The sequence below is a fragment of the Balaenoptera physalus genome (genome assembly GCF_965194825.1).
Source record: "Balaenoptera physalus genome assembly, chromosome: 19".
Taxonomy (NCBI): domain Eukaryota; kingdom Metazoa; phylum Chordata; class Mammalia; order Artiodactyla; family Balaenopteridae; genus Balaenoptera; species Balaenoptera physalus.
This window is the reverse complement of record NC_138900.1, coordinates 54845750-55089542: the sequence shown is the minus strand read 5'-3', so window position 1 is coordinate 55089542 and position 243793 is coordinate 54845750. Positions and strand designations below refer to the sequence as shown.

Genomic DNA, 243793 nt, shown 5'->3' with positions numbered 1-243793 from the left:
AGCTTCCTTTCCTCCACTTGCCTAGCTCTGGCCTGTGGGCTCCAGGGGACACTTACTGCTGCCCAAGACTGAATCACATCTAGGAAAAGACTGGGGTAGGTGGAGAAAATGCCTTCTTCTGTTTGGTGGTCCTGGGTTCGCTCCCAAGTCTCAGGAAGAATCTACAGTAGCACTGAGATGTTAGAGCTGCCAAGAAAGGGAGGTGGGGGTGAGAGACTGGGAGTTGTTAGCAGATGGCCCTCCCTTTCCCAGCCATACCACACCTCTCAGCCCTCGGGGCTAGAGTCCTGCTTCTGCTTCTCCTACAGGTGAAGAATCATGCAGCAGACCAGGAAGACAGACAGTCGTAACCCCTCCAGGCTCATCAGCTCCAGGCACCTTCCCGAGTGGTTCCTTTCCTTGCCTTGAGTGATTTTCCAAAGGCCTCTCAGTGGCACCCATGCAACCCATTCTGGAGCAAGGGCAATGGAAATGGAGGCACGGCTCAGCCAGACCAGCCAGGAAGCCTCCCCCCAGTGCTGGCTTTAGCTTTGGTCTTGTTTCCAGATGACAGTCTGGGGACTGGCAGGGAAGGGAAGCGGCCTGCAACTGCCCAGCACCAGCTCACCATTCTCATAAAGCTGAGGCCCACTAGTGGAAGGGGCAGCTGGACGGGGCCCACCTGGGAGCACCATCAGCCCTCTCTGACTGCAGGTACTGTTCCAGCGGCTCTCCTCCCTCTCAAAGCCCCCAATCCTGTCTGGGTGTCAACAGGGGTATCCTTTTTGTGTTGTTTCTATCTTGTTTCTTGCTGATATGATACCATGTATTTCAGATCCGCTTTGGAAATATGTATTATGTCACTGGGGGGAAATAAAATTTATATTTTTTTCCTCTTGATCAGGGGTTCTCATTGTGGTCTCCAAGCCTTATTCTGGCCCTTCGGCTGTCCCAGGCCAGCCCTTCCTAGAGAAGCTGAGCAGGCCCGAGACACACAAGCTCAGAAGCTCACACCAAGCCAGGGCAGAAAGGGCACCAGGCTGCCCCGCTTTTCTCCAAACCAGACCTGAGCACAAACCTGCACGGCTCAGGAGCCACAAAGGGAAGATCCTACCTTGTGGTCAGACAGGCCAGCTCTGCCCTGTAAAATGGCCAGACTCCATCTCCAACATCCAGAAACTCAGTCCTGGCAGTTCAAGTGCCCTCTCCCAGGAGCCAAGACGGGATGAGGGACACCAGGACACATATAAGATAATGCTGTCTCAAGCCCTTGACACCAGGAGTCCGAGAACACACTACCCAGCTCAGAAGAGCCTTGCTCTCTTAAATCCTGTACCAAGAACAACAGAATTTTTCAGATATAAAAGAGTTTATGTTTTAGCTCAGATATTAAGTGGGAAGGTACAGCCCCCTTGTCCATTCTCTCAAAAGCAGCCCAATAATATAGGAGGAGGGTCACTGGCCGGCCTGCATAGGGTCCATCCCTTACGAGACACTAGCTCCAGGTTCCATTTTCCAGGTAAGTCCAGCTGAAGTCCTTTCCAACTTGGGGGTCAGGCTGCATTCGCAGGTTTCTTCAACTGAGTCGTGGCTGGGAGCCAACTCAATTAGAAAAGTTCCTTTAACAGAACAGTTTGTAAAAAAATCATCCCAACACAGCTGTCCAGTGCATCAGTTCTGAGCACGCCTCCCCAGAGCCTCTCCCGTGGTCCGAGTTCTCAGCTTGGCGCACGCAGTCTGCAAGCCGACGGCGCGGGTCCTTTCGGGGACAGCGGCAGCTTGGTCCTCGGCGTCCGTCATTGCTCAGGGTTCTGGTTCAGGGCGGCGTGGCGGCGCCCCTCCGGCGGGCGGCCCGTACTAAGCACTGCTGCAAAACGGGGTAGAGGCGCTGGCAGCCCTCGAGACCCAGGCGCACAGCCTCCGCCCAGCTCTCGGTCGGGCCGCCCTCCCCGCTGCCCAGCAGCCCGGCCACCTGGTTGAGCACCGGCATAAGCGCCACGGTGAGGCCGGCGGCGGCGCGTTCCTCCTCTAGCAGCGTGGGATCCAGCAGCCAGGTGGGCTCGGGCCCCAGCGCGCGGCTTAAACCGCAGCCCACCACCAGGTCGTACATTTCGATGCCCGCGTCGGCCAGGGCGATCGCGGCAGCCGTGAGCGCGGCGGCCAGCGCCGAGCCGCCGTCCTCGAGCAGCAGCGCCGACACCTCGAGCTGCGCGCGCGGGTAGCGGCCCAGGCGCACGGCCGGCTCGAGCGCCTCCTGCAGCGCCAGCGCCAGCTCACGCTCCTCGCTGCCACCCGGGGGAGCGCGGCGCCGGCGGCCCGAGAAGGGCGCGCGGCGAAAGTCGCAGAGCAGGCGGCCCCGCAGCGCGGCCGGGGTCTCGCCGCCCGCTCCGGCCGGGCCACCACCGCGCTCACCGCCCTCTACCTGGCGTGGGCCGGACACTGCGCACAGCACCTTGGTGCCTCCCGCCTCCAGGTAGGCCGAGCCCTTGGCCTGGCTCAACAGCCCGGCGCGCGCGTACACAGGCCGGAGCCGCGTCGGGTCGCGAGCGGCCGGCACCTCGTCCTCGTCGGTCGCGTACAACTGAGGCGGCTGCGACTCCTCGGGCCCGCGGATGCGGCGGTTGTCCCCGGGCATGGCGGCACCTAACGTGCGAGCCGCCTTCACCCGTCGGCCCGGCCTCGCGCACCGGCTCTTCCGCCCGCTCAAAGCCGCGCGCTCGCGCGAGGACTGTCGGGATAGCGGCAGGCCGCCCCGCACCGCCCCCTGCCGGCCCGGAGGGAGAACGGCGAGCGCTGCAGAGGCCTGGGGCCGCCGCAAGGACGCCCGGAGCTCCGTGGATGGATGGACGATGTACCGGGCAGGCCTGCAGAAGTGGGACCTAGGCCGGCTCGGCTGACCTCTAGCCTTTGCGCTCAGGGTGTAGGGCTTCTTCCTTTCACTTGTGAAGCTGTAATTATTTTAATTTTGCACTTATTTGTGTGACTATTTTATCCATGTTCCCCACTGCCTTGCCCAAGAGGGCAGTGACCTTCTGTCTTGGTCACTCCTGTACTGTCAGTGCCCTGGCTGGCATAAACACTTGTCGAGTGAATGAACGCTCCTTACCTGGCATGCACATATTGCAACCAAGGGCCTCAGCACCCTCCCTCTATCTGCTTTTCATACTTCTCACCCCCAGGCCTTGTGACTGCTGGCCTCTGCTGCTTCTCTCAGCATAGACCTGCTTTTCCTCCTCCCTCAAAGTCAGCAGGCCTGAGAATGACCCAGGGCCCCAGAGCCAGCCTGCTGTACTCAGGGGACATGAAATCAGCCAGAGCAGGCACAACCAAGTACTGTACACTACTGCTACCAAACCCAACTGTCTTCAGACTTGGGTGAATGGACACAGAACCGGGTCAGAGTCTCCACCCTTACCATCTAAGTGAGGTCCTGGAACCAGGAATGATGTGGCAGTCAAAGGAGTGGGGGGAGGCAACTGATGTACCCTAAACACCTCCTATACCAAAGAATGCCTCTGACCTCACACCCAACCTGCACATCAAGTGAGGAAAAGGGATATGGGCCTAAAAAATGAACATAATCTCCTACAAGGGGCTCTATTCTGTGGACCACCTCCACAGATGTCCTGAGGAAAATCTAGCGGCCATTATTCCCGAACCTCAGGGGTCTGGGGCTGGACTCGTCAAGGACTGCGACCAGAAGCCAGTTGGAGCCACAGCATTTATTCTACAGACACCCAGGGAGCCACGGGCTGTCACACTGGGGGCACCCATTGGGGGTGGGGGTTGGGGGAGAGAGGGGAGGAGGAGGAGATAAGAAATCACATGGCATTATCGAGTATTGCACATGGTCCTTTTATTCTCTGCAGCAAAAACGATTCCTCCCTGCAGGCCCAGAGCCTTGGGTCTGCAGAGAACTCTACAGACACAATCCTGGGGTAGTGGTTCTAGACAGATGGCGCTGATGTGCTCGGGGCAGAAGCGTAACGTGGGAATTGAGTCACAGGCTGGCTCCCAGGTTAAGTTCCAGTTACTGCTGGGTTAGGAGGACAGATGGGGCTGTTTAAAGGTCCCAAGATTAGAATGCCCTTGTGGGGGATGGAGCGCTCCTGGCTGGACGGATCCATCTGGGTGCGGGGGAGATGCCTCCTCAGGGAAGCCGCCCTTCCGCCTCAGTTCTTCACATCTCCCAGGTGGAGCTGGGCAAAGGAGGTGGCCAGCTGCAGCGCCTCCTGCAGGCAGCCCACGTTCTTGCCTGTGGCCTGAGCGGACACATCTTTGCCACCACCTTTGCCATCCATCAGACCTGACACCTGTTGCACCCACTCACTGGCTTTCAGGCCCCGGTTGGCTGCATTCTAGAAGACAGGAAGGAGAAGTGGGGGTCAGGACAGAGGACGGGATTGAGGGAGACAAGGAGAGGGGTGGGATGGAAAAAGGATGGGGGAGCCAGACACCCAATCCTGCCCTGGGTGATGCTGCCAGAGCTAAGAGAGATCCTACAGTGGGTACGACAGCCAGGGCGAGGCATACCGAGTAGCAAAGCCAGCACGGTTAAACATATCCACCAGGGAGGGGAGAGCCTGAGGGGAAGGGGTGCTGGGGAGGTGACAAACAGGTGAGCAGGAAAACGGCCACTTCTAACAGGGGTTGCACAAACACACATGGGTCTTGGCAAACAGGTGTAAGAAGAACCGAGCTCCCTGAGAAAAGCTATGGCCACTGGCACGGAGCTGCTGTGAGCAAGACTGCAGGGCACTCTGACCTGGGGGACTTGACACAAGCATGTGATCTTGCCAGCCTCATTATCCACTGTGAAGAGCATGGCAGACGTCTCAGGGGAATGCGTCTTGAAGAGCTTCAAGGCTTCGTTCAGGGCCTGTGGGGAGAACCTGGCATCAGGCCATGGCCCTGGGGAAGGGGGCCACGCTCTCCACAAGTGCAGCGCGTCTGCAGAGCTCAGTTCTCAGAGTGCTCCCACCCCCTACCCCCTTCTAAGAGCAGGTGCTGGTCCCCGGAGCCTGGATGGAGGACTAAGCACAGGGCCTCGCCCACGCTCTGGCTCGGAGCTTCGCCTTCCACCTCGAGGAGCCACAGCTCTCCAGCCACCAGCTCTCTCCATGGCTCAGCCCAACCTCAGTCCCAGAGAGTGGGCCGTCAGGCAACTACTCTGCTCAGAGCCACAAGGCTCCCACTTCAGCCACCACAAGGCTGAGACCCCGAGAAGAGGAGACAAGCAGCAGACAGGCACAGGGCGGTGCCATGGAGCCCCAACCCCGGCTTGCCTTGGCCGAGGCGCCGCTCTCCATCTCCAGGATGACAAGGGGCTGGTTGGGGCTGCTGTCAATGAGCTGCTTTGTCTTCTCCAGCACCTGCAAGGAAGGAAGTCCAGAGGAGAGGCCTCAGGTCAAAGGCTCAGACTCTGACACCCAGAGAGCAGGCTGCACAGCCTTTGCTGGGTAAGTCCTCCCGGCTCCTGCACCGCCAGGGCTCACCCGCTTCTGGACATCGGCTTTGTTAGCTCGGTCTAGGTCATCCATGATTTTCTTCAGGGATCTGAGATTCTCCCGGAATTCATCCTTCTGCCACTGAGGGATGACTGCGGTGGCCAGAGCCTGGAACCAGAACAGGAACACCACTGGGAGCTGGGCCACAAGGAGCTAGGATGTGAGCCCACCCCACCCTTCTGGCTTCTGACACCGAAGTCCCCCAACCAGTGTCCAGAAGGAGCGAGAACACAAGAACAAAAAGGAATCCACGGGCCTTGAGACCAGTCACTTAATGAGCAACTGCATCAGTTGTAAGGAGCAGGACTAGAGAGAAAGGGGCAGAATAAAGAGAGCTGGGATCCTCTGTTAGACCTGGTCCCCCCAAGGCAGTGAACACAGTCTGTGATGGGCTAATGGGAAGCCCCCGAATATTAACAAACACCAGGAGACCTGGAGACAGTGGGCTCCCACAGCACCTCTCCCAGCCCCCTAAACACCGGTGCCCACTAGTGCTCAGAAGGGGCTGCCCTGCCATCGGCAACGGGGGCAGCAGCTGGTTCCAGGGGTCCGCAGGCCAGGATCCGGAGTGTCCCCTTTGCAAGGTTGCCGGACATCAGAAGTCAGTCCAAAGGCCCACTGCACCGAGAACCAGGACCCGAGGAGGGAGGCCGCCCCTACCTCACCGAGGTCCGCGATCTCCCTCTGCACGTCCTTATTTGGCGCAGTCTGGGCCTTCACTTTGGCCTCCGTGACAGAGAGAGATTTCTTCAAGCTCTCCGCTTTCCTGAGCGCCTGGGAGAAGGACAATCAGAGTTGTAAACTGTGGGTCAGGCAACTTCCAGCTTCACGACTCTGTCTGTAAACGGTGGCAGACACTGATGGCAGGCTATGGAACAACACCCCCCCAGAACACCAGAACTTTCTCTTCCTGCAGGAGCAAGTGTTTGCAGCCTCGTGCCCCAGAAAGGTGCACCCTCCTCACACACCTGGCCAGCGGAACTCAGGTTCAGGGGCTGACGGAGAACTCATGAGCCAGGAGCCCTTCCCACCTATGAGATCATCACTCCTCAAGCCTCGGCACACATCAGGCGTGAGCTGCAGTCCGCACCCCCAGAGCAACTGTCCCCGTACTCCATGCGTCTCAAACTGGGTACAAACCCCTAGGGAGGTGTGGCTAAGTGCTAGGGGCACAGAAGCCACAGCAAAACTATGGCCTACCCTCCTAGACACAGACATCTTATGGCAGAATTTACCTATATTTTAAAAGATTAAATGTAAGATAGCTAGAACGTTTCCTGCGGTGCTGGCTTTCTTCTGCCAGGTGGGGTAACGGGAGGACACTCTGGAGGGAGTGCTGTACCTCCGATTCTGACCGCAGCGGCCACGTGACCATCGACACTGTGGATCCACAGATTGGGCCCCTCTTGCCTTGTTCAAGTAAGCCACAAACCAGCCTGACCTGCTCACCTTCTGGGCTTCGGCACCTGTGACAGCAACAATCCTCCGGATGCCCTTGGCAATAGCTTCTTCACTCACAATCACAAAAGCTCCCGCGTGACTCGAATTCTGCAGATGCCTGAATGGCAGAAGGCAAAGTTCATGGTCCTCACAGCACCCAGGAGCCCTTGGCTGGCAGACAGGAGCCCTAAGTGGTAGTCACTCCCAGGGAAGCTCCCTCAAGGGGATGATGAGAAAAGGCCCTTCGTGTTTATTTCAGAACGCAGCTGTGGCCTGGAAGGGGCAGGCAGTCAGAGAAGGCCTGGCTGGGGCCGATACTGAGCAAGGAACCATGTTCCTGTGCCTCAGTTTTCTCATGCACGAAATGTGGATAGTTCTCCCTCACTGGACTGCTGCCTTCTGTCCCTGCTCAACAGCCTGAGAGTATCGGTGGATTCCCTTTCAAGTCTTACCACAGCACCTCAGACAACCCCAGGGGCTCAGAGAACCTCAAATGCTCATTTACTCTCAGCCACTCCGCAAGGATGATGTAAAGTCTCCGAAAGCTGTTTCCAGTGCTCTAGAGAGTGTCATGTAGAGAGGTATTAAGGCAGATGTGGGACTCATTTGAAGGCCCAATTCTACTGGACAGAGGGAGGCCTGGAATGTGACCTCCCAGATCCCTACCCCATCCTCCACGCGCCCACCTGCTCTCTGCCTGCCTGAGGCTCACAGGAGGCCCTGGATGGGCTCTACCATGGCCTTAAGAATGTTTTTTTCCCCCTGATTTCTTTGCAAGCAGGAACTTCCCAGGCCACCAGACGGTCCCAGAAAGACCCCAAGGGCTATGGAGGACTCCAAGTTGGCAGAAACACGCGGCTGCCCACAGCCAAAGTGAGCCGGGTCTACCGTGGGGCCTGACTCAGGGGCTCTGAGACAATGAGGTTAATTCCACAGATGCTGCTCAAGCCTGCAAAGGGAACTATGTGAGGCCCTGGGAATGGAAAGTGGCTAGGACCAGATCAGAAGCTCCAGGGCCCTGCTGAATCATGAATCCCCAGGCCTTCTGTCGTCATCCGTCCAGGGAACGAGAGCAAGCAGCTGTAAGTGTTAAGATGACATTTTTCACCTTCCCTCCTCGGAAGAACATTTCATCACACACCCAGTAAATGTCAACGTCAGACACTGTGGGGTCTGATGGGAGCACGCAGGTGCTGATTCCTGGGAACGCTGTTTGGCAACTGCATTTCTGAGGACTCTGTTTCAACCTCAGACAAACGAGAGCTGGTCTAGCCTATCACCCACATCCTCCGAGGGCGACGCAGATTAACAAAAGGCAGGCCCGCCCACTGCTCCCCCTGAAGTACTCACGTTCCCCCACAGAACTCAACAGAAGTGAGCGAGCCAGCAGGACCGGAGGGATCATCCAACAGCTCAGACACCGGGACCCCAATAGAGACGACTCGCACAGGGTCAGGATAGGTCTCATCAAACACAGCCCGCAGGCCCTGGATGGCTTTAGCTGCTGCCAGAGGACAATCCTGGGTGTAGACAGGCTGCCACGGAAAGAAGATAGGAAAAAAAGCTGGGAAAAGATCTTCTCTGGAGGTGCAGTAGGAAGCAGCAGGGAGAATGCAGTCTTGCAGGCAGGGCTCTGGGTTTCTGATCCCGGCTCTGCCCATCATGTGCCCTGAGCCTCCCAAAATAAAGCCCCATGTGTAAAGTCAAGGGGCTCAACATAGGAATTTCCAACTGCTTTGTTAAACCGTGAACCAAATCTCAAATGGATGTGCTATATGTAAAACAGATTTAACTAAAAGAGCTCTGGTTGTCCTAAGGAAGGGGCGGACCAAAGACCTCCCTGAGGCCCCCCACTGAACACCAGCACTGCCCCCTACCCAGAACAGTTAAGAATCACTGCTTTGAACACGTGTTCACAGGACAGACTATGGCTCGACAGAGTGAGAGCATCTGGGCAGTGGTGGCTTCGTACATAGAAAGCGATGGTGCAGGAAGGAGTGAAGTTCATGACCCAAGAGCTCACATGTAATGCAACCTACCTTGGCAGCTTCAATCATCTCGTTTGCAATCTCCTCGGCCTTCTTGATCTGTTGGGTGGACATGGCTCCCTTGGCGGTGAAGTCAAACCGAAGGCGGTCAGGAGCAACCAGGGAGCCTCTCTGGTCAGCCTCCCCAAGCACGGAACGCAGGGCGAAGTTCAGGATGTGAGTGGCTGTGTGGTTGCTCATGACAGGCCTCCGTCGGGGCTATAAAGGGCAGAGCAGGCTGGTGGAGAGGTCCGCAGCGGACTGCTGGTTGGCCCCCAGTACCTGCTCTCCCCTTCCTCCCAAGTACTAGAGTTTTTAGTTGGACCCATGGCTGCCCAGAATAAAGCCTACAGCTTCCCTGGCCGCTAACTGTGGCCATGTAACTAAATTCTGGTCAGTGGGCTGTGAGCAGAAGTGACGTGTACCCTTAAAGGAACACACCCTCCCCTTCCTCTTTCCCACTGTCTAGAACAGGAGTTGGCAAGTTATGGCCTGTGGGCCGAACCCGTCCTGCAATCCATTTTTATAACTAGGTTTATTGGAACATAGCCACACCCGTGTGTTTACGTATTGCCTACGGTGCTTTTGTGCCACAACGGCAGAGTCGAGTAGCTGTGACGGAGACAGTATGGTTCAGAAAACCAAAACTATTTACTATCTGGCACTTCACAGAAAAAGTCCCCCAACCCTGGCCTAGAAAATGGATCTGATAGCTACCTTCTTGGACCATGAAAGCAAAGGCAACGCCCCAGGAATGATGGTGGAACAAAAGCAAGGAAGAGCAAGGCCCTGTGACTTTGTGGGGAGGGCCTCTGCATCAGCTCAGACTTTCAGGTGAGAAACACATTTCCGTCTTGTTTTATGCTACTATTATTTTGGAGCTCTGGCACGTGCAGCAGAACCTATTTCTTCATACAGGATCCTTGGCTCCTGAAGAAGTATTTGAGGTTAAGCTGGAGAAAGGCAATCCGTGAAAATGAAGGTATAGGATCTCAACTGAAATCACTGTGGTCTAACTTGGGAAAAGATTTAACTCTCATTGACATCCCTCAAAATTTACTTCTGCACCTTACACGCAATCATCTACTTATAATTTTACTTAGGAGGGACAGTAATGATGGACCAATTTAAAGCCAGAGGAGGAGATGAATTCCTTTCACAACCTGCATCAAATCACTATGATGTACACTTTAAACAACTCTTGTAATTCTACATGCCAGGTATGCCTCAATAAAGCTGATATTTTTTTTAAAAGGGGAAGGAGAGATGATTACTAACCAGCCTAAAGCAACTCAAACTCACCTCATCAATAAACAGCCGGACCTGATCCCCCACTTTCAGGTTGCCATAGATTGTTCCTATGTGCAGGACATATCCTCCTCGGACCTGAGCGTTCTTCACCGTAAACTCAGTTTTCTAAGAGGAGTCAAGGAGGAGACCAATACATAAATAAATCCAAATACATATGTGTGTGTATATATGTATATATATAAATATATATAAATGGACATAAATATGAATTCTCCCTTTATGTACTATACACACATACCATTAATACCATTATATATACATACATACATATATATATTGACCACTATATAAATATTTATCATTACAAACACACAACACTTTAAATATGTAATACATGTGTATATATACACAGACACAGACACACACACACTCTCCATTAAGGAGCATCTTAGAGAATTAAAGCCATTGTAAGGAAGCTCAAGCCCAAGAGACTAGGTAACTCATCCAAGACCGCAGAGACAGCAGTGGCTGAGCTACAGGCCACGTCTTCTACGAGGATGTCTGCCCTCCAGAGAACTATCTCTCCTTATTTACAAGGAAAGCCTGGAGGAATCAAGGATCAACCTAAGCAGCCTGGCTGCAAGGATCCTGCTACAAGGGGACCTAACGGTGATGAAAGCAACACAGTACAAGCAGCAGCTCCCTCGGCTTCAGAAACACTGAACACAGAACACGACCCAAAGGCCGGTGGTGTCTGCCCCTCAGGGCTGGGAGCACCGAGGAGACAGAGCAGCTGCCTGGGGCCCAGGCCCGGCCCTTTGCTGGGCCCCCGCTCCTCACTAATGAAGAAGAACTGCTGGCTCACGTCTTCGCTGCTGTCATCGACCTTCACCAGGTAGCCTTCGTCGTAGATCTGCCCTCCTTGCTCGGCATAGAAACAGGTCTTGTCCAGCACCACTCCACACTCCTGGCCTGTGGACACTTCCTCCACAAACATCTTGTCCCTGCGCAGAGCCATCACTGTAGCCACCGCACTCTCAAACACTGCATACAAGGGGAAAACACGGTTGATGACTTCATTCACACATTCTTAGCTGGCTTTTATCGGATTCTATTTCTCAAACTCTCCTTAGGTCCTAATTGTCTAATTTCATGTTGGAAGAAGCCTATTAGACTCCACAAAAGGGCTTAACATGCTGGTTTTCTACTGGAGAATCTAATACTCAGTAGGGGTGACCAACTGTCCTGGTTTGCTTGGGACCAAGGGATTTCCCCGGGTATGAGGAAACACTGGGACAATTTCAGCATCAACACTGGGACAATTCTGGGAAAATGGGACAGATGGTCACCCTAACTGTGAGCTACTGAACAGAAACCTGGTGAATTTGATTAGTAGGTATTTAAGAGTAGTAATAAATTCCCTACTCCAAGGTCAATTCATAAGGAATGTATTCCTTTTGTGAGCTTCCTTAGATAGATTTAGGTATCTCTGCTGGAGCAAAAAAAGCAAAAACATGTAGCGCCTGTATATTTCTTTTGAGTTGTCTTAACTTTAGAACGCTACTATCCCGATGCAAAATTCAACAGCCACTGTGAATTTTATCAATCAATGTCATTTTCCTTGTTTCCTGCAAGATGTTGCAATTAGGGAAGACTGGGTATAAGATACAAGGAATCTCCTGGTAAATTTATTTTTCTACAACTTCCTGTGAATCTATAATTATTCCAAAATAAACAGAAAGTCAATCACCAAGGGTCTCTCTGAGTATAAAATTACACAGCATGACTACACAGCACTGCAGGCAAGGCTACCATGGATACCTGGGTTCCTAATCCTGAGACTCACTGCTTGAAAACCACCCCAGATGAGCACACTAACATACCGTAGCTCCCACTGGAGTCCGAATGGTAATTATACTTTGGGGAATCATCTGTTGCCTCCAGACCCTTTTCCCGGAGCTCTTCAATAGCATAAATGTCCAGCATAATGAGGTCTTCCCCACCAGCTCCCTTGCCCTGTGATTTCAGCTGCCAGTAAGAGAAATAAGCATAAGTTACCTCAATGTCAAAGAAAAAGAACTCTGAAGGACTTGAAATTGCTAAACTATGCCCAATGTAAAGCTCTAAAACAGAGTTTTTTGATCTCAGCACTCCTGACATTTGGGGCCAGGTAACGCTTGTTCTGGGAGGCTGTCCACTGAAGGATGTTGAGCAGCATTCCTGGCCTCTACCCACTACAGGCCAGTAGCATTCATCTCCAGTTGTGAAAACCAAAAAATGTCTTTATACGCTACTGCCAAATATCCCCTGGGGTAAGGGGGGCAAACTGCCCCCACTTGAGACTCACTGGTCTTGGAAAAAACAGAATTTCAAAGACTTTAATGGAAGGAAACTCTTTCTTGCCTTGCAGCCAAGTGCTGCCTTGATTGGTGCGGAGTTTCTTGCTCATTTCCCAAATGCTTTACCTGAGCCAGCTTCCTCTCCTCTTCAAAGCCATCCATATCTACCACCAGGCCCTTCTCTTCAGCAATCAGTCCAGTAAGATCCACTGGAAACCCATAGGTGTCATAGAGGAGCCAAGCAGTGTCCCCTACACAGCACAAAGGAATCACGTAAGAATGACAGGGATGGCCCCCCTTCCTTTCCATCCCGACCCCTTCCCAGGAGGACACTGGCAGTGACAGGAGGGATTAAAGAGCCAGGCAAGTTAGTAATGGTTCTGTGTATCTGTCAGAAAATCCATCAAATCTTTTGCAGTCAACCTGGGGGAAGCACAAGAGGTCCCTGGAAAAGTTGTTTCTTAATCTGAACACAAGTGTGTTCAGTTTGTGGAAGTCCATCAGGCTTTCACCTTGAACATTACATTATACTTCTATAAAAAGTAAAAACTTTTGGATTTAATTTTCCTGTCTGGTAAAAAATTAAAGTTGTAAAACACTATATACTATTCGTTCCCATTTTTTGCTTGTGCACGTGCACACACCCCTATATACGTTTGTATGCAAATACAGAAAAGTCCTGAATAGTTATACAACAAACTCTAAAGAGTTGTGACTTCTGAGAAATGAGTTTGGGAAAGAGGATTTTCACTTTTTACTTCTGTACTGTTTGAATACTTTGCCACAATAAAATGTTACTTTTATTTTACTTATTTATTTTTGTCTGTGTTGGGCCTTCGTTTCTGTGCGAGGGCTTTCTCTAGTTGCGGCAAGCGGGGGCCACTCTTCATCGCGGTGCGCGGGCCTCTCACTATCGTGGCCTCTCTTGTTGTGGAGCACAGGCTCCAGACGCGCAGGCTCAGTAATTGTGGCTCACGGGCCCAGTTGCTCTGTGGCATGTGGGATCTTCCCAGACCAGGGCTCGAACCCGTGCCCCCTGCATTAGCAGGCAGATTCTCAACCACTGCGCCACCAGGGAAGCCCTAAAATGTTACTTTTATAATCTTACTATAAACCCCATTTTACACCAAAAGCGGTCTAACCAAGCTATGCTCAGCCTTTGGAGACACAGGAGTCCACTGTCAGTTTGTGAGAAAGGGCTTGCCTCTTCCAGAAAGATGAACCAGCCTATTGAAGAAAGGAACAAACCGGTCCTTACCGGGAATGGTTTTACTGTCTCCCAGGCTCTGAATTTTCCTGTCCAGGATGCGACGCCCTCTGCTGAGCGTCTTGAGAAATTGCACCTCTTCTTCATTAATGATGTCCTTCACCATATCTGGGTCCTTCTTTAGCTCAGGAAATGCATCTCCCTGGTAAATGGGAAACACAGATATGAGCCCAATGAAGGCAGGGACTATACTATGACTCCTCTAAAAATTCTCATTAACAGTGTGATATCTCCCACTCTACACCTTTTAAGGTATGTGCTTCAGTACAGAAGAGGTGAACAGGAAATACACCTACCAGGGACTGGACGACAACATCTGCTAATGTAGCAAAGAAACCCCTGCTGGCGTTGAGTTTCTCATGGGAGTATCGAACAGCCCGGCGGAGAATCCGTCTCAACACATACCTGTAAAAGGCAGAACCCAGTCTCCTGCTAGACAACATTCCCAGCCGAGCGTTTTGTAGTGGGTCCTTTGGAATTCTACCCAAGCAACATGACCAATTTTTTGTCTTTCTCTTTCAGATTCTTTCTTTTATCCTAAGCCTGCTTTTTTTTTTTTTTTTTTGCATTCCCCTAAGGTCATTACATTAATTCCAGCATAAAACTCAGTAATATAATCCACAAATATGCATCAAGGATAACCTGGGATAACCTTGGTTTATTTTCCAAGCTTGTTCTGCTGAACCAGAGATGGAGGCAAGAAGTACAGACCAGACGGCCAACTTGATGCCCACAATCCAATCCCAGGTCCTGGCTGTCAGTAATGAAGTTGCCTGGGGTTCATCAGTATCTCCCCTGCCCCTGCCAATATCTTATCAGACAACCTTAAATACCATCCTTATCATCTTGTACTTGGCAGCAGAAATTTAATATAGTGAACTCTTCAAAGTGAGCTGAAACTCCCTTTATCCCTAAAAAAAATAAAAGGATCCCTCCAACTACCTAGAAGACAAACAATAACGAAGTATGGTGTTAAGTTCCACAGAGAGCCATAAAACTCAACAGCGTCAGTCCTAACCCTGCCCCACGTGTAACACACTTACCCCCGCCCTGTGTTGTCAGGTCGGCCACCATCAGCCAGGGCCACGGTGATGGTCCGAGCGTGGTCGGCCAGCACCCGGTAGGCCATGTCGATCCCATCAGCATCATCAGCACCAACCTTCCCAGTGTATGGCCGAGCACCCGTGCCCTACAGATAAAAACCAGGAGGCAGCTCATCAGGAAGCAGCCCTCCTAGTGTTGCCTCACCCTAGGAGGTTCAGAGAGGACTGACGGGGCATAAAGAGAAAGGATGACCCTCTTGCCAGATCCTATAACCCCAAGAAAGGTAACAGGAGCAAGAGTGAAGAGCCTCCAGCTAGGCCCCTGCACACAATAAAATACAGTGCCTTGTGCTTAGACCCCTGTGTTATTAACAATGAAGTTGGTAGATGGTCACAGGTACCCTCACCTGGCAAAGCATATGATTGTTTTATCTTTGACAGTACTAAGGGTCCAGCCTGGAAACTTCCATAGCAGTCTGCAATAGGACCAGTACCTTCTGAATGGCTTCAAAGTAAGGGACAAAAAGGTCAGTGTCATAGTTGGACATTTTATTCTGCAGCACAGACACCAGTCGCTCCAGGCCCATCCCTGTGTCAATGCTTTTCTTGGGAAGAGGTTTCAGAATGCCATCGGTTTCCCTGCAAGATCCAGAGAAAGAGGAGGATGAAACATGGGCTCAGGCTGCCACCTCTCCCTACTGGGCAGAACTCACTTTGCAGTTTGCAGGCTGTGACTATTTGCCATTTGCCTCTGCCTGTTTTGGTGGGAGGAGGGGAGTGAAGGGGGAAAGGGAAGAAATACTCTGGGGTTCATTAAAGAGTGAGGCAAGCTTCAAGGAAATGAGCTTTAAAACAGCAGTTCAAATTATAGCAAAAATGACATTATAGGAATAGCCCTTAAGCAGGTAGTATGTGGAATAAAACTAGTTTATAAAAGAATAGGCCCAGCCCTGTCCCAGAGATCAGAGGGAAAACCTGAGAAATAAAATTGAACAAATGTCCACAAGATCCCATGATGCCTTTAGCAGTGCCCCACTGTCCCCAAAGACGAGGATGGGAAGACAGCCGTGTGCTCTGAGTTCCTCTCGTTCTACGCAGCTTGAGGAAAGGTGCTGCTCTTAGCAGGAACAGATCAGGACCCCAAGGCCACCTGTTATACTGGATGAACACGAGGTTCCAGATCTCTAGCACATTGGGGTCATCCTGGTTGACGAGGTGCGCCGCATCCCGACCACCAATCCGGTCATAGTGGATCTCACTGCAGGGACCACAAGGGCCTGTGTCACCCATCTCCCAGAAGTTATCCTTCATGTTGCCCGGGAGGATTTTGCTGTCATCCAGCCTGCAGAGAGCGGGAAGATAAGCCCAGTTATAGCTAGTAACAGGATTCTGCACAGACTTGCATCCACCAAAAAAGGAGATCCTTATGCATTTCTAGAAAGAAGGCTCACTCTTTGGCAATTACTAGTGCTGAGTCTGCATTCAAATCCTGATAAAGAAGCAGAACGTGATTCTTTTCAAGAGTGGCTACAACAGAATACAAAATGCACATATGCTGTGATCATAAATAAAAACATGTAAACATATAGATAAAGCCTAGAAAGGAACACATAAAAATGAAAACTTTCATGCTGAATACGACCAGAATTTACCTATCTGTCTATCTATCTATCTATCGGCCACCTGGCTTGTGGGATCTTAGTTCCCTGATCAGGGATGGAACCCATGTCCCCTGCAGTGGAAGTGTGGAGTCCTAACCACTGGACCACCAGGGAATTCCTGACCAGAATTTAAACAAATTTCTTTGCACGTTTCTTTGCAAATGTTCCTTCATTTTTATAAATGAAAACAATTATATTATGACAGTATAAGTGTTGAAAAAAAGCAGCTGATCATTTAAAGTCACCTCTCTATGCCTCAATTTAGTCATCTTTTACCTTAAAATGACACCAAAAAGAATTTAATAAGGTTAAAACATTTCCAAAATATTGACTCTGCTGAGAGTTGCTAGATAACAGAGCACTCAAAAAAGATTATGCTTGCTTGAAAACAAGCATACATATATATACAAGCCAAGTAAAACAGGATTCAAAAAGTCAAGATTAGTATTTAAGTTTCACATGTGTTACTACTCAAAACATCCAAGTACATTTAGACTATAGAGTCTAACCAAAGAGGGATTTCAGACCAAGTACAAGGGGAAGCTGGATTGGAATAATATACCTGGAGTAAAAGTAATTTAAAAAAAAAAATTAAAAATAAAGGAGAAGTAGCAGTGCTTAAGTATATAAAAAGCTACGCACTAAAGGACAAGAGAGTGTAAGTAAAAAGAACAAGAAAATGAGACAAGGACATCATGGGCATTCTTGTTATCTACAGGGGAACATCATTCCACAATCAGATTCCTCTTGATACAGAGCTTCATAAATTCTATTATGTTCAAAGCCCAGTACACATATCGCTCATCTATCATGTTACTTTTTATGCTATGTGATTTTATATTAGAATTATATTACGTTAAAAAAAAAAAAACCCACAACTTCCTCTGTCCTAGACCTGTTTGACGCCATTACATTTCTATAAGAAATAAACTGTTTCATATCAATACACTCTGTTGAAAAAGACACACACATACACACAGGGCTACAGAAATATGAAAAAAGGCCTGAGAGACTATGGGGTATCAAACTATTAACAAGGACTAATGTTAGGGATCTTCCATTTCCTATTTTTTACATTTCCATATAGTTTGAAATTTCACAACATATGCACTCTATGTACAATTTCTAAAAATATATAAAAAGCAAAAAAAAATGAGACTCTTTATGTTGGCTTTCAACGACAGAATGATCAAGTAAACCTACTAAGAAGCAACGGATGCGCCAAAGGATAATTACTCCCAGTCACCTCCACCTCCACATACACACCCCGAAATAGGAAATGGCGATGCACCCCAAGTCCTAAGACCCCACTCTGGCACTGAGTGTAGGAACCATTTTATTCCTCCATACTCATACTCTCCACATGCGAGCTACATTCTTACCCCAAGTTTTGCCAGATCTGTTTGCACTCCAGGTCTGGTTCTAAGCCGGCTGCTTCATCCCCCCCAAAGTAAGTAACGTAGAGTCTTTCAATTGGAATGCCAAACTCTTGGGTGAGAAGTTCTAGAGCCATCTTACATGCCAATTCCTACAAAAAGATAAAAAAGATGTGGAATATGACCAAACCAGAATCTATTTAATATGAGTAGGAGAGGTCCAATACAGTATCTTCACCATAAACAGTCAAATTTACACAAGAAATCCACACGTAAACTGAAATCATAAAATTACAGGTACTGCTTCCAAGAAGTCTTAGAATTGATAAATGTCCTTCACTTCTGAATCTCCTAGATGATATTTTGTATCATGAAACAAGCAAAGTTAGAACCCATTTCCCTCCGTAGAAATGACTGTTTTGCTCAATATCCCTTTGATCTTTGCTCAAAGATCTCCTCTTTGAACTTACCTTGAAGTAATCTCCAAAAGACCAGGAGCCCAACATCTCAAAGAAGGTGTGATGATAGACATCCTTGCCCACATCGTCCAGGTCATTGTGTTTGCCCCCAGCCCGGATGCATTTCTGGGTATTGGCAGCTCTGCTCAGCTTTGCCATAGGGTGAGATGGGTCAACAGTATTCAGAAAGATGGGTTTGAACTAAAAAAGAAAGGGAACATTTCAACTTTTAAAGAGCTGCTGTTATATCAGGTGGTTACATGCTGGCAGGAAGAGAACACACATAGACCATTCCCTTCCGGATGTGATTAGCCTGCAATACAGAAACTTATCAGAGGCAGGTGGCCCTGTGGGCTGCAGCAGAGGCAGCCTGTCTTGGAGCAGCTCCTCCCTGGTCCTAGTTCTCCAACGGTCTCCACCACTGCCAGTAACACCAACTGCGCAAAGCAAAGCCCTGCCAGATCTGGGATAACAGTCAAGGTTGATGCAGTGAAACCTGTGTTTCCTCTCAAGTCTCTGCAGTCAGGGCTTATACCATCTTTCTGGAAGAACTTATTCTAAAACCAATGTGCTGGCTTGGTAGTAAAGGTGATAAGGAAGAAAAAAATTTGAGACCTCTTAAGGGAGTAAAATTAGCGCCACTTGGTCACAATAAGTCACACTAGCTCCATAATCACACATGGCTGGTGTGTGATTAGATATAGAATTACCATCATTGCAGAAAGTACATTGTACAGTCCTGCACTAGACCGTAAACTCCTTAAAAGCAGAAACTATCTTACTTAGCTACTATCCAGCACCTAGAAAAGTACCTGAAAAGAATAGATGCTCAATAAATACTAATTCAAAATGTAAAAACAAACAAAGCAAAACAAAAAAAAACACAAGGTATTTCTGATTAAGAGGCATAGAGCACATAAGCAAGTGACTGTCTGGGTTCAAATCCACGCTCCAGCATTTACCAGCTTCATGAGCTTGGGCAGTTTACTTGAGCCTTCAGTGCCTCAGTAGGATGGCACAGAGTGAGGATTAAATGAGTGAATATACATAAGACACAGAGCAATGCCTGGCGTATAGGAGGTGCTACACGCAGGCTACTAGTTACTGTTATTCAGAGAATGTTTATAAACCTTGGACTCCATGGTCCTTCTGCCAAGTACATTCAGTTCATGTGGGAGAAGACAAAGCCTAGGTATGCCTGAGTAGAATAGAACTGTTCCAGTGTTCCAGAAAACTCACCACCTTGGAAGAGTCCACCTAAAATTAGTGCCCTCAGTTCCAGGTGTATGCATGGGACTCACACAACTGAAAACACTTTTATAACTTCATGGTTCATGTAATACAGGTGGAAAATGTTCCCAGCGCCTCTAGTTTTCCATGCCAGAGAATAGACCTGAGAGAAGAGAAAACGTCAACTTATCCCACAGTGAGGGGCATCCTAAGGGCTGGTGGGTCCACCGGGCTAAGCAGTCACCCAGAGAACCTCCAAAGGAAAAGTCCTGAGGGCCCCATCTAACCTGAATCCACTTCCAGCCAATTAAATAGTTTTCAATGTCACAGGTATATTGAAAAACTCCTTTTAAACACCTTTATAAACTTGTGATGCTCTCATTACTTCAAGAGAAAATGCTTGTCTCCAAAAATAAAACTTTTAAATATCTTTTATAGTTCAATTGCCCCAAACACAAATCCTACTAATAAAGTTTTGTCAGCAGTAGATCCGAATTGGCATTCGTGGCAGTAACTTCAAGAAAGGAGTTTAAAAAAAAAAAAAAATCAATAAGCCTGTGCATGGGACTTCCCTGGTGGCGCAGTGGTTGAGAATCCTCCTGCCAATGCAGGGGACACAGGTTCGAGCCCTGGTGCGGGAAGATCCCACATGCCGCGGAGCAACTAAGCCCATGCGCCACAACTACTGAGCCTGTGCCCTAGAGCCCGTGAGCCACAACTATTGAAGCCTACGTGCCACAACTACTGCATCCCACGCGCCTAGAGCCCGTGCTCCACAACAAGAGAAGCCACCGCAATGAGAAGCCCGCGCACCGCAACGAAGAGTAGCCCCCACTCGCCACAACTAGAGAAAGCCCGTACGCAGCAACGAAGACCCAACGCAGCCAAAAATAAATAAATAAATACATACATTAATTAATTAATTAAAGAAAAAAATAAGACTGTGCATGGCCTAGAATGGGAATGAAAGCAAAGCCTTAAAAGAATCCTGAAGAACTGACATTTTATAAAGAAAAAAACAAGGACAAAGAAAAGATGAAGAAGAACCACAACAGCTGAGTTAACAAGTCTCTTCAGGGCTCAGCAAGATTAACCCAGCCTCTGATTTTAATAAAGCACAGCTTTTTCCTTAGGAAAAAAAAAAAGAGGCAAAACTTTACAGACTAGATGTAGGCTGTATTTTTCTTGAGAGGCATACAAGTTTAATCCATGAGTATCGAGGTCTCTCATCATAATTAAAAATAATGATAGTTAATATTCAAGTACCGGGGCTTCCCTGGTGGCGCAGTGGTTGAGAATCTGCCTGCCAATGCAGGGGACACGGGTTCGAGCCCTGGTCTGGGAAGATCCCACATGCCGTGGAGCAACTAGGCCCCTGAGCCACAACTACTGAGCCTGCGCGTCTGGAGCCTGTGCTCCGCAACAAGAAAGGTCGCGATAGTGAGAGGCCCGCGCACCGCGATGAAGAGTGGCCCCCGCTTGCCGCAACTAGAGAAAAAGCCCTCGCACAGAAACAAAGACCCAACACAGCCAAAAATAAATAAATAAATAATTTAAAAAAAAAAAATTCAAATACTGTGCTAAACATTTTAAATGCATTATTTTATTTACTCCTCACTGCAACCTAAAGGCAGGCACTATCATTATTCCTCATTTCACAGACAAAGAAACAGAGGTTCAACGACATAAAGTAGATTCTGCAAGATCACACAGGAAGGACAGAACTGGGATTCTGACTGACTCCAGGGCTGCTTTGCTGCCTCTGTGGACAAAAAAAGCCAAGGGGAAGGGAAAACACCCTTACCTGGTTCATGCCTGCATTGGCAAAGAGCAAAGTGGGATCATCCAAAGGGATGGTGGCAGATGAGTGAACATAGGTGTGTTCATTTCTCTTGAAGAAATCTATAAAACGCTGCCGGATTTCACTTGCTGTTAGGGTTGAGTCCATCTCGAAAATAACCCTACGGAACTAACCAAAGGAAAAATGAAAGAAAATTAGGGGAATTGAAACTAAGAGATAAGTAAACATTACACAAGACTCCTAGCTTCTCAGGCCATGTCAAAGCAGGACACAGGTAAGCTGTTTGATCCTAAAACCTCTATGTTCTAATGTCCAAGGCTAAAATCATCATCGAAGCAAAACTTGCTGCAGTAGCAGACAGTAACTCCACATGCTCTTCCTTCCCCGGCCAACCTCAATCTGTTCAATACACCAACACATTAAGCGGAGGAGGTGGTTTCTTCATGCATTCATTCACTGCAAAAATGTATGGAGCGTCCGCTGTTCCAAGCCCTAGGTCAGGAATTAAGAAATGGGAATAAAACCTCACAGTTCAGTCTAGCAGAGGAGCCCCCTGGAGACGAGGGAGGCTCAGGAGACCCAGGTTCCAGTCCTAGCTCCAAGTCCTTAAGGGAATTACTTCACCAACAAAAGGGGGCCATAAAAGATGAACTCTAAGGGCCCTTCCAGCTCTGTCTTAACCCACATGCCTAGAACTGTGCAAAGTTCCACTATCCCCAAAGCCAGGGCCTCTAGGTTTGGCCTGACCGTCTTGGGGAGGCAACAGTGGACCTGGGGATGGGTCCATCTGTACAAGGAACTGACTTGCAAGTAGCAGGAATGTACCTGCCTCCACTTAGCTCCTCCAGAACCCAACTGCTAAACTGCTGCCTTCCCAGCTATTTGACTGCTAGGGAGTGAGGACGTTGTTGCCACACTGAGGAAGTAGAGCTCAAGAGCCAGTGAAAGAGAGAGGGAATCAGAAGAGAGGGAAATTAGGAATAAAACAGCTTTACAGTTTCAAAGCGCTTTCACATATATTACACAGCTTCTCTGACAGGCGGGTTAGAGAGAAGTGACAGGCCTTGGTAGAGGATACCAATCACAGGCATGGAGTTGTAGTGCCATGTAGCACTGGGTGTCTAGAAAAATAGGAACCATGTCGTTCACAACATTATCTAAAAGTCTCTAGAATTCTAGACCTAGCTCTAACCTTTAAAAAGTCACTTTGGGGACTTCCCTCGTGGCGCAGTGGTTAAGAATCCACCTGCCAATGCAGGGGACACGGGTTCGAGCCCTGGTCCAGGAGGATGCCACATGCTGCCAAGCAACTAAGCCCATGCACCACAACTGCTGAGCCCGCGAGCCACAACTACTGAAGCCTGTGCGCCTAGAGCCCGTGCTCCGCAGCGGGAGGGGCCACCGCGATGAGAGGTCCGCGCACCACAACGGAGAGTAGCCCCCCGCTCACCGCAACTAGAGAGAGCCGGCACACAGCAATGAAGACCCAACACAGCCAAAAATAAAAACAAACAAACAAACAAATAAATAAATAAATTTATTTTTAAAAAACAGTCATTTTGGGACTTCCCTGGTGGTCCTGTGGTTAAGACTCCGCGCTTCCAATGCGGGGGTCGCGGGTTCGATCCCTGGTTGGGGAACTGAGATCCACATGCCTCACAGCATGGCCAAAAAATTTTTTAAACAATAAGTAAAAAGGCACTTGTCCTAAATTTGTTTCCTTTTTCATAAAAAAGTAAGATCTACTCTGCCTACGCCACCTGGGGTGTGAGGCTCAAAAGCCATCCTGTATTTGGAAGCAACTTGTAACCTGGAACAAATTGGATACTATTACTTTACATCACTTAGCTCAAGGTTTTCTTCCTTCCTAGGAGGAAGATACAAAGAAAGATGTACACAGCGAACATAATGAGACTGACTCTTAGATTTATGTTTAATCACAATTTCAACTGATTTATTCACAACTCAATCAACTCATTACTCAAACAAAAAGCCCATTGGGCAAAAAGATGGTGAAACACTGGCAGACAGAGCCAAGGAGCTGACTAAAATCCCCACAGCTGAGGACTTTCTGTTCACGCTAAGGAGTCAAGGCTATGGTTTCTAGAAAGTTTGTCACACCACATTCTTCCTCGACCCTTCTCATCACGGCTCTCAATGAATATTAATCATGGTGGCAACAATGAACGTACGGTGCTAATTCTGACTGAGCAGCAACATCATAGCTGTTTCAGAATGTTCACTGCTCCTCCTCTAAATGTGTTACCTGAGGAAAATAAGCAGTTCCATTCCAAAAGACACATGAATTTTCCATCTTTGTTTATTCATTCAACGTATTGAATACATACTGTATGCTGGGAACCAAGATGAAAGAGAGTTCATGCCCTTAATAGGGAGATAGTCACAGAAATAACTGCAGTATGATGTAAAAGGATCCAATATATTGCTGTTAGGCCCAATGGAGGCTGGGACTATTAAAGGCTGTGTCACCATCACCACTCATTCATTTATTCAATATAAATACACAGGAAGGCTATATTGGATACAGAGGTAGCACAAAGGAGGTCAGATTCCATTTTCCAGCAGGAACTGTAAAGGTCTTAAGTACCTTAAATCACACTGGCCTTTGGATTTAAGGCTCCAGCCACTGGACCTTTCAACATGCTCTTCACTTGCCAGGTAAGCTGACTACCCTATTCTCCCTTTTTGCCTTTTCCTAGTTAATTTCTCATTGTTGGCATCTCAATTTCAAAGAGACTTATTTAAGGAAGTCTTCTCTTTCTTGATCAGATTCTCCCTATTTTATTCTCATAGCCCCAGGTGTCTCCCGTCATAATTTGCACATGCATTTGACAGCTGGAGGTCCATCTCCCCAACAGGCTGTAAGTTCCAGCCCAGTGGGAATCATGACTGGTGGTTTTTGCTCACCATTACGGGTATGGCCTCAGCATCCAGCACAGTGGTTGCTAAGTATTTCATGGTATAATTAATAACCCTTTAGTAGAGAACTGCGAATGAACTTAAATCACACTGGAAACGCAGACCCTGAAAAAGTAATATCTAAACGTGATGGAGCACGGAAAGTGCTTCTAGATGGGCCTGGACTAGTATCAGTTATTAGCTAATTTTAAGAATTTATGGAACGGCTCACAGCCTGATTCCACCCGTCTTGACCACTCTACCCGCCCGCAACCCCGCCCGCCCCTAGGGGATTAAAACCAGGGGAGATAAAACCTCCGCTTTGGGCGGATGGTCAGCGACAACAGTGATCCTTCCAAGGTCTCGGTCCTCAGCAAGGCCACCCGAGGCCACTCCACCCCCAGCGCTCCAAGGGTCTGACAAAAGGCCACTCTCCAGCTGCCGTGTCGCCAAGCGGCTGCCTCAACCCCGGCTCCAGCCCATGCCCCCGTTCCAGAGGACTCACAGGGCCTGGCCTAGGGACCAAACGCCAAGCACAGCCGCTATCGCGGCGCCGTAGAACTCTCTCAGAGGTCAATCTGCTTCTCCCGAGGGTCGCAGTTCCTAACTCCTCCCTCAACGCCCAGCGCCCGGAGCCACGGTTACCTGTTCCCGCAGACACGCAGATGTACCAGCGCCAAACCGCTGCCCTCGGCAGCACGCACCTCCCCGTCCAACCAGAGCGCGCGGATGGAAAGTGCCCCGCCGCGCCTTACCTTCCCGAGAAATTATTGGCCATCCGACATGCCAGTCAACTGGAGCACGAATCAGCTTATTAGTTGGTTTCTGGGAAGGCGGCTCTAAATCGGCTGATGCAATGGCAGGGAAAGAAGGGACTGGGGCACGTCACGTGACAAGTAAGGATGTGGACTTCTGGGGACCGACATTTTAGTATCCATACTCAAAATCCTAGTAGTTGACATGATTAATAAGGGGGAAATGGTGACGTGTGTTTGGTAGAGGTCACAGCTCTTAGTATCTAGTTATGTTCGTTTTAGTTGCAGAATGGTATGCAGACCTCAGATTCTGATACGTTGTGCTCATGGATACACTTGTCCTTTAGACCTTCTTGGATTTGGTGTGGAAGAAATAATGTACTCTTTGAGAGACAATTAAATTGGCATTTGGTCCTCGATTTGCCTTTGAAAAGTAATAGTTAATGTTTATATGTGAGGCATTATTAAACATTTCCTACATTATTTTGTTTATTTTTTTAACCGTGTATGAGGCAGGCCAACTGGCATACCTTTTACAGATGAGGTAACTGCCTTGCCTAAGTACACATTGAAAAGTAAGTTAAAGGGCCAAGATTCAAACCCGTTTCTGTTCAACTCCAAAGCCCATGACCTAAACCTCTCCACTATTAACCTACATCATCTTGTATATCTAAATGCAAGGGTATAAAATTGTGCTGCTGGTCATAACTGGGTTAAAGATATTGTTACGGAACACAAGTTCATATGCCCCATGCACAGGAAGGCCAAACAACCCAAAAAGTGGGAATTTGGAGCAGAGAAAGGTTTATTGCAGGGATAAGCAAGGAGAACGGGTGGCTGGTACTCAAAAACCCCAAACTCCCTGATGATTTTGGCGGGGGGGGGGGGGGGGTTATGGTAAAATTTAGGGTGAGGGCTGCAGGGTGTGTGACGTTCTTCTGATTGGTTGGTGGTGAGGTAACAGGGTAGTGCTCCAGGAATCTTGTGCTCAGCCTGAAGTTACCATCCCCCACCTGAGTGGGGGGCCTTAGTTCCTGCAGAAGAACTTAAACATATTATATGTATATTCCTTGAAGAGGAACCAGGACCCTACCCCAAGGCTGCACTATTGTTTCTTGACTGCTCTTCCCTTGTTTCTGCATTCCCTCCCTTCCCTGATTAGCAACTGTCTGAATCTGCCCTTTGGAACTCTGGGAAGGTCAAGGAGGCTGAATAAAACCTATTTCCTAGAAAGGCTTTTGTGCCCAGGATGGCCCCACAGGGTCCTGCTTGGTTTCAATACTTCAGAAAAATTTTACTCATTTTATGTAAAAGAGCATGCTACACAAATAGAAGGTCAAGCTCAAAAGCTAGCACTTAATTTCCCAGTTCACAGCAAAGCATTAATAATCATCATCACACCTAATGTTTGTTGAGCACTTAGTATGCAGCAGACACTGATCCTCACAACAACCTTATGAGTTACTTTTATTACCTGCTATTAACAGCTGAGGAAACTTAGGCACCCAGAGGTTAAGACAGCTAAGGTCAAAACCAAGAGAGATAACTGTTCTGATCCAAAATGGCCCAAAATAGGTCTTCCCTGGTGGCGCAGTGGTTAAGAATCCGCCTGCCAATGCAGGGGACATGGGTTCGAGTCCTGGTCTGGGAAGATCCCACATGCCGCGAAGCAACTAAGCCCGTGCGCCACAACTACTGAGCACAGACTACTGACCCCGCGTGCCACAACTACTGAAGCCCACGCGCCTAGAGCCCGTGCTCCGCAACAAGAGAAGCCACCGCAATGAGAAGCCTATGCACCGCAATGAAGAGTAGCCCTCGCTCTCTGCAACTAGAGAAAGCCGCTCAGCAACGAAGACCCAATGCAGCCAAAAGTAAATTAATTTAAAAAAAAAAGATATTTAACAAAATGGCACAAAATAGCATATTTAGTCACAACAACCTGAGAAATGGGTCAGACTTTTGTACCCGCACATTTAAAATGGAGAGCCAAAATTGTACAAACTGTACTTTCAAAATAAAGTAATATTGGTTGTAGCCTTAATAACTTAGCTATGTTGCCATAGTTGTTGCTGTTAATATAGCACTTTCACTAACAAAAGAATTGAAGATAGATTAAAAAATGTTTTTTATTCCCCAATGATTGGTTCAGTACACATGAAGAGAAATTGTTGAAGCCCAAAAGTCACATTCTTCTAAAAATGAATTTTCTACATGAATTATTCAGATAATTACCCAGTTCTCTATGATACTATTACCGAGTCCAAGCTTGCTCTGCTCGCCACACAACAGGCCAGTAAATCAGAGACGAGGTGTTGAGGCAAGGAATACGAGTTTATTCAGGAAGCCAGAAGACAGAGAAGATGGCAGACTAAAGTCTCAAAATAACCATCTTACTGGCGTGTGGATGCCAGTTTCTTTTATAGTACAGAGAGGGGGAGGAGATGAGGAAGTAAAGTAAAAAGACCGAAAATTTTGCAAATATCCCCTGTAATAGCCAGCCTCAGGGAGGGGATGTGTTAATTTCTTATTTCTTGCAGCCATCCACAGGTGGACAGGGTCCAGATATTTCCCTGAACAAAGGCACTTTGGTTTAACATTCAGGGGCAGGGTTCCCTGAGGCAGGCCACTATCTATAGACAGTAAGTATCCTTTTAGTGAACAAAGCAGCGGAAAGCAAAGGTTAAAGTAAAAGAAACAGATCCAACATGTAGTCAGATTTGGCTCTTCCCTATTACAATATTTTTCCCTGGCAGATAGTGTCAACTATATAATAGAAGGAAAACTATCTTAATGCAACATGCAAATTGTCTATTTGAGGTAACTACTAACTTATTCTGGGCTAATTGCTTAGGACTGTAGGTAAGACTGAGTGCTATACACATGGCTTGCTCTGCAGTAAAATACTGGTTGAACCTTACCTGGGGGCATGAGGAAGATAGCAGGGGCTCAAGATAGTACAGCTAAAATACTTAGTTTTGGAAGGATGTAGTCTAACTCTTCCATGGCACCTAAGCTACTTCTATCATCTATAAAATGGACTTTGAATGTTCATTTATTTGCTATCAGGTCAAATGGGGGTGACTGAAGAGTTTTCAGACCATGAAGTACTATAGGAGTCACCTAGTGATTTCGGATGCATGCAGCAGTAAGCAGTAGCTTGCAGCAATTAACAGCGAGTGGTAGCTGGAAGCAAGATCTTAGTTCCCGGACAGGGAGTCCTAACTACTAGACCACAGGGGCCAGCGGCTAGGGCTTGGATCCCTAGTTCTTGCCTGCCTTGTCAAGAATGAATTCAGGCGAGGAGGCAGAAGGTAAAGAGAAAAGGAAAAAGTTTATTGGAAAAGCAAAGTACATGCAGAAAGACACATGGGCGAACTCAGAGAAAGAGTCGCGCCTTTGGGAAATTCTTAAATTCTTTTTTTATTTTTTTATTTTTTTTTAATTTTATGGCTGTGTTGGGTCTTCGTTTCTGTGCGAGGGCTTTCTCTAGTTGTGGCAAGTGGGGGCCACTCTTCATCGCGGTGAGCGGGCCTCTCACTATCGTGGCCTCTCTTGTTGCGGAGCACACGCTCCAGACGTGCAAGCTCAGTAATTGTGGCTCACGGACCCAGCTGTTCCGCAGCATGTGGGATCTTCCCAGACCAGGGCTCGAACCCGTGTCCCCTGCATTGGCAGGCAGATTCTCAACCACTGCGCCACCAGGGAAGCCCCTTAAATTCTTTATAAAGGGGCAGTTTTCCGGGTCTTTGTCTTCCTTCTGGCCAGTCATCTTGTTTTGTTCTCCCCTGGCTAATTTGTCTCAGGACCCTCCCCTTAGGTGCGCATGCACCTCTCAGTCAAGATGGATCCCGACGTGGAGGTGTCTGGGAGAAGCAAGAGTCACCATGGCCTGGAGTTGTCCCCTGACTTTTGACCCCCAAGGAGGCTTTCTGCCCATGTGTAGTGTCTCCCTTGCCCCAAGGAGAGGGGAAGCGGAGATCCCTTGATCCTTTACTCAAACAAGGTTTTGCCCCTCTTTGTTCTTGCCATGACTGTTATCTTAAGGCATCCACAAGAGACAAAGCTTGGCTATCTCCCCTGTCCCTGTCATTGCTTCTATTTCAGAGCAAGCAGGAGACTGATTGTAAATGCCTAACCTGCAGCCCACCTATCTCCTGTCTCAGGAAATGCAAACAGGAGGCTAGTTTTAAGTATCCAGCCTGTCCCACTTTTTTCTGTCTCATGAAATGTAAACGGGAGGCCAGTTGTAAATGTCTAACCTGGGGCCCATCTATCTCCTGCCTCACTAGGATCTTAAAATGCAGATCCCAATTTAGTAGGTCTGGAGTGAAGCCTGAGATTCTGAATTTCTAATAAGCTCCCATGTGTTATCTGTGCTATTACTGGGGGATCACACTTGGAGTAGCAGTGGCCTAAACTAGAGAATGAGCTTCTTCACCTATTTGTTCAGAGGCAAAGATTAAAAAGTTTGATCTACAGGGACTTCCTTGGCAGAACAGTGGTTAAGACTCTGCACTTCCACTGCAGGGAGAACGGGTTCAGGGAACTAAGATCCCATATGCTGCAGAGCCTGGCCAAAGAAAAAAAAAGATTAAAAATAAATTTAAAATAGGGACTTGCCTGGTGATCCAATGGTTAAGACTCCGCGCTTCCAATGCAGGGGGGCAGAGGTTCGATCCCTGGTCGAACTGGGATCCCACTTGCAGCGCAGCGCAGCCAAAAAATAAAATTAAATAAATAAAATTAAATAAAATATTCATTAAAAAATAAATTAAAAATAAAAATGTTTGATCTGGGGGGCAAGGAGGGGGGATGTGCATTCCTCATCTATTTATTCACCAAGTGAGTGTCTCTTATGCGCTAGACCCTAGAGATCAAGATTAAGGAGAACACTGCCCTGTCCTTATGGAGTTTCCAACCTAAGGCGGGAGCCTGACATTCAGCAAAAAACAACTCGGTTTAAAAAACTCAAGGCGGGGGGAGGGGGAAAAAAAAAAAGCTCAATACCCAAAGGCTACCCCTGTTGAAACATAGACCTAGCCTTTTGCACCTAGGTACTTTGGTGCGCATGCGCCAGGCTTGCCGTTCCCCTTCTCTGATTGGCTGGCGGGACTGGCTTCTAGGCCTCAGCCAATGAGACTCGGGCTGTGAGCGGCCGTTGGCGGTGGTAACTGTAATGCTGAGGGGCGATGGCCTGGGCTGCTAGCCCGTTCCGAGGTCGCGCCGTAGGGCGCTTTCCGCTCGCCCACCCTGTGGGCGACGTGAGTATCTGAGGGTAGAAACAAGACCTTTTTTTCCACGTTTAGGCTTCTTCCCCGCCCCCACCCCGGGCTCGGACGGGAGAGGGGACAGAAATAATAATAATAGCGTATATTTAATCAAGCCTTCGCCAAGGGCCGGGCACTGGGCCGATGGCCCTTAATCTTGTGATTTCGTTGAATCCTCGAAGCGTGAGATGAGTGCTTACCAGGATTTCAGAGGAGACAGGCTGCCTAAGGTCACGTGGGAGTAAATGCAGGCGACTGAATTCAAATCCAGGTGCTCTTATTCCCTTGATTTCTCTTTCCACGCCCCACTTTGGGAACCAGTTTCCTTCTTACCAGGAGTCTCACATTGTGCAGGTGTTGGGGGTGGACATAGAAAAGTCTAGAATCCTGGGACTTATTTTTAAGTTTTTTTTTTTCTTTCTTTCTAAATAGGAAAAGCTATACATACTAAAAGCATTTATGGGAAAGATAAGCACTAAAATTCAGGAGAGCTTCTGTCTCTTGGGATGGCATTGCAGGGGCTTCATTTGAATCTTAACTGTTTTATTTCTTAAGCCTTGAGGTGGGAATCTAGATGTCTGTTATAGTATTCCCTTTCCTGTTTGTCTGAAATACAATTTTAAAAGGAAAACACGCACGTGGAAAAATTTTCAAAGGATTAACTGTACACAATGAAAAGGAAGTCTCCTCCCACCCCAGACTTCTAGAGCCCCTCACTAGAAGCAGCCACTGATAGCAGTTTTGTGTGTATCTTATACATTTTCTGTAGTATGTACAAGCATATATGTGAGTTTGTTTTGTTTGCACAAGTGGATCCTATTGTATACAGTTCTGCACTTTGATGGCTTATTTTTAACCTCATTAAACTTAAAAGTTCCGTAACCTCTTTTAGCCCTGTGATCAGTATAATTTGGCAAGACATTCCCAGGGTTGCTTCTCACATGAGATGTAGGTCATGGCCTGCCATAATGCATATTTACCTTTTTCTTCTTGCACATCCTCACCTGTAGGGTCCAAAAAAATCTCCCCCAAATTAACCCTGTAAGGAGTGCGGGAGAAAAAGAATCATGGCAAGAAGAGGATTGCAGGAACTGCTTTACTCTTTCCCAAATATTTTTACTTATAGTCTACAAGTAAAATTCCCCATAGACCCCACTGTTACTTGAAATTAATTTGTTGTAGTGGATTACTGGCAAAGTGAAAGAAGGGGGGATTCATTTCTCACTCAGGTTGCAGGAAAGTGCCCAGCTTCTTTCTAGTGAAGTAACAAGGAGAGAGAAGCTTGTTTGATCCCAGTTAAGGTAAAGTGTCACACTTAAACCTTATTTTACCTCTTCTAAAAGCCACATACACACACACACACACACACACACACACACACACACACACACACACACACACATATATATATATATATTTTTTTTTTTTTTTTTTAAATTCTCCCAGTCACAGAACCCTTACATGAGAGAGCTGGGATTCTAGCCAGGCAAGGCTAACTCTAAAAGTCACACCGGAGTGGGGCGATCCCTCGAGTGAACTCATTTGCTCATAAGCTGCTCTGCACGGCCCTTTTAATGGACCTCCTATCAACTTCATCCCTGGTTCTTGTCATCATTCCAGAAACTGTGTTTTGTTCCACAAACCTGCTTGCTTTTTGTCTCTGATTTTCTACCTGGAACACATTTCCCTAGCACCCTCTCTGAGTATTTTTCAAGGTTAAATTCCTGTAAGTGGTGTTGCCACATAGTCTGTGGGACAAATTTTTAACCAAACGGTGTTTGAGAGGGCTGATTCCCAACACCCTAGCCAACACCTGGACATTTAAAATTACCAACCTGAAAAGCGAAGGAAAAAATCTGTTTCAAATTCATCTTGCTCACTATCCGTAATGGTTTTGTGTATTGATATATTCAATCTATATGAGCATCTTCTATGCCACCGTGCTGGGAGATAATGTGGCATCTCTCCCAGCACGGTGGCAATAGAGAGCAAAATGTGGTTTTGCCCTTTGGTTGGAGAGCCGGTTGACAGGAGCTTAGGCACTTTAAGATACTACCTTAGTCTGCGGTTCTGGACGTTGGATAAAAAACCGAGAGCAATGAAGGAGTGGGGGCCTGAAGGCGACAAAAGCGCCACACCAAAGCAGGTGAGGGGCAGCCGGTCCGGCGGCAGACTCTGACGTCACTGCGGCGCGCCGCTTCCGGTCCCCAGCGCCTGAGCGAAAGAATGCCCCCCTCTTTGGGGCGGGAGTCTACCCTGATCGCTGATCGCGCCGCGCCAGCCGGCTAGTTTGCCGGCACCTGCGTCCCAGCCGTGCCCGCGACCATGGCCACCGACTCGTGGGCGCTGGCGGTGGACGAGCAGGAAGCGGCAGCCGAGTCGGTGAGTTGGCTTCAGCCGTAAAAGGGTCAGGGGGCCGTTTTGGCCGTGATCAGATGCCTGGGAAAAGACACTCCCTAGGTTGGTCTGGGCCGGGATGGATGGAGCCTGGACCCTGAGCTGGCTTTCTTTACCCACCCGCCAGCCCCCGACAGGTTACGTAAGCGCAGGTGCGCAGGTTACGTAAGCGCAGGCGCCCGCCTGTCTTCCTGGAGTCAGGACCTTGAATTGTAATAATCACCTATGTAGGTGTCATTTTCCACCTCCCGATTCTGAGCTGCCTGGGCTCAGGAACCATGGCTTATTCATTCATATTTCTGTGCTTCCTCAGCTTGCTCAGTGATGATGAATGATTGACTCTGTAGGCTTGGCAGTCAGTGAATCCTCTCCTGATCCGTTTAACTTTGTTCTGGGCCTGACACGAAGTAAGCAAGATATGGGTTAAACGTTACTATGTAGAATTCATTTTTCCCGCCTAAACACTCGAGTTCTGATAGTGCTTTGAACCCGCTTTGTCGGTACTTATTTCTGTTAATTTCTCGAGAACAAGGACTTAGTCTTATTTTTTATAACTGATAAAAATGTTTCATATGCACATAGATAGAGTCAAATAGTTTTAGAAAGTGGTTCCCGCCAGTTTCTTCCTCCCCAAAGAAAATTGTTATTTCTCTTGACATTGATTTACGATACTGACCTCCTTGTTCCCTGAATAACATGCTTGCTTTGCTACTTCTTGAATTTTCCGTTTTAGGTGTTTATTGATTTTGACACTTTCCTACATCCTCCTTTCCCCACCACAAAAGCACAGCTTCCCATTCCCCATCTTTCCATTATATTGTGATTTTAGTTAGATCAGTATTCTGTGCTTATATTATTAGTAACTCAGGAATACCTTTATTTCCTATACAACTTTTCCTTGGAATTTTTAACTGCCTTTTTTTTTTCTTTGTGTTTATCACCAATTCAACCCCAGGCTCTTTGCTAATTGTCTAAGTTTATCTCAGGATGTTCCCACACATCAGGTGTTCTGTCAATTCCATTTCTCCCAGGTCTTTTAGCCTGCTTCAAACTGTACTAGTTGCCCCAATTCATTTTGGGGGCTGGAGGGGAACAGGGCAAATTTCCCTTTGCCCTCATTCTGGGGACTTCCTCCTCTTCTCTTGTATTGGATCCCTTCCTTTCTGTATCCCCTCTCTTCATCTTTCTCGATTTGGTGGAGCCATTTATCAGCTTTCTGAAGGTGTACGGGAAGTAAAATTTTTAAGATACTGCCTTTCTGAAATTAGCTTATTTTGCCCTATCATTTGAACAATAGTATTGCTGGGTGTAGAATTGTTAGTTGGAAATTATTTTCCTGCCAAATTTTAAAGACATTGTTCTATTGCCTTCTAGATTTCTGTATTTGTTGTTGAGATGTCTGAGACCATTCTGATTCCTGATGTGACCTCTTTTTCCCTTTCTAAGCTTGAAGAATCTTCTATTTGTCTCCAGTATTCAGAAAATTCATGATGATGTGTCTTGATATGGGTCTATTTTCATTCATTTTACTAGGCACTGGGTGGGAACTTCAATCTGGAAAACTCTTGTCCTTGTGTTATGGGAAATTTTCTTGAAAAATTTCATTGTTGATTTCTTCCCCTTGGTTTTTCTTCATTTCCTCTTTCCAGACTCTTATCAGTTGAATGTTGGATCTCTTGGACTGCCTTTTAATTTTTTTAAGTCAAGTTTATTGTGATATAGTTTATATAAAGTAAAATTCGCCCTTGTTAGTGCTACAGTTCTGTGAATTTTGACAGAGACGTACAGTTGTATAGCTACCATCACAATCAATATATAGAACGTTTCTACGACTCCAAAAAGTTCCCTCAAACTTTTTGCATTCACTTCCTTCTTTCCACCCATCTCTGGCAGCTGCTGATTTGTTTTGTGTCATTTTAGTTCCACCTTTTCCAAAATGTGGTATAAATGGAATTATATAATATGTAGCCTTTTGAAAGATCTGGCTTTCACTTAACATAATGCGTTTGGGATTCAACCATGTTGTTGCATGGATCAGTAGTTTGTTCTTTTTTATTGCTGGGTAGTATTCCATGCATGGGTGTACCACAGTTTGCTTAGTCTTCTGTTGATGAACATTTGTGTATTTTCTAGTTTTTGGCATTTATCAATAAAGCTATTATATACATTAGGATACAGATTTTTGTATGGACTTATGTCTGTGTTTTTCTTGGGTAAATACCTAATATGAGATTTGCTGGGTTACATGTTAAGTGTATGTTTAACTTTATAAGTTACAAACCAAACTGTTTTCCAAAGTGGCTGTACCATTTTGTAATACCACCAGCAATGTATAAGAGCTCTAGTTGCTCCACATCCTCACCAGCACAGCATGGCCAGTTTTTTCCCTCCATTCTAATAGGTGTATAGTGGTATGTCACTGAGGTTTTAATTTACATTTCCCTAATGCCTAATGATGTTGAGAGTCTTTTCATGTGCTTATTTGCCACCTGTATAACTTATTTGAAGTGGCTTTTCAAATCTTTTGCCCACTTAAAAAATTTGATTGTTTTCTTATTATTGAGTTGGGAGAATTCTTTATGTATTCTGGATACAAGTCCTTTATCAAATATGTCGTTTGCATAAATATTCTCCCTGACTGGAACTTGCCTTTTAATTTTCTTAACAGTACTTTTTTGAAGAGGAGACATTTTCAATTTTGGCTAATTCTAATTTGTCAATTTTTTCATGATTAGTTCTTTTTGTGTTCTAAGAAATATACCTTACCCAAGGCCTCAAAGCTTTTCACCTGTATTTTCATCTAGAAGATTTATGGCTTTAAATGTCACATTTATGTCTGTGATCCATTTTGAGTTAATTTTTTTATGTAATAGGAAGATTAGATCAACATCACCACAGTCAATTTTATTTATTTATTTATTTTTATTTATGGCTGTGTTGGGTCTTCGTTTCTGTGCGAGGGCTTTCTCTAGTTGTGGCAAGTGGGGGCCACTCTTCATCGCGGTGCGCAGACCTCTCCCTATCGCGGCCTCTCTTGTTGCGGAGCACAGGCTCCAGACGCGCAGGCTCAGTAATTGTGGCTCACGGGCCACATAGCTGCTCCGCGGTATGTGGGATCTTCCCAGACCAGGGCTCGAACCCGTGTCCTCTGCACTGGCAGGCAGATTCTCAACCACTGCGCCACCAGGGAAGCCCACCACAGTCAATTTTAAAACATTTTCATCACCTCAGAAAGAAACCTGTACCCGTCAGCAGTCACTCCTATTTCTCCTCAACCTCCCAGCCTAGCCCCTTGTAACCACTAATCTATTTTCTGTCCCCTTAGATATGCCTATTCAGGACATTCCCTATAAATGGAATCATATAATATATGCTCTTTTGTGGCTGGCTTCTTTCACTTAGCATGTTTTCATTGTTCATCCATGTGGTGACACGTGTCAGTACTTCATTCACTTTTATTGCCAAATGATATATCCATTGTATAGATACCACATTTTATTTATCTATTCATTGATGTCCATTGATGGGCATTTGAATTGTTTCTACTTTTTGACTATTATGAATAATGTTGCTGTGATTATTCATACGTACTTGATCATGTACAAGTTTTTTTTTTTTTTTAATTTATTTATTTATTTTTGGCTGCGTTGGGTCTTCGTTGCTGCACGCGGGCTTCCTCTAGTTGTGGCCAGTGCTGGCTACTCTTCATTGCGGTGCGCAGGCTTCTCTTGTTGCGGAGCACGGACTCCAGGCATGTGGGCTTCAGTAGCTGTGGCGCATGGGCTCAGTAGTTGTGGCTCACGGGCTTTAGAGCGCAGGCTCAGTAGTTGTGGCATGTGGGCTTAGTTGCTCCGCGGCATGTGGGATCTTCCCGGACCAGGGCTCGAACCCGTGTCCCCTGCATTGGCAGGTGGATTCTTTTTTTTTTTTTTAATTTTATTTATTTATCTATGTTTTTATTTTTGGCTGCACTGGGTCTTCGTTGCTGCATGCGGGCTTTCTCTAGTTGCGGCGAGCGGGGGCTACTCTTCGTTGCGGTGCGCGGGCTTCTCATTGCGGTGGCTTCTCTTGCTGCGGAGCACGGGCTCTAGGCGTGCGGGCTTCAGTAGTTGTGGCTCGTGGGCTCAGTAGTTGTGGCTCACGGGCTCTAGAGCGCAGGCTCAGTAGCTGAGGCGCACGGGCTTAGTTGCTCTGCGGCATGTGGGATCTTCCCAGACCAGGGCTCGAACCCGTGTCCCCTGCATTGGCAGGCGGATTCGGCAGGTGGATTCTTAACCACTGTGCCACTAGGGAAGTCGTACAAGTTTTTGTGTGGACATTTTCAGTTCTCTTGGGTATCTATCTAAAAGTGGTATCGCTGGATTATATAGTAACTCTGTGTTTAACTTTTGAGGAACTGCCATACTGTTTTCCAAAGTGACTGCATCATTGTATCATCTTTAAGTTTATTATTATTTTTTTGAGATTAGTATCATCTATGAGAGGCAGTATTGTGTAGAAGTTAAGACCTAAGACTTTGTAGCCAGACAGACTTGGATTTGTATTCTGGGCCCATCACTTATAACCTTGGGCAAATTGCTTAACTTCTCTGTTCCTCAATTTCCATATCTGTTAAATGGGGATAATCATAGTACCTACCTCACTGATTTATGGACATGCCTGAAATAAGTGCTATATAAGTGATTGTTATTATTATAGTTATTGTTATCTATAATTCATTTTCTTTGCAGGAATCTTTTGAATTACTTATCCATATTGTACAGATTAGTTGAACCTGGATAAGTTTTGTGAATTTACTTAATCATGCACAGGTAAATTATAATAGATCCGAATATTCTAAAACTGAACAAATGAGTAAAGACAGCTCTTTCCTTCTGCCTTGTGGAACCCCCACTGAGGATCTCCACAGGAATTGTGTGATGTAGGTGACTCTGACATGTGCAGTGCAAGGTTACTGTGTTTTAAATATTCATCAAGCTCCATTTCTTATTCATTTTAGAAAAGAAAATATTAGATCCTATTTATGTTTATTTCCTCATTCCCCTGTGGTTCCTCTTTGTTCTCCTTGTTCCTTAGGAAATTTCAATTTAGAGAAGGGCAAAGGGAGTAGGAAACTCTGATGAGTAAGACTCTTAAGTCTCCTACTTCACCGTTGTGACTAAGGCATTCCTTATTCAGTATAACTGAATAACCATTAAATCTTCCTTCTTCTGTCTCAAGAATCCTTTCTCAAGTAGCTTTTGAATAAAATGCAGTGTGTAACTGTATAGATTCCAATTATTTTAACACCTCTTAAAAGCTAAAGTATTAACTAAAGGCATTGAAAAAATGTAGATATTATAAGGTGGGTGTTTTGGCTTTTTTGCCTTTTGGTTAATTTTTTGGATTGCAAAATAGTTTTGAATGAAGTTGCAAGAGAAATTGGTTTCTCCTTTTTGGTCCAAGTAAGCGGAGCAAAGGAAGGAATCGGAACTAACTGGACTTTCAATTTAAGTTTCAGCGTTCAGTTCACTGACACTGCAGTAGGTGATGTGAACTTCACTGTCCTGGTGCTTTTGCTGTTTAGGCTTTGAGATCCTTACAGCCGAGTGAGGGCTGAGTAAGTTTTCAGAATCTTCTGGAACCTCTCCAGAATTCTGATACATTGTAATCAAGACAACATTTCTTGGTTTCATTTACATTGTTGCTATCAACTTTTTCTGTACATTGCATTTTATTTATTTTAACTGTTTATTTACTCTGTTAGCTTCATTTTTAACAATATACCAACAAAAGAATAGGTTGTCCTTTTATCACAGATTATTACAGTAAAGGATATTTCTAACTCACTTATACCTCAACCCTGTCATTTATTTTAGGTAGCAGTTATCACCCTAGGAGTGAGTACTATTAACCCTGCCCTTGTAAATATTGCCAGTAAGTCAGTCTGTCTGCCTCTGTTTTTAACAGCCTTGAATATTAGGCTTAAACCATGTTCATTGGTAGGTTGTGGAAGAGGAGTGCTTTAGTGAAGACTAGAATATATTGAACGCCTATTATATATCATACACGGTGCAGGTTGCCTCATTCATTATCTGTTAGTGTGCTCTCTGTCCTTCAGAATTAATGAAGGATTTTTACTGCTTCATAGTGATTTCCTTTTTTTTTTTTTCCAATTCCCTGTCTTGCCAATCTCTCCAGTGTGTTCCCCCGCCCCCCGCTTCCTCCTCCACCCACCCCAACAGCGAAGTAGACAGACACCAGAAACTCCCTTTTCAGTTTCCATCAATAGAAGTGAGGTTCCTCCATTCCCAGCTAACCACCCATTAAAACAGTTTTTTCATTCCTCCCTCCACTTTCCCCCTTCTTGGACTTAGAGGAAAAGCAGAAATGAACCTCAAGACATAGAAAACCTGTGCAAGTGGTGCTTTAAGCAATAGCCGTTTGATTGTGGCGATTTTCATTCTTTTTCCCTTCTCTACATGATGTCTTAAGCCCCACTTAATATTTTATGATTAGAGCACCTGCTTTGGCTAGATCCAAAGGTCAACTAAAAATAAAAATATCCCGTCTTTAAGTTCTGTTCTTTTCTTTCTTTCTTTTTTTTTCTTCTTTTTTTTTTTTTTTTTTGGCTTTATTGCAGTATAATTGACAGATTTTCATACTAATAGGGGAGATAAGTCCTTCCAGGATATCCCTAACTTACAGTGTTTGATCAAAGTCCTAATAAATCTTTCTTTGAAATGTCTTTCCTTTATCCCTTCCTTTCTATTCCCACTTCATCCTGCTGGGTATTTTGATTACATAGTGTGCCATGATGCTCTAGGCTGTTCCCAATTTAAGATACCAGACATCTAGCACAAGGCAACCCGAACGTGAGGCGTGCTGTGGCCCCGTCGCTCCAACATAGCCTGCAGCGTGACTGGTTCCCACCCACAGATGCTTTTCATTGCAGTCTTCCCGCCTCAGTGCTCTCTGAAGAATGACTGCATTCTCCAGTATCTCTCTAAATTTCCTCTTGTTTGAAAAATGAGAGTGGCAACTCAAATGGCATTCTGTTGAGAGATTGAGAGAATCTGTGTAATCCGGGCATTAAGCAAACTCACAAGTTATAATTCTTTCTAAGGATTGTAATTAGGAAGTGTGGATTTTGAGCTGTTGTGTAACCAATTTTTTTCAACTGGTTTTGTGGGATATTTTGTTTATTCTCACTCTAACATTTAGTAAACAAAAGGAGCCCAGCAGAACAACCTAATGAATATGTCCTAACGAATAGGTCATGAGAGTGGTTCATTGCTTCCCAGCTTCACTGGGGGAGGCACTATTGATGCAAAATCTTGTGATTTTCCTGACACTTTCCCTGCCATGTTCTCCATTTAGTTGAGCAACTTGCATCTTAAGGAAGAGAAAATCAAACCAGATGCCAATGGTGAGTAACTAAATGCTAGTTTGAAAACAAAAATAATTTCCTTTAGTATTAATGTCTTAACATAACAACTGTCTGGAAAAAAAATTATATGTGTACCAGACAGGGGGCTGGCAGATATTGGCAGTCATTTGATTTGGGAATCAACAAACGGGATGATTTGGTATTCTGCTTCATATAAGCATGAGGATGCCTAATGGGCTTATAAATTATAAAGTGTATTACTAACCATGAAAATATACTGCCAATGATTATTTGTTTTTTTAAATATTCCTCAATTTGAGATGAGATAGACAACGTATGAACAACCTGAGGGTTAACGTATGAACAACCTGAGGGTTAACCTATTGTAATTATTCTGAAATCGTATCTACCAAAAACCTAATATGTCCATTGAATTTTTGTTGATGTATTTAATATTATAGGGGAGAAACTGTAACCCTTACCTCACTCTGAATTATTTTTCTGTATGTTTTCACAGAACTACAACATTGAATATATGTTTCTATTAATCAACAATATATATACAAAGAGTCTTAATGGCACTATGGTGTTTGTATATTGACGAAATATGATTTGCATAGATATAGATATTCCTCTGTTGAGTATCAAGGTGGTTTTGGTCATTGCTGTAACCATCTTTCTGTAACATGAGAGAAATATTGATGCTGTGAGGGATTAATATCAGTTTTTGAGGTAAAGTGAAAGGACTTGGAAAGAACTGAAATATAAGCGACAGTTTTCATACCTTTGTTTATATAGGAACAATAAAATGTTTTTATCTGTGGCTTGGTTTCCTCATTTATTTTTTTGCTCCCCAGGCCTTTACATTTCTAGTGTCTCATAGAATTTGAATTGTCTCAGCTGTCGGGTATGGGATGTGATTTTGAATGACGGTCGCTTTGTGTCTGATAAAGGTGCTGTGGTCAAGACCAATGCTAATGCAGAGAAGGCAGATGAAGAAGAGAAAGGTAACCTAGCCTAGAGTTATGTATACATGAAGTTCTACAGTCTAAGAGAATGGAATGTTATGAGGTTTCATTTTTACACCCTACTTGGCTGGACTTTAATGGGAGTCACAGTGCTAATAAAAGTTCAACATAGTCATTGGTAAAGGGATTCTAATTCTTTACATTTTAGAGAAATTTTACTTTGAACAACTGATAAACTTCAGCAGCAGCAGGAAATATTCCCTGAATGATTATCTTGTATTGGTCTTTATAAAAGAAATTTTAACTTGCGTCACCATTTTCTAATAAAATTATATTTGTTGATATTTTGACACATTTAATGAACAGCTTATCCAACATTAAGATACAGACTTTGTTAATTTGTTTTTTTTCCATTGTTGTGATGTGGTTTTTAAGCTCATGATTTTATTATTTATTTTTGGCTGCGTTGGGTCTTCGTTGCTGTGCGCAGGCTTTCTCTAGTTGCAGGAGTGGGGGCTACTCTTCATTGTGGTGCGCAGGCTTCTCATTGCGGTGGCTTCTCGTTGCGGAGCATGGGCTTTAGACACGCAAGCTTCAGTAGTTGTGGCACGTGGGCTCACTAGTTGTGGCGCACAGGCTTAGTTGCTCCGCGGCATGTGGGATCTTCCCTGACGAGGGATCAAACCTGTGTCCCCTGCATTGGCAGGCAGATTCTTAACCACTGCGCCACCAGGGAAGTCCCTTAAGCTCATGATTTTAAATTTATATTGAGTGTCAATTGGGGAGTAAATATTTGGGTTTGGATAGGAGGATCAGTAACCTCAAGAAAGGATAGTTGTTAGGAATAGAGTTCTGGAGAAGAATATGAGGCCCCCACAGATGATACGAGTTATCATAATTTTTCACTTTAATAAAACTATTTTAATTGCATTTATAAATCAAAACTAAGCTATACCTTGAATCAGGAGTCCCAATACAAATGCATGTTATTGCTTAAAATACCAATGGCAGCTGAATTCAGATGAGATCACGCTGGATTTCATGAACTTTTTAAAATCTTCTCGCTCTTTTTTTCCTGACAGAGGACAGAGCCGCCCAGTCCTTACTCAACAAGCTGATCAGAAGCAACCTTGTCGATAACACCAACCAAGTGGAAGTCCTGCAGCGGGATCCAAACTCCCCACTCTACTCGGTGAAGTCCTTCGAGGAGCTTCGGCTGTGAATATTTACTTTCTGTCTCTCCCCTTTGTGTTTAGATAGAAATCCTAGGCCTGTTACAAGTATTTTTTCATCACTACAGAACATTTTTAGTTAACACAAGTTTAATAAAAGAATTTAGCTGCTTTGAGCTAGTAAGTAAAATTTCTAGGTAATTTGTAAAAGCTTTAGCTGCACTCATACATTGTGTCCAGTTCACAATTCTAGTACTGTTAGCTAGATATTTGGCTTCTTTCTTCAACCAAAGAGACTGTGACTTTCATCTTTAACTGTTTTTTTAGGAAACCACAGCTTCTCCAGGGAGTCTACGCCATGGGCTTCAACCGTCCATCGAAGATACAAGAGAACGCATTGCCTTTAATGCTTGCTGAGCCGTACGTGTCCTGATGCAACTCTATCCCATTTTTAACGTCCCATGTTTTTTTTTAACTTTTATTATTTTAAAAAACTATACTAGTAATACATGCTCATTTTAGAAGAGTTATAAAACAGTGAAAAATAAGAAAAAAGAAATAATTTGTAATCTCCCTCTCCCCTACACTATTAATATTTGGAGTAGAGACTAATACATGTTTTTCTATGTAAACTTGCATATGTATACTTTTTTCTTAAAGGAACCATATAAAATGTTTAAATGTTTTTTTGATACGATAATTACATAATTGTATTTCTATGTTGGTAAATACATTTATATCATTTATATACACCATGATTTCATTATATGGATAAGTAAAATATATGTCTCAAATGTAGAAGACAAAAACCAAACAGGGTTCTAGGAGACCAGAATAGTACAATTGCTAAGGTCATTTTCTGGTGCAGTGCTTCTTACTCTTTCGTAGGCGTTTGAATCTCATAGGAATTTATTAAAATGCAGATTCTGATTTCAGGAAGTCTGAGGTGGGGCCTGAGGTTCACCATTTCTAACAAGCTTCCCGGTGTTGCTGGTGCTGCTGGTGTCAGACCACATTTTGAGGAACAAGGTTCTAGAGCATGAGGAACTTTTTATAAAAACTGATCCCTACATCACATATGATTATCTAAATTTGTACTGCATATAATCCTAAATCCCCCTTTCCCTATTTGTCTGAAAATAGATACTTTAGGTCTGTATTTTCTCAAAGTTTTTTTTTTTGTTCTGTGTCATAATAATTGTATTTTTCAAGATGGATAATGTCTTTTGAGCATACTTAAAAATGAATAAATTGAATGTTTATTAGATTGTTTCACATTTGCCACTTGTGTTTATGGATCTTGATGCTTTCATAGATGCTCAGTGTTAGATTGTCAATGTTAGAAGAGATCTGAGAGAATTTTCTAGTCCTTTTTCTTCATTAACATATTTATTGAGGGCTTGGTTTGTAACAGATACTATTCTAGGCACTTGGATACATTAGTGAACAAAGCAGACCAAAATTCTTGCTCACAAGGAGCTTACATTCTAGTTTGGAGTATAGATGATATATTTTTATTAAACATAAATCAAATATATAGTCTGTTAAAAGGTGAAAGATTGTAAATATAATTAATGCGACTGAATTGTACACTTAAAAATGGCAAATTTTATGTTATCTATTTTACCACAATTTAAAAAAATCATTAATGTAATATACCAAAAAGCATTGACTTGTATACTTTAAATGGATGAATTGTATGGTATATGAATTATATCTCAATAAAGTTCTTTTTTAAAAAGTTGATAAGTGCTAAGGAGAAAAATAGAGCATGATAGGGGGGATTGGGAATACCAAGGACCTGACTGCAGTTTTACTCTCAACGTTTTATTATGGAAAAGTTGAAAGGATTTTATAGTGAACACCTATATACCCACCTCCTAGATTCTTTCACTGACATTTTACTGTGACTATTTACTATGCTCTATCGTGTATCCATCTATCAGTACATCTTGTTTTTTAAGGCACTTCAAAGTAGGTTGCAATTTTAAATCAAGTAGTTAGGGTAGAATCTCATTAAATAGGTGATATCTGAGCAAAGACTTGAAGGAGAGGAGAGAGTTGGCATGTTATCATCTGGGGACAGTGGTACCAGGCACTGTATAGCCGGTGCAGAAGCCCTCAGACAAGAGCATGGCTGGCATGTTTCCAGAGCTGCGCCGGGGCGTTGTGGTGGAGGGGAGTGAGGAAGGGGGAGGGCAGTGGTGAGGTGGTAGAACAGAGAGCTATTGGGGAGCCACATTAGGTGTGACCTTGTAGGGCATTAGAAGAACTTTAACTTTTGCTGTGAATGAGATCAGGAGTGATTGGAAGGTTTTTGAGCAGAAAAGTGACATGAGCTGACTCGCATTTTAAAAGAATCACTCACTGCTGTGTCAAGAATAGATAAAAGATAAGGAAGGAGTACTTCAAATCCCACCATAAAATCTTCTATTTGTGAAGCTATCATATGTAACTTTACTACAGAATCCAAGGCCTCCTTCTGTAAATTAAGTTGGAATATTCATTCTTTAATTAAGCTTTATGCTTCATTTTTATTCACTGAAAGAATGCATGAGATTTAAACTCCTAAACAGTGTGTTTTCTTGTGCAGCCCACAGAACTTAATAGCCCAGTCTCAGTCTGGTACTGGTAAAACAGCTGCCTTTGTGTTGGCCATGCTCAGCCAAGTAGAACCTGCAAACAGATACCCCCAGGTAAGGGCTTGGTGAATTTGGGTTTTCTAACTCATAGCTGGAAGGGAAATGCCATTTGATGGATTAAAAGCCGAGCTATGTATTACTTTTCACATAAACTAGAACCCCTTAAGTTGAGCACAAACAACATGGTTGATCTTCCAGTAACAACAAAAATCCTGTTCCTCTTTCGATGATTTGCCAGTCCTGGGATACTGCTGATAGGCTTGGCTTCTTTAGTTGCAAGAAAAACCTCCTTAATCTACAACTGTCATCCATTAGGAACTTCTGAGAACCTTCTGAGTAAGAGAAAAGGAAGCTTATCTCCAATTGGAATTTCAGATCCCTGCTCACATGGGGCTTTTGGTACTCCAGTGGCCAATAGCTGTTCTCAAGTGTCTTTACCCAGCCAGAGTTCTGACCCCTGAGAATTACAGCTTATGACTCTGCAGCTTAGAGTCAAATGGTGTGCACTTTATATATTCTTTGCTTCAGCCTCAGCTGGAGGAATCATTAAGTTCTAATGGCAATTCCCTGTTGCATAATAGTGAGTGTCTTGAATTCTCTCTCTGCATTCTTTCCCTACCAGTGTCTCTGCCTCTCCCCAACTTACGAGCTCGCTCTTCAAACGGGAAAAGTGATTGAGCAGATGGGCAAATTTTACCCTGAACTGAAGCTAGCTTATGCTGTTCGTGGCAATAAATGTGAGTATGCCTATGTGATCCTTGTTCATTAAGCTAATTACTTTTTATTTTGAAAAATTTCAAAACGTACGCAGTTGAAATAATACAATGAACACATGTTCCTTCCACCTAGATTCGAAAAGTTAACATTTTGCCATATTTGCTTTATCTGTATATGTGTGCATTTTTTTTTTTTTTTTGGTGAATCATTTGAAAGTAAATTGTAGACACTGTGCTCTTTATTCCTAAGTACTTTAGTGTGCATTTCATAGTAAGAACATTCTGCAGCATATCCACAATACCCTTATCACAACCAAGAAAATTACACATTTTTAATAACTAACATCTAGTCCATTTCATTTCCCCCTAATTGTCCCAGAAGTGTTTCTTTATGTCTTTTTTGTTGAACCAAGACCGAGTCAGTGTATATGCATTGCATTTGGTTGTTATATCTCTTTCTTCCAGTCTAGAATAGTCGCCTCCCATCCCCTCCACTACGTTACATTTGACTTTTTGAGTAGACCAATTACTTATAAAATAGACTGATTTTTTTTTTTAATGTCATTAGAAGAGCAAAAGTGTTCTAGAATGTTCATGGCAATTAACCCTGGGAGATATTTTTATTATTCTTTTTTCTTTATCCATTCTTTCTACTTTTGCTTGCTTTACAACAAACTAACAATATTTAAGTAATTATAAATTTGTTGGAATCTTGGTTGAGTCCTGTGGATCTTTAACACAAACCTTTGACTTGATGACTGGCAGAAGTCCACTCGGTGTACGTATCCTAATGGCAACTTAAGTCAGTTCTTTTTTTTTTTTAATTTGTTTGTTTATTTATTTATTTGTTTTTGGCTGTATTGGGTCTTCGTTGCTGCGCACAGGCTTTCTCTAGTTGCGGCGAGCGGCGGCTACTCTTCGTTGCAGTGCGCGGGCTTCTCATTGCAGTGGCTTCTATTGTTGCGGAGCACAGGCTGTAGGCACAGGGGCTTCAGTAGTTGTGGCTCGTGGGCTCTAGAGTGCAGGCTCGGTAGTTGTGGCGCACAGGCTTAGTTGCTCCGTGGCATGTGGGGTCTTCCCAGACCAGGGCTCAAACCCATGTCCCCTGCATTTGCGGGAGGACTCTTAACCACTGCGCCACCAGGTGAGTCCTCTTATGTCACTTCTGAAGAGAAAAGTAAATACGACAATAAAACTTAGTGGAAAATCTAAGTCTAGATTAGATGTCTTAAGACATCTAAAATATTGCAATTTGTATTTGAGTTAGAATGGCAGAGGATTCTGAGTGTTTGTGGAGGGCAGTAATTGGTTTGTTAACTGAAGTAAAAAGGAGCATTTGTTAGCTTTAAATTGACTCAACATTAATGTTAAGGCAAAATTGTCTCTGTGACTTTTTTTTTTTCTTTATTTGGTTGCACTGGGTCTTAGTTACGGCTCACAGGCTCCTTAGTTGCGGCACATGGGCTCCTTAGTTGTGGCATGTGAACTCTTAGTTGCGGCATGCATGTGGGATATAGTTCCCCGACCAGGGATTGAACCTGGGTCCCCTGCATTGGGCGCGTGGAGTCTTAACCACTGCACCACCAGGGAAGTCCCTTGGCTGTGACTTCTATGGGAGCTTGTATGTATTTGGTTAAGGTTATACTGTAACTAAAGGACTAAAAATTGAATCAGTAAGTACCATCTAACCCAAAATGAGCCAAATTCTCAATTTCAGGCTGTACAGGACCAAGAATGTGCCATGCTGTGCCAGGCCTAGTCTGGGGAAGCACACTCTAAGAGAGGCAGTTTGTTTCTTGGAAAAGACAAAACCTTCCATAATGAATCTTATTTACTGACCTGGGAAAGGGACACCTAAAGGCAACTGACTTATTTGACATAGATGCTGGGATAACTGAGAGGCAGAGTATACTGGAGTGAGAACGTTGAAAAAGTCTACTTGTGAGGAAATGCAAACCCAGGCAAGGGAGAATGATGTTGACAGAGAAGAAATAAAGATAAGAAATCCTTGAAAGAGGAATGATGATTATAGAGAATGTAAAAGAATACCATTTTCATCTCATTGTTCATACTCTTGCCAAATCTTTTCAGCATTACTGTTTTTTGTGTGAATGTCTATTAAATACTGTAGTGCTATCCTAACCTTTCCTTAAAATATTAATGCAAACATCAAAACAATTGCTTTAAAATACATCATAGCTTTAGAATTGCTCAGAGAGTAGAGCTGGCTTTGCCATGGAAATACCCATGGAACACATCTTGTCTCCACAGTGGAAAGAGGTCAGAAGATCAGTGAGCACATTGTCATTGGCACCCCTGGGACCGTTCTGGACTGGTGCTCCAAGCTCAAGTTCATTGACCCCAAGAAGATCAAGGTGTTTGTTCTGGATGAGGCTGACGTGATGATAGCTACTCAGGGCCACCAAGATCAGAGCGTCCGCATCCAGAGGTAGGAACTCTTGAGCCAGGAGGAACTTCTCGGCCTCCTGATCTGCAGCATCATCTCCTTTTACTTCACCCTCCTCTTCTTGCCCCTGCCAGGTTCTTTACTCTGCAGCTTTCAGAGGCATTTGTTTGGTGGGCCATTTCCATGTCAGCACTGACCATACCCCCAGCCTGGGTTGAGGAAGGAGACTTAGGGACTCTACCACCACCCGTCCCTGCCCCACGTCTGCTCCTCCCTCCTCGCTGCGGTGCTCCTCCCTGCTTTGCCACCTTCCTGGGGACGCAGGTCATCCAAGCCTGGGGAGGCTGTGCTTCTGTTCCTTCCAGAGAAACACTCGGTCGGGGTCATGTCGAACACCTGGGCCTTCCCTTGCAGGATGCTTCCCAGGAACTGCCAGATGCTGCTTTTCTCTGCCACCTTCGAAGACTCCGTCTGGAAATTTGCCCAGAAGGTGGTCCCAGACCCAAACATCATCAAACTGAAGCGCGAGGAGGAGACATTGGACACCATCAAGCAGTATTACGTCCTGTGCAGTAGCAGAGATGAGAAGTTCCAGGCCTTGTGTAATATCTACGGGGCCATCACTATTGCTCAAGCCATGATCTTCTGCCACGTGAGTAGCAGCAGCAGCAGCAGGAGGTGGCGTGCGGGGGAGGAGCTCCACGGGAGGGTGTGGCCCTGCGCCCTCCCTCTCAGCCAGCTCCACCTAGTGCTGGGGGACCAGGTTCCCTCCCTGTGGCTGGAAAGGAAATGAATCACCTCCATCTGCCCCAGGACATATTCTCGCAGGTTGTAATGAGTTTTAAGGGGAAGACTGAAGATCTAAACCTTCTTTGGTCCCACTTCTTAGAGATAACTTGGGAAAAAAAACTCCAAAAAATATCCAGGAAAATAATTTTAAAGTTTTAATAATATAGAGTATTTAGGAATGAAGACCTTTGGCTCAAACCAGTCTTTATAGATAAACACTAAGATCATTGATGGAATTTATCCAAAAAAATCACATGGCTAAAAAATATTCAGAAACTTTAAGCCTAACCTGCTGACTGAACTCAGTAGAGCCTTCATATATACTAATGGCAACAAGCCACTTTTCTGCAGGTGTCTTCTTTTTTTTTTTTACAGGTATCTTCACTTAAAACAATTCTTTTCAATTCTCCAGACGCGCAAAACAGCTAGTTGGCTGGCAGCAGAGCTGTCGAAAGAAGGCCACCAGGTGGCTCTGCTGAGTGGTGAAATGGTGGTGGAGCAGAGGGCTGCAGTGATTGAGCGCTTCCGAGAGGGCAAAGAGAAGGTTCTGGTCACCACCAACGTGTGTGCCCGCGGTGAGCAGAGATTGTGTCCTGGTCTGCAGGCTCAGGGTAGCGAGAGAGACCCTCATCTGCGGGACACTCCGGTGGTTTGCGGGAGAGCCTGTTTTCTAGGAGAGCCTGTTTGGATTCCCTTGGCAGAGAACTTTCACAGAAGCCAGGAGTCCTGACTTGGTGGCTCAGAACGGCGCCTGCTCTTCTTGGGGCCCCCAGTGAGGCTTTAGCTGCTTCTCCAGATACTGGTATCCAGCAGAGGCTCTCTGGAGCCTGATGGCTGATTTCATAATTTGGTCAGCACCTGCCACAGTTCTGTTTTCTCCCTCTGGGTTCTGCTACCTGCCCCTTTGTCTGAATCCCAGAGCTGGCCCATCCCAGACTGTTCCTTCCACCTGAGGTTGGTGTATGTAGGCCTGACTGTGGACGACAGGGATTTCTGTCTCCCATCCTTACTCCTGTCCAACTCTCCTTCATGCAGGTATCGATGTGGAACAGGTGTCTGTCGTCATTAACTTTGACCTTCCCGTGGACAAGGGTGGGAACCCGGACAACGAGACCTACCTGCACCGGATCGGGCGCACCGGCCGCTTTGGCAAGAGGGGCCTGGCCGTGAACATGGTGGACAGCAAGCACAGCATGAACATCCTGAACAGGATCCAGGAGCATTTCAGTGAGTCCCTGGGAGTGTCCCCTGCCGGGCCCTACCTTACAGGGGCGAGTCCGGGGGCGAGGGGAGGGTGAAGGGTAGGTTTTCCTGTGGCCCCGAGAGAGGCCTGTGTCCCTGTCCCATTCCCCTCCTTCCCTACAACGTGGAAGTTCTCAAAGAGCACATCTGGAGAGGGCGGGGCTCAGGGACTTGAATGACAGTCCCCCCTGACCAGGCTGAGGGGCCTGGGGCTCTGGCTGTTGCTGTCCGTGTCCCTTGCTCAGTCACTGGAAGCCTTTGGGGTTCAGTGAAGGATCTCTGTGGCCAGAGGCACAGCACGTTCCTAGGCGGCAGAGACCTGTGTTTCCTCCCTCCCTGCTGTGCTGTCCCTTCCCTGAGTGTGTGTCTCTGTAACCCCATGTTGGTCTCTCTTTGAATTCTCTTTTCTTTCCCCCAGATAAGAAAATAGAAAGACTGGACACAGATGACTTGGACGAGATTGAGAAAATAGCCAACTGAGAAGCTCCTGCAGTCACTGGTGCCGCCCTTGGTGCTCCCCCTGCACGGGACACTAGTGCTTTCACGGCACAGGCCTCAACAGTCAACACAAAGATGAAGGCACGAGGAGAGAGAAACTACCTACCTCATTTTAAATTACGTTTGGACTTGACAAAAATTGTACAAGTGATGGGGGAAGGTAGAAAAAAATTGTTTACACAACTTTTGAAGATTAGGCGTGAATACACAGAAATTTACCTTTTGGAAATTCCGTCTGTTTTTTGGCCAGCGTTTTCCCACATCATTATGCTAATCTATATGTTGTGGCTGATCACTTGCTCAGGAGCCTTTGTGGCAGCCCCTGAGGCAGCCTGTTCTCTGCTTAGAATTGTTCAGGCCAGCCTCCAGCCCTTGTGAAAGTGACAGAGTAGAGGTGAAGAGGGAACATAGAGAGAGAGAGACCGAGTAGGTTAGGTGTGTAAGCCAGTCATCATGTTCGGAGTGTGGCATGAAGCAGCAGAGGAGACCTGCGAGCTGCTGCTCTGGATTTGGGTTGGGACAGCTCATCTGAGTGTTGTCAGTCTCCGCTGTCCTGATGGCCAGAGCAGGAAGATTTGCTAAGCATGGACCAAAATGCCAACCTGGGATCTTTGGTGTATACAAGTCTGTGTTGCAGACCATGACTTGTTCTTCTCAGCGGGTGCAATCTCTGTAGAATGCACATCTGGTAACTGTGCTTGTGCTTGAGCAAGTCCTGTGGAGAAGTCATCGTGGAGAATTAGTGGTGGTCCTGGCTTGCCACAAAACCTGATCTTGTGGGCACTTGCAGCATCTTTTTTACATCCCTAACATCACCTTGACCGTTTAGTAGCCCTAAGCAAATAAAAGGTGCTCTGAGGTTTGGATCCTCAGTGAAAATTGTGGTTTCAAGTTGCTGATGGCCAGTCTCAGGGCTCCAGAAGCGATCAGCAGTAGTCAGATCACAGAAGGCAAGTTTTTTATCAGTGCTGGGGAATGATTTCAGAATTTAGGCATCTTGATTATAAAAGGATTCTGAATATCTGCGTTCACAGTGCTTGGAATACAAACAGGTGCAACTAAGGGACAAGGTGGACTACAGCCATTCATCTGTCCAAGGCAAGAGTCACTGCCAAGGCCTTTGCTCCATCCTTACTTGGCATCTTTGTGCAGAGCAGTCAGAGCAAATAATAGTAATGGACACTTCCTCATACCTGGCCAAAGCTGTTGGTACCCACAGAGTGACAGAGCAAAGATGAGATGAAGCTGAGTTACAAGCGCATATGAAACCCCAGCTGAGAGTCCTCTTCAGCTCTTTGACTTCGATACGGAAGGGCCACTTTATCTAGGACCAGGCCTGAAAGAGGGATTTTCTGTGATGAGAACTATTCCAATCCTAGACCTTCCTTGTAGGCATTTCTGTGTTTTAGGGCCAGATTTGTCTCCTGGGAAGGGAAGGGGCCAGTGTCAGCCTCCCAGGTGGTTTCCCTAATCTGACGTTACAGATGCTACAGAGAGAACCGCAGACTGTCAGTCCTGCCACATTCCCCTGTGGGCACTTGACTGTGTTGAGTCTTGTTTGTACTTCTGGCCAACTCTGACCCACCTTGGGAGTCTTGTAAGAAGGGAAGAAATTTTATGCCCCCCCCAACCCCCGCAAAGTCCTGTGGACCAACCCTGAAATAACTTAAAACAAAGGCAATAATTAAAGGAGTGTGGACTCCTGAGGCTGCAGGCTGAGCACATCCCACCTTCTCACAACATGTGTAACCTACCTACTGAGTAGCCCTAAATCTGAGCAGGAAAATGGGAAGCGATGTGCTTCAGACTCTTCAATAGTAGGAATAAATGGGTATCTGGTAGAAATCCAGATTAACAGTTCCTTATCTGGGGCTAGACCCCTAAGAACTCACTGGATGGGTTTTATGGAGTTTATGAAGTTTATTCAGTGTTTTGAGTTTAAATGTATTTTCCTGGGGAGAAACTCCCAAAGGAGTATGTGTCTTTTTAAAAGGTAAGAAAGACTCACTGTATGGATGGCTCCGGAAAGGCCCCCAGTGTCACTGCAGTCCATGTTCATTTCTGCCAGAGCTTAGCCTCTAGGGCGTAATGGTCCATAGCTGCTTCTGTGACCTTGTGCCATTTTGAGACATCAGTGATGTAAAAATGTGTGGAGCCCTTGAGCTTCAGTCCCCAGAGTTTATTCTGCTGATTTTAGTAAGTTCCTATGTATGGAATGATAAACTGTGCCCTACAACAGAGAAACTCGCTTGAGAAAAGGAGATTTGGGCCCAGTGGAAAATTCTGGATATGTTCATTATCCATAAACAATGGATTTTATTGGTTTTTTGGAGTGTTCATTGGTTGTATGCATAAGAACTAATCAGTCGTTAATGTATTCTTTTTTTTTTTAATTTAACGGTTTATTATGATTTATAAGTCTCATTTTAAAAACATCAGTCCATCAAACCATGTAGAAGTAAGTATGCAAAAAGTCTGCAAAACAAAAACATACTTTAAACATGTTTGAGTAGAGAGGTTATCTGAAATTCCAGATTTTCAGTCACTTCATTGTTATGCAGTGGCAGCCAAGTAATCCTTAACTTCAGTTGGAGTCAGCCTCTTAAATCCGGCTGCATTGCAGATTCCAACTTCTATGTTATCTTGTCATCTGCCCTTCAAAGCTTTCCTTTAGGGTTAATATGGCTGCATGAATGGCATCTTCAAGTTCCAGATCTTTATTATATCTTTTCTCAAGGAAAGTTTTCCCATTCACATAGTTCTTTCCCATTGCTGTGGCTTTCCAGGCAAAGTAAGCTCCAGATGGATCTGACTGAAATAAATATGGTTGTCCCTCATTCCAGCCACAAATAAGTAAAGAAACTCCAAATGGACGAACACCACCTGACTGGGTGTATTCTTGCATCACGGAAGCTACTCTCTGTACCAGCTGAGCTGTGGGAATGGGTTCTTGGTAAACGAGATAGTATTGTTGAGCTAGTTTTCGAGCTCTGTGCACAAGCACTCTGAAATCTGGGCCTATGCCGCTATACACCAAACCTATATGCTTGGTGATTGGCTCCACTTTGTGGACGCTTCACTCTTCATACAAAATGGATTTCTGTTTCTTCTCAGTTGCCAAGACCACACCATTTGCAGCTTTTATTTCCACTGAAGGGGCTCCTCCAGCTACAGCAGCCAAAGCATATTCAATCTGGACAAGCTTACCAGATGGGCTGAATGTAGTCAGCGAAAAGCTGTAACCACGCTCCGCCATCTTTACCCAAAGACCCCGTTAATGTATTCTTTATTGACGTTTAACTGAATTATGACATGTTCATGTTACTAAGACATCATTTCTGAGTATAAGAAGAAAACAGCACGTTTTGGTTGCTGGTATTGGTGAAGATTTATGTATTATTCCATAGACTAGTCATCACCTGATACTACTATTCCATTTCACAGTTGACATTGCTCCAACATAAGCAGTTGGGATGTCACCATAGGCCAAGGGCCCTACTCAGTTGCCAGAGGACTCCTTACATTCCTGTTTTTCCTGCTGGCAAACCAGAGTATGCTGGCTAACTAATCAGAAAGAAGGTAGATGCCTGCATTACAAAGGCCTTATATTCGATTTTCTAGTCCTAGGAAAGGAATACAAATAGGGCTTGGAAACAGGTCTTCTCCCTTTTTTGTTCCCATCTTGTTTATTATTTAACGTGAAGGCTGTTTCATTCACAGTATCTGATATTCAGAAGGTAAGGATTTCTGAGGTTAGAGAAGATTTCATGAAGGGGCTGAGTTTGCTTATGAGAGAAAAGTGGGATTCCAAGTGACAAGAAGAGTGGCCTAGGCAGATTAGGCCCTATTAAGACCAAAGCAACTTCACTAGGATAAATGCAGTACACTGGAAGGGTAGTGAAGGAAGCAGCCTTGCCACATGGGCAGAGAAAAGTCTTGTTAAGTAGAAAATGAGATTTGATTATTTGAACAGTATTTGGATATAGTAGTGAATTGTCATAGATTCTTAGATCACAGGAAGTGATGAAATGGGGTTTTGGGAAAAATGGTCTAGCAGAGACATACAGGATATATTGGAGCTGGAAAAGGCTGGCATCTGAGAAACCAGTTAGAAGATTATTACATCAGTCCCATCACACAGTAAGTGCCAGGATGTCACTGGTTGTACTGAGAACACAAAAGAAGAAATGGGGAATTCCCTGGCAGTCCAGTGGTTAAGACTTGACGCTCCCACTGCAGCGGGCGTGGGTTCAATCCCTGGTCAGGGAACTAAGATCCCACATGCCAGGCGGCATGGCCAAAAAAAGAAAAAAATAAAAAGAAGAAATGGACTGGAGGGGTGCTGCAGAGGAGGAATGGTAGACTTTTATACCTGCTTACTGTTGTTATTCTGAAAAGAATCTGTGGCTCTTAAAATTTAGACACACTATACACAAATAATTCTGGGGAGAGATCCAAAGGGAAGGTTTGGAAAGAACAAATGACATCAGGGTTGAGTCATGAATGAATGACTCATGAATGATGTCAGGCCTGTCACCTTTGCAAGAAGGGACTGGCCCTTCTTCTTCACCAACACCCCTAAGCTATTGTAAATTTCAGAGGCCCTCTTCAGGTTTCTCTTGATCCTGAACGTAGAAAACAGGGTCTGCAGTTTTATCTGACTTTGCTTTTCTGCTTGAGAATAAATGTTCTTTATTCTGTTGTCTGACTCAGGTTGCAGCATCTTCCAAAAATGACACAGTGGAGGTGAGGGAACCTGAAGGGCTGATGCTAGGAGGCTCCAGTACCCTGCTTTCCTGCTTTCCTGCTTTCCTAATCCTGAGTCTGGAACAGGGCTTTCCCAGAAGAGCTTCAAACACCTAGTGGGAAGTTAGAGGGCAGGTGGGGATCTGCTTGGAGGATATTTGTCACACTCCTACCTTCTGTCCTCTCTTTCTCCAGCCCCTGTTGTTGGATGCTCCTGCTTTGGCTTAGAAACGGTTCTGGCATTGGTATTCAGCAGAGCAAGGGGCTTCTTCTTAGTAGTCCTAATTGTAAAGTGGGGAATAGGAGTAGGTGGAGAAAAAACATTAGATGAAGCCTGAGAATGGTCGCTGTCCGGGATGTCAGCTGCTCAGATGAGACACTTATAGTCTCTGCTTTATCCATATCTCATAGGCAGAGGTGCTTGGGTGGCAGATCTTTCTTTTATGCAGGACTACAACTAGCTACTCCCAGAGGAAGCGGGGTCGGGGAGGGGGGCTGTTTAAATGGAACTCTCCTGGAAGTACTAGTACACATTTTGTGAGTCTTTACAACTGTTATATTCTCATCCATAGGCTTCCAGCATCCTTGGAATTCTGCAATTGGAGAAATGCCAAATAGTCTTAAGTTAGCTTAGACCCTGGTCTAGATCACCACTGTCATCTGTTCTACACTGGCTTCCTAACAGGTGCTCCTGCCTCTAATTGGGTTTTCCTCTATCTCATCTGTCACACAGCAGCCAGTGTGATCTTTGTAACATTTGAGTCTGATTTTCCCACTCTCCTGCTTAAGCCCCCCATTACTTTCCATTTTCCTTAAGTGCAAACCATATAACATGTTGTGTATATACACCTGACACATGTATGTAGTAGGCATTCCAGATCAGGCACCTCAAGTCTCTAGCCTCACTTGCTTTACTTCCCCCTTGTACTCTGCTCCAATTCCACCCTCACCAAAATTTGCTTTTGTGCTAGGCCACGCCGCGGAGAGGTTGGTGATCCTGTGCATTTCCGTCTCCAGTTTCTCATTTTGAGACCGTTATTTCCTCCCCCAGCCAGCCCACTTTGAAGCAGGAACAAAAATTCAAAGAAACTGCCAGGACTTATGGGTGAGGTTAAGAATGTTTCACCTCCAGGATTCTAGCTAAGATGGGCAGGAGGAAAGAGAGAAGGTAACTCAAAATGGGAGTCCTCAGAGGCTGCAGGTGGTCAGGGAGCAGAGCAGGAGTTCAGAGGATACTTTCTTCACGCCACCCCAGGGCATCACCTGTGGCCAACCTCCTGTTCAACAGTCCTTGTCTCTTAAAGTCCCCCCTTTCAGCAGAGCACCAGAGATTTCGGTACTCCGTGTGGGGAGAGGAGCCTGGAGGGGGAACCTCTCCCCTCTGCCAAGTGGGCCCCAAACAACCAGTGACCAGGTGCATCAACTGCCGTGGTTACACCTCTACTTGGAACTATTCTCCCAGTTCTTCCCTTCCTTCTGTCTCACTCCTCCTAGTCCTTCCTCTTTCAATGGTAAAAACCACTTCTTCAGGAAGGTGTGCCTCAGTCCCCTGTCATAATCTCCAGGGTGCCCTGTACAGGTGCCTGTACTTCCCTTATTATTTTTTTTAATTTATTTTTTTGGCCACACTGCACAGCACGCGGGATCTTAGTTCCCCGACCAGGGATCAAACCCGCGCCCCCTGCAGTGGAAGCGCGGGAGTCTTAACCACCGGACCACCAGGGGAGTCCCCACTTCCCTTATTGACATTACTGTGTCAGGTGACCTTCAAAAGGTCTACATAGATGGCTTGTTTACTCCTGACAACAAATGTGTTATGATTCCTATTCTACAGATGAGGACACAGGCACAGAGAGGTTAAGTCATGAGTCCTACTACATACAGGTCAGAAGTAGCAAGGCAGGCTACACGCCTGGGCAGTCTGGCTCCAGGACCCACCTTCTTAACCGCTAGGCTGTATTTGCCTCTTATACAAACATGTATATGTTTGGGACTGCTTGTTTAGCGTCCGTCTTCCCTTGAGGTGAAGTCCAGTAAGGGTAGGAGGTGTGTAATCAGTCATCACTGAATTCCTAGCTGTCAGCAGGCGTGTTGCTGCTTTGTTAATGTGTGTTAACAGTGGAGTATGTTTTACAAATTTTCTGTAAAAATTATACCCAATCACTTTTTCATACAATTTTTACAAATTGATCTTTATAAATTAGTCATTAGAATTTTGCGGGCCAAATACAAACTTGGTCTGGCTCCTGCCACTATTGCTAAATTATTTTCTGAATCTTACGGCATTCCTCTTCCCCTTCCCGTCACTTCCGGTACACAGAGGCATCACGAGGGAGAAGGAGCAGTCATTCCGAGAGCAGAGCCGCCATCCTATCGTGCCCACCCCCACCGCACACGTAAGCAATGCGAGTGCCCGCACGCCTCGGCTCAGAACACATGATGGCGCCACAGAATCAGGCACGATCGTGAGATGTTCTTTGCCGACCCTTAATTGACTTACTGATACGTTCACTCCCTAATTCAACAGTTGTTTATTGTGTCTCTGCTACGGGCGAAATGCTCGGGATCAAAAGAGGTAAGGCCCCTGCCAACGGGACATACAGTTCACTGAAGACGAAATCATCATGTGATCCGGCAGTTCTAAACTAGGCGCAGTGCAAGCTCACCCAGTCAGCATCTAAGCCGGGATTTGGGCCCAAAGGGCCAGTTAGAAAGTGCCCGGGGCAGGGCTATTGCCCACCTCTGATTGGCTGGAGCGCCCGGCCTCGGCCAATCGGATACCGGCACGGCTCGAAACTTGAAAGTAAAGGGGTCCCAGGAAAGCCGGCCCCTCACTCCGCTCTTGGTTTTGGGTTTTGTCGCCCAGAGTTTTCTGGAATTCGGTTGCCCAGATTTGCCACTTATTAAGCCATATGGTCTTGGGAAGTCAACTTCTCTGAACGTCAATTTCCTTATTTGTAAAATGGAGAAAACAGGATTGTTGTGAGAATTCAAGTAAATCATGTAGGATGCATTTTTAAAATGTGAGCTCTTGTTGTCATCTGCCCAGTTTAATTGAATCCGACTCAGGGCAGGCTGTCTAGTTCGCAGCTTCATGAGAACGTGCCCTTCTTGTTGGTCTCGGATCTGAAGAGGAATGGGATTCTCAGTGGCTACCAGCAGGATGCTGTCCTTTAGGGATATAAACCTCAGCTGACCAGGGTATTGGCAGCCTTGGCAGAGGGTTCCCTGTTGCCCAGAGCTGCTCCAAACAGGCTGGCTGGTTTCACTGTCCCAGTTGGAGCCTCAGCCTGCACCTCCCTGAGAACACTCACCTGGATTAAACAAATGCCAATCACCCTTCCAGTAGGTGCAGACAGTGAAATAAATTTAAAAATTTTTTAGTAAGCACCCTAAAATCAAATGCAAGGAAAAATCCTATCAATTCCCCCAGAGACCACGTTTATCTCTAGGAATTGTGTTTCAGTGGAAGCAACGTAGGAATCACCCTCTCAGTGCTAGGGCAGCTGCACTTCGTAATGAAACAGCAGTGGAAAGAGGGTAGTAGGCACCCAGACTTCAATTTTTGCTCTAAGCAAGATCCTCTGCCTCCAAAATAACTTTAAATTGAGTCTTGATATTGCTGCTTTTGACTGTCATGAAAAGCTTTGCTGTGTTTGAGATAAAAAAAGAGGGATAGTTGCCTCAAGATCTAGATTTTTTTTTAAAGCGATTGTTACAATAGTAAGACAGAAGGAGCATTTTTCCCTTAGATAACCAACTAGCAGTCTCCCTCAGTGTTGCTGCCTTACGTGGAGTTAGACCGTGGCGCTGCCTCCTAATAAACAATGTAGTCTCTAAGCAGTAACTCCATTGGTGGTGCGCTGGGAATTAGACTAGTCACTTGGGACGACAATATGGCGTCTGGCATTCTTACTTCTGTAAGCATAATGTGTGCATGCCCTCTGTTTTGATCAGTGGTTAAGAACTGAGAAAACATTCTTACCCTCCCCCCACTTTTTTAAAGTAAAAATAAATTTATTACTACCTCTATTTTTTACACTTTGATTTTCTCATTACATTGTTTTATTTTTAACTGACATATACATAGACTTGCAATGCACAAATATTAGGTGTATAATTCTAAGTTTTGACAATTGTATACACATGTGTAACCACCACTCCAATTAAGATACAGAACATTATTAAAAAAAAAAAGAACATTTTCATTGTTATCAAATGGGGGTCCCGCTGCTTGCTGCTTACAAAATCAATACTCACAAATGGTAAAAAGGAAAAGGGCCTTTAATCAGAATGCCAGCAATCTGGGGAGATGGTGGACTCAACGTACCCCAAAAACCACCTCTGAAGATTCTGCTCGTGAAACTTTTAAAGGGAAGGAGGGAAGTAATCTCAGTTAATCACTGAGATGGGGGTCTGAGTCATCGCCATCCCCCACTGTGTGCGGGCTCCTCAACTTCTTGTGATCTTCCTCTAGATGTGATCATGTTCACACAGTTTGATCACAGAGTTTGTTTGGGAGATTACTGAAGGGGAAGCTCGGGAAGAGATCTAGTCATCTGTTAATCACTTATTCTTCTCTTCTACTTCTTTGATCTGTGGAAAGGACCAACAAGTTAGGCAAGGTTTTGTGTGACTAAAAGATTTGAAAGGTGTGCTTGGGCCATTGATAAGTAGAGCATGGGGGTGCCGGGCTTAAAAGTTAGTTACTATACAGCTTTACTAAAGTGACAAGAAAAGGGGCTTCCTGCTAAGGGTGGCCTCCTGCAAAGAGCTGCTTACACTGAATCTCATACAAATGGATTAAACAGTATGCATGTCTTGTGTCTGGCATCTTTCCTTCAACATAATGTCTGTAAGATTCATCTATTTCATCATGTGTATCAGTAGTTTGTTCCTTTTTATTGCTGAGAAGTATTCCATTTAATAAATATACCAAAATTTATTTATCCATTCTCCTGTTATTTATTTATTTATTTTTGGCTGTGTTGGGTCTTCGTTGCTGTGCACAGGCTTTCTCTAGCTGCGGTGAGCGGGGCCTACTCTTCATTGCGGTGCACGGGCTTCTCATTGCAGTGGCTTCTCTTGTTGTGGAGCATGGGCTCTAAGCGCACGGGCTTCAGTAGTTGTGGCTCGTGGGCTCTAGAGCGCAGGCTCGGTAGTTGTGGTGCACGGGCTTAGTTGCTCCACGGCATATGGGATCTTCCCGGACCAGGGCTCGAACCCGTGTCCCCTGCGTTGGCAGGCGGACTCTTAACCACTGCGCCACCAGGGAAGCCCCTATCCATTCTCCTGTTGATGAACATTTGGGTTGTTTCCAGTTTGGGACTATTATGAGTAAATCTGCTGTGAACATTTGTGTACAAGTCTTTATGTTTCATTTCTCTTGGAAAGTAACTAGGAGTAGAACTGCTGGATCACAGAGTAAGTATAGGTTTAACTTCTTGAGAAACTGCAGAACAGTTATACAAAACCATTGTACCATTTTACCTTCTCTCCAGAGGCTTAAGAGAGTTCCAGTTGCTCCTGACAGTTTCCTTGCTTGACCAACATTTAGTCAGGCTCCTGAACCTTCTCCTAGGACCATCTGTGCACTTGTAAAATCTAGTTTTAACAAGAACCGCCCACCCTTGATATCTGATCGCCCTCAATATCTGGTCAGGTTCTTCATCCTCCACCATCTCCCAGGTGTTGTCTGATCATCCTGGCCTGTCTTCAGCAAGAATACTGTTACATCGGTTTAACAAAAACTCTCCTTACCCCTGATGTTTCCTCTTAGTAATTTTCCATCCACTCCCCTGCTCCTTGGCTATAAATTCCCACTTGCCCATGCTGTATTTGGAATTGAGCCCAATTTTTCTCCTCTGGTGCAAAATCCCATTGCAGTCATCCCTATACTTATGGCAATGGTCCTAAGTAAAGTTTCCGTTATCATCTTTAGCAAGTGTCTCTGATTTTTTTTTTCTTTAACATTCCACAACCTTATCAACACATGGTGGGTCAATCTTTAATTTTAGCCATTCTAACCAGTGTGCAGTGGTATCTCATTGTGACTTTGATTTGCATTTCCTTAATAACTAATAATTTTTAATGAGCTCTTTTTCTTGTGCTTACTGACCATTTATCCTTTTTTTTTTTTAATATTTACTTATTTATTTTAGCTGCGCCATGTTTTAGTTGTGGCACGTGGGATCTTTATTGCAGCATGCGGGATCTTTTTTTTTTTTTCTTTTTTTAGTTGCGGCATGCGTGTGGGATCTAGTTCCCCGACCACCCAACCATGGATCAAACCCTGGCCCCCTGCATTGGGAGCTCGGAGTCTTAGCCACTGGACCAGCAGGGAAGTCATATATTCATACATTTTGACATAAATGTTGCAATGATTAGAAATGTGTCCTAGAGTAACATATTTTGAACTAAAATCTTCATTAGTCTATTCAGCCATACATTAAAAAATATTTATTGGGTGTCTACCATGTGCCATGCACTTTTCTAGGTTCTTTAATCAACTGTGATTAAGACAGATAAGATCTTTGCTCTTGTCTGAAGAGTTAATATTTTAGTGGGGAGAGACAAAATATAAACTGGAAGCAAACAAGTAAGATGATTTTTGATAGTGTGGAAATGCTCACTAAAGTGTTATCAATTAATAATAAAACATGGAAACAACCTATATCCCTAAGGGGGGGGAGAAAGGGGACTTAGGTAATTTACATGATATGAGACTGACGGACTATAATGACATTAAACCGATAATTGACTTTAAAAAATACTTAGCCGTATAAAAAAGCAAATTTAAAATTGTATGTGTACTTTGTTTAGGACTATGTAAAACACCTGTGCTACGATGCATATGTACAGAAATTAGAAGGACGCAGAAGGTAAAGAAAACGCTGGGGTTTTTTTTGTTTTTGTTTTTGTTTTTTGTGGTGGAATTATGGGGGTTTAAGGCGTTTGGTTTCGCTTTCTTTTTTGCTGTCTTACACGTTATCTTGTTCGCTAACAGTAGAGACTGTCATCATAGAGTTTTCTCCTAGGACTTTCCTTTGCGCAAGGCTTTACAGCTCAGAGACTTACACATTTATTATGAGACGTGGCAGACCTAAAAATAAAATTTAGGTTACTTCAGAGTGACGTAAGGCAAAGAAGTGAGGTCTACGAGTTTCACCCCATAGAACTTACGCATTTCCAGGCACGATGAGGTTGCTCCCGGGAAAGTCCGCGGAAAAAGCAGGTTTGCGCACGAGGAGGGGAATCGAAGCCCGATGTTAGGCCCTGCGTGGCGCCGCGCGGATGGTGACGTCTCGCGCCGGGCGGGAACTGACGTCATCTTCGCGCATCGCCGCTTCCGGTCCGCGTGAGTGTGGTTCTTGCGCCGGCAGAGAGCTCAGGGCTGGTGTTGCCGTGCGTGCGGTTGTGTTTTTCGCCAGTCGGCCTTCTTCCTCCGGGACCATGGCCACCGATTCGTGGGCCCTGGCAGTGGACGAGCAGGAAGCGGCTGTCAAGTCGGTCAGTGGCTTCAGCTCCAGGCGGGGCGAGCGTAGTAGGAGGGCCCAAGCCGACCCTTCTTGGAGTCCAGGGAGTTCTCTGGGTTGGGCAGGCCCGTGGCCCACACACCCCTAAAGGTTTGCTGGGAGGAATCTCTTAGCTTTGTTTTGCGGCTAAGGCAGAAGAGACCAGTATGGAGCCTTTTCCTTTGATCTCGGCCAGTTAAAGACTTTTATCCTGTGGCAAATCTGGCCCTGCTATGTATGCTGTCTTTTCTGCACTGCACCTCCTTCTCAGTGGGGATTGTAAGAAAAGGCGCAATGCTGATTCTCTTTTTTCATCTGGTTTCTGAGTGATTCTCTGCTACTCTTATTTTACCATTTTTTAGATGCGTGCTTAACATGGTTGGCAGTTTGTAGCACTTTGCAGAATAACAGATTCAGGTTTATATTTAGTGTTTCAATCTACTGCAAACGGGGGGAGGCACTACAGATTGTTTCATCTGTGTTTAAAGAGACATTTAATTTCATATACTGGTTCTTTGATTAATGAAGATCCATTCAGTGGGAAGTTAACTATAGTGTAAACTGTGACTCTCCGTTCTGATCTCTAAGTTACCTTTGTTTGGTGGTAATAGACCATTGATTTTAAGAATATAGGGGTTTTTTGTAGTCAGAAGTCTTTCCCCCCACCCCCACCTCGGTGTGGCATGAGGGATCTTAGTTCCCCGACCAGGGATCGAACCTGTGCCCCCTACAGTGGAAGCGTGGAGTCTTAACCACTGGACCTCTAGGGAAGTCCCATGTAGTCTGAAGTCTTATGTAACCTTTTAATGCCTAAATTACATTTCTTTTCCAGTCACCATTTATTGCTTTGGGAGGATTGTCAGTTTCTCAGCAGATAGTTGAAATGGGCTAAATTCAGGAAAGTTTAGGAAGAAGCTTTACAAACTAGTTAGGAAGCCTAGAATGTGGGAGGTGCTGTGAAAAGGGTAAGAATAATGTGAGAAATGAACTTTGAATGGGGAGAGGATGTTTATGAGTAGGAAAGTCAGGGAAATTCCTCATGAAGAAGTTTATATTTGTGCTGGATATTAGAAAATAATCATTTAAGATAGAGATGAAGGTGAATGGCATTTTAGAATAGAATGCACAGAAGTGCTGGACTTGCCTAGAGAACAGGAATGAGAACTCATTTTTGCTGCAGCTTAAGCTTATCGGGTTGTAGTAGGAGCAGTACTGAAAATATCATAGGAGTGTACTTTGGACCTTATCAAAGAACTTAAAAATGAAAGGCTTTATTTGGCTGGTTTGGGGGTTTTTAAGAAGGATACTGACAAGATTAGATCTGAGAGCTAGCAAGATTTATTGGACTGCAGAGAACAGTATATATTAGGAGTGATGTCTAAAGGAAAGGAGATCAATGTGGAAGTTACTCTTATAGCCCAGAGATAGAGGGCCTGTGTTGAATGATGAAAGTGAAGATGAGGGGATGGATTCAAGAGATAATTGTGGAGGTATGAAGATTTAAAAAAAAGAAGAGAAGGGAGATGAAGGCAAAGATTACTGTTTTCAACCTGGATCCCACAAGGTGGTATTAATATAGTGCTAATAACAGGATTAGGGGAGTGGGAGGAACAGCAGATTTCATATGTAGGATGATGAGTTCATGTTTGGCTGTTCTGAATTTGAGGTAAGGAGGACAACTTGGTAAGTACCTGTGTTGGGAATCACCAAGAGGTGTACAGGTTCAATGATTTCCCGGGAGAACTCATAGGACTCAGCATATGATTGTACTCACAGCTGTGATTTATTACAATGAAAAGCAAAATTAGCAAAAGGAAAAGGCCCGTGTTGCAAAGTCCAGAGGAAACCAGGCACAAGCTTCCAAGAATCTTCTCCCAGAGGAGTCACAAGCTCCACTTAATTCCTGCTTAATTCCTCTAGCCACAGATTGTAATAACACATATGAAGTGTTGTCAGAGAAGCTCATTGGAGACTCAGTGCTCAATGTTTTTATTAGGGGTCTATCACATCGTCATTCTTTGCCTAGCAGGTACCAAAATTCCAGACCCCTAGAAGGAAACCAGGTGTTATCATAAACTACATGTTTTTAGAAAGGTAGTTAGTGAACCCCTCAGCGGTTCTGGGAATGGTGGGAACCCTCTCCAAATCCAAGTTTCCAGATGCCAGCCAGGGGCCAACTTTGCAAGCTGGCTTTCCTAAGGATAGCAGTCAGACCTGCTGTGTTAACTCTTTTCTATACAGTGCCCATCAAGCATTTGGAAATGTGGCACTGGAGTTCAGGAGGAATCAGGTCAGAAGTATAAAACTGACAGCCACAAATAAATCAAAAAGTATTATAAAGGATATGATTCTGTACTCTAGAATTTAAATCTAGTATTTAGCATCAGATATTCCCTAAAAGACAGTTACTGAGAATTGGTTTCAAATCTTTTTTAACCTACAACCCTAATCTAGCTGTGTTATTATGAATAACACAAATATAGACCTAAACATACTTGGTATCTGGTTTCAACCACTCTGCTTATTGGGTGGCTGGTATAAGTAAATGTTTTAAAATGTTGCTTCCTGGGAATTCCCTGGCGGTCCAGTGGTTGGGACTCCGCACTTCAACTGCAGGGGGCACAGGTTTGATCTCTGGTCAGGGAACTAAGATCCCACATGCCATGCGGCGCGGCCAAAAAAATAAAATAAAAATTAAAAATAAGTAAATAAACATAGCTTCCTAACAGTTGGGTAAGACCCTCCCTCCCCCCTTTTTTTTTTACCATTTAGACTTGTGTACATTAGCTTAATAAATGTAGTTAACCATTGAACAACTTGGGGGTTATGAGCCCCCAACCCTCCCTGCAGTTGAAAATCGCCAAATAACTAACATTGTCCTTCCGTATATGTGGTTCCACATCTTTGGATTCAACCAACCATGGGTTGAGTAATACTGTAGCATTTATCCTTGAATAAGTGAACCCTTGAAGTTCAAACCTTGTGTTTAACGGTCAATTGTGTAATTCATGGCATTTGGTTATCAGGTGTCTCTACTCTTAAGTGTTTCCTTTTATTCCCATTCAGATGAGTAATTTGCAGATCAAGGAAGAGAAAGTCAAACCAGATACCAATGGTGAGTCACTAGTAACTAGAAGCTACATGTGCACTTCTGCTTTGCACTCATAGCTGCAATGTGGAAAGGAGCTTTCATTTAGCATGTTTGGCAAATGTCAGCACTGGATTTGAGAACCAGTAAATTCGGTTTCATTAATGATGGAGATAGATTAGTTTTCCAGATTTTATCTAGCTTCTGACTCCTTAAAATCAAGAATCACTATTGGATTGTACAGTCACTGTTCACTTGATAATGTTTCCGTAAGTTTTTTTTAATTTAATTTTTTGAAAGGTTAACCTGGGTTCAAAATTCAGAAAGTATAAGTAAGTGAAAGGCCTCCTTCCCATCCTGAACCACCATTTACCCAGATCCCACGCCCCACCTATGTTACTTTGCTAGGGCTCCCACAACAAAGTATTACAAACTAGGTGGTTTAACAACAGAAATTTATTGTCTCAGATCTGGAGGCCAGAAGTGTGAGATCAAGGTGTCAGCTGGTTTAGTTCCTCCTAAAGGCTGTGAGGAAGAATCTATTCCATGTCTCTTCCTAGCTTCTGATGGTTTGCTGGCTATCTTTGGCATTCCTTGGCTTATAGGCATTTCTGCCATCAATACCCCAGTCTCTGCCTTCATGGTGTTGTGCATGTCTACATCCAGAATTTCCCTTTTTAATAAGAACATTGGTCATACTGGATTAGGGCCCATCCTAACAACCTCATCTTAACTAATTACATCTGCAGTGAACCTATCTCAAAAGGAGATCACATTCTGAGATACTGGGGGGTTAGGACTTGATCATATGAATTTTGAGGGGGACACAGTTCAACCCATATACCACCCTATGCCATAAGTAACCACTGTTATTGGATTTTTAATATTCTTCCAAAGTTTCTTTTTTTTTTTAATTGAAGTACAGTTGATTTACAATGTTGTGTTCATTTCTGCTGTACAGCAAAGTGATTCAGTTATACATACATACACATTCTTTTTTTATATATTCTTTTCCATTGTGGTTTATCATAGGATATTGAATATAGTTCTCTGTGCTATACAGTAGGACCTTGTTGTTTATCCATTCTATGTATAATAGCTTACATCTGCTAACCTCAACCTCCCACTCCATCCTTCCCCCAACCCCCTCCCCCTCGGCAACCACCAGTCTGTTCTCTATGTCTGTGACTGTTTCTGTTTCATACATATGTTCATTTGTGTCATATTTTAGATTCCACATACAAGTGATCTCATATGGTATTTGTCTTTCTCTTTCTGACTTACTTCACTTAGTATGATAATCTCAGTTGCACTTCCAATGTTTCTTTATGCAAAACAAATACAGATTTTTCTCCCTCTCTCCCTGTCTCTCACCAAAAGATGGCAGAGTATACACAGTGTACTTACTTTTTTTCATTCAACAACATACCTTGGCAAGCTTTCCTTACCAGTAAATGGAGTTTCCTCACTCAGTTTTGTAACCGCATAGTATTACAATGTGTTGATAGACCATAATTTATTTAACCAGTCATCTTTTGATAGATACTTGGGTTGGTCACATTCTTTCACTGTTATAAAGTATTTCATGTAATAACCATGAACTTAATTCTTTTTACATGTATGCAAATACATTTGTAGGATAAATTCCCCCAAAATGGGTATCCATGGTCAAAGGCATATGCACTGGTGTCCCGGCTACACGCCGGCAAGACGCCTTCCTCCGTGGCAAGCGGGAGGAAGAGAACAGGTCCCAGGGGGCGGGATTTGCAGCACCTGAGGTCGCCATGGCTACCGAGCCCGAGACCCCTGTGGCCGCCTTGGCTGCGGAGCCCGCGGTGCCGTCGCTTGTGGATCGTTACTTCACTCGCTGGTACAAAGCGGATGTCAAAGGAAAACCCTGTGAGGACCACTGTATACTACAACACTCTAACCGAATATGTGTCATCACACTGGCAGGATCCCATCCAGTTCTTCAAAGGGGAAAAGCAATTAAAAGCATTTCCTATCAAATCAGTACCAACTGTAGCAGACTTCAGAACAAAGTCTCTGGGAAATTCAAGCGGGGGGCACAGTTTCTAACAGAACTTGCACCTCTGTGTAAGATTTACTGCTCTGATGGAGAAGAATACACCATATATAGCTGTGTTAGAGGACGGTTGATGGAAGTGAATGAAAACATTCTCCATAAGCCATCTATTCTTCAAGAGAAGCCATCCACCGAAGGCTACATTGCAGTTGTGTTGCCCAAGTTTGAAGAAAGTAAAAGCATAACAGAAGGGTTACTGACACAAAAACAGTATGAAGAAGTCGTGGTGAAACGCATCAATGCCACAACAGCGACCTCATGAGGATTAAGATTGAGTAAAAACAACAGGGCATTCTTATCCTTACCTGGCCTACCAGTCAGTGCACTAAGGAAGAACCAGAGATGCTGAAATGTACTTCACACCCAGCCATCCGCAGGGAGGCCTGATCTTAAAACCTGACCTAGGTTTCCTTCTTCCTCTTGCATAACAAGCCTTGATTCCATTTTGTCTTCAACCTCCCAGATCTGCCTGCCCATGTACTCACTCTGTTCTTCTTTTGCTTTTCTCTTTCTAAAAACTGGCAAGTGAGAGACATTTTTCTGATTAAAAACCAACAAACAAAGCACTTTGAGGAAAATTTGAAAAGACAGAAAAGTAAAAATAATTTACCCATCATCCTGTAACCCATTAGTAAATACTAGGTTTTGATGTAATTCTGTTTGAATATTGTGTCATGGTTATTGTTTTTGCCTCAATTTTCCCTCACTTTGAAGTTGAAAAACAACAACTGGCCTTTCTTACCCAGTCTGCTTCAGTGTGACACGACCAATACGTCTGGTCCCACCCCTTCTGCCCCAACTCCCCCGCTCAGGTTGCTGGGAAGAGGCAGGGTGTAGAGTGTACCTTCTCTAAATCTATGGGTTGGCCTTCAACTCTGAACAATGTAGCACTGTAACACTGGTTTCTTAATGAGGGACACATGAAAAGGCTTTGAAAGGGGATTTGCTAACATGGAAGTATCAATATTATAATGCTGTATGAAGTAACATGTGCATTTGTGGTCTCTCAGTCTCACACTCTAGTTACAGGGTAACCAGCAAAGAAGTTCCCGAGAGGTTCCTGGAATTCAAAGACACACATGCTTTTGAACAGAACAAAAGCTTTCACATCATTTAAACAATAAACAAAAAACTATGAATTCATGGTTTAAGATTGTATACTTGTTTACATTGAATTTCAAATAAAAGGACTTTTCAAAAAAAAAAGCATATGCACTTGCACTTTTTATCAGTATTTTTCAAGGTACCCTCCATAAGTATTATACCAATTTATATTTCTATCAGTAAAGCATGAAAGTGTTTTCCTATAGCCCCACCACAGAATTTTTAGTCAAAAACTTGAAATTTTGCTAATCTGACAGGTAAAACATGGTGGATCAGTGTAATACATTTTGTATTTCATTAGTAAGGTTGAATATTTTCATAAGTATAAAGGAATTTGTGTTTCCTTTTCTACTGAGCTTTTTGTCTTTTTTCTAAATATGAACTTCATATTTTAAGATTGTGATAGAAGTTGCTAATACTTCAGTCAGTTTTGTCTTTTGACTTTTTTCTTGTGTATTTTTGCTCTGCAAACTTTTTTTTTTTTAAATTAATTATTTATTTATTTGGCTGCACCGGGTCTTAGTTTCGGCATGCAGGATCTTCGTTGCAGCATGCGGGATCTTTAGTTGCTGCATTCAGGATCTAGTTTCCTGACCAGGGATGGAACCTGGGCCCCCTGCATTGGGAGCATGGAGTCTTAACCACTGGACCACCAGGGAAGTCCCTCTGCAAACATTTTTATATAGTCAAACGTATCAGTCTTTTACATTATTATTTCTGGAATTTGAGTCAGTTTTCATACTTCAGTCTTTGATCCTTTTGGAATTTTTCCTGGTGTGAATTGTGAGGTATGGATCCAAAGTGTTTTCTCTAGTGTGTTTCACCTTTTTAATTTCAAGATGGCTACAGATTTGTTTCAGTGCCACTTTTGTAATAGTCCATTCTTCCTCTCTAGTTTGAGATCCACCTGTATTATATACCAAATTCTGCATTTTCTCATCTATCCTATCAAGTTTATTTTGCATATTCATGTACCAGGTTCATATTCCTGATTGCTGGAGCATTATGACATGCTTTAATATCTGTGAGTGCTGGTCCCCATTCATTGATCTTTTTTTTTTTTTGGCTGTGCCGCACAGCATGCGGGATCTTAGGTCCCCGACCAGGGATCGAACCCACACCCCCTGCAGTGGAAGCACAGAGTCTTAACCACTGGACCGCCAGGGAAGTCCCCATTGATCTTTTTTTAGAGTGTTCCTGGCTATTCTTATTTTCCATATGTATTCTGTTATAGTCAACTTGACTAGTTCTAAGAAGACAAAGAATCTTTTAGTATTTCTCCTAGGACCATGTTACATTTATAACTTAACATCTATATGCTATTGAGTCTTTTTATAAAACCTATGATTAAGTCTTTCCTTTTTTTTCAAATCCCTTTTTGTGTCCTTTAGGAATGTTTTAATGACTGTAGCATATGTGATGTCCCCTCTTTCATTTCTATTACTGGCGGTATGTGTTTGTTCTCTTTTTTTTGATGAGTCTACCTAGAGACTTATCAGTTTTTTTTATCTTTTCAAAGAGCTGGGCTTCGGCAATGTTAATTTTCTTGAATATTTGTCTTTTATTTCATCGATTTCTACTCTGTATTTTTTTCCTTCTACTTACTTGGGGTTTACTTTCCTCTTCTTTTTTATCATATACTTAAAATAGTTTCAGTTTCCCTTTTGATTTCTTCATTGGCCCATGGATAATTTAGAACTGTGTTGTTTGATTTCCAGATATTTGGGGGGTTTCTAGATATCTTATTAATTTCTAATTTAACTCCATTTTGATCAGAAGCCATTAAATATGATTCTGCAGTTATTGGGTATAGTGTCCTCTAAATGTCAATTAGGCCACTGTTGTTGATAGTGTTACTCAAATCTTCTATGTCTTGACTGTTTTTTGTTTGTTTGCTTTTTGGTCTAGTTCTTCCAGTTGTTGAAAGAGAAGTGTTAAAATTTCCAACGACAATTGTGGAATAGTCTTATTTCTCCCTTTAATTTTGTCAGTTTTGGCCTCCTGTGTTTTGTAGATCTGTTGCCAGGTACATTCACATTTATGTCTTCCTGATGAATGGACCTCTTATTAGAAATATCCTCCTTTATCTCTGGTGGTGATTTTGGTCTTAAAATCTGCATTACCTGAGCCACTCCAGCCTTCATATGCTTACTGGTTGCGCGATGTATCTCTTTCCATCCACTGACTTTCAACTTGTTTGTGTCTTTGTATTTAAAGTGTGTCTCTTGTAGGAGTATAATCTATAAAAATTTTGAATCACTATGTTGGACACCTGAAACTAATACAATATTGTAAATTAACTATACCTCAATTTAAAAAAATTAAAAAATAAAGTGTGCCTCTTGTAGACAGCTGACAGTTGGATCTTGCTTTTTTATCCATTCTACTAATCTCTGTCTTTTAATTGGAGTATTTTATCCGTTTGCATTTAATGTAATTATTGATGTGGTTGGGTTTAGGTTAGCAATTTTACTGTTTGTTTGTCCCCTTATATTTTGTTTCTCTGCCTCTTTTCCTGCTTTCTTTTGGGTTAATTGAATATCGTAGAGTTCCATTTTAATTTATTTATGAGCTTTTTAGCTTTATCTCTTTGCGTTAGTTTATGAGTGTTTTAAAGTTTTCTTCATATAAGTCTCACATATTTTTTGTTAATTTTATTTCTAGGTGCAATATTTTATCTTTTTAGTTGCTATTATAAAGAGGATCTTTTCAATAATATCTCTATTTATAAAAGCTACTGATTTCTATTTATTTATTTTGTACCTAGCTCTTTTATCTTTTCCTGAGATATCTTATTTTGTAGTCATTTTTAAGTTGATACTCTTAGTCCTGCAAGTTTACAATCATGTAATCTAAAAAAGTGATCATTGGGCTTCCCTGGTGGTGCAGTGGTTGAGAATCTGCTTGCCAATGCAGGGGACATGGGTACGAGCCCTGGTCTGGGAAGATCCCACATGCTGCAGAGCAACTGGGCCCGTGAGCCACAACTACTGAGCCTGCGCTCCGCAACAAGAGAGGCCGCAATAGTGAGAGGCCCGCGCACCGCGATGAAGAGTGGCCCCCGCTTGCCGCAACTAGAGAAAGCCCTTGCACAGAAACAAAGACCCAACACAGCCAAAAATAAATTAATTAATTAATTTTTAAAAAAGTGATCATTTTACCTCTTCCTTTTAATTTTTAATACATTTATTTTCTTTCTCATGTCTCATTGTGTCTGCTAACATAATGCTATATTTTAAATATAGTTATAATAATGCTATATTTTATTTTATTTTTTAAAATTTTATTTATTTATTTATTTTTGGCTGCATTTGGGTCTTCGTTGTTGCGCACGGGCTTTCTCTACTTGCCGCGAGCGGGGGCTATTCTTCGTTGCAGCACGCAGGCTTCTCATTGTGGTGGCTTCTCTTGTTGCGGAGCACGGGCTCTAGGTGCGCGGGCTTCAGTTGTTGTGGCACGTGGGCTCAGTAGTTGTGGCTCGCAGGCCCTAGAGCGCAGGCTCAGTAGTTGTGGCACACGGGCTTAGCTGCTCCACGGCATGTGGGATCTTCCAAGACCAGGGCTCGAACCTGTGTCCTCTGCACTGGCAGGCGGATTCGTAACCACTGTGCCACCAGGGAAGCCCTAATGCTATATTTTAAATAAGTAAGTCAGAGGTGACATATCTGATCACTCTGAAGTCAGCCAGCATTTCTAGAAATTTGAAATTTTCTTATGCACTAAACTTCCTAGGAATAAAAATCCATTAAACGTATAGAAACGCCAACTATTTAAATTTTGATCACTTAAATAAGGTTTGATATTTATATTGTCCCACCTTTTGAGTGGATTTTATTTTAAAATAAATGTATTTATTTATATTTATTTTTGGCTGTGTTGGGTCTTCGTTGCTGTGCACGGCCTTTCTCTAGTTGCGGCGAGTGGGGGCTACTCTTCGTTGCATTGTGCGTGCTTCTCATTGTGGTGGCTTCTCTTGTTGTGCAGCACAGGCTCTAGGCGCGTGGGCTTCAATAGTTGTGGCTCGCAGGCTCTAGAGCGTAGGCTCAGTAGTTGTGGCGCACCGCTTTAATTGCTTCGCCACATGTGGGATCTTCCTGGACCAGGGCTTGAACCCGTGTCCCCTGCATTGGCAGGCAGATTCTTAACCACTGCACCACCAGGGAGGTCCCCTTTTGAGTGGATTTGATACTTGCCTTTCTGATTATGATAACTGTTTTCTTGTGCAGGTGTTATCAAAACCGATGCCACTCCAGAGAAAACAGAAGAAGAAGAGAAAGGTAACTAATCTTTGAAACCCTGTAGCAAGAGACATAGTATCACCTAGGATGTGCCTCTCTGGAGCCAGAGGCATTCTGAGTTATAAGATCAAGGAGATGAGGGGAATCAGCCAAGGAAATTGAAAACAGTGAGATAGAAGGAGAACCAAAAGAGAGTGGTATCCCAGAAACCAAAAGAAGGAAGTGTTTCAAAAGTAGGGAGTCATATATAGGTAATAAGTTGGTTAAGAGAACTAAAAATTGTTCAGTTGATTTAGAGTGTAGAGTCATTGGTGAGCTTGACAAGGGCTGTTGAGGTCAGGTGGGGAGGTTAAATTAAAAAAACCTCTTCAGTGTACATTCTGCAGAGAAGGGGAGAAGAGAAAGTGAAGACATGAGTACAGACAGCCCTGTCAGGGAATGTCCTGTGAAGGGGAGCAGAGAACTGGGACAGTAACTGGATGGGGATGTGGGATAAAGGCGGAAGCACATTTATGATGAGACGTGTTACAACGTGTATACGTGTTACGACGTGTATACGTGTTACGTGTATACGTGTTACGTGTATACGTGTTACAACGTGTGTACGTGTTACAACGTGTATACATGTTACAATGTGTATATGTGCTGGGGGGAATGATCCATTAGAGGGAGAAACTGATCATGCAAGAGAGAAGGTCACTGCTGGGAGAAATATCCTTGTCTGCAAGACGGAATGGGACCCATTGTATGAGTAAAGGGGCTAGCCTCAGGAGCACGGCGGTCCATCCATAGTCACAGCAGGGAAGGTGGAAAGGACGCACACAAACGCAAGTGGGTGTGTGGGTTGTCACGGCAGCGCGTGGAGGTGCTTCTGATTACGTTCACTTCTCAGGGAAGTGAGTAGCAGGGTCATTAGATGAGTGAGAATGTGGAGAGGTTAGAAGTTGAAGAGAGAAGAAATAAGTGGTGTATAGAAACATAAAGTCTTGCTGGGCAGCTCAGCCCACTTGAGTCTAGCAGTCAGGAGTTTAAAGTGAGACCTTTTGGTGTGATTATGTTTTTCTCCCACCTTGCTGGGCCATTCAGGTGTGGGTGCAGACATGGGGAGAGAGGTTTCACAAGGGTGGGGTTTGCCCAGTGAGTATGAGGAAGATCTACTGGTTTTTTCCTACAGAGGACAGAGCCGCCCAGTCCTTACTCAACAAGCTGATCAGAAGCAACCTTGTCGATAACACCAACCAAGTGGAAGTCCTGCAGCGGGATCCAAACTCCCCACTCTACTCGGTGAAGTCCTTCGAGGAGCTTCGGCTGTGAGTATCTGTTCCTTTGAACAACTGTTCCTTGCTAGTCCCTCCTTTATAAGACTTAGCATATCAGAGATCTTGTGGGAATTTTACTTTCTCCTTTTATTTTTAAAAAATCTTAGTATATTTACTTTCTTTGACTAGTTAATAATTCACATGTTTCAAAAGTTTAAAAGTGTGAAAAAGTGATGGTCTCCTTCCACCCTTGTCTCTTGGCTACCCAGTTCTTCTCCTTAGGGATTTTTTAATGCCACAAATTTATTCATCATAGCTGAAAGTCTTTTTTCTTTTATGCTCTTAGAACTTTCAATAAAATATTGGCTGACAGGTGATTTCTGGATGTCAGGAACATTTCTTATTAGGTAAGCCCTTTTGTTAGACTATAGGGTTTACAGTGTTAAGAACAGTTTATCTGCTTTTATAAAATCTGTCCAAGAAGCCTGTGCAGGATTCCCAGTAACTGCAGTGGAAATCAGCCTTCAGTGTTCCAGAATTTTTTGAAAAATCCAGAACCCAGAATTAAGCCCTAAGTGTGCACATTTATGCACTGTGGTGAGAATGACTTCTAACATGTCCTTGTTTTAAAGGCAGAGAATTATGTAATGTTATGCCAAGTTTTTTGTTTCCTTCAGTAAGTTAGTAAAGAGGTATTTAGGGTTGTTGGTTTATGTACATGACACTGTGCTGGGTGTTATGAGTAACACAAGACATAGCTACCATTCTTGCTGCCTGCCAGGACTCAAATCATAGAAAATAGCTAGTGAATAAGAAAGTGGTGGAATGAATGGATTCTTTGCCTTTGTTCAGCAAAATCTATCATATGCCCCCTGTAGGCAAATAGGGGCCACGTTTCTGCCAACTATTGCCACCACTTTAGAGTAAGAGACACTTAAAATAAGAGAGCTAACTAGAACCAAATCAAGTTGTTAATGCAGCAATAGCTAAGAGCAAGGTTTTTAAAGTGAGGCCTCTTTTTTTGAATATTTTCAGGACATTATACTTTTCTATGTGTATTTTCTTTGTCAAAGGCTTTTTTCAGCAAACCTGTCATCTCTGCTTCCATTCATAAATTCTGTCCGAGCAGCTAGATGTGCTCTGACAGCTTGCTTTTCCAAGTATCAGTGGTCTTTTTAAGTTCCTTTCATTTAAAGGACTGGAGTTCTCAGGTCAACCAGTGATGAAGTGTCCTCTTTGAAAAGGCAAGATCTTTCTGATTTAATTGTTAGTAGCCAAAGGAAACAAAGAATAAAACCTAGGTTACCGAATATACTTTGTCTGTTTTTTACTGAAAAGATCTGCAAAATAAAAGAAAAATAATGAGCCACTGAAAGTTCTTGGATCACTTGAGTCCTCTTTCAGTAGTGACTTTGTTTCCTTGGCAACCAAATCAGAATCTGCTAAGCTTCACAACCTTTTCTTCCAAATGGATGTTACTTTTCAAAGTTCTTTGTATCTGAGAACCACCATATGCCAGAAGAATTGCCTTTTAGAGAGCCTGTTAAACTTTAAGGAAGGCTTAGAGAACACTCCTGACTTGGTTTGACTTTTCTTTAAAAACAGTGTGGTGGGATTTTTGTTAAACACCCTGTCAATTTAGAGGTAGCAGAGAGCTTATTATAAATGTACTACAAAAGCAGCTTTATTTGATATTTGTTGTGTGGCTACTTATGGAAGAAGTTGGTGCTGTTCTAGTTTTGATTTTGCCTAGACATAATAAGTAAATCTCATCACTCGTAAAGTTCAGTATGATAACTGAACTCCCTTTACCTATTTACTAGAAACTGGCTGAATCAATTTTCTTACCTCTCAATTGTCCCGAGTTCTTGCACAGCTGGCTTTGGAAGGCCCATGGAACACAAAATGACTGTGGTTCAGTGGAACATCTGCACTAAGAAATGAAAACTGAAATCTCATTCCCTAAAGGGACTTCTGTATCTTAGTGGCATAGTAAGCAGTGTTTATTTTTAGATATGTCTTTTATAATTTATTTTATACTATGAATTAATAAGTACCATTCTTCCAGTATCCTGGGAATGTTTGTCATCCAAGGCCAACCAAATCTGTGGGTCTCCTGAAAGATGAATTTCTCCAAGAAAGGAAACTAGCCTGGATTGTATAAATTGCATAATAGTTTCAGACTAAGATTTAGTAGGGAAAGATTTTGGTTTTGTTTTGTTTTAGTTAGTATTTTTTAAGGCACAGGAAAATATGTCTGACAGGAAGTATCATTCTTTGCTAGATATAGGGAAAAATAAAATTCTAGGCCTTTAAAACAATTTCAACAACTAGGAATCCATCTTTCTCTCCCTGGCCTCCTAGGAAACCACAGCTTCTGCAGGGAGTCTATGCCATGGGGTTCAATCGACCATCCAAGATACAAGAGAATGCGTTACCCATGATGCTTGCTGAGCCGTAAGTATATGGACCCTGGCACACCTCTTCAGAACTGGGTTCAACATCTTCCACCAAGAGCTGTAGTGTTCCTGAGCACAAGATGGGCCGTTGGGAGCAACGTGCTTCTTCAGGGGAACAGCTTAGACAGGTGCAGAGAGAGTCTGATGCAATTCAATACAGTTTCTGCCTTTTCCACTTAATAAAAACTGATAGAAAAAGTTAGTGCTGTTATTCTATGCAGCTTTAAAAACTGTTTTTTTGTTGTTGTTGTTGTTGCTATTGTTTTTTAATAATTTTGAAAATTTTGGGACCTGCAAAAAATATCAGGAGCAATACCAGGAACATCTCCGTAACCCCATCCTGCCAAGAAATAAAGCTGCCATTAATCTAGTTGGCAGTTGTAGCCCCCATGTAACTCCCTCCATTCACAGCCCCCTCCCCCTCCCCCTCCCAAGTGAGCATCACTGATGTGGGTCATTATTCTCTCATGTTTCTTTATCCTTTTACTACGTAGTTTGCTTTCATTGTTTGTTTTTTTTTGGCCACGCTGTGTGGCTTGTGGCATCTTAGTTCCCTGACCAGGGATTGAACCCGGGCCCTGGCCCTCGGCAGTGAAAGCGCTGAGTCCTAACCACTGGACTGCCAGGGAATTCCAAGTTTGCATATTTTTAAACCTTACATAAATGGTATCATACTTAGGTAGCAACTTTTTTCATTCAACTATATTATTTATTTGTTTGTTTGTTTATATTTTGGCTGCACCACACAGCATGTGGGATTTTAGTTCCCCGACCAGGGATCGAACCTGTGCCCCTTGCAGTGGAAGCTTGGAGTCTTAACTACTGGACCACCAGAGAAGTCCCTCTTTTTTAATGATAACAATGCCACCTAGGACTTCCCTGGTGACTTAGTGGTTAAGAATCCGCCTGCCAATGCAGGGGACATGGGTTCGAGCCCTGGTCTGGGAAGATCCCACATGCCGTGGAGCAACTAAGTCCGTGCGCCACAACTACTGAGCCTGCGCTCTAGAGCCTGTGAGCCACAACTACTGAGTCCGCGTGCCACAACTACTGAAGCCCACACACCTAGAGCCCATGCTCTGCAACAAGAGAAGCCACCGCAATGAGAAGCCCGCGCACCACAACAAAGAGTAGCCCCTGCTCACCGCAACTAGAGAAAGCCCACAGGCAGCAACAAAGACCCAACGCAACCAAAAATAAAAAAAAATAAAAAAAATAAAAAAGCCACCTATTCCCATGACATTGGGTTACCTGAAGTGAAATGTGAAAGTTCCCTCTAAAGCATGTGACTTGTTCTCTTAAATTTTCCATAAAGATGAGAAAAGGGAGCACATAGTAGGAGCCGAGTCCTGAAGACACATTATGGCTCAGGGATTTGTCTGGGCACAGATGCAATTTCCATAGGCCCCTTGGGGTATAAAACTAGGGCACTCTAGCTCTGCTAGAGTCTAGAATGAGGATTTCTTAGTGTGAGCCCATCTAAAATAATCATCATTTCACTTAATATTTAAGCAGTTTTTTTTAACAACATATAAAATTTTATCATTGTACTCAGTGCAGAAAACCTGGATAATAGAAGCATGAAGGGGGAAAATCCCTATTCCTACCACCCAGAAAGAACGTTTGGACACTTGATTGTTTTTTGTTTTGTTTTTAATAAATTTGTTTATTTATTTTTGGCTGTATTGGGTCTTCGTTGCTGTGTACAGGCCTTCTCTAGTTGTGGCGAGCGGGGGCTACTCTTTATTGTGGTGCACAGGCTTCTCATTGCCGTGGCTTCTCTTGTTGCGGAGCATGGGCTCTAGAACGCAGGCTTCAGTAGTTGTGGCTTGCGGGCTCTAGAGTGCAGGCTCAGTAGTTGTGGCACACTGGCTTAGTTGCTCCACAGCACGTGGGATCTTCCCAGACCAGGGCTCGAACCTGTGTCCCCTGCATTGGCAGGCGGATTCTTAACTACTACGCTACCAGGGAAGTCCCGACACTTGATTGTTATTAACCAATATTATTTTCATCTCTGTTCTTCCTTCATCCAGCCCACAGAACCTGATTGCCCAGTCTCAGTCTGGTACTGGTAAAACAGCTGCCTTCGTCCTGGCCATGCTCAGCCGAGTGGAACCAGCAGAGAGATACCCGCAGGTGAGGGGGTGGAATCCTGGGGGCCCTGGCTTGCTCATCCTGGGAATGGCTGTGCCATCTGGGGGCGTTGTCTAACGAGGGTGCCCCTGGTACAGTCTGAATGTATCTGATGCCTCAGACTGTTGCTCAGGCAAAGCCCAATGGTGCACCAGGCCCTTACCTGGGTAGAAGTGATTTGGAAGCAGCAGCCTTAAACAGTGGCTTCTGAAGGCATCTGCCAAGCCAGGGCTCCCTATTGAAGGCTTCTGTCTACAGCTGAAATGTGGGCCTGGTTGACGAGGATGTGGTTTCCTACACTGTTCAAGTGGTAATGACATCAGTGTACTGGTTGCTTTAGAGCCTGTTGTCTGTTACTACAAGGCTCTCCTAAACTCATCTTCTATGATCTGCCTGTTAGTGTCTGTGCCTCTCCCCAACATATGAGCTGGCGCTTCAGACAGGAAAAGTGATTGAGCAGATGGGCAGATTTCATCCAGAACTAAAGCTTGCTTATGCTGTTCGAGGCAATAAATGTGAGTATAAAGGGGCAAGACCTAGGCCGTGAGTTGGGACGGGTGGTTGGGTATTTGAATTTTGAAGATGAGGTGATGATATTCAACTTTCTAGTTCAGTCTGACCTTGGAGCCCAGTGTTGCCTTTAGCAAATCTATTTAAATACTTGCTGATTTGTTAATAATTCTCTCCACTCCTAAAATAAGATTTTAAGTTGTTAAAAAAAAAAAATCCCTGCATGAGTCATGGGGTTCTTAAAGTGTGGAGTATTTCACTGAGGAGCCAGGGTTTGAATTCAGCATCCAGAGTTCTGGAAGCTGCTTAAGAGGGAGGGATGAGCACTGAAGATGGTAGGTTGGGTCAGTTCCCTTTCTTTAAAAGTAAAGCACAGCTTTAGTAAGAGTAATCTAAGAGCACGTACAGTTCACTTGCTCTTACCAAATCAGAAATCCTTCCACCAATTCCTTTTTCATGTGTTCTGCAGAATGTAGAAAATATGGGTTAAAATGGGAGGAGGGGCAGGTAGAAAATGGGTAATGGAGAAGTTATCAGAATATATGAAACTACAAATCAATTAGAAAAAAGTAAGCATTCCAACAGGAAAATGGACGAGAGAGGCCCAGTTGAACAGACGCTTCACAAAAGAAGGAATTCAGATGGCCAGTAAACATGAAAAGATGATGAGCTTCATTAGTCATCAGGGAAACGTCAGGTGAAACCACTGTATGCCTCTCAGATGGTAGAAATGAGGAAGTCTGACAAACCAAGTGTTGACCAAGATGTAGAAGAACTGGAAGCCTCATGTGCTCCAGTGGGGAGTAAACATCGGCACACTGACTTCCAGAAGCAGTTGGCATTACATAGAAAAATGGAAGAGAGACATCCCTTCAACCCAGCAGTTTATAATCGCCTAGAGCAGCGGTTCTTAAACTTTTTGCTCTCTTACACTCTTAAACATTATTGAGGACCCCAAGTACTTACTTGGGAAGAATATGAAGAAAATCTAGCCTTTCTTATAATTTTAGATATTGTTTTTTTGGATGCCATACCAAAACTTAACAAATGGTAATTACTTAAAAGTTAGTTGCCATGTGATATCTGAAATCATACTAATGAACTCTTCGTACTGTCACATTAAAATTCCTTGGTCTCCCTTGCACTTTGAATGCATCTTTTGCCCAACTGTGATTTTCTAACATCATACCTTGGTCATTTGGAAAATACTGTCTTACTGAGTTATGCTGATCTTCCAAATGTTGACATATTTCATAATACAAAATTTTAAATAGCATTTAAAATTCATTAGTATCACCACCAACCAACTCAGAGGAGTTTATACACGGAGAAACTCTCAAACCTACAGCAGCACATAGAAGTGTTCCAAAATTCTAATTTTCCCTTAAGCTGAATCGTTATCATGACAACAAATAACAGTCCGTTGTTTTCATTTAAGAGATAGGCTCTCTTTGTTCATTTTCAAGAAAGTGTATATCAAATTCCCTACTTGATTTTCTTTCTTCTTCTTTTTTTTTTTTTGGCCTCACTGTGCGGCTTGTGGGACTTTAGTTCCCCGACCAGGGGTCGAATTTGGGCCCTCGGCAGTGAGAGCGCGGAGTCCTAACCGCTGGACCACCAGGGAATTCCCCCTGTTTGATTTTCTGTAGTTTGTCAGTCAACAAACAAAAACGGCTAGTACAGTTACCACACAAATAATCACACAAGGGCTTTTCCTGGAGGAAACCATCATGTTTCAGCATGCAGAAAGAGTACTTTAACCAGAAATTATTAGTATTTTTGTGTGTGTTTGATGTCTTACACTGATAGGTGCAGCTAAGTGTAGTGTACCAGAATCTTGTGACAACATGGATCTTCTCTAGATTGTTTTATAACAACAGGGGACTTCACTGTGTCTGAAGGATTAGTATATTAACTATTTAAGGTATCATTTTTTTAAAAGTTCAGTTTAGACTGATGGGCAGTGGACAGTGAGAACCACAATGTATTGAAGGGTTCATTTAAAACTTTTCCAGTGGAGTTAATGAATTCCTGACCAAAGTCCCTTTCTCCTCGAACTTTAAATTTTGTTTTGAAAATAATTGACATTCACATGTTTCAAAATTGAAAAGGATATATGGTAGAAACTTTTCTTTTCCCATACCCTTCAACCACCTGGTTCTGCCTGCCTAAAGGTACCCAGTACTAACCTGTTCCTCACATGTCCTACCAGAGATAGTCTGTGTGGCTACAGGCAAGTGATAATGTGATAACATGTAGGGACTTCCCTGACAGTCCAGTGGTTAAGACTCTGTGCTTCCATTGCAGGGGGCACGGGTTTGATCCCTGGTCGGAGAACTAAGATCCTGCATCCCTCATGGCACGGCAATAGAAATAGATGTGATAGATAGAATACTCACACACGCATGTACATATATTACATGTATTCTTTTTTGCCCCTATTGGTATACAAATTGCTCTGCAACCTCTTTTTCACATTTAATAATGTATTTTGGAGATTGTTCCACATCAGTTCCTAAACAGTTCTATACTTTGATTGGTGTCATCCATTTGGTGTGTCATATTTTGCTTAGTTATGTTTTAATGCATGCATATCCTTGCATATATGTTATTTCACACATATTCATGTGCATACAGGATTGATTCGTAATAGTGGAAGCACTGGTCAAAGGCTACATGCATTAGTAATTTTGATAGATGGTTATATCAGTTTCAACTCCCACCAGCTATAGTTTGAGAGTAATGTGTTTTTTTCAATCAAAGAGAATTTGTACTTAGGAAAACTGTCTACACAATTAGAATGTCTAACAAAGCAAAAAATCATTGGGCCAGGATCCTAGGACTCAAAACTACCAATTTATAAGGAAATCAATGAACCATGAGTGAAGGGATGGTATAAAAAGAATAAGTGTTATGCTAAAGAAAAAGAGTTGGGTAATGGGGAATTACAGGAGAAAGTAGAAAAAGGGAAACTAACACTCATGGAGGGTTGACTGTAGGATTTAATCCTGACCACAGTGCAGTGAGATAGGTGTCATTATGCCCATTTCATAGTAGAAGAACACAAAACTTTTGGGTAACACCCTGTGTTTTGAAATCTGGAATTAACTTGTTCTAGCTCTGGAAGGATGGGCAAGGCTTTCATTTTGAAAGCGGGTTTAGCCATGGAAATACCCACAGAACACATCTTGTCTCCACAGTGGAAAGAGGTCAGAAGATCAGTGAGCACATTGTCATTGGCACCCCTGGGACCGTTCTGGACTGGTGCTCCAAGCTCAAGTTCATTGACCCCAAGAAGATCAAGGTGTTTGTTCTGGATGAGGCTGACGTGATGATAGCTACTCAGGGCCACCAAGATCAGAGCGTCCGCATCCAGAGGTAGGAACTCTTGAGCCAGGAGGAACTTCTCGGCCTCCTGATCTGCAGCATCATCTCCTTTTACTTCACCCTCCTCTTCTTGCCCCTGCCAGGTTCTTTACTCTGCAGCTTTCAGAGGCATTTGTTTGGTGGGCCATTTCCATGTCAGCACTGACCATACCCCCAGCCTGGGTTGAGGAAGGAGACTTAGGGACTCTACCACCACCCGTCCCTGCCCCACGTCTGCTCCTCCCTCCTCGCTGCGGTGCTCCTCCCTGCTTTGCCACCTTCCTGGGGACGCAGGTCATCCAAGCCTGGGGAGGCTGTGCTTCTGTTCCTTCCAGAGAAACACTCGGTCGGGCTCATGTCGAACACCTGGGCCTTCCCTTGCAGGATGCTTCCCAGGAACTGCCAGATGCTGCTTTTCTCTGCCACCTTCGAAGACTCCGTCTGGAAATTTGCCCAGAAGGTGGTCCCAGACCCAAACATCATCAAACTGAAGCGCGAGGAGGAGACATTGGACACCATCAAGCAGTATTACGTCCTGTGCAGTAGCAGAGATGAGAAGTTCCAGGCCTTGTGTAATATCTACGGGGCCATCACTATTGCTCAAGCCATGATCTTCTGCCACGTGAGTAGCAGCAGCAGCAGCAGGAGGTGGCGTGCGGGGGAGGAGCTCCACGGGAGGGTGTGGCCCTGCGCCCTCCCTCTCAGCCAGCTCCACCTAGTGCTGGGGGACCAGGTTCCCTCCCTGTGGCTGGAAAGGAAGTGGTTTGTGAAGATGTAAGAAACAATTTCTTCTTAGTATCCTGAGGCATATACATAGTCTAAGCATAGAGTCTCCTGAACTTTATATCATTTGTAGGTGATACATTAGAAAACCCAAGTAAATCAACTGATATTTGTAGGAAAAATAAGAAACTAAACAGGACGGTTGGTTAGAAAGTTACTAGAAAATAAGTAGTTTTCCAGTGTCAAACACAAACACTTAGAAAATGGAAGGACAGACCCCATTTATAATAGCCAAAATAATTTTTCAGGAATAGTTAAGATCGCTGAAGAAAACATCAAAATTCTGTTAAGCGATGTAAGAATAAGAGAGCTCTTACTCTATTATTGGAATACTTGTAGATTAAAAAAAAATTTTTTTTAGAGTGGCATTGTTTTCCCAAACTCAAATTGAAACTTTCAAACCTACAGAAAAGATGAAAAAAATACAAAATGAGCACTTTTATGCCCTTCACCTATTGTCAACATTTGCTTTATCCATAAGCTTTTGTGTGGGGGATATCTGTACTTTTTCCTGAATCTTTTTTTTTTTTTTTTTGGCTGCGTTGGGTCTTCGTTGCTATGCACAGGCTTTCTCTAGTTGTGGCGAGCAGGGGCTACTCTTCGTTGCGGTGCGCGGGCTTCTCATTGCAGTGGCTTCTCTTGTTGCGGAGCACAGGCTCTTGGTGCTTGGGCTCAGTAGTTGCGGCACGTGGCCTCAGTAGTTGTGGCACGTAGGCTCTAGAGTGCAGGCTCAGTAGTTGTGGCACACGGGCTTAGTTGCTCTGCAGCATGTGGGATCTTCCCAGACCAGGGCTCGAACCCATGTCCCCTGCGTTGGCAGGCGGATTCTTTTTTTTTTTATTTAATAAAATACTTTCAGTTATTTTGCTTTGGGATATATATCTAATGCCATATATGGTAGAAAACTGCAGTATAGATCCTTTTGATTCACTGTTTTATTCCAGACATAATGTAACTCAGTATATTTAGAAAGTATGTGTGTATATAAATACTTATTATAAAAAAAACCTTTTGTAAGCATGTTATTCCTCTACTGAAATGTAACTTGATAGGAGCCATGCCTTACATTATTAAATTATCAGGTGATTTGCACCATATAGCACTAATGATTTTCCATCAAAGAAATTACTCATTTCTCATTTTGTGAAAGTATCAATTAATAAAGCACCTGACAGTTTTAAACAGTAAGAATTAGAAATTCAATATAAACAAATCGTGCCTAATGTAATTATTTTAAATTTGTTGTGTCCCTTTCTAGAGTAAGGGTTTTATGCACATTTTATTATTATTTTTTTTTAACATCTTTATTGGAGTATAATTGCTTTACAATGGTGTGTTCGTTTCTGGCAGGTGGATTCTTAACCACTGAGCCACCAGGGAAGTCCCTTGCTGAATCATTTTAAAGTCAGTTGTAGACATCAGGACACTTCCCACCTAAATGCTTCCTAAGAATGAGACGTGCTCCTGCATGAGCACAGTACCATTGCCACACCTTTCACAATGATGCAGCGATAGTGTCCTCTGTGTCGTCCATCGTATGCCACTTTCCCCATGTGTACCAAAATGGCCTTTATTGCTTTTGGCTGCTGCTGTTAAACCTAAGAGCCAATCAGAGATTGTCTGTTGCATTTAGTCTCTCTTGAGACTCCCTTAATCTATAACAGTTTCTCCACCTTTCATGACATGGACATCTTGAAGAGTCCAGGCTAGGGACTTCCCTGGCAGTCCAGTGGTTGAGACTTTGCCTTCCAGTGTAGGGGGTGCTGGTTCGATCCCTGGTCAGGGAGCTGGGATCCGACATGCCTCGGGGCCAAGGGGCCAGGGCATGGAACAGAAGCAATGTTGTAACGGGTTCAATAGAGATTTTGGAAATGGGACACATCAAAAAACCTTAAAAAAAAAAAAAAAAAAAAGAGTTCAGACTAGTAAGTAGTCTTTAGAATGTCCCTGATTTTCCCCCCCTTGTGATTATATTAAGGTTAAATATTTTTCTAAGATTAGCACCCAAGTGACATGGTTACTTCTTTATACCACATCATGTTAACAATTTTAAGACATTTAATGCTTAACTGCTAAGTTTTAGTAGTCTTCCAGATCAAAAATATTCTCTTAAGGTACTTTCATTTCTGAAATGTTTTCTTCCTTCCAGACCCGCAAAACAGCTAGTTGGCTGGCAGCAGAGCTCTCAAAAGAAGGCCACCAGGTGGCTCTGCTGAGTGGTGAAATGGTGGTGGAGCAGAGGGCTGCAGTGATTGAGCGCTTCCGAGAGGGCAAAGAGAAGGTTCTGGTCACCACCAACGTGTGTGCCCGCGGTGAGCAGAGATTGATTGTGTCCTGGTCTGCAGGCTCGGGGTAGCGAGAGAGACCCTCGTCTGCGGGACACTCCGGTGGTTTGCGGGAGATCCTGTTTTCTAGGAGAGCCTGTTTGGATTCCCTCGGCAGAGAACTTTCACAGAAGCCAGGAGTCCTGACTTGGTGGCTCAGAACGGCGCCTGCTCTTCTTGGGGCCCCCAGTGAGGCTTTAGCTGCTTCTCCAGATACTGGTATCCAGCAGAGGCTCTCTGGAGCCTGATGGCTGATTTCATAATTTGGTCAGCACCTGCCACAGTTCTGTTTTCTCCCTCTGGGTTCTGCTACCTGCCCCTTTGTCTGAATCCCAGAGCTGGCCCATCCCAGACTGTTCCTTCCACCTGAGGTTGGTGTGTGTAGGCCTGACTGTGGACGACAGGGATTTCTGTCTCCCATCCTTACTCCTGTCCAACTCTCCTTCATGCAGGTATCGATGTGGAACAGGTGTCTGTCGTCATCAACTTTGACCTTCCCGTGGACAAGGACGGGAACCCGGACAACGAGACCTACCTGCACCGGATCGGGCGCACCGGCCGCTTTGGCAAGAGGGGCCTGGCCGTGAACATGGTGGACAGCAAGCACAGCATGAACATCCTGAACAGGATCCAGGAGCATTTCAGTGAGTCCCTGGGAGTGTCCCCTGCCGGGCCCTACCTTACAGGGGCAAGTCCGGCGGGGTGGGGAGGGTGAAGGGTAGGTTTTCCTGTGGCCCCGAGAGAGGCCTGTGTCCCTGTCCCATTCCCCTCCTTCCCTACAATGTGGAAGTTCTCAAAGAGCACATCTGGAGAGGGCGGGGCTCAGGGACTTGAATGACAGTCCCCCCTGGCCAGGCTGAGGGGCCTGGGGCTCTGGCTGTTGCTGTCCGTGTCCCTTGCTCAGTCACTGGAAGCCTTTGGGGTTCAGTGAAGGATCTCTGTGGCCAGAGGCACAGCACGTTCCTAGGCGGCAGAGACCTGTGTTTCCTCCCTCCCTGCTGTGCTGTCCCTTCCCTGAGTGTGTGTCTCTGTAACCCCATGTTGGTCTCTCTTTGAATTCTCTTTTCTTTCCCCCAGATAAGAAAATAGAAAGACTGGACACAGATGACTTGGACGAGATTGAGAAAATAGCCAACTGAGAAGCTCCTGCAGTCACTGGTGCCACCCTTGGTGCTCCCCCTGCACGGGACACTAGTGCTTTCACGGCACAGGCCTCAACAGTCAACACAAAGATGAAGGCACGAGTAGAGAGAAACTACCTACCTCATTTTAAATTACATTTGGACTTGACAAAAATTGCGCAAATGATGGGGGAAGGTAGAAGAAAAAATTTGCGTTTTGGAAAATTTAGTCCTTTTCCTCCCATCCCTTTTCAAAGCCACGGTTTCCTCCGTCTTTATAATAACGTGCTCACTATTGGTAATCGCTGGCCCCAGGATCCCCTGCTTGTTTTCTGGCTAGGGGTATTGAGACCAGCCTCTAGCCCCTGAAGAAATGATAGAGGTGTAGGCAGAGGGCAGGAAAGGCCCGGGCAACTCAGCCGTGTGAGCTCCTGTGCGTGGGTGGAGCATGGGGGGCGGCGGCAGAGAGGCCTGTGAGCAGCAGCCCCCATCCCTGACTGAGACTTGTCACGAATGTCTCTTGCCCTTGGCCGCCTTCCTTCTCCTCAAATCCAGAGATGTTCCAGCTGATCCCTTTTACCTCTGTTCTCTGTGCACAGTATATCCTTCTCTCTCCCTATGTGAGCATCTTGGCTACTTTGTAAACCTCAGATTTGGGGAGAACCACAGAAGTCAGTGAATCTTCAGAGGGACTGCTCTGGCAAGAGTGGATGATCTAGGGCTGCCTTCTCCTCCCGCAGTTGTTCTGTCTGCTCAGGTACCTGGTGTCACAGCAGCCAAGGGACACCTGGTGGTTTTCTGACACACGCCTGGCCGAGTGAGTTGATTCTCACCCATGGATGTCACACTGTGCCTGGAGTCGAGCAGCAGAGTTTGGAAAGGAAGTTATGACCAAGTGAAAACTCTGATTATGCTGTTCATCCGTAACAGTAGATGAACTTTAATTCATACATTGTCTGTATGAATAAGGATGGATAAATTAGAGCTATACCCATCATTCATTATGTTAAGAAATTTAAAAATAATTATGAAATGCTTTACTAATCATTTGTTTTTACCTGTATTTTTCTGCTTATTAGACTAATATATGCTCATTAAAAAATGTGTGTGTGTGTATATATATAAAGTGTAAGTGCTCATCCCCACCTCTTCGGGATCACCATTGCTAGCAGCTTGGTGAACATGCAGTGTATTGCCATCTGTTTGCATATATCAACCCACTTTTCTTTTACAAAAATGTGAACATTCTACTCACGCTCTTGCGCGACCTGCCTTTTCACTTACCCGTGTGTCTTGGACATGTGACATGGATGTGCCTCACTCTCAACAAGCATCACTCCAGCGTGTAGCCGCCCCAGCATTACATCATGGCTCCTAGCGATAGGCACATGGGGGCTTCCACTGTGTTGTTGCCCACGGTGAAAATACCAGTCCCGCTCCTCTCTGAGCCCAGCTGAGACTCACTCAGGATGTATACCTGGAAGTAGAGTTGTTGGGTCAGAGTGGGGACCCTTAACATTTGAACACATTGTTAATATAGCCTGCCGAAAAGTTTTTACCAATTTATGTTATTACAGTGATAACAAAGATACTTACTACGTGCTTACCAACCCCCTCTATTATCAATTTTTAAAACTGCCAGTCTGGGTAGCAAAAATAGATTATATAACTGTCTTTTTTTTTTTTTTTTAATTTAGTGATGTTCGGCAAATTTTCAGTTTATTGGTATTTGTATTTTCTGTTTTGGTGTGCTGCCCATTCGTATCTCACCATTTTGCTACTGGCTTGTTAGTCCTCATTGAATTTTAGCCACCTTTCTATTTTAGGGAAATTAGACTGTCTTGAGTGGTGGACGTTTTCCTAGTTTGTCTTTACAAAATCATTTTTTCTTAATACTGCACAAAAGTTTAATATTGGTCAGAATGGCCATCATTAAAAAGTCTACAAACAATAAATGCTCGAGAGGGTGTGGAGAAAAGGGAACCCTCTTGCACTGTTGGTGGTAATGTAAACTGATACAGCCACTATGGAGAACAGTATGGAGGTTCCTTAAAAAAACTAAAAAAAAGAACTACCATACGACCCAGCAATCGCATTACTGGGCATATGCCCGGAGAAAACCATAATTCAAAGAGTCATGTACCACAATGTTCACTGCAGCACTATTTACAATAGGCAGGACACGGAAGCAACCTAAGTGTCCATCAACAGATGAATGAATAAAGAAGATGTGGCACACATATACAATGGAATATTACTCAGCCATAAAAAGAAACAAAATTGAGTTATTTGTAGTGAGGTGGATGGACCTAGAGTCTGTCATACTGAGTGAAGTAAGTCAGAAAGAAAAATACTGTATGCTAACATATATATGGAATCTAAACAAAAAAAAATTGATTCTGAAGAACCTAGGGGCAGGACAGGAATAAAGACACAGACGTAGAGAATGGACTTGAGGACACGGGGAGGGAGAAGGGTAAGCTGGGATGAAATGAGAGAGTGGCATGGACATATATACACTACCAAATGTAAAACAGCTAGTGGGAAGCAGCAGCATAGCATAGGGAGATCAGCTCGGTGCTGTGTGACCACCTAGAGGAGTGGGATAGGGAGGGTGGGAGGGAGGCAAGAGGGAGGAGATATGGGGATATATGCGTATGTATAGCTGATTCACTTTGTTATACAGCAGAAACTAGCACACCATTGTAAAGCAATTATACTCCAATAAAGATGTTAAACAAAAAAAAAAAGAAAAAAAAAGTTTAATATTGCTCAGACTTCATTATTAAGAAATCTGGATTTCATGTCATGGCTAGAAAACCTTTCCTCATCTCAGTATTATAAATTATTTACTCATGTTTTTGTATGTTTTGAAGTGTCGTTTTGCCCGCCTGATTTGCTGTGAGCAATTACAGTTACCTCCGGGTGAGTGGGTGTGTGGGCTGGAGCCGAGACTGAGCGACAGGGTCCAGCCGGGATCGGATGTGAGAGAAAGTGAGACTGAGTGTCCTGGGGGTGCAGCAGGTACGGTGACTGCAGGTGTGTCAGGGGCGCATGCAAGCCACTGGTGCGGGAAGGGGTTCTGAGAAGAAAAGTGGGAGCGAGAAGTGGAGCAAGTTTCCAGAAAGGCCGCGGACAAGGCGAGGGCGGGTAGAGAGGAAGCAGTGCGAGAGGTGCTCAGAAGGGAGACAGGCAAAGAGGGAGAGGAGGTCGTGTGCAGTGCCAGCATTCCAGATAAGTGACACCCACTTTGACCCCAAAACACAACAGTGATATAGAAAACGTAAAACTAGAAAACAAAACATACCGCCCGACCCGAAAAACGAGATGAATACTTCTGTGGACCAGTAACGGGGAAAAATGCAAAGCTGTGAGCAGGGCTGAAGCCAAAGCTTGCTGGACTCCCGTCCGGGGACCGAGCAGCTGCAGGCTGTTAGGTCCCGCTCAGCAGAGGGGCCGGGAAGCGAAGCGCTGCACACAAGACCAGAACTCCAGGCAGCCTCGCCGCTTGGAGGGCACTGGATTGGCGCTTCGCCTGCACGCCAGCTGGACAGAGAGTTTCATCGAGATGCAGGCCCAGAAAGGAGACAGGAGGATGCGGATCCCCACTGCAACCGGTAACCCACACCATCCTGTCTGCCTGCCTGGTCTGATATCCTCTGATCTCACTGAATCAGCACACCTGGCTCTAGAATAAGGGTGAGAGGGGCGGGGAGCTGGATGGAGCCAATTCCTAAATCCACTGGTGGGGTTTCCCTGGTGGCGCAGTGGTTAAGAATCCGCCTGCCAATGCAGGGTACATGGGTTCGAGACCTGGTCCGGGAAGATCCCACATACCGTGGAGCAGCTAAGCCCCTGAGCCACAACTACCAAGCCTGTGGTCTAGAGCCCGCGAGCTACAACTACTGAGCCTGCGCGCCTAGAGCCCATGCTCTGCAACAGGAGAAGCCACCGCAATGAGAAGCCTGCGCACCGCAACGAAGAGTAGCCCCCGCTCGCTGAAACTAGAGAAAGCCCGCACGCAGCAACGAAGACCCAATGCAGCCAAAAATAAATAAATAAATAAATTTAAAAAAGCAAACCCATCTGTGGATTGTGGGGAGAGAAGAAACTGAATGCAAAGCAAGACGCAAACAATAGAAGGAAGGTGGGGAGGGGCAAGGTAGGGGTATGGGATTAAGAGATACAAACTACTAGGTATAACATAAATAAGCAGCCAGGATATACTGTACAGCACAGGGAAATACAGCCCTTATTTTTTAATAACTTTAAATGGAGTACGATTTATAAAAACATTGAATCACTGTGTTGTACACCTGAAACTAATATTGTAAATCAACTATACTTCAAAAAAAAAAGGTATCAAATTCACCCCAAATAAAATTTATTTTATGGAATGGCCTCATAAAACGCTTAAAGTATGTTTGGATGCTCAAAGAGAAAGCGAAATGACTACATTTCACTGAAAAGAGCAAGAAACTATGAAGTAAATTTGGACAAGAGCAGTGGTGTGCTGAAACTCACACAAGCTGGCTGGTAAATCACTGGCAGATTGAAACTGGCTGTGCTGGGAATATTTATACCACAGAAATCAGCAACACTATAAATCAGGGGTTTTAGTTTGTTTTCAGAGACAGTTTACCAGCATACCACTGGGCAGAAATAAAACAAGATTAGAAATTTTAGAAATGAGAAAGTTAGTCATTGAAATAAACTCAGTAAATGGGAATCTCAGATTTTAAATCCTAATTATACTCTCATTTTAAGGACAAGAATAAGAGCACAACCAAATTTCAGCAGATTCACACAGTTAAACTATTTCTTGCTCCCATAAACTCTAAACTGGATGTTCCTGATTGGTTGGCTCTTCTGGACACTTTCCCCTCTTTCCACTGAAAAGAGTGGGTTTTTTTTTTTTAATAGAATTGATTTTTTTTTAGAACAGTTTTAAGTTTATAGAAAGAAAAGGCAAAGTTACCTCATAGCAAAAGAAGGATTGAACTCAGATCCTTCTGAATGCAGACACCATATGTTCTTTCTACTTCACCAAGCTTTCTCCCTGCAGAGAAGCCATGTTGCCAGAAAGAGCCTGTATTATTCTCAGGAGCAGAAACAGCTGTTAGATGAAAGGTGTTGTTTCTATATTCTCGGGGAGCAGGCTGGTCCTGATACCCACAGTTCAGCAAGTGTAAGGGGAGGGACCATCTTGCATTTTTGTGCATTAGTTGTCACACAGACAAACTTACCGCAGAAGCTGTGATTTTTCTGGAAGGGTAGTGAGAAGGAGCTTTGGTTCCTAATTCACTCAGAAAGGAATAATTGGATTTTTTGAAGTGTTTCAGGATTTCACCCTTCCCCTCACCAAGCCAGGAATGATGTTTTCCTACTTTGCCAAATATGTCACAGGCAGCAGTTCCTTGCCTGCTGAATGGCAGCCCTCAGCCATTCATTCCTCTGATGGGTAAAATATTTAATCACTTCCTGCCCTTCCTCTAGCATCCAGCCAGAGTGCCAGCCAAGTGTGTATCCACCACCCCTGGTCAGGCCATAAATCTAAGTGTTTCTCTCCAAAGAGCCCTCTGTGTTCAGACTGTATTACTGCTCACTCAAACATGGTGCCTCTCCCAGAGGAACACACATCCCTGCTAGACTGAGGCATGGACATGGGACTTCTCTGACATCAAGGAAATGTGAACTTCTTGACAGAAGCATTCAGAGCCAGCCTGTGGCTCACCAGATACTCTTTTCCTGGCCCTGAAACAACAGATCCACCACAGACGGCACTCCTTTCTGTCTGGGTCCCTGAGTGACCATGAAGAGCACAGCCCATGATGGGAAAGTGGCTTGAGTGAGAAACAAACTTTGTTGTTTTAAGCCACTGCGAGTTTGAAGGGTGTTTGTTACTGTAGCACAACCTAGCTTATCCTGACCACCCTCCCTGCCTTGGAACAGCTGGTTCCCTGTCCAGTCACCCTAAGGTCAACCCATATCATAGATATGCTCCATCTCGGTACACAAAATTCCCAAGCAGCTTCTGGATCCACTATTTCAGAGAACAGAACAATTTCCAATTCCCAATTATTTTAAAAGCCTCCATCATGACAGAGAGGGGTTAAATAAACAACCACAAAAGATCAGCTCTGTGGAGACAGAGGAAAACAGAGGAAGAAAAAGGTGTCTGCTAGTATGCGATTAAACACCACACTTACCTAACTTTCCTTTCCAAGAGCTCACTGAATTTATAGGGAAGGAAGGAAAAAGGTATAAACTCACATGGACAAATAAAATGGAAGCAGTTACATTGGAAGAGGGAATTTAACAAAATGTTTGGAATACACAGAAAAATGAATGAAAAAGCTCCAATTTTTAGTAATACAGGGAACTATATAGAGCATGAAAAAAATTCCAATCCAAAAACCAGCTACAAAGCTGATAATATTCTGTTTGAATATATCAAAGAACTACTACTTTTAGGGTTTTATTTTTAACATTTAGCTCTGATTCACTTGGCATTTTGGTGAATGGTTTAGGCTATGGATCTAATTTTATCTTTTTCCAGATGGTTATCTAGTTATCCCAATAAAAATTTATTTAAATATCCATCTTTTCCTAAGTGATTTGAGAGGCCATCTCTATTATAAACCAAATTTCCATGCGGCGGACTTGGGTCTAGGTAATCAGACTAATGAAAGAGAATTGAGTATCCAGAAATACTCAAGTGAATATGGAATGTCAGGGCGGTGGTCACCTTCAGGGGAAGGAAGGGGGCTGTGCTTGGCAAGGAAGATGGAACAGAGAGGCCTCTGGGGTGCTTGCACAACCTGAGTGGTGGCTACATGAGTGTTCATCTTAAAATAATTCATTAAGGAACCGCCATACTGTTTTTCATAGTGGCTGCATCAATTTCAGTTTCCCCCAACAGGGCACAAGGGTTCCCTTTGTTCCACATCCTCACCAGCGCTTGTTATCTCTTGTCTTTCTGATAACAGCTGTTCTAACAGAAGTGTGGTGATATCTCATTATGGCTTTGATTTGCATTTCCCTGATGATTAAAGATGTTGCATATCTTTTCATGTACCTGGTAACCATCTGTATGTCTTCACTGGAGAAATGTCTATTCATATCTGCCCATTTTTTAATCAGATTGGTTTTTTTTTGCTATTGAATTATATGAGTTCTTTATATATTTTGGTTTCAGGTTTTACATTTAAGTCTAATCCATTTGGAGTTAATTTTTTTGAGTGGTGTGAGATAGGGGTCCAGTTTCATTCTTTTGCACGTGCATATAGAACTACCATATGATCCAACAATTCCACTTCTGGGTACACATCCAAAAGAATAAAATCACTGTCTTGAAGAGACATCTGCACCCCCATGTTCACTGCAGCATTATTTACAGTAGCCAAGACGTGGAAATAACCTAAATGTCCATCAACAGATGAATGAATAAAGAAAATGTCGTGCATATATACACAATGGAATATTATTCAGCCATAAAAAAGGAAATCCTGCCTTTTGCAACAACATGGATGGACATTGAGGGCATTATGCTAACTGAAATAAGTCAGATGGAGAAAGACAAATACTGTATGATCTCACTTTTATATGGAACCTAAAAAAACTAAATTCACAGAAACAGAGAGCAGATTGGTGCTTGCTAGGGTGGGGGAATGGGTGAAGGTGGTCAAAAGGTATAAACTTCTAGTTACAAGATAAATAAGCTCTGGGGATGTAATGTACAGCGTGGTGATTATAGTTAACAATATTGTACTGTATGTTTGAAAGTTGCTAAGAGAGTAGATTTTGAAAGTTCTCATCACACACACAAATATTTTAACTATATGATGTGATGTGTTAACTAATCTTATTGTGGTAATCATTTTGCAATATACACACACATAAAATCACTATGTGTATACCTTACATACATATATAACTTTCTATGTCAATTGTATCTCAATAAAGCTGGAAAAATAAAATTCTAGCTTTTCCAATTCTTCCATATAACATGTTCAATCACCTCTTTTTTCTTCAGTCCATTTTGATATCCAAATGGCAGTGGAAATTGCTTTTCCTTTACCACAGGAATTATATAATTCTATCTATTTATAATCTATAATCTATATGTATTATATAATATGCCATCTTTGCTTTACGAAATAAATGTCCATTATGGAGCTTTTAAAAAATAATAATTCATGAAGCTATATATTTTTATACATTTATTCTTATGCTCTTTTCTGTTTATGCATTATATCCCACAACAAAAATAGTTTTAAAAAATTAATTTAAAAATGTATTAGTCGGGGGGCTTCCCTGGTGGCGCAGTGGTTGAGAATCCACCTGTCAATGCAGGAGACACGGGTTCGATACCTGGTCCGGGAAGATCACACATGCCGCTGAGCAACTAAGCCTGTGCGCCCCAACTACTGAGCCTGTGCTCTAGAGCCCGTGAGCCACAACTACTGAGCCTGTGCTCTAGAGCCCGTGAGCCACAACTACTGAGCCCACATGCCGCAACTACTGAAGCCCGCATGCCTAGAGCCCATGCTCCGCAATGAGAAGCCACCACAACGAGAAGCCCGCGCACTGCAACGAAGAGTTGCCCCCGCTCGCAGCAACTAGAGAAAGCCCGCGCGCAGCAGTGAAGACCCAACACAGCCAAAAATAAATAAATAAAATAAATAAATTTATATTAAAAAAAATGTATTAGTCGGGACTTCCCTGGTGGCTCAGTGGTTAAGAATCCAACTGCCAATGCAGGGTACACGGGTTCGATCCCTGGTCCAGGAAGATCCCACATGTGGTGGAGCAACTAAGCCCGTGCACCACAACTACTAAGCCTGTGCTCTAGAGCCCGTGAGCCACAACTACTGAGCCTGCGCTCTAGAGCCCGCATGCTGCAACTACTGAGCCCACATGCCGCATCTACTGAAGCCCATGCGCTCTAGAGCCCATGCTCTGCAACGAGAAGCCACTGCAATGAGAAGGCTGTGCATTGCAACGAAGAGTAGTGCCCACTTGCTGCAACTAGAGAAAGCGTGCACGCAGCAACGAAGACCCAATGCAGCCAAAAAACAAAAATTAAAAAAAACCCATCATTTCAAAACAATGTCTTTAAAAAAAGAATGTATTAGTCATGCACCCCTATGCTTCAGAGCAGCACTATTTACAATAGCCAAGACCTGGAAACAACCTAAATGTCCATCGACAGATGAATGGATAAAGAAAATGTGGTACATATATACAGTGGAATATTACTCAGCCACGAAAAAGAATGAAATAATGCCATTTGCAGCAACATGGATGCAACCAGAGATTATCATACTAAGTAAATCAGAAAAAGCAAGACAAATACCGTATGATATCACTTATATGTGGAATCTACAATGCAACACAAATGAACATATCTACGAAACAGAAACAGACTCACAGACGTAGAGAACAGACTTGTGGTTGCCAAGGGGGAGGTGGGGTGGGAAGAAGGAAGGATTGGGAGTTTGGGATTAGCAGATACAAACTATTATATATATAGAATGGATAAACAGCAAGGTCCTACTGTATAGTACAGGGAACTATATTCAATATCCTGTGATAAATCATAATGGAAAAGAATATGAACAGGAATATATATGTAGGGCTTCCCTGGTGGTGCAGTGGTTGAGAATCCACCTGCCAATGCAGGGGACACAGGTTCGAGCCCTGGTCTGGGAAGATCCCACATGCTGCGGAGCAACTAAGCCCGTGTGCCACAACTACTGAGCCCACGTGCCTAGAGCCTGTGCTCCGCAACGAGAAGCCCACGCACTGCAATGAAGAGTAGCCCCCGTTCACTGCAACTAAAGAAAGCCCACGCACAGCAACAAAGACCCAAAAGCAGCCAAAAAAAAAAATTAAAAAAAAAAGAATATATATGTACAACTGAATCACTTTGCTGTATAGCAGAAATTAACACAATATTGTAAATCAACTATACTTCAATAAAATTTTTTTAAAATGTAGTAGCGATTGAGGCACCATCTTTAAAGAATTCTGGTGGCTGTTATGTGAGGGTCAGAAAATGGATCTCAGCCTGACAAAGACGAGAAAGCCGTGCCTCCCTACCTGACCCAGGGAGGCACATTTACCACAACAATCCAGTTTGGCAATTAGAGTTCTGACCTATAAGCATTTGGGGCAAGTTAATCGACCATTAAGGTCCCCAGAAGTAAAACAGATGCTGGGCAGCCTACTAAGGTACTGCTTGATGTGTATGGGAGGGAACACTCTAGGAGTGCCGAGAAGAAACCTGAGTCACAGTGATGGGAATTTTTGGCTTCTTACCCAGTTCCCAGACCTAATCAGGTCACACACCTGGAGCCTTTTTCAAGGCAATCTCAGGGTCCTTTGAGGAACTATTCTCTGATGTAGCAGGTATGTAGTGTGGCTCTTCCCCTAAGCTTTTCCAGAGGAACCTATTTCCTGGAGTGACAGGGCACTGGGGAAAGGGAAATACCCAGACCATCAGGAGTTATCAGACACTGGCTCTGAGACCCAAATGCCAATGCAGTCCACCTTATTATGAGAGTTGGAGCTTACTATGGCTAATGATAGATGGAGCTCTGGTCCAAGTCCATTTAATGGTGGGTCCAATGAGACCACAGACCTATTTTAAGGTAATTTCCTTAGTTCCAAAAGGAAAGAGAGATATTTACTACCTGGCAAAATCACCATATTGGCAACCAGACCTGTGGAGGGAAGGTGATTATGATGGGATGGGCCTAATAGAAGTCCCTGGAACTATCTCCAACATGGTAAGTCAAACTCAATACCACATTCCAGCAGGATTTGCAGAGATTGGTGCTGCCATCCAAATTGAGTTATGGAAGGGTGGGTGACTTCTTCCTCGTTTCATTCACTCACCATCTGAATCATGGAGAATGACAGTAGCTTACTGCAAAGGTGAACAAGTGGCAATGTTAACGTAACCTGTGGTTCCAGATGTGATATCTTTGCTGAATCAAAGCAACACAGTCCTTGGCCAACATTAAAAAAAAAAAGACACATGATTTGGTGAGACTCTTGATTCTGGAGGTAACAGGTACAACATCTGGAGCGCTGCTCCCACCAAGTGTGGTGACCCACAACCCAAAAGACTGGGGCCCAGATAAGAAACAGTTCTCGGAAGCCCAGGCTATGTGCACGTCATCCGGACGCTGCACCTTATCACTCAGCCAACCAAATGCTATTGGAGAGTGTCTGTGGCAAAGAGAGATGTCATATGGAGCCTATGTCAACTCCAAATAAGAGAATTACAGCCCAGAGTCCTAGGGTTTTAGAAAAAGACCTATACCCTCCTCCACCAAAAAGTATTCTCCATTTGAAAAGCAACTCTGGGCTCGCTCTTGAGCACTGACAGAAACTGGATTGCAGGACACCATGTGACTACACACTCTAAGAGAGATCCATCGTGAGGCCCACATTATCTAATCCACCAGACTATAAAACTGTACATTCAGTGCCATTCTGTTGCATGATGGAAGTAGGCTCGAGTGGGTCCAGACAGCCCAGTTAACAGCACAGGCAGTTACCGCAGACCACTGTGGCACCAGCTCCTACCATTCTGCCAAATCCCTGCCAACCCACACCTATGGCATCATGGGAAGTTCCACAGAACCTGGAAAAGGAAGGGGGAAAAGCCCCATCCTGGTGCCTGCTGGATCTGCATGCTGTGCTGGCGCCTTGCAGTGGACAGTGTCTGCCCTGCTGATCGACTCCGGGGCCCTGAAGGACAGTGGTGAAGGCCACCCTCCCAGAAGGCATAGCTGGCAGTTGGGGGTTGGGAAGCCTCACGTATAAGGAAAGGGTGGGAGTCGTGCCCTCCCCTCTTCACATCCACCCACAACAGTCTTAGTCATCACGTGGTCACAACTTCCCACTGACAGATACACCTTCTTTTCACCAGCAAACACATTTCAGAACAAACAAACAACTATATAGTTTCTTTGCTCTTTTTAATTCAGAAAGAGAAAGGGAAGAAAATAAAACAACATTTGTTTAAATAACTGTTGTAGAAAAGAAGATCTGGGCCAGATGCTGGGACCTACCTCTTCCAGAATGGGGATTTATTAATATTTTAAACAAAACAAAATCCAAACAAAAGAAGAAAAAGGAACAGAAAAGAAATAAATTATTCTGCTCAATACTGTTTGGCATATTGCATTGTTTTGTCATCTTTTAAACACTCAAAAGAGCCTCTTCAGGAAGCACTGAGATGAGACTGGCAAGAATAACTGGTACCTCGACTCTCTAAAATGACAGTGGGAGGTGGTGAGAGAGGCATTCCACTAAAGGCCCCCCTAACCCACCCACATTCTTTACTCCTACTTCTGGAATTGGGAAGGGACAGACTCAAGCTAAGTTCTCAATATATTAACTTTTAGGGGTGCCCACTGCCCTGCCCTAACCCTCTAATACACTCCCCTGCTGGCTACTGTTCCCCCAGCCAGCTGCAGGAACTACACCAATGGCCAGGAGGCTGCCGGGTGGTATCAACTCACCAAGAAAAAAGGGTGGTTTTTGTGTCCGTCACTGTTGGGAAGGGGGAATCCTTTTAGTGGTTTGGAAGCTTCACAGAAGCCCTTTCACCCCTCCTACACTTCCCCAACCTTGAAAGGTGAGAACACCTTCAGCAGCTTCCTCCAGGGACTTAAGCTGGGTTCAGTCATGCAAGTAGCTTCCAGCTGTAACCTCTGGTTGTTAGCTTCGCAGCCCTTCTAGAGCTGGAAATGGAAAGTGGGTTAGAGGGAAAAGGCAGGAGGTGAGCAAGGGGGAAGGGATGTGTGGGCAGGGGAGGAGGCATGCAGGGGGCAAGTCTACTCCTCCCCAGCTATTTGCATGGCCAGCTTACTATTTGCAAAGAATCTGTTGGTCAGCCACCCCTAGTAACTTCAGGTTAGCTAAATCATGAGCCCAAAGCATCTCCAGACTTCTTTCCTACGTGTTGCTCCCTCTCCCTAGAGCCAGACAAAGGGGGAAGGGCGGGGAGCAGCAGTGCCCCAATCAGGGCAAGTTTTGATTTTTTTTTTTCCCAGAGCAACAAGTAGGCTGGTGAGGAGGCCCAGGGCCTAGGGAGAGACACTTAAAAAAGGTTGTGGGCGAACAGGGGCCGAGGGTACACGTGGGTGTACCTTACATTTGATGTGACGGGGCTTCCTTGTCTCCTGCCCTATTCTTACACCTGTGTTCCAGAGTTAAGCCCTAGGCGAATTCCGCCCCCAGCAAGACGTGAAAACAATTCTAGTTTTCTGGTGAGACACTAAATGCCATGGTCAGAAAGGCCATTCCATAGGGTGGCCAAAGGCGGGAGGGGAGGAGGCAGGAGGAGGGGACCCACGTGCCCTCTGGATTCTCACTGCATTTCTTTGGTGGGTTTGCACTCACCCATCTGCGCCTGACCGATAAAGAAAATGTGGGGTCTAGTTCTCTCGGAGGTCCAGAGCGGTTTGGGAGGGCTCTAACTTTTCCCCTGGGGAAAAACGGGCTCCTTGGAAACCACCTGACCACCCGCAAGCCTCCGCGAACGCCCCTCCGCCCGCCCCGAGGCCATGAGGGACCCCCGGGAAGGGGAGACCGGGCCGCTACTGTCCCGCACCTTCCCCACCGTTTCCTCCTCCGCGCCCCCTGCGGGGTCAGGCCGGCCGGCGACTGAGACGCCTCCTGCCGAGCCTGAAGAAAGTACTTCTCGAGGCCGGAACTTCTGCTCCTTTGAAAGCGTGAAATCTCGATAAATTCCTACCCAAAAGCATACGGGAGTGGGGATTGATCGGCCGCCGGCCCGCCTCCGAAGGCCATTGATTGGAGGAGACGGGCCCCAGCGCCGGAAGTTCACCTTGAGTCGCATGATTGGCTGGGAGAAACAGAGGCTCCGGCCGGCGGCAGCGCTGATTAATGCCAGGCCCAGCCAGCGCCCAGAGTCTCGTGATTGGCGGAGGATAGCCGGCGCTCGCTAGACTGCAGCATGATTGGTCCAGACTGCGGCGGCGTCGCTCCCGATTGCCTGCTGACGCCCAATAGGGCGCCGCGCCCGCACTTAGGCCACCACCCCCGGGCTGACCCTGAGTCCCGGCTGGAGCGCTTGCCGGCGCCTCGCGGTAGGGCCGGAAGAGTCACGGCTGGGTCGGGCTCAGTTCCCTCGGTAGACCTCGATCTTGCTGGCCTTGGCCAGCATGTCGATGATGTGGGCCTCGAAGTCGGCGTCATGCACGCCCGTCTTCCGGAACTCGCCCGCGTACCGGTTATTCTCCCAGTAGTGGTGCCAGTTGCCCCGGCTGTCGGCCCCGAACCCGTACACGTTCACCTGCGGGGGAGGGCGGCGCGGGTCACCCCAAGTCGGGGACCAGGGAGCAGAGGGCGCGGGAGAGCCTCGGGTCGTGGTGCGGTGCGGGAGGAGAGGGGAGCCGCGACGAGCCGACCACAGCCAGAGGCCGGCAGCTCATCAATTTACAGCGCGCGGTTAGACCGGGGACACCCAGCCCTGACGCTAAGGACACTGTCCCAGAGGGAGACTGCTGCTCCCTTCCGGTTCTCCTTCCAACCACCCTCTGATTACATCAAGAACACCTCAGTTTGGGGCTAGTCTGTGACAGCTCTCCAACCCTTGCTAACTTTTTTTTTTTTTTTTAATGGAGTACTTTTATTGCAAGCTGGTCAAGTACCCAGTACCATACACTGAAGAGTTTACTGGCAAAAGTGGGTGTGCTGGGCATAAGCACTACCGTGTATGGCACAGTAGCTCCCCCTGCTAGAGAGATGGGCTCCTTGAATGACTAACCTCCATTTTTAACACAGAGTAGGCCTGGGGCCCACAGCTGTGGGAGACACCATCCCGCTGAAACTTAACTACGTCGTTTCCATTCCATTTACGTTTATGCTTATTGTTTATGGCAAGTAGTATCAATTACAGTAGTATTCAATTTCCTTTTTAAATAAATTTAGCGTTTCAATGAAGTGATTTCAGATTTGGTAAAATCATGAAAGTAGTTAAGTTTGGGAAATGCAGATCTATACCTTACAACCTAGAAATTGGGGGAATGAAAGCCACTTTGTTTCTTCCTGCAAAATCACATTCCTCTTGAAGCACTGCTAAGCCCCGACAAGGGCTGACTCCCTCTTGTCTATGGGTCCCGCTATTTTATCAACTACCCACCTCATCACACACATGCAGAGCAAAGAAGAGTACCAGCATCCCAGTGGAAGGGTACCGCCCATGATGCTCTGTCCACCTGTCGTGGATGTACTTGAAGAAGGCTGGGTTGTAGATCTGGACCTGGGAGGAGAAGATGTAATGAGCACATGAGGGCTTCTGGGGCCTGGAGGCTCAGGCCAGGCTCTGAACAGCTTCTGCCAGTTCCTCCATGCTTGCCAGTGGACCTGTTCATCAGGGTTCTCTGGTTCCTGCAGCCTCTGTGTGGGGTCAGGCATACCAGCAGATGGGGACTCTGAAGGTTCTAGAAGGGTTTTGGGGGGTATCTGAACCACAAGACCAGGCACAGCACAAGTCAGGTCTGCACTGTTTCCTCTGGGGTGGGGATGAAGAAGGGGGAGGAGGAAACTTACCTTTTCTTTGTCCACTCGAAGGAAGGACTTCACTGGGGCATAGGTGCTGAAAGCAGAAAGAAAAATAACACTGAGATGGCTCCGTGGAGCCAGGGATGCCTTTTCTCCCACTGAGGCCCGAGTGATGACAGCCTCACGACAGGCTCCCCTGCTTCCAGACTGCTGTCCCATAGCACATCACTGCAGTTCCTTGCTCAGAAACCTTCAGTGGCTCTCTATGTCCTTCAAGATGAAATAAGGATGTTTTAGACAAGCACTGGGGCCTTCCATAACCCAGCCCCAACTTTTCTTCCCACAACACTCTGCTGTGATCATCTCACACCCACCATGTTTGTGCTCTTACCTCTGTCCACAATAGCCCTCTTGCTACTCTCCTCCCATTTGGCACAAATCCCTCCTTCCCTATTAGTCAGCCATGGTGCCTGTAACCTACACTCCCATTTCTGAGTATCCATGGGACTTAAACTCTACAGCACTTATTTTAGCCCTTATGACTCCCAAACATAAGATAAAGTCAGAAAACTGTAACTTATACTTCCGTGTTTAAAAAATACATGGTGGGGCTTCCCTGGTGGCACAGTGGTTGAGAATCTGCCTGCCAATGCAGGTGCACACGGGTTCGAGCCCTGGTCTGGGAAGATCCCACATGCCGCGGAGCAACTAGGTCCGTGAGCCACAACTACTGAGCCTGCGCGTCTGGAGCCTGTGCTCCGCAGCAAGAGAGGCCGCGATAGTGAGAGGCCCGCGCACCGCGATGAAGAGTGGCCCCCGCTTGCCACAACTAGAGAAAGCCCTCACACAGAAACGAAGACCCAACACAGCCAAAAATAAATCAATAAAAAAAAAAAATATGTGGTGACAACAGGCAAAAGGTGGCAACAATCCAATTGTCCATTGACAGATGAATGGATAAACAAATCTGGTATATCCATACACTAGAATACTATGCAGCCTTTAAAAGGGATGAAATCCTGACACAGGCTATAACATGCATGAACCCTGAAAACATTATGCTACTGAAATAAGCCAGACTCAAAAGGACAAACACTATATGATTCCACTTGTATGAAGTACCTAGAATAGTCAAATCATAGAAACAGAAAGAATAGAGGTTATCAGGGGCTGGAGGGAGGGGGGGAATGGGGAGTTACTGTTTAGTGGGTACAGAGTTTTCATTTGAGATGATGAAAAAGTTCTGGAGATGGGCTGTGGTGAGGTTTGCACAGCCATGTGAATGTACTTAATGCTAATGAACTGTGTGGTTAAAATGGTATATTTTGTTACACGCATACATTTTTACACACACACACACACACACACACAAACCATGGTGAGACAAAGAGTAGATTAGTGGTTGCCTAGGGCTGCGGGGGAGGAGAGGGTGGAGGGAGTGGAGGGGATGGCTAAGGGGTACAGGAGTATCTTTAGATTATCTTCATCTTTAGAACATGCATGTATTCTAAAATTAATTGTGGTGATGGTTACACAACTCTGTAGACATACTAAAAGTCCCTGAACTGTACATTTTCAATGTGTGAATTGTATGGTATGTGAATTATATCTCAATAAAGCTGTTAAAAAAAAACTACTTGGTGAATTGAATTTCCTGAGGTTCCCAGCTGTGACTGGGCAACTGCCTCCAAAGAAAGTTCTCAGAAGGCAGAGCTCCCACAGTAGGAGCTACCTCCTAGAAAGGAGACCTGGAAAAGTGTCCTTCTCCACCTTTCTACCGCCAGTATGCTGGCTGCCACCATGCAGGGAGTGACCCAAAACAAGCTGTGGCCTCAGCTAACCACCGTTTTGGGCCCTCCCTACCACTGCTTCTCTCCTCACCTGCCCCTCTTGGCCAAAATATTCAATTAAAGGAATTCTAAGATCCATTGCCTGGACAACTCCTCCCAAGGTGGGCCTGTCACCCATATCCCACTTCCAGCCAGCAGAGGAACTCACAATCGGATCTGCCCCGTGGACAGGGCACTGGCGATCCACAGTAGGTCCAGGGCTTTGAAGGGCACCAGCACGAAGCTGACGTTGGCGGGCAGGTTCTTGGCACTCTCGGGGTACATGAAATGGTGGGTGGTTCGGCTGCCGACATCCTGCTCAAAGCCCACGGTTGGCGCCTGATTCATCCTGCAGGGACAAGAGGGTGGCGTGAGAAGACACCACCGTGGAAACTGGTACGAGAGTTTTAGAGGACAGTTTGTTGCTGGCCATCAAACACGTAAATAGGTGTGCACTTACCCAGCAATTCCATTCTTAAAATTTATCCTATAAAAATGGTTGCATAAGTGTGCAAAGGATATTCACTGCAGTATTATTTACAATAGTGAAAAGGAAAACCAATCAAACAATAGAGAACTGGTTAATACATTTTGGTACATTCATGTAACAGAATAGCATGTAGTCATCAGAATGAACAAAGTAGATTTACATGTGCTGGTAAGAAATACGTCCAAGAGCTACTGAGTGAAAAAAAACCAAGTGGCGTGAGGAATCTCACTTCTTTCCTTTTAACACATATCTTTTGAATACCTGTGCAGTCAGAGGAAATTATAACACAGAAAAGGAAAACTGAAAATTAGATAGTGTGATTCCATTTTTTGTGAAAGAAAACAAAAAAAAGAAAGGATAGAAGGAGAGGGAGAGGGAGAGAGAGAGAGAGAGAGAAAGGAAGGAAGAAAGGAAGGAATGAAGGAAGGAGGGAAGGGAGGAAGAATAAAAACTAACTTTTGTATATGAATAGAAAAAAAATCTGGAAGAGTATTAAAATTTTAACAATGGTTACTCTTAGGGAATGGGATAATTCACTTTTTAAAAAAATATATGTTTTAGGGCTTCCTTGGTGGCACAGTGGTTGAGAATCTGCCTGTCAATGCAGGGGACACGGGTTCGGGCCCTGGTCTGGGAAGATCCCACATGCCGCGGAGCAACTAGGCCCGTGAGCCACAACTACTGAGCCTGCATGTCTGGAGCCTGTGCTCTGCGCCCTGCAACAAGAGGGGCCGCGATAGTGAGAGGCCCGCGCACCGTGATGAAGAGTGGCTCCCGCTTGCCGCAGCTAGAGGAAGCCCTCGCACAGAAACGAAGACCCAACACAGCCAAAAATAAATAAATAATTAATTAAAAACTTTAAATATATATATATATATATGTTTTATTTTTAGCTGCGTTGGGTCTTTGTTGATGCGTGCAGGCTTTCTCTAGTTGCGGTGAGCGGGGGCTACTCTTTGCTGCAGTGCGCTGGCTTCTCACTGCGGTGGCTTCTCGTTTTGGAGCACGGGCTCTAGGTGCGTGGGCTTCAGTAGTTGTGGCATGTGGGCTCAGTAGTTGTGGCTCGTGGGCTCTAGAGCACAGGCTCAGTAGTTGTGGCGCATGGGCTTAGTTGCTCCGTGGCATGAGGGATCTTCCCGGACCAGGGCTCAAACCCGTGTCCCCTGCATGAGCAGGCAGATTCTTAACCACTGCGCCACCAGGGAAGTCCTGGATAATTCACTTTTTAGTGCGTACATTTCTGGGGGTTTTTTCCCCAAAAACAAGCACATATTACTTTTATAATTTTTTTTTTTTTTTTAAAAAGACAAGACAGCCTTTCACAGCTTACAGCTCACCTGGCTGTTCTGTCCTCTTTCATAGAAGACATGGAAGCAAGACAAGAAGCTGAAGCACCCCCTCGGCCCCTGGGCGGATGGCTCAATTCTGCCCGTCCCAGCCACCCTGTCCCTGCACTTTAAGTTCTTGTCTCCCTTTTCCACTCCAAGGCCAAGAGGGATGCCCGCGTTCTGACAGAGCCCACCCTCAGCTGTCCCGGGCAGATGTGCAGTGTGGGGCTGTCTCTCCTCTGCTGTCTTAGAAGAACCTGGAACCCCAGAGCAATCTCCCCCCTGCCCATCCCCCAGGCTGTGACACACCAAGAAGGCTTCTAACTCAAGTGGTGCAAAACACAGGATCAAAACTCCCTTTTTTTGGTGAGCATCTTAAAAACAAGTGATCCAGCTTTAAACACAAACCTGTTCGCCTTTTCTCTTGTGACGTATTATGAGAACATTCCTATCTTGTGTGGATCACAATTCAGAATCATACACCTAGGAGGGTGACTGTAACCTGGGCCTCCACTGGGGACACAGGGATCTGGGAGAGAGGGAGCAAAGTCTCCTCCACGTGCTCTCCCAGCTTTTTACGCCCGTTCGAACGTTCCCTGTCCATAGAGGGGCCAGCACCCCCTAGCTGGGCCCTGCGTCACAGGGGTTCCCCTACTGCCTCCCTCCTGCCCGTCTCCCATTGATGGCATGATGTGGTGACACTGTGTCCAGGATGCCTGCCCCTGCCCCGTCCCCCCACACTGGTCGCTGTGCTGTACCTCATGCCTCTCTGGTTCCCTTCCCTTGAGAGACTGGAGGGTACTTTGGGCTGGGAAACCAGGAGTGGCCTGATTTGGAACTAGAGAGTGAGTCCTTGTTCTTAGCCACTTCAGTTCCAGTCTGCTTCAAGCAGAAGCCTAGAATCTTTCCTGCAGCTCCAACGGTGCTCTGGCCCCCAAACAGGGATTAAGATCCTGCCTCTCTTCTCCCAAATCCATTTCTTTAGAACTGCCAGTCTGCCTCCCGTCTGGGTACCCCTCTGATGTCTTGGTATTTAGGGTTCAGAGATACTGTCTCCTAGAGGGGATGAGAAGTATTTTTCCCATTCATTAATAACAGTTTGCTGGGACTGCTACAGCTCCACACACAGCATTGGTCCTATTGTCACCAAAGCCACAGTCTGGATCTGCCTCTGCCATGACAGCCCTGGGGTCTGTGAGGAAGAGCAGGAACAGAGCAGTTGGAGAGGAAGCCTTAATGGGGATGGTGTTTCTCAGCTGGTGGCTGTGGATGCCTGGATTTGGCCTAGCATCCCCCTCTCCCCCCCCGCCAACCATTCTCAACATGAGAAAGGTTCTGCAAGGAATGTTGAAAGCCTCAGAGACATATTGCTGCCTTGGTGTTGCTATGGAGACAGCAACAGTTTCAAAGACAAAGCCCTTCACTCTGCCTCCTGGGAAACCTGGTCTTTCTGCAGTGCTCATCCTAAGAGATGCTTAGTGAAAACTGGGCATTTTCAGTATCTTTACTCTTAGGGCTCTTCCTCCACCAAGGAGTGGGATGGAAGGATCCCCACTGTGGCATTTCCTGCCCCAAGTCTAGGGAGATAAGTCAGAAAACACAGCAGTTCAGGAGCAGAATGAGCAGCCCATGTCCGGGTCACAAATCCACCTCTAGTCCCTGCTCACACTCGGGTTCCCTGCTCCTGTCTTCGTCTGGAATGAGTGGCCCCCCAGCCCTTCTCTTTTCCTCAAGTCTGGGCACAGACATCTGTAGAATGAATGAGCCCCTGCACAATCGAAATGCTATGAGGTAAAGGTAAGGGATGGGAGCCCAAAGCAGGCACCGACAGCTCCTTTTTCTGCCCAGGACGCCACTCCTCTGCGAGTCTGCCAGAGGCATCATCTGTGGCTATTAAGCAAGACACTACTTTGGGGCCCACACTCCTGGCCCAACTGCTAAAGGGGACCAGGCAGGTGAAAGGGCCTCTGGGGGGAGTTTTCACATGATATCAGCCAGGAGTCTAGTTTCAGCTCTTTGCAGAGGCATTCAGAGTTGGAAGCTGAGCGCGGGCCTCAAGCAAAGTTCAGAATGACAGTTCTGCCTCCTCATCCACCCCGACAAACACAAGCGAGAGACTTGAGCCTCTGTCACAGCACCCCCGGCAGCTGGCCGCTCCTACGCGGCCGGACAAGGCCAAGGAGGCCAGGGCCCCCTCCTGGAGGCTGGTCCTGGGTCCAGCCTTGAGCTCCCTGGGACTAACCTCATGATGAAGTTGTGCCCGTCCACATCCGGCCCGTAGCCAGAGCCCCGCAGGTTGCCCGAGTTCCCCACCACAGCACAGCGCCGGCACCGGCGAGGGTCCCGGAAACGGTAGGGGTTCTCGCCTGGTACTATCTGGAACAGCTTCTCCAGCACCTCGTTGGTGTTGTGTGACTTGAACTGGGGCTGCAACATCTGGGGGGGGGGAGGGGAGAAGAAAGAAGGAGGGGTGTGATCGGGAGGGGACTCCCGCCTGCTCCCCCTCCCTGCCCTCACCCTCCAGTGTCCAAGCGGCGCAGGCCTCCTACCCAGGCTGTCAGGGGGCGGAAATCCTCCCTGAGCAGTAAGGACCCTCCCCTTGTTCAACAACAGCGCAGTCTCCCTACCGAGACCAGACCAGGGAGGGCCCTGCTTTCGGGAGTAGCCCTGCGGTACTGGTTGGGCTTGGGGGTCAAGGCGCTATTCAACACTTTCTCCAGGGGTCTGCAGGCCTGTGCCGCGAAGCACAGAGGCCCCTGCTCTGCTGTCCTCTCGGGGCAGCTCTGAGTCTCATGGTCATTTTGAGGTGCAGTTAATGTGGAAAGCCCCGGGGAGCTTCAGGGGCTTATTCCCAAGTAGCCTGCAGGGGGCGCCCCTGGGACTCAGCCTGAAACTCCAGGCAAGATCCACAGGATATCCAGAGCCCTGAGCCCTGGGGAAAAGGCAAAGAGGCACAGATATTCTTTCAAAGCCAGAACAGCTGGAATGAAACCGGTCCCCTGCACCTCCCACCACCAGTGATGCAAGAGACCATGAAATGAGGCCAGGGCAGCACTTAAACGCCTATAATGCCAGGCAGGTAACATGCAGGAGTGAAGAGGCAGGTGGGGCCTACAGCCAACAGGAGTTCCCATCAAAAAGAGGTGACTGGGGCTTCCCTGGTGGCGCGGTAGTTGGGAGTCCGCCTGCCAGGGCAGGGGTCGCAGGTTCGAGCCCTGGTCTGGGAGGATCCCACATGCTGCAGAGCGGCTGGGCCCGTGCGACAGAACTCCTGAGCCCATGTGCCACAACTACTGAAGCCCACGCACCGCAAAGAAGAGTGGCCCCCGCTCGCACACTAGGGAAAGGCCTGCGCACAGCAATGAAGACCCAAAACAGCCCAAGATAAATAAATAAATTAAAAAAAAAAAAAAGGGGGTGACTTCAACCAATTGTTGCCTTGTGGGATTGTCAGCCCAGAAGGACCAGATTTTCTGGTTTTTCAAGGGAAGCTGAAAAAACAGATGTCATGTGAAATATCCTGATTCCTAAATGATGGTAACTCATGCAAATAGTTTAAAAACATTGAGTGAGCTGGATTCAGCCCCTGGGCCACCATCTGTAAGGGCTTTAAAATGCTCTGTGGTCCGAGCGGTAACGCTGTGGGTTTGCGGCTAAGCAGGAGCTGCTCAGGGGACAGAATGCACGGAGGGGATGGGTGGGCCTGCTTCTCTGCCTCTTTTCTGAGCACAGGAAGGGCCCCTGAGCACAAGAACATGAACTCAGTGTGGAGAAGCAACTTAGCCCTGAGACAAGAATTTCTAAGTTCATAGCAAAAGAGGGTGACTGTGGGGAGCAGCAGAGAGGTGGCTTCTGGGGCTTCAACAGCCCTGAGCTCCACCCGTGAGCAGGGGGCCTGGCCTGCCTCTCGGTCCATCCCTGCCCAGAGGCCTGTGCTGGCCCTTCGTGGCCACCACTGAGACCTATGACCAGGGCAAGCCCAGGGCACTCTCTGAACCTTGATCTTCCCCGTAAAATGAAGGGTGTGACTATGAGCAACAGGCAGGACCCTGCAAGGGCTCCAGGCTGTCATGGGAAGGACGTGTGTGGCTCCTGGTGACTCCTGCTCTGTAGACGCCCCATCCTTAGGGACTCTGACAGTCCGGGCTGGGAAGCAGGATCTCTGAGATGCTCTGATAAGCCTGACCGCAAGAGCGCATCCTCACAGTTGTCCTAACTGTGAGAAAAAGGGAGAGTCATCACCCTCCCCATTTGCCAGCTGGGGAAGCCAGGGACCACGAGCTGCCTCCCAAGTCCCCCAGCAGGAAATGCCTGCAGCCTGCAGGCCCCCCTGGGTCAAGTACTGACACTGCTCCACCTCTGACATGTGTGGCAACCAGATGGCCCTGGCAAAGCCTAGGGAGTGACGCTCCAGAGATGACAGGTACAAGGTGAAGGGAGCTAAAGCAGCAGCAAGGTGACAGGATCCGGAAGAGCGGGGAGGCTTGGGCACACCTGTCCCCCCATCCCCTCCCCTTCACCTCCCTTAGCCCCCAGAGGAGTTGCTGATGCTTTCCTATCCCAACCCAGAAGAAAGGCTTTTCCAGCAATTGGAAGGAACCAAGTGAGTGGCATGGTGTTTCAAATTATTTTGAGCAAACATTTACAAATTAGGATACTGCCTGCATAGCAACAATCACTGGAGCTGAGCCGCTGCCTCCTTTATAATGGGCAGGCCTTCTTCCTGTTGCCATGCTCACTTCTCACCATCTTCTCCCTGGGGAACCTGTTTCTCCTGTCTATTTCACCTCCCTGGCCCAGCAAGGCATTTCTGGTCTCTGTTTGGCCTCTAGAGGCACTAGAAAATATTAGTTCTCTTTCCTTCCAGGCCAAAGCTCGCTCTCCCCTTCACAATCTGTGATCCTAGTAGCTGGCTCTGGTCCAGTGAACCTCACACTTTGTCAAGGCTCTGGGGGCCAGAAGACAGACAGCCCCAATCCAAGAAGGGGCTCTAAGGGTGACTCCCAAATGGGGGGACAGACCCCCGGAGAGGAGGCAGGAAAAGCCACGGCTTTCTCACCATCCACCACCTCTGGACCTCTGGGGGCAGGTCCATGTTCTCTCGGGTCCAGACCGGGGAAATGTTGCTGTTGAAGTGGCTATCAAACCACTCAGAGGCGCCAGCGTCGCCCATGCAGCGGCGACAGGCACAGCTCTTGCCGGCGGGCCCCTCCTTGCTGAGGCGCTGAAGGCCAGTGTAGCCGGGCACCAGCTTCACCCGGTGGGTCCCGTCCAGGGCGCCCGAGTCCAGGTAGGGCAGGGTGGCCATGCTGTGGTGGGAGTAGGTGAACAGCAGTGACATGATGAACACCAGCAGGAAGGCCACGGAGAGGAACCACACCCGCAGGGAGCACTTCATGGTTCGGCGCCCCGGAGATCCGGGGCCTCAGCCCGGCAGTCAGGCGGGTGTCACCGTGGCCACTCCTTTCCCAGCCCGCTGATGAGCCAGCCACAGTGTAGCCTGCTTGTTCTGGCACCACGCGCAAAGGGCATATGGGCACGTGCCAAGGAGGGGACGGGCAGGAGTCCCACACCACGCCCTCCCTCAGTGTCAGGAGAAAGCACGTCGGCAGCAGTGGCTCCCCTGTCCGAGCCGCCTGGCCCTGCTTATGGCTTCATTGGGTCTCTCCGTCACTAGCTGGGCCACAGAGGCTCTGCTTCTCCCGGAGCCCTGGCAAGGGGGAGGTCAGTCCATCCCAGCCCTCTAGTCCCTTGGGGTTGCTGGCTGCCAGCTCTGGGGGTCCCCCTCTTTGGTGGCTTGAAACGATCCAGTCTGGAGCATTCGGGGTCCTTGTGGCTCATGAGCAGATGCCGAGGCGGCCCCTCGTCCCCTGCAGCAGGGAAGCCCTTGAACCCCAATCACAGCAGAGAGCACGTGGGCTTCAAGCAGCCTGAATCTCATGTAAGAGTCTTCCCCCTCTCAGTTGGCCCTCAGGGCCCAACCCCTCTGCCAGGGGAGGAAAGGAAACCAAGCCCCAATCCAGAGAGAAGAAACCCAGGAAGCTCTGTGGGTTCCAGAAAACTCTTCAGAGATCAAGATCCTCCTGGCGTTAGGTTCTGCCCTTCTACTTCCCATCCGAGGCGCCAGCCCCTTCCCCCGACGGTCGCAGCCCCAACTGCAGTTGTGTAGGGGTGGTCAAACTCCGGCTGCTGTTCTGAGGTCCTCTGGGGCCTGGGAACAGCCGCTTCTCAGCAGGGTGTTGCTTCGAATGCCATCAGGGTCAGCCGAGCGAGTGTGTGCCAAGCTCCAGGCCAGGGCCCAGGCCTCCGTCTTGGTGCTGCTGGCCCAGGCTTGGAGGCTGCTCTGCCCATCTCCGCTCCCCTGAGGCCTCTGTCCTGCCTTGAGCTAGCAGTAATCCCCTGGCAGGTTCCCCTCACTCGTCAGGCGCCAGGCTGCCGCAGCATGACTCTGAAATTGCAGAAAGGAAAAATAATGTGCAGACAGATCGCACATGCACACGTGCTCTCCCCCAGCCCTGCCCCCAAGTCCCAGAGGGGACAGAGCTGGCAGTAGAGGAGATGCCCACTTAACTGAAGGGTGGACAAGAGAAAGGGCTCTTCCCTCTAACTGCAGATAGCATCACTCTGCTCTCCTTAACTCGGGCCTCTAAAGACCAGATTAGCCCGCCACCCTCACTCATTAGCCAGAAGGTAAACAAGGACGGAAAGTGATTTCCCTAGAGCCACAGGGCAAGTCACTGGAAAAGCCAGGTTTAGGAAGTTCCTATTCCAGCTAATATGACGTTAATTTCAGGAAACTTAAGAGAAAATGGCCCAGAGAAAAGATTGTAGGGGACTGCAGATATGACCCCCTGCCCGGGCCTTCTCTACCCCTGAGAAGAGGTAGAGAAGCCCCCACAAAGTGAGTGGGGGCGGTTGACCTGAGCCCTGGGATTTGCCCTCTCCCCTCTGCAGTGTGGGCTACAGATGAGGCATTCCTGGGTTAGCTGGGTGATTCATTAACAATCCTTCCAGCTCTGGTGTCAGGGAGAGAACCTGACCGTGTCAGGACCCTCAGCACCACCACCACTCAGCCCTCTGGACAGCTGCCTTCCTCTGCAGGTTACCAAATAAATGCCAGGGGCTACTGACAGCCTGAGGCCCTGTGCTGCCCTGGGCAAGAGCAGGGAGAAGAGGCAGCAGGGTGCTTTGGGGATCCACCCTAAGGAAAGGAGCCTGAATCCATGCCACGTGCTAGGGAGCCAGCGTCAGAGTCAGGGACAAGGCTGAGAGTGGAGCCTCCGGGCCCTGGCTCCATGCCATGGGGAGCACTTAATCCTAGAGGCCTGCCTGTCCCCACCAGCTCCTCTCCAAGTCCAGCCAGCCCTGGTTCTGACCCGGCCCCTGGGCCTCACAGCTGCTCTCGGAAAGCTCCAGCTCCAGCCAGCTCCTCCAGGTCCTCTGGCTGTGCCACCAGCTGCACAGAAGGCACCTCAGGCTCTATGTTCAAGAACCTCTGCCGCCCCCTCCATTCATGGCAGCTCAAATTTCTGGGGCCAAGCCAAACCACAAAGCCATCAGGGAACAGAACTAACACGTTCCAATAAGGAAACATTATTCTGGGTGGAGAAACAATGCTCACAGACGTGAAGGAACTTGCCTAGTCACAACCTCCTGAGTGTAGCTGAGATTTGAGTCCAGGTCTATCCAGTTCCAAAGCCTGCAACTGGCCAGAGCGTAGAAAGAAGCCCATGGGTTCCTTCAACTACCCAGAGGCTCCAGGGTAAGAGACAAAGAGACACAGAAGCCGGCTTCCCAGGGTCAAGAGTGAAGCTTCGCCCACAGGCCTCACCGGGGCTCCCAGCTCTAACCCACAGACCCAGTGGCACTGGTCCAGTGTGCTCCTTCCAAAGGTTCTACTGCACCCTTTGGCATGCCGGACTCCATGCACAGCCTTTGGAGGCGCTGTCTGTAAATAGAAGCCAGGTCACTGTCTCTTCTAGGCCTCCCTTTGCTCATATCCATGCCCAACATCTAAGGAAAAGAACTCCGTTTTGCAGGGTCTTGCTCCCAGCATCTTGTGACCTGAGGAGAGCCAGCCACGAGGCATGCGGCCCAGGAGGTGGTGACTTTCCAGGCTGAGCAAGGGATGGAGCGAGGGGCCTGGCTGGGGAGACCTGGTTTCTGGTGCGTGGCCCACTGTGGCCCCCGAAGGCGGACTTGGGCAGAAGTTTCCTTCAGGAAACATCTCTCACGTTGGGGAAGACTGTAACTCCTTGTAGTCTTAACTCAACAAAGGGGGCATCTGACGTAACCGGCTGCCTGGTCAGGGGGAGGAAAAGCCCCAGTTTCGTCACTGTGTTTGGGAAGAGCAGAGAGGGTCTTCCCAAACAAGGGTCACCGGCAAAAGCCCTTGCTCTGGGAATCCCAGGGCTGGGCTGTTTCTGGGAACGTGTGCTGAGGGCAACTGAGGGCACAGGGCAGAACGGAGCAAGAACGGTCAGAGGTCCCAGACATGCACCCCGAATCCCAGAAGTCACCTGGTTAAGAGCTTTTATGCATGTCATTTGCTCTGGGGTACTCCCCGTGCCCTCCAGTTGCCAATGCCTAATTCTCATTTCTCCCTTTCACAGCTGCTCTGATCTTTCACTTTAAGCCCATGCAAACCCCAATGTAAAAAAGTCGGGGGAAGGGCACACACTTGGGCATCAGCTCCCACCTCTGATGCCTACAGAGGGAAGCAGGCCAGTCTTCCAGGGCCACTTGGCTGGTGCTGGCTTATTTATTCATTCGACAGATACTTAATGGGCTGGCGCAGGGCTTGGGGGGCTAGTGTGGGACAGTACACATGCATCCTGTCCTAATGGAGCTTCTGGTCTAGTGGCAAATACAAAGGCAAGGCACAGGGGATTATAAAGTGCTATGACAGGGAAGTTACAGGGTGCTGTGAGAGGGAACAGAATACACAAGGAGGAAACAGCCTGATCTGTGAAAAACATGGCAAGAGGGGCTTCCCTGGTAGCGCAGTGCTTAAGAATCTGCCTGCCAATGCAGGGGACACGGGTTTGAGCCCTGGTCCGGGAAGAGCCCACATGCCGCGGAGCAACAAAGCCCGTGCGCCGCAACTACTGAGCCTGTGCTCTAGAGCCCGCGAGCCACAACTACTGAAGCCTGCGCACTTAGAGCCCGTGCTCCGCAACAAGAGAAGCCACTGCAGTGAGAAGCCCGCGCACCGCAACGAAGAGTAGCTCCCGCTCGCTGCAACTAGAGAAAGCCCGCATGCAGCAACGAAGACCCAACGCAGCCAAAAAATAAATTAATTAAAAAAAAAAAAAAAAAACCAAAGCATGGCAAGAAGGCCAGCAAAACTGGGGAGGGTGTCGGAGAGGTAGGCACGAGGGGCCCGGCCACAGAGGCCTTTGAAGGGATTAGGATTTATTATTAATCTGATGGGGGGGTTTTGGGGAGGGATGTGTCATGACCTGATTTATATTTTAAAATGGACCCTTGGAGCAAATTTTTTAAAACTAACAGTACTAAGAGTTTAGAGAGGATGCAGAGTATCAAGCACACTCACTCACCATTGGTGGGAAAATAAATTGGTACAATGCTTGGGAGGCTAATTTGGCATTACTTAAAAAACACGGACATAAGTTTATCCCAGTAGTATTTCTTTTTAAAGAAAAATTAAAAAACATCTTTCTCACAGAAAAAGATGGAACACTGGGGACACAATGAGAGATTAGAAAGTTCCCCCATTTGTCCTGAGCTAATTTATTTTGTGATGCCCCATGTGAGAAGACATCCTCAGAAAATGTAGTCCTCCTCCAGTTTGGGTGGGAATGGTTTCTCACCCAAAGGTTGAATATTTAGAATCAATGAATTATAAAGCTGGTGAGCTCAGCCTGCTTGTCCTATTAAGCAGATTTAAAGCTTAAGTTGAACCCTGACAACTAGTTGAACAGACTGTTTCATTTTCCCCCAAAATCGTGCCCCTACTTGGGACAATCTATTTTTCTCATTGAGGTTTAATTCACATATAATAGGATGCAGACGTCTTTCAATGTAGAGCTTGATGCATGTTTATCCATGTGTGCATGTGTGTAAGCACCCAGTATAAAATACAGAGCATTTCCACCACCACCCCCCAACCCCGGAAGTTCCCTTGTGCTCCTTCCTGGTCATTGTTCACTGCTATACTACTTTGCTGAGTCTGGTCACCATAGATTAGGTTTACTTGTTCTTGAACTTCATATAAACACTCCTGCCTGGCTGGCTTCTTTTGCTCAGCACGATGTTTTGGAGATTCGTCCATGTTGTGTGTATCAGTAGCTTATTCTTTTCCATGTTTGGACAGTTGAGTTGTTTTCAGTTTTTGATCGTTATGAGTAACACTGCCCTGACCTTTCTGTACAAGTCATCTTGTGGACACATACTCTCATTTCTCTGGGGTAAATACCTGGGAGTGGAATTATAGGGTCATGGGGTACATACACCAGTATGTTTAACTTTACCAGAAATTATCAAATAGTTGTCCAAAGTGGCTGTAGCATTTTATGTTTCCACCAGTAACACAGGAGAGTGCCATTTGTTCCATGTCCTGGATATCTGCTATCTTTTTAATTTTAGGCATCCTGGTGGGTATGTAGTAAACTCTAGTATTTCTACAACCAGATACACGTGAACACGTGTACCAAGAGACATACGAGAATGCTCAAGGCAGCACTGGGTAATAGCTGAAAACTGCAAACAACTCAAATGTCCATCAGAATAGGATGGATAAATTGTGGTCCATTCATGGAATACAGTAAAAATGAATGAACTCCAGTTTCAGACATAAACAGGAATGAATATGACCAAAAAACTATTATGTTGAGCAAAAAGAATAAGTCAGGGATGAATACTTACAGTACGGGTTCATGAAAAGTTCAAAAGTATGCAAAGCTAACAAGCAAGAAATTGTTTTAAGGCCTCTATACACATAGACGATAAAACAACAGATAAAATCAGGGAAACACTGTAAAATCCAGGAAATTCCCCTGGACGGGAAGACGGTAGATGAGACAAGAAGAAGGGTCTATAGGAGCTTCAGAAGTACTGGGGAATGTATTACTCCTTAATCCAGACAGTAGAAACAGAGTATATAAAATTTTTAATCTTTAAGGAATTTATATGATATATACTATTCTGAATGTGTGATGCATTTCATTATAAAATCTAATTTTTTTTTTTTTAGGTTAAAACATTTTTTGCTAAGGGACTACTCTGGCTGCTGTGTAACACTAGCAGGGGACCAGAGAGAAGCTACTTCAATATCCCAGGCAGTGGAGGTGGTGAGAAGCAGCTGCATGCATTCTGAAGGGTTTAACTGATGGGTGAGATGGAGGGTAGTGGGTGGGAGAGGAAGACTGAACCAGGGGCACAGGACCTTGTGGCCCAAGCAACCTGGTGGGGGGGGGGGTGCCATTCTTTCATACAGAAAAGTCAGGAAAGAAATGGGTTTGGGTAAGAAAAAAAAAAAAGTTTTGTTTACAACAGGTTAAATTTGAGATGCCCTTTAAATGTCCAGGTGGAAATGGCAATAGGCAGCAGGACACAGATGTCTGAAGCTCACGGATGAGGTCACAGCTGGAGGGATACATCTGAGAGTCATCAGAGCACAGTTCATTTTTAAAACTACAGGACCAGAAGAAATTATCGACAGAAGGCCTGGCATAGATAAGAGAAGGCTGTCAGCAGTAACCTTCACAATGGCTGATCCAGAGGTTTGGAGGGGGTGAACACCTGACTGGATGAGAAGTGGCCAACAGGCAGGTGAAAAGGTGCTCAGCATCATTAGTCATCAGGGAAATACATATCAAAACCACAATCAGACACCACATCCCACTCACTAGGATGGCTATAATCAAAAAGACAGATAATAACAAGTATTAGTGAAGATATGGAAAAATTGTAACTCTCATACATTGCTGGTGAGAATGTGAAATGGTGCAGCTACTTTGGAAAACAGTCTGGCAGTTAAAAGGTTAAACAAAGAGTTACCGTATGACTCAGCAAATCTAATCCTGGGTCTATACCCAAGAGAAATGAAAATATATATCCACACAAAAACACATACACAAATGATTATAGGAGCATTATTCGTATCAGCTCCAAAGTGGAAAGAACTCAAAGCTCCATCAACTGATGAATAAACAAAATGTCAAATATCCATGCAATGGAATCTTACTCAGCCATAAAAAGGAAGCACTGGTACATGCCTCATGGATGAACCTTGAAAACATGGTGCTAAGTGAAAGAAGCCTGACACAAAAGACTACATATGATGTGATTCCATTTATATGAAATATCCAGAATAGGCAAATCCATAGAGTAGATTAGTGACTGCCTAGGGCTGGGGGTTGGAGGAGATGGGGAGCGACTGAGAATGGGTATGGCGTTTCCTTCTGGGATGATGAAATGTTCTAAAATGGTTTGTGGTCTAATTGCATAACCATGTGACTAGACTAAAACCAACTCACTTGTACACTTGAAATGGCTGAACTGTATGGTATGTGAGTTATATCTCAATAAAAGTGTTACTAAATAAAGGGAATGAGATAAAACAGAATGGGAGATATTACAGAATGTTTGTAAACTGGTGGGGATGGTTCAGTAGAGGGAGAAGTTAAAGCTGCAGGAAAAAGAGGATAATTAAGAAGCAGAGTCCTTGGGACTTCCCTAGTGGCGCAGTGGTTAAGAATCCGCCTGCCAATGCAGGGGACACGGGTTTGAGCCCTGGTCCTGGAGGATCCCACATGCTGTGGAGCAGCTAAGCCCGTGTGCCACAACTGCTGAGCCTGAGCTCTAGAGCCCACAAGCCACAACTACTGAGCCCGTGTGCCGCAACTACCGAAGCCCACGAGCCTAGAGCCCATGCTCTGCAACAAGAGAAGCCACCGCAACGAGAAGCCTGCGCATCGCAGGGAAGAGTAGCCCCCGCTCGCCGCAACTAGAGAAAGCCCGTGCAAAGCAACAAAGACCCAACGCAGCCAAAATAAATAAATAGATAAATAAAAAAGAAGCAGCAGCAGAGTTCTTGAGCAGCAAGAACGGGGCAGAGGGTGGTGGGAGCCAGTGCCCGCATGGAGAGGGTTGACCTGCCTAGCAGGAGGTGAAGCAGAGCATGGGCACAGGCACAGGGAGAGATGCATCTTTATTGCTGGGGTTGGAGATTTACAGAGATCAGATGTGAAACAGTCCTCTAAGAGAGAAGGAGAGTAACGAGGGAAATTTAGTGGGAGGCAAGGCAATACTAGGGTCTTCTGAGAGGTCTGTGGTCACAAATTTAGCAAATTTGGTGAGACCACTTAACGATAAATACCCCCTGAATGGCTGGCTGAGCTCAAAATGCTGAGGCTGAACAGTGGAACTGGAGACCAGAATCCAGAAGGTCAGGGGCAGCCTTGAAGAACGGATGGTCTTCCCTAGAGCCTTCTACCAATCAGGGGATGCATGCTTGAACAACTACGCTAATACAAGGAAACAAGGGAAACCAAAGGAGGCTCTGGCCAGCTTGCAGGTGGAAGAAAGGAAAAGCAGGCATATGGGATTGAGCAGCAAAGCTTGCCCCAAAGGAGAACGGACGGAACTGGGTTTTGGAGGCTAGTGTGTTTTTAGAACCAGTCTCTGGTCAGTTCCCAGGAGACAACCCATCAAATTAACCTAATGAAGCACAGGATATAGCACAGCCTCAGACCAGCGCAGCTGAACACAATCTTCTTGGCAGGCAGAGAAAAGAAATGTCAAAATAAGGAGCCAGAGGATGGGGGGAGGGAGACTGCTTGAATCTGGAGGGGGTGGAGAGAAAGAAAAAAAATCCCAGCCCAAGACGCTGATAAAGCACCCTCTTTCCACCCACTGACACACAGCCTAAGGACGTGTCCCAGAGCCTCAATGTAAAGGCATCAAACCACAGATTAGTACTCACATTGCATGGTGTTTTATGAGTTTCTGAGCATGTGCAGGCATAGCCTCTCATTCGGTATTCACAAAAGTCCCAAGACGAGCTGAACCAGGTCAGCCAGGCGATAAGTGACAGAGCTTTAATATCATTCCAGGTCTGATGGTTCCAAGGCCAGTGCTCCTTCCAAAAGCTCCCATTGCCTTGCAGAGAGGCTTTTCCCACTAACTGGGGTACAACCATCAAAGGGTTCCCTGTGTCCCAGAACCTTGCCAACCTAGCAACCCAGGAAACTCCCTGCTTGCTGGGTGTGGCAACAGCCGACCCCAGCAGAAGATGCCCTGGGGTGTCAGTCATTATCTGGAAGAAGAGACCTGACAGCCCCTCCCTCACACTCAACTGAAGCCCAGAGAGGCACATCCTTGATGTGTCTGAGAACTGGTTGCTTCACCTCTGCATGCTTGGCTGACTGAAGTCATCACATTGCAACATGCTGGCACCACCCTCTGGCACACACCCCTCAGTTATCCTAGTGACTCAGGCCTCCTCGCTCCCCAGTTACAACCCCTCTGGCAGTGTCTGCCTCAGGAGCCCCTGTCTTCCGGCAGGACACCTCACTTTGTCTTGATGTCGAGTCTGAGATCTCAGCTCCAGTACTTCTGATGCTGTCCTGAGTTGGCAGCCAGGAAACCAGAAAGCAAGAGCTAACATTTCTTCCGGCCTATGATCATCACTCTGGCTAACTTTCAAATAAGTCCCAGAGAAATAAACCATCAGTCTCCATCACAAGCAGATCGATGTTGCACCCTAAGAAACAGGCTCTAAGGGGAGGAATGCTGGGCTCTAAGGCACGGGGAGAGGGTGGGGCAGGGGGACAGCTGGGATGTGGGGTCCCGGCTCTGCACCACACCTGCCCCTTAAAGGAGTCCCAGTGTGATTTGTTGGTGTTGGGCGTGGGGTAGGAGTCCAGGAATTTGTTATACATATCTACAGTAGGCAGGGAGAGATCTAGAAAAACAATACCATCTCAGTAGCAAGGCAAAGCCAGACAGAAACTGTTGAGGAGAGGCAGGAAGATGGGGTGAGGAATAAATAGAAAGTTATTTAAAGAACAGAACCACCTGTATGATGAAGGCCAGGGCGGTTCCTGTTAAGCCCCTGTGTCCACTGACCAGTCTCTCCAGGCTCCAGACCACTTCTTATTTGCATTTTATCCAGTCTGATAGCTTTTTTCTTTTTAACACATGAGTATAACCCTTTACGCTTATGTATTTGGACTCATGTTACTATCTTTGTTTTCTCTTCACTAGTTTTCCTTTAGTTCTTTTTTCTTTTCCTGACTTGTTGGACTGACACACTATCCCTACTCCCACCACTTTTTTTCCTCCTGGCTTGGAAATTATATTCCTCTTCTTTTAGTGGTTATCTTAAATTGTTAGCATATATACATTGTCCTAATGAGGTCTACAGTTTTCAGCAGTACTATTCTGTTTAACAAGGCAGAAACTTGATGTGATTTAACAAGGAAATTCCCTTCCTTACTTTACCTTATTCTTCCTTGATAATGTGGTCAACAATTTTAGTTTTCCTTTTGTAAAATTAAAAAACAAACTAGACACTGGATTTCTGTTTGTGTGTTTTGCTATCTGTGGCAGACACTGTTGGTTGCCTACCAGCAGCCACTCCCCCTTCTTTCCTGCCAACAGAATCCTGATTTTGCTCAGGCAGCAAAGAACCCAGTCCCAGGAGATGAGGCAAGCCTGGTCAAAGCCAACCACAGTAAGCCTGTTCCCTTTTACCAGGAATTGGTGTAAGAATGAACCAGCTCGGGCCAATGAGACATAAGGAGATGTCTGCTGGGGCCTTCTTGGACAGATTCTCCTTCCCAAAAAAGGGGCACATTAGAAAGCTCCCTTTCGGGGCTTCCCTGGTGGCGCAGTGGTTGAGAATCTGCCTGCCAATGCAGGGGACACGGGTTCGAGCCCTGGTCTGGGAAGATCCCACATGCCGTGGAGCAACTGGGCCCGTGAGCCACAACTACTGAGCCTGCACGTCTGGAGCCTGTGCTCCGCAACAAGAGAGGCCACGATAGTGAAAGGCCCGTGCACCATGATGAAGAGTGGCCCCCACTTGCCGCAACTAGAGAAAGCCCTCGCACAGAAACTAAGACCCAACACAGCCATAAATAAATAAATAATTAATATTAGTTAATATTAATAAATAAATAAATAAATTAATTAAAAAATTAAAAACAAAAAACAAAAATAAATAAATTAATTAATTTAAAAAAAAAAAGATCATGGTCCTTAAAATGATGTATTTAAAAAAAAAAGAAAGCAAGCTTCCTTTCTCTTAGCATCTCCCTGCCTTCCTGCTTGGGAAGCTATAGGGTGATGATATGTTACCTAGAGCAGCAGCAGCCATCTCACAACCATGAGAAGAAAGATCTTATACCCTTAAGATGGCACAGCAGAACGATGGAATGATCCAGGGTTCTTCATGTCAATATTAGACCACTGCCCCAACCCTGGAACTCCCTACCTCCACACTTCTCATTATAAGCTAATTAAATATTTTCTAGAGTTTAAGTCACTGTGAGTGACTTAAGCATCCAGATATACTGTCTATAGTTAAATGTACCAACGTACTATTTCAATTTCTGCGCTCAATGCTGGTGCTAGCAACCCCCTCCTTCCCCCGAGTTTTCTTCTTACTGAAGTATACCTTTAGTAGTTCTTTTAGCCAGGATCTATAGATAAAACTGTCTTAGCATGTCCAAAAATATCTTTATTTCACCTCATTCTTGAATGATAACTGGATATAGAATTCTAGTTTCCCTAAGATAGTCCTCTATCATCTCTGGCATCTAATGTTGATGAAATGTTGTCTGTCGGTCTCATTGCTGTTTCTTTGAATTCTTTTATTTCTCTGGTAGTTTTAAATATTTTCCCTTTAATTATTTTATTTTATTTTGGCTGTGCCACACGGCTTGTGGGATCTTAGTTCCCTGACCAGGGATCAAACCCGTGCCCCCTGCAGTGGAAGCACGGAGTCCTAACCACTGGACCGCCAGGGAATTCCCATATTTTCCCTTTATTCTTATCTGCAGTTTCACTATATCTAGGTATTTATTTTGTTTGGTATTCGTGCTGTTTCTTCAATTCTGGAATTCTCAGCCATTATCACTTCAAATATTTTTTTGCCATTTCCTTGACTCATATCTGGAATTCCTACTAGACTTGTGCTAAAGCCTGTAACATGTCCTCCATGTCTGTGCTGCATTCTAGATTAATTCCTCAGCATTAGCTTCCAATTCTTGAGTTCTATGTGTCCAGGCTACAGCTATCCATTGTTTCAAATTCTAATTACACTATTTTTCGCTGCTAGAATTTTTAATTTAAAATTTTCATAATCACATATTCTCGTTTCTTTTACAATTTCCCTTTCTTTTCTTTAATGAATATCCTGTTTCCCTAATCTCTTTGAGGATCCTTAACCTATTTCTATTAAAGACATTTTCTGATTACTCTGTTATTTTCATTTCTTCTGGGGTAACTTTTTCTTTTTTCATATTAGTTTTCCTCACATGTTTCTGAATATATAAGCTCATCTCTCCCCAATCTGGGGGTTTTCACCTTTGCCTCCCCAGGTCCTTTGGGTCTCCTGGTCTAGAATCATATCTTATAGTACCAGCTCAGCTTAGGTCCAGGCTCTGATGGTCTGTCCCCCTAGGTAAGCATCTTCATGGTAAGCCATAGCCCCAGGGAATGGGTGACAGCAACTGTTTTCCCAGCCCCTGGGTTCCAGCAGTGTACCAGCTCTAATTCCATGCTTTGTGTTGAGCACTTCATAGCTCTGTTACCCCAGATTTCTAGCCACTTCTGCCTGCATCCAGTCTCAGAGACCAGCAGGCCTGCAGCTTCTGCCCTGCTCTCCCGTGTGCATTCTTGCTCCATTTCTCATCACAGGGATGTTTATCATTTTGTGTGGGGAGGGAGGGGGAGTACATGACTATGTTTTCAGCATTTTTTCTCTTTATGTATTACTGCTATGTGTTTAGAGTATAAATTTACAGTGCCATCTTCACTGGATGAGTTGGATTAAACTATTTATACCAAGGAACTGGGAATCCCTGCCAATACCAGTCTCCTGAGAAGGTATATCAAACCAGCTCTAACGAGATTCACAGAACTCCAGCCAGTACACTGAGGGAAGCCGACTGAGACAGCCTGGGGTAAGCTGATCAAAAGTTCCAATTAAAACTGCTCTCCCATCCCCACCCCATCTTCATTCCAGTCCACCATGGGATGGGGACAGGGGCGGGCAGACATGCAAATAGCATCTTTCAGATGTGGTCTGACCAGGTCTTCACTGAGGAAGGCCAGCCCTGCCTTCAGCCCCTCTTCCACACCACTTGAGCATTTCCCAGTGTTTCACCTGGCCGGGGAAACATGCATACTGGCTACATGGACACTCCTGATGAAAGGTCCATCTGACTCTCTTCAAGTCCCCAGCCCACCTGCAGCAGGCCCAGCCTTTAGTTTCAATTACATCAGAACAGCAGTGAACTCAGGAGCCATATTCGAGTCCAGGCTATCACCAGGCAGCTAGCCACTTTTTCTTTCCAGGCCAAGGTTCTTGAACCATCAGAGGAAGGCTATCCCACCTCCAGCCTCTTCCTCTCTGATTATCTCCTGCTTGTTCCTGCTGACCACCACTTTGACTTCCAAGCCATCACAATCAGCTTTCTTGACTCAGACCCCTCACTGCTTGTTTCTTTCAGCTGCTAATGGATTCTGAAGGTTCAGCCCCCAGCCCTTTTTCTCCTTTGCCTCTCTACGGTGCCCCATCCCCCTCCAAATCAAGAGCCTGCCCTTCTACCCTAGATTCTAGATTGTATTCTCAACTGCCTCTTTAGCCATGTGGCATTTCAGACTTAACAAACTCATCACCTTCCTGCGTTCAAAAGCACATAAGATGGAGATGCAGCTCTCTCAATCATGGGGCCAAGGTCAGGCTCTTTCACATAGCATCCAGAGATCCCCAAACCAGGCCACCCTCCTAAGCCTCATCTCTCACCGTGTCCTACCCTCCAGGGGTTATGAGTTAATTTGGACCACAGGCCAAATCTGGCCCATATTTATTAAGATCATACACGAAACCTAAAAAGACACAGACATGTTTATCTCCTTCACTTAAGCTCTAAGTGTACAGACACCATGTTATTTAATTCACTATCTAGCATTGGCCTTCATATAGTAGGCATCAAAAAATATTTGTCCATGGGGGGGAGGGATAATTTAGGAGGTTGGGATTAACATATACACACTACTATATATAAAATAGATAATCGGGGCTTCCCTGGTGGTGCAGTGGTTGGGAGTCCGCCTGCCAACACAGGGGACACGTGTTCGAGCCCTGGTCCAGGAAGATCCCACATGCCGCAGAGCAACTAAGCCCGTGCGCCACAACTGCTGAGCCTGTGCTCTAGAGCCCGTGAGCCACAGCAGCTGAGCCCGTGTGTCGCAAGAAGAGAAGCCACCGCAATGAGGAGCCCGTGCACCACAACAAAGGGTAGCCCCCGCTCGCTGCAACTAGAGAAAGCCCTCGTGCAACAACGAAAACCCAACACAGCCAAAAATAAAAATAAATAAATTTATAAAAAAAAAAAAAAGATAATCAACAAGGACCTACTGTATAGCACAGGGAACGCTACTCAATACTAAATACTATGTAATAATATGGGAAAAGAATCTGAAAAAGAATAGATACATGTATATGTATAACTGAATCACTTTGCTCTATACCTGAAACTAACACAGCACTGTAAATCAACTACACTCCAATATAAAATAAAAATTAAAAAAAATTTTGTCCAACTGAATATCACCTCTCTACATAACCCCAGGGTTATAAGAAGCAGAAGAGGGGGGTTCCCTGGTAGTCCACTGGTTAGGATTCGGAGCTCTCACTGCCATGGCCCAGGCTCAATCCCTTGTTGGGGAACTGAGATCCCTCAAGCCGCACGGCATGGCCAAAATAAAAAATACATATGAATTTTAAAAAGTAAAAAATAATAAAAAATAAGAAGTAGAAGAAATAAATGGTAATGAAAAAATGTTTTGAAGCCACTTCTATAAATCACTGTATAAATATGCAGATGGAAGTGATCATTATAATCAGCCCCCACTCTTCCAGCTTTGACATTCTAGAAGTGAAAGCTTTCTCTAACTTCTCATGGACCACCAAGAAACACGAGGCCTCAGGTACAAACCAGATTTCACAAATCGGAGGCAATGAGAAGGGTGAGTGTGTAAAAGCTAGAGAAGCTGCCGGGACGGTGGGAACAGTTGAAGTGGACTGCTCTTGAGCTTCTGTCAGCAGAGACACACCAGGGCTGCTAGGGACAGTACTCTCTCTGGTGGCTCCCCTAAGCACCGCAGGCTGCTGGCTAAGTCCTCCCTAGCTAGGACTCGTCAGATCTCACAACCATCCACCGCAGCTCAAAGTCCCTTTCCAGTCAAGCCTCCCAAAATGAAGAAGGCACCTAGAAAAACCTGGCTTCACTTCCTGGTTTTGCCGCTTGTCAGCTATTAACCATTTAGCCCCTCGGATCCATGCCCTGATCTGTAAAATGGGAGTACCATCTATTTTGGAGGGTTTCTGGAAGGACAAGAGCCAGAAAGCTCCCAGCCTCAGTGCCTGTGCTCCTGGGGTGGGCGGGTGGAGGGCCACGGTTTGGTTAGTCCCAGACCCAGCCTGGCCAGCTCTCTGGGCTGCAGGCCCGTGACCCTGGATAGGCACCACAGGTTCCTCAGCACCCTCAGCCCCACTCCAGCCCCGGCTTCCCCAGGCCAGCACCGCCAGGGTCTCCAGAGATTCCTTCCCTGCCTAACCACAGGTACTGCCCGCCCACCCCATCGACCCCCCACAGTGGCAGCTTCCAGGGAGGTGGAGTGGGCAGCGTAGACCTGAGGTCTCCGAGCCAGCTCTGCCCCAATGACCCCCACCCCCAGGCTGCACAGCGAACAATGCTGTGTCCATCCTGTGGCAGAGCTTGTGGGTCACGGAGCCTGTCACCTGCTCCCTGGCTTCATCACACTACACAGAACAGAGGCCTGCCCTGAGCTGCTTCTAAACAGCTCACTGAGGTCCATCCCATACTTGGCCACCTCTGTGGCTCTCTAGACACAAGCTGGCAGCAAGATTCTAGAAAAGACACACAGCACCTCACACGCGTTTCATTCTACAGACGACGCACCCGGGAGAACTTTTCAAGTGAGATTTTTAAAAGCCTTAGTCTTTGGTGTCTTTTTTTAAGTTTTCAAACTGTTAAGTATTGGGCTTTGTATTTTGATGAAAACTCAGAATAGTGGCATTTGGGGCTGTGACTAGTAATCAGACCAAACTTGTAACCGACCATGGATCTGAATAAACCTATTCTTGGTCCTGAAAAAAAAAAAAGATTCTAAAAGAGACAAAGTTTATAAGGGGGTTCCTCTACAGGGCTGAAAGCCTCTGACATTAAGAGAAGCAGGAGATGGACCTCCCTGGCAGTCCAGGGCTTAAGATTCCACGCTCGCCCCAAAAAAAGAAAAAAAAAAGAAAGAGAGAGAGGCAGGAGACAGGCGGAAGACCCTGAAGGTAGGAGATTGGGAAAGTAATCTAAGTTTCTTTGAGGACTTTTGGAGGAAGCAGGGAGCAGGATGAATTAAATGGTGGCCTAGGGCAAGTCAGAGAGGAGTCTGGAGAAGCTGAGGTCTAGACCTTATTGCCCAACTCTCCCTTCCAAGGGCAGTTAAACTTGACTACCCCACCCACACCCAGGGTCAGGGGACCATGGTGCTTACAGTCTGCTCTGATTTCCTCTAAAGATAAGGTTCAAAGCGTGGGAGGCTTGGCTATTCTTCACTGTTTAAGATTCAGATCTCAGTCACACCAGAGATGTAATGAAGAGCCACAGAAAAGCTGCCGGGCCCTCCTTTTCCTTCTGCACCTTGTCAGGATGCCTAGGGGATGTTCTGAATCTCAAGAGAAAAGCAAATATTTTTATTCAGCAAATATTATCACAGTGGGGAGTGGCAGACAGCATGGGAAGAGCCCCAGGCCTCTCCCTCCTTGTACAGTCGCATCACTGACCCCTTAGCAAAGCTCTTCTCTCTCCAGCCTCGCAGCTCCTGCTCTGTCGAGGAGCAGAGCAATGGGACTCCTCTGTTTTGAGGACGCCCCACCAGCCCCTCTAGTCTGCCCGCCACCCAGGGCTCCTTGGTTTTGCCAGCCAGGCTCCCCCTAGGAGAGCTGCCCTTCCAAGGGTATGCCAAGGGCAGCTGACCCCAGAGACCAGCAACCCAGGTCCCAGCTGTCAGCCTCTCCCTCTAAAGAGGAGGGAGCTGGTAACAGCATATCCCAGAGGCCTTCAGAGGGGCATAACCAGAGCAATACCCACCAGCTAGAACACGGGTGGAGGGCAGAGCCGAGGGCTTCAAGAAAGAAGAGGTGAGTCAATCCTCAACTTACAGACCCCTTGGGGAGAAGGATCATGCTTCCCGTCCAACTCACGCTTATCAATGGGAGTCCTCCTTGCTCAGAAACATGGGCTACTCCAATCCTCCTCAACGCTGGCTCCCCCAAACGCACACACCCTCTACCCTGGGGTGGGAGGACTAGTGTAAGTTTGATAGATAGAAGGTTTAAAAGAGAGTCTCAGTGCATTCCATTGCTCCTGCCAGAACTGGGTGAAAAGAAAGGAGTAAATGGTTTCTCCAGGTAACCTTCAACCCCCTTCTCCCCAACCCATACACCCACGTGGCAGGGGACGAGCCTGTGAAAACCTGGTCCATACACCCAGACAGCTTCCTGGAATGCTCCCAGGCAAGGGCATGCAGACTGAGAAGGAAGCTCCAGGGGCTGGGGGCAAAGGGCGAATGTTCTCCTGAAACAGCAGATTCATACACATGGCAGAGAGAGGCAGGGCGTTGCCTTTCTAACTCCCAACCAGCCCCCCCAAGAAATCCTGCATCTGATCACTCTCGCCCTCACCACTGGGGAAGGGACAGGACTGGTGCTTCTGTGTGCCACCACTGCCCTGGCTCGCCCCCTCCCCAGCCTGCACTGTGGCACGGGGCTCTGGACAGGGTCCTCCTCCCTGTACTGTAAGCACCGGAAGGTTGGCCACCTGAAGAAAGCTGATGGGGAAGGGCTGAGCTAGGGTCTGTACAAGTCCTGCCAGTACACACCTAGGGAAGGGAGAAGCTGTGCTTCTAGAATCTTCCAGGCCACAGTCTCTGTGGCTCACAACTCCAGCCAGGCCTTGGCCCAGGCCCAGAGTTGAAGGATTCAACTTAAAACTCCAGCATCTATCCCCACATCCTCTGTGGGATGGGGGGATGGGGGAGAGAATGCCGGGGGAAGAGGTCTTAACCTAACTGGCCTGCACTGTGACCCTGCGGGAGAGGGGCCCGGGAAGCAGGGTGACTGATGCTTCGCTGGAAAGGAGGGCTGCAGGACCGCTGTCTGTGTACTCATTGTACGCGCACGACCCAGCAGGACTCCAGGCCCTCAGCAACCAGGGGGCAGACACCAGCCCTTCCTGGGGGGCATACTGGGATGGACCTGGCCCAAAGCTCTGATACATAGGGCAAGCTCCGGCCCCTGACAAGGCTGGCAGAGCTCCTGGGATGCGAAGGTCCAGAAACAGTGCTTCTGGGAGCATAGCAGCCCCCGTTCTGGGGGTCTTCCGTCCCCCAACCCGGGGCGGAAGTCAGGGGCGCACACTCACTCCACTAGGGCCAGCGTCACACTTGAAGGTGCAAGTGAGAACAGGGCTCTGTGTCCTCAGTGCCAGGACTGTGTAAACCTCTTCCCCTGAGTTGGTATAACCTATGGCTGGAACTCTTCAATCCGCATGGCCCAGCCAAGCCACCCAGGTGGGAAGTCTGCCAGAGCCTCTAGGACCAGGCAATATCATGAAGGTGACAGTCCAGGCTGCAGGCACGGAGGCCTGCTTTGTCTGGGGCAAGTTTCTCTAAAGGGCTCCAAGCTCAGCAGGGCAGCAACAGTGGGCTGTAACCGTCGGCAGACAACCTCCCTTACTCTATCCGCCCTGCCCCCACATTTCCTTATCAGGAGGCGGTTCTTTTGATTTTTTTTGCGGCTTCATCTGAACACTGGTTATGAAATGGGAGCACCTTGCGTGCTGGCAGGCAGCCGTTTGGGGCGTGGACACCGTCTGGCTCCTGGGCACCACCTACATGCCAGGCAGGATGCAGAAGTGGGGCTGCAGGCTGGAAACTCCGCTTTGTGGTCAGGCGCTTATCTCCTTCCTTCATCAAGACTAGATGACTTCAAAGTGTTCTTTTTGCTTTTTTTTTTTTTAAACCAGAACACTCTTTCCCCCCAACCCCACCCGAAAACTTACATCAACCAGGCCAGCTTATCAGTTTCTATTCTTGTGGCCCAGTGGGAAGAGGGAGGCTGGTGGTGAGACTTGTATAATTCCTGCCAAGATCAGATGCCGGAGAACCACCAAGCCTTTACGGCAGCTTGTGGGCTAAGCTGGGGCCTGAGTGCTGTGTCAAGAGATGGGGCCCTGTTACAAGGCTTACTTAGAATAAATAAGGTGACACTGTTATAGGTACAGTCATGTAGGTGCCAATTCCCTGGGGGACCTCGGGAAGGAGCTATATTCCCTCACAGCCAATCAGCCCTGAGTAGAGAGGAGGTGGCCCACCTGCCCTGAAGAGGACTCATGGCAGGATGGGTCCCAGGGGTCCTTAGACAGGGAGACAGGTCAGCGCTAGGAGACCAGAGACTGGCAGAAAGGCGTACAGAGGTGCGCTGGTCCCAGGGGTGGGTATCTCCAGTGGGGAGAGTACCCCGAAAACCCTGGAAACAAACCAGTAACCTGTCCTTTGTGAGCCAGACTGTTTTTACTCTTCATACACCCTATCTTTAGCTTTCCTTTGTTCTCCTTTTATACTTAGTAACGTCTTTCGGAAAGGTCAGCCTGTGGCAGCTATGCTAATGAAAACCCAAAGGAGGTGTTTTTGCATCCATGCCTGGACCAGGAGATTAAAGGGAGCAATGTCCCCTCTCTCCCTCGGGAGTGGAGGTGCAGAGAGGCCCAGAGGTGGGCCCTTTGCTCAGCCTGTGTCCTCTGGAGTCATCTTTCCCACAGAAACCTTGGGATTGCAGTTAGACGCCCCGAGCTAGTGCCCAGCCTGGTGCCACAGGGCAACTGCCAGCACCAATCCCGCAGGAAGCACCCCTGCCCTGCGCCCCCGCTAATCCCTGTGTCACTAATATTCAGCTCCAGAAGGCAGAGAGCAGGTGGCTGGTAAACTGTAGAGGCCAGTGCACACCTGCTTTCATTCCCCCCTTGCTCTGGCTAAGCCGTCTTCCTCGTCACTGAGGAGCTGATAATATACTGTGACTGACTCAGGCAGGACCCCTGGGAGGAAAGAACATCCCCAAGGTTGCTAGGCAGGTAATCCGCTTTCCCTTCAGGGAAGTGGCAATATCAGCTGCTATGAGTAGAGCAAAGGCAGCCTTCCCCTTGCCCTGCCTCTGCCCCTCGCCCCTGGGTGAGGAGAGCCAGGGTGGGGGAGCAAGGAGCCGTCCCCAGTCCCATCCTCAAAGAGCGATTCATCCTCCTGGACCTGGCCTACGTTATATGTTCCCTGCTAAGATAGTATCTGTCATCACATCTATTACTGTTGTCAACCTCGGGGGAACATGGAGGGGAGGAATACACCGACTGGGGTCCATCACGATGGTCCCCAGGGAGCGGTATCTTTTGGCTAACTTTATTATGTATCCTGGGGTTACAAGGGGATGGCCAATATGATGGTGCTTATTTGGGGCTTGGGCTGTACAGGGTGACCTGGGGGCCACCAAGAGGTGGGGCCCAGGGCCTCCTTTCAAGCCCCTTGGGTGGTGAGACTGGGGCAGCCCCACCTCAACATGTGTCTATGAGTTAACATTTTACAGTGAACTCTGGACTAAACCCAGATGACCTCAATTCCAGGACTGGCTTTGCTATCCGACAGTTGCATGTCTGGGCAAATCTTACCTCTCTGGGCCTCAGGTCCTCCAACTGTAAAATGGGCATCATGATGCCTGCTGCCCTGCTTACCTCACAGTCCCCGTCAAGATGAAATAAGCGATGACTATAAGCTGCAAGGCACTATGTACCCGAGGTACCAGCGAATTTCAGCCTCACCGAGAAGAGGGAGTCAGGGACAAGAGTAGGCACTGTGGCTAAGCCTGAGGGAACAGGAGGCCGGACCCAAGCTGGCCAATCTCTGAGAACATGAACCCAGACAGAAACAGGTGGACCAGGGAGCCTGCGGGAGCCAAGCATGCAGGGCAGACACAGCGCTCTGGTCAGTCTGGGTTGGCAGACAGTTCAGGAGAGAAGACTGGCTGTCAGCAAGTATATGAAGGGCAGGAGGAAAGATGCATGAGGAGATGGTCAGAATGAAAAAGGAATTCAGTCCCAAACTCAGAAGAGCCCCGCCTTGCTCACTGAGCACCCTGGAGCTGGGGAGAAGCACCCCCAAGCTCCCAGGACCTCCAGCATCTTATTAACATACATGTCACACTCAGGGGACAGCCTTCCCTTTCTGACCAGGGGCCCCAGGGGAGTGACCCACTCTGGGCAAGACACCTGTGTCAGACTGAACTTGAGGTCTCCTCCTGCTAAGGTGAGGCTCGAAGCCCCAAGCACTTTTTTTTTTTTTTGCTGCACCGCCCAGCTTGCAGGATCTTAGCTCCCCAACCAGGGACTGAACCCAGGCCCTCGGTAGTGAAAGCGCAGAGTCCTAACCACTGGACCGCCAGGAAATTCCCTCAGAGCTCTTTCTACAACACCCCATTCTTGGCTCTGCCAAGCTGGGTCAAACATCTGTACCCTTTACAAATTGGGGGTGACGGGCGAACTGAGGCCAAAATTGTGCTATTCATCTCTCTGTACCTGAAACTGGCACCACCATCCTGGGCATTCTCTTCCAAGGGAGAAGACACAGGGGCACAACCCTCCCCAGCAGGAAATACAACATAATCCAGAAAGCACAGCAGCCCTAGAGCCACATCCTTATCTAGGCCCCAGCAGGAAACAGCACAGAGGAGGGTGAGCATCTAGGAAGCTGAGATGACAGGGGAGACGGGGAGGGGATGGAGGCAGCACCAGGGCAGAAGCGGGCAGACTTGGGCCAAGGCCTCCTCTGTTTACTGGGACCTGGTTGAACGCACACTGAGTGAATGTCTCCCTCATCTCAGACAGATGGCCCCGGGCCACCACGAGGAAGGGACCATTTGCCATAACCTGCCTGTGTCTACTCTTTGTCTTGCAGCCCAGGGGATGAATGACTTTGTGGATGGGCAACCGGGGCACGGGGGCTCCTCCCTAAAAGACACCACTTACTACTGGAAAGAGCCTCAGCCTGCAAGTCAGATGACCTGGGTTCTGGACTCAGTTCTTCTACCTACTGGTTTGAGGAGATCCGGCATATTTCTCAACCTCCACTTCCTGATCTGTAAATGGAATGACTCAATGATTCTAAGTCCCGTTCTACATGCTAGCATTCAGTTTTTAACAAGGCGAATGAATACATGGCAATAAATCCTTATAAGTTTGTCTACAGTGGTGATTCTGACATGCACACCTAGCTCTGCCTATTGCCTCCATACACGAAGCCTTCAGAATGGACGACAACCCCATTTTCCTTTGGGGAGTCATCTCTCCCCAAATTTCCATCCCTGTGCCTGGCCAATCAGAGCACCAAACGCAGCCAGCCACAGTACTTGATCCAAGGTTGGGCAAGGACCCTGATTCCAAGTGAACCCAGGACTCCTGTGGCCGTCCTGGGATGGGATGCTGAGAAGACGGAGGCCTGCACTGCTGACAGCACCTTCCACCACGTGGGAACTGAGAACGGTGTCACCATGGAGAAGGGCGGGGCGAGATGGCGTTGTTTGAGTCCCTCATCTTCCCTGTACGTGGCCAGCCATTCTCTCAGGTATGAGTCAACGGATTCCCTTTTATCAAAGCATTTTGAGTTGGATTCTTGGCTGTTGTAATTGAAGAAGTCCAACTGATACAATCTTGCACACATGTACAACCATTCTGCATTTCATTTAAAGGAATTTTAAAAAGCCACTACAGTATCGCTTGCCATCTGGTGCAGAAGGGTTGCCCTGAACCTGGCCCTAAAACCCTGTCCTTGATACGTCAACCCAGCTCAGAGGCCCATGGGCCCACAGGAACAGGAGTGATTCTGGGATTCCCATCAGTGACTCATTCCTGGCCAGGACCCACACCCTTCTCCAGCCGGGGACACTGCCCAGATGTACAGATGGTGAGAGAGCCACTGACGTGCATGGACTTTCTGGGTGGCCTGGGGTCAGGACTGCCCACAGCTGGAGTCCCCCCATCACAAGCAAGACTCTGGAGGGGAGGGTGCTGCCCGGCTGGGCCCTGAACCGGCTGAAGTGGTCAGGGAAAGAAAAGATGACCCTGGACATAGAACGCAACAGGAAGTCATGACCCTAGGTTCCATTCCTTGTCTGGCAATGGATTTTGGGAGGAACCCTTTCCAAACCTGTTTCTCAACCTGTTAAGAGTCATGTCTGGCTTTTCAAATGATGCCAGACACTCCCCTGAACTCCAGACACATCTATGCCACTCATTTCTGGAAGCCGCCCCTTTGATGACATACCTTAGAGGCACCCAAAAGTACCTCAAACTCACCCTGCTCCAAATCAAACTCACGCATGCTCTAAGCCCCTCAGACTGGACTCCCTTCTGTATTCCCAGTGTCTGGAAAGGGACATCATCCAGCCAACCCTGAAACCTGGGAGCCATCTCTGTCCCTTCCTTCCTTCAACCTCCTGCAGCCAACCTCTTATAAAGTCCACCTGTTTACCACCCAAATCTCTCAGCTTTCTACCTTCCTCCACGTCTGCCACCATCACTCTATCCAAGGAACTGTCACCCTCCACCAATAGTAGCCCCTTAACTGCTGAAGTCCCAGATCTACTCAAGGGACACCCCCTCCAATTCATTCTCCAGAGAAAGGCCAAAGTTATCTTTCCAAATGCAAGTTCCATCAGATCCCCATTTCCACTCCTCCCAGCAAAACACCCAGCCCTCCCAAAGCTCTGGGGCAAAGGTGGGACTCCCTTAAGACCCCATGGTCCCACGTCTGGCTGGCTGAGTGGCAGGTTAACCCTGAGACCAAAATGCACCAGGCAGGTCTGGGAGTCACTGCTCAGCCCAGAGCCCTGGCTGCACCCTGGAGTATGTCCCACTCCCAGGTCAGGCTCAGAACAGCTCAGTCTTGCCAGGACTGACCCTCCCCCAGTACAGACTTCATCTAACCACAGATGGGAACGGGAGCTGGAGGCCAGGCAGGGGAAGCCCAGCTGGGCTGAAGCCAGGGGCTGTGTATATCAGAAAGGAGAGAAGATAGAGCAGGGCCACAATAGCCTGTCAGTTATCTGTGGCGCAGGCTGAGAGAAGGCAGCTGTCAGGAGGATAAAACTCAAGAAGTCTATCTCTTCCCTCTTATCAGACTGACCCTTGGCAGCCTCACAGCCTGTGGAGAACAAACGGTCATTAACAACCCTTCCCATACTTCCAGCACAATCGTGTGCAACCAGTCCAGCCCTGGGAAAGCCCAGGCCTTCCCCCACTGCCAGGGTGGTTCTTGGGGCCCATCTCTTGGCCAGACCTCTCCATCCTGCTTCTCCTTCTTGAGCAATGAAATGTTATGCTCTGCTCAAACTGGTCTCCTCGGGGCCAGTGGTCCCTGCCCATTCAGTTCAGGCCTTTGCATCATGTTATGTGTGGCCTTTGCCTCACCATCTTCCTTCTCTCCTCTACTAAGAAACTCTACCCAGCCCCCTTCCAGGCGTGTTCTCAACTCCTTGCAGACCCGCCAGGAGTCTGTGCTGCCGATCTGGCGTCTCCCATGATCAGCCTGTCATCCAACCTCCCATGCTGGCTTTGGGGAAAAAATCTTGCTAGAGCAGAGTGAGGGCATAAGGAGGTGAGGGGACTGGGAGCAGAAAGAAACAGGAAGCCTATAAACAGTCACCCCAAGGCCTAATCAGTTTAGGCCAGTATAGGAAGGGAAGAACGCAATGAGAGACCAGTTGGGTTTTTCTGCCTGAACCCAGGACAGAGGCAGAGCGAGGGTTGGGAGGTGGGGATGAGGACAACGGGAGGCACGGGGACAGCTCCCTTGGCTGCAGGAGCCCAAGTTCTCCAGAGAGATGCCGGAGCAGGCTGGCTGCTGTTCAGTACATCCAAGCGGGTTAGCAGAAAGGTCAAACCGATTCCCACGGACGTCTGGACTGCATGGTGGCATCCTGGGCCCCAGCACTACCTCCTCACTCAGGATACGGCATTCCTCTGTCAGGTCTACCAGACGATTTGAGAGCAAATTCCTGAACAGGTCTTTAAATTCTTTATTTACAGATGAGGACTCTGGGGCCCAGAGAGGGGCAGCGACTTCCCCTGGGTCACACAGCACCAAACCCCCTGCGGGTAAGTAAGACAGTGAGAATCCTGTATACACCCAGCCAGACTGGGCCCTGGACTATGAAAATCATCGGGGCCCCCTGACCAAACAAACTGCTTCCTCTTTGGAAGAGCCAAATAGCCCTGCCCTGAGGCTCTCATTCAGGCCAGGCCCCCACCCTGGCCACAGTGGCAGACAATAGAGGGTCTGCTGGCTCCTCTTCCTGTTTTGCACAGGATGAATGGCAGGGTAGGCCCACAGATCCAGGATGGGCAGGAATTGCTGGCATGGCGGGTGGGCAGCATGAGTGGAAGAAGACACCTTGTGAAATATCTCAACCAGGTGTAAAGAGGGGTGAGGTATCTTCTGTGTTAATCACAGGAAATGCCACTTGAGAGCTCTGAACTCACATTTATCCACTGCTGCTTTAGGGTCAAGCGTGAATTGCTTTTCAGACACTGAGGAAACCCCTTCATCCATCAGCTGCCACTGTGGCCTTGGGCTGGAGCTCCCTGACATAAAACTGCTTGCCCTGCTCCCATTTCACAGCATCTTCCTCTAAGGAAGTGCCAACGTTGGCTCCCCGATACTGGAAGAGCCTGAACAGGGTTCCCATGCCTCTCCAAACCCCCTTCGGGCTTTCCCATCTCCCTCTACCTGTGGTATCTGGGGTTTCCTCCTGAGCTATGCTGGAGACCCCAGGAATTAGCCAGAAGCTACACAGGTGTGGGCTCAGGGAAATACAAAGCCCTCTGGGACAGGACGGAACAGAGAGAAGGCCAACCCCTGGAAACTCCCTTGTGGCTGCCTCGGACTCAGATGGTTCCCTAGAAAACCCAAGAGACAGGAACTGGGAGCTCAGGGGCTCTCGCCCCTCCCCTGCCTTCCCGCACAGCCTCAGTCCCTCCGGCTGCTGTCTGTTCCACTTGCTCGGCCAGAGGACTCAGCACCGGGCCACAGAGACTTTTGTTTCCTCCTGACTCTGGTTCCAGCTTACCATCAGTATCAAAAGAGGTATTTTGTTTTCAACTGAACTTGGGTGAGAATGAGGGTTGGAGGGAACTCCACTGACAGGTCAGGGGAGAGTCCCTTGTAAACCCAAAGGGACCCTCCCCACCAGGAAGGAAGGAGGTGGTAACTATGCATGGTGACAGATGTTAACTCATTTGCAGACATTTCACAGTGTATACAAATATGGAATCATTATGTTGTACACCGGAAACTGACCTAAGGTTATATGTCAATTACATGTCAATAAAAAAAAAAAAAAAGGAAGGAAGGAGTGGGAGTGAAGGAGCAGGGTGGAGCTGTGGGAGGTGACATGAGTGGGGAGGGGGAATCCCCACTCCCGCCCTCAGTTCCCACACTTGTGCCTCCTCCTACAATCCACCTCAACTTCCCCTCTCACTACCCACTCCAGCCTCTCTGAATTCCCTTCAGCCACACTAACAACTTGTTGATTCTTCCTCACCAGAACGGTTCCCTCTAGACCAATTAGCTATTCGCTTTTGTTGCTGATTTTCTTCCTCAGAAGGCTGCAGACCTGCTCAAGCTGGGAGGCTGTTGCCTGCCTGCTGTGCTAGGACTTTACAGCAGAAGGATTCAGAGAGAAAGGGTGAGGGCTGCCCTCTGGGGTCCCTGGGTCATGCCCCAACACCTCAGGGTCTCCTGCCCTCCCTCAAGCCCCCTTTCAGGAGCAGGACGGGCCTCATGCCTCAACTGCACAGAAGCAGGGCTGCTTTCTGTGTCCCTCTGGTATGTTTCCCTCCCTGATCCTAGAGAGGAAGAGAAGGAGAAAAAAGGAAAAAGGATGCTAATGGGCAAAGGTGATAAACTAGCAAGAGATGAGAAACAGAGGACTGCAGGACAGAGAACGACGCCCCTCCAGGCAGGAGATGCGTGTGCTGCCGGCTCCCCTCCCACGTCAGCAGCCAGTGGGGTGATGTCAGTCAACCTCTTTCCCTCTCTGGACTTCCTCATTTGCAGAGTCACATCCCCTTGAAGGAAGAAGCCATTTGAGGATGTTTTTCAACAACTGAGAGCAGAACTGTTTGTTTTGTTTTAATGTTATTATTTCACAAATACAAATTTAGCACTGACATCAAAATAAAGAAAAGTTACATTTTTCTCTAGATTTCTCTTGTCCCTGGTTCACCTTACTGTACATGGTGGAATGCACTGCATTCATAGGTGACAAAATATCACTTATATTTGAATGCTAACAGCCCTAACTGAGGGGAACAGTCCTCTTCACCCCAGGAAGATGACCTTCTCTCTGAGAATCTGTGGAGATAAGTACTCTTCAGCACTGCCCCTCCTGCCCCACCCCAGAGAGGACCCTGTCCCCTCCCTCCCGTTCCTGTAGGAGGAAACTTCCCCAGTTCTCAGCTAGAAAGTTGGGGTGGCCCAAAGCCCAGCCTACGCCCTGGGGCCTTAGGAGAGATCTGCAATGGCAACATGAAAGCGTGATTGACAACATGCTGTATAATGATTTATGAATAAGCACCAAGAAGTGCTCTAGAACGGCTGCTTACGGAAACACACAGGCGTCCCTGGTGAGCCCCACCTAACTGGAGGAAAAGCCTGTTGTCCCCAGATAGCAGGCAAAGTTCAGACCCTCTCCTTGCAAAATGTCATTTGGAGATGTTTGCCCTAAGAGTTAGTGAGGACTTGTTAACAACCATTCTGAGCAGAAAATCTAAAACCTAAGTCCCCAGAGAGCTGGGCCAGGTCCTTTAGTTGGTTAAGGGCTCAGGTATTGGGAACACGTGGTGGGGGAATTTGGGGCATGGGATCTGAGTGGGGAAGGGGAAGGAGGAGGAAGAAGGCCACCCAGGGGGAAGTGTGGAGACAGAAGAGATGTAGGCATGTTGAGCGTGGACAAGAAAGCCCCAGCTGCTCTCAGGATGTACTGGGCCCCTGAAGCTTTGGGGCCCCACCTCCTCAGGGCTGAGGCCCCAAACCTCAGGCAGCATGGAGTCAGGAGTAACGAGCTCACCAGGGTTCCGTGTGTGCCGTGAGCACCCCGCATGCAGCCCTCCAAAGCAAAGACGCATCATCTCCTGCAAACTCTTTCTCCTCCTGACTGCCCCATTTCAGCTAAAGGAACCAACCTCATCACCCAAGCAATGAAGTGTCAAACCCTAGCCAATCAAGCGTCTGTTCCAGAAGATATCCACTTTCACAATTCTCTAGAATCAGTCCCTTCTTTTCCATTTCTACTGCCAAGTTCCAGCCTTCATTACGTCTCACCTGGACCCTACCTAGTTTTCCGTTTCCTCCCTCCCTTCTTTTCTTGTCCCCTTATGACCCAGCCATACCTTGCTGCCAGCCTGCCCTCTGCCTGCTCAGAAGCCTTTCAGAACCAAGCCCTCCCTTTGCTGTCTGCCGATTCGAGTCTTCGTTGAGCACCTTGCTGGACTGATCTCTCGCAGTGCCCACTGCCACTTCTTCTGGGGACTTCAGCTTTTGGATACAGTCTGGGGGGACTGCCTACCATGCCACCAGCCCTTCCCTGGCCAGGGAAGGAGCATGGCCCAGCCTGGGCCAAAGAGACATATCCTCCCTGGGATATGACTCCCAAGCTGTGGTGACAAAATTACAGAGCACAGCTGGAACAGATTTATCCTGGCGACAGAAGTACCCTGAAGAGGCTGGCCTTTGGCTCCTGCCTTACCCACTCCAAGACCCTGGAGGGGACTTGGGTCCTGAGTCATCCCTCAGATTCTAGGAGTTCCCATAGCCCTCCAATGAAGTCCTTTCCTGCCAAAATCAGCCAAGCTGTTGCTTGCAACCAAACAGGATCTTCTCACTGCTTTTTGAAATACTTCTCCTATGCTCCAACCAAAAGGGAAAACTCCCTAAAAGTGCCATGATGGCCTCTCTCTGCACCTGTTAGCCTGCAAACTCTCCAGCCTGTAGGCACTGCTGGAACTCTACCTGCCCCTTCAGGGCCCAACCCAAAGGCCTCTTCTGAACCCTCTACGCGGATGACTTCCGCCTCCTTTAAACCCACAAGCCGCTGGCTGCCCCTTCTGCCTTCCACTGTGGACACTAGTGTACCTGTCTTATCCCCCTCCCAGCGGACAGTGACTTGGTCATTCTCTCCTCCACAACACCTGGCATAGTTCCAGGCTCAGTAAAATTCACCAGGCTCTGGGGGCAGACAACCCAGAGGACAATTACAGGTTTTCTGGGCAAGACAGACAGTGAGTGACACAGAGCACAGGGTGTGCTGTGGGTAAGGCCTGAGTCTGACTTCCGTATCCTCCACTTACCAGCTGTCTGAGCTTGGGCAAGTCTCATAAGTTCTGTAAGGCTCAGTGCTTCTTCTAGGAAAGAGTGACAACAATGCCGACTCCACAACACTGCTGTGAGGATCTGACGAGCTGACGTGTGAAAGCATCTAGCCCGGCGACTGGTGAGGAATAAGCGCTCAGGGAACTGCAGCCATTATTCCAGCTGTTCATAGCGACTGGTTTAGTAGATGCTCCATCAGAGGGTTGGAATCAGGAGCCCTGGGCCTGCTGTGTGACCCACAGTGCATCTCTCTGTTTCTCAGTAACCCCGCCTATGTCTACATCTGCCTTATCAACCTCCTAAAGAACAATAGGTGGAAAATGCTTGGCAAAGTAAAAGCACAATGTAAGGGGTTCCTCCTGTTTTTCTAAATTTCAGAGGTTCCCAGGCATCCCGTCCAGTGTGCAGCATGGCCAGCACCCCAGCCTGCTCGTTCTGAGGGACAGGGCAGATGAGTGCCTAGTTTGGCGTCTGCTTCTCCATGGCCACGCAGCCACCTCTTTTCCAAAGCCCTGGGGCCTAAATGTCCTGCTTTTGTGGGGCCTTCTTCCAAATAGCCATAGGGCAGTGTCTGCTATGTGGTTACAGGGAGACTGGGAGCTCAGGGCCCACAAGTCCCCCCTACCATCAACCTAGCCAACACTGGGCAGCATGAGAATGGAAGGAAAAGGCTAATCCAGGGCAGCTGCCAGAACAAGCCTGGGTGGGGAAGTACAGTAGGAGGAAATCTCTCTTAAGACTTTACCTCTGGGGACTTCCCTGGTGGCGCAGTGGTTAAGAACCCGCCTGTCAGTGCAGGGGACACGGGTGCGAGCCCTGGTCTGGGAAGATCCCACATGCCACAGAACTAAGCCCGTGCGCCACAACTACTGAGCCTGCTCTCTAGAGCCTGCGAGCCGCAACTACTGAAGCCCGCGCGCCTAGAGCCCGTGCTCTGCAACGAGAAGCCACCACAATGAGAAGCCCGCGCACCGTAACGAAGAGTTGCCCCGCTCGCCGCAACTAGAGAAAGCCCACGTGCAGCAACGAAGACCCCACGCAGCCAAATAAATAAATAAATTTATTTAAAAAAAAAAAAAAGACTTTACAATCTGCCTGGATTAATCACCCAAGCAACTGTCATGGCCCCAAACCAGTGGTTCTCAAGTGTTATGGCCAAGAAACTGGGCAGAAATCAAATCAAATCCTAGGCCCCACCCAGACTGCCTGAACCAGAAAATTCTGGGAGTGGGACCCAGCCAGCTGTGCTTTAAACAGCTCTCCAGGGGGATGCTGATGTCTGATCAAGTATGAGAAATCCTGCCCTTTAACTGCAAGACTCTCCACTTTAACTCAAATTACTGAACACCTACTATGCGCCAAGGACCAAGCCGGGTGGTGATACTTCATAAATGAGGACATGTCTGAAGAACTTCCATAGTTTAATGGTGGTCGAAATCAAGTACACAAATACACAAGGCAGGATGGGGTATAGAACAAAGCAACGGAATCAGCTTCCCATCCCTCTCGCCAGACTCCACCCCTCAGATCTTCTCTTGCCGTGACCGCGGAAAAAGAGAACTCCAGTTCTGGGAAACCGGTCCCCCCATGCTTCTATTCTGGGCTCCTCATAATTGCAGGTAGTTTTTTGGAGAAGAGTGATCCTCACCCTGAGGCATGTTTCAGGTCCAGAGATTTGGCTCATGGGGAAATAGCCCATGAGGCCATACCAAGTGGTTCTTAGCAACTTGGAAACTGGCACTATCTAGGGTTTGGGCTCAGAAAGTTCCTAGAGAGCTGTGAGCATGCCACAGCACATCACAACACCGCATTCCCGTGCAGGGTCACTCCCTCAGGTCCCTGGCAAGCTGGCACGTGACTGCAGATGCAGACATAAACACGCACACAGACAGTTGGCCCCCTGGCCTCCCTTCCTCCATTCTCAAGTTACAAGGTTAAAGGCGTCCTATTCACAGCCAAGGGGGAGGGATGAGAGAGGGGTACTGAAGCAGAGAACCATCTGGTTCAGATCAAGATTGCTCATTCAGGACCCCAGTGGAACTCCCAGAGCCTGCCTTCCTGATGGCTCATAGATTTCCCTCCCTCCCCCAACTTCCCACTGGGAAACTGAAGACTGGGCTAAGAAGGGGTGACCCCTAGGCAAATCTACCGAAGGAAGACAAAAAACTGAAAACAAAAAACTGAATTATACACGCAAGTCTGTGCCACCTCTCTGAGCCCTGGCTCTCTCTTTCCTTCAAATCCTGAACACCACGACTAAACTTGCGATCACCACCTACAGTCACTGCATCTTCCTCCACAAAGAGCTCAGGGCACCTAGCAGGCATCCTTCCCTGAACCGGCAAGCCCCTCCAAAGTTAGCAGCAGAAGCAAGATGAGGCTTAGGGGTGTGGTCTCCCAGACTCCTCTTACACCGCCATCTCCACCAATGTAGGAGGTTCCCTCCATCTCAGGGGGACGCTGGAGTCCATCAGGCATAATAAGAGGAAGGGATGACCAACCAGCTTCCAGACAACTGTCCCAAAGACAAGATGGGAGTGTGCGTTACTGGCTAGGATTGACTCACCCAGGGACCCCAGAGTGCCCTGATCCCCCCTCAGCAGCTTTGGTTGAAAGAGGCTGCCACTCCCTTTCCACCACCAGCCCCTCTCTCTCCCCTTTCCCCCCAACACCACCTTAGACTCTGTTCTACAGTGCTTTATAAAGCACTGTAGAGTAAGATGCGGGATGGGAGATGGATGCAGTTGGCAAGAAATAAAAATCAAAAGGCTAACTTGACTAAACGAGCAATAGGTGGGTGACCCTACAGGCAGAGTAGGCCAGAAGTGAAATACAGGAAGGAGGAGGGGGAAACAGAAGTGGGAGAAAGCCCAAGGGGAGACTAAAGTGAGCTCAGCCCAGAGGTGCAGCAGGGAGCTGGAAAGTTTGGTCCCGTCACCTAGGAATGACTGGAGGGAAGAAATGACTCTTCCATGCCAAGACATGGGCTCAGACCAGCCCCACAGGACTGGGGCATGGACTTGGCCAAGTTCCTGGTTTGTGCCAAGCCTCAGTTTCTCCAAAGTGGGAAGGAGGTCAAGCTGTTAGTTCTCATCAGAGAGAACTGGGCCATTGTGGGTGGCTAGGGGGCAGTGCCAGGTAGGGGAAAGAGGAGAGAGGTGCTGATGGTGCAGAGACATCCTTCGGCCAACAGGAGCGGGGCAGGGGTCTCTCAGTAGTGCACAGGCCAGGAGCGCGCGCGGGGGTTGGCGGTGCGAACTAGGCAGTGGACTGAAGTCGGGACTGGGGCACGGAGCGCTTCCCAGGGCTGGGGCTGGCGCTGCGGGCTGCCGCCAAGGAGCGGAACAGCCACGCGTGGGAGCGGCTGGAGGTGCAGAAGCAGAAGGCGGGGAAAGGGGATTGAGGCCAATGTAAGCGGACCCCCGCCCCCACGGGGGAGCCCAGCGCCCCGACCCAGGGGAAGTTGCCGGGGTGGACCGGGCGGGTGTGGGCCGCTGGCCGAGCCAGCTGCCCGCGCAGAGGGGATTCGGGGCAGAGAGGGGCCCGGGGCGCCCCACATCCCGCCCGCCCTCATCCCGCCCGCGCACCTCAGTCAGCGTCGAGCGCCGCGCGGGCCATACTCGCCGCTCCTGCTGCCGCCTCCGCCCGTGCAGAGAAAGCCGCCGCCGCCGCCAGCGTCTGGACCCGTTATCTCCGCGGCTCCCCAGTCCGCCCGCAGCGGGCCAGTCCCGCCCTTGCCGGCCGTGCCCTCCCCAAGCGAGCAGCCGAGCCGCCGCCGCCGCCTCAACCCGGCCCCTCCCCCCACCCCAGCCCGGCTGGAAGGGAAGGGTGGGGGCAGGGGGGCAACTGCCCCCTCCCCATTCACATCCTCCTGGTCTGTCCCCTCCCACCTCCTCCTTCACACCCCTGGGCATGCTGGGATATGGAGTCCAGCCTGCGCCGGGCCGCTAGGAGTGTCCGGCATCCAGAACTACTACTTCCAGAAGATAGCGCGTGAGCCTTGGGGCTTGTGGGCTTTGTAGTTTCGCCAAGGCTCAGGGATTCTACCGCGCAAGAGAGGAGCGGGGGATGGGAGATCTCGATTCCCAGAAGGCCGGGCTCGCGATGGTGGAAATAGGATTTGGGGTCTGCGATGCCCCGGACCCGGGTTGAATACCTGGATCTCAAGGGAGATGCAAAGTAGCCGAGGATGCCTCTCAGACACGGCTGTGGTCAGCTGCAGCCGAGCGGGACTAGAGGGGAAGCCTGCGGCCCGAGAACCGCGCCCCGGATACCATTCCCATTTACGCTTGCAAAGAGCCTTGACCTGAGGCTAGCTTGGCTTCGTGCCCGGGCTCCGCAAGCTGGAGCTGCGGTGGGGCCGCTGCGCACAGGCGGGAGAAGAGAGAACACCAGGAGCCACGTGGGCGTGTGGTTTTCCCGACTTGGGAAAAAGGGGCTGAGTGTCTGGGTTTCCTGGAGCGCTCACCCCCTGGGGCACCTTCTCATTCCAGTCTCCCTCTCTGGTTGGTGCCCTTATCTCCCAACTGTTTAGGGCAAAGTGCACACATTTTAAATATTTTTCCATGTCTTCTCTTAGCACATGCTTCCCCCAATTTCCAAACCTACCTCAATCTTAATGAAGCTCCAGGTTGCCCTCCAAGTTTCATCCCCTCTGGCAGAGGGGAGGCCTGTAAGCCAGTGGTTCTCTAACTGGCGTCTATCAGATTCTCCTGGAGAGTTTGTTCAAACACAGCTGACCCATACCCCCAGTTGCTGTTTCCTTAACTCCAGGGTGGACCTGAGAGTTTGCGTTTCTAACAAGTTCCCAGGTGATGCTGGTTTGGGGAACCACTTTGAGAAGTGCTGCTATTGGCGTTTGTTGGCTAGAGTTCTGGCATTGTCCTTCAAGGATGGGCCGGCTGTGGAATAATATTAGCCTCTGAAGAACCAGGCTATAGAAAGCGGGGTCTCAGGCTAGTTTACCACAGAAATGCTCTTTTTAATTTAAATAAATAAATCAGTTCATGCAGTAAAAGGAAAATACTACATGGGCCTGAAAGGTGTTCCAGACCTTAGCCCTTAGCATTCTCTCCAAAGCTGGGAAAGTTTTCTGTTTCAAAGAGGGGCAGGTGGGGTATACCTGGTGCTACTCCCCAAGCTCTGGGTGCAAGCCAGGGGTTGAAATCTCAAATCTATAGGATAGGGTCAGCTCAGTGGTATCCTCTGCTTCTGGGTGTATGATGACCTATAACAGGCCGGAGGATTGAGAGGTGGGGAGGTGGATTCCTGACTTGTCTGTTAGCAGAGAGTGACTCTCACACCTACCCAGGTAGACCCTACTTACCACATGATGTTCTGGGAGCTACAAACCTCAGAAGGGGAAACTTGGTGACCTTCACTCTCAGGCACGATCTCAGACTCTTTCAGCTGTGAGATGACAAATGTTCTCTGCTCCACCAAACTCTAGCCAGGCTCCTCTGGGCCCTCTTCTCCAACAGGCCTCAACCTTGGCCTATAAAAACTACACTCTTGGGACTTCCCTGGTGGTCCAGTGGTTAAGACTCCGAGCTTCTACTGCAGGGGGCATGGGTTAAATCCCTGTCGGGGAATTAAGATCCTGCATGCCGCGAGGGGGGGCCAAAAAAAAAAAACCCACAAACAAACAAAACCTACACTCTCAACACAAATAATTTTATCCACCCTCCTCCGCCCACATTAAAAGACTTAAACCGAATAACATAGTTTCTAACACCTCAAGGCCACATCCCTAGGATGACCCTAACCCCCTTTAAACTGCCTGCCCGAGAAAGCTCCAGAATTTACTGTTTGTTCTAGACAACACCTGTAATAAGCTCTCCACCACCACCCCTTTCTCAGAGCATATACTAAAAAGGGCTTACAACTGTGACTTCTTCCTGCCCCTTTGAGGTGTATATCAGATGTATATGTATTATGTGTCTTTCTCAAGGACCTGAAAGCCATTCCCTTGAAATGTAATCATTGGAATGGATAGGGCCTCTGTCTCCCAGTCTCTGTGGGTGGGTGGAGTCCTAACTTCAATAATTGCCAGCTCACAAATACAGCTGGCCTAATCAGCATTTACACTGACCAACCCTTTGTAATTTTTCACTTTGACTCTACGGAGCCCCTGCTCACCTCCCTCCATACTCCCTCATTCTCCCTTAAAAAGGCCCAGTCACCTCTGTGCAAATTGAAGTTGCAATATACTATTGCGATAGTATATTGGTTAAAATCTGTCCTTACTACTTTAACTAGTGCCCGGCTTTGTTTATCTTTGCTATGAGTTCTCGGGCCCCAGGCTCTAGCCTTCCTCCCATCCACCAAGGGCCAAAGGGAAAGTTATTGCTAGGTCCTTGGGCAAGTAGCCAAGAGGCCACCAGAGGCATTGGGTCCTAACTAATGTTGACCCTTGAATGCTTTTGGTTTTTTTTTTGGTGTGTGTGTGTGTGTGTGTGTGTGTGTGTGTGTGTGTGTGTGTGTGTATCCCCGTCACAGACCATAGAGGGGCTAAGTAATCCACATGCAACCCCATGCTCTGCCCCTAAAACCAGCTGCCAGGCCCTTCCTGTAAGGGCTTTGCCTCTGTACCCGAGTTACATGCAATGGCAACATTACCTCACAGGCAGAAGGTAATTAGCCTTTTTGAATGTACATCCATCTCCCAAAGCTCTGTTAGCAGATTACCCAGGCAGAATTAAGATGTCCTTTCATGGGCAAGACAGACAGACCCTCTCTATCCCTCAACTCCAACAGGAAGCCCCATCATCACCCTGACTACCTCCCAATTAGATGTCAAATCGGTTTTTACCCATTTCCCCTTGCCGGTTGTGTTTTCCTATCCTCTCCACCCATCCAAATTCTGCCTGACTCTCCAAAGTCTACCTTGAGTTTTCCTTCTTCCACAAGGTTCTCCCCAACTGCCTCAGCCGCACAGCCACCGGTGAACATCACCCCTCGGGGAGCACTTGAATTTGCCTCATTCTCTTAAAAGCCTACCTTTGTTGGTGAGCATCCAGAGCAAGGAAAGCAGTGGAACAGGAAGTGAACATGGTGGATGTGAGCAGGGGCTTTGGAGGCAGACAGCTACTAAGTAGCAAGGTGCAAAGTGGAGCTGGCTCCCTCCCTCCCTGGCTTTCTGTTTGACCCATTTGGCAGCTCCCACCCTAATGGCTTGTGTGACCCAGAGCAAGGTACACAGTTCTGTGTTGTGTTAGTTTCAAGTGTACAGCAAAGTGATTCCGTTATGGATATATATGTATTCTTTTTCAGATTCTTTTCCATTATAGGTTATTACAAGATATTGAGTATAGTTCCCTGTGTTACATAGTAGGTCCTTGTTGTTTACCTATTTTATATACAGTAGTGTGTATATGTTAATCCCAAACTCCTAATTTATAATTCATAAAACGGTTTTTAAAAGTTCAGTCAGATCTCTACCTCATACCTAGCTAAAAACCAAAACCACAACAAGGGCTTCCCTGGTGGCGCAGTGGTTAAGAATCCGCTTGCCAATTCAGGGGACATGGGTTCGAGCCCTTGTCCAGGAAGATCCCACATGCCGCGGAGCAGCTAAGCCCATGAGCCACAACTACAGCCCGTGAGCCACAACTACTGAGGCCCGTGTGCCTAGAGCCCATGCTCCGTGACAAGAGAAGCCTCGCAATGAGAAGCCCGCACACGGCAACGAAGAGTAGCCCCTGCTCACCGCAACTAGAGGAAGCCTGCGTGCAGCAACGAAGACCCAACACAGCCAAAAATAAATAAATAAATAAGTTTATTAAAAAAAAAAAAAACACACAACAAAAACCAAGTCAATAGGAAAATGGAAGAAAATTTTGCAATTTATATCAGGGTAAAAGGCTAATACAAAGTGCTCTGTAAATCAGTAAGAAGATGACCAAGGAACAACAGGAAATGTGAAAAGAATATAAACGGACAGGTCACAGAGAAGCAAACACAAATGGCTGTGACATGAAAAGATGCAAAGCTTCACTCTTTATGTTTTGTTGTTGTTGTTGTTGTTGTTTTTGGCCACACCTCGTGGCATGCGAGACCTTAGTTTCCCTGGTACCTGTGCCCCCTACAGTGGAAGTGCATAGTCTTGACCACTGGACCACCAGGGAAGTCTGCTTCACTCTTTTTTAAAAAATTGTGCTAAAATACACATAAAACTTACCATCTTAACCATTTTTAAGTGTACAGTTCCGTGACATTAAGTACATTCACATTGTTGTACAACAAACACTACCATTTATCTTCAGAACTTTTTGGTTTTCCCAAACTGAAACTATGTACCCATTAAAGGATAACTACCTACATTTTCCTCTCCTCCCAGCCTCTGACAACCAGCAGTCTAGTTTCTGTCTCTACGAATTTGACTATCAAGCCATGTAAGTATGAAGACAATATTTGTCCTTTTGTATCTGGCTTATTTCACTTAGCATAATGTTCTCAGTGTTCATCCATGTTGTGGCATGCGTCAGGATTTCCTTCTTTTTTTTAGGCTGAATAATATTCTATTGTATGTATATACCACATTTTATCCATTCGTCCATTGACGGACACTTGGGTTGCTTCCATCTTTCGGCTATTGTGAACAATGATGCTATGAACATGGGTTTACAAATATCTCTTTGAGTTCCTGTTTTCAGTTCTTTTGGATATATTCCAAAAGTGAAATTCCTGGATCATATGATAATTCTGTCTTTAATTTTTTGAGGAACTACCATAATGTTTTCCACGGCAGCTGTACCATTTTACATTCCCACCAACAGTACACAAGTGTTCCAATTTCTCCACATTCTAACCAACATTTATTTTCTCAGAGCTTCACTCTTAATAAAAGAAATGCAAATTAAAACCACACTGAGATATCATTTTTCACCTATCAGATTGGCAAAGATCAAAAAGCTTGATAGCTGTCTTGGCAAGAGTGTGGAGAACAAGGATTCTCCAGCCACTGCCAACGGGGCTGGAAATCCATACAGCCTCTCTGAGAAGAGACTTGGTAACATCTTCAAATTGCACATGCACACACAATTTGACCTAGTAAGTTCTAGGAAGATATCCTATCTGCACATGTTCTTAGTTACATATAGAGATGGATATCTGTTATAGCATTGTAAGAGCAAAGATTTAAAATGATCTAAATGTTGATGATCCAGATTAAAGATTAAATGAATGCAACGGAGGAAGCTTCAACTGACGGTGTCTTTTGTCATCATTACTTCACTAGATAACAGACTATTGGAGAGCAGAAGACCGGCTTTTGTAGGTCCACACAGACCTTCCAGAAATGTTGATTAAATTAATTATTTCTTAGCCTCTGGCAGAACTAAATTGGCAGATAGCTCAGGGAGGTAAAGTGGTTGGTCCAAGGTCTTCCATAGAATGTGTACTACCTATTCCTTATGTGGAAAGCACACCTGCCGGCACTGTGAAAATGACTGATAAAGAAGACTTAGACCCTATCTTCTTGGAGCTTGAAACCTAGTAAAGCACTCTGACAGACATTAAAAGTGTTAAACTTTTTTTACTGTCCTTTCAATTATATCAATGGAGACCATTGGTCTGGTATATAAAGTAAGTCCCAGCTCAGAGAAACAGTTTCTCAAAAGTTATACAAAAAGGCAGAAGAAGAGTGCTGATTAAAACAGGAGTCATAGGACTTCCTTGGTGGTCCAGTGGTTAAGATTCCGCGCTTCCACTGCAGGGGGCTCGGGTTCGTTCCCTGGTTGGGGAGCTAAGATCCCGCATGCCCCGCGGCGTGGCCAAAGCCAAAAGTCATCCCCCCAAAACAAACAAACAAAAACCCCAAACAAACAAAAACAGGAGTTTGTCCTTCCATTTGTGCCCCATCCTTAGTGTCCCCAGGGACTCATTTTAAGGGACCCACTTTCCACCAATGTTCCATGCGCTGGGTCAGCCTTCTACATTATAGGTCCTGTGAGATGCTCTCAAAAAAGGCTTCCCTGGGGCTTCCCTGGTGGCGGAGTGGTTGAGAGTCTGCCTGCCAATGCAGGGGACACGGGTTCGAGCCCTGGTCTGGGAAGATCCCACATGCCGCGGAGCAACAGGGCCCGTGAGCCACAACTACTGAGTCTGCGCGTCTGGAGCCTGTGCTCCGCAACAAGAGAGGCCGCGATAGTGAGAGGCCCGCGCACCGCGATGAAGAGTGGCCCCCTCTCGCCGCAACTAGAGAAAGCCCTCGCACAGAAACGAAGACCCAACACAGCCATAAATAAATAAATTAAAAAGAAAGAAAGAAAAAAAAGGATTCCCTAACCTGTTTGTGAAATGCTTTATAGGTTAGCCTAGAGGTTCCCCATACATATAGGTATTTTTTTCCTTAGCTCTGTCCACTGAGAAGGCCTGGGAACAGTGACACCCCATTAGCAACAAGCACACTGAGCTTGTCGTGGTTGTTTTTTTAAATTGAGGTGAAATTCACATAACATAAAATTAACCATTTTAAAGCATACAAATCAGTGTATTTAGTACATTCACAATGTTTTGTAACCAGTACCTCTATCTAGTTCCAAAACATTTTCATCATCCCAAGAGAAAACTCTGTACCCATTAAGCAATCACCCCCCATTCTTCCCACCAGTCCCTGGCAACCATTAATCTGTTTTCTGTCTCTATGGATTTAACTATTCCAGACATTTCATACAAATGGAATCATATAGTATGTAGTTATTTGTGTTTGAGTTCTTTCATTTTGCATAGTGTTTTCAAAACTCATCCATGTTGCAGTATGTATTAGTATTTCATTCTTTTTATGGATGAATAATATTCCATTGTCTTTGTTTATCCAGTATATTGGTTTAAAAGTTGTGGGAAGAAAATAAACCTGTCTACCTTTGTTTAATGGATCTGTACCTCCTCTGCAGCAACACTTGTTAACATCCTATAGCAGCACTTTTTGAAAAATACTGCATAAGATATTTGGCAAAGGCAAATCAGGCATTGGGGAAGATGGGCCACTTAATGATAAAGTACACTTATTAGCTCTCCAGAAAGGGTTAACTATTTGGTTATCCTATCAGGTCTGGGTTTTGATTATTTAAAACCATACCAGGGACTTCCCTGGCGGTCCAGTGGTTAGGACTCTGCACTTCCACTGCAGGGGGCACGGGTTTGATCCCTGGTTGGGGAACTAAGATCCTGCAAGCTGTGTGGTACGGCAAAAAATAAAAGCAAACAAACAAAAACATATCAGCTGCTTCAATTTCTCCTTGGAAGACCCAGCAGGAAAAATTAATATCCTCTCCCCATTTTCTTCATCCAGTTCCCATCTCTTTGCCAGTCCCCTGGCAGTAAATACTCTTGGTTATATACCTTTACAGGGACGGTGCCCCCATTCCCCTGCTGTTGTGAGTGCTGGCTGCTAATGTCTCATAGATTCACCCTTCTCTGAAGTATTGGTATCAGTCCCTGTGAGCTGCTTTGCCTGGAGATGCCCTCCTTTCCCTACCTCCCCTTGGCCCGCCCACAGCCCATGAATGACTGATGTGGGGAAAAAAGTCCAGCTCCCTTGCTTCTAAGAGGGGTAAACCTTGTGATGTATTTTATGCTCCAGAGCTCCCCAGAGGATCAGACTGAGGCTGATGCCAGCTCCTGTCAGTTCAGCTAGACTTAGCTGAACTGACATCTTTGCTTGGCTTCTTCCCCTGCCCTATCCTGCCTCCCTCACTGCCCTAAGAGATCATTTGCACAAGAATCCCTTTCTCAGGCTCTGAGAACTCAACCTAAGGCATCTAGGGAACTCAACCTAAGATATCCCTGTGGGTAGTCCTGGCTCCCAGAGGGATTTCCTGCTACCAGCAGCCTCATATCTCATGCAGGGTCCTGCAGATTGTACCTCCTCCAAGAAGCCTTCCAGACTTGCACCCTTACATTTTGGCAGAATGAGCACCCTTACAGTTTGGCAGAATGATTGTTTAATAAGGAAGTTGGATGCCTACTCTGTGCCAGACCCTTTATATGCATTGGCTCATTGAATCCTCCCAACCTGGTTAGGCAAATACTATTGTATTCTTACTGAGGAAGAAAGCTGAGCTCAAAGAATTTGAGTGGCTTGCTCACACTGTCAGAAAGTGATGAGAACTGGGGAGGATTTGTCTGATTCCAAACCCTGTATTTAACCACTAGAATCTACCCTACGTTATAGCATCAGAATGTTTTTTCATGGCTCTGTCTACCCCAGGCCGTGGGGTGGAGAGCTACATGTTTTTGTGTCTGCTGCTGAGGGGTTTATCTTATTAAAAAGGCTTCTGTGAGTATCTCTGCTAGTGGCCTTGGAGCCACGCCCTACCGGGCCAGCATGCCCGCCCTAGGAGGTGGGGTGAAGCCCTTGGCCTCTGAGCTCCTCGGAGCTGTTTTCCTTGAGCCTCCGCCACGCTGCAGCTGCAGGCATCCCTGCCTTCCACTCCACTGCAGAGCTGGGATCTGCGTTGCTGAGAACAGCAGCAGTGGGAGGCAGCTCATCTCTTCCCTGGAGGCCTGCTGGGTTCACAGTAGAAGAGAGCAGGTGCTGAAGTGGGGGAAGGAGGATGAGACCTGGGCCAAGTGAAGAGGGGGGATGACTCTAGTGGGAGAAGACTGAGAGAAGGAGAGAGATTTGGGGGAGGAGGCAGGGTAGCAGGAGCTGAGCAGGGGACTGCTCTTTATTCATTCCTTCATTCAACAAATTGTTGGGAATTCCCTGGCGGGCGAGTGGTTAGGACTCCACGCTTTCACTGCCGAGGACCCGAGGACCGGGGTTGATCCCTGTCTGGGGAACTAAGATCCGGCAAGCCATGTGGTGCGGCCAAAAAAACCCAAAAAACAAAAAAAACAAACAATACAAACCCAAATTGCTTTAACCACCTACAATGTCCTAGGCACGTTCTAGTGACTGAGGATACAATAGTGAACAAACCATTGATCCAGCTTTAAGAAGTCCGCATGGGAATAACAACAATCAGCATAATAATGGTTAATATTTTTGAAGCATTTACTATGGAGTCAAGAATTTATTTATCTCATCCTCATAAGAATCTTAGGCATTTGACACTATTATTACCCCATTTTACAGATAAAGACAACGAGGCAGAATAGCCAAGTGACTGGTCAAGGTTACACAGAGTTAGAGCAGAATCCCTCATCTTCTCTGAGACTGACCACTTGGGCCTCGCAGGCTCCCTATTAAGGACACTAGATTTGGAAAGTATATTCTCATAAGAAAAATTCAAACAATACAAATAAAGCTCACGTTCTCCCTGCCTAGCCCCATCCCTGGCAGTCTCCACCTCAGAGTGTGCTCCTTCCGGTCCGGTTCCTATCCACATGTACTATATGTCCGCATACATTATTTTTGACACGAGTAGATTCCCATACATAATGTTCTTTAACAAAGTGTCTTGAACACTTTTCCCTATTGTACATGTAGATCTAGCTCATTATTTCTAACTGCTGCAGAGTATTCCATTGCATGGATGTGCCTAGTTTATTTTCCCAGTACCCTGGAGAAAGAGACAGTGTTTCCAGTTTTCCGCTATTACGAACAAGGCAGCCATTCATCACTTTTCCAAAAAAGCCACAGATCTTTTTCCCACTACAGAGTTGAAAAGTTTCTACCGGAAGGACCCACGTAATGAACCCGCGAAAGCATGGCCAATTGCCAATCCAACGGTAGTCGCTTACGCTCGAACGACACCTGTGGGGTTTTTCCTCCCGGTTTGATTTCTGTCTCTTCGGGGAAACGCGGCGGCACCACGCCCCCAGCCAGGGGGTTAAACAAGCGAACAAAACACAAACCTGGAACCACGAGTCTCAGAAAACGAGTTTTGTCTTTACAACCCACTGGTTCCTCTGGGAGTTGTAGTTTTGCTGCCCAGCGGAGCCGCCTTCTCCCCTCACCTCCCTTCTCGAGGGGAAGAATCACTGCCCTTTAGGAAAGCGCTGCCCTGACCATCTCCGCTGGCCCAGGCGATAGCTCCGAGCTGGGCTTTTGAGGAGGACAAGCCAGGGCGGGCGGAGGGCTGAAACTACATTTCCCAGGGTGAGCCGCGAAGGCACGCACAGCCCCGCGTTAAAGATCCCGCTGTGCCGAGAACCGGCGGAGGCACGTATGTCAGACCGCGCGGATACCGGCACCGCACACCCAGTGTCCCGCGCCGTTTTTCCGCCTCCCGCCCACACTCTTGGACCCGCAAGACTGAGCCGGGCCACTGGCTGTCTGGTTCCTGATAGGGAAGAGCGTCGGGGAACTCTGCAGCCACCCCCGGGCGCCCACTTGCTCCAAGGGGCGTTTGCGGGTCCTTCTACCCGTTGGCCTGGGTCTTTCTACAGGAGCTCCGGGACCTGGGGACGCCCGGGACAGGGACCACAGGCAGGTGGGCCTCTGGATGCTGGCGCTGGTGATTTTTCCTTTGAGGTCGCTTTTCCTGCCTCCGTTTACCCCATCGGGGCTCGTCATTATCCACAAATCTCAATTATATGACGTTTGTGTAATTTGCAATGTAATTTTACTCCCAATCACCTTCCTTCTGCCTTTTTTCGCTTCCCAGAAGACAAATCACATTCCTCCGTGGGGCTGCTTTTTCCCTTTAAAATGCAAAATCCCTGCCCCACTTCTCTTCAAAAAGCAAATATGAAGAGGCCTTACTATTTTATTCTGTCCCTGGCTCCCCTTCCCTATCCTAATTTTAGGCAGCGTGTGGCTGAGGACATTAAGAACTATTTCAACTTGGCCTCAGTAGATAAAGTTCTGTTGGAAGTGTGCAGAATATTGGATAGAGGCCTGTATTATCTAAGATTTCTGTACAAATGTCAGGTATGACAGAGGGCAAAGACTCCAGGAGAGATGTCTTGTTTCTACAGGGTGGGTAAGAACAGGAATCTTGGAGTTGGATACACCTGACCTGCCTGTAAAAGCTGTATATGTCCTTGGGCAGGCTATTTCATCTCTTTACGCTACAATTTCCTTACAAATTACGTGGGTGTGGTAAAATTCAATTCATAGGGCTGTTGAGTGGGTCACATGAGCTGATACTTCAACGTGTCTTTGGCGTGGTGCCTGAAAAAGACTCTCCCTATGCTACCAGTACTGTTCCACCTTTTCTGTTCTCATAATACCCTTTAGTCTGATCGGGCAAGGCATGCCACTTAGCCTTGGTTGATTTTCCCAGGCCTTCCCTGATTTTTTTCTTCTACAGGAGCATCTTTGACCCAGAGAATATATCAGAGCCTTCACTCCAACTTGCTTCAGGGTCAAGTCGAATTCTTCTGTTGCTTTTCCTCACTGGAGAGAACTACCATTCATTGAGCTCCTGCTGTGTGCCACATATTTTTATGTTTTATTTAATGCAACCATCCTAGGAGGTTGGTATCTTTGGCCCCAGTTTTCAATTGGGGAACTGAGGCTCAGAGAGGTTAAGTAACCTGGTCAAGATCACACAGGAAGAGGGAGAGATGGGGACAGCCTCTGGGGGGTTGATTCCCAGCCCAGGACTATTCCTCTGCTCCAGTTTCTAGTAGAGTACAGTCCAGATTATGCCGTCCTCCCTCCTCTGCCTGTGACCTGTCATCTGCTCATGACTCTCAGTCACTATGCCAAGACCAAGACTGGCCTCAGACCTTTGGACTCTCCTTGGGGCATTTCTTTCTTGCTCTCTTTTAACACCTTTGCTTGGGATCAAACATCATTGTCACCATCACCTGAGAGACCCAGGTCCCGTTCATGGATGCAGCATCAACTAGCATTTGTAAAGTGGACAGAATACTTACCTGGCAGTGGTGTTGTGAAGATGAAAAATCATAGTGTCTTAACTATGGGTCTTAACTTCTAGTGGCTGTTATCATTAATGCCATCCCCATTTCATTGTCACCTTGTATTGGGCACTTCACATATATTTAGTACGTTGGTTCTTTTTTCCATCCTACAAAGTAGGTTCAGTGTAGGGGTTAAGAGAATGGACTCTGGAAAAAAGGTGTCTGGGTTCAAATTTGGCTCTACCACTTGCTAGCTGTGTGACCTTGGTCAAGTCACTTAATCTCTCTGTGCCTCAGTTTCTTCATCTTTAAGTATAAAGAAAGTACTTCCCAGACATTAATTTAGAGGTTCTTACAGTAATTTTTCCTTTGGCAGTCCCAAGAGGAAGATGATATACTCCCATGTTGGTTCAGGTCCTCAGAGAAGTAGAGAACAAGATGGGATTAGACTTGCAAGAGATTTATTGGGGGAGGGAAGAAGGGGAGGGAGCTGGAGGAAGCAGGGAGAGCTGTCAGTTTTCAGTTCTGCTTCCTGTAACAGCACCGGAAGGAAGAAGGGAGGTATGGGTAGAAGGCTCTCAGACTGCAGTGCAGTTCTAAGACAGTTTCTGTTGGGTTGATGGGGAGTTCTGGAGCCAAGGGTGCCTGTCAGAGGATCCCCATCTTGTAGGAGTGGGTCTGTCTTCTTCATGTCATTGGTTGGTGGGAAGCATGGCCTCCGTGTGAACAAGATGGGGGCATCTATCCGTTACACTCCCTACCACAGGAGGCCAGAGAGGGTTAGGGGTGCCGAAGATCACACAGGGAGTTGGTGGCCCATCTGGAATCCCCAGCCACCCCCTTTACTGGGAAGGCCAGATGGGTAACCTGGGGAATGCCTTTGACCTCAGATGCCTGGCCAAGATCTCTAGCTCAGGTTTCCCCTCTGGATTTCCCTCCTGAGCTGAACAGGGAACAGAGCAATTTTTGTTAGTGGTGGAAGCTTTCCCTGAAAGCTCATGGGAGTGTGGGTGTTGCTAAGTGGCAGTGTCTGTCAGCCTTAACCATAGGCTTGGTGGCAGCAGAGTCTGGCATAAGAAGAAACCATTACTGAGGTTCAGGTTTCCTGTTGGCTCTGGCTGGGGTGAGGGTTGACTGCAGATGGACGTGTGGTCAGGGCACCTCTGGGGTGGCATGCAGCTCACTCCACCGGCCCACCCCACACTGAGCTTTGGGGGCTGGAGGGAAGAGGTGGGGGTGGGCTGCTGCATGGGACAGCAACTGGGACCCTGCCAGCGGTAGACGCCAGCGCACTCCTAGAGACTCGTCCACAGAGGTCTTGGGGAGGCCAGGGACTCTGCAGTCAGATTGGCTTCTTATCTGGTAGGAAAGGAGTGTTGGGGGGATAGGAGTGGGTGAAGCCATAGCTTTGGCTTCACCTTCCCCTCACTTGCTCAGAGTGCCCTGGAGGCAGATGGCTGACAGGTGGGGTTGCAGCCCCCTTCTGGCTTGGAGCCTCTGGGAGGGGAGTTCCCCTCTGAGGTCCCTGTAGTGGGTGCTGTTGGCATGCTGCTCTTGAACAAACTGGTGCCCCTCTCCCAGAGCTTCCCTCTTTTCCGGGGAATTGCCCTCAGCCTCAGGAGCCTAGAAGTTAGAGCCTCCCTCCCTGCAGCTCAGTGCCAATGATTGGATGATGAGGGGCCTGCGGTACCGAAAGGGCAGCCCCTTGTTTTAAGGTGGGACCCCCTGTCAACCCCACCCCACTCCCCTTACTTCCTCTCCTGAGGAAATGTCATGCACCCAGATTGATGAAGTCAAAGATAGACTCATCACATGACCCAGCAATCCCACACCTAGGTGTCCGCCTGGAGAGACGAAGTCTTATGTTCACGCTAAATCTGCATGAATGTTTATAGCAGCTCTATTCATGATTACCAAAACCTGGAAGCAGCCCAGATGTCCTTTAGTGGGTGGGTGGAGAAACAGACTGTGTGATGTCTATGCGACGGAATACTGCTTGGCAAAAAAAGAGAAAGAACTATGGATATGCATAGCCAACTTGGATGAATCTCAGAGGCATTATGTTAAGTGAAAGAAGCCAATCTCAAAAGATTACATTCCAACTATAGCTTTGGAGAACAGATGGCTGGTTGTCAGGGGTGAGGGATGGAGGAGGGTGTGACTGTAAAGGGTTAGCATGTGGGAGCTTTTTTAGATGCAGATGGTGGTAGTAACCACAAGAATCTATACATGTATTAAAATTCATAAAACTACTTACAACCAAAAAAAATCAATTTTAGGGTATGATAATTTTAAAAAATTCACATATACCCGTATCTCTGCCCTGGAAGCCCCTCAACTTTGGCCAGAATGGAGCAGCCGAAGGGGGTTGATTGGACGGTCATCATCCTGACATGCCAGTACAAGGACAGCGTCGAGGTCTTCCAGAGAGGTAGTTGACCCTCCCTCTCCACTCTGCCCCTAATGTGGAACCCTCTCCCCTTTCTTTGCCACATACGCCTACAGCCCCAGGAGCCGGGCAGACCGGGGTTCAAACCCAGATTCTGCTTCTTCCTAGCCACGTGACCTCAGACATAGGTCACTTCACTGAGACTCGGTTTTCTCATCTGTGCAATGGGAGTAATTGTACTTACCTCACTGAGTTGGGAAAAGATCTAATGAGCTACTAGATGAAAAGCTGCTAAGTCAAAGAAGATTAAATAATGGCTGTCAGGAGGTTTGCTTGAGGTGCTTGGGACCAGGATGGAGAGGCTGGGGCGCAGGTCCCAGTCATGTTCTGACCACAGAGCTGGAGATACGGCAGAAGCGAGAGCAGATCCCCACCAGGACGATGCTATTGGCCGTGGAAGACCCTGAGGTTCATGTGGGCAGTGGAGGAGCCACCCTCAACGCCCTGCTGGTGGCTGCTGAGCACCTGAGTGCCCGTGCAGGCTTCACTGTGAGTGCTCCTCAAGCGCCCCCCTGGGCACAGCAGGGATGGGGGGCTTCAAACAGAGCCTTTCCGAGGTCCCCAGCTCTTCGGGCTCCATTTTCCTGCCCAGTTCAGGTTTGGCATCAGTTTTTGCATCTGTAGATTGAGCAGACTCATCCAGCTGAGGGCAGAAGGCAGGGGCAGCCTTTGTAGTGGTTTTAGAAAGTCAGAGCCAGTATCTCGGAGTTAGGCTTTCTGGCTTCCCTTGAGAAATCTCATCTTGCTACCCTGGACTCTCCTTCCCACATAGCAATGGTTTGCTGGAACTGAGGTGCAGTGGCCCCCAGTGCGTAGAGCGTGGGCCCACGTCCCACACACACCCAGCCACTTCACGAGGTCACCTTGCCTGCATGGCACCCTGGCACAGGCAGTGAGGGTGGTCACAGGCATGGACACGCTCTGGCAGTGGGGGTGGTGCCCGCAAGGGAGGGGACCACTGTGTGGTTGCCATGAAGCTGACTTACTGTGAGTCACCCGCCAGCCAGCCCCACGTTCTTGCCTGCAGCCTTCCCTAAAAACAGGGGACAGGGGAGTGGCCCAACTGGAAGGCTGCTGTGCTTCCTTATCCAGGAGTGGCCAGGGCTGCCTCGTGCCTGCCTGTGGCCATTGGTCTTGACCTTGCTGGTTGTTCCTTTGGTTCCTTTTTTTTTTTTTTTTTTTAATTTATTTTATTTATTTATTTTTGGCTGCGTTGGGTCTTCGTAGCTGCGCGCGGCCTTTCTCTAGTTGCAGCAGGCGGGGGCTACTCTTCGTTGGGCTGCGTGTGCTTCTCATTGCGGTGGCTTCTCTTGTTGCAGAGCACGGGCTCTAGGTGCGTGGGCTTGTTGTGACGCACGGGCTCAGTAGTTGTGGCGCACGGGCTTAGTTGCTCTGCGGCATGTGGGATCTTCCCGGACCAGGGATCGAACCCGTGTCCCCCTTCATTGGCAGGCAGATTCTTAACCACTGTGCCACCATGGAAGTCCCTCCTTTGGTTCTTGTGTGGACTTGTGCCGGGGGTCTCTCCCTGCCCAAGAGGGTGCCATCCTCGGGTGCCATCTGCCCAGACCTCTGTGAACAGTGCTCTTCCACTTTTGATAGGTGGTCACATCGGATGTTCTGCACTCGGCCTGGATCCTCATCCTGCACATGGTCAGTCGAATGCTGGGCAGGGGCCATGCAGAAGGATGGTCAGTCCTCGGGGTTGGATGGGACTGTAGGGGTCTTCTACCTTTGTGTGCAGGTGTGCATTGTGCAAATCCTGAAGAATCAGAAACAGAATTAATCCAGGTGTCCAAAATAGGGAACCGGTTAAATATAAACAGCATATCCTCCTGGTGGAATATCAGACAATGATTAAAAGGTCCATTGAACTCTCTGCACTGACCTGTGCATTGACCAGCTCTGTGACCTGGGGCAGGTCACTTGACTGTTTCGAGGCCTCAGTTTCCTCATCAGTAACATGAGGATGGCAGCAGTTCCTACTTCATGTGGGTGTGCTGAGATGACCTGTCAAATGCTTAGATGGGGGCCTGGCCTGGCTCACTGTGAGCATCGGTGAGTATACTTTCATTGTTCAGTGAAAAAGGCCAGCTGCACAAGTTTGTACAGAATGATCTCAGCCTTTTTAATTGGAAGTTTGATTGAGGTCATTGTAGATCCACATTTAAGAAATATTCCAGAGGGAAGCCTCTGTAAACTTTGCCCAGATCTCGCCAATGGTCATATTTTCCAAAACTGTAGTGTAATTACAGCCAGGATATTGACATTGATATGGTTCCCAGTCTTTCTCCAGTTTGACTTGCACTCTTGTGTGTATGTGAAGTTCTGTTGTCTCCGTCTTTTTCATTTTTGTAAAAAAAAAAAAAAAAAAAAAAAAAATAGTCTGCATGTGAGGTATACAAAAGGGCGTAACCTCAAAGTGAGGGCAATGGTTATTATCCCTGAGGGGTTGTTTTTCTTTTTGTGTATCTGCATTTGCTCATTTTTTACCATAATCATGTAATTTAAAAAATCACATGAGAACACACTTTGTAAAAGTCCTCTGGCTTGATGGCTTTCTGCCCAGGCTGTCTGCCTCAAGCTCTTCTGCCTGTCCCTGCTCCCGCCCCAGGGCCGAGACTTCCCCTTCGATGACTGTGGCCGGGCCTTCACCTGCCTCCCTGTGGAGAACCCCCAGGCCCCTGTGGAGGCCGTGGTCTGCAACTTGGACTGCTTGCTGGACATCATGAGCCATCGGGTGAGACAGGCAGCTGCCATGGGGCCTTGTCCTGCCGCTTTCCTGCTGAGCCACCAGCCATAGTCTGTGCTGGCTCAGACGGGGGATGCCAGGAACAATGGCTTTGGGTGCCTGGAGTTAGTTAGAGCTTCAGGATGTTAGTGTTGGCCACACTGGGGGGAGGTGCGGCCTCAGGAAGCAGGCGGGAGGGCTGGCATCGGCACCATGGATATAGGGAGGCCCCTGTTACCTCAGCAGCCCGAGTCCCCCTGGAACAGGCTGAGGCTGTGCTGTGTGGGAGCAGAGGAAGGGCTGGGCCCGGCCATCAGCTTCGTCCTCTCTCCCCACAGCTGGGCCCAGGCTCCCCGCCAGGCGTGTGGGTTTGCAGCACCGACATGCTGCTGTCTGTTCCTCCAAACCCAGGTGAGCCTGAGAAGGCTTGGGACTGCCCTCCCTAGCCACAGCCAGCGTGGCTCTGCCTCTCCTCACCCACCCCGTCTCTGGGCCTGGCCTGCTGCCCTGTTCACGAGGGAAGCTCTAAGGTTTGAAGGATGGAGCTTAGACCAGGAGGCAGGGCTTCCCCTGCTGGGCCTGTCTGCCTGTCCGTAGAGTGGAGATACCCAGCCCTGCCCGCTTTGTCCCAAAGGGCTCTGTGGCCACACTTTGGGGGTGAGGTGTTGTCATTCTCCCAGAGGAATGTCCGTTTGGCTTTGGAAACCATATTTTCTTTAGAGGCGCCTGGATGCCCCCGCCCTCTTCCTGGAAGGGAATTCCCCCATTCCTTGGGCCGGGGTCCCTGGAGAGCCTCCTGACTCCCCCACCTGCAGGGATCAGCTGGGACGGCTTCCGGGGAGCCAGAGCGATCGCCCTTCCGGGGAGCACGGCCTATGCCCGGAACCATGGTGTTTACCTCACTGACTCCCAGGTAGTGCCCCTGGGGCAGCAGCGTGGGCAGCTGAGCCATCCTGGGATGGCCTCCTGGTCCTGTGCTCTGGGCAGCCTCGCCCTGGACTTTCTGGCATGGTCTGGATCTGGAGGAGTTTCCCCCCATGGCAGCAGCCCTTGTGCTTAGTCTTTTGCCAAACATGAATTGCCCCTGATCCTGTGCCAGGCTCTGTGCCCAGGCTTGGGGCTGTGGAGACATTTGAAGCCTGCCCTCTGCTGTCAGGGTGGGGGAGGTCTCAGGCACTTGTATCCCCAGGAGTATGCTGGGGCCTGTCAGACTTGCGTCCTAGGTTTACATCTGGAGAACACCCTTGCGTGTCCTCTTTCGTAATCCTCTCTTGCTCCCTTCCCTAACTCTGTTTTCTGCTTCCATGTAGGGCTTCGTTTTGGACATTTATTACCAAGGCACCGAGGCAGAGATACAACGATGTGCCAGGCCTGACGGGCGGGTGCCACTGGTATGGCTGCCAGGGCAGAGCCCCACTCCTTCTGGGGAAGGCTAGAACCAGAATCTGAGGAAGATCTGGAACTGGTATTCAGGGGAGCGGGTGAAGCCAAAATCTGAGGAGGGGTAGCCTTGGAATTCAGGGTCTTGTCCCAAATGAGAAAGGCTGGAACCAGACTCAGGGGATCCTTCTAGAATGAAGGACAAAGGTACGAGTGGTGGATAAGAGCCTGGGACTAGACTATAGGGAAGATGGAGAACTGGGATTGGGAGGAGACCTGAAAATTGAGGGGGTCCTAGAAGTTGCCTGCTGAGGGGCCCTTGGTGGAGCTGCCTCCATTAAGCCTGGAGTCTGGGCGCTGGAGTGGCCCAGAAGATGAATGATCCTGTCCGGTGTGGCAGTCAGCCTTGCTTGGCCCATCTGCACATGCCCTCCCCAACTCAGGCACAAGGCTGGCCCCAGGGTCTCCCACCTGACCCTTGTGGGGGCCCCTCCAGGTTTCTGGGCTTGTCTTCTTCTCTGTGGAAACTGCTGAGCACCTCCTGGCCACCCATGTGAGCCCGCCTCTGGACGCCTGCACCTACATGGGCTTGGACTCCGGAGCCCGGCCTGTCCAGGTGACTGGGAGTGGGGACTGGCAGGTCCTGGCCTGGGCAAGAGGCACTGACACTGGCACCTGGCTGTGTGACCTCAGGCCAGTCCTTTCCCCTCTCTATGTCAGCATCTCTAGAGATGGAACTGCCCCAGCTCAGCCTAGGTACCCACTAATAGCAGTGCTTCCCACCTTTGTCCCAGCTGTCTCTATTTTTTGACATCCTGCTCTGCATGGCCCGGAACGTGAGAAGGGAGGACTTCCTGGTGGGGCGGCCCCCAGAGATGGGGCAAGGTGATGTGGACATCGCGGGTTATCTGCATGGAGCCCGGGCTGAGCTGTGGAGGGAGCTTCGTGATCAGCCCCTCACAGTGGGTGGGTACTGCCTCTTGGCTCTCCGGGGTAGGGAGGCCATGGGAGTGAAGGCCCCCAGAATGAGGCTCCCACCCCACCTGCCTGGCCCCCAGGCTCCTGGACCAGGCAGGCCTAGTGAGTGCATGGACTGGACGATTACCCTCTCCCAGTTCAAAGTCCCCTGCTGAGGTAACTCTCCTCTTCTTCCTTTGTCTCTTTCCTGGGCTCCAGTCCTGGTCTTTCTACTTTCTAGCTGTGTGACTTTGGGCAGGTTGCTGAGCCTCTCTGGATCTCAGCTTCCCCGTTGGCACAGCGGGCTCATTTCCATGCTTGCCCTCCCAGGCCCTGATGAAGCTGTGTCTTCTGGTGGGAGGCCCAGCCTGGTGTCAGAGCTGCAACATGCAGGGTGTTGGGGTCAGTACTTGTGTCTTTACAGCATATGTCCCTGACGGCAGCTACAACTACATGACCAACTCAGCCAGTGAGTTCCTGCACAGTCTCACATTCCCGGGGGCTCCTGGGGCCCAGGTCGTGCACTCCCAGGTGGAGGTAAGACCTGCCTGGAGGTAAGGCCAGCAGAGGGGCCTACGGGGTACCTGGAGACAGGTAGGAATGGGGGCTGCAGGGAGGGGAGCGAATAGCTCACGCTTGGGACAGATTATCTATGCGTGTAGGTGTTATTATCCCCATTTTGCACGTGAGTCACTGGAGGCTCAGAGTGGTTAAGTTACTTGCTTAAGACCACAGAGCCAGTAAGTGGCCAAGTCAGGATTCTACATCCAAGTCTGAGCGAGCAGCTAGAGAAGATTCCCCCCCCACCCTTTCTGAAGGGTCTGCTTGGGGATTCAGGCAAATTCATGGTGATGGGGCAGGTAGAGTTCAGAGGTGGCCCTCAGGGTGGCGGGGGTAGGGATAGCTGGACAGGTGGGAGAGGTTTTCTGGGGGAGCTGTCATCTGGTGGGACTTCCACTACTGGGTGCAGATTTGCTTTGGAGGAGAAGGCAGGGAGAGCGTGCCCCTGGGGGAGCAGCAGAAATCAAGATAGGATGGGAGTCAGCCTGAGGCTGGGGCCAGGGAGGTATCGAGGGGATCTGGCTGGCCGACAGGCGCGGGGAGCAGCAGGAATTCTGGCCCTGGCTGTGGAGGAGAATTGGGGCAGCACCCGCCCCGGGCCCTCACAGCTTTCTCCCTGGCTTCACAGGAGCGGCAACTACTGGGGGCCGGGAGCTCTGTGGTCAGCTGCCTGCTGGAGGGCCCCGTCCAGCTGGGTCCTGGGAGTGTCCTGCAGCACTGCCACCTGCGGGTGAGGCCTGAGAGGGCAGGCAGAGGGAGGGCAAGGGTACGGGAGCCAGGGTCCTGTGTGTTTTGTGGGCGTGCTTGGGGTTCCCCTGCCCACGCAGGACGCCTGCCCGCTCCCCTGCCAGGGCCCCATTCACATCGGCACCGGCTGCTTCGTGAGTGGCCTGGACGTGGCCCAGTCCGAGGCACTGCACGGCTTAGAGCTGCACGACCTCGTCCTGCAGGGACACCATGTGCAGCTGCACGGCGCCCGCAGCCGGGCCTTCACCCTCGTTGGCCGTCTGGACAGCTGGGAAGTAGGTGCTCACCTTCCTCCCCTCGCCCCCATTCTTTAGGCTTTGGGGAGCACCGGGGGTCCTAGCCCAGCTTCATTGCAGGGCTCTCTGAGCGCTCACCTGAGAGATAGGCAGTGAGGAGAGTGTAGCCAGTAGAGTCTCATCAGGCCTTTACCTCCCTCCTCAGCTGCTCTGACGCAGGCTGGGTGGGGATTCTTATCCCCATTTTTCAGGCCGGAGACTGAGGTTCGGAGAGGGAGGTGACCCGCCTTGGGCTGCAGAGCCAGTTATGGAGGGTCAGGCCTACAGCCAGGATTCTGCTCCAGGTTCCAGGCACCCGGGCTGGAATGTGGAAGCTCCAGGACTTGACGCTGTTTCAGAACTTGCTTGCCTAAGTGCCCCTGTCTCTTTTCCTGTCCCCTCTTGAGCAGATCCTGGCCTTATTGCCCTTAACCCCTTCCTGTGGCCCCTGCAGCCCTGACTGCTTCCTTCTCTTCCCCCAGAGACAGGGGACAGGAACGTATCTCAACATGTCTTGGAGTCAGTTCTTCCAGAAGACAGGCATTCGGTAGGGTTGGTGGCCCCACGGGCGTCTGTGGGCCTCGGCAGCCAGGGTGGTAGCTGCTTGGAGGCTCATCCTGCTCCTGCCCCACCCCCCACCATCCCTGCGGTCTGGGGTAGTTTTTTTTTTTTTTAAATTTCATTTATTTTTGGCTGCGTTGGGTCTTCATTGCTGCGGGCGGGCTTTCTCTAGTTGCGGCAAGCAGGTGCTGCTCTTCATTGCGGTGCACGGGCTTCTCATTGCAGTGGCTTCTCTTGTTGCAGAGCACGGGCTCTAGGTGCGCGGGCTTCAGTAGTTGCAGCACGCAGGCTCAGTAGTTGTGGCTCGCGGGCTTAGGTGCTCCACGGCATGTGGGATCTTCCTGGACCAGGGCTCGAACCCGTGTCCCCTTACTGGCAGGCGGATTCCTAACCACTGCACCACCAGGGAAGTCCCCTGGGGTAGTTTTGAGCAGCCTCATTTGCCCTAGCATCTTCTCCCTGGGCAACTCCAAATTCCTGGCCATGCTCAGGCTTTGGGATTTTGTTCAATGGCCTGGGAAAGGAGGCAGGGCAGCTGGGCCTCCCTCCCTGAATTGCCTGCTTGTGCTGCCTCTGGAGTTCGTCCTGTCCCCATGAATGAGCCAACCCCCAGCTGACAGGTGGTCAGGGCTTGGTGACCAGGCAGGAGCACTTGCTTCCCTCCTGCTCATGTGTCTTCTCCCCACATCAGGGACTGGGACCTGTGGGACCCAGACATGCCCCCCATTGAGTGCTGCCTTCTCAGTGCCCGTCTCTTTCCCGTGCTCCACCCCTCGAGGGCCCTGGGGCCCCAGGACATGCTGTGGATGCTGGACCCCCAGGAGGATGGGGGCAAGGCCCTGCGGGCTTGGCGAGCCTCCTGGCGTCTGTCCTGGGAGCAGCTGCAGCCACGCCTGGACCGGGCTGCCACACTGGCCTCCCGCCGGCACCTGTTCTTCCGCCAGGCCCTGCATAAGGCGCGGCACGTGCTGGAGGCCCGGCAGGACCTCAGCCTGCGCCCGCTGATCCGGGCTGCTGTGCACGAGGGCTGTCCTGGGCCCCTGATGGCCACCCTGGACCAGGGTGAGTGTGCTGGGCACCTATGCTGGGAAGCCAGACCCAGCATCACCTGCCCTGTCTGCCCTCTAGGTCGTCAACCTGAGGGTACTAGGGAGTCTTGAGACTTTAAAGCAGGGGAAAGACGCAAATGGACTTAACTTTTAGGTTTCTGGGAAGCTCTATCCCTGTTAGTGGGGAGTTTGGTGAGCGGCGGAGGCCTGGGGGTGAGGCTCTGGGTCCTGTGAGCATCGGCAAAGCCTGCACGTTCTGTGCAGGGGGCTGGATGTGGGTGAAGAGCTCCAGCACAGCCCCAGGGGGATGTGGCCCGCCCTGCGTGGGACCCAGGCATTCTGGCTGGGGACTCAGCCTTAGCCTCACAGGGACTGCCTCATTCTCCATTTCAGTTATTCACTCATGGCCACACAGCTGGTTGGTGGGGGGCTGAGACTGAACCCAGGTGGTTTGCCCCCCCAGCCTGAGCTCTTACTCATTAAGGGCATCCTGGGTGGGGGGTGCAGAGGCATATCTGGGCTGGGGCTGGTGGGATGAGAACTTTGCCAGGCAGAAGAGGGGAGCATTCCCAGGCAAGGATACATCTTGGGCAAAAGTGAAGAGGTGTGAGGAGTCTGGGGTGCCTGAGGGCAGGGGGCATTGAGGGCGGGCCTCCTCCCCAGCTGCTCCTGACTCCTGGTCCCTCAGTGGCAGCTGGTGGGGGAGACGCTGGCGTGGCAGCCCGGGCACTGGCCTGTGTGGCGGATGTCCTGGGCTGCATGGCAGAGGGCCAAGGAGGCTTACGGAGTGGGCCAGCTGCCAACCCTGAGTGGGTGCGGCCCTTCTTGTACCTGGAGTGTGGAGACCTGGCGCGGGGCGTGGAGGCGCTTGCCGAGGAGCGGGACAAGTGGCTGAGCAGGTGGGTGCTAATGATGTCAAAACCCTTGGAGAAGCCTCCTGCCGTCCTTGGAGGTGGAAACCCAGAGAGAGGCGGAGTGTCCTCAGGTCACCTAGGGCAGTCGGTCCCCAAACCCAAGCAGCCCGCCCCCAACTTGGGGCTCCATGCCACCATCTCTCCCTTCCCTCCTGGCAGACCAGCCTTACTAGTACGAGCTGCCCGCCACTACGAGGGGGCTGGGCAGATCCTGATCCGCCAGGCTGTGATGTCAGCCCAGCACTTTGTCTCCTCGGTGCCGGTAGAGCTGCCAGCACCCGGGCAGTGGGTGGTGGCTGAGTGCCCGGCTCGAGTGGACTTCTCTGGTGAGCCCCTGGGGGGGGGGTAGGGGTGAGGGTAGCCACCCCAGAACTGAGCTGGCAGCCCCTGTGACCAGCTTGGTCTCGTTCAATTGCCACAGGGGGCTGGAGTGACACGCCACCCCTTGCCTATGAGCTTGGTGGGGCAGTGCTGGGCCTGGCTGTGCGATTGAACGGCCGCCGGCCCATTGGGGCCAGGGCTCGCCGCATCCCAGAGCCCGAGCTGTGGCTGGCAGTGGGACCTCGGCAGGACAAGATGGCCACGAAGATAGTATGCGGGAGCCTGGATGACCTGCAGGATTACTGCCAGCCCCATGCCCCAGGTCAGGGCACCTGTGATTTGTGCAGGTGGGGATGGCACACCTAGCCAGCTGGGGGATGGGGGCAGAACCCGAGAGACCCTGCAGGCCATGGGTGCCTGGCCTGAGGGTGAGCCAGTCTGGTGGAGGAGCCTTCATGTTACCCTGCCCAGGCACAGGAGGTAGAGCTGGCACATTTGCTGGTGTTATGGAGCCCAGAGGAACTTCTGTGGCTTGGGGATGGGGTCTGCGCCGAGCCCCAGGCCAGGCTGAGATGGGTGGGGTTTCTGTTTCCACCCCTGAAGACCAAACTCCTTGCCGGATGCTGCTCACTCCACAGGGGCGCTGTTGAAGGCGGCCTTCATCTGTGCGGGGATCGTGAGCGTCCACTCCAAGCTCTCGCTGAGTGAGCAGCTGCTGTGTGCCTTTGGGGGCGGCTTTGAGCTGCATACCTGGTCTGAGCTGCCCCATGGCTCTGGCCTTGGTGAGCAGGCCCTGTCTCCCTGCTGCTCACCGACTCCGTTCCCCCTTTCAGCTTTGCCTCCAATCCTCTCCCCAGCCTCGGCCCAGTGGAGAGGGAGGGGGCGGGGCAGGATTGGGCTGGGCAGAGCCGTGTCATGGCTGGTGATCTCCTCCGTGCCCTGCAGGCACCAGCAGCATCCTGGCGGGGGCTGCCCTGGCTGCCTTGCAGCGGGCCGCAGGCCGGGCGGTGGGCACGGAGGCCCTGATCCACGCGGTGCTGCATCTGGAGCAGCTGCTTACCACAGGTACGGACTGCCCCAGGGCAGAAGGGAGGTCGCGGGAACTTTTTCAGGGCCCCCAGGGCCTTCCCTGGACGTGCAGACAGCCACGGAACTGTGCTGCTCCTTACAAGGGTTAGAGCTTCCCTCTCACCACTCTGACACTCTCTCTCTGGTGCTTTTCAAAATGAAATATTTCTACCTCAAAGGGCTTGATGTAGGAGCACCTACTAAGTGTTAGAGTCTGTGCTGCACCTTTCATGTGTGTTAGGTATTCCTCATGTCTCTGTTCCTACCCAGGGCTGTCCCTCAGGGCAGGGCTGGGTTTGGATTAGGGGACAGGACCTTCAGCCTGTTCTTCAGCACCATGCCTCTCCCTTGGGCGAGGGCCACTTGTGCCTCGCTTCCCCCACCACATGATGGGGTACCCAGTGCCTGGCTGTGATCATACGGAATGTCACTAGCACCACGCTTCTCCTACTCATCACTGTGGCCCCTTAGCATCCATGCACAATGGAGAGCAGCCAGAGGTTTGTCTGGCTCTAGGGTGCTCTGGTCACCTCAGGATGCCAGGCCTCATCTTCAGCATGACTGTGGGAGGGAAACTGCCACAAAGATGTATAGATGCCTGATTATGGTATCTTCTCTGGCCACTTTGTAGCCTAGCTCCCTCCTTTCATTGTAATGACTCACATCCCATAATAGGTAGTCATTAGCAAAAGGGGCAGATGGGGAAGCTTTTTTAGTTTTCTTTTGAGGTACACTGTTCATATCTCTCATTTGGTCAAATGACAACTATTTATCGAACACCCGCTCTGTATTGGGCCCTGGGGATAAAATGAGCAAAAACAGCATCCCTGCCATCAGAAGTCTTACGGTCTATTGGAGACAAACATGGATCAATAACCACTCCAGTAAATGTATAATTACAAGCTACGCTACGTGCTCTGAAGGAGAGGGGTGCGATTAAGGAGTTCTTGACATTCCAGGCCTGACACTAACCACATTTTGGCTGTAAAGTTCCAGATGCCTCCTGCCATTTGCATTTTATACTCGAAATCCTTCCAGGCCCTTCTCCAAATATCAAAGGCCTATCCCAGAATCATCTCAAGTTTTGACATTTTTATATAGCTGCAAGAAGAAAAGAGATCCATACCTTTCATTAGTAAAGCAAAATGTGAACAAGCTATTTTAAGTTTGATAAGAGATGCTTAGGAGCTTATTTCCACCATCAACACCCTTTATCAGGCAAGCCAGGGTGCAGGGACTGTTAGGCTGTAGGGAAAGTCCTATGTCATCCCTCCTCAGGGGGAAAGGTTAGTGTAAGGTCTTAATCCTTTGATGTGGTTTACCCCAATTCCAAGTACACATTAGGTCTGCAACAAAACTCAGGCCTTGTGCATTCTAAGCTTGGCTCCAGAATGAAGCCCCTTCCATTGCTGGGCTCAACTTGCTCCCAGGGCGGGGGCAGAAGCTGCACAGCTCACCTGGCCCAGCTGAAGTTGCGGGGGGAAGCTGTCTTCCCACGCTGGTCCCTGCCAGGGATGCAAGGCCAGGAGCCTGTACTGGGAGAGGGAAGCTGGGCCAGATAGGCTTCAACAGTGACGGGGCCTGGGCTCTCACAGGAGGTGGCTGGCAGGACCAAGTGGGTGGCCTAATGCCTGGCATCAAGGTGGGGCGCTCCCGGGCTCAGCTGCCGCTGAAGGTGGAAGTGGAAGAGATCACTGTGCCTGTGGGCTTTGTCCAGAAGCTCAATGACCACCTGCTCCTGGTGTACACTGGCAAGACCCGCCTGGCCCGGAATCTGCTGCAGGTGAGCCCTGGCCCCAGAAGAAGGGAGGGACGCGAGGCGGCTCAGCTAGGCTGAGCCTCACTGCACCCCTCCTGCCCCATCTGTAGGACGTGCTGAGGAGCTGGTATGCCCGGCTGCCTGCCGTTGTGCAGAATGCCCACAACCTGGTGCGGCACACCGAGGAGTGCGCTGAAGCCTTCCGCCAAGGTAAGGCGCTTCTTCCCCGGAGCTCAGGCACCAGGAGTGAGTGCCTGTTGCCTGTGGGTCTGAGGCCGGGGGCCTTTGCAGACTTGGCACCGTCCCTAGGTATGAAGCCTCTGTCCTCTGCAGGGTCCCACACTTAGGTGGGAGTCACATCTCAGGACAATACCTGCATCCTGGGGAAGGCCTCCAGCCCCACCTACCAGGAAGCGGATGGGGGAAGAGGCTTGGCTCCATAGCCTAGTTCCAGGGAGTCGGGGCTGATTAGGGCTACACAGTTCAGTGAACACTGTGCCGGGTACCATGCCAACTGCTCTGTGCTCGTTAGTCCTCAAACAACCCCGTGAGATGGGCTTTGTCACTCCTGTTTCCAGCCAGTACCGAACCCAGGTTCTTAACTATGACACTGGTTAAGCAGTGCCTCTTGGCACCCCATCCAGTCTACAGATGGGCACTGAGTGAATATCCTGGCTCAGGCACACAACTCCCCTCTCTGCCCCCACCCCAGGGAGCCTGCCTCTGCTGGGCCAGTGCCTGACAGCATACTGGGAGCAGAAGAAGCTCATGGCCCCAGGCTGTGAGCCCTTGGCTGTGCGGCGTATGATGGCTGTCCTGGCCCCCCACGTGCATGGCCAGAGCCTGGCAGGGGCAGGTGGCGGGGGCTTTCTCTATCTATTGACCAAGGAGCCACGGCAAAAGGAAGCTCTGGAGGCTGTGCTGGCCAAGACTGAGGTATGGTGTGGTTGGGGTATGGTATCTGGCGTGGGACAGGAGCCCTCCCTGTGGCCCACCAGCTAACCAGCGGCTACAGCTGTAAGCCCCCTTGGCCCTGCAGCCACAGTCCAGCCTCCCAAAAGCCTAAAACCCACCCAGAACCCTCTAAGCACCTCTGTCCTTTGCTCCTAGGGCCTCGGTAACTACAGCATCCACCTGGTAGAAGTGGACACTCAGGGCCTGAGCCTGCAGCTGCTGGGGACCGAGACCTCAGCCTGAGGCCCCTTCTCATGAGGCTTGTCCCTCTGCAAGAGGAGAAAGCCTGGAGCTATAGCAGGCCCTCCCTTCCTTCCCCCTTGGGAGCACTCACTCTTCTATTCTCCACCCACTTCGTGAATCTGCTTCCAAAGGAAGCCAACCTGAGCTCAGGCCCAGCCCTTTCTAAAAGTTGGTGAAGCACAGACGGTGCTTGGGAACAGGACTGTGACCTCCTGGTTGACAGTGGCCTAGGCTTGGTGTCTGGACATAGGAAGGTCCTAAGTTCAGTGTCCCCTGTGACGTTTACAAATCTGATGGCCCAGCTTGGGCCTTGGCCTTCTCACTCTCCATGAGGGCCTGGAAGAAGGGGATGACAAGCAGACTTGGCAGATGGCTGGGGTCCCTTGGTAAGGCCGACCCTGAAGAGGCCCTTTGAGGCATTTCCTGTGGCCTTCCTTAGAGGTCAGGCTTTTGCCTGAGTAGAGACTTGCTGTTCCACACTCACTCCCAAGCTGACTTAATGGGGGAGTGGGAACAGGGGTGAGGGTCCACACTCGTGTCTGTGGCGGAGAGCCAGTGCAGTCCCGCAGCAAGTCACTGCTGATCGTGGCCTTAACCAGCAACTCTGCCATGTGCCTGTGGGCCGTGAGTTCTCAGGACTGCAGTCTTCTTGGAATAAACTCACTCTGCTCTTCAAGGTTGTCCTCATAAAGATCCTTTTTGTTCCTGCTGGGGGAATTCCCACTTGCCCCGGCACTGTGGGAAACTGCCCCTGGGATGATCCAACGTCTGGTGCTGAGGGCCCAAGAGATGGGATGAGGGTCTGGGATTGGATGAGGCACCTGTTACCATGTGGGTCCTGGTGGTGGCCATGTGCCTCTCTGGGTGTGGGAGGAGGCTGAGGATTTAGGCTTTTGCCTTCACATTTCAGTGCAACTGATGGACCTGTCGCTCTGTAGCATCCAGCCCTTCCTGGAAACAGCCACTGGCATCTCTTCAAGGAGTATCTTTATTTAGGGTGATCATAAACATCATAGCTTCTCCTCGGAATAAACCTAATTCCTTAGGTCCCTAGATAAACCCAAGTCCTTTAAGACTGGCAGGGAGGCAGCCCATTTGCTGCAGTGTCCAAGGACGAGAGAATGACCACCCATGCAGGAGACTGGCCTGCCCTGGCTTCCCCACCTAATTAGGAGCCAAGGGGGACCTACCTCACTTGGTGGGGAGAGACTGTCCCCCAAAGCACCCTGACAGGTCTGAGAACAGACAGTGGACTGCGTCAGGGCCTTGTTTCCCTGCTGCCAGCAGTGGAACAGTCTGGGCTGTGGCCACTTAAGGAATGGGCCCCAAAGCGTGATGGGCCAGGTGGGGTCACCCTGGCAGCTACAGGCGCAGCCTCTTGATGTCCTCGCTGCGGAAGTCTATGCGCAGAGCCAGCACCTGGCGTACTTCAGCAGGAGTGAGGCGCCACGTCAATGGGCCAGAGTTGGCGCCCCAGTAATCTAGGATCTCGGTCACCTACGGGGAAGAACAGAGACGAGTCAGCAAGGAGGGGCTATCTTGAGAGAAGGCCTTGGGATCCACCAGAGGCAGAGCAGGGGTGCCCAGGAAGACGGTGGCCTGCAGGGCTGGGTTGCTGGTGGAGACTTGGTTTTGAGGGAGTGGCAGGGATTCAAATTTTGTCTCTGCCTCTCTTCCCAGTCACCTTTACCTGGCTAGGCCAAGGGAGCCCTACATACCCGCTCCAGATTGAGGATTGTGGCCATCTGGGAGAGCCGGGCAAACTTGTCTCGGATGGTCCAGGTGGTCACTGTGGTGAGGTACGCAATGAGTGACCTCAGTTCCTTGTCAAACTGCAGACCGCCCAGCTGCAAGGGAACATGAGCCCAGTCACTGTTTAAGGCCTGGCCCTCTGGCCAAGCAGAACTGGCCCCCAATTTCGCTCAGTGCTGGGCTGCAAGGCCAGCTGGGCCTCAGATGGTGCCTCAGCTGGCCCCACTGCCTCAGGGCAGGACTGAGCCTAGATATGCAGGGCCTGGGGGTAGCAGACAGAGGGGACGGACTTGTCTTCCTTAGAGGGAAAGCAACAGAGCGGCAGGCCTGTGCTCCCTTGACATTACCCGGTTGAAGGTGGACTTCAGCACCACTTTCTCCAACTCAACTGCGACAAGGCTGGTCATGAGGCTGGTCAGGCTGTCGTAGATGACTGGAGACAGGCTGGCCTGCAAACAGGTTAGGCATCAGCGGGAGTCCCATCTCACCCCTCTGCCTCCCAGGAGTCTTTCTCCTGTGGGAGTATCTCTATGGCCTGGGGCTTGGAAGAGCTTCCTGGGTTCCCAGCAAGAGTGTGATGAGAAGCCTCAGGCTGCTGACTGGGGCAGAGGTGGGTAATTCTATAGGCTGGTCCCGAGAGCCCCTGCTCACCTTGAACTCTGACATTTGCTGCTCCAGATTAAGGATGAACTGTTGTACCCAAGGGTCGTTGGCCTCATAGTCATTGAATTCTTCCTATTATCAGGAAGCAAGGTGGGTCACCAGGGGCGTCTCCAAGAAGGACCATTCACCCCCACCCTTGTAGCTTATGACTCATCCAGCCTAAAATCAGCTTAAAATCAGGCTGGCAGAAACTGCTGCTGTTTCTGCATCACACTTCTGACCAGCAAACGGCCCTGGGCTGCAGCAGTGGCCCAAGCAATATGGTAAAGCTCCTGGCAGTTTATTCCCTCTTGTATCTCATGTTATACAGGAATGAAAAGATTAGGCTAGAGGGGCTTCCCTGGTGGTGCAGTGGTTAAGAATCCACCTGCCAATGCTGGAGACACGGGTTGGAGCCCTGGTCTGGGAAGATCCCACATGCTGCAGAGCAACTAAGCCCGTGCGCCACAACTGCTGAGCCTGTGCTCTAGAGCCCGCGAGCCACAACTACTGAGCCCGCGTGCCACAGCTACTGAAGCCTGTGCGCCTAGAGCCCATGCACCGCAACGAAGAGTAGCCCCTGCTCACTGCAACTAGAGAAAGCGTGCGCGCAGCAATGAAGATCCAATGCAGGGAGGGAGAGAGGGAGAGAGGGAGGGAGGGAGGGAGAGAGGGAGGGAGGGAGGGAGGCGGAGGGGAAGGGAGGGAGGGGGAGGGGGAGGGGGAGGGGGAGGGGGAGGGGGAGGGGGGAGAGAGAGAGGGAGGGGGGAGAGAGAGAGGGAGGGGGAGAGAGAGAGGTAGGGGGGGAGAGGGAGGGGGGCAGAGAGGGAGGGGGGCAGAGAGGGAGGGGGGCAGAGAGGGAGGGAGGGAGGGAGGAAGGTTCCAAGTCTATAAGATGCGGGGCAAAAAGAGCCTCAATAAATGAGAATGCGTCAGGTCAAGGCAAACTCCCTTTAGATGTCTTTCGGAGCCCTCTGACTGCAGGAACAACCTGTTTCTGGGAGGAACCACCTGTTTCTGGGAGGAACCTAGCCTTTGAGCATGAGGGAAGTGGGCCTGAGAAATATGTAAGGTCTAGTCTGTTCAGACAGCTCCACTGCGCTCCAGCTGTGGGCTGGGGAATGAGGGGTAATCCTGGGCTTGGTGGCCGTCCGTGGTCAGGCTGACCTCCTCGATGTTGTGGGAAACAGAGAGAAAGGTGTTGATCCAAGGCTGCACCTGTGGCTTGATGGCTGTGCTGTTTAGCTCCATCAGCCCTTCCTGTAGGACAAGGCAGAGACGCATCAGACACAGAAGGCACGTGCCTCCATCCCTTCCCTTTCTCCTGCTCCACCCATCCTTTGACTATCAGGGCATCCTTCCAGCCATGAGGCTTTTCTGCAGGCCCTGTCTGAAGTCTCACAGAAATAATGCTAATCAAAGACGCCAGGAACAACCTGTTCCTTTCCAGATATATTCTGATTCAGGTCCAGGCCAGAGATGAGACCATGGGGTTGGTCTGTTAAACTCTAGAAAGAAGAGATTTCTGAGTGCCTGGTACTAAGCAGCACCTTCGGCTAAGGCCAAGCAGATCTCAGTACCCACATGGTTCAATTTCCTCTGAGGACCCTTCTGAGGGCTCCTGGCACTGTGGAGATTCTAGAGGACCAGAATGCCAGCTTGTCAACGTGACAGCCGCACTGCTGAAAAACCTTTCGTCTTCAAGGGACTCGCACAAGTTCAGTGGCTTGCACTCTGCCCCCTCATGCCTCCTCTTCCCCCCTCCCGTTTCCTTATATGCACGAAGCCCATGATAAGCCAGTGACAATATTCTCAGAGCGAGACACAGGCCCAGGATTCAGGCAGCGGTTGAACCTGGGGCTTACCTGCAAGAGGTCTCGGAATTTGTTGGACACGGCAACCAAGTCAGAAAGGCAGCTGTCAAACTTGGCCTGGGCCTGCTCCCCTCCAATGCCCTGGTTGAACAGCTTGGTGCAGTCACTCTAGGGGAGAACACCCAGTCATCAGGCTTCTGAGCATGCCTGGGCCATGGGCGTGTGAGGAGGGCGAAGAGGCCAACATGAAACCAGCCATTTCTCCTGTTCCAGCCTTCTCTGGGAGCAGCTCTGGTCAATCCGAGGCAAGAACCCTGGCTGGGTCTCAGGAAAGCTGGATTTGATCCTGTGGCTAGTCATTTGGCTCCCACTTCCCTCTTTGTAATATGAGGGTATTGGGGTCAGGGGGTGTGAGTAAGAAACACAAATATCAGAAGTTTTTCACACCTTTAGAGTCAGGCATTCCTGGCTTCAAATCCTGGCTCAGCCATGTATTAGTTGAGCGACCTTGGTCAAGTGATTTAAAGCTTCTGAGCTTTAATTTCCTTGGCCATAAAGTGGGAACACATTCCTGCTCCCATGGTGGTTGTGAGAGTTGGATGAGATGATGCACAAAGTGCTTAGCCCAGTGCTTGGAATGTAGTAGGCACTAAGGAGACACTAGCTACTGTAATAGGATCTGCTTTGTAAATAATTTGGTCTGGCTGCCCAGGGGATATTGTTATGACCATAGGTAAGATTTAAGTGCCTACTGTGTGCCAGGCCCAGTTTTAAGCATTTTACTTTTATTAATTAAAGTACCTTTCTTAAGGAGTAGGCACTATTATTATCCCTACTGTATAGATGAGGAAACTAAGGCGCAGAGAAATTAATAACTTGCCTAAAGCCACACAGCAGTAAGTCGTAAAGCTGGGATTCAAGCTGGGAATTATGGCTCCAGAGCACCTGTTCCTAATCCCACACTAAGGTCTAGCTGTAGAGAATGCCACAGGGGGAGCTGCTTTGGATTGGCAGGAGCTGCCTGCATTTCCTATAGCCTCCTAACAGTTGGTGCCATTTTGGCTACAGTAGGAGCAGCTGTGAGGAAGAGCTGCAAAGGGACTGATCCAGCAGGGAGAGGTCCTTGGTCCCCGTGGCAGCTCCAATACTTACTATCTTTAACTAGCCTTTTAACCTCATCTGTTAAATGGACGTCACACCACCTGACCTGCCTATCTCAAAGGACTGCTGACGGGGTTGAGAAAGAATTCATGTGAAATGCAAATCTAAGGGGGGGGCGCGATTTATGGGAATTGTTTTTTCAGCTCTTCGTTATCCTTCTTTTCATTCACTTGGCTAATTCTGCTGGCTCAGTTCTGAATTCCTAAGATTTCCCAAAAATTTACTTCAAAATCCAACAGACTAATTAACGTTAAGGAAAAAGTCTGGAATACAATCTAACGTGCCATGACTTAAAAACAATGACGACAACGACCTTGTTGAACACTTGTAACGTGAGAGACACTACGCTGCTGGTAGTCTGTGAATATTGCTCTTATTTTATTCCATTTTAAGGCCTTTTTGGGGGTGAATTCCTAATCTGGTCCAGTTTACACTGTAAACTCCCACCTGACTGCTCTCTCCGGGCCTCCTTCAGGAACCCCGTCAGCAATTAGGCCCTCTTCTCATGTGCTGGCTCCCGGCCTCCTCAGTCCGCCCAACCCTAAAGCCAACACTCAGCACCAGCCTCGGCACTGAGCCCCACGCTTCTGTAGCCAAGCTCTAGGGGAGCTGTTAGGAGTGCCCTGGTATGAGTGCCCGCTGGGGAGGCAGGACCCTGGCTTCCCTCTTCTCCCAGAGGCAGAGTTGGGGAGTGGTGGAGAGCTGGGCTCTTCGTTTTCTAATACTTAACAAAGTGATTACTCCATGATGTTATGTATAACTACTAATACGATCATTAACTACCGCTGCATGCCGCTCATGTACCAGGTGCTTTATATGCTCGTTCAGTTCTCACAACAAACCTGTGGGGCAGAGAGCATTACCCCTGTATACAAAAGAGGAAACTGAGGCTCAGGGAGGTTAGAGAACTTGCTTCAGGCCACACAACTGGTCAGTGGTCAAGTGGGGACTTGAACTCAGGGGTATGTGACTTCCAAGCCCAAGCAACTTCCACTGTTATATGGCCTTCCTTTAAAAAATGACAACAGCAACTGGCTCTGTACAGGGTTAAGTGAACCCTGTATCATCTTTTTTTTTTTTTTCGGTCACGCCACGCAGCTCGCGGGATCTTAGTTCTTCGACCAGGGATTGAACCTGTGCCCTCAGCAGTGACAGCATGGAGCCCTAACCACTCACTGGACCGCCAGGAATTCCCCCCATATCATCTTAATCTCAAAATTTATAGAGAGCTTTATCACTTTTATAAAGTGCTTTCAATCCTGTTTTTTTATCAGGCCACCCAACAAACCCAAAGCAGGGCACCATGGAGATCTGTATCTTGTTTCATAGATGAGAGAACTGAAGCTCAGGGAGTTAAGGGGTTTGTCCAAGGTCACATGCCAAGTATGTGCTGGAAGAGCTAATTTGAATTCTGATCTCCTAACTCATGGGTCAGAGCTCTTCCCATAGTTCAGAGATGTCCTGCTACCACGTCATTCACTAATGAATCCCCTCAAATGCTCTGAAGAAGAGCTGGCTCAATGCCAGGGAATGCCATAGCCCCCACTAGGAGGAGTGCACAGGGCTCACTCTCAAAAGGAGGCCTGGGGAGGCTACAGCCACTGAAAGCTGATAGGCAATTTCCCCTGTACCTCCAGTGTCTTCTTCAAAGTGGAGATGTTTTCACTGCAGACTTCCACGTTGTTCAGGGTCACCTGGGAGACAAGGACAGAAGAATGTAACTTCCTGCTCACTATTATTTGTACCCACTCCAAGGCCAGACTGGCTGACAGCTGCACTCCTGAGCCTCGCGGGGGGGCGCTAAGGACCACCCACACCAGTGTCATCAGGCAGGGGGCTCAGGTCTCAGTGGGCAGAATGGTGAACCAGGCTCGCCCTTTCTCCTGGGCTTGACACAAAGGCAGCAAAGCCATCTGACCTCAGAGGTAGTGACCCAAGGTTTCAAGTCTTTTTGTTCCATGTTTAGGCATGCAAGTCTCGGAGAAGTCCTTGGGCTCCAAACCTCCAAGCCCAGGTCAGTGATGCAACGGCTGACACTGATTAAAGAAATGCTTCCTGAGAGCCTGCCACCTATGAGGCATTTTCTCATCATTAGTTCTTTGGCTCTGTTGAATACCTTCTGCAAAACAAGTATAGTTGACCCTTGAACAACGCAGGAGTTAGGAATGCAGTCGAAAATCAGCATATAACTTAGAGTTGGCCCTCCGTATCTGCATCTGTAGATTCAACCAACTGTGAATTGTGTAGTACTGTAGTATTTACCATTGAAAAAAATCCACGTGTAAGTGGACCTGTGCAGTTCAAACCTGTGTTGTTCAAGAGTCAACTGTATTATCAAGCCAGCTCACAGGTGGAAACATGACTCCTAAGAAGGTGAAATAATTCACCAAGGTCAGTCAACTTTTGATTCAGCAAATATTTAAGGTGCCCACTATGTGCCAGGCACTGTTCTAGGTACTGGGAAGAAAGCAGTTAACAGACAAAATCCATCCCCTCGCAGAGTTTACATTCCAGAAGGGAAGTCAATAAATAAGTGTCAGGTAGTGATAAATGCCATGAGGAAAAATAAAGCAGGGTAGGAGGACAGCAATTCAAAGAGTGACAGGATTAGAGCCAGGATTAGAATTTAGGTCTCCCCACTCTAGGCCAAGGGCTCCTTCCTTCATAACTCAACAGCCTTATGAGCTTGGTGCAGAAACACCAATCATAAAAAGCATGTGACAAAAGTGACAATTAAGGTAAAAACTGCTATGGTCATTTAGAGGAAAGACACAATGTTTTGGTCTGAAGCATTCTAGGAAACTCCATGGTAGAGTAGGTAACTGAGTGGAACTTAAAAGGCTGGAACATAGTTCTGAGAGGAGAGGAGGGTGAGTACATTTCTCCACCCCCATCGGCCTCCTCTAGTCCAGTGTCCTGTTTGATATTACCTTAATGGTACTTAGGATTATCTGATATTGTCTTGTTTGTTTCTTGTTTCCCTTTCCCACTAGAATGGGAGCTCCAGGAGGCAGGGATCTAGTCTGTCTTCTCTACAGCTGTATCTCTAGCATAGCACCGTCCAAGAGAACTTTCTTGATGATGGCAGTATTCTAAATCTGAACTGTCCAGTACGGTAGCAATAGCCATGTGTTGCTACCGAGCACTTGAAATGTGGCTGGTGCAACTCAGGAGCTGGATTTTTAGTTTAAAGTTAAATTTAAATAGCCACACCATACTGGGCAGTGCAGCTCAAAAACCTAGAACAGTGCCTGATATATAGAAGTTTCTCAATAAATATTTGTTGAATGAATGAATGAGTGAATGACTGTCTTCTGGAGAAAGGATAACATAAGCAAATGCAGAGTGGCATAAAATCCAAAAAGGTATTTGGGGACCAGGAGAGTCAGTGCACAGACATGTGCAGGGAAATGGCAAGAGGTGGAGCTGCAGAGATGGGTGAAGTCCGACTGGGAATTGGGTGCTACGGTGTCCTGTGGACAATGGAGTGGCACTGACGATTATTTAAAGCGGGTGAATGCCACACGAGCACAGCTCTGGTTTGGGAATACTAATTTAGAGGCCTTGTGTGGGAGAAATTAGAGTTTGAGAAGATCACATTGCCTTTGAACTGGTGTGCTGGTGCCATGACCAGGAAGGCCGAGGTGAGGTAGAGAGGGGCTAGTATTTCAAGAGATGAGTCAGAAACTTCAGGATTTCAGGGTGAAAGAAGAATCCTAGAAGCCCAGGGATTGAGATTAGGATGTCCCTCCTGTCTTCCACAAAAATACTGCCCTTGTCAGTGTCCTGCAGCTAATACTGCAAGATTACGCTGCTGACAATGGTGCTAAGACCACTTGCATGGTGGATGGATGAGACTTGAGGTCTTTCATTAGCATGCCACAGCACAAGGCTGCTAACATCACAAGCTTCCAGAGAAATAACTGCACTGTCATGACAGCTCAAGGATGAAGGCCACAACATAAATGTTTCCAAGGCATTTGAGGGCATAAGTAAAATCTGTCATGAGGGAAAAATGGATTTGAGTTCAAATGGTATTGATTTCAAACACCAAAAACTTTGATGTCAAAGTTTCCTTGTACTGACAGTCCTTGTAAGCATGGATTCACTGGGCTTATCCCTAGCTCATGGTGAATGATACATCAGCACTGTTAGGGAATTCATCTTGACAGCCAAATGAATCAAGGTGACATAAGAAATAGGTCCTCCAGTGGGAGTGATGACATTTTAAGTACTTGGTATCAGGAAAACCAGAAAACTGTCACCAAGCATTTAGCATCACCTTTTCTTGTTGGCCTTATTTTCTGGGCCCTCAAACAATGAAGCTGTCTGAATGGGAGCAGCGAATGTGTGAACACACAGCAGCCAGCCTACTGGGGACTTGTGGAGCCAAGGGATGGAAAATAGGACTAGAGTGACAGGATGGATCAGATTCTGGAGGCCTTCAGCAAACCGTCAGGCAAAGATGTCTAGTTTTGATGTGGTAGGTAGCAAGGAGTCATTTCTGAGCAGAGAAATCAAAGAATGAAAATAAGTTCTATAAAAAATGAAACACAATGCAAACAAAACGAAAAATTTAAGTCAGTTCATGAGCATATGAAGCTGGTTGCCAGAAATTTTGGCAAAGTTTTCCAAAGGTACCATATTTCAGAGACAATGGTTTCTTGGAGTTCATCCTCTTTCTTGGCAACAACTATGACATCCTAAAAAGACAGAACCCATGCTCAGGGAAGATATTTTCAATGACAAGGAGAAAGTAAGGTTTCCAAAATAGACTTCATTGGATCTGTCTGAGGACTAGTTACTGTGGGCTCCCCTGCATAGGGGCAAGGTAGATATTAGCATGTTTAGGCTTCTGTCTCTGAAAGCAACATCTTAACTCTTTTGGTGTTATAGGCCCCTTTAAGAATGATAAAAGTTAAGGACCTTGCTTCCGGAAAAAAAACGTGTATACATTTTTTCATCCTACCCCCAGGTGTTCAGAGACCCCATCTGTGGACTGTTGAATGAGAGCTCTGCTATTGGATGCTTCCGTCAGGTCTCTGAACCCCAGGAGCCAAGCATACTCAGAACCTGGCCAGCGTGGGGGTGGAGCAGAATGACTTCTGACGGCGCTGTACCCACACGTGAAAAGACACCATGTGCCAGAAACGCCTGATCACAGGCCCAGGGCTCATCTGCATTCTTTCTGGCTCATCACAAATTGGTTGTTACCCTGTATAAATCCCTTCATCCTTCCACGCTTCTCCTTCCCCAGCTGTCACACAATGGTAAGACTGCCGTTCTGTGTAGCAGGACTGTAAGAAGGTCACCTTTCTGAGGAAGCTGAGAGCCTGAGAAGTGCGCTAGAAAAGCAGTTTGGTAGGCCTAACGGGTCAGCCCCAACCCATGTTGTGGGATGTCCTCAGGGAAGTAGTCTGGGGGCCTGGCACAGATGTAATCCAAGCTTGAAACTCAGTGGAACCCCTCAACAGCTGGGTAGTGCTCTTGGGAATAAGCGCTGGGGAGAGCTGAGGCGCCTAGCCTTCCAGGCAGGGAACAGTGCATGTCCTGGTTCGGGCTGCTCTGAAATAGGTCCCTGGGTAAGAAATGGTTTCACAACCTTCTAGGACGAGCTTTCCTTAAAGGAGGAGTTTTCCTTGTATATAGACACTGGAGGAAAAGCCTCCAGTTGAAGGCTTGTTATACTGTGGCTTAGAGGTCACAGTTCAACCCCTTGAGATAAATTGAGCAGCTCCCAACCTGTGGGGCTACCTACCAGGAAGGACAGCTTGGCCTCGTCAGTGCTCTCGATGCCTTTAGTGTCAAATTTGCCCTGCTGGAGGCTGCTGTGCATGATGTTCACGGCACTTGTCACCCCACGCTGGATGTCCTGAAAGGTGGTGGCTGGGAAGCCCATCCGCAGCTTGTTACACAGAACGTCCCTGGGGGGCAGATTGGCATATGAGAATTGACAGCACTCAACCTGGCCTCCAGTTCAGCAGCACCAAAGGGCTCACTATCCTGACCCAGAAGCATAAGTTGCTCTTTCCAGGGAATAACCAATCCTTGAGATCACCATAGGAGACGCTGAGCAGCCAGGGTATGAGAGGCCAACACCCTCTCAAAGGCACTGATATGAAAGAATACAGAGGAGACTGGCCAACTCTTTACTCCCTATGAGGCTTTCACTTACCACCACTGAGCTCCAGAAAACTCAAGAGAAGGCAGTACAGCTTAGTGAAAGGCAGTACCGTGTCAGAGTTGAGAGAATAGGTTTTGAATGTCACACTCTACTCCATATTCTACCATTTATGAGATGTGTGATCTCCTTGAGCCTTTTCCGCATTTACAAAAGACAGCTAATGGTTCCTACCTCATAGGGTCGCTATTAGGACCGAACAGGAGCAGGAAGTTAGCACAGTGCCTGGTCTGTAGCAGTGGTAACTATCATTGTTAATATTACAACTACTGCCCTCATCTGAGCTGCCTGGTCTCTTTCCTAGGTCTGAGGGCCAATAACTCCTCCAATCCAGTCCAGGGAACACAGATTTGGCCTATAACATATCTGGTTGCTGTACAACTGCCTGGAGTCAAGGATGTTGTGCTACGGATGGGAGCTTATATCCTGTATAGAACTGAACTACAATCATAAGGAAAAAAAGGAAGAAACAAAATGGGCCTCAGGAAGCAACCACGACTAGGACCTTTTTGCCTCCTAGAAAGCAGAAAGAGTGTTAACTGTACCTGAAGTCAGACTCCAGCTCTGTGGTGGCGAGGTTGATCATGGCACAGAGACAGTCGATGCTGGAGCTAGACAGAGCCCGCCCAATGCACTTCTTAACAATGTAGAAGACATCATCCACCATGCTGGATGTCAGCTGGCCCTTCTCATAGGTGTCCAGAGCCACAGCCTACACAAAAGGCAAAGCACCCAATGAGGGCCCCAGTTCTGTATGTCACGGTTCTAGATGCTTCTGGAACAGGCCCTGGCTCTGCTCCCTTTTCTGTACCTTGTCCATGTTTTTCCCAACATAGCTTATTCTGGTCACAGCTTGGTGTGGTTCTTCCTTGCCAAAATAGCTCACTTCCCTACTGATCACCACGTTAGGAAATTAAGTATTTCGGGCGTTTGCCTTGGGAACATCTGTTACGTAGGTTGTAAGACACCAGGCAAGGCCCTTCTTTCCCAAGGCTCCTCCCCCACATACCTCCAGGGAGGCAGGGAACAGGTAGGTTCCCTGAGGAGCTGAGGTGTTCTTTTGTGATCCTTGGGAAAGAAGTCCCAGTTGGGTCCACAAAGAGCCTGATCACTACAAAGATGCCCTCTAACTATTCAAAGCAGGTACACTCAGTCTGCACGCAGGGTATTCTCAAAGCAGGACCAAGAACTATGACATGCCTCGGCCATTCCCTTCAGCCTGGCTTCTTGGACAGGAAGCCCCAATTCCCAGGGATGTGTCCTCTCTCCTACCTTGTTGACAGTCTCCCTCATGAAGTATTCCTCCATGGTAATATATAGACCAATTAGCTCCTGCATGGTGCAGCTCAGCAGGCAGTTATTGAGGAGTTTGTCCAGGGACTTCTGGTGCTCTAGGAGATAGCCAAGAAAGGAATACTCACTCTTCTTCCCCAAGGGAAATAGATCATTTTTTTCAGGTCCCTTTCTAGTCTCTGTTCCAAATCTGTACATGATTTACATGGTTATAATCACAGTACCAATAAAATTTTGTATTCTGCTTAAAAATTATATCACAAATATTTCTATGTTTCTACATAGCTTAGTTTTTCTTCTTTTTAGCTTACTTATTTTTTAATGGCTGTGTGATATCTTATCATGTAGATGGTCTGTTTTTAGACACCTGGGTTATTTCCAAACATTTTGCCATTATTAGAGATAATTGGAAATCATAGTAATTGGAGATTTTAGTTAATGTTATTGTACAAAGAAGTTTTTACTTCTTTTCCATTATTTCCTTAGAATTAACTGGTAAGACTCAAAAGATGTAAGCTTCCAAAGCCAAAGACCAAAATATATTGGGTACAGACCATTTCATTCTCTAACCAGTGCTATCCAACAGAATTTTCTGTGATGACGGAAATGTTCTATATCTGTTGTCTAATACAGTACCACTATTAAGTACTTGAAATGTGCTTAATATGATTGAGGAACTGAATTTTTAATTTTATTTAATTTTAATTAAATGGCTTGTGGCTTCTGTAATAAACAGTGCAACTCTGAACACACATGGTTATTATTATAACAGCAATAAGCACCAAACTCTAAATGAGCGTGTATCCTCCTTTAAACACCAATTCAGGGAATTCCCTGGTGATCCAGTGGTTAGGACTCCGTGCCTCCACTTCAGGGGGCATGGGTTCCATCCCTGGTTGAGGAACTAAGATCCCGCAAGCCACGCAGCGTGGCAAAAAAAAAAAAGAAAAAACCACCTGGGTCATATAAATAATTCCCTTGCCGTGTATTATTGATACAAGCCATGCAGAATGCCACAGATGTTGGGTCAGTTTCAGGTCTCCAGTTCAGGGAATCCTGCCTATACTCAACCAGCAGGAATTAAATGGTCTTCTTCAAAACGTGGAGAGTCAATTTGTCCATGAAATAGGACTATGGCACACCCTTTTATTCAACATATTTATCCCTTCAAAAATTGCGACTGGAGGAACTGGGAGACTGAGGGAGGGAGTGAAAGGCTTTCTTTATACCATGTACTCTTTTTGTATACTCTTTATACTACATATTCTTTTCTCAATATTATACCTCAATACTACATTGAGGTATAATTTATATACCATAAAATTCACCCACTGTACATGTACAATTCAATGATTTTTTTTTTTAGTAATTCTATAGAGTTTTGTAACAATAGCCACAATCCAGTTTTAGAATATTTCTATCACTCCTTTAAGTTCCCTCCTGAAATTATGTATATTTTTTTGTTCTATCTATCTACCTATCTATCTTGTGCACATATCACCTACTTAAACACCAATCCCTAAATCTGAGCTGTTGAGGAAGCATAGTGTGGGGAAAAGAGCAGAGGAAAATCATTGAACCACTCTTGCCTTTAGCTTTCCTCATCTGTAAAATGATTAGATGGCCTCAAAGAGCCAGTCCAATTCTAAAATCTGGTAAGTCTAGATTTCCTCCTGGGAGTCAATTTGTCCACAGACCTCCCACAGACTAATAAGCCCCAATTATTTCCTTATTAAAAGATCTGTGACTTAAGTATTACAAAACAGAGCCAACTATACCCCAACCCATCCCAGAGAACATGGGAAATGCCTTTACCTTGTTTTACTTCTTCTGAGGCCATGGAGTCCCCCACCTCAAAATCTGAGCTGATTCTTTTCCTGAGGAAGCGTAAGTACAGCTCACTGCGGGCATTCATCAGGGTGACCTCAGTCAGGATAGGATCCAGTTCCCTGAGACACATGGAGCAGAAAAAATAAGCAGGACACTGGATTCCTTCAGATATAAGAGCTACAGGGCAAACATAGTCCCAAACTCCCCTTCCCCCTGGGCCCAGAAGGGTCAGCTCTGCCCGATGGACCTCCTGGCTCTGCTGGTCCCATTATAGTCAGAGACAGCTGTCAACCACATAGCCCATTTACATGTTTCACCTGAACTCTTCACCCACTAAAATCCTGCCAGGGCTAAATTAGAGATTGGGAGATGTATTTTTGTTAGTGGTTTAAAATTATCTATTAGTAAAAATTATCTATGGTTCATGTGAAAGAAATCACACCTCCCTAAGCCCTCATGTAGCTGTGCTGGGATTTTTTAGGGTCCACCCTTAAACTGTGTCTCACACCCATTCATCTATCCAGATGAATAGCCAAAACAATCTTGGAAAAGTAAGGACTTGGAGGACTCACACTTTCCAATTTTAAAACTTACTACAAAGCTACAGCAAACAAGACAGTGTGGTTTTACTGGCATAAGAACAGACATACAGATTAACTAACAGTCCAGAAATCTTGACGTTTTTGGTCAACAGATTTCCAACCAGAATGCTAAGACAATTCAAAGAAGAAAGAGTAGTCTTTTCAACAATTGTGCTGGGATAACAAATATCCACATTACCAAGAATGAAGTTGATCCCCTACCTCACATTATAGAAAAAATTTACTCATTTTCCACACTGAAGTCCAAGAGATCTTTTCAAAACATAAATCTGGTCATACCGTAATCACATGATTTCCATAGCTCTTAGGATACAAGACACTGAATGGCCTGACTCTAACAACCTCACCAGGTTCATCTCATAGCAGGCTCTTGCCAACTCTCTGCACTTCAGCTATACTGGCCTTCTTTGGGTTTTTCAAATACACAGGGTCTCTGCACATGCTTTCCCTGCTCTACGTGTTACACATTTCACCTCTTATTTCTATTTACTCTTTCCATGCCGCGCGGCATGTGTTACCCATTTCACCTCTTATTCCTATTTACTCTTTCCGTGCCGCGCGGCATGGGGTATCTTAGTTCCCCAACCAGGGATGGAACCCCTGCCCTCTGCATTGGGAGCACGGAGTCTTAACCACTGCGCCACCAGGGGGTCCCCCTATTTACTCTTAAGTCTCAGATCTAAGGTCATTTCCTCAGGATTTTTTTCTTGAACTTCATCAGCTGAGGTTACATCCCTTTATTACATGCTTCCCTGTACTCTATGCTCAGTATGTTGTAATGGTTAACAGCACCAACTCTAGACTCAGACTGCTTGGATTCTATTCCTGGCTCTGCCACTTTCTAGTTGAACGACCTTGGGCAAGCCACTTAACCTCTCCAGGCTTCAGTTTCCTCATCTGTAAAAAGTGTTTATGGATTAAATCAGTGATCTTAACTGGGGGTGACTTTACCTCCCGGGGTACATTCGGCAGTGTCTGGTGGTATCACGCTACCAGCGTCTAGTGGGTTGAGGCCAGGGATGCTGCTAAACATTTTATAATGCACAGCTAGTTCTCCACAACAAAGAAATTACCCAGCCAAAATGGCAATAGTATGGAAGCTGAGAAACCCTAGATTAAATGATTTAATATTGGTTAAGTGTTTAGAACAATGTCTGGCAGATAGTACACACTATATACATGTTAGCTATTATTGTCTACTTTATAGACCATAAATGCCACAAAGAAAGAATTATGTCTGTTTTGCTCACTTTGCTTTCTGACATATCCCCAGTACCAAGGACCAGTGCGTGACACGTAATATGTATAGAGTAAAAATTTACTGATTGAATGAATACACTTTTATGTTTAGCATTTCTTTTAATAAGCATATGTCACTTTTATTAGAAAAAAGTAAAAGTTAAAAATTTTAGGATAGTAGTTACTTTTGGGGGAGGAGAGTCACTTTGGGGAGTTCAAAAGTATTGGTAATGATCTAGTATTCTTTACAAAACACAAATATGTTATACATATGCTTTTGTTTGCATGCTATATTCCATTTAAAAAAAGAGTCATAGATAAAGTATTTTTAAAACATAAACCACATTGTAAGAGAGCAGTCTCTGAACAATACTTGATTACCAATTCAAACTCCTATGGGCTGAAGAAAAGAGCATTATTACCTTGGTTCTATTTTTTCTGATGTAGAGTTTCTCATCAAGTTGTTCTGGACATGCCGGAACTGCAATATACCACAGAAATGAGAATGCTCTTCCCCTCCCTCCTTCTATCTGCCCCTCACTGGTCACTCCTAACTTCTGGCATAAGTATGTTTAGGTTTAGTTTGTTTAACAGACAAGCCAAAAGTAGGCTCTCAGGATGAGGAGCCAAAGATTTACTTTTGATTTATAATGCTAACATTCACCTCTGTTATCGCACTTAAAAGTGATGCTACAGGGAGATCAGCTCGGTGCTTTGTGACCACCTAGAGGGGTGGGATGGGGAGGGTGGGAGGGAAGGAGATGCAAGAGGGAAGAGATATGGGAACATATGTATATGTATAACTGATTCACTTTGTTATAAAGCAGAAACTAACACACCATTGTGTAGCAATTATACTTCAATAAAGATGTTTAAAAAAAAAAAAAAAGTGATGCTAGTGGTGTTCCAATGGACTAGTGTCTAGAGTCTCCCAGAGTTCTAGAAATAAAATTGTATGGGGCTACTCCTATTTCTAAGTCCTACTCTTACTTTATCTGCTCAAAGGAATGGAGAAACAAAGTTCTAAAAAAGCAAATGCTACCTTTAGCACTTAAGGAATGAAGGAGAAATTTGAGACAAATTACTTAACACTGAATAGGACCTTAAGAAGTAAAATTCCATTAAATCACTAGAAGGCACTGTTGTACATTCTGTGATAGAGAAGTGGTCTAACGTTTCTGTTGTGTTCCTTTTAGGAAGCCCTTTCTATTTCCTTCTTAGTAGTGTACTGAGGCCATCATTAACTTGACAACACCTCAAGTCCAAAGTAAGCTGGTGAGGGGCACAATGCAGGCCAGTCTGCATTTGCCATTTTTCTCCTAGCTGCACCTTTTTTCACTCCCCTCCCTAATTGACTCTATTCAGTGTTGCACGCTAATGCTGCTACTAAACCACCTATAAGCCTCCCCTGCTCACCTGCTGGTGGTAGTCCCTCTGCTTGATGAACTTGTCTACCACCTTCTCCACCTGTCCGTCACATTCCACCTGCAGATATTTTATCAGGGTATAAAGTCTCCCTGGGCCATAATAGGTTTCCACTATTGGTTGATGGGTCTCTACAATTCGGGCAATCCCTAGAAGGGAAAAAGTGAGAGAGTTGTATTCCAAATATTCTTCCCACAAGATAAACTCCTTTCTTCCATCCAGGACTGACCTGGGGTCTAACTCAACCCTTTTTGGCTGTTTAACTTCCCGAAATGAACACAAATTGTACTCGTCAGTGCCAGGAGTTGCTAAGCAAATCTGTCTGTTAAATATGCACAGTGCTTAGTAAACCAGCAGGCATTTGATAAATTATACTAATAGTTTCTACAGGAGCATCTTTGGAAATAAGCATCACTCTTCCCAGTCATTTATTTTGGGGTTAAATTCACTCTTAGAGTTTGGGTCTCGAGGACTAGGGAGAATCAAAACATCTGAGAGACGCTAACTAATCTTTGCTAATCAGGTACTGAATTGGGAAGTTAATTCTCCAATAAGTCAACACATAGCAAACCATAGGATTAAATTAAAGGCATCAGGCTAGCAAGAAGAAAAGCTAGTGATGCAGGTGTTATAAGTGTCTCCAGTCTCCCGAGAGTGGAAAAAGGGGCTTGCCTTCAAACAGAAGAGTGAGTGTATCTGCAAAGATGACAGCAGCTCTTCGATCACTCATGTCTGTCCCTAGAACCAACAGTAGATTCTCCTCAGCTTTACTGGCCACCTGAAAAAGTAGAAAATTCACACATTTCTTTTTTTTTTTTAAAGGTTAACTGCTCATATTTCTGTTTTGAACATATATACGTACATATACGCACAAGAAGAGAATGTTAAAGTTATTTTTTCAACTTTTTTTTTTTTAATTTTATTTTTGGCTGCGTTGGGTCTTTGCTGCTATGTGCAGGCTTTTTCTAGTTGTGGCGAGTGGGGGCTACTCTGTTGCGTTGTCCGGGCTTCTCATTGCGGTGGCTTCTCTTGTGGAGCATGGGCTCTAGGTGCATGGGCTTCAGTAGTTGCAGCACGCAGGCTCAGTAGTTGTGGCGCACAGGTTTTAGAGCACGTGGGCTTCAGTAGTTGTGGCTCGTGGGCTCTAGAGCGCAGGCTCAGTAGTTGTGGCACATGGGCTTAGTTGCTCCGCGGCATGTGGGATCTTCCCAGACCAGGGATGGAACCCGTGTTCCCTGCATTGGCAGGCGGATACTTAACCACTGCGCCACCCGGGGAAGTCCCCACATATATTTCTTAGACCAAAGGCTAGTTTCAGTTTTCCAAAAAGACCTCCCATTGGCTTTCTTTTTCCCTTGATGCTTGAAAGCCTAGACAGCACACAGGAACATCCCTTGGGGGCTCTGGGTTGTCCAGGCCTCAGGGAAGACAAAGAACTTAACACAGTTGTTAACTCTTCTTCCATTCAGAGGTATAAATAAAGCTTTCCTTTTCTTTGATAACATCTACAGTCATTAAACTGGGGAGAGAGTCCCAAGTTTCAATAATTGTTTCAAAGTATAACTCAAAGTTATCATTATTATTAATGGTGCTTCGTTGAGCAGGGGAAGGAATCTGGGTACTTGGAAGGGATTTTTAAGGGATCAACAGTAGAAACCATTTCCAGGTTTCAGATGGCAAAGTACTGATTTAAAAAAAAAAAAAAAAAAAAAAACTGATAAAAGAGTACCATAGGGACTTCCCTGGTGGTGCAGTGGTTAAGAATCCGCCTGCCAGTGCAGGGGACACAGGTTCGATCCCTGGTCCGGGAAGATCCCACATGCCGCAGAGCAACTAGGCCCTTGCGCCACAACTACTGAGCCTGCGCTCTAGAGCCCATGAGCCATAACTACTGAGCCCACGTGTCACAACTACTGAAGCCTGCGCGCCTAGAGCCCATGCTCTGCAGCAAAAGAAGCCACCACAATGAGAAGCCCGCGCAGCGCAATGAAGAGTAGCTCCCACTCGCCACAACTAGAGAAAGCCCGTGTGCAGCAATGAAGACCCAATGTAGCCAAAACTAAATAAATTTAAAAAGAAAAAGTCCCATAAAGCAGTTATATTTTATTTTTAGTTAATTAATTTTTAGAATGGGTAAAACATACTTAAACATTCAAAAGAAACAAAGGAGTGTCTGGCGAAAAGTAGTTCTTCATCTTACCTATGTCTCTTGGTCTCCTAAGTCTCCTCTTGAGAGGCGACCACTGTTAACCACTCCAAAAATATCCTATGTTTATATAAGCATACATTTTTACTGCCACTCCCTTCATTTTAAACATGAATGATAGCATACTGTTATTTAACTTAACCAACCACATGTTAGAGAGTAAAATGTGTCAGCACATATGGAACTGTCTCATTTTTCTTAATGGCAAAATAATGTTCCATTATACAGAATTGAGGGGGTGGGGACAGGATGCACTGTGACATATAGTTAAAAAATAACAACAACCCTGTGCACATATGCCTACTGATGTTTGCTTCTCTCCATCTAAGGTTGGGCTGGGCGGAGGCGAGCTGAGACTAACTGAAGCCTGTTTCTTTTTCAGTTTTAATCTTAAGTGACCTCACCTGCTTCACCTCAATTTTTGAGACGTAAGCCTGGGTTCCCCCCTCACCACCAAGTCTTATTTTGAGACTCAAGCCTGTATGAAGTCTTAAAACCACTAACCAACTTCTCTGAATGCTCTTAAAAGAAGCCAGTCCCTGGTTGACAGCTTGGAAAGGGTGATTCAACTTGTCAGAGAATCTGCATTTTAATTTTCCTATACTTTCACTTGGTCTGTTGGAAATAAATGTACAGCAGCAGATGTCCAGGCCATGCCTGGTACACAGTAGACTGGTAATAGGTAAGTGCTGAATGAATGTATGCATCCAGTCCTGCCAGGATACAGCAGAAAAGGGGAGTCAAATCCAGAGGTAAAAAAGTATCCACAGAAAATGTATCCATCCAGTGCCCCAATCTGCAGGTGGAGAACTGTACATTATCCTGCCAAGCAATCAGAAGCCATACCTGCTTGCAAAGGTATTCTGAGAACTTGCTTAGTCCCTCCTCATGCAAACCCAGCAGTGGGAAGATCTTGAAGAAGCGCTCCACCTGGGGCAGATCCCCTTCCTTAGTGGCAATGGCAAACTTCTCTGTGACAATGGCTTTGAGACGCTGCTCAGCTTCCTGCAGCAATTTCAGGTTGGCATCAATCATGCTGCCTGCACAATGGGGAGAAAATGAGAATTAAGGTAAAGAATGGTACTATGTCAGGTATATGCCACCTGGTCTGCACATTCCAAAAATATGTATTGAGCACTTAGGGTCAGATGCTGTACTAACAGTATGGATGACTAAGAGATGAATCAGCCATGATCCTATCGTCAGAGAAGTTACAATCAACTGAAAGAAATAAGATTTGTGTGCAAATAACTGTAATAAAATTCAGTGTACGATAAGTGTCATAAGAAAGGTGCCCAGTCACATTTCTGGTTGAAGTAATCAGAAAAGGCTTCCTAGAGATGATATTCCATCTCTCAAAGACGGGCAGGATTTTGATACCTGAGCAGGGGAACATACATTCCAGGCAAGGGGAATGAAATGAGCAAAGGATTAGAAACAGAAGGATGCAGAGTATTTGCTGAGTATTGCAGAGAGTACATATCCTGGTATACAGAGGAGCTCAATAAGTGTGTGCACAATGGATGGATGCATGAGTGAATGGCATGAAATAAGGCTAGAAAGACAGAGTGGGTTGAGATCATGGAAGGCCCAGAATACCAAGCTAAAAATTTAATTTTAAATTAAAAAATATATATATTTATTTATTTGGCTGCACTGGGTCTTAGTTGCGGCATGTGGGATCTTTGTTGTGGCACGCAGGATCTTTTAGTTGTGGCATGCGGGATCTAGTTCCCTGACCAGGGATCAACCCCGGGCCCCCTGTATTGGGAGCATGCAGTCTTATCCGCTGGACCACCAGGGAAGTCCCTAATTTTAATTTTATAAGCAGGCAACATGGTCAAGTGTAAAGAACCCACGGGTCAGAGGAACAGTAGATCTGGATTCAGTTTTCTTTTCCGTAAAGTAGGAATAACAGCCTCTGCCTCGTGATGGTCTAGGACCTACATAGGGTCTAGTACCAGACAAGGAAATTTCCTAACAGATGTCCTTTTGCTGGTTGAGACTGCCTAGTTCAGATTACAGATGCTTGTACCTAAACTAGAAATTACAGATGTTTAAACTAGATTACAGATGCTTGTAACTAAACTACAAATCAACAGTTTGGGATGCCAACCTTCTTTGCCCTGTCGGCTGAGCTCGATGACTGACTTGTCCAAGCACAAGTAGCGATGAATGTGGGCTGCAGCCTGCTCATAATCTTCATTTCTCAAAGCAGTCTGAACTCCATCCATGCAGAACTTCAGGTCCAAGATGTCATCAGCTCTCTGAATGGCCTGATAGAGGCGATTCTGCAAAAAGACCTGGTGGTTAGAAACAATGTCCTATTCTTTCAAAAATCTCTCTCCAGAAGGTAGAGTTTCAGGAGCTGAATGTGATTAACCAGAGGTCCTTTTCAGTTTTCACTGGTAAACTAAAAAGCACCACCACTACCACTCACAAAACTTGTTGACGATGGTCAATACTACTGATGGGTATCACACAATTTTATTTATTTGATTGACCAGATCATTTATTTTAATGGAAGCAGGAAGGGGGATAATCCATATTTATATTTGGCTTATACTGTTAAATTTATAACATGATCAAAATGTATTTGACATTTTGGGAACATGATATTGTAAACCAAGTAGTAAAATATGCAAAATACATGGAAAGTATTTTTGCTTTATTTATTTACTTTTTATATATTGTCTTTATCAGTATCTCATTCTTTTTTTAAAATTTTTATTGGAGTATAGTTGATTTACAATGTTGTTACAGTGTTTCTTTTTTTTTTTTTTTTTTTGGCTGCGTTGGGTCTTTGTTGCTGCATGCAGGCTTTCTCTAGTTGCACCGAGCGGGGGGTGGGGGGTGGCTCTAGGGCTCACAGGGTCTAGAGCGCGGGCTCAGTAGTTGTGGCACATGGGCTCAGTAGCTGTGGCTCACGGGCTCTAGAGCGTAGGCTCAGTAGTTGTGGCACACGGGCTTAGTTGCTCTGCGGCCTGTGGGATCTTCCCAGACCAGTGGTTGAACCCGTGTCCCCTGCATTGGCAGGTGGATTCCTTTTTTTTAAAATTTAATTTAATTTAATTTAATTTATTTTTGGCTTCGTTAGGTCTTTGTTGCTGTGTGTGGGCTTTCTCTGGTTGCAGCGAGCAGGGGCTACTCTTCGTTGCGGTGCGCAGGCTTCTCATTGTGGTGGCTTCTCTTGTTGCAGAGCACGGGCTCTAGGCGCGCAGGCTTCAGTAGTTGTGGCTCGCGGGGTCTAGAGCGCAGGTTCAGTAGTTGTGGTGCACAGGCTTAAGTTGCTCTGCGACATGTGGGATCCTCCTGGACCAGGGCTCGAACCCGCGTCCCCTGCATTGCCAGGCGGATTCTTAACCACTGCACCACAAGGGAAGTCCAGTATTTTTGTTTTAAAGAAGAACATTTAAGAAAACTTTAATATGTGAGTTGGTAGCTGTGTGGCTATAATGTTTCATGGTAAATTATTTTGGCAGAATCTGAACAAATAGATAGGGAAGAGTTATGCTATTTCACAGGGGCAACCTGAGGCTGGGACTGACTTGTTCAAGAACCCAGATCCTGTGCTTGTGTTCAATACAGCAGCTACGAACCACCGGCGGCTAATGAGTGCTTGAAATGTGACTAGTCCATGGGGAATTTCCTGGTGGTCTAGTGGTTAGGATTTGGCGCTTTCACTGCCGTGGCCCAGGTTTAGTTCCTGGTTGGGAACTAAGATCCCACAAGCCGTGCGGCACGGCCAAAAAAAATAAAATAAAAATAAAAACTTTAAAAAAAAAGAGGTATAAACGTGGCAATAAACTGTATCTTAAAAAAAAAAAAAGACAAGAAATGTGACCAGTCCAAATGAAGATGTATATGAGTAAAATAAACATTGGATTTCAAAGACTTAGCACAAAATAAGGTAAACTATCTCACTGATACCTTTTCATAGTAATTTCCGATATAATGGGTTAAACAAATGTTATTTTTAAATTGTTAAAATTATATTCACCCATTTCTGCTTTGCTTTTTAAAAACGGTCACTGGGAAATTTTAAATCACATGTGGGGTTCATATTAGATTTCTTTTCCAATCTGAATGACTTTTATTTCATTTTCTTACCTAACTGCCCTGGCTAGAACCTCCAGTACAATATTGAAGAGAAGCAGCAAGAGCTAACATCCTTGCTTTGTTCCTGAACTTGGGGGAAAGCACCTAGTCTTTCACCAGTAAGTATATTAGCTGTGGGATTTTCATAGATGCCCTTTATCAGGTTGAGGAAGTCTCTTCTATTCCAAGTCTGTTGAGTATTTTTATCAAAAGGGGTGCTGGATTTTGTCAAATACTTTTTTTGAGTCTATGAGATGATCATGTGGTTTTTTTTTTTTTAATTTTACCTATTTTTATTTTTGGCTGCACTGGGTGTTTGTTGCTGCGCACGGGCTTTTCTCTTCTTGAGGTGAGCAGGGGTTACTCTTCCTTGTGGTGCACGGGCTTCTTATTGCAGTGGCTTCTCTTGTTACGGGGCATGGGCTCTAGGCACGCGGGCTCAGTAGTTGTGGCGCGTGGGCTTAGTTGCTCCGCGGCATGTGGGATCTTCCTGGACTAGGGCTCGAACCTGTGTCCCCTGCATTGGCAGGCGGATTCTTAACCTCTGCGCCACCAGGGAAGCCTGACCATATGGTTTTTGTCCTTTATTCTATTGATATGGTATGTTACATTCATTCATTTTCAGAGGCTAAACCAACCTTGCACGCCTGGGATAAATCCCACTTGGTCACAGTATAGTCTTTTTTTTTATATACGTTGCTGGATTTGATTTGCTAGTGTTTTTGAGAATTTGTATGCCTATATCCATAACAGCTATTGGTCTGGAGTTTTTTTGTGAGACCTTTGTCTGGTTTTGGTATCTTGCGTTAGGTTTCTATTGGATGGTGCTACTCTAATTTCTAACGTGGTAGCTTCTCTACTGCCCTCTACTAACTCAAATATCAAAAGCTCAACAGGATTACCTTGGCCAGGTCAAGCTGACGGACTTTGCTGGACACATTCTCAGCTAGGTTGCAGGTAAAGGTGATCATTCCAGCTAGCTGTTTTGCATCTCCTTCAATCAACTGCAGGTTGGGACTGAAGACACACATTGTCAGCACACATATCCATAGGGGTAGACAGTAGAAGAGATGGAAAAATTTTTTTGCAGATGGAGACTACATCTTCTACCTCTTTTGTACCTCCCTACAACTATTAGCTCTGTTCATTCTATTCACAGCTTTTTCTCAAGAGTGTTTTAGTGAAAACTCAGACCTATACTTAATAATAAATTAATTTCAATAACTACTAAAGACACCCCTAAATAGGTACTGCCAAAGAACCTATTTAGATTTTCCCAATTGTTAAGTGAGCATAAAATGCACTAACCAACAATCTAAGAGGATGATGAAATCAAAAAGCAATTTTTATGACTAGAAAATATACAAAATCTGTAAAAACAAGGGTTCTCAAACTTGAGCCATATGTCAGAACCACTTGGTATGCACATTAAGCTAGAGATTCTAGGGCCCCACCCCCAGAGTTTCTGGTATAATAGGTTCGGGGTGAGGTCCCAAAATTTGCATTTCTAACAAGTTTCCAAATGTTGATACTTGCTGGTCCAAGGACACTTTGAGAACAGCTTAACTATACCCTTAGGTAAACACTTTACCTGGAGATAATGCTCCTTTTCAATTCAAACTCAACTTGCATTGTATAACAGAAAGTTAGGAAAAATAATAACTTATCCAGTGGACCCTAATGGAATTAATAATAGGTCTTGCTGAGATGAAGACTCACCCCATCCGGTGGAGAGTGACCATTTTACTTTCAATGGTGTTTTGCTGCTCTAAAAGAGCATCCAGCTCTCTCTCCACCACTTTCTGAAACACAGAGAAACAACCTGTCATTAGGATGATCAGAAGGAACCTTAAGAGTTATCTAATCCAACCACTTAGCTGAAGGGTAAATCCCATTTCAAACGTCTTCTTTCCTCTCACTAAGCTCCCCTAGGACTTTAACAAACAATACTTCATTTTTGCACTTACCATATTACATAATAATTGTTACCTTATGTGTATCTTATTCCATCTAGGAGATGAACACAACGAAGGGAGAACATAAACTTTTATTCAATTTCATTAGCATAGTGCCTCACACAGGAAGGCATTTAAAATATAAAGGCTCAAATAAACAAATGAAACTTCTAAAGTGGCAGTTATAAAAAGTCTCTTCTAGTGTATAGTCAGTAGCCAGAAGCGATAAATATAATTCTCTCTCAACCAAGTCATTTACTGCACTACCTTAACTAATGTAACCTTATGCTTGAGTTTCTTCATCTGTAAAATAGGGACAGTAATATATACCCCATACGACTGTTGTGTGAGCCAAACAAGATAACACATATAAAGTGCTTAACATAGCATGTTGTGTATGGCTCAACAAAAGCCATTAGTATTAGCTATATGTTTCTATTAAAATAGTCCAGTAGGATCCAGAGGAAAACATGCCCTTGACAGTCATCAAATACAAATACAAAACTAATATTGTTTGTTCTGTTTGTGAGACTGACTTAATTTTTCCCCCCATTCATTGAATGCAAGCTTAGTACTGAACTTTATAAAGCACATCTTGCTGAAAAACGTATTAGAAACTGCTAGAGTTGGTATAAGTTAATATTATATTTGAAAATTCTCAAGATATCAATGACCACCTCTGCTCCAGTCTGAAATTGCTTTTTGTACTCAACCTTAATAAAAGTTTGGTTTAGGGAACAGCTACTAAACTTTTAGATTAGAGTTTAGATCTTTCTTCTGACTGGCAAGGAACCCAAGTGGCATTCAAAATTGTATTGACATCATCAAGTCGCACGGAAAAGTGAAGCAGGCTGCAAGGAATGAATCTTAGACAGAATATAGCCCACACCCCTCATTTGACACCATGCAGGGGTACAAGAGATTAAGTGACTTGTCCAAGATTAGACAGTTGTGCCTGAGTCTTAAAATCTCAAGCTTCTATAAAGCCCTGTATTTAACTGAAACACTAAAATTACACCCCCAAATTCATTCCCCACAGGAGGAAATCTTAAAACGCTTCAAGGTTATTTGCAATGATTTCTCGCTTAAATGAGATAATGGGGTAAAAGCATTTCATAATTTTTAAAATTGCTAAGCCGTTGCAAGAGAGCCTTTCCTCTTATTTTGAAAAGCAAGCGAGCCGCCGTATACCCTCAAGCCTAACTTGACTCTGGCGGAGAAACCTAGAGATTAAGGGCCAGGGAAATCAACGGGGGAGTGGCGGCAGATCGCCTAGATGACAGGAAAACATGCTTGGGGGCATCAGACCGAGTAAACAGAGAAGTCAGGTCGCCCCAACTACACTCAACTACACGCTTGCTTCTCGAGTAGGTGCTTTTTTGTTTCCTTGGCAAGAAGAGACCTTCCCACAGCCTGAATTTCCCAAGACTGACGGCTCCTAAGGCCACACTGCCCCTGCATCCTCCTGGAAAAAGAAGCGCAGCCCCCAACCTCCTCGCCGCAGAGCCGTTGATACACAGCTTCCAGCTCCTGCAGCTCGGTCAGGGAGCGAATGAGCTCAGTGGAGATACCCGAACAGCTGCCTCCTCCCACGCCGTCAGGCGGCGGAGGCACCCCTAACAACTTCTGACTGGAATCGACGTCTGCCATCTTAGTCCCCATTCCTCGCTTCCGGCCCCGCGAGGCCCCCCTCGTTGGCGCGTCACGTCTTTGGGGCTGCCCACGGCAGTGCCCAATGAATTTGTAGTTTTTTGTTTTTTTTTTAAAGTCTACTTTAAAAGGTCAATTCATTTCCTATTCTCCTGGAAAAAGTGACGGTCCTAAAGTATATTTAAATAATTTTCAATGCTGTGTGGAAGCAAGACAGAAGCAGTAAAAAAAAAAAATTATATATACATTCTTCAGGCGCCGGTTGGGGACCTTTTTCCGTCGCGCGCCAACCGGAAGGTCCCTGGCTTAGGAGCTAATGGAGGACGCCGGCGGCTTGGCGTTGGCGGTTGTTTAGGGCTTGAAGGAAACTGAGGATCTGTCGGATATCTACGCCATCCTCCTGGCTGCAGGGTAAAGAGACAGCTCCCCGACCTCCCCGAGACCGGGGAGGCGGATAGCGGCCATGTAGGAGGGTGGGCCGAGCCTGTGGCAGGGGTTTCTGAGGCATCTTAGGCCCGAGAGGTACGGGAAAGGGAATGCTTGGGGCGGCTTTAGGGAATCGTCTCCCGTTTCCGTTCACAGTGTGGGAACCAGGCCTGGCTCAAAATAAGCTTTCTAGAAACTGCCTACCTTTTAGGCGCTGGGGGAGGTGTGAGAAGGAGCAGAAGGGACGTCTTCTTCTGGAGAAAGTAAACGACACACGGGAGGGTGGAAAGATCGAGGGTGTTAAAAGTGTAAATAATGGAAACAGCCTTTGAAATCAAGACTTTTGTATTTGTATTTTGGCATTTGGGCGATTTGTTTCCTTCTCTGATCCTCATGCGGTGATGTTCTTTTGGCACATGGAGAGGGGTGGAGGGGGCAATCACAGGCTCATTTCCTAGTATTCACAGGCAGGAGATAGAAGTGGGGGAAATCAAAATTTACCAAGTTTGGGCCGTTACTGGTTCCTGGTATATTGTTCTTGGCTGGTCTGCTTCCAGATTGCAACTTCCTCCATTTCCCAAGATAACAATACTTGGGGAACCTGGATCCAACTAGGTTTGGGGAAAATGAATTCCAAAGATAGTAAAGGATAGCATAGGCTGTAAAGCTTTTCCAGGTTTCAGAAGTGGCCTGTGGTTTCCTCTGTTGTTTTCTAAAAAATTCTTTATTTTTAACGTAATCAGTCCTGCAACACGGATCACATTAACAACATGGTAGGGCTTTCATTGTAAATTGTGTTGTTGATAACTGGAGATTTGAAATTATGCTTGAAATTTTATAGTAAGAGTAAGATGCAACAATAAATTATGTCTGAGAATCACATTCACTACTTTTCAGTTAAGAGCAACTGCAACACATTCTCTGCCTATTTTTTACCCAGACTTTAAGCTGGGCACAACTTTCCCTGGAAATTTCCCAGTGTCTAAGCCCTACTGGGTGTGTGTGTATCTGTGTCTCCGTGTCTGTATGTTTTTTCTATTTTTCTTCTTGTAGGTCATTTCTCACTCCCTTCTTGTTCCATCTCAAGGCTTTTTCCTTCTTTCCCTGTGATCCTATAAGAACATTCCTTGGTTTCCTTGATGTTCCTTGGTTTCAAGTAGGAGAATGTATATCTCTCAGGACCTGTTTCCAGACTGAAGGATCTTTTCCTCTCTTAGGCACCCTGCTCTTGCCCAGCCCCAAAATGATTATTATTTATAAGGACATTTGCTCATAATTTTCTTTTCTCATTTAACAAAACCAAACTCATACATTAATTACACAGTGATCACTTTGAATTTCTCAAGATCCCTTCCTTTTGGAATTGAGGAAAAATAGCTCAGTTTATTTTCCAGCAGTAACTGTGTATAGGTGTAGTTTTGGTAATTCTTTTATGGTAGAAGTGCATCAGTTTGCAGTCTTCAGTTCTGTCTGATGAGAAGAATCCTTTTCTGTGACCGTATACTCCTTTGGGGAGGCTTGCTCCTGAAGTGACAGTTCAGTTTAGAGATACAGTCATGCACATATGAATGGCCTATATATGAAAGATTTTCTTTGCAGCAGTGTTCATAATAGCAAGAGATTGGGAAGAAACTGAATGTTCATCAATAGGGTGTTGGCTAAATGAATTGTGATATACCCGTGCAATGGAATACTATGTAGTTGTAAAATAAAAATGAGAAAGCCTTTTGTTTGTTGCTATCTCAAAATATAGGTAAAGTGATAAAAAATCAGTTGCACTATGATGTGAGTGTATGATATACAGTACCCAGCTTTTAGTTAAAAAGAGATAATAGACAGTATTAATATATATTTTTCTTTGTACATACAGAAAATATCTGGAAGGACACAATATAACTTGGTGAAATTGATTCCTCCAGGGAGGAAAACTGGGTGGCTAGGGAATGGATGGAGTCAGCTTTTTGCTGTGCTTCTGAATTCTGAACCATGTGAAAGTAGAGCCTATTCAAATACAAGTAAATGTAGACCTACTTAGTTTCTATCACAATAAAGTCAAATAGACAGTGTTGGTTTAATGGTACAGATCCCTGCTCCCAGCGATTTTACTACTTGTTATGTGACCTCAGGCAGACAATTTAATTTCTTAGCTCAATTTTCTTATCTGTAAAATTAGTGTAATATTGAGTACTTCATAGGATTCTTGTGAGATTGAAACAGGGTGTATAGTAGCATAGTGCCTGGTATGTAGAAGGCACTCTTAATTATAAGTATGTTGTTCCTCAATAGGCCTTACTTTCCTGGTTCTGCTGTCTTCAGCCAGAAGTTCCCATACAGAAATGTCTGTTAAAATAACAATTGCACAGCTGATATTCTTCTGCTTTTATGTGCCCTTAGCTTGCTTTGACTTGGTATAACCAAGGCCTGGATTGTGGAGTTGTGGGTGGCTCAGTGTTACTGCTACCATGTTCCTGTACAACTTGACCTTGCAGCGAGCCACTGGCATCAGCTTTGCCATTCATGGCAACTTCTCTGGTAAGTTTTTCTATTATTACCTTTCTGAGCTTAACATTTAAAAAAAATTTTTTTTGGCCGCATGACGCGGCTTGTGGGATCTTAGTTCCCTGACCAGGGATTGAACCTGTGCCACCAGTAGTGGAAGTGCGGAGTCCTAACCAATGGACTGCCAGGGAATTCCTAACATTTTTAATATTACTAGTTTTATGCTTCAAATTGCTTTTTCAATATCAAACCTTTTTTCTAAAACAAATTATGAAAAAAATCTTTTAATCATTAGAGAATATTGTAATTTATGTGATGCTTTACAGTTTCTAAAGCACTTTGGAGTACTTGATCTTCCAAAGGACCTTTGGAAAATAAGGTGGCCTGATAAATGATGGCATTGAGCAAATGAGAATGGATTGAGGTGGGTAGGAGTGGCATATCAGATAGGATAGGAAGCCATTTAGGCATTAGATAGTGAGGCTCTGTATTAGGGCAGTGAGGATAGAAAGAAAGAGAAAATATGAGTTTGCAACCTGGGTGGCAGAGAAAATGACAGTAACATTGATAGCAGGTTACTTGAGACCAGAGAGTGTGTTTGGGGAAGGAGGAACTTGGATATTTTAAACGTTTAGTTTAAAGGTGATGACAACTCATCTGGGTGGAATTACATAGCAGGGAGAGATGGGGACAAGTTGACTGTTACGTATTTGGAGGTGTTGATTGCAGTTATGAAAGCAAGTGAGCTTTTTAGGAGTCAGTTTAGAAATAAACAGCATATATTAGATGGTAGCTTTGAAAGGTCTTTGAGATATTATACTTAACAGCCCCAAAAATTAATATGATTTCTTAGAACAATAGACTTAAAGATGGGCTAGAAAGAGCCTTTGGTAATTTTTAATTTTACGAAGCAAAACATTATATTTTTTTTTGTTTTGTTTTAAAATTATTTATATTTGGCTGCGTTGGGTCTTCATTGCTGCGCGTGGGCTTTCTCTAGTTGCGGCGAGCGGGGGCTACTTTTCGTTGAGGTGCACGGGCTTCTCATTGCGGTGGCTTCTCTTATTGTGGAGCACGGGCTCCAGGTGTGCGGACTTCAGTAGTTGTGGCACGCGGGCTTAGTTGCTCCACGGCATGTGGGATCTTCTGGGACCAGGGCTTGAACCTGTGTCCCCTGCATTGGCAGGCAGATGCTTGACCACTGCGCCACCAGGGAAGTCCCCAAAACATTATATGTTAGTGTCGTTTGTAGACGACTCCGAATTACACAGATTGATGGCAAATCTCAGAAAAATAAAAAGGAAGTTTAAAAATAACTTGTGTGACCATTTTTGAAAAGTTCTTCTTTGATACTACTTTTGTTAGATGCTTTAAATTCTGGGAAAAGTACCTTTTTTTTTTTTTGCCTTTAAATTTATTTAATTAATTTATTTATTTTTGGCTGCATTGGGTCTTTGTTGCTGCGCGCGGGCTTTCTCTAGTTGCGGTGAGCGGGGGCTACTCTTAGTTGTGGTGCGTGGGCTTCTCATTGTGGTGGCTTTTCTTGTTGCGAAGCATGGGCTCTAGGCGTGTAGGCTTCAGTAGTTGTGGCTTACGGGCTCAGTACTTGTGGCTTGTGGGCTCTAGAGCGCAGGGTCAGTAGTTGTGGCGCACGGGCTTAGTTGCTCCACGGCCTGTGGGATCTTCCCAGACAAGGGCTTGAACCTGTGTCCCCTGCACTGCATTGGCGGGCAGATTCTTAACCACTGTGTTACCAGGGAGGCCCAGGAGAAGTACCTTTTAAAGTAGAATAAATTAACTTAAAATACTAAGCCCCCAGCTCAGTTATATTTATCTTTTGTGGCTTTTTTTTTTTTTTTTAATTAATTTATTTTTTTGGCTGTGGCAGGTCTTAGTTGCAGCAGGCGGGATCTTTCGTTGCGGCCCGTGGGCTTCTCTCTGGTTGTGGTGTGTGGGCTTCAGAGCGCGTAGGCTCTGTAGTTGTGGTGTGTGGGCTCTGTAGCTTGTGGCACACAGGCTCTCTAGTTGAGGCACGCAAGCCCACTAGTTGTGGCGTGTGGGCTTAGTTGCCCCACAGCATGTGGGATCTTAGTTCCATGACCGGGGATTGAACTCGTGTCCCCTGCATTGTAAGGGGGATTGTAAAGATTCTTTACCACTGGACCACCAGGGAAGTCCCTTTAGTGGAATTTTGATCCATTCAGGTTACTAGTTCTGATTGTTCATGATCTTTATTTTTCGTGTTTTTCAGGAACCAAACAACAGGAAATTGTTGTTTCCCGGGGAAAGATCTTGGAGCTGCTTCGCCCTGACCCCAACACCGGCAAAGTACACACTCTACTAACTGTGGAAGTATTTGGTGTCATCCGGTCACTCATGGCCTTTAGGTTGACAGGTGGCACAAAAGACTACATTGTGGTTGGCAGTGACTCAGGTCGGATTGTTATCCTGGAATACCAGCCATCTAAGAATATGTTTGAGAAAATTCACCAAGAAACCTTTGGCAAGAGTGGATGCCGCCGCATTGTTCCTGGCCAGTTCTTAGCTGTGGATCCCAAAGGGCGAGCTGTTATGATTAGTGAGTGACTTACTCTGTTGACTTTTTGACTCTTAAAGAAGCTCAGTTCAGGATAACAATGCTGTGATCTTGGTAGTGTGCCAGGAAATCACTCAGCTGGGTAAAGTTTGGATCATTTTGGATGTTTAAAGTTTAAAGTTGCTTTTCCTTTTAAAACAATGGGAGAAGTTTTAACACACCTTTTCTACTTCTTATCTAGTTGGAAATGGGTGTTTTTCCATTTCTTTAAGTGTAGCAAAAAGGCTACACTGTAAGATTTCACATTATTAGACAATGAATATGGTTGCTTTCATCAGCCTGAAGTGATGATTCACATTCATGTCTCTTCTCTGATAAATATCTTGAAGAAAATTCTGTGTATCTGATCAGGCTTCCAGAGGGCAACCTTCTTTGACCAGTCACAAAATCATTAGATCTAATTCAGAGAATAAAGCTGGCAATTCTATGAATTATTGTTTAGTTTGTCATAAGAATTTTTGAAGAGTTAGTGGGATATTAAGATCCCTATTAGGAAGGAGGGGGTAAAATTATGCTCTTGTCTATTTTAATGATAGAGAGCAAAATCCTAAAGCATGCATACACTTGTAGAGTTAGTGCTGGCTATTAACGATCTTTCAGAAAATAATTGTGATGTGACTCTAGCTGTTCTGTAGCCTCTCGTTTCATTATCTGGAGTTTTCTATGTTTTGTCTCCTTCAACAGGTGCCATTGAGAAACAGAAATTGGTGTATATCTTGAACAGAGATGCTGCAGCCCGGCTTACCATTTCATCTCCACTGGAGGCCCACAAAGCGAACACTTTAGTATATCATGTGGTCGGAGTAGATGTGGGATTTGAAAATCCAATGTTTGCTTGTCTGGAAATGGATTATGAGGTAATGGCGGGGGGGTCTCAATCTCTCTACCCACCTTTTCCTTCCCCTCCCTTCTCCCCCTCTCCCTCCTTTGGGTTTCTTCCACTCACCTTGGTGCTTTCCTGAGATTGTTTTCTTCATTGTGTATTTCTTATATCTTACTTGCTCACAATTTTTTTTTTTCTATTCCAAATACCTTTCTGAAATACTTTGGAGTGTTTCAGAATTTACCTGATTTGAATAGTCTCCCTGTGGAAACAGGGTATTTATTGGGAAAAGCTCCCTGAAAAAGGAGGTGAAAGTGTATTTGGGATATTTTTTCACTGGGAGATAGTGAAAGATGGGGCATACCATTCTTTTGCTTGAGAGGAAGGCAGTATTTTCTAGTAGAGCTAACCCTGGTCTCAGAAATAGAAAACCTGGGTTCTTGCTTCCACTCTGCCATTACTTAGTGTGAACTTTGGCAAACCATTTGGCGTCTGTGGACCTTTGCTTCCTTGTTTGTGAAATGGAGGAATCCTGATGCCCTTTCCAGCTATGTTTGTTTGTTTGTTTAAATAATTTTTATTGGAGTATAGTTGATTTACAATGTTGTGTTAGTTTCAGGTGTACAGCAAAGTGAGTCAGTTATACATATACATATATCCACTCTTTTTTTTTTTTAATTAATTTATTTATTTATTTATTTTTGGCTGTGTTGGGTCTTCGTTTCTGTGCGAGGGCTTTCTCCAGTTGCGGCGAGCGGGGGCCACTCTTCATCGCGGTGCTCGGGCCTCTCACTGCTGCGGCCTCTCCCGTTGCGGAGCACAGGCTCCAGACGCGCAGGCTCAGTAGTTGTGGCTCACGGGCCCAGTTGCTCTGCGGCATGTGGGATCCCCCCAGACCAGGGCCCGAACCCGCGTCCCCTGCATTGGCAGGCAGACTCCCAACCACTGCGCCACCAGGGAAGCCCTATCCACTCTTTTTTACTTTCCAGTTTTAAAAGTTTGATTTTATGGTACTGATTAGTCTCTGTGCCACTGTTATTCTATAGGAAGCAGACAATGATCCAACTGGGGAAGCAGCGGCTAATACCCAGCAGACACTTACTTTCTATGAGTTAGACCTTGGTTTAAATCATGTGGTCCGAAAATACAGTGAACCTTTGGAGGAACATGGAAACTTTCTTATTACAGGTACTTTTCTCTTAGAGCTGCTCTGTACCATTTTGCTTGGTCCATTTTATGTTCAAACTTAACAGTGTTTGCTTAATATGATTTGGAAACTATAATCCATTTGTAGTAAACCTGAGTGCCTTGTCTATGTTTTGGCAAGGTTAGAAATTCATGTGGTGGTTAACTCTTATTCTCTAATGGGGGCAGGGAAGAAAAGAGAGCAGTCAGCTTGGAATATTGATTACTATTGGTTGCTCTGGTGTCTTGACTGTAGTCAATCTTTCACTCATTACAAAAATCAAAACATGGCTCTGTGAAAAGACAAATGTAACTGTTACCAAAATTGATCCAAGAAGAAATTAAGAACCTGAATAGACCAGCATTTGTTAAAGAAATTGGAGCAATAATCCAAAGTTTCCTTCTCTCAGAAGATTTAAGGTCGAGAATTTTCAGGGACCTTAAATTTCTCCAGAGATTAGAAAAAAGAATAAAAACTGTTGTACCACTTTATGAGCCTAATATAACATCAGTACCAAAACTAGAGAAGGATAGTAATAAGAAAAATTTGCAGGCTGGTTATACTTGTGACTATAGGTGCAAAAATCTTAAATTTCAGCAAATCAGATCAACAGTGTTTTAGATGCACCAGAGCAAAGTATGATTTTTGTAGGAGCTCAAAGATGTTCACCATGAAGAATCAGTATTAGTTTAATTCATATTAAAAGACTAAAGGAGGGCAGCTGTATTTGTGGTAATCTAAATTTCATCAGGCTTGAGTAAGACAATGATCCAGTCCTTTCTGTTTCAAGTCATTTGCACTTGAATTGATGTCTAAAGTGAAATATGTCAGTTGTTGGGGGAGGATTTTAGAGAAGAAAAGTACAAAACAGCACTTGTCTTTGAGCATTAAATCTTAGGAAGAGACTTCTTATATATTAAGCAGAAGAATTTTAGAAAATAGATTGTATTTAATTACTTGCTGTAATGTATTATTGTACTTCTCATTTATGAGGGTTTCATTCATTAAAACAAATTTTTACTGAGCCTCTGCAATCAATATGTGCAAAATCAGTCTACTGGGCCCTGGGACTGCAGTGATGAAAAATTAGATGTGGTGTTTCCTTTTATGCAAGATTGAGCGTAGTGGTGAATATGTGATAGTAACAAAAAAATTGCCAGTGTGCCAGATGGTATGACAGCATGGAGGAAGGGTCCCTAACCTAGGGAAGGAAGGCAATGTGTCAGAGAAAGGTTTCAGAAGAAGTGCTCTCAACTGAGAACTGAGGACTAGTTAGGAGTTAGCTAAGTGTAATGGGGGTGGAGGAGGAGTTTCTGTTATGGCCAAATGGAACAGAATGCACAAAAGCCCAAATGCAGGAAAAAACATGGTTCATTGAAAGAACTGAAAGCTCATTGTGATTGGATCATTGGAGGTAAAGGGATGGGGTAGAGGTGGGAGGTAGCTACTGAGGGATTTTTAAGCAGGAAAATAATGACATGTTAAAGGTGAACGTTTTTAAAAGATCACATGCTTACATTTTGGTAATGGAATGGAAGGTAATAAGCCAGGAGATTGGTCAGGAAGCTGTTTCACTAAACCAAGAGAGATTCGCAGCATGAGGACTGCTAAGGAGGTAGAATCAATAGGGCTGTGGGAGAGGGGAGAATTGAAGGATGACATCCTTGTTTCTGGTTTGGTCTGTTGGTCGATGGCAGTGTTCTCTAAGGTGGAGAACCCAGGAGGTGGTTTGGGAAGGAACTCTGCACTTGTTTATGAATACGTTCATTTTTAAGCTGCTATGGAATATCCATGTGAGAGTGTCCAGTAGGCAGTTGGATTATAGGTCTGAACCTAAGAACTGAGTTCTGGTCTTGGAGCTGAACATTTAGATGCATTATCAGAGATCTGGAGAGTCCCCAGATGGTGCCCTATCCTTGTCTAGCATAACTATCAGGGAAAAGAAACATTGAATGTTTATCACCTTTAGGCACACTGTACCTTCAAGTTGTGCTGAAGGAGGGAAGGAATTGAAGGCTAAATTGTAATTCATGGTTATGTCAAATCATTGCTGAGTTTCATTTTCTCTTGACAGTTCCAGGGGGGTCAGATGGTCCAAGTGGAGTGCTGATTTGCTCTGAAAACTACATCACCTATAAGAACTTTGGTGACCAACCAGATATCCGCTGTCCAATTCCCAGGAGACGGGTAAGGTCTTTGTTTTCCATAAGAGAAAATATATTTGTGTTTGTGAAATGAACTTAATTTTTGTAATTACAGTGTGGTCTCTTAATTTATATGTTAATCAAGTTTTAGTTTCTTTGTAAATGTTGTTTTTAATAAAGCCAGTAAAATACCTTAGCAAAAGCAAAACAAAATCTTTGAGAAAGGGAGTTAAAAGTCAACACAATTCTATGTTGTACACCTGAAACTAGCGTAATACTGTAAGTCAATTGTACTTCAATTAAAAAAAAAAAAACCAACACAGTTTTTATTCTCGAAGAACCTATGGAGATTATCAATTTGAAATTTCTGGAAGTTTCTAGTCTGAAGAATCCAGGTGTATTCATTGGAGATAAATTGTGTTTCATTCTCTCCCACCCCACCCCATTCCAACATACAGAAAAATCTAAAAGGAGAGAATAGTGAATTCCTGTATACCTTTCACTTAGATTCAACAATTTATACTGCTTTGCTACATTTGCCTTTTCTTTCTTATGTATCTACAAATTTTTTTAGGCAAAACCATTTGAAGATAGCTTGTATGACACTGCAAGAATTTCCTAAGATGTAGCTCTTAAGAAGGAGGAAATTTTCCTACACTATCAATATTGTGCCCAAGAAATTTACCATTTTGAGTAATACAGTTATCTTATGTACAGTTCTCTCATTGTCTCCCAAAGTTCACTTATATCTACCTTTAGTCTCCTTTAATTTACAATATTTCCTCTCACCTTTGCTTTTTTTTATGATACTGACATTTTTTTTTAAGAGTCTGGGTTAATTTTCTTGTAGTTTGTCCCATAATCTTTTTCCTCATGATAGCATCCATGTTATATTTTTGATAGAATTATTACTTAGGTGCTGATATATATTTCTCATTACATTACATTAGGGGCACATAATGCTGATTTGGTTCATTATTGGTAATGCTAAATTGATCACCTACTACTTCTCTTTGTTGTAAAGGTACCTTTTCCTTTTTGTAATTGGTGTGGAAACTAGTGAACTCTGAGACTGTGTAAATACTCTTTGCCCCCAAATCTTTTCACACAGTGGTTTTCCTCTCAGTCAGTTACTACACTGGTGGTTGAAAATGTTGCTTTATTGCTTTTAATTTTAAGTTTACTGTGGAAATCATTAAGCATACAATTGGGCCTCCATATCTGCAGGGTTCTCATGCATGGATATGGAGGGCTGACTATTCCTTGTACTACCCCATTTTATATAAGGGATTTGAGCATCTGTGGATTTTGGTATCTGTGGCGGCTCCTTGAACCAATCCCCTGCAGATATCAAGGGATGATTGTGTATATAATAAACTTCTGTGTACCCAGCTTCAGCAGTTATCAATAGCACATGGGTAATCTTATTTGATCTCTGCTTCCTCAATCTGTCCTCTCACTGCCTATTGTTTATCTTTTTAATACTAATTTATAGGTGCTGAGGTTAAATCTTTTAAGACTTAGTTTATCTAGTACATTGTATCTGAGTAAGAGTCCATCAATTTTAGAATATCTGGTAAGATTAGCAAGTTAAATTCTTGGTAAGGAGTGCTAAGTGATTCAGTTTAGTTGATCAGAAATTTATTAAGCACCTCACTGCCAGGTGCTGTACTTGGCTTTGGGGCTGCAAAGAAGTATAAAACATGTTTTTCCCTTGAACTTACTCAGAGAAATACAAAATGTTGGAAACATTAAAAAAGAAAACCAAAGTCCAGCCAAGGGGGAATGCCCTTTGGAAATCAGGGCTGATGATGATGCTTTGGATGGTATTGTCGTGAACATGTAACAGTCTTTTATTCACAGCCTGAAATGATGATTCTTTAAATTTCATGTCTCTTCTCTGACATTTTTCTCTGGAGGTAGTTCTTGCCTTATTGATCTGATTAGGCTGTAGAGTGGAATTGTGGCTTTTTTTTTTTTTTTAAACGTAAGCTTTATTATGTATTTATAGTAGACTAGAATTTTTGGTTATTGCGTTTTAGTCCTGTGACTGGCAGGCTGCTCTGAGTCAGAGCTTGCATGGAGAGGCTCCAGATGCCTCTAGGCCTTGGATGGCCTGTATGATCCTTGTCGGTAAAGTGTTGAATTCCAGAAAAGGAGTACTCATTTCCAAGATGTTGGTTGTGTATTTGACTTTGCTAGAATGACCTGGATGACCCTGAAAGAGGAATGATTTTTGTCTGCTCTGCCACCCATAAGACCAAGTCAATGTTCTTCTTTTTGGCCCAAACTGAGCAGGGAGATATCTTTAAGATCACTTTGGAGACAGATGAAGATATGGTAAGTAGACCATGGAGGGAGGGAAAAAATTGAAAAAAACCTATTTGTTGTGGTTATTCTAGTTAATGAAACTTTCTACAGTTTCATCCTAATTTTAATATAATTAAGTAACTTTATTTTAAAAACTGATATGTGTGTGCATTTAAGGTTTACAGAGTGGTTTTATAAACCATTTGTTCATTACAACTACTCTCTGAGATAGAAAGGATAATTTACAAGTTAAAAAAATGGAAACAGAATGCCTTAAAAAGTGGTTGCCTAAGGTGTTAAAGCTTTTAAAGTTTGGAACTGGTACATGAATGTAGGTTTTCTTCCTCTGGTTAACAGATTTTTGGTCTGATCCCATATAATGTGAGAATGGGTAATGCCGTTTCTAGTGAATAACAAGAGAAAGCTCTCCATGTCTACTGAAAACTGGTAATATACATGATCTGTTACTTTTTTCATCCCATGGAAGAGTGCTGAACACCGGGTGATTTCTTAGATACCTGTTTAGCTCAGGAGGTGGCAAGTTTTTTTTTGTAAAGGCCAGGTAGTGAACATTTTCGGCTTTTGTGGGCCATGTGGTCCCTGTCTCAACTACTTAGCTCTGCCATTGTGGCACAAAAGCAGCTGTAAGCACCGTGTAAACTGCGTGGCTAGCCTGAGGGTTGTAGTTTGCTGACCGCTGGTTTGGATATGAAGGACAGTATTTTATTTGCTACTTTGCTTACTACACTATCTTATAATACTGGGCTATTTTCCATGGCGTGGCTTCACTTGCCTGTACACTAGAATCTTTTTCTCTTTCCACTCCAGGTTACCGAGATCCGGCTCAAGTATTTTGATACTGTGCCTGTTGCTGCTGCCATGTGTGTGCTTAAAACAGGCTTCCTTTTCGTAGCATCAGAATTTGGAAACCAGTGAGTAATCCTTTTATTACCCCATTTCACCCTGGTTACTATAAAAGTTGGCAGGAGGGAGATGTAGTTTCAAGCTGTGGAGCTTTTCCCAAGAATGTTTTAGTTTCTTCAGAACAAGTTTTGCTCTCTTTCCCCTTTTATATCTTTCTCTTGGTGACTTCCTCTACTTTAGTGGCTTCAATCAATATCTGTGGGTAGCTGCAAAAAAACAGCTTTAAAAGTGATCTCTCCTAAGCTTTTTGCTGGACATTTCATTGAATAAATATCTATTGAACTACTTAGTGTTAAGTATATGTTCCACAGACACTTCACTTGTATAAATCTGAAGTTGAACCTCATCAGAACCCATAGCTTCCCATCCACATCACCAACCCTTCCAACCTCACTTTTTTTTTACATTCTTTTTTTTAATATTCGTTTCCATTATGGTTTATCATAGGATGTTGAATATAGTTCTGTGTGCTATGCAGTAAGACCTTGTTTATCCATTCTATATATAAAAGCCTACATCTGCTAACACCAACCTCCTAATCCATCCCTCCCCCAACCCCTCCCCCTTGGCAACCACCAGTCTGTTCTCTATGTCTGTGATTCTGCTTCTGTTTCATAGATAGGTCCATTTGTGTAATATTTTAGCTTCCACATATAAGTGATGTCGTATGGTATTTGTCTTTCTCCTTCTCACTGACTTCACTTAGTATGATAATCTCTAGTTGCATCCATGTTGCTGCAAATGGCATTATTTTGTTCTTTTTTTTTTTTTAAGTTTTTATTGGAGTATAGTTGCTTTACAATGTTGTGTTAGTTTCTGCTATACAGCAAACTGAATTAGCTATACATATACATATATCCCCTCTTTTTTGGATTTCCTTCCCATTTAGGTCACCACAGAGCACTGAGTAGAGTTCCCTGTGCTCTACAGGTTCTCATTAATTATCTATTTTATACATAGTAGTGTATATATGTCAATCCCAATCTCCCAGTTCATCCTACCTCCCTTCCCCCCCAGTATCCATATGTCCGTTCTCTACATTTGTGTCTGTTTCTGCTGTACAAGTAAGTTCATCTGTTTCATTTTTCTAGATTCCACATGTAAGTGATATTATGCGATATTTTTCTCTTTCTGACTTCACTCTGTATGACAGTTTCTAGGTCTATCCACATCTCTGCAAATTGCACAGTTTCATTCCTTGTAATGGCTGAGTAATATTCCATTGTGTATATGTACCGTATCTTCTTTAACCATTTTTCTGTCAATGGACATTTAGTTGGTTTCCATGTCTTGGCTATTGCCATTCTCAGTATTTCTGTTAATGTCTGATGGGGCAGTTCCAGCATCTTGAGTGTAAAGTCTCGATTTTGCTGTCCTCTACAACTTTCAGTTGAATGCCAAGTTGTTTTTACTTCTGTATCCCTTTTTTTTGGTGTTAGTCTGAACTAGTTCCCTAGTTTGCTTATTGCAGTTCATTGTCTTTCCTGTAAAACTTGGCCTTTATAGAGTCATCTCATTAAGCAGACAAGACACAACCCTGATGAAATCATTTCCCCATCCCGTGTTATAGTCTCTGATGGCTTTTCATTGACAAATGGCTTAAGTCTGAACTCTAGCCTTGAATTTAAGACCAGTATTGAAGACTCCAAATTGCTTATGAGATAAGCTGCCATGGTCTTGCTTTCTAGTTCAAGTTTTGCCAGTATCTGCTAAAGTGTGTGCAGATCACTTACCTAATGCTATTTCTTTGTAATGAAAATGAAGGTGTTGTCTAGAATTCTGCAATTCTATTCCAATTTTGCCTTGTCTCCAGTTGTTCTCCCTTTCTTTAACATGCCTTTTACTCTTCCTCATTGACTATTCCAACGTCATTACTCCTTTTCCCAGTTTATATACCTCTTTTGATGCATTTTTCACATTTAGCCTGTTATTATGACTATTTTCATCCATTTCTAATTTTTTAGTTTTTTAACGAGGAATTTTCATTGTAGAAAAGTTAGGAAAGTTCATGTAAGCAAGTATGTCTCCTGTAATCCTTCCACCCAAAGATAACATTTTTTTTTGTGTAGCCTTCCTGTGTGTGTATATATTTAAATGTTTCTACGGAATTGCAACTATGCACTATATATTGTTTTGTAACCTGCTTTTTTTATACAGTAGTAAATAATAAATATTTTTCTTTACCAATATGTACAGATCTTTAACATTCGTTTTTTGTTAGCACCTTTTCTCTCCCCCACTTTTTTGTGGTAAAATACATATAACAAAATTTCCCATTTTAACCATTTTTAAATGTTCAATTTGGTGGCATTAATTACATTTACAGTGTTGTATAACCATTACTGCCATTTTTCCAAACTTTTTTATCACTCCAGACAGAAACTCTGTACCCATTACGGAATAACTCCCCATTCCCCTTTCCTCCAGCGTCTGGTAACCTAAGTGGAATCATATAACATTTGTGCTTTTCTGTCTGGCTCATTTTACTTAGCATAATATTTTCAGAGTTCATATGTAGTAGCATGTATCAGCACTTTATTCTTTTTATCTCTGAGTAATAATGCATTGTATGTATGTATGTACCATATTTTGTTTATTTACCTGTTAATGGACACTTGGGTTCTTTCCACCTTTTTGGTATTGTGAATAATGCAGCATTGGACATTGGTGTGCAAATACCTGTTTTAGTCTTTGTTTTAAATTATTTTGGGTATGTACCCAAGAGTGGACTTTCTGGGTCATACCGTAATTCTCTTTAACTTCTTGTGGAACTGCTAAACTTTTTTATAGCTGCTGCACCATTTTCCATTTCTAATGTATGAGGGTTTTTGTGGGTGTTTCATACAAATGCCAAACACTAATAAGTACTTTTTGTTGTAAGCATTTAGTAAATGTTGACTACTCCCATTCTTGTTATTTTACTCTGATAATGTAGAAAGTTTTGGAAAATGAATAAAAGAGCAAATAAATAATGAAAATCACCCATAATCCTAGTATTCCAGAATAGTTACTTTTTAACATTGTATCTGCTTACAGTGTTTTTACTTTCTTGTATTTATATGTAGTTTTATTTTAGAGAACTGCATCAGTCTATAAAAAACTATTAGTCTACTATTTCAAACACGCAGTATATCCAAAAATCTTTCCATGTCAATAAGTCTGTATTTTTCACTTAAAATTATTTTGTTTTTTTATTATGGAAATTTTCTATCGGGCACATAACAAGAGAGAATAGTATAATTAATGAACTTACGTGTGCCCATCACTCACCTTCAACAAAGGCCAACCCATGGCCAGTCTTGTTTTATTTATACCTCCCCCAAATAATAATAATTTCTTTTCTTTAAATTAATTAATTAATTAATTTTTGGCTGCATTGGGTCTTCGTTGCTGTGCACGGGCTTTCTCTAGTTGCGGCAAGCGGGGGCTACTCTTCGTTGTGGTGCACAGGCTTCTCATCGCAGTGGCTTCTCTTGTTGCGGAGCACAGGCTCTAGGCGTGCAGGCTTCAGTGGTCGTGGCACGCTGCCTCAGTAGTTGTGGCTCACGGGCTCCAGAGTGCAGGCTCAGTAGTTGTGGCTCACGGGCTCCAGAGTGCAGGCTCAGTAGTTGTGGCACACGGGCTTAGTTGGTCCGCAGCATGTGGGATCTTCCTGGACCAGGTCTCGAACCCATGTCCCCTGCATTGGCAGGCAGATTCTTAACCACTGCGCCACCAGGGAAGCTCAGTAATTTCTTAATATAATAAAATAACCAGTCAGTGTTCAAATGTCTATATTGTCTCAATATTTCATAAGTTGATTTGTTTGCATCAGGATCCCAGTAAGACTCATACATTGCATTTGGTGTAGAGAAGACATTTTTAATGGCTACGTAATATTTTATGGCTCTACCCCCTCTTGATGGATATTTAGGTTATTTGTACTTCTGCTATTATAACAGTGCTATAGGTTCTCTCGCCTTCTGAGATGGCCCACACTCTGTCTGTGGAGTGCGTTTCTGTCTAAATAAATCCACTTCTTACCTATCAAAAAAAAAAAAAAAACAACAGTGTTATAGTGAACGTTGTAGGTGTATCTTTGCATGTTAGCTGAATAAAGCCATAGTTTAAATTTCTATATGCGGGATGAAATTTTGATAGGGAATGCCAAATTGTACTTCAAAAGATGACATCAGTTTACATTCCCACCAATGGTGTGTGAAATCTTTTTTCTTTTCACTACATGAAAAAGGGAGAGTTAATAAGCTCTTAAAGATCATTGAGTAAAAATGGGCAGTTCAGTCAATAGAAAAATGGGTGCAGGATTTGAGCATGCCTTTCATAGTAAAAGAAATACTAGTGGTTTAGAAGTGTAATATGTAAAAAGATTTTCAAGCTAATTCATAATTGAAGGAATGCCAATCAAAACGAGGTGTTGGGCTTCCCTGCTGGTCCACTGGTTAAGACTCTGTCTTCCACTGCAGGGGGCTCGGGTTTGATCCCTGGTCCGGGTTTGATCCCTGGTCCGGTAAGTTCCGCGTGCCTCAAGGTGTGGCCAAAAAAAAAGAAAAAAAAAAACCACGAGGTGTTGTTTTTTCACCTAGCTGATTGGCAGACATTAAAACTTAGATAATAACCTGTCTTGATAAGGCTGTGGGTGGAATCAGTAGCTGCAGACATATAAGGTATTCTGTTCTTGCTTACCTTGTGCAGATAGTGTATTTGCTGGGATTTACACATTCTAATTGTTAAGTCTTCTAAAAGTCTTTTTAGAAGTAATACAGACAATGATTCCTTTTGTTCTAAAGAATCATAGTGTACATTTGTTGAGCACTTGTCTGTATGTAACAGGCACTGTTCTAAACGTTTTTCTTATATTGTTTTAGTTTGGGCTCCCCTGTAAGCAGAGCCCGAGACAAGCCTAGATTATTGGGAGGTAATTGCAGGAAGCAAGAGTGAGGGATCAGTGGGGAGAGATAGGGAAAAGAGGAAAAGCCAATATTAAGGGCATGTTACTGAGGTTCCTGCTGTGGACATTGGAAACCGGCTTCTGTCAAGACCTGCTGAGAAGCATGCAGAATGCCTCTGAAAATTGCCCACCTGAGGGTTAACAACACCAGGTCCTCTCCCTCTTGGGTTGAAGGTTACCCCTGGGGGCATGAAGTCCCCTGTACATCCTGTTGCTTAGGCAGCCCCCAACGGGATAGATGTTCTGAGGGCAGAGAATAGAAAGACTGCAGTGCACAGGTGGGATGCTTGTTAGAGTGAGACGGGTTTGAACTTGTGAGAAATTATCCATTACTGTTGCACCTGAAATCTGGAAGACTTAAGAGTGGAGATTTGGGGCATCAGAAACATGTGCTATGGGTGTTAACTCATAAAGCAAACTTATTTATCAATCAGATACTTAATATAGCATTTACTGTGTTCTAAGTACTTTACAAATATTGATGCATAACATTCCCTGTAAGACAGTGCTGTTAACCCATTTATAGTAAGGGCACTGGGGTCACAGAGAATTTAAGAAATTTGATCACACAACTAAATTTAACTCAAAGCCAGACCACCTGGTTCCAAAGTTCCTGCTCTGAAGCACATTAGAATCACAGAAACTGTTTTATCGAGATGCAGCCGTAGCAACCTTTCCTGTGATGGAGATAGTGAGCCCAGCATCCTCTTGGTTATCTGCGAAAGTGTCTTTGACGGGTGATCTTTTTCATCTGTATGTGGGCATCTTGCCTGAATAAGAAGTTTGTGTTATTTAACTTTTTATTTTCTTTCTTTTGAATGTGTTTGTAAATCATTCAAGGATAATAACCCTATTTACTTTTTCGTAATTTAGCATAGAATCTGATGAGCTTACCAGAAGGGTTATATGCTGGGGTTTATTTGGCTAACATTTATTGAGTGTCTTATGTATTTCAGACCCCGATTTAATCATTTTATCTTGCTCCTAAAAAGCTACACTGGATTGTTCAAAGTGCTTTGTATTGAAGGTTTGGTATATGACTTAAAGAATAAATATGACCAGCAGTGTGATTTTATTTTAATTGAGCTGCTTCCCAAAAGTGTGCTCATTGCACACTCAGTTTATGATGGTATATTGTTACAGATTATCTACTCCCAAATTGCTTTCCCTTTTTAATTTTTTTTTGTGGTTTGCCTTTGAATCAGTTTACAGACCCCCAGAGGACAGACAGGAGAAGGGCAAGATGATTTTGTTGCTTATTATCTCTGGATATGTTTATGTTTTGTTTCAGGAATAATACTACAGTATCTGCATACTTTTGTGAAATCACCATTTCTTGTTTTTTGTTAGATTTGGCCTGGTGACTGGTTAAAATAAGAAGTGGTTATAGATTTTCTTTGGGTTTCATTTATCCATATTTCATTTTATTTGACAAAAACTATGCTTACTAGGTGCGATGCAATGTTCTAAGTACTCAATGAATTCTTGAGGAAGGTACTATTTAATTTTATAAATGAGGCAACTGAGGCAAAGAGAGATTAAGTAATAATATGCAGCTAGTTAAGCGGCAGAGCTAGGATTCAGACCCAGGCACTCTAGTGGAAGTCCAGTACTCTTAACCACTGTGATGCTAAGGTCCTGCCACTGTACCAGTTTGAATTCAGTAGTCTTAATTTCTTTATCCCTCTTCTTAAAGAAATAGAAAACCCCAGTCAGATAAGCAGAGATCTCAAACTATAGATGCTGACTCAATATTAAAGTGATTTATGAGCATTATGTTGATGGCAAACATCTTCAGACAAAATATTTTTTAAATGCTATTTGCTTTTTTCCTTCCAGTTTTATTGAGATATAATTGACACATAGCACTGTATAAGTTTAAGGTGTTGCAGCATAATGATTTGGCTTACATACATTATGAAATGATTATCACAGTTCATCTCATTTGGTACAACATTAAAGAAATAGGAAAAAAATGTTCTCCCTTGTGTTGAGTACTCTTAGGATTTACTCTCGACAACTTTTCATGTATAACATATAGCATGTTAATTATATTTATCATGTTGTACATCAGGCAGAAAATATTTTAACTAAAGTCTTTGCTTCTCCCTAGTTACTTATATCAAATTGCACATCTTGGAGATGATGATGAAGAACCTGAGTTTTCATCTGCCATGCCTCTGGAAGAAGGAGATACATTCTTTTTTCAGCCAAGACCACTCAAAAACCTTGTGCTGGTTGATGAGTTGGACAGCCTGTCTCCCATTTTGTTTTGCCAGGTGAGGGTCTTTCCAGTCACTCCATATTGAACGGTGCTAGCCAACTGTTTCTGAATCTGAATGAGTTTAAAGTTTTAACTCCAAGTAAATGAAGGTCTAGTTTAAGAGGTTCATCAGCGTATCTGTGGTATTGCCAGAGTATAAGGGTGAAGCAACTAAAGGTAGTTGGGTAATTAAAAACCATTACATAAATCCTTGGGCTTAAAAAAATTTTTTTTTAATGATAAAAATCATGTTTTATAAAAATTCAGACTGTACAAAAGATAAAAAGTAAAAGTCCAACCCCCAATCTTTTCAACCCGCTATTCCACCGAGGCTGTGCCATTAATACCTTCCTGTGATTGCTTCCAGGCATTTTCTCTGCATCTATAAGCATTTGTGTGTTACACTTTTCTTTTTAATGTAAATATGCTCATATCCTTTACAGTATTCTGAAGTAGACCTTTTATCTCTTAACAGTCTGTGAATATCTATATCTCATTTTAACACTCATTACCTCCATAAAGTACTCCACAGACACTGGGATCAGTCAGTAACAGAACCTTTTTGGGAACCCAGGGTGGCCCAAGATGGGAATTGTGTCACTCACTACTGGCACTCAAGTGTAGCAGAAATTTTACCATGCTGTTGCATCCTGGATTCCTGGGGTTCCAGTGATCATTAGGCACCACCCTACCCTGTCTAGATGATTACACTTTTAGTGCAAGAGTTTTGCTCACTGTGTGCCAAGGACACACAGTCAGTATTCAGGCACTCTTCCTGGTAAAATTAGCAGTTCTGAAGTTAACTGCTTTTGTTCTTTTTGAGAAAGGGTTAGTCCTGAGGGCAATAGAAAATAAGTATGAATAATTCCTAATTGGATTTTTACTGATTTTTTTTTTTCTGCTTTCATTGGAATTTGAGGAGATAATTGTGTAAATAGTTTGTAGGTCAAGAATAACAGGAAGTTCAGGTATCTGTAGCAGGGCTATAAGCATTTTTTGCCATGTATCTCTTTACTAGCCTAGTGAGGCTTCTGGATCCCCTCTGTGAATAATATTTTTAAATGCATATAGTAATAAACATATGATAGCCAAGAGAGCAAATTATTTTTTAAATTGTGAAAAATTAGTATATGTGCTTCTGTAATGGGCTTAAAATAACAAGATAGTGCATTTAAAATAGGTGAGTTAATTTTTTAAAGAACTCAGTGTGAAGGTTGTATATGCTCACAACCCACATGCTTATCCATGTTACAGTAGGCTGCACTGCCTTACAGTCAAGAATTTTCATTTGAATTGTACAGTTTGACAAAACTACAATACAAAGAACTTGTTTCCACATGTTGATCAACAAATATTTGTACTGGAAAGCAGCTAGATGTCTGGGGTGACTAGTACAAGAACACATGGCTTCCCCATTTGGTGGCAAACAGTCAGGTGCAGAGTTACCCTGTAATTGGTCAGATACATCATAGGAACATCTGTAGTAGATAGGGCAGCTGTGATCATGTGCGTTCTAACAGCAGATCTAGTAAATGTAATTTTGAAATCGTGATGAGGGAAATGATATTTGGAGGTATCTGTAAACTTTAATATTGGTGACAAAGTCACGGATAACGATAATATAATTTATTGTCTATATTTTTAGTTGGAAGGAAATGCTGAGATTTCAGTTTGAGGTTATATAACAATTTCACTAATTGTAAGAAATACTTTGTTAACTCAAGAACTGATACAGGTGGGACTTCCCTGGTGGTCCAGTGGTTAAGACTCCGTGCTTCCACTACAAGGGGCACAGGTTGGATCCCTGGTCAAGGAACTAAGATCCCACATGCCACGCAGCATGGCCAAAAAAAAAAAAAGGACAAGCTTTTTTTGTTGGTAAAACTTGCTGCTTCAAACTGTTTGCTTTTTGGAACATTGGGTCTATCCACTCCATGCCCCCAGGGCCAGTAGCAATATTTAAACCTAATAAACTAAAAAGTGGTTTGTCGCCCTGAGAACAATCAGGGTTGGGTATGGAAAAGTAGCAGAAGTAGACATTTTTTCCCCTTTCTCTGTGCAGATAGCTGACCTGGCCAATGAAGACACTCCACAGCTATATGTGGCCTGTGGTAGGGGACCAAGGTCATCTCTGAGAGTCTTAAGGCATGGACTTGAGGTAAGATTGGAATTTCTAGATCATATGCAGGGTTTGGAGGAAAGCATTGACAAAGCAGCCTAAGGCTTTATTCTGATGAGATCAAAGATGTATTTAATGTTTCTGTGAAAGAAAAATGTTTTCTTCCTCCCCATTTCCATAAAGTTTAGAGTTTAAATTTCCTATCCTTTAACATGTTAGCACAGTAGGCACATTTTAAAAATCTGGCAAATAGGGATCAAAGGGGAGAAACACGTCTGTTAGTTCCAGGTTCAGTTGCTATTACGTGGAGGTTAGGAAATCTGCATGACACATTTTACTCAGTGTCCTTTTAGTGTTGGTCTTTTTTCGTAGCTTTTAGATACTTATATTTTTAACTATGTTAATATTGTGTATATATTTTTGTATCTTATTACGTTCCTGATTACTGTGTGCTCTTATGTCATTTTTAATGTTTTTGCAATATATCTCCACAGTGGGTGGATTAGAATTTATTTAATGAATCCTTTATTTTTTTAAATTTAATTTTTTTTTTATATGGCAGGTTCTTGTTATGTATCTGTTTTATACATATTAGTGTATATAGGTCAATCCCAATCTCCCAATTCATCCCTTCACCCTCCCACCCCCCGCAATGAATCCTTTATTGTTGGACTTTTTAGGTGATATGGATACTCAAAATTATCTTCTCAAATCCCACACCCTCTTCTCATCATGGTTCTAGTGTTGATGGCTTTTAGCAAGTGCCCTGGACTTGATTTTGTTAGGAGTAAAATAAAGCTTTCTCTGACAGTTTGCTCTTAGAGGTTGGGGTTGAGCAGACTCCAGGCTCTTAGAGGCCCACTGCCTGTTTTTGGAAATTTTTATTGGAACACAGGGAAGACGACCTTGGTTTTGAATTCTGACTCTACTACTTAATAGCTATTACTAAGCTTTATAGGACCTGCCTTAAAGGATTGTTGTGTGAATTAAATGAGAATGCGTATGAAGCACTTAGCTCAAGTTCTGGCATATAGTAACTGTTCAATAAATGTTAGCTATTAATAGTATAGTTTCAGAGAATTCAAAAAATTTTGACTGCCAAAATATTCATCAGGTCACCAAATTTTCGATGACTTGAACCCAATTTAGACCAGTAGTTCTTGATTAGTTACTTACTGCTAATTGGATCCTGTCGAGCATCTGATTAAAGCAAGCACTCAACACAAAAAATACATATATGCATTAACAGAAAATTTTGTATACCGTGTAAGAGATAAAGGACCCAATTAAGAATCATTGTTTGTGACTCCTCTGCTCCCTCCTAATTTTTTCCAATTCTATTAAAAAAAATCTGTGTTATATAAAACTATTTTAAAATTGTTGGACGTTGTTGTCTAGCTAGATTATGGTCTCAGTTGAACAAGGTCACTGTCAGATATTACATTTGGTGTATAGAGTGTGGTATACCTGACATTTACGTTTTATTGATGGTGAAGTTTTCGAAGATTCTCCTGTACCACGATCAGGTATTCCTGCTATTATGTCAGTAAACCAACAAAAGGGTAATGTCTTTCATGTATATACTTGCGTTCTTCCTATAAGATGTAGTTCCACTGTACAGTATAATAGGCTGCCTAATTTTTTATTTCTAGGTATTTAAAAAATACTTAGGGCTTCCCTGGTGGCGCAGTGGTTGAGAATCTGCCTGCCAATGCAGGGGACACGGGTTCGAGCCCTGGTCTGGGAAGATCCCACATGCTGCGGAGCAACTGGGCCCGTGAGCCACAGCTACTGAGCCTGCGTGTCTGGAGCTTGTGCTCCACAACAAGAGAGGCCGCGACAGTGAGAGGCCCACACACCGCGATGAAGAGTGGCCCCCGCTCGCCGCAACTAGAGAAAGCCCTCGCACAGAAACGAAGACCCAACACAGCCAAAAATTAAATATATTAAAAAAAAAAAAAGAATACTTAATAAAATTTTTATTTTAGAATGGTTTTTTTTTTTTTTTTTTTTTTTATCTTAGAATGGTTTTAGATTTACAGAAAAATTGCAAGGATATTACAGACAGTTAATGTATAACCCACACCTAGTTTTCTCCTCTAGATCATTTTGAGTTCATCTTACATATTGCATTTACTCTCATTTGAGAGCCTATAGGACATTCAGAGGATTCTTGACTCTGACCTTAAGGAGCATAAAAATCTAGTAGGAAGAACAAAACAATTCCTCAGATCACTTTTTAGGTAAGTGTCCTAAGAGGTGATGATTGTGATTCCTGTGAGAACTTACAAGGAAGAGATGACTGCCAGCCAAGAGAATAAGGGAAGATTTTTCCTAAAGAATGTGGCATTTGAATTGTTCTGTGAAGGGAGATGGAATTTGGCCTTGAGGGAACAAAGAACAGAAATGGGAGGCTTCCCTGGTGGTGCAGTGGTTAAAAATCCACCTGCCAATGCAGGGGACACGGGTTCGAGCCTTGGTCCGGGAAGATCCCACATGCCGCAGAACAACTAAGCCCGTGCTCCACAACTACTGAGCCTGAGCTCCAGAGCCCGCGAGCCACAACTACTGAAGCCCAGGCGCCTAGAGCCCGTGCTCCGCAACAAGAGAAGCCATCGCAATGAGAAGACCAAGCATGCAATGAAGAGTAGCCCCCGCTCGCCACAACTAGAAAAAGCGCGTGCGCAGCAATGAAGACCCAACGCAGCCAAAAATAAAACGAATACAATAAAATAAATAAATAAATTTTTTTAAAAAGAAAGAAATGGGATGCTAACTTAGATGGACTGTTTCATTCCCACGTGCTCACTTTGAGGAGGATGCAGGCATGTTATACCCAAAGGAAGCGTTTGGCCTTGACTGCAACAACTGTCCTAGATGTTCCATCACTTCTTGCTGAAGTCTGTTATGGGAATTGCCAATACCTCTAGCGTTTTGGTTCTTATGTTCTTTTTGACTAGATGGTTCCAATGTTTTAATCAAGTAAACAGTGTGAGCCCTGCTATGTTGGGACTGTATTATCTAGTATAGTTGTAAGTAAGGATCTGAGTTTCATGCTGACTGGATCTGTGGTTTGTCTCCTCTCCCTGTCAGGTATCAGAAATGGCTGTCTCAGAGCTACCCGGTAACCCCAATGCTGTCTGGACAGTGCGTCGGCACATTGAAGGTAAGCAGCCCTTTCCCAACAGTCAAAATGAGGGTCTGGGTGCCATTGACAATAGAAGGCTTAAGAAACTGCATTCATAATGCTTCTATATCACATCATCTAGCACCATATACTAGAAACTTCTTCTGACTCAACACCATGTTTTTGAGGCTGTCCCAATCAGGGTGCCTTCACTTACTACTTTTTGTACACATGGGTAAGGGGAGCATAGGGTGGCTGTTCAGCACATATATACTTGAGTATCATAGATAGAGCTGTCGTATGTTGTGTTCTTTGACTGTATTCATCTTTAAGATACTCTTTCCATTTGTGTGAGGAGTATGGTGTAAGGGAAAGTTTTTGCTGCTTTTTTCTTCAACAATGTTTTCTCTCATTGTGCTGAAATCACAGTGAAATTAAAGGTATTATTCTGGGTATTAAGAGATTGGTAAAGCTTGTTAATGTCCTGCTCAATAGGTATAGTAGTTGTGTTTAAGGAAAGCGGAGGTTGATTGAATGGAGTCAGAATTTTAGAGTGAGTGGAAAAGAAAGGATGGAGGAAAGAGGAAGTCTGAGCTCCTGAATAAAAATGGTCACCTCATCCTAAAAAATTGAAAGTTATGTGAAAATTCTTTTTAGTGCAATAGCAGGAAAGTCTTGTGACAACTGAATTTCAGTCCCTTAGAGATGAAACTCAATTCTCATTTTCCCTTTGATTCTTTGGGATCGTAGGTCATTTCTATTCCTAGACCTCATTTTCCTCTTGTTCCCTCAGGAATGTGGGACTGGCCAATATACAAAGCTTTTTCAAGAAAACAGCTGGAAATCTTCCTGCTATTTAGATGTTTTGGTTGTATGGAACAAATTTAAGGGAGCTGGGAAATGTGGAGGAGGGAAATCTCATTTCTATTAATAGAGTACACATTTTAGTGGATTTTGTCTTCGTGTAAGCATTGGAATCCAATCTGAGTTGAGTAGAAAGAAAAAGTGAATAGGAAATTAGTAGGTTCATTTTAGCTGAGAAGGTAATTATTGGATGATTGGTTTTGAAAGAGTTCCCCATTTTGTGTAATGTCTTCATAAAGAAGCTGGTCACTGTTGACGTTCACCTTTAGCTTGGTGGCAGATTGGCTGGTTGATATTTAGGCTCTTAAAAACATTTCCCAGACTGTTTGAATTAGAAAGAGCCTTTGAGATAAAACCTAGTTTGCTCCTCTTTTTTTGTTTGTTTTTGTTTTCACATTAAACTTTACTGTAAAATCAATTTAGATTTGCAGGAAAGTTAACCCCTCATTTTTATGAAGAAGACCGAAAATCACAGGTGTTGACTGTCCCAAGATAGGGCACCTAGGTAATAGAGACTGAAAGCGGTGTCTCCCGAATCTCAATCCAGTGTTCATTTGACTAACCCTATAGTGAGTCTGGGTCATGCTGGTTTTCTAGGATAAGTTCAGTATTCTCATTCTGCTACCTTGTAATTAAGATAGGACTCTACTCTCAGGGCATGTGCCATCTAAAAAAGAAGATAAGGGCTTCCCTGGTGGCGCAGTGGTTGAGAATCCGCCTGCCAATGCAGGGGACACGGGTTCGAGCCCTGGTCTGGGAAGATCCCACATGCCGCGGAGCAACTAGGCCCGTGAGCCACAATTACTGAGCCTGTGCGTCTGGAGCCTGTGCTCCGCAACAAGAGAGGCCGCGATAGTGAGAGGCCCGCATACCGCGATGAAGAGTGGCCCCCGCTCGCCACAACTAGAGAAAGCCCTCACACAGAAACGAAGACCCAACACAGCCATAAATAAATAAATAAATAAATAAATAAGTAAATAAATAAATTTTAAAAAAAGAAGAAGATAAGTATAAAAAACTGTTGTGTGTTCTGATGTGATGAAAGGCACAAGCAAGCATGTTGCCAGGAGGGGTTAGAGGAGAGGGAACAGGCATGTGTTTGAGAATCAGGAAAGGCTTTGGGGGTAAGTTAGATAAGTTCGTGATAAGTGGTATGCTGCATGATGGAACTTGTAGCTGAAAAGTTTTGTCCTCTAGATACCAAAATCTAGGAAATGAATACATCTTGATAAATTTTACTCTTTAGAAACTATAATTTGGGTGATCACCCACAAAACAGGTCAAGTTCTCTCTGTTCATTCTCTTTCCAGATACCCTAAGTTACTATTCCACATGTCCACACATGCTGCAGTCTTCCAGGCAACTACTAACCTTGGCTGGTACTTGGTGATGCACACTACCAATACCAAGCCTTTTTTTCTCTTCCACAGGTGGCTGGTGAAGGTGCTGATCACCACAGGTGTGTACCTTGTACCTATTGCTAGGGTCTACTATGGGGTCTTAGAGATTACCCAGGGAGAGGGACCTGCACAAAATATTGAGGCTGCCCTGGTAGCATCTTTCAGAGGGTAACTTTGCAGTTGGCTCTCCATGTGCAGTGTTAGTGGTGCACACCCATCTGCCTGTATGTTAAATAGTCTGAGGCAGGAATCACTTTCTCCCACAGAATATGGAACATGTGGTTAATTTGCCTCTCATTAAGCTGAAAGAGGCTGTAGCTAGAAAATCTTAACTTCATACTCTCCCTTGATGTTTTGGTATGTTCCACGTGTACTGACTGAAAGATTAGGTCCTGGAGAAAGCACCCCTTTTTTCTCTTTCTTTTGAGTATAATCAAGACGGTGCTGAGGCAAGACAAGCACTGAGTAGTCTGAGAATAGAGTGAGAATGAGACATTGGAGGCCTAAATCTCTGGATGGTCACTCACTTTTCCCTTTGGAGTAGTGAGCTGTTTTTTGAGCCTGAGATACTAAGGTGGGGGAAAGAAGAAAGCATTCCCTCTTCTGTGGGCTGCTTCCGTATTTCTCAGACAGATAGAAGTCCTGTTTAACTGAGACAAAGATGCGTCCTCATATCCTAATAGATTCTTCACTGAGGTATGAACTAATGGTCTTTCATATGAAATTTGAAACCTCTGGAAGAAAGCAACATAGATTTCATAGTTCATAGTCATTTATCTTGACTGAAGCTTGATTTTGTTCTAAAGTCCACCATTTAACCTATAACCTGCCTAGGACACAAGAGCAGCTTATCTGTTTCTGGTCCTCCTGGCCGTAGAATGGAAAGGGTAGAAGTTACAGTGTGCTTAGTATTTACAGGGTAGTGGATATTTTGAGGAAATCCGTGATGTAAAGCAGCTTTCAGACATCAGTCATTGCTTTACTCCTTGTTGAACTGCCCAGCAAACGTAAGACCCTATTTAAGTCCACCGAGCATCTCTTTATTTTTATACCTGAGCAGTCTGGGGCCTTGGGTCAGAGGAAGGATAAGGGCTCACGCAGCCCTTTTTCCTCACTCCCCTCATTCTCTGCATGTAAGTTATAAATGTGTGGTTTCTTTTCTGGAAGCCCACCTTTTCCCTTGACTGAAGGAAGAGGCCGAAATCCTGACCAGTTTGAGCCCATTTTTGTTTGGCTTTAATTTGCTCTGGCACAGCATTTAAGATACAAGGTTTCAGTGTTGAGAACATGGGAAAGGACACAATATTTATATAATGTTAAAATTAAGCAATTCCTATTACTTTTACACACCAGAGATTTCCAATTCAAAAACTGAGAGCTGGAGCAAAGCTTCCAAGCTTGGTGTTGTGTGGAGAGCGATGATGGTTTTGTTGTGCGCTATTAAGGCGTCCATTTCAGAGACAACCACATCCGCACTCCATGTTTTATGATGTGAACAGTGCGGTCTTACAAAGCCATTTTATAAGGTGTCCCCAGGCATGCGATACATGTTGACAGTTATAATAAAGTAATCTAAAACCAATTATCTGCTTGTTCAGTGTTATTCCTTATGATGGAACCCTTACTCTGGATTCCTGGTGTAGCCATTAGATTATACCCATTGGGAAAGATCTTTGATCCTTGCCTTTCAGCCACTCATTCAGTGCACACGTATTGTTAACTGAAGCAACAGTTTTGCAGAATAGTACTTACCCTTACTATGAGGCATCCTCATAAATTATATTTATTTCTATATATTTGTATTTTAAAATGCTGATTGCAATCCACCAAATTGATTTTATATCCTGCTAATAGGTCAGAACGCTACTATAGGTTATACCAATAATACATTTTCATCTGGCCCCTTTTTCTGTAAAGAGCACTGATTCTGCTGAACTCATTGAGTAATCTTAGTTCAGCTGAATGACCCTTGGAGCAATCAAAATCCAGACTGTGTCCTTGATGTGAGTGGGGTGGATCAGGCCTATGGTGTTGAGCTCTCACAAGGACTCAGGCAAGCAGGGTCCTTCAGCTGCTTCTGCTAAGAGTGAGGTGGCCACTCCAAGTTAGTACCTTGTCTGCTTCTCATTCCATCCCTTGTTTGCCTGATTTCTGTGTGAAGGGGACAGGAAGAGGGGCATTGATATGGAAAATTCAAGTGTAAAGTAGGAAAATCTCAATTCATCTCAAAAAAAGGAACATACATTTATTCAGCATTTATCAAGCTTTATGCCAAACATTGTGCTGGATGTGGGAGATACATACAGAAGTTGTCTTATGTTGTAGGGTGGAATGTGTAGGAAGTAGACAGCTTTTAACTATGGGATCTGTGTGAGAAACTTTTGGGGTTGCCTGTATACCTCTGACCTCCTTGAAAAACTTGTTGGTGTTTGTTTATCCAAGTACATTTTATTAAATGAAAAGCAAGTTCTAATAGGATTGCTCATGACCATCGAATGGTTATATTTTTAAATGTGAAAAACTAGAGACTTCAAGGGCTGACAATATAAACTACCACCCCACCACCACCACCCGCCCCGTCCCTGGTTATCCAGTGTTCTTACATCATTCCTTTTGGGACTTCCTAGGATTCTCTGTTTCCAACCCTAGAATGACTTAGTCTCACGGAGGCTTAAGTAATCACTATTTTATTCATTAGGTCTTGTGTTCCCGCATAAGATACTTTTGGAAGAAGATGGGGACCTTTCTTGGTTATAGGGAGTATCTCTTAAGAATGGATTGTGATTGGCATCTGAAACTCTAGCTTCAGTACATATAAATATTGTATACAAAATTTCCTCTTGCTTTGTTCTCTTGCATTTTTCTAGCAAATGTCTCAAGAAAATAGTAATTTTCAAAGGTATTAGATGTGGGCTTGTCTACTTTACGTGCTGTTTAGCCATTTAAGGAAGCAAAGTATATGTGTAGGCTGTTATGACCTTTAATTATCTTTTGGATCATCCTGTGCTGTTTGCCACGTCACACTGTGTGTGATGACTACACATAGAAGTGCCTTGGAAGGCTTCTGAAGAGAATGCTTAGTGTGTCTCATTTGGCTTTGTAACTGATGAGTTCTTAGCTAACCCACTTCTTTCTTCTCTTTCCTTTTCAGATGAGTTTGATGCTTACATCATTGTGTCTTTCGTGAACGCCACACTTGTGTTGTCCATTGGAGAGACTGTAGAAGAAGTGACTGACTCTGGGTTTCTGGGCACTACCCCAACCTTGTCCTGCTCCTTGTTAGGAGATGATGCCTTAGTGCAGGTGAGGATTCTCAGAGAGCCACTTAACCCGCTCACCTTACTTTGTCCTTTCTTTGACCTCATTATGGTGTAGATTTCTGGGTTCACATTTAAGGAGCTTTGAACTTCTTTGAAATGGATGCTGCAAAACATGAACTTTTTTGAAGTTAACCTTGCCTGGGACCTCTTAACTCTTTTTTGTCATTGACCCAACTGGTGCCTCAAATACAGTGCCTCTAGATCTGACAGATCTGATAGGTGTGAGGGTCATGCTTGAGTGATGAGTCAAATTGCTAAAGTTGGGTTTCTTTCTGTTACTGCCTCTAGGTGTATCCTGATGGCATTCGGCACATACGAGCAGACAAGAGAGTCAATGAGTGGAAGACTCCTGGAAAGAAAACAATTGTGAAGTGTGCAGTGAACCAACGACAAGTGGTGATCGCCCTGACAGGAGGAGAACTGGTCTATTTTGAAATGGATCCCGTATGTTATTTTACCGTTCACTGTGGGACTTAATGTAGGGTTCAGAGGTGAAGATGGGAGTTGCAGTCCAGGTATCTAGATTATATATTCATAAGAAAGGGAAATGAACACTACCAAACATAAAACAGTTGGCTGGTGGGAAGCAGCAGCATAGCACAGGGAGATCGGCTTGGTGCTTTGCGATGACCTAGGGGGTGGGAAAAGGAGGGTGGGAGGGAGGGGATATGGGGACATGTGTGTGCATATGGCTAATTCGCTTTGTTGTGCACACAAAAAACTAACACAGTATTGTGAAGCAGTTATGCTCCAATAAAGACCTATTAAAAACATAAAAAATAAAATAAAATTTTAAAAATGAAAGGGAAATGAGAAGGGAAAGTGTCCAAAAGCCCTTTACAAGGGGGTTGGAGGTGGATATGTTTTCATGTCTTTAATTCTAATTGGAGTTATGAAATGCCATCTTAGCAATGAAACACTTTTTCTGCCCTTCACACTCTAGTTTTCCACCAGATACTTGCCATATGTTTAGTTTCTGCAATCTGAATCAATTTCAGAAATTTTATTTTACTTTTATATATGGAAGGATGTTAGGTGTGTTTAATTATGTTCTTAAGAAGTCTCTGGATGTGGCCAACTTGTATAGTCCAACTGTACCTATGATTGAGGGTTTTTGTCTTTAACTGCCATATTTGAATTCTCTTTCACCCAGAGTATTTTCATGAACAAATAAACAGTTTTATGTATTTTCATTTCCTGAGAGCTAGGTTGGCTTAGAAAATTTGTGGTGCATTATACTGGTCAAGGGTCTCTTGATTCTCTTGTCAGTAATTTTGCTTTCCATTAGCCTGTAGAGTTTAGTCTTGGAACCTCAGGTAGAGATATTCTTGGTCATTGATTATAGTAAGAAGAGTGTGAGGAAGCAAAAAGGAACTTAACAAGCCCGCTTTGTTCTCCAGGCCCAGGGTTTGGGGGCAAGTTGGAGTGGTTTGTGACCTCTCTCTGTCTTCATTCCTGTAGTCAGGACAGCTGAATGAATACACAGAGCGGAAGGAGATGTCAGCAGATGTGGTGTGCATGAGTCTGGCCAATGTGCCCCCTGGAGAGCAGCGGTCTCGCTTCCTGGCTGTGGGGCTGGTGGACAACACTGTCAGAATCATCTCCCTGGATCCCTCAGTGAGTGTCACTCTCAACTTTAAGGATCTTCCACTGGGAACCTGAGCACCTGACCCATTTTTGATGTCCCTCTCTGAGATCAGCTGGGCTGGACCCTGAAATCTCCACCTGCTGCTTCTCCTGATTATTGTAGCAGCACACCTCAGGAGTCTTCTGCAGTGCTTGCTTCTTTGGCTTATGTCTTGATTCCCTTTTTTAGTTTAAACAGAAACAAAAAAAAAATCCAAGATTGTGTTTGCAGAAAAGGGCCTTGGATGACTTTAAAGAGGCGCCCTTTGCATATTTACTTTTACTGTTATCCACTTTTGCAAAAAAAAAGGAAAGCACAATCCTCTCCAGAGATTGTTCTAAGGTTCAGTCTAAATAGAACTTCTTCAGGTTTTCCCTGTCCATGAGAAAGAGTTGTTCTTCACTTCTAGAATTAGATTTCTCTGGGTAAGTTTTTTCCAAAATTGGTCACTTCCCATGTTTTATTCTTTTCTCTTTCCCCCTTAGGACTGTTTGCAACCTCTGAGCATGCAGGCTCTCCCAGCCCAGCCTGAGTCCTTGTGTATTGTGGAAATGGGTGGGACTGAGAAGCAGGATGAGCTGGGTGAGAGGGGCTCTATTGGCTTCTTATACCTGAATATTGGGCTACAGGTAAGAGATCTAGAAGCTCACATTGTTGGTGTCAGGGCTTCTTTTACTTTTATGACTCCTTTGTTCAATACTGTGCCTGTGGTTTCAGTTACCCACCTTATGAGAAGTGAGCAATGCTGCTCTGTGTTCCACTTATTTCAGCTCTAATTAGAACACATCAGGCCTATAAAAAAGTATTTTTATGAAGAGTTTTTGATAAAAATGCTTAGCAATCACTGTTCTGTGGCAGAACTAGATGGGGTCCTTAAGAGTTGCCTATAATTCTCACAGTATGCAGCTTTTGAAACTAATACGGTTGTCCTTTGGTATCATTGGGGGATTGGTTCCAGGATCTCCCTTGGATACCAAAGTCTGAGGATACTCAAGTCTCTTATATAAAATGGCATAGTAATTGCATATTCTCATATACTTTAAATCATCTCTAGATTACTTAATTACCTAATACAAGGTGAATGCTATATAAATAGTTGCTGCAAATTCAAGTTTTGGTTTTTGGAATTTTCTGGAATTTTTTTTTTTCCCTCAAATATTTTTGATCTATGGTTGGTTGAATCCGTGGATTCAGAACCCCTGGATACGGAGGGTCTCACAGTTCATAATGGGCTCCATTAGCAATAAAGGGCCCCTAGATGTTCCCTGTTGTCAAAGCACCTGAGCTCTTCATGGCCCGAAAGGCAGGAACCTAAGGATCAGAGATTGTCAGGGGTTTTGACCATGTATTGATACTTTTCGTTTTCATCTAGGCCAGGTACTTTTTGCTTTTTAATTTTACTTCCTAATTTAGAAATTCTCAAACATGCCCAGGAGTTAGACTAATGTAATGCATCTCCATGTACCTGTTACCAGTTATCAGCACTTTGTCTTTTCCCCTTCTTTTCTTTTTCCTGGAGTATTTTAATGCAGATCCAATATGGTATATAGTTTCATCTTTAAGTACTTGAGAATGTAGCTGTACTTGAGGGGGGGGTGTGAGTGTGTGTGTGTGTGTGTGTGTGTGTGTGTGTGTGTGTGTGTGTGTTGAGGCCTTAATATGATCATGCTCAACAAAATTTAACAATTCCTTTGTTTGTTTGTTTATGGCTGGCTGCGTTGGGTCTTTGTTGCTGCGCGCGGGCTTTTTCTCTAGTTGTGGCGAGCGGGGGCTACTCTTCGTTGCAGTGCGCGGGCTTCTCATTGCAGTGGCTTCTCTTATTGCGGAGCACGACCTCTAGGCGCATGGGCTTCCGTAGTTGTGGCTCGAGGGCTCTAGAGTGCAGGCTCAGTAGTTGTGGTGCATGGGCTTAGTTGCTCCGCGGCATGTGGGATCTTCCCGGACCCGGGCTCAAACCCGTGTCCCCTGCATTGGCAGGCGGATTCTCAAACCACTGCACCACCAGGGAAGCCCTAACAATTGCTTAATATCATCTGATACCCCCATATTCTAGTTTTCTCCTTTTTTTTTCTTTTCCCAAAAATGTTTTTACATTTGGTTCTACTCAGGATCTACATAAAGCTGTCCACAGTTTTCATCTGCTTGATTTATCTTTTTATGTTTCTTTTAATAACTGTCCCAACCTGTTAAAAAATTTTTTTTTAAAGAAACCAGATCATTTTTCTTGTGGAATTTCCCACCTTCTGGATTTGACAGAGTCATTCCTTGTGTGTTTGTTGTTCCTTTATCCTTTGTATTTCCTGCAAACTGGTGGGTAGATTAGACCATGCTATCCATTAAAAATATAATGCAAGCCACAGGTGTAACTTAAGTTTTTCAGTAGCCACAAAAAAGGAACAGATGGAGTTAAATTTTAATGTTTTATTTAACCTAGTATATCCAAAATATTTCAATTTGTAGTCACTAGAAAATTAAGATATTTTATGTTTTCTCCCTTTTATTTTTTTGGGAATGGGGAGAACTAGGTCTCTGAAATCTGCTATTTGGTACTTTGCACGTAACAGCACTTTTTTAAAAAAATTTATTTTTGGCTGCATTGGGCCTTCGTTGCTGCGTGCAGGCTTTCTCTAGTTTCTCTACTCTTAATTGCGGTGCGCAGGCTTCTCATTGCAGTGGCTTCTCTTGTTGCGGAGCATGGCCTCTAGGCGCGCAGGCTTCAGTAGTTTTGGCTCGAGGGCTCTAGAGTGCAGGCTCAGTAGTTGTGGCGCATGGACTTAGTTGCTCCGCGGCATGTGGGATCCTGGACCAGGGCTCGAACCCGTGTCCCCTGCATTGGCAGGCGGATTCTTAACCACTGCGCCACCAGGGAAGTCCTAACAGCACACTTCTAATTCTGACTAACCACATGTGGCTTGATTGATGGCTATAGTATTAGATAGCACAGACCAAGAGGTTGATCAGATTCAGATGCAGGTTTTTTTTGTTTTTTTTGTTTTTTTGTTTTTGGTGAGGGACAAGAATATTTTTATAGGTGCCATTTGTTTTCCTATTACATCAGGTGGCATATGAAGTCTGGTTGTCCCACTTTAATTTAGTGATGTTAGAATGTTAGTATTTATTTTAAATGACCTGTTTTAAAGCCCTCTGTCAATCTTTTACTTAATAACAGCCAGTGGTACACATTGCCTAGATTCATTAGGGGTTGGGAAGTGATGGTTTTCTATTTCATTCTTTAATTAGCTGGAACTTTTCTCTAGAGACAAAATTTGCTTTATATCTTTGCTTACCCTGAAGTACAGTTCATATAGGGAAAGGATAAATGTTTCATTTTTTCCCCTTTGTTCACTTATTTTCAGAGTAAGGAGTTGGTGCCGTAGCATACTCCAATGAAGACTGATGAAGTGTTTGTTTCTGTTTTTTTTTTAAATAACGTGATGCACTTGCAGATTTTATAATATTTGTGCATCAAACTGTTGTAGTCTTTGTTTTGGATGCTAAATTGCCACATTTTAGATGAGTGGGAGTTCCCCTTTCAAGTTGGCTCCTTTGTCCTTTTAACATGACCCCACTATATTTGGGGGCTTCCTTCTGGCACAACGAAGTGCCCCACACACATTTGGAATATTCTTGCTTCAGACCTGAAGAAGCCATTTCTCTTAGGATTCTTATTCTTTTTAAGGGAAATGGTATTTATAGACCACAGTAGGCGTGGATATTAAACTGTGCATATATCTTAAAACTTAAAATTATGAAGAAGAGTTTAACATACTTGGTAAAAATATTTTTAAGGATATACAGTGAAAAGTAACTGTGCTTTTCACTTAGTGAATACTCAATAGCTATCTGAGTGAGTGAGTGATTTAGGAGAGAGTGAATGAATGGCTGGCTGATTACTATATATTTAAACCACCTAGTCATTTCCTTCCATCTGCTCTGAAGTTAAATAAAGTAGCTAAAGAAGCTTCCATTATGTATAGGCTTTAACCACTCCTCTCCTTTTTATTAGAATGGTGTGTTGCTGAGAACTGTCCTGGACCCTGTCACTGGGGATCTGTCTGACACCCGCACTAGGTACCTGGGGTCCCGTCCTGTGAAACTCTTCCGTGTCCGGATGCAAGGCCAGGAGGCAGTAAGTAATGAAAGGGGGCAGATAGTGTTTTTGGATGTTAGTGACATCAGCTGAGAAAAATCCCCTTGGTATAAATTTTGCTGTCATTAATTCACCAGTGTTGTAGTTAGTTGACATTAGCTTTATCTTGATTAGTTTCCTTCACGTGGGAAGTCTTGGGTCTCTTAATCTAGAGCTTCTTAACTGGATTTGCATGGCACTGTGCCATGATTTGGTTATAGGTGAGTTAGAGTATTGATCCCTTCAGTCCTGAGGCTGAGCAAATGGAGTACACTGACAGCTGGAAACCTCCCATGTAGGATACCAGTACCCAGGAGCAACCTGGTATCAGTGTCATGGCTTACTGTGTAATGTGAAAGAGGCTGGTAAACATTGTGTCCTTTGTAGCTAAGAATATCAGTGTTGCTGGGTGCTCTGCTAGTTCTTTACTTGTTACTGCATTTAATACTTGCAACTATCCAGCCTTGTGATAGTATTCCCATTTTACACATGTGGAAACTGGGGCTCAGAGATTGATTAGTAGGTCATATGGCTAATAGCCAATGCTTTTAGCAAATAGTAAGCCATACTGCCTCTTCTCTAGGCCTGTTTTTCTTAAGGTAGCCCTATAGGTTTCTAAAATTCCTTGGGATATTCTGCACACTGAAATTTGGGGATAGGATAATTTTGTTAGCATACCATGTTTGGGCTTTTCCCAAGCTTATTGGAGATGTTTTTCTTTCCTCAGGTGTTGGCCATGTCAAGCCGCTCATGGTTGAGCTATTCTTACCAATCTCGTTTCCATCTCACCCCCCTGTCTTACGAGACCCTGGAATTTGCATCTGGCTTCGCCTCTGAACAGTGCCCTGAGGGCATTGTGGCCATCTCCACCAATACCCTGAGGTGAGAGAGTCCCACAGTTGAAGCCCTGCAAGAGGCTGCAGAGAGCTGACTCTGCCATGGCACTAGTGTGTTGTAATTGAAACCTTCATTTGGCTCAGGATTTAAGTACCTGGTAGCCAAGTCTTGGTGTTTGGGAGTTTTAGCTTCTGTTTAGACCTTCAGGGCCAAGTTTTTATACTCAGCAGTGTAGTTCAGTCTCTGAGATTTAAGATTCTTGTTTTCAAGGGCCATGCCATTGGATTGGTTTTAGAGCAGGCGTTGTTGGCTCACTGATAATCTTTTCTCACTCTGTCTTGCATTTGCAGTGTTATATCTTAAATATTAACCAATATAAATTATTTAGGCCTTTTGCAGGTTGACAGATTATTTACACTGATCACATTGGAGTGAACACTGTCTGTATTGCAAGATGGAAAATAACCTATTCAGTTTGACTGTCTCAAGTTTTGGCGGTTGGTTGTGTTTGTTTTCTTTTTTAACCCTTTAATGCCACCAGTGTCATACATGTCCTGGTTATAACTGTTGGCTGTTTACAGTGGAACTCTGACCTCTTGATATATGAATCACTTGCTGCTTAATCAAGTGAACTGCCAGATTTGTTTGCAAAAACTTTTGAAAGTTTTCAGTCATTGTCGCTCTCTTTCTAAGCGTCAGCACCTTTGTATACCTTATGCTCCAGCAGAATTACTCTCCCTGCATACCTCCATATATTCCTTCCTGGTTTTTTATCTCTGCACCTGTCCTTGGAATGCTTCCCACACACATCTCTGCCTTTCAAGGCCTAGCCTCATCCATGTGTCCTCTAATTGTTTTATCGACGTGTGCTCTCTATCTCCTTGATTCCTTATTAATTTTGACAATTCCACAGGTTTTCAAAGTTTTTTTTTAGCAGCAGAACATTTTTCCCCCAGAACAATATCAGGGAAGGCTGCTGTGTGAAACTTATAAGAAGAATTCTTGGGAACATAGTTTAAACACCACTGTCCATAGTACTTACTGTCAGAACCATTCACTTTTACTTTTGGTTATTATGAATAACGCTGCTGTGAACACTCATGTACAAGTTTTTATGTGGGTGTATATTTTCATTGTTCTTGGGTATGTACCTGTAAGAGTGGAATTTCTGGTAACTGTTTAACTTTTTGAGGAGCTGCCAGGCTGCTTTCCAAAGTGGCTAGACCATTTTACATTTTCACCAGTGGGGTTTGAGGATTCCAATTTCTGCACATCTTTACCAACACTTGTTATTATCTGACTTTTTGATTCTAGCCATCCTAGAGAGTGTGAAGTGATGTCTCATTGTGGTTTAGATGTGCATTTCTTTGATGGTTAATGATGTTAAGCATCTTTTCATGTGCTTATTGGCTCTTTGTTCTTCTTTGGAGTAATGTCTATTCAGATCCTTTGCCCATTTTTTAATTGGGTTATTGTCTTTTTATCATTGAATTGTAAGAGTTCTTTTTATGTTTTAGATACAACTGCCTTATCAGATAATATGATTTGCAGATATTTTCTCCTGTGGATTGTCTTTTCACTTTCTTTTTTTCTTTTTTCGGTATTTATTTATTTATTTATTTATTTATTTATGGCTGCATTGGGTCTTCGTTACTGCGCATGGGCTTTCCCTAGTGGCGAGTGGGGGCTACTCTTAGTTGTGGTGCGCAGGCTTCTCATTGCGGTGGCTTCTCTTTGTTGCGGAACACAGACTCTAGGTGTGTGTGCTTCAGTAGTTGGGGCTTGCGGGTTCTTGAGCGCAGGCTTAGTAGTTGTGGCGCACGGGCTTAGTTGCTCCACGGCATGTGGGATCTTCCTGGACCAGGGCTTGAACCCGTGTCCCCTGCATTGGTAGGCGGACTCTTAACCACTGTGCCACCAGGGAAGTCTTCTCTTTTCACTTTCTTGGTGGTATCCTTTGGCACACAAAAGGTTAATTATTTTTTAAAGAATTATATTTTAAAAACTCCATCTGAGAACTGCCTGAAGTCACCTTGGGTATCAGCAGTGGTATATGCCCCACTTTGACAAACGCTGGCTAGCCTCATGTTTTTCAAGGAAGAATACAACATGGGAGCATCTGTGTCCCTTCCCATGTTATGTTTCTCCCTTAGGACAGGTGCTCCCTCTGTCTGGAGTCTGCCTTTTGGCATGGTAGAGTGCCTTTATGAAAGCAGGGCAGTGTGTGGGTTGGACTAGAAGAGTCAAAACTCAGGGGTTGTGGTTTTTGTTTATGCCGTACTTTTTTTTTTCCTTGCAGAATGACAGTTTTTGATGTTTAGCAGTTGATTTTTTTTTTTTACTCACATGTTGGTAAAGTATTTGATTTAATGTCTGCAAGTAAAGGGACCTTGCTAATTATCCCCTCAGAATATTTGGATATTTATGGGAGTGGAATGTTGTTAATCATAGTCTATTAGAAGATGTTCTGGTTTTTATATTGTACTCTTTTTTAATGATTCTTAATTAGCTGTTTTTTTCTTTCAGCACTTTGAAATGGTTTTTCCTATCTTCCATTGTTTTTTAGGTCTGCTGTCAGATTGTATATGATCTGTAGAGAATATTTAAATTAAAAATAAAACTCCATTGTTAGAGACCAAGTGTCTATATTTTTAAGAGCATCTGGGTTCTGCTCATTTTGCTCATAATTTGACTTAATGCACATCTCTGTCCCTTTTGACAAAGGTTGTAGAACTCATACTTGCCATCTCTTTGTGCATCGTTGTGGATTTCCTAAAGCTTAGGTGATTTTCGTTCAGTATGGCATCCACTTTATTTTATGAAACACTATCATACAAGTACCACATATGTTCAGATAATTGCAGTGCTTCTCAACAAATTTGGAATTGGTACTCTTTTTTTTAAAAAATTAATTAATTAATTATTTTGGCTGTATTGGGTCTTCGTTGCTGTGTGCGGGCTTTCTCTAGTTGCTGTGAGCGGGGGCTTCTCTTCGTTGCGGTGCGCAGGCTTCTCATCGTGGTGGCTTCTCTTGTTGCGGAGCACAGGCTCTAGGTGCACGGGCTTCAGTAGTTGTGGCACGTGGGCTCAGTAGTTGTGGCTTGCAGGCTCTAGAGCGCAGGCTCAGTAGTTGTGGTGCACGGGCTTAGTTGCTCCGCGGCATGTGGGATCTTCCTGTACCAGGGCTCGAACCAGTGTCCCCTGCATTGGCAGGCGGATTCTTAACCACTGCGCCACCAGGGAAGCCCTGGAATTCATACTCCTTATATCAGGGTTTGTCAGTAATAATCAAGAGGAAATTTTAACTTGTCACTATCACGTTATCATTGGAGGGATAAAAAATCCTCTGAGGGTTCTAATGTAAGTTTCACTGGTGGAAACTGGAATCACCATGAACAGTGCTGGGCTGTTGCTAAAGTAAAGGCCCTGCCCTGATCTCCTTGTCTCTTGTGTGTAATCTTCTAGATAAGAAGACTATTGTTTCTTGTTGTCTAATGCCAACATTAGAGCTTTAGGGATTGATGTGTTTGCTGTGACTGCTTATTGACCATTTCAACACCAGTTTCTTGGTCCTGAGTGGGTGACCTGTTAACTCCTTGCCTTTTGCCATAGGATTTTGGCATTGGAGAAGCTGGGTGCTGTCTTCAATCAAGTAGCCTTTCCACTGCAGTACACACCCAGGAAATTTGTCATCCACCCTGAAAGTAACAACCTTATCATCATTGAGACTGACCACAATGCCTACACTGAGGCCACAAAAGCTCAGCGGAAGCAGCAGATGGCAGAGGTAATGCATTTAACCTTCAGGGTTCAATAAAAAGGCATTCCTGTGAAATTGTGTTGAAAAGTTTAAACCTCGGTGTAATTGATGGCTGTAGTCTTTGTTATATTTGAAGATCCAGGCTCTTTTCAGGTCTTTCAAGCAGAGCCCTTTGCCACAGTCCTTGGTTTGAGAGGCTTTCTTGTGACTTAGGACTAAAACGCTGAGCTGGGTTTATTCAGTATTCAGCTACTTCTCTGGAACGGTTCTTCAGTCCTGGAACTTCCAAAACAGTCTGTTTCCTGAATTTGGGCCCAGAGGAGACTGCTTTTGTATTCCCCACAACACCAGCTCCTTCCAGAAATCATTTCCCAGCAAAAAACAAATGGTCCCAACTATGTAAAACTGTATCTGGCCTAGAAAAGAGGAAACAAGTAGTCTTAGCAAGAGAAATCAGATGGGTTAGATAGAAAAAAGGTGTTTTCATCTCATGTTTCTCAGACCACCAGGCAAGTGTTCGCCACAGCTGATGTTAGTTCTTTAGTTTCCCCTTAATGATCTTTCCTCTTCCCCTTGTCTGTGTACCTCTCCCTTTGATCCTGATTTTGGTGGACAGACTTGGCTACTTTGTGTACTATGAACACTCCCTGGAGGTGTTCTTGCTACTTGTCCACTTCTCACCGAGCACCCACCTCTGAACACACCAACTCTCCCGTGGTTCTCTGGGTTTAGGAAATGGTAGAAGCAGCAGGGGAGGATGAGCGAGAGCTGGCTGCGGAGATGGCAGCAGCATTCCTCAATGAAAACCTCCCTGAGTCCATTTTTGGAGCTCCTAAGGCTGGCAATGGACAGTGGGCCTCTGTGATCCGAGTGATGAATCCTATTCAGGGGAACACGCTGGACCTTGTCCAGCTGGAACAGAATGAAGCTGCTTTCAGGTAAGGAGCCCAGTACGTACAGAGTTTTGAAGACTGGAATGGGAATTCTCTGGGCTGTGACTAATACCTGACTCCTGATTCTTTCTCTGTAAATGCAGTGTGGCTGTGTGCAGGTTCTCCAACACTGGCGATGATTGGTATGTGCTGGTGGGCGTGGCCAAAGACCTGATACTGAACCCCCGATCTGTAGCAGGGGGCTTTGTCTATACCTACAAGCTCGTGAACAATGGGGAAAAACTGGAGTTTTTGCACAAGGTAGGAACCAGCCAGTGGTTTTCCTGGTTCTTAGGTCCTACTAAACTTTCCTACTTTTGTGTAAGTTGTGGATCAGGTCTTTCTGATCCATCTCTTGGTGGCACATGGAAAATGCTCCAGTGAAGCTCCGCTGCTTGTTGGTCCCGCATCTGTTTCTATGGGGAATAGATGCATACTGAAGTAGCCCCTTGTTTTCTAGTCTTACTAAGTAGGTAGCAGTTTGTGACCAAAATTCAGTAGTTCTAACGAATTAACATTCTCGGGGCAGGGGTGACGGTGTGGATTTCTGTTTAATGGTTACATAGTTTCCCTTTGGAAAGATAATAAAGTTCTGGGGATGGATAGTGGTGATGGTTGTACAACACTGTGAATATGCTTAATGTTACTGAACTATATACTTGAAAATGGTTTAAATATTAAGTCATGTGTACTTTACCATAATTTTTACTTTTTTTTTTTTTTTAATTTATTTATTTATGGTTGTGTTGGGTCTTTGTTTCTGTGCGAGGGCTTTCTCTAGTTGTGGCAA

The 243793-nt window shown here is 46.0% G+C and overlaps 9 protein-coding genes and 1 pseudogene across 27 annotated transcripts in view; 5 read left to right on the top strand and 5 right to left on the bottom strand.

Moving 5' to 3' along the window:
- Positions 1-1329: 1329 nt before the first annotated feature.
- EXOSC6 (exosome component 6) lies at positions 1330-3682 on the bottom strand. The gene has a single exon (XM_082439222.1). It carries the CDS (start codon positions 2612-2614, stop codon positions 1796-1798), a length of 819 nt encoding a protein of 272 aa, XP_082295348.1. The 5' UTR covers positions 2615-3682; the 3' UTR covers positions 1330-1795.
- A 128-nt stretch (positions 3683-3810) lies between these two features.
- AARS1 (alanyl-tRNA synthetase 1) lies at positions 3811-30121 on the bottom strand. 4 transcript variants are annotated; one of them, XM_082439008.1, is made up of 22 exons: positions 30064-30121; positions 29677-29755; positions 21383-21547; positions 18361-18549; positions 17897-18042; positions 16004-16195; positions 15348-15492; positions 14854-14999; positions 14107-14215; positions 13802-13952; positions 12670-12794; positions 12088-12232; positions 11070-11248; positions 10256-10369; positions 8966-9172; positions 8277-8461; positions 6936-7044; positions 6147-6260; positions 5475-5594; positions 5265-5351; positions 4745-4858; positions 3811-4337 (listed from the first exon to the last, which is right to left on the bottom strand). In XM_082439008.1, exons 3-22 carry the CDS (start codon positions 21524-21526, stop codon positions 4152-4154), a joined length of 2907 nt encoding a protein of 968 aa, XP_082295134.1. In that variant the 5' UTR covers positions 21527-21547; positions 29677-29755; positions 30064-30121; the 3' UTR covers positions 3811-4151. The 4 variants fall into 4 exon arrangements, with proteins under 4 accessions (XP_082295134.1, XP_082295135.1, XP_082295132.1 ...); XM_082439009.1 differs by lacking the exons at positions 29677-29755; positions 30064-30121 and adding an exon at positions 24944-25055; XM_082439006.1 differs by lacking the exons at positions 29677-29755; positions 30064-30121 and adding an exon at positions 24614-24961.
- Positions 30122-30183: 62 nt separating this feature from the next.
- LOC309649261 (ATP-dependent RNA helicase DDX19B) lies at positions 30184-52847 on the top strand. Of its 2 annotated transcripts, none has more exons than XM_082439079.1 (12): positions 30184-30317; positions 40080-40128; positions 41043-41096; positions 42140-42275; positions 42557-42649; positions 44823-44925; positions 45494-45608; positions 47859-48036; positions 48409-48646; positions 49196-49358; positions 49819-50010; positions 50444-52847. In XM_082439079.1, the coding sequence occupies exons 1-12, from the start codon at positions 30246-30248 to the stop codon at positions 50503-50505; spliced, it is 1455 nt and encodes a 484-aa protein (XP_082295205.1). In that variant the 5' UTR covers positions 30184-30245; the 3' UTR covers positions 50506-52847. The 2 variants fall into 2 exon arrangements, with proteins under 2 accessions (XP_082295205.1, XP_082295206.1); XM_082439080.1 differs by lacking the exon at positions 30184-30317 and adding an exon at positions 32512-32705.
- Positions 52848-53014: 167 nt separating this feature from the next.
- Positions 53015-55138, bottom strand: LOC309649305 (proteasome subunit alpha type-2 pseudogene; annotated as a pseudogene). Its single transcript has one exon. The product of its transcript is annotated as a proteasome subunit alpha type-2 pseudogene (transcript).
- Positions 55139-62599: 7461 nt separating this feature from the next.
- Positions 62600-88358, top strand: LOC309649257 (ATP-dependent RNA helicase DDX19A). Of its 2 annotated transcripts, XM_082439070.1 has the most exons (12): positions 62600-62778; positions 65850-65898; positions 73288-73338; positions 74474-74609; positions 76923-77015; positions 79051-79153; positions 79551-79665; positions 82861-83038; positions 83411-83648; positions 85959-86121; positions 86586-86777; positions 87211-88358. In XM_082439070.1, the coding sequence occupies exons 1-12, from the start codon at positions 62722-62724 to the stop codon at positions 87270-87272; spliced, it is 1437 nt and encodes a 478-aa protein (XP_082295196.1). In that variant the 5' UTR covers positions 62600-62721; the 3' UTR covers positions 87273-88358. The 2 variants fall into 2 exon arrangements, with proteins under 2 accessions (XP_082295196.1, XP_082295197.1); XM_082439071.1 differs by lacking the exons at positions 62600-62778; positions 65850-65898; positions 73288-73338 and adding an exon at positions 74905-74965 and having other exon boundaries at positions 74475-74609.
- On the top strand, positions 67564-68611 carry LOC309649309 (protein Abitram). Its single transcript, XM_082439233.1, has one exon. The coding sequence runs from the start codon at positions 67656-67658 to the stop codon at positions 68217-68219; it is 564 nt and encodes a 187-aa protein (XP_082295359.1). The 5' UTR covers positions 67564-67655; the 3' UTR covers positions 68220-68611.
- On the bottom strand, positions 83657-145019 carry ST3GAL2 (ST3 beta-galactoside alpha-2,3-sialyltransferase 2). 9 transcript variants are annotated; one of them, XM_082439179.1, is made up of 11 exons: positions 144781-145019; positions 111510-112898; positions 108693-108886; positions 104802-104981; positions 102852-102897; positions 102442-102561; positions 100888-101592; positions 98066-98187; positions 92233-92313; positions 88539-88731; positions 83657-83774 (listed from the first exon to the last, which is right to left on the bottom strand). In XM_082439179.1, the coding sequence occupies exons 2-7, from the start codon at positions 111846-111848 to the stop codon at positions 101419-101421; spliced, it is 1053 nt and encodes a 350-aa protein (XP_082295305.1). In that variant the 5' UTR covers positions 111849-112898; positions 144781-145019; the 3' UTR covers positions 83657-83774; positions 88539-88731; positions 92233-92313; positions 98066-98187; positions 100888-101418. The 9 variants fall into 9 exon arrangements, with proteins under 9 accessions (XP_082295305.1, XP_082295303.1, XP_082295302.1 ...); XM_082439177.1 differs by lacking the exon at positions 83657-83774 and adding an exon at positions 85070-85699; XM_082439176.1 differs by lacking the exon at positions 83657-83774 and having other exon boundaries at positions 87719-88731.
- A 10249-nt stretch (positions 145020-155268) lies between these two features.
- FCSK (fucose kinase) lies at positions 155269-173597 on the top strand. 3 transcript variants are annotated; one of them, XM_082438981.1, is made up of 25 exons: positions 155269-155574; positions 156397-156562; positions 159283-159383; positions 159739-159890; positions 161004-161054; positions 162016-162141; positions 162471-162543; positions 162948-163045; positions 163443-163523; positions 164009-164128; positions 164307-164478; positions 164894-165006; positions 165659-165760; positions 165882-166052; positions 166535-166599; positions 167305-167675; positions 168351-168561; positions 168736-168902; positions 168998-169219; positions 169536-169679; positions 169843-169962; positions 171561-171748; positions 171835-171934; positions 172437-172660; positions 172835-173597. In XM_082438981.1, exons 3-25 carry the CDS (start codon positions 159302-159304, stop codon positions 172919-172921), a joined length of 3240 nt encoding a protein of 1079 aa, XP_082295107.1. In that variant the 5' UTR covers positions 155269-155574; positions 156397-156562; positions 159283-159301; the 3' UTR covers positions 172922-173597. The 3 variants fall into 3 exon arrangements, with proteins under 3 accessions (XP_082295107.1, XP_082295108.1, XP_082295109.1); XM_082438982.1 differs by lacking the exon at positions 156397-156562 and having other exon boundaries at positions 155433-155574; XM_082438983.1 differs by lacking the exons at positions 155269-155574; positions 156397-156562; positions 159283-159383; ... (2 more) ...; positions 162016-162141; positions 162471-162543 and having other exon boundaries at positions 162978-163045; positions 163443-163597.
- Positions 173598-173891: 294 nt separating this feature from the next.
- On the bottom strand, positions 173892-200807 carry COG4 (component of oligomeric golgi complex 4). Of its 2 annotated transcripts, XM_082439024.1 has the most exons (19): positions 200611-200807; positions 198884-198966; positions 198067-198181; positions 195183-195357; positions 193913-194106; positions 191533-191638; positions 190852-191009; positions 189858-189916; positions 187580-187713; positions 185744-185862; positions 185017-185183; positions 184049-184214; positions 179922-179984; positions 177181-177297; positions 176483-176575; positions 175325-175408; positions 175021-175122; positions 174640-174768; positions 173892-174418 (listed from the first exon to the last, which is right to left on the bottom strand). In XM_082439024.1, the coding sequence occupies exons 1-19, from the start codon at positions 200779-200781 to the stop codon at positions 174284-174286; spliced, it is 2370 nt and encodes a 789-aa protein (XP_082295150.1). In that variant the 5' UTR covers positions 200782-200807; the 3' UTR covers positions 173892-174283. The 2 variants fall into 2 exon arrangements, with proteins under 2 accessions (XP_082295150.1, XP_082295151.1); XM_082439025.1 differs by lacking the exons at positions 176483-176575; positions 177181-177297.
- A 220-nt stretch (positions 200808-201027) lies between these two features.
- The window catches only part of SF3B3 (splicing factor 3b subunit 3), a 47415-nt gene continuing 4649 nt past the window's right edge, over positions 201028-243793 (top strand). Inside the window, exons 1-20 of one of the 2 annotated variants that reach the window (XM_082438977.1) lie at positions 201028-201180; positions 203590-203727; positions 205946-206272; positions 206975-207147; positions 208160-208301; positions 210374-210486; positions 212646-212783; positions 213582-213685; positions 220739-220904; positions 222951-223046; positions 226101-226173; positions 231550-231701; positions 232007-232162; positions 233180-233335; positions 233831-233974; positions 237352-237474; positions 238202-238356; positions 241924-242098; positions 242804-243009; positions 243108-243264. In XM_082438977.1, coding sequence (XP_082295103.1) covers positions 203658-203727; positions 205946-206272; positions 206975-207147; positions 208160-208301; positions 210374-210486; positions 212646-212783; positions 213582-213685; positions 220739-220904; positions 222951-223046; positions 226101-226173; positions 231550-231701; positions 232007-232162; positions 233180-233335; positions 233831-233974; positions 237352-237474; positions 238202-238356; positions 241924-242098; positions 242804-243009; positions 243108-243264 — 2826 coding nt within the window. In that variant the 5' untranslated portion in view covers positions 201028-201180; positions 203590-203657. Of the gene's footprint in view, positions 201292-203589; positions 203728-205945; positions 206273-206974; positions 207148-208159; positions 208302-210373; positions 210487-212645; positions 212784-213581; positions 213686-220738; positions 220905-222950; positions 223047-226100; positions 226174-231549; positions 231702-232006; positions 232163-233179; positions 233336-233830; positions 233975-237351; positions 237475-238201; positions 238357-241923; positions 242099-242803; positions 243010-243107; positions 243265-243793 lie in introns of both variants that reach the window. The other variant, XM_082438978.1, reaches the window with a different exon arrangement.

Coding starts and splice junctions, on each gene's coding strand:
- AARS1 (XM_082439008.1), bottom strand. CDS start 21,526: ATGGACTCAACCCTAACAGCAAGTGAAATCCGGCAGCGTTTTATAGAT. Junction 18,043..18,360: donor CTTTTGGAGATTACTTCAAG/GTAAGTTCAAAG, acceptor ATCTTTTTGTAG/GAATTGGCATGTAAGATGGC. Junction 5,352..5,474: donor AAGCCGATGTCCAGAAGCGG/GTGAGCCCTGGC, acceptor CCTTCCTTGCAG/GTGCTGGAGAAGACAAAGCA.
- FCSK (XM_082438981.1), top strand. CDS start 159,302: ATGGAGCAGCCGAAGGGGGTTGATTGGACGGTCATCATCCTGACATGC. Junction 163,524..164,008: donor CTGACGGGCGGGTGCCACTG/GTATGGCTGCCA, acceptor GGGCCCCTCCAG/GTTTCTGGGCTTGTCTTCTT. Junction 167,676..168,350: donor GATGGCCACCCTGGACCAGG/GTGAGTGTGCTG, acceptor CTGGTCCCTCAG/TGGCAGCTGGTGGGGGAGAC.
- LOC309649257 (XM_082439070.1), top strand. CDS start 62,722: ATGGCCACCGATTCGTGGGCCCTGGCAGTGGACGAGCAGGAAGCGGCT. Junction 62,779..65,849: donor AGGAAGCGGCTGTCAAGTCG/GTCAGTGGCTTC, acceptor ATTCCCATTCAG/ATGAGTAATTTGCAGATCAA. Junction 73,339..74,473: donor AACAGAAGAAGAAGAGAAAG/GTAACTAATCTT, acceptor TTTTTCCTACAG/AGGACAGAGCCGCCCAGTCC.
- COG4 (XM_082439024.1), bottom strand. CDS start 200,781: ATGGGGACTAAGATGGCAGACGTCGATTCCAGTCAGAAGTTGTTAGGG. Junction 198,182..198,883: donor GTCACTCTCCACCGGATGGG/GTGAGTCTTCAT, acceptor GTGTGTCTTCAG/TCCCAACCTGCAGTTGATTG. Junction 177,298..179,921: donor CTTTGAAGAAGACACTGGAG/GTACAGGGGAAA, acceptor GTTCTCCCCTAG/AGTGACTGCACCAAGCTGTT.
- LOC309649261 (XM_082439079.1), top strand. CDS start 30,246: ATGGCCTGGGCTGCTAGCCCGTTCCGAGGTCGCGCCGTAGGGCGCTTT. Junction 40,129..41,042: donor AATCAAACCAGATGCCAATG/GTGAGTAACTAA, acceptor TGTCTGATAAAG/GTGCTGTGGTCAAGACCAAT. Junction 45,609..47,858: donor TGCTGTTCGTGGCAATAAAT/GTGAGTATGCCT, acceptor TTGTCTCCACAG/TGGAAAGAGGTCAGAAGATC.
- EXOSC6 (XM_082439222.1), bottom strand. CDS start 2,614: ATGCCCGGGGACAACCGCCGCATCCGCGGGCCCGAGGAGTCGCAGCCG.
- LOC309649309 (XM_082439233.1), top strand. CDS start 67,656: ATGGCTACCGAGCCCGAGACCCCTGTGGCCGCCTTGGCTGCGGAGCCC.
- ST3GAL2 (XM_082439179.1), bottom strand. CDS start 111,848: ATGAAGTGCTCCCTGCGGGTGTGGTTCCTCTCCGTGGCCTTCCTGCTG. Junction 108,887..111,509: donor AGGTCCAGAGGTGGTGGATG/GTGAGAAAGCCG, acceptor CCCCCCCCCCAG/ATGTTGCAGCCCCAGTTCAA. Junction 104,982..108,692: donor GGGCACAACTTCATCATGAG/GTTAGTCCCAGG, acceptor TTGTCCCTGCAG/GATGAATCAGGCGCCAACCG.